Source organism: Chamaea fasciata, unplaced genomic scaffold (genome assembly GCF_029207755.1).
Source record: "Chamaea fasciata isolate MVZ Bird 193981 ecotype frontalis unplaced genomic scaffold, bChaFas1.0.hap1 SCAF_4, whole genome shotgun sequence".
NCBI classification, from domain to species: Eukaryota; Metazoa; Chordata; class Aves; order Passeriformes; family Sylviidae; genus Chamaea; species Chamaea fasciata.
This window is the reverse complement of record NW_027094089.1, coordinates 51016192-51270582: the sequence shown is the minus strand read 5'-3', so window position 1 is coordinate 51270582 and position 254391 is coordinate 51016192. Positions and strand designations below refer to the sequence as shown.

Below are 254391 nucleotides of genomic sequence, written 5' to 3'. Positions count from 1 at the left end.
GGAAAGCTAAAAAATTAAAAACAACAGCAGAAAGCAGGCCCATAACTAACAACAGGAGACAATAAAGATGAAATGCCATCATGAATTGTATGCCATGCTCTCACAGAAACTTGCTGACTTTGTTCCATGAGTTCTTCTAAAGACATGCTCTCATGTTCATTTTCATCAGTCTTCTTTCCTTATATGTAAATACAAGTGATACTGCACTGCTTCCCTGTAACTAGTGAATTTTAGATTATTGTCTAGCTATTTCCTCTTTTGCTTTACCACTGCCTCTTAGCCCTCTGGGGGATTTTTGATGGCACAAACACAAGTAGGACATTGTGATTTAAAATGAAAAGCAAATCCGGTTAGTTGCTCATCTAAAAACTGCAGAATAGGGATTAAGGAATATGAAATATAAGCAGAATTGCAATTTTTCAAATGGCTCCAGAAAATTATTTTCTGTGTTCCATCAGAATGATTAACTGAATGTTATTTCTTTAGATGCAAAGGAAAATACAGTAAGCCATTAAATCTGTTTTGATGATGAATTCAAAAATTTTTATGTTATCTATAATTCAGATGCACTATGAAATGTTCTTGCACTGACAAAGCTATTATTACTTTCCTGCTTTCTTACCCTGTAAAATAATTGAAGATACCTGTTTTTCTAAAGGCAGGTGTTACTCCTTAGAGAGTAGTACAAAAGATAGGAGTAACATACCCTTTGTTATTCATCTGATGCCTTGAGAAGACTGATGTGAAACAGAGACTGGACAGAACTAGAGAATAAAGAAGATATTTATTGAAAGGCCTTTAGGATACACCTTGGACAGGACAAGAGCCTGACAAGGGCTACACCCAAGGTGGACTTAAAATGGTCACAAAATGGATGACAGATCACAAGGTCTTACACTTTTGTAAGTTTTGGTCCATTTGCATATTGGGGTTTAATTGTCCAGTTACAGCTCCGGGTTGTGAAGTCCCATCCTTCTTGTTTTCCATCTTCGGTCCACCGTTGTTTATGCTTTTCAGCCTGAAAGTTGTACTCATTGTCCTCAGTCTTCAGCAGGAAAAGGATTTGTTTTGTCTAGCTACTCTTACTAGAGAAGAAGAGAGCTTACTAGCATTTACTGAGGCACAGAACTACACTCCTAGGCAACACAAAATCTGAAAAACATGAAAGCTAGAACTTAAGATGACATATCCATAGTGGTTTGTTGATGTGTCACATTGGGGAGAAGAGTTTATTACAGAAATACTAGCTGAATAAAGCCTCATAGAAATATGAAAAGGCAAACAGACTACAAAGGAGTGTTAGGATTGTTCTGTTTCTCTCCATTCTTTGAAAGATGATTACATTTAATTCCAGTTTCTATATGTATGAAGATTTGGTTTAGAAGTAGTTTAAAAATATGTTTTTGAGTGTTTATGAAAATACGGGTTTGCAGCTCTGCACTCCTAACATTAAGAAAGTCATTGCAACAGGGTAGTGGGGTTCTCTGACTCTTTCACAATGTTTTTGATTTAAGAAATTAAATAATTAGTAGAACAGTTGTTTCTAGAGAAAAAAACCCTGAAATGCAGGTTCTTACAACACTCTGTAAGTATGCAAATGAGAAAGGCATTGCACAGCTTACATCTCGACATGAATCAGTTCTCAGGAAATCTCTCTAACTAGAAGTTCCTTGCACAAGAGCCCACAGTTAGGGGCAAGTCGAAAGTGAGAGCACACGATGACTAGGACTTGCACCAGTTCCACTGAAATCAATTAAGAGGTTCCTTCAAACTGCTGATGGCTAGTGATTTTCAAGCTATAGACTGAAATTAGAAAAACCTCCCAGCTTTTCACTTATGAGAACCTAGCATTTTATAAGTAGACTCCTGTATCAGAAAGATGGTGTCTGCTTGGGGTCAGATTGCCAGATTCAATTTGCAAGGTACAAGAGCCAAAAAGATCTGGTTTGAGAGGCACATAAAGCTACCAGCATCAGTCTGCTCCACAACAGCTACCCTGCACATCACTTCACATCAATCTGGAAGCTCCCTCAAAGCAGATTTGTAAAGGTCACTGCATACACTGACTTGGGCACTTAACTGCTACAATTAACAGTTCTATTAAATGGGTTTATGAAGACTAAAGCCCACAAATAAAACATTAGCACACGTCACTGCCATTCAGCTCAAGCCCATCTGCACTACAAACTCATGCTGTAGCTGTTCACCTTGTTTTGATGGGGCTGAACTTAAAGCCAAGCCTGGGTCTACAACTCATATTGACAGTAGCAGCTTAAGTAAGCCATCTGCCCGCTCTGATTATCTAGAAAGACCAGAGCAATTCTCCAATTCAGACAATCAAACTGAAGGCCTGTTTATTGCTACAACACGCAAGAGAAGCCAGTCTTTAAATATTTGTAGTTCTCATCCCCAGAAGAAAGGCAGTTTTTCATGAGAGCAGCTCCTTGGGCACATCAAGTAGTCTGCTAGACAAGAGGGCTTGAAGTGGCCCACCCTTACTTCACATGCATATTGACAAACATGTGTTCTGCTACAAGACCTCCAGTACCACAGCAAAACACACTGCTTTCAGTTTATCAGGCTGATTTGCTGCCATGAGAATTTAATTAGATGGAGGAATGAAGAGAAACTGCTGGTAGTGTCCATCCTGTTAAACACAAACATCCCAATAGGTGCAGCTGCTTTCCAAGGAACACCCAGTAGTCACTAAAATAGGGCACATACCTACAACTAATAAACATGTGGTGCTCTGCTTTTTTGTTGTTGCTCCAGCAGCTATATCTAATCATCACAGCTGTGCGTGATATTCAAACAGAATCTGAGTAAGCAGAGAATAGACATTGTTCCCTACCTAATGGAAGCACAGAGCTGCACAAAGATGAATAGAGTGGAGGGTTAAACTGTCAGAGCAGAACAGTAGTAAGTAATATGACAAAAAATAGTATAAAGAGGCAGTCTTTATACTATTTTTTTACACTATGCAGGTTTGCAAAGACAAGGTCAAGATACTTGAAATTATATGAATTACAGAGTAAGCAATACCATGAAGGTAAAGTCTTGCCAACATTTTGTATGGATAGAGTGGGCCTCTCCATAATACAAAAGTACCTCATTCCTTTTATAGCCTTTGCTGTCTTGTCCTGGACTCACTCCAGTATATCCATGTCTTTTTTGTTCTGTGGGCCCAAAACTAGATTCAGCATTCCAGATATGCTGAATGCTGAGGAAGGATCACTTTCTTTCACCTGCTGGCAGTGGTCTTCCAGTGCAGCCCAGGATGCTGTTGGCCTTTTTCATCATGAGGGCATATTACTGGTAGATAATAAGCTTCTTGCTCCCAAAGACCCCAAGGCCCTTCCTTGCCAAGCTATTTTCCAGCCCCTAGAATGTACTGATGGCTGGAATTATTCTTATTCCAGTGTAAGACTTTGCATTTCCCACTGTTGAGTTCTATGAGATTCCCCTCTGCCCAATTCTCCAGTCTACCAAGGTCCCTCTCAGTGGCAGCACAACCCTCTGATGCAACAGTCACTCCTCCTGGTTTTGTATAATATGTGAACTTGCTGTAGCAGCCCTCTGCTCCACCATCCAGGTCATTAATAAAGAGCCTCAACAGTACTGGCCCCACTATCATTCCCTGAATTACAATGCTAGTGAACTTGCTTCCAGCTTGATTTTGTGCCAGACATCACAACCTCTGGACCTGATTGTTCAGATAATTTTCAGTTCAACTTACTATCCATTTATTTATCCCATACTTTGTCAGCTTGTTTTGTTAGAACATTGTGAAAGACAGCATTAAAACCCTATTACAGCCAAGGTAAACAGTGTGTCACTGCTCTCCATTCATGCAGCAGGAAAGGCAACTCACTGAGGAAGTTGGTTAAGCACGACTTTCCCTCCGTAAGTGCATGGTGGCTACTTCTGATGATGTCCTGGGTTGAAGTATATTCTATCACCATCTTCATGAACTGTTGAAACCAGGTGAGGCAGTGCTCCCTGCCTCCCCCACTCTGGCTTATCTTCTGTTAATGGGCCCATCAGCACCTTTGCTACACAGCTCACAGATAACCCCCTCCTGGACTACCTCCTGTTAATAGGCCCATCAGGCCTTATCACATGACTCACCATCCCATTGTGAGATGCTCCACCCAGAGGGAAGAACCAAGCATTCCAGCCTGGATATAAGCTGAGACTCTGAACACCAGGGGGGCGCTTACCCACTGGATTCCCAGAGGACCCAAGCTACCAGACCTTTCTACAGGATCACTGCTTCAGGAAGACCACCTTATCTGGACTGCTTCCATCACTACACTCAGGTTGTATTCTGACTCTGTCAGTCATCTTTTGTATTATTGCATCTATTCTAGTTTACTTTCTTTCTTTTTTTTTTTTTTCTATTAAATTGTACCTCTGACTTGGAACCTCTTATTTGTTTTGCCTTCAAACTACTACATTTTTTGGCGCCCAACGTGCGGCACAAGGCACTGAGAAAAGTCAGAATTACAATTTTGCATTGAAGAAGACACCTGTTCGCTATGATGCTCAACATGCTTACATGTGTCTTACATGTATCTATCTCTCTATATTTTTCCACAACTGGGGCACTATCTGCCGGTCTTAATGCTCCTGCATAGACCAGGGTATGGTACTAAAATTACTTTAGTGGTCTATTATGTCCATTGCTTGATAAACTCCGAGGCAATGAACATCATTCAGAATATACACCCACTTTTGTTTTCTTGTTCTGGTCTAGGATGCTACATCTGGGGCCTCAACAATCTCACCCAGCCCCTGTGGGGAGGGGTGAAGAATGATTTTTTCCAGCTTTTCAGGCATGACACAGCAGTTTTTGAAAATATGGAGTACCCTCTGGATGCCAAGGACAGCATGATGTTGTTGTTAGTCCTGCTTTGTCTTCTCTGCACGGCCCGCACCATGCTTACACTACCTAGTGTGATACAGCGTGTTCTGGAGGAAGAGGGAAAAAGAAGCAGAACAACAATATCAGTGTCTACACAGAGTGTCACAGAGGCAAAAGGAACCAAAGGCAAGGCAACAGTGTCCTCATCTACACAGACCTTCACAGGGGAGAAAGGGACTAAGGGTGCCATCAGCATCTCCACACAAACCATCACTGAACCGGAACAGCCTAAACCAGTAGCAGTTGCCCCCGTTCAGAAGAAGAAATCAAGGACCAAATCAGTCTGCATAGTGACTGATGAGGGTGCAGCAGGACCTTCACAATCAGCAGAAGAGACAGAGCCAGAAATCATCACTCGCTCTCTGTCTCTAGGTGAGCTGCGTGACCTGCGAAGGGAATTCACCCGCCAGACCAACGAGTCCATCCTGACCTGGCTGCTCCGCATCTGGGACGCTGCAGCCAATGACACCATTCTGGATGGAAGTGAGGCCAGGCAACTGGGATCGTTGTCCCGGGATGTGGTCATTGACCAGGGGATCGAGAAAACACAAGAACCTCTCAGCCTCTGGCAGCAACTGCTAACAAGTGTGAAGGATAGATACCTTTGTAAAGAAGACCTCCAAGTGCACCAAGGAAAATGGAACACAATAGAACAAGGTATCCGATGCCTGAGGGAATTGGCTGTGTTGGAGATCATTTTTTCAGAAGATGAGAGATTTCCTAAAAACCCAGATGGTGTCCAGTGCACATCACGGATGTGGTTGAGATTTGCACGGCTTGGACCCGAGATGTACTCACGTTACCTGACAACACTGCAATGGAGGGAAGGTGAGGACAGGGTAGGTGTCTTGGCTAATAAACTAAGAATTTACGAGGACACTGTCACTGCTCCACTTCGTACCCATGTCTCGTCTGTGGAAACAAGCCTGGCTGAGCAAGTCCGGAACTTGATTGAAGAAGGCCATCAGAAACTGAAAAAAGATCTTAAGGAAGAAATTTACCATATCCAACCAGAGCCAATGAGAGTCTCTGCCATTAGGAGCAGGCACTCCCCAGCCAGGGAGAGAGGATACACACCACGAGGTAACCTCTGGTCTTTTCTTCAGGAGCATGGAGAAGACATGAGGAAGTGGGATGGAAAACCCACCTCCTCCTTAGCAGCTCAGGTACGTGAACTGAAAAGAGAAACACCTACTACAAAGACCCCATCTAGAATCAATGTTGCTCCAGTCTCTCGTGCACAGAACTCCAGATGGTACAGGAATGATGATATGACTGATCCTCTTGAAGGGACCTCAGAAACATATTTACAAGAAGAGAGCAATGTACGCCATGACCAGGAATAGGGGGGCCCTGCCTCTAGCCAGGTAGAGGAAAGGGACAATCGGATCTACTGGACTGTGTGGATTCGATGGCCTGGAACATCTGACCCACAAAGATATACGGCTCTGGGTAATACCGGTGCTCAGTGTACTCTGATGCCATCAAGGTATGTGGGAGCGGAATCCATTTCCATTTCTGGGGTGACAGGAGGATCCCAGGAGCTGACTGTACTGGAAGCTGAAGTAAGTCTAACTGGGAAAGAATGGCAGAAACACCCCATTGTGACTGGTCCAGAGGCCCCATGCATTTTGGGCATAGACTATCTCAGAAATGGATATTTCAAAGACCCAAAAGGATACCGCTGGGTTTTTGGCATAGCTGCTCTAGAGACAGAAGGCATCAGAAAACTGAGTACCTTGCCTGGGCTCTCAGACGACCCCTCTGCTGTGGGACTACTGAAAGTTGAAGAACAACAGGTGCCGATCGCCCGAGCAACAGTGCACCGTCGGCAATATCGCACCGACAGAGACTCTGTGGTCCCCATCCATAAGATGATTCGTGAGCTGGAGAGCCAAGGGGTGGTAAGCAAGGCTTGTTCACCCTTTAATAGCCCTATATGGCCTGTGCGTAAGTCCAGTGGAGAATGGAGACTGACACTGGATTACCGTGGCCTGAATGAAGTCACACCACCACTGAGTGCTGCCGTACCAGACATGTTGGAGCTTCAGTATGAGCTGGAATCCAAGGCAGCAAAATGGTATGCAACCATTGATATTGCAAATGCCTTTTTCTCCATTCCTCTGGCAGCAGAATGCAGGCCTCAGTTTGCCTTCACCTGGAGGGGCGTGCAGTACACCTGGAACCGACTGGCCCAGGGGTGGAAGCACAGTCCCACCATTTGCCGTGGACTGATCCAGGCTGCACTGGAAAAGGGTGAGGCTCCAGAACACCTGCAATACATTGACAACATTATCGTGTGGGGAAACACAGCAACAGAAGTCTTTGAGAAGGGAGAGAAGATCGTTCAGATTCTCCTGAAGGCCGGCTTCGCCATCAAGAGGAGCAAAGTCAAGGGACCTGCTCGAGAGATCCAGTTTCTGGGAGTGAAGTGGCAAGATGGATGGCGTCAGATTCCCACCAAAGTCATCAATAAGATCACTGCAATGTCTCCACCTACCAACAAGAAGGAAACATAAGCTTTCCTAGGTGCCATAGGCTTCTGGAGGATGCACATTCCCGAGTATAGCCAAATCGTGAGCCCTCTCTACCTGATTACCCGCAAGAAGAACGATTTCCACTGGGGCCCAGAACAGCAGCAAGCTTTCGCCCAGATCAAGCAGGAAATCGCTCATGCGGTAGCCCTTGGCCCAGTCAGGACGGGATCAGAGGTGAAGAATGTGCTTTACTCTGCAGCCGGGAGCCATGGTCTGTCATGGAGCCTTTGGCAGAAGGTGCCGGGTGAGACTCGGGGACGACCACTGGGATTCTGGAGCCGGAGCTACAGAGGATCCGAAGCCAACTACACTCCCACAGAGAAGGAAATCTTAGCCGCCTATGAAGGAGTCCAAGCTGCCTCAGAGGTGATTGGTACTGAAGCACAGCTGCTTCTGGCACCTCGACTACCGGTGCTGGGGTGGATGTTCAAGGGAAAGGTTCCTACCACACATCACGCCACCGACACCACGTGGAGCAAATGGATCGCCCTGATCACGCAGCGCGCCCATATTGGAAACCTGAATCGCCCTGGCATTCTGGAAATTATAACAAACTGGCCTGAAGGTGAGACCTTTGGATTATCATCTGAAGAAGAGGAGGAGCAAGTGACACGAGCCGAGGAAGCCCCACCATATAACGAGCTATCGGAGAGTGAGAGACGATATGCCCTTTTCACCGACGGTTCCTGCCGAATTGTAGGTGCTAACCGGAAATGGAAAGCTGCTGTATGGAGCCCCACACGACGAGTTGCACAAGCTACCGAGGGAGAAGGTGGATCGAGTCAGGTCGCAGAGCTTAAAGCTGTCCAGCTGGCTTTGGATATTGCTGAACGAGAGAAGTGGCCAAGGCTCTATCTCTACACTGACTCGTGGATGGTGGCTAATGCTCTGTGGGGATGGCTGGACTGCTGGAGAAAGGCCAACTGGCAGTGGAGAGGGAAACCCATCTGGGCTGCTGAGATTTGGCAGGACATCGCCACCCGAGTAGAAAGGCTGACCGTGAAGGTTCGACACGTGGATGCGCACGTACCCAAGAGTCGGGCTAATGAAGAACATCATAACAACGAGCAGGTGGATCGAGCTGCCAAGGTGAAAGTATCTCAGGTTGATCTAGACTGGCAGCACAAAGGAGAATTATTCCTAGCTCGTTGGGCTCATGATGCCTCTGGTCATCAAGGGAGAGATGCAACATATCGATGGGCTCGTGACCAAGGGCTGGACATTACTATGGACAGCATCTCCCAGGCTATCCATGACTGCGAGACCTGTGCTGCAATCAAACAGGCCAAGCAAGTGAAGCCTCTGTGGTATGGTGGACGATGGTCAAAGTATAGGTATGGGGAAGCCTGGCAAATTGACTACATCACCCTTCCCCAAACACGCCAAGGCAAGTGCTACGTGCTCACCATGGTGGAAGCAACCACTGGATGGCTGGAGACCTACCCTGTGCCTCATGCTACTGCCCGGAACACCATCTTGGGCCTGGAAAAGCAGGTCCTGTGGAGACATGGCACCCCTGAGAGAATTGAGTCAGACAACAGGACTCATTTCAAGAATGGCCTCATAAGCACTTGGGCCAGAGAACACGGAATCGAATGGATATACCATATCCCATACCATGCACCAGCTGCCGGGAAGGTGGAACGCTGCAATGGACTGCTTAAAACTATCCTTAAGGCACTTGGCAGAGGGACCTTCAAAAATTGGGAACAGAACTTAGCAAAGGCCACCTGGATGGTCAATACCCGAGGGTCCATCAATCGAGCTGGTCCTGCCCAGTCTGAATCCTTGCACACAGTGGATGGAGATAGGGTCCCTGTGGTACACATAAGAGGTATGTTAGGAAAGACTGTTTCGATTAATCCCACCTCGGGCAAGGACAAACCCATCCGTGGGGTTGTCTTTGCTCAAGGACCTGGTTACACTTGGTGGGTGATGCAAAAGGATGGGGAAACCCACTGTGTACCACAAGGAGATCTTATTTTAAGTGAGAACTGTGTGTAGGATTTCATTATATATATATGTGTGTGTGTGTGTAGTTTAAGGAAGGTATTGATTTGGGATGATGTAGATGGTAATAGAATAAGGGGTGGATAATGTCCTGGGTTGAAGTATATTCTATCACCCTCTTCATGAACTGTGGAAACCAGGTGAGGCAGTGCTCCCTGCCTCCTCCACTCTGGCTTATCTTCTGTTAATGGGCCCATCAGCACCTTTGCTACACAGCTCACAGATAACCCCCTCCTGGACTACCTCCTGTTAATGGGCCCATCAGGCCTTATCACATGACTCACCATCCCATTGTGAGATGCTCCACCCAGAGGGAAGAACCAAGCATTCCAGCCTGGATATAAGCTGAGACTCTGAACACCAGGGGGGCGCTTACCCACTGGATTCCCAGAGGACCCGAGCTACCAGACCTTTCTACAGGATCACTGCTTCAGGAAGACCACCTCATCTGGACTGCTTCCATCACTACGCTCACGTTGTATTCTGACTCTGTCAGTGGTCTTTTGTATTATTGCATCTATTCTAGTTTACTTTCTTTCTTTTTTCTTTTTCTATTAAATTGTACCTCTGACTTGGAACCTCTCATTTGTTTTGCCTTCAAACTACTACAGATGACTTTTTGTCCGTTCTGATATTGGAAATGGTATCCAGGATTAGTTGCTCTATCATCTTCCCGGGGGCTCACCTGAAGCTGATTGGCATGTTTCTCTGATGATGTTCTTTTTTGACTTTCTGGAAGATTGGTGTGACATTTGCTCTCTTCCAGTCTTGAGGAGCATTCCCAATTGCCATGGCCTTTCAAAGGCCATAAAGGGTGGACTCTAAAAGACATCAGTCAGCTTTGTCATTGACGGAGTATGTAAGGCCTACTTGTTTATGTGCTCCTTAAACTGGTCCTTCTCCACCCAGGGAAAGTTTTTTTTGCTCCAGACAATTTCTCTAGTTCAGTCTATTCCTCTGGTTGCAAAGTCTTGAGATTCTTGACCGTTAGGATTGTTTTATTGCAACAGACCTAATAAGGTGCTCCAAATTTACTCATACTCCAAGGTGGAGACTTTGATTTAGGTGCATAAAAACAGAGTGTAGAGATAGGTGTCTTTCTGATAGTCGAAACAGTAGTATGTGTCTGCATGGATCATTTCGTCCTCAGAAACACAAGAAAAACTAGAACTCGGCTTTTGATGCCTTACCATTTGTTTTCTGAGGAGTATCTGCTTTGCTACAAGGAGTCAGAGGACATGCACAGAAAAAACTCTCATAGCATGTTGCATTTCTGTAAAGATGGTGAAGTTAAGATTTTTGTGATTTTCTAAGAGGTGTATGAAATAATAACGGAGAAGGTGCTTGAAGGGTGCCTTTTAGTTCCTGGTACAAAACTCATTCATTATCAGGAAGAAAAAGCCCTATGAAGGGACAGAAGGAAAAATTACCTATTTGCAAGTATTTCTAGAACACATTTGCAAGCCGAATCATTGATTCCCCTTTTCAGGATAAAGGATTATTACCAAAAACAAACAAACAAGCAAAAAAATGTTACTATGTAGAACTGCTGAAGCCTGCAAGAAGCCTCAAATTCCTGCTTTATTAAATTTGCTTCATCTACTCTTGTCTGGCATCCATGCCAACAAGGAAGATGATTGATGTCATTGTGAGGCCACTCAATCATGTTTGAAATTCCATTTGGAAGGGTTCCTTAAGCCTGAATAAGGGCAATTACCATTCATATCTTCAAGAACCAGTTCACAGCAAAACCTTTTTAATTCCTCACTAGTGAAAGATTAAACAGAATCTCCACAAAGCAGTGACACATATGTTTGACTTCATAGTTTCTTCTTGTTGTAGAATGTGCTGCATGTGAAGTTATTACATCCAAAGGAAGACTTGTCATCCTGCCTGACAGAATTGTCATGAGAGAAAAATTAGTTCTCCACAGATGATAACTTCCTAGCCTGTCTGAATAAAGTGTTTGCAACAGTGTAGGTAATAAGCACCTCTCTGTCCTAGAATCTCACGCTCATCTTCTCTGACATAACTGAAGAGACCTATTTAATTTACAGCAGAAATTGTAAATTCCCCCAACACCATCTGAAGTATTCAGTGAAATTTTTTTTCTTTGGTAGTATATTTGAAAACATGTTCAGTAAATTAGTTTCCAATTAAGTTTTCTAGACAATCTGTATTACACCTTTGTTCTACAGTTTGGATTTGAAGGTTACTTCACAATACATTGTCTTAGTATTTTAGTATCACTTCTGAACGTGGAACTTCTGCACTCCTAAGGTAGTAAAACTATTTGAAATATTAGCAAATAATTTATCACTACTTCCATGTATTACAGTCCTGTTGGCTTCCTTAGAAACAATGAAGCAGTGGCCTTTTCTGGATTTGATTTACAGACACAAAAGCATTTCATGAGGTGCAGAATGAGTATTTCACCTTGCCCAAACCCAACACAGGTCACAAAAAGTTGAGAAGAATCTAACTGCGTAGAAAAACCTCACACAAAGAAGTATAAATAAAAATAACTCTTTAATTCTATTTCTGCTGTAAACTGCTTTTCAAAGTGTGATTATTTTTTTATGATTTAATTGAACCTGAAATAAATGACAGCCCCTTGAAATACAGGGATTGTTGAAACCCATACTGAATAGAAATCACAATTTACTGCGGACTGTTGCAAGGTAAGGAAGTTGAGTTAAGAAGGCTCTGGTAGAAAGGAAAAGAAAAACTTTATTGACAGGTATTTTTCTTTTTTCCTTTTAATTAGCATTTTTAGAAGAACATTGAAAGGTAGTTTGACTATATGGAAAACTGGGTAGTCAAGAGTTTTTGAAGCTCCTTTGAAGCTCTTGCATCTGCCAAGATTCTCATCTCCCTCCTAAAACAGCAACAGGTTTATGACTGAATTCCATACAGAAGGTGAGATATTGCATCACTTTCCCCTAAGTGTCCAAGTAATCTACATTCTGAACACATAGAAGGCACCCAATCAGCTGCCTTATCACAAAATACATTTACTTGACTTTTTTTTCCCCTGGGTAATAAAGGCAGTAACATCTACGTGAATGCCTATTTTTTCTGTCAGAGTTCAGTTTTCTTTCTAATACTTGCAAGTGTTAGATGTTAGAGATCTATTTCCTTGCAACACCTAGACTCTGATCTGCTGGAGGAAAGTGACTGGATCCAGATGCAAGATCCTCTACAGTGGGTACTTGTGACTAACATATACAGACCAGCTGAGAATGGGCTTGGTTATGACCTCAGTCCACAGGCTGTAGTGATGAGTAGGTAAACGATGAGCGATGTCAGCCAGGCAGGCCAGGAAGCTGAGATGTATACTGGCACTCCCACAGCACTGCTGAGGCAGGACTGACAGCCCCAAGCTAAGCTGACAAACAAACATTTTGTTTCTTCTCACTGTTTTCTGTGTCATGGGTTTCTGCATCACACACTTTCAACTGTTCCTCTGACAAGAGATGTATTATTTCTGTCCTATGGCTCTCCCTTATGCCTTTTATAATTGTGTGGAGGCTTTTAAAGTAATAATTTACATTTACACAACTCTCAGAAAAGTGAGAGTATTAGTCCTCTCCTTCTCTGCCCTCAGTTTACAGAGTGTACTCTCTTCCCTCCTCTGCTCGTACAGAGTAGAACTGAAGTACAACCAGATTGGAGTGGATGGTGTCTACTTATTCCAAATGCCAATTCAGAGATGTCAAAGACCAGATATTTTATACAGGCATTGTGTTGGTTCAGCACATTTCTCATACTGATTTGTAGCTGCAAGAATTCAACAGATCTGTAAACTAAACAATAATGCCTTGAACAAGCTAGCTGTAAGAATTCAGTTTGACAATTAGATGTGAAAAGCTTATTTTAGTGATTTGCCGAGTATCACCCAGCAGTGTGGTGCCAAAAACAGTGAATCAGAACTGGCTGATTTAGGGACCAGCTTTCTCTTACCTAGAGCTTTGGTCACGGTTTCCCTGCTGTCTTATAAAACACAGGATATACAGACTAGGACAGTCACCTCCACCATATCTGGTGCAGTCTGGGGCAAGATTGCTTTTGAGGAGGATATGTTACTGACTGTTCACTAAGTATGCTGGAAGAGGCAAAAATGATGACTGAAAAATCCTAAAACTAGCAGCCTCTGTAATTTGAAGGTTGTATAGCCCTAAATATGTGCTTTGTGTCATATGTGTTGTTAAGTCAAAAACTGCAAGCCAGTGCACCCACTCCAGTGATACACACAGGATTGGACCATAGAGATCTCTGTTCCTTCAGTTCAGGAAATAACTGAAGGAGAGAAGACAGTTGTGCAGAAGGAAGGAGAAAATATACTGATGGTAGGCCTCTAGCTATGTTCTAAATCTTTACAATTTTGAATATGTTCTAACGGATCATATTCCTTCACTTGTGATTTTTTAGGGGAAAAAAGATTATGTTTAACATCATCTGCCTTCTTCTCATGTAAAACCCCTTATTTATAGCCCCATTTGTCTCATATTATTCACAGCACTATGGAAAGGCTCTTTGAGTTTCATGATTCAGTCCCCTCAGCTGCTATTTCCAGCAGCATTTCTCATGAAACCAGTATCCTTTAAACTTCCCTGTCCCCCAACTTTCAGTCCAGCTTCTTATGCTCCTCAGATTTTTGGGCTTCACAGCATTGTCAGCAATCCACTGGCCCAGTATCTGCCAGTACCACTTTATTCTGTCACTCTTCCCTAGTTTCTCCTTACATCTTTTCCCGTTTGAATCCCTTCCTGCCTCACATCATCCCAGCCTCCCCTCCCAAATAATGTATGCAATCTTCATCTCTCACTTCTTCCTGTGGAAGTAGTTTAAACAGTTATTTAAACTCCACAAGATCTGGCGAAAGGACAAGTCAATCCATTACTGTAATTTACTAAACTGTTAGCACATCTGGACTCATTTACAGTACACAGGCTTGTTCTTAAAGTTGCATTAGAAAGTTGGTCAGAGCAAAAGGGAAACATGCTGGTTTCTTAGCTTTTCAAACTTGTGTGAAAACTAAAATTCAGATATTGGGCTGAAATAAAGAAAATCTGCAGATATCAAATTCTTGCTGTCACCACAAGATGTACTGTCTGTCACTATTGTCTGGATGGCCCCATAAAAAATTACACTGTCATTGCTAGTAAGAAAACTAATGCTAGCATTGCAAGGCCACAAGAACTGTGAGTAGTTAGGTTTGTTATTAGTGTGAGTGAATTTACTCAGTGCAAACTGAAGTTGGGTACCTTTTGTTATGATCTAGAATTTAAGTGTGGGATAATACTAGAGACCTGGAAAATATGTGCAAGGCGAAAAACAGAGGCCACAAGACTATAAACATCTCACTGGCAGTCACTTCTGATTCTTGAGGAATAATCTTAAGAGCTGAGAACGCTGCTTTGGGCATAACAAGGAGGACAAGGAAGCAATCAAACAAGTGCATATAGTTTATGCACTGTTTATGAGTAAGACAAATAAATTATGTGGCCCTGGGAAGTTAACACCTCCAGAACTGCAGAGTATATCATCCAAGGAAAGGAGACCAGAGAATTAAAATTCACTGACAAACTCAAGATTTTTGAAATGTACTAGATCTTGATATTTGCAAGGAATTGCTGCTGGCAAATGGTTGTCATCACTGTATCATCATGGAATTTTCTTCCTAAAAACTATGTCAAAGCTGCAAGTACATCATCTGTTTCAAGGAGCAAGGCTCTTCAAATGTCTTTTATCATGCCAGGCAAGTTTTAGAGCTGTATAGAAGTCTGTATCTGAGTGCATAAACTACATGCACTTGTCTCAAGCTTTGTAACTCCTGAATAAAGCATTACTGCATATAAATTCAGCTTGCCTAGTGTGATAACCATCAGTGTGACAACCGGCACACTGACAAGCCCTGAAATGGTCAAGCAATTGCACTAAACAATCATTGTAGGGCCCTTCCAGCTGGAAGTATTCCATTGTATTCCATGTATACTTCTCATTACTGCCCATAAATACATCCATTAAATCCTCAGCATGAGTTGGCTCTCCCACTGAAGTAAAAGACAAACCTGCAACAGAACCAAGGTTTTAAACATCACACAGGACCACAGAGTTTCACAGAATGCAATGTTGGAAGTGTTGTGGCCAGAGCTTCATTAGGAAGTGCTAGGGAGTGTAAAACTGCCTGAGTTGGAATAGTTCAGTTTCTGTACTATTATTATTCGTTTCTTTCTTTCATGCTTTACATTAGAAATATATATGTGTGTGTATATATATGTATGTATGTACGTACGTATGTATATGTATATATGTGTGTGTATATATGTATCACTGCATATAATCGTACCTTTAATTCTACTGCTTTAATAATAATTAAAAGCACAGGGGCTCAGTCTTCTATCATTTTTAGGCTATAATACACAAAATATTATTCTGTCATTGCAAAATTATTCCAGAAGTTAATTACTTGTGTTCTGAAGGCATTTTTTTCTGCTTCTTTACCTGATGATTGAATAATGAACTTGCCCCAGGAAAGAAGGGTGTGTCTGTTCTGTGGAAATGGTGGTAAATGTTTGTGCAGGAAGAACCTAGAGCACCTAAGGAACTACAAGAACAACTGGGCTTTTGTCCTCAAGCCATGTAGTTTAGTTGGAGAAATGTCTCATGGGATAGGTGGTTTATTAAACTGTAAGCTAAAATTCAGTGAGACGTAGCACATTAGAGGCTTGCTTCAAATACTACAATTAAGAAATGCTTAATGAGCTGCTCTTTCAATCAGCAAGCTTTTGGAGTAAACTTCATTATAATTATTCTCAGTATTTATATACATGCAGTATTAAGGTTACATTCACAAATTGTTTGCATAGCCAATATTGAGTGTCAGGTGTTTTCATAAAGTGATAGTTAATGTTTAGTATCCCAAAGTTCAACAGTATGGCTTTCAATTCTAGTTCCTGAAATTATACTGTTGTAGCCCATGTGTGGTTCATCAGTAATTCCTGCAGTACAGTTTCAACCTTCTATTTTTTCTCTGGAAAAATGTCATAAAAACATTAAGAATGTATTACCTATTGCATAAATGCAACCTTTTTTCAGGGACTGTATTTTACTCAGATCTCTTTCTGTAACAGTCACCCCTAAAAAAACTGTGCCTGCATTGTATCCACCTGTGACTGTAGTCAATGTAATTGACCAGTAGAAACGGTATGAGTTCTGTTGTCAGGAAACTTTCTCATCTATGAGACACCCTCAGGCAACTGACCTGTTTCTAGAGAACTGTCTGGTTTGATACAGATACAAACATTTTTCATCATCTGCAATTCTTGGTCACACAAAGAAAAAAAAATTATGTGATGTTCTCACCATAATTTATTAAATTCAGCACTTTGTAAAAGACAGCATCCTTTTTGAGAACCACTGGCATATTGCAGAGTATCGCTCATCAAGGCCATTTCTGATTTGAAAGGCAATTTCTTAGGCTATCTCCCATGTAGTACTACACAGCTTAGAGTCTGCTGGTTGTGTTCAATCAGTCACTGCAGTCTACCAGAAGGATGCAACTCTCCTCGGGGAACAGTCAATACCAGCAAAAATAATTACTGTACTGTAACTTGTTGTGTGTCAATGAGCCCTTGAGACTCAACTCAGCTTCATATCCCTCATCAAAACAAAACAAATCCGATAAAACAAATGAACAAACAAACAACCACCAGACATGTACCACAAAATCGTAACAACTGAAATTACTGATTTTCAGTTCCATAAAAAACCTCACAGATAGGCCCAGAATGTCACAAGAGTATCTACATGTTAGTCAGAGAAGGATTTTGGAGTAAAATAATCTCAGAAGTGGCCTTAGCCGTTGCTTCACCATTTATTTCATCCAAGTCTCTTCAACTCTAGAAAGCAGAGTGCAGTGTGCTGGGGTTCGGGTCCTCCTGCCGTGCCTGCAGTGAAGAGGCCAAGAGGAAATGACCTTAAGGTTAGACAAGGGAGATTCAGATTAGATACCAGAAAAAAAAACTGTCCCTGTCAGGGTGGTCAGGTCTGGGAATAGGTTTCTTTGGGAGGTAGTGGAGCAACCATCCCTGGGATCTCGGGTGAAGCAGCTGGTGTGTATTTCGCGGAAAGCCGCAGCCGACGTCGCCGCGAGCAGCGCTCCACAGCAGGCACAGCTCGGGAAGCGCTGAGGGCGCGGAGCGGCTGAGCCCCCTGCCGACGCCGATCGGTGCTGCCGGGAGGAGACGGGGCGGGCCGGGAGAGGCGGCGCCGATCGGTGCTGCCGGGAGGAGAGGCGGAGGGGTCGGGAGCGGCGGCGCAGTCGCGGAGGAGCCGTGGCGTTGCCGCCATCTCACCATGGTTCGCGAGTTCGAGCTGTGCCCCGGGCGGCGTGTCGGCGGCGACCAGCCCTGCTTCATCATCGCCGAGATCGGGCAGAACCACCAGGGCGACCTGGAGATCGCCAAGCGCATGATCCGCATGGCCAAGGTGCGCGCAGGGGGAGGCGGGTGAGCGGGAGAGCCGGGGTGCGGCCGGGGGACGCACGGGAGGGTTTGTTCCAAACACAAATTGTCTGCAGGGAGACCGTTGCATTTGACTATGATGAAGGCTCTGGAGCGCTTGTCCTGTGGGGACCGGCTGAGGGAGCTGGGGTTGTTCAGCGTGGAGGAAAGGAGGCTCAGGGGTGACCTTACCACTCTCCAAACTCCGAGAGGAGCTCGTAGCCAAGTGGGGGCTGGCCTCTTTTGCCGGGCAGCCAGTGACAGGATGAGTGGGCATGGCCTCAAGCTGTGCCAGGAGAGGTTAAGGCTGGAAATCAGGAAGAAATTCTTCGCAGGAGGGCTGAACAGACATCGGAATGGGCTGCGCAGGGAGGTGGTGGAGTCGCTGTCCCTGGAGGTGTTCCAGGAAAGGCACTTGGTGCCATGATCTGTTTGACAAGGTGGTGTTCAGTCACTTCAAGGTCTCGATGATCTCAGGGGTCTTTTCCAATTAATTCATTCTGTGATCTTGTGTCATGGCTGCAGACCCGCAGCTGGGGCATGAGTTCATGGGGAATTTAGGAAGTCTCAGGCAGCTGCTGAACCGTCTCTAATGAAACTCAAGTTTGACCTGGTTGACATTAGGGCTTTATTGCATTAAAGCTTGTGTCATACAGTAAGACAGCCAAACTGCTTTCAAATTTGATCCATTAGATAGAAACCCACACATCATCACAGCTCGGGGCATGGTGCATTCAGTTCTGTGATTGGGGTGTAAGTGGACGCTGCTGTAATGAGGATATATCTTCACTATTTGACTTCAAGTGAATTATTATTCCCGGTGGTGTGCAAGAGGTTTCTGGTGCTGGTGATGTGATCTAGGGGGTAACTGTGGTGATGCTGGGTGGATAGTTGGACTGGATGATCTTAAAAGTTTCTTCTGGCTTTGATGATTCTATGAATTTCAGATTCATAATCCTTATTCCACAGAATCCTGTGTCCTTCTTTATTGTAAAATTATCAGTGATAGCTAATCTGGGAAAAACACCACAGAAGTCAACTCTTTGAATAAGCAGTATGCATAACTAAGTAGTTTTGAGGTTTTATATGATTTCTCTCAGTCGCTGCTCTACTAAGTGTATCGGGACTTTGAAATAAAAGGGTTAATGTGTGTGTAGGTCCACAGTCACTCTGTGTTCATTACCATTTCTGTGATTGCTGTGATGATAATGTGAAAACTCCACAACAGATAAGCACATCAGTTACTCACTCCTTGCATTCAGAGTTAGGTTGAGTGCAGTTTCACTTGCACTTCCACTCAGTGTGCACCAGCTTGTTTTGCAGGACTGCGGAGCAGACTGTGCTAAGTTCCAGAAGAGTGAACTGGAGTACAAATTCAACAAGAAAGCCCTAGAAAGACCCTACATCTCTAAACACTCCTGGGGAAAGACCTATGGGGAGCACAAGCGCCACTTGGAGTTCAGTCATGACCAGTATAGAGAGCTAAAGAAGTATGCAGAGGAGATTGGCATTTTCTTTACTGCTTCTGGCATGGATGAGGTATGTAAGCTATACTGGAATGACAAGGGGAGTCTGGCTGTTGTTTCTGTTGGGTCTTATGTGTTATAGTTCTTACATATAAAGAATATATGGACAATCAATTTCTAACTGAGAGAATTAGAGTAATCTGCCAGTTCATCTCTCTCTACAATGGTTGGCTGAATATTTTAGAAGGCTAGAAGACTTGCCACATGTGTTGAGATACTTACGCACAGTAAGTAATATTAGGGGCAAGGCTTCATTTTGACCTTCATAAACAATTGAGGCTTTGAGAGTGTAGGTCACTTTGGCAATCAGATTGCTCTCCGGTGTTGTCTCATGTGTTGGTTTCAAGCATATCAAACTTCCTTCTGTATTTAAACTAGATTCCTTTCTTGATCTAATCCCGATTATTTCCCTCTTTTTTTCCTCCCTCCTTGCTATTTGCTAGACCCCTGCAATGTTTCTAAGCAGGAGAAGTGTTTATGCCCGTTTCTTTTACTAATCTCATGGACAGGCTCAGCACCTTGCCCTGTTACTGCTGAATCATTTACTGATTTTTGCCAGAGGGCCCTTGACCAGTCAGTCAACAGCGTCACAACTCCACGAAACTCCTGCTGCTGTTCCCCTTAAGACATGTATACTTGTAGCTGTTGTGTGTTGTTTGCCCCAGAATGATGGTAGCAACAGTATTAACAAATGCAGCACACAGCTGAAATGTGCAAGCTCTAAAGGTAAGGTAACACTTCAACTTCAGTACAGATGAGATGTCAGAGATTCATTTTTCTTTGTGGCCAAGAAAATACAGAGAACCAAATGGAAAGAGACCCTACTAGACACTCTTGCATATAGCCAGCAGAGCAATGTCCCTGGCTTTCTCCAAGTAGACATATCCAGGATAGGACAAGGGTGTGATTTATTCAATGTTTTAAGGCAATCTACTCAGTGTCTCACTCTTGGAATCAGAGACAATTCCTGATATATCAGTGTTATTCTTACTTCTTATAATTTGTTCTCCCTCCTCATGTGATGACAGACAAATATGTTTTGTGTATATGGCAATAGCTCAGTGCCAAGGATGCAGAAATAGATCTGTGAAAAGAGTGTGGTGATGTTTCTTTTATTATTATCTTCGTGTCTAGAAGACCTGCTGAGCAACACGTCCTCCTTTAAGGAAGGAGTAAATGAACCCAGGTGTCTTGGACTTCTGTATCTGGGATCTTGAAGACCCACATGCCTTTGGGGACTCCTTTCTCTGATATTAAAACCTCTGGTTCCTAACGGCTGTAGTGCAACACAAAACACCTTTTATAGGCAGAAGCTAAGATCACTTTCTGCTGCTGGGATCCCTCTTTTTCTCTGCTGTGCTCCTTTGTATGTGGCTTCATCAACTAATTAACAGATCTGATACATGTTTGTGCCTCCTTTTTGAGCAGTAATTACGTTACACAGCTCCTAAGAATTCTGGTGGCATTTCTGCAAGACAGGGGTTTGGAACTTAAGGAGAATATTGCATAAATTGACGTTAAAAGTCTTTGAGAATTCATTAATTTCTGAAAGGTTTTATACATTAACTTCAGTAAATTGAACATAATCTCTGGAAGTCCAGTTAAGTCAAAGAGGTTAAACTGTGTGTTTAACTAAATGAGGAAATTAATGAAGTGATATGTGAAATAAGTACAAAGGTTATGAATAACTTCTTTATTTATTCTGTTCCAGTGTGTACTGGAGACAAAGCAGGATCTCATTGAACCACTCCCTTTAATGTCATTCCTGTAATTTGAAATGACTTCCTGGTACTTGAATCTCTTAAAGAAGAGCTGCTAATTTTGGAGAGATATTTACCTAATAAAGAGTGGCCTTAGATACAAGGTCTTCCTGTCATACTTAATTTTTGGCCATCTCCTGAGATAAGATCTGTGCCTTTTTACTCTGGAATACCCACTGTCTTTATGCACAATGCATCTGAATAAACTATATTAGATAGTAAATAGAGAGATGTTATACATTGCAGGTACAAGAAATTGAATTTCCATCATACTGATGAAAGAAAAACTAGCCTGAATAAGATGTGGACATTAGCATTCTTTCTCTAGCAATAAGTAAATTTAACTGCAACAAGGAAAGAGCTGAAGAAATTAAAAGTGTTTGTGGGTAGTTGACGACAGGGGACAAACATAACTATTTCATTATTTTCCCCAGAGGTGAATGGAGGATTTAAATACCTCTTGCCTGTGATAGATTTGGAATTTAAATTTTCTTCCAATAAAGTACTAATTTTTAAAAGGCCACTTAATGATGTAATACCTGTTTTCAGAAAGCCTCTAATACTTCTTGATTTGTCTTCAGTATAGCACACATATTTTTAGACAAAGGCAGAGTATAATTGGCATTTAAATAAACAGTTTTACAGTCTTTGCCTTGGCATATTTTATTGTCTCATGTCTCTCCTAAAAGCAAACTCATTTTGGATTTACATTTTTGGGCACTTCTGAGTTTTTTACCTGGTGCTTATTTAATATGCTCATACTAGTTTTCAGTGTGATGAATCTGTTCTGCTACCTGTAGCTTAAAACACTCTGTGGCTTAATACTTCTGACCTGTAGGATGTGTGTGGCAGGACAACTGTGTGTGTGCTTGTAGTATATTTCTTCTTCAACAGGCAGACTTCCATCTGCAGGTAGTTGCTCTCTCTGGTAGTGTTTTAAAAAATAGAGAAAAAAGTTCATCTTTAAGTGGAGGTGGAGCTCACTTACAAGCAGCAGAATGTACAACTGGTGTGACCAGCTGTGGTGAGAGACCAGAGACTGCCTGGAGACAATGAACCCAGTCAAAAATCTGCAGTATAATAGAAGCATGAAAGAAGGCATCTGTCTAGGTGTAGATAGACAGGTGTCTGCCAGGGAAGATTGGAGTCTCCCTTGGAATGTAAGCCCTTCCCCCCCTTTCCAAATTACTATAAATTTGCAATTAAAAGGGTGGCAGGTGAAGATTTTGGGAATAGGTATAGCAGTTCTTTACTAGGGATATAAAAATACAAATGTTGTAGTACAGAAGAATAAGCAAACAAACAAGAAATCCTAGAAAACCCTGACAGAGTCAGAAATGCAACTTGTCCCCCTGTTAGTCAGGGTGTTGGAGGCAGTCTAGAGGAACTCTTCCTGGAGTGGCAGATGCAGTTCTGTTGGAGTAGAGATGGTCCCATAGAAAAAAAGGTCTAGTAATGGTGAGATGGGTCTGGTCTTCCTCCAGGAATCCAGTGGAAGACCTGATGATTGGTGACACTTGTGACTCCTTTTATCTAGGTGAAGATGGTTTGGGTCCTCTTCCCTGGGTAGAGCATCACACAATGGTATGATGTAATGTGTCATGTCATTGGTGAGCTTTAATGGTCCATTAACAGAAGATATCCCCATGGGAGTGGTGGAAGAATGAACAGAGATTAGCAACACTGCTCCACCTGGTTTTTAACAGCTGGCTTGTTATCAGAGAAGGCAGTTACCCCCTCTCTTCTGGAGTTACAACAGATAAAGAAAAATCTCCTCAAACGGGTTTCAATAGATGGAATAGAATAAACATTTTTTTTGTTTACAAAACTCAAGACAGCATCATAATTATACTCCACCTGGAGGGAAATCAGAAACTAATATTGTCAGGATAGCAAATGTCACTTCAGGAGCAGTGGTTTTAGGGGAGATGTCTATAATACTGACCTGCTTAATTAAGCTTTGGGTTTGCTATGTTAAAGGGTTGTTCATTTCCAAGAACCGTAGTTCTTTATCCCTTGATCCAGCAGAAGTGGAGTGTTAAAACAGTGATTTCTTTTCCTTGTAGATGGCTGTGGAATTTCTACATGAACTGGATGTTCCATTTTTCAAAGTAGGATCAGGAGATACAAATAATTTTCCATATTTGGAAAAGACTGCAAAGAAAGGTAAGCATTTTCTTGGAGCCATCTTGGTGAACATCACAATTTCTCAGTAGCTCAATTATTAGATTTTTCCTCCAGTGCATTTTTGGGAAAAAATCCAAAGTTTCTTTAAAAGAAACTCACCCTCAGACCTTGAAAAAAAAAAGTTTTACCCAACATTCTTTTCTAGTTTTACTGAATAATTTACTTGAAGTAAGTAATTTAATCTTGGGTTGCTTTCTTGTAGACCTAGGACAAAACATTGTGCATATTTTCTAATGGCTAGGTCGCCCAATGGTGATTTCCAGCGGGATGCAGTCGATGAACACAATGCATCAGGTTTATCAGATTGTGAAGCCCATCAATCCAAACTTCTGCTTCCTGCAGTGCACCAGCGCGTACCCGCTGCAGCCAGAGGATGTCAATCTCCGTGTTATATCGGTCAGTGAGTAACCCAGAGCCTGCTGTGGGTAGGGGAGCAAAAAAGGGCTGTGTTCTTTTACTGGAATACACTTCCAGGTCTTACGGTGTGCTGGAGCTTGCTTCTCAGACGTTACAAGATGTTCCTCTAATTCGCAATGCAAGCACTGAAGTAAAAAAGATCCACTGGGTCCTTTCTTAGCAGAACTCACCTTTGAGGAATATGAGAAAGGATATTACTGGAGTGTTCAAAGTTCAGCAGAGGAAAACATGACATGTAGTTGACCATTTAACCCTCTTGTTTATAGCACTAATAAAAATCATGTAGATTGTTATCATAAAGAAGTGATTAAAAAAAAGTGATAAAAATAAAGTGTGCTTTAAGTGAGAATGTAATTCTAAATAGGGAGCTAGACCAGAAACTTCGTTAAGAAAGCATCTTGTGACTATCAGAGCAATGAAGAAAATTGATTAGACCATACTATAGTTTTCTTCATTTGAAATATTACCAGGATACACCAAAGAGCAACGTAAAAAAGTTTTCCCAAACTGGCCAGTGTTCAAGCACCACCTTAGATCTATGCACACATAGTATATTATTTTTAATAGAATGGCACATGGCTGCATTTAAGTGCCTTTAGAATTTGTTGACTGTCCTCTATGCAGGCATTAAAAGATTGCTTCAGATTTTAAATACAATCTGAAGAAATCTGTTTAGGATACAGGGATTAAGTTTAACCAGTCCACTGGGTTCTTGGATGAAAATAGGATACTACTACTGTTACTTACACTGATACAGGCTTTGAAGACCCTGAATTGTAGAACTGAATTAAAAGGAGAAACATAAGTTGTAGAAGAGAACGTGCTTCCTTTTTCTTGTCAGTATTGATAATATTAGTCAAAATTGGAACATAGTGTTGGTAATGCAGTGTGACTTGTTAAATTTTAAAAGTTGCATTCTCTGCATAACCAACTGCTTGTTTTATGGCACAATATTTGTCTGCCGCAGTTACCGCTGTTAAATTTGTCTTTGAAACTGCTACCTTGGTAATTCAGACCAACTCTGTCGTGATTCAAGGCATATCAGTCAGCTTTTCCTGATATCCCCATTGGTTATTCGGGACATGAAACCGGCATAGCCATTTCAGTGGCAGCTGTTGCTATGGGTGCTAAAGTACTGGAACGCCATGTGACTCTCAACAAAACATGGAAAGGAAGCGACCACCAAGCATCTCTGGAGCCAAATGAACTGGCAGAGTTAGTGAAAGCCATCCGTACTGTGGAAAAAGCAATGGGTTCTCCAATCAAACAACTCTTGCCTTGTGAAATGGCTTGCAATGAAAAGGTAACTTTTGATTTTGGTTTGTGTAAACCTGCAGCTAATTTAGACCTACAGCTAATAACTCTGTATTCAGATAAATAGCTTGCAAATTGTTTATTGCAGTAGTTTATTGCAGCATGCAATCATGTAGGTTGGAAAAGACCCATGAGGTCATTCAGTCCAACCTAACACCAAGTCCAGCTGCTATTGTGTGTTCCTAAGTGCCATGTCTGCACATTTTAAATAACTCCGGGGATCATGCCTCAGCTGCTTCCATGTTCTAGACTGTTTGAGTGCTTGATAACCCTTTTAGAGAATTTTTCCTGATATCTGGTCTAACCCTCCCCTGGCACAGCTTGAGGCCATTTCCTCTTGTTCTGTCAGTTGCTGCCTGGACAAAGAGATCAACCCCCACCTGACTACAACCACCTTTCAGACAGTTGTCAAGAGTCATAAAGATCCCCTCTGAGCCTCCTTTTCTCCAGACTGAGAAACCCCAGCTCCCTCAGCCAGTTCTTATAGGACTTCTGCTCCACACCCTTCACCAGCTTTGTGGCCCTTCTCTGGATTCACTGCGGCACTTCAATGTCCTTCTTGTAGTCAGGGGCCCAGAACTAGACACAGGACTCAAGGTGTGGCCTCACCAGTGCCAAGTACTTGGCAATAGTAATGGGAATATTATCTTATGATTGCTTATGAGCTGCTTTTACATTAAGCTAAAATACCAGTCATTTTAATCAGATTCCCTCCATTGTGATTTTGAAAAATTCCCGTTGAGCCCCTGTCCACTTTCAGAAAACATCCACATGTTCCTGGCAGCCTAGTTACAGTGAAGGCAACTATGCTAAATGAATCTTCATTTGGAATAAGTAATGGAAAAGGTAGTTCTACACAACGTGTTCTCAAAAACTGCAGAATATTTTTTATCCTTTTTTGTTATACTAAGCTACCAGTGCATTTAACTTAAATATTGCTTGGGTTTTTTTTCCTCCCCTGTAGCTGGGAAAGTCGGTGGTGGCGAAAGTGGCAATTCCTGAAGGTGCAATATTGACACTTGACATGCTGACGGTGAAGGTGGGAGAGCCAAAGGGATTTCCCCCAGAATCCATCTTTGACCTGGTGGGCCAGAAGGTTAAAAAAAATATTGAAGAAGATGAAACCATCACTGAACAAGCAGTGGAAAATCATGTAAAAAAAGTGAAGTGCTAAATCAAAGCACTCCATTCCATATTTCTCCATGTACTACCACACAATGTGTTTGAGAATAGCAGCATGGTATATTAGAAGAAAGGGGTGTAATTATGAGGGTGCAAACAGGTTAGGATTTTCAGGTTTTCATTAGCAAGAGGTTTCAGACACAAGGGGATATAAATTATGAAGATTTTATTAGAAACTGTATAGCACTGTGCCTAGGAAATACCATGATGCTCTCTTCTCCATTCCACTTAACCTAGAATAATTTGGAGTTTTGCCAAATGCAAGACCACAGTCTGCTGCTTTCCAGCTTCCCTTTTCTATTAAGAATACAGTAAATCATGAGAATTTTGTCTACACTTTGAAATGTTCTAGCTCTGTATCTTTCGATATTCCTTTCTTCTCTGCCATTTGCCTCACCCTGTGATAGCAGGACTCTGGTTGGAGTTAAATACAGATAAGTGAAAGTTTACATACACTGAACACAAAACTACAAATTCAGCTTGGATGGATTTTTTTTTAAGATGAAAGTCTTAAAAGTGTCAAGATGAAGCAGTGGTTTGCAGGAATCTGTATTCTGTGGGAAAATGGGCTTCTTGAGAAAGCTAAGTCCTCTAGACAGTACCAGGAAAGGAAGCATATGGAATATTTAAAAAGGTCCCATTTAAGGGGCAAGAGAGGCTTTTGTGAACTGAAAGGCCAAAAGGCAAGCCAGAGAGATTGAGCAGGGAAGAAAAGTAGATCTGAGATCAGTCAGTGGAAATAAGCTTAACCTGTATTTCAGAAATTGTGAAAAATGTCTATTACAAGTTGAATGAAGCCTAGAATATTGATTCTGCAGAGCATTTAGACGCCTCTTTTTGGACCTGGGGTGCAACTTCTCAGGTAGGAAGCTAAATGCTGGTGAAGCTTGAGCAGATTTTTTTTTCTGTACTACCGTGCAAATCCTCTACATGGGGGTTTTTCTCTCAACACTGGTGTGTGAGATGACTGAGGCTGACTGCCTGACTACATCACACCATTAGGCTTCAGCACGATGGTCAGTACACCTTTTGGGTGCTCTGCTCTCACATTCCAGCTTCTTACTTTTCAAGTGAGAAATGCAATCCCACACCTATTGCCTCCTGCTTTTCACTTTGACCAGAAGGGAGCCATATGGCGGTAGCTGCAAATGAGTCATTCTCCAATTACCTTGCTTAGCACAGAATTGGTTTGCAATAATTTATCTGCTTTTTTTTTTCTGTGGAGGAATCATTTACCTACACTTACTAGGTTACATGGAACTTGGTACCTTTTGATCATGAGTTGGTGAAGTATCTTGAATTTGGTGGTGAGTGACTTTGTACCTGTAAGCCGTTTACTTTCAAAATGTTTACCCTTGTGCAGTTCTGAGGATATTGTATTCATGTCTTTAAATGGGGAAGCAGAGGTTGAGTCATATACTTGTCCCTATGTGAGCTGCGACTGATGCAGTATGCTTGCCTTACATTAAAAAACTACTCAATTGTTAAAAGATCTTTTTTTTCAATTTCAGATTTGAAAAATAAATTTGGCTTATAAAACAAGCTCTTGTTTCTGCGTTTCAGCCTATGGTCAGACCTTGCCTTTGCCAGCACTAGTGATGCAGGGCCTTTAGTATTTGAGCACTGTAAGATTACCTGACCAGTTTCAAGTAGCAGTGGTTTTCAATCTTTACTGGGCTGGTCCTGGAGACTGCTGTAAGCAAAGGCTCCAGAAATGTCCAGGAGTTTAATTAATGTATTGGTGGGGGGAGAAATATCCATATAAAACTTGCAGGCTGTGTCCCCTGGTTTTATGTTAACGTTGTAAATTGGACACAAGGATAAACAGGCCACAAATGCACCTCTGGCCTGGTGTTTTTATTGCACCTGTGGGCCCTGCAGACATCTCATCCTGTTAGGGATTGTACACAACCTTTTCTCATGCTTCCACTCAGTGGGAAGAATAGGACAACCCAAAAGTCCAATTCAAGAGTTTCTGTCACATACAAGACCAGCTAATGACTATTAAATGTGGCCACAGAAGCTCCAGCTTTAGAAAAGACCTTTCCAAGAGTCACTGGCAGTCCTTGATTTTTCCAAGATTACACTTAAATATGAGCTAAATCACATAGTGCATTTACTATCCAAATCTGACCTTGTCAATTATAACAATATGCAGTATATAATCTTGAAGCTTGAACTAAACTAAACGTGTTGCCATACACAACTTCAGCCTCTCCATCCTGATGAGGGGATGGAGTTCATAAAAAAAAAAAAAATTCAAAAAGTCAATGTCCAGGTTCCAGCCTGAGTTGTAATATGTTTCTTTCAGCCTGACTTATTCTATTTTGCAAGCTGAAAAATACTACATACAGCACTTCAGGTGGTACAGCAACACCATTTATAAGTCAAGTCATCTTCCCCCTTTGAAAAATATATAGACATTAAAAAATACAGTTGGTTTTCTTGAACTTACAAGTTGAAAAAAGTACAACAGAAGTACATATGGCACTTCAAGTAGTACATCAACAGCATTTATAAAAGCCAGACCACCTTCCCTCATTGAAAAAAAATATATACATTAAAAATCACAGTTGGTTTTCCCAATCTTACGTTACCTTCTAAAAGCATCATAACTACAACTTTCCTACAACAGAGATGAATTCATGTAGATAATTGCTAAAGTGGCATTAATAGAAAAAGCATGAAATAATAGGCTTTATTTTGCTTTGTTTCTTATGTTAGTTTGCATGTTCTAACGGACCCTTCCCAGAGTCTCAGGGCTGGATAAACTGGTTCTGTGAACTTGCAGTGGAAGGTGTGCAAATGAGCCATGCCATCACTAACATTGTAGAATGAAAGGATTCCTGCTTCATAATCTAGAAAAATGCCAATGCAATCAGGATCATCGTCTATCAGAATGGAGATTCTCTCTCCCTTGTGAGATGCCCAGTACTCAACATCAAACTTCTTAAGGCACCAAGATGCTCTATTCCAGCCCAGTCGACAAGCTTCAGAGTCTCCTTTCCTGCCAATGGTAGGGTAGGCTGCGCCAATCCACCATCCTGCTCCAGCACAAAGCATGTCAACTTCCCAGTAATGGCTCCCAAAAAGGAATGCATCTCTGCTTAGCACTTGCCATAATTTATCAAATCTCTGGGGACTACAGGGGTAAAATATTCTCATCCAACTACAGCTTACTTCAAGAAGGTCATCAGACAATTTCAGTCTTGAGTGAATGCTGTCATATTCCCAGGTTGGTGATCTTGCATCTGCAGTCAAACAATAAACATACTTGCTACGTTTCTCATGACCCTCAGAGGATGTCCAAGTTATAAAATGCCTGCAAAGGAACCCACAGTTGGCAGTGTCTTGGGACAGTCAGAAAGCCTGCAGTCCCAGGAACATAGGCTGGAAAAGGCATGCCAAGGGGGTCAGAGCAGGGAAAAACACTGCTGCCTCCACATCTTTGTGATCTGGGCCAACTGGGGTGATGGGGACCTCAGCCACAGCACCAAGGTTGCTTTATGCTTAGGGTTAGGGCTCAGCCAGAAAGCCCACAGATCCAAGGACATTGGGTCTGGAAAAGGCATTCCAGTCTGATCAAGGCAGGGCCCCAAGATTTCTGACTCCATGTTAGGTAGGGATGGAGTTCTGCTAGCCACAGAACTGACAGCTCCAGGGCACTGGGGCTGGAAAATGTATGCCAAGTGCAGAAGGCAGTGAACCAACACTGCTATCCCCACACCTTTCTAACCTAGGCAACCAATGTGATGGGCACCCCAGCCACAGCACTAAGCTGCCATTTGGGTTAAGGGCCACATTGAGAGAAACCACAGAGCTTATAGCTCTGGAGACAGTGGGACTGCAAAAGGCATGCCAAGGGAATCACAGCCGAGTACCAACACTGACACCGCCACATATTTCTAATCTCGGTCACTCATGGTGATGGAATAAGGAGAAGCCATACACAGAAAGTCATGGTCCCTTGGTCTCTTTAGCCTGGAGGAGACTGAAGGGAGACCTCATTGTAGTTACAACTTTCTCGTGAGTGGGAGAGGAGGGGCAGGCACTGATCTCTTCTCTGTGGTGACAATGACAGGACCGGAGGGAATGGCCTGAACTTCTGTCAGGCAAGGTTTAGGTTAGGTATTAGGAAAAGTTTCCCCAGAGGGTGTTTGAGCACTGGGACAGGCTCACCAGGGAAGTGGTCACAGCACCAACCCTGATAGAGTTCAAGAAGCGCTTGGACAATGCTCTCTGGCACAGTCGCGTGCAGCCCCAGGAGTTGGACCCTAGTGATTTTTGTGGGTCCATTCCAGCTCAGGAGATTCTACGACTCTAGTACAATCATACTTACGTTTTAAGAAAAGCAACCAGTCGATAGGAGTCACCATTTTCAGCACTGTCCCAGGCTCCTTCTTTGCAGTGGGATTAAGGCTACTAAAAACATCTGGGCAAAGATGAAAGGGGACAGTTAGGGAGTCTGCCAGTTTTTCAACTATCATTTTCCAACTTCATGGACAAACTATGTTACTTTTTCTGGGGAGGGGCTGCTCACTCTTTATGCTTTCACCATTATGTCCTTTGGATAGCATGGAGATGCTGGATTAGCGTTGCCAAAGAAATACACAATTGAGCAAAACGCCAAGTAATCACACCTGATTCCTTAAAAAGTAGCCCTTATCAGATGAAAATAGGCAGCTGAAGATAGCTGCAGGTGCTTGCTACAGAACACTTCCACAATGCTTTCTAGCAATCCTACATACATCCTGCAGTGGCCTTTCAGATCAGGTCTGACGATTTGCCCCAGCAACCTGCTACTGTCTTCTTGGTGGCAGTTCCCTGACAGGGATTAAAAGGCAGCTGCGTGAAATGTGGTGGCCAGTGTTGCCTGCTCACTCAAAGAGCAGCAGAATTTTCCCATGGCTATTTAGCTTCGTGGCTCTGTGTTTCATTAGGAAAAACTCCATGCCTTAATCATGCCAAAGGTCATTTAATGAATTACCATTATGGCTAATGAATAGCCATTTGATGAAATAACAGCTCAAAGACAAAAGGATTTCTAAATAGAACATGCTACTCAGCTTTACAGTACCAAAAATCATTTTTTTTCAGACTGAGGCAGATCACCAGGTACATCAATTAGAAAAAGCTTTCAAATTTTAGAGGAACCCCAACGCCAGAGCACTTACACCCAATTGTAAGGAACTGAGAGAATAGATACATTCCATAGGTGTGATGGACTACATTAAATTCTATTGAAATACCTGATAGAACTGGGGCGGGGGGCAGAAAAAGCAGGAGACAAACCAAAGATCATTTTCAGAGTTGGAAGAGCAACTTCTTATATATGTTCCTAAATCACCACTGCTATAGCAGCATTACACCCATGCTGTCAGAAAGCAGTACCATGGCTGAAAACACTCTGGTTTCTCCAGACAATTTGGTAAAAAGTCCTGTTCTTACTTAAAAAGTGCAGTTTATTTGTGGAGAGAGGAGAAGAAAGCAAAATTCAGAGCACTCTCCCAGGTATCTTCTTTAAGCCTGGCTTCCAATGGTTTCTGTAGAATGGACTGAAGAACTCTGATGAAGTGTTTATAATGGTTAAGTAAATGTTCAAATGAGAGAGGTACTGGATGCCACTCTTCTAACATATGCCTGGATTCCTTAATTTCCTTCTCAATTTCTGTGTACTTCTGAGGGCAGAAAGACAAACACTACAATTAGCAGAGGCTGTGGCATGAAGGGACTCTTCCCTCCCAGCTCCCATACACCACCGAGCAAGCTCCTTCACTAAGTAAACCTATGGGCCATAACAGGCAAGCTTTGCTGAGCTCAGTCTGCCTTTTAGCTCATTAGCCTGCCCACTACCTCCTCCTGTCAGTGGAGCCAGTGGCCACCCCAGACATGGAGAACCAAACAGCCATGGTTATAAGAGATCCCTCCAGGATGGAAATGAGTTTAACCTGGCCAGGACCCTTTGTGGGAAATCCCATCAATGGCAAAATCAAAACATTAAGTTTTAAAGGCAATCTGAAGAATAAAATCCAACCTCCCCACAAGAAAATCTCCACAAAATCACAAAGAGCAGCTCCTGTGTGGAGGTGTGTTGCTAGCACACACAGCAGAATGCCAGGGCCGTATCACAGGAACGGAAACTCGAGTCTGACACATGGCAAGGATGCAAAAATGCACCAGAGGCATGCATCATCCTGTAAGAAATGGCATCTTCTGGCTTGTGTCAGGGCATAAGCACATGGCAACACACTCTTCCCAAGGAGGGTGAAGATCATTAGGAGAGAGAAACTGATGTTTATCTGTAGGCAAAAAGAAAAGCATTGAACCCTCCAGTAAAGTGATAGCTATTGCTTATGGTGATTAGGATTTCTTTCAATTAAAGAAATTATACATTCTAACTTTCCTCCTGAGGTTTCCTGAGAGCTGCCTTTTCTCAGATCTTCGTATTACACAGGACAAGGAAAGACGTGATACAGCATTGTCTTCAAGATTGCGAGATACGTCTTACCATCTGTCCTTTCCATCTATGTTTAAAATTAACATGAATTTCATACAGACCTGAAATCAAAGCCGTAGCAAGAACACCTAACAGCTCAAAAATTTGGTTAAATTTGTTCACCAAAACACCAACACAAAGTAAATTAAAAAGCAGTTAGTTATGCTGCTTACATACAGAAGGATCTATGGAAGACATCACTAGAGAAATATACCAAGGACTGTCAGTGTAAGAGGTAGAAAGAGACCATACAATACCACCTCCAGCAAATTAATGGCATCACTGTCCTTTTGTATTTGTCTGATTTGATGTATGAAGGTCTCTAGGGCTGCAAGCTGTTCTTGACAGGACCTCATATGCTGATCATGTGCTCCCAGGGCTTGCTGAGTCTTTTCATCAATTAAGTCTTTTGCCAGACTCTCTTCTTCCCGAAGAAGTAACTGAAGCACAGTCATTTCTTCTGACAGCTGCCATTTGATCGTATCAGCATGTGCCTATGGATGAAGCAGAAGAATGTCTCCCCTATGCTCAACAGACCATAAGCTTTTCAGACATTTATCTTTCAGGCTTTCAGTGCTATGTTTTGGTTGAACTTTACTGATTTTCTCCATCTGTTCAGAAACATGTCTCTACCCCTTAAGGGAGGGCAGACATGATCTACCTGCTGATGTCTGGATGGAGAAGATTGAGGGAAGATTCCAAGATGCCTATTTATGTGGAAAAAATCTGTTTTCAGCTGGAATTAACAGTAGTAATTGCACCAAGAAGCAGACCTTTCCCTTCAGTAGCAAGATTTTGACTGCTTTTAAAGCAAGCTAGAGACAAGTAGCTGGTAGGAATAAAAAGCCTCCAAAACAAAGTGACATTAGACCAAATCTCTAAAGCCCCCTCAAGCTCTTACTGACATTTCTGTAACAGTACTGCTTAGAGATGCTCCTTAGAGCAGAAGTAATTTCACGCTCTAAAAATGAGGTGCAGCTTAGCACACATTCCCATTCTTAAGACAGAATCAACAGAACTGTTCTTGTGTTTACTCAACTCTGAATCCAGAAAATTCAATAATGCAGTTCAGAGCAATGCAAGATACATAAGTGAAGCCAGAATATCATAGCCAGCTGGGACTATCTACTATTCCTCTGCACAAAAACTTCCAGAGATGTTCAACTGATCAAGGAATGAGGACCAGGCCTTTGGAGACTCTTTCTGTTCCCTCTGACAGTGTAATATATTGTGATGGACACAGGGAATACACTCTTCTCCTGAGATGCAGTAGGTGCCTGGGTCTCTGAATAGCTAGAGAGAAAATAAAATGCCTCCCCATGGAAAATGATCACCCAGTGGAGAATGAAATGACACTTTACCTTCACATCATTTACAGCCTGTTCTATGTTCCTTTTGTTACCAGTTTCTTGCTCTTTTCTCTCTTCTAGATTCTGCAAGCACAATGCCATGAGCTCTTGAACAATAATGAAACAAAATAAACTGTTTCATGACAGCATCATAACATAATAACAACACAAAACAAAAATAACTATCCAGCTTAACTTCCACATTGGGGGGTACTGCAATACTCAGTTTCAGAATCAGAATATTCTGAATTGAAAGGCACAACTCATAAATGAATGGCCTTTTATGAGGCTTATTAAGGCCAGTATAGCAATGAACCATAAGGATTTCAGCATTTCACCTGGTGGTTGTACTGGTAAGGTTTGGACAGCTGCACAAATTAGCACCACATTCTTAAGGCACAGGGAAACCCAAAGTGAAAAAAACATTTTCATCTTTAAATCTGTGGTGCTGCGTATTTCAAGACTACATGCTAATGCGTTTAGCAGCTGAAGGGCAGCTTAGTACTTTTATTTAGAGGGTAAGTGGAAGGCTCCATTTAGAATCAAAATCCAGTGAATGTTCAGGATGCTTCCCAGTGTACAAATGACCGGTCAGATACCCCACTATCACCACAGTGATGCTGTAGTCTAAATGTCTGCAACAGCTAATGGTGTCAGGATGGCTGGTAATCAATCACAGTATCTGTGACAATTGTGGTGTGCCCAGCACAGCATAATCAATGTTCTGCTTATGTCTTACCCCGGTTTCTCACTTGCAGCCCTCTGAAATTGGCTGCCCTCTGCCCAGCAGGCTGAACTGTCTTGGTGTGCCTACTAATGTATTTTTGTCATTAGTAATGTGAAGGATACAGTCAATGCTGCCCCACACTCTCAGTGCACTGGTGCTGAAACAGGTCCTCAGTAAATACCAGGTCAGCTAACGCCAGCTGTAGCTGCTATCAGTGTACTCTTCTGCAACTGAGACCCAGTCAAGAACACCTGCATGCACATGTGCCAGTTCACTGCAACAGCCCCAGGGCAGCACAGCATTTAAACTCTGCAGCATGGACAAACAGAGCATAAAATGTTGCTTCACGAGCAACAGTTTGCATTTCTGACGTGTCTCCTTAGAAACCACATGTACTTTGTCATTTGAGTATGACAGAGGCAGAAGAAAATGGGCTCCCAGCAAAAGCCAGAGACTCTGCATCTGGAAGGCCCTTGGGACAGATACATCCATGCAAGCAGGTAAATGTTCTTGCATAGACTGAGACACTCATGCTATTTATTCCAGCCACTGTTTTCCAGTCTTGCCCTGAAGAACCAGAAGAGCTCTTCGCCACTAGAGGACATTCAGGACTTTTACCAGATACCAGCATTCCTTAGTTTATTTTGCAGCCTAGACCTCATTCCCTTCCTCAAAGGCCAGAGAGGGAAACCCAGTCTTCCTTCTTTGCTAGTAACACACATCACTTTGTGCACTCACAACAGTGACCATATGCAAATACTTATGTCAATCCCAAGCATTTCTGGTTAAGCATTACTTTCTTTACAGAGGTACATGATAGAGCTGCTTCCTTCGGACTGAAGACCATGCCAGCAACCCATGTCATTCACCACGAGGAACTGACTCTGAAAACGTTCCTTTAAGGATTTCCTGGATGCTTTAACTCATTCAAGTGAAAACCCTGTAAAAGCAAGGATTTCTGAGATGACAGTCTGAGCTCTAGTCGGGCTCACAGGACACATATCAAGTGCAAAGAATGCTGATCTTGTGTGCTGCATTCAGAAGCATGGGAAGCATGCTTTTTGATGATGTTAAACAACCTCTGATCCAGGGATGAAGCAGCTTGCACAGTGGTTCTCATCTCTTCTTAGCACTCACAGCTAGGATTTGCTGCAAGAGCTGTGGAAGATTCTCAGTGGAAGAAGTGCTGCCTGGCTGATGCCATGCCACAAGGGCTGCACTGAATAACTGCTCACAGCAAACAAAATCACTAGTCAAAATACAATCTTTTAGGCTAAAACTATCGACAGTTTCTGCCTAAAATCTCTGCAGCCCTAAGCCGGTAGATGTCAGCAGATTTCTCCTAGGGACAGAGGGTCACAATGGGAGTACAAGTTTCTACCCCGCTCACTTCCTGATTTGGCTCAGAGACAAGTCTTTATCAACTGCACGTGCTTTCCTCTGTCCATCAGACCCCCAGGGAAGCAGCACAGTTTGTAGATTTGTGCACTTTACTTTGCCTCGGATCAGATTTCCACTGCACAACACGTGCATCATCCACACACTGCCACCCTGTCATGAAGGGAACACAAACACTGTAATGAGCTCCCACCTGCAAGAGGGACAGTTTGGATGAAAGCACACCAGCAGGCACGTGCAGTGCTCTGCCTTGTTCAGACATCTTAAATGGTTTTACCTCTTTGCTGCTGTTTGTGGCACCCTAGTGCACAGCCCTCTGCCCTTGTAATGCTCTCTAACATGAAGTGCAATAAAGTGCTTCAAGAGTTTACCAAGACCTGTGCACCAGCTCACAATCTCGGTGAACTGCCAAGCAGAAAGTTCTGTAGGAACTACTTCTTCCTACTGCTTTCTGTAGGAAACATCCTAGTAGCACTGCACCAAAATATCAGACAAAGAGTGGGAAAGAACTTCCTAAAATTGTAGAGGGAAAAAAAAAAAAAGAAAAAAGAAAGAAAAGAAGCTTCTGAATATCAAACCTCTGTGTTACAGTATTTAAGTCTCCCAAGCTTAGCACCACAGCATGCAGGCCTCAGCAGGCCTCCTGGCAGGCTCTCCAAGTAAAACAAAGCACTAACAGGAGTTTTGGCAAGCTTACAAAGCTTCCTGAGGATATTAGGTGGCCAGCTACACTGGGATGAAGGAAAAAAATCTTAAGGAAGAACCTCTGGGCTGACTGTGGCTGGGATGGAGTTAATTATCCTCACAGCAGCCTGTATGGTGCTGTGTTTCAGATGTGACTATACTGTGCGTGCAGAAAAGACTAGGAGGGGACACAAGCAGGAGATGACCCCTACTAATCAAAGAGGTAATCCATACCATGTAACATCATGTTCAGAAAACTGGAAATGGAGTGTTTAGGTGGGTGTTATAAATTGCAATATAATACTGTCTTTTGCATTTCTGCATTAGCTTCTGCATGTTGTTATTAGTCACAAGTATTTTGATATGGTACAATTTATATCTCCTTTTAACTGTTCGTTACTATAAAATAATCTATCAGTTTATGTTAGCAACGCATAGCTTATATAAATAGTGTTGTGATGAATAAATTATATCGTAGGCCTCAGCAGAATATAAAATGTTAAAATGCCTTTAACTCAGAGAATGGTGGAAAAACAATTAGTTTCATCCTGTTGTTTCTCACATATCTGTGGACTGACGTCTCCAAGTGACAAAATAAGTGACAGGAACCAGAGCGCCAGGAAAAAATCAGAGAAGAATTTATTAACTCCTTTTTATCAGGGAATGGAACAACAGGATGAAACCACAAGAAGAAATACAATATATTGACCTAATCTACAGAATGCCATGCAGAAAAGTCAGAAGTTAAAACCAAACAAAAGAGTTCCTGTAACACAAAAAACTGACAAGAGTGAATAATGTATAAACTCATGAATATGTATGTCCCCCAGTAATGTAACAGTACATAGAGAACTTTGTTTTAAAACTAATGATGTGGGTTTTGGCCAATAGCCAGAAACACCCCAGCGCTGGACATTGTTCTTTTTTATCCACTTATTAAGTTTTTTAAAATTCTAAAGAGTGAACTTTGTTTTTCACAGTGGCTTAGCTGTCTTTTGCTCAGGAACTGTCTGGTGTCTTCCTTTGCATCACTTTTGTTCTTTTTCTCTTCCCTCCACTTCTCCTTCTACTATTAAACTTATTTTTTATTTCAATCCATGAATTTTCTTGGGTTTAGTGTTCGCCTTCCCTAGTCCCACTGGGTAAGGAAGGGGAATAAGCAGGCAGCTGTGCTGTGCTTAGCTGCCAACTGGGGTTAACCCACAACATCCCAGAGGAGTTATCAGTGAACTGTGCATGGCAGTCACTGTGATCCAGCCAGCTACAATGGTGGGGCAGAAATGACATTTCCCCCTTCTCTGAGGCATCTATGTTTCTGTTAAAGGTTATTCCATCCTGGCAATAAAAACAAATTTTCTGGGGCAGCCACACTCCTCTGATTCCACGTACAAGGTCTGAGGATAAAATGCTGCTGCATTAACAGTGAAAGCCACTTCCTCCTTGTCCCTTGATTTATTTATCTCTTTTGTGGACACTTGGGTGTGACTGATTGCCTCTTTTCCTACACAAACCATGTCCTGTGGAATCAGGCTGACCTTGTCTATGTGGGGTCTACAAAGCACTTGTTGAAAGTACAGAAAGTACAGAAACTTTGTTTTGCTAGTCAACACAGCCTACAAACCTTGAACTCCACACGGTGTTTATAAGGCAAGCAAAGCAAGGCTGAAAGTCGGCTTAGTACAGTGGCTCTGCACTAACGCTCACAGATGCCACCATCACACCCTAGCCAAAGAAAACCCAGCGGCACAAGTCCCAGAAGCGAGGGGAAGATCAAACCAGGAAGATCCTGGCTCAGCTCCCGGGCTATGCCCCCTTTCCGCTGCGCCCGGCACTCACCTGCGTGCGCGGACGGCGTGCGGCAGGAGGCAGGCGCGGTGCCCGCGGTGCGCGCCCAGGGCCGGGCACAGAGCGCACACGCAGCGCCCGCAGTCCTCGCAGAGCAGCTCCAGCGGCCGCCCGGCATGAGCAGCGCACAGCCGCGGTTCCCCCTGCGCCATGCCGCGGGCGGCCCGCAGCCTGGGGAAGGGAAGGATTCGGGCAGGCGGGGGCAGGGAGAGGCGGACACGAGGCAGGCTGGGGTAGAGAGAGGCGGATACGGGATAAGGGGGCAGGGAGAGAAGGATGCAGGGCCGGCGTGTGGATGGTGTGCGCAGCGGGCGGCGGTGCCGCACCTTGGGAAGGCGAGCCGTGGCCGGGACCGTGGGGCGGGGGACGGCCGGTGCCCCGCCGTGCCTCTTGCTCTGCTCAGGGGCGGACGAACCCGCACCGGGGTGTCGTGCCGGCAGGAGCTGTGCCCTGGAGCGGGAGAGCCGGTGCACTGAGAGCTGCCTCCGTCCCGGGCCCGGGCTGGAAAACTGACTAATTTGTGGAATGTCAGCAGCGTTGGTGCGTGGTAGGCTTCAGTGTCATGGCTGAGCAAAATACTCAACCTGATACAAAAATGTGGGGGGAAATTGTTTTCGGGCTATGTTTTGTCACTTTCTGGTTTTCAGATAGAATTTTGTGCTCTAAAAGGTCTCATTTATAGAAATGGAAATAAAGTTCTCATGCTCTTACAGAGTTTGCATACTTACTTTCATTGGCCTACATTCTCTCCTACCTACATTCAACAAAATTCATGCTAGGTTTTTAATATGCTTTGTTCTTCCTATGAATAAAAGCAATACAGAGTATACACACACACACACACACACATGCACACATACATAAGATGTGGAAAAATAGGAAGATACTTAAAACCCGAGCATTTTGGTGGAACATGTGAGAGCCAGAATATGTATTAGTATATGAGAATGTGGAGCCCTGAGGAACAGGGGCAGTCCTGCTGAAATCAGGAGGAATTTCATGCCTGCAAAAGAGCTGCTGAAGTAACAATTTAAAAAGTGCCTTGTGCATACATAAGTCAGGTTTTTTTCTTGGAAAGTGTTTCATACAGACCCCAGGCTACAGTCATGGAATCTTAGGGATCATTGTAGATATCTGTAGATTGTTTGCTCTTGTTCTACACACCCAAAGAAAAGTGCTGATGCCTGCTTTAATAAAATAAAAGTTTCACATTCTCTTTGGGACCCTGTTCTCGTGCTTGACCATCCTAGGAAAGAAAATCTTTTCTACTGTCACTCAACATTTTTCTCATTACAGCTGGAGCCATGTTGTTTCACTGCCTTTCCACGGAGAGTTTCAATCTCATCTTCTCAAACTACACCCATGCAGGAGCTGTAGACAGCACTGAGTTCTCTGACAGAGGCGGAACAATTCCAGTTCTTTGCATGTGTGTTTTGAAATGCTCAGCTTCAGCTCCACTAATGTCTTTCAGCTTCTGCAGGAGGGCTTGCCTGGTGGAGTCGCTGTGTGTCTTGTCCAGAGGAATGTGTGTGTTAAGTAAATGTTCCCATCTGACCATTCAGGAACACTCTGGCAGTAACCCCAGAGACTCTACTTCTGGGACTGAGCTCCTTCACATCGGTCTGTCTCTCCAATGAGCCAGAGGGTCCCTGCCTGACTGCCTGCACACCCTGCACTCACACAGTCGGACAAGGATGCCTTAGCAGTTCCACCCCAGATTTCCAGTAGCAGAATCTCAGACCTCTGGATCCCTGAAGAGATTTATTTATGGTTCAGTAACAGAGTAACAGCTCCAGCTGGTGCCTCTAGGAGGAACCCCAAACAAAGGCTTTCCTGGAGTTTTATACCCTCACAATCTGTGTGACGGAAGTCTGGGATCTTTCTGCTGAGTCCTTGGCTCCTACGGTGTCTCAGTGCCCTGTCACCTGGCTGGGTCACAGGTCCCTGTGCCCTTTGCTGTGCCAAACGTTGGCAATTCCTGACTTCTTGCCTCAGGCTCCCAGCCAGAGGTCAAACTGCAGCTCCCACTGCAGCTGCACCCCAAGCAACCTTCACAGAATGATCATCTCTATTTTTGGATTGAGCATACCTGCTAATATATTAAAAGGGAAAAAGAAGGCTTTCCCAGCATTTTACACTGCCCTTACTAGCAACATCATTACAAGTAACAGAATTAAGGCTAACATTGTTGTCATAGGGCAGAAATTATTATCAAGAAAAGGTCATGAAAGATTCTTGAAACTCATTTATTGTCCAACTGGTTTATCATTCATTACTTGCTGTATATGAGACAGGTGTATCTAGTTTTCCTTACACAAAATTTTAACAGCAAAATAAGAACACAGTAAGCCATGATATGGTCCTTACCATTTAGGTTCTAATTTGATTTTTTGTGAGAATATCTTGATGAAGACTACATCTGCAGGTTGTCTGTCATTTACTTCTATTTGAAGTGGGCTGGGCTGATAGAACTGTGCAAACTTTCTCCATTCCTCAAACCCTTTCTACATTTTATGTATAAAATACTGGGTCAGGCATTCTTTTCCATCCAAAAAGCTGGTCTTAGCTGGAATACAAGTTCCTGATATAGCTGAGTGCCTTCCAAGGAGATTTTCTGCCAGTGCGACAGGTTGTAATGGAACATTCCAAACATTCCACAGCACCAAATTTAACGTTTGTGGCCATTTCAGGTAAGTGCATGTGCATATTTTTATGTCCTGTTCATCCCCTCTACTTGTCCTGAAGATTGTGGGTGATACAGTTATATGTAATTTTCTCTCTATTCTCAAAGACTTACCCAACTGATTGTTTAAATTAGCTGTAAAATGAGCACATTTTGACCCAATTTGATTAAATTTGAGCAGATTCTGGTTCAATTGACTCTGTAGAACCCTGTTTTGCAGATGCCCAAGCCAGCACAGTCCTTTATGATAAATGTCCTGGGAGACACCCCAGCAAGTTCCTCTGTTTTGCTGTTTCTTCCCATAGATCTGTGTGTGCAAGAGAATAATTTTCACTAAACCCTGTTTGTTAGGGTTTGGAGAGTGTCTGGGGTTTTTTGGTGGTGTTTGTTTGTTTGTTTGTGTTGTTTGTTTGTGGTTTTTTGTGGGTTGGGGTTTTTTTGTTTTGGTTTTTTTGTGGGTTTTTTTTTTGAGAGGCAGTTAAGGGAAGAATATAGAAAGAGAAGTTAACAAGCAATTCACAGCTCATTTGAATACTAGGAGCTTGGACTATCATATAGACTTATTGACTTATTTAAAAACTGAAGATAAATCTGTGAGTTCAACAACAGAAATCAGAAGGAACTGTACTCAAAACAAGGAATGGAAATCTTTTTTTTTTCATGTGCAACAGACTGGTAATGAAATTAGGTACATAGACCATAATGTTTATATAGCCTACCACCTTCAAAAATATCCTTAGCGAGTAGCTGTGATAGTTTCACATAGTAATTAGAAAGTATTTCTGTAAAAATTCATACAACAATCTTGCTAATTGAAAGAAGTAATTATGCATACTGGTGCTGCTAAAACACATGTTTTGCATTATCTGAAGTATTGGTTCTCTTACAGCTTACTCTTGTGTCTTGGTTTGGGAAGACAGGTATCTGCCAGGTAATTAAAAAAAAAAACAACTGCAGTTTCCTTTGGGATGGAGAGTGTAAACCCCCCCCTCCACCCCCTTTTTTTCTTTTTCAATTATAAATTACAATCAGAGGCTCTTAGGCAAAGATTTGGGAAATAGGAATAGCAGTTCTTTACTAGTATGTATTACACAGCAAACAAACACAAAAAAACCTCACCAAACAACTACAGCATTAATGACAAACGAAAACGGTACCAAGAACCTTGAGGGCTTTGTTTCACAAAACCCAGGGCAGTTTGGTTTCGGTGTCCCTGCAGGATCCTCAGAGCACCAAGCTGAAACAGTGGAAAAGTCCTGGGCTGGTAGCTGGGATGGCAGGGTGTCCCAGCAGGCAGGGGCAGGATGTTCCAGCAGCACAGGGGGTGCAGGGTCACACTGTAGCAAGAGGAGCAGCGCCGAAGAAGCCGAAGGCGAGGCAGGGCCGGCCCAGCTCCTGCGGGTGGCAGAGAAAACTCAGGATTCAGGCCGAACCGGTGATAGTAGATTTCTCAGGACTGGATTCCTTTGGCCACAGTGAAACTCTTCCAGCCAGCAACAGCCGTTCTCTCTCTCTCCCCCCGAACGCCGAAAAAAGAAGAGCCCATAGCTGCCTCAAGCTCTGTCTTTTACCTGCACTATCTCCCCCTTCCAACTTTGTCCACCCCTTTGTTTCGGTTAAGTACTCTCAAGTATCCAACACTTGGTCTCCTTGGTAACTTATGGGGAAAAAATTCTTTAGAGAAAGAAGGAACAAACCTAACCCCCACATCTTGCTCTGCAATTTACTGACCTGCTGTTAATCATAGACCACATCACTTCTGTGTACAGAGCTTAGTATTACTCTATTGCAACATACACTACCTTTCTATTGAAATTGTGTCCAACATGCAGAGCCAGGAGCACTTTGGGCCTGTATGATTTCATTTTGCTTGGCCTCATGGCATTTTGCTAAGACTTTTCCTTCTGAAGAGCAAAGCCAAATTAAGAAAATAGTTACTCCAAACTGCCTCTGTATACCATTGCATCCTGGGCCAGCATGAACAGATTTAAGGAAACAGAGCAGGGAAACGAGATTGCAGAGCATGAAAAGAAGTGATTGCACTGAGTCTTTAGGACTTCAGCATGAAGAATGATCAGTTAGCCACAAAAGGAGTAAATGCAGTTGAATACTACAAATGACACAGCATCAAAAATTAAGGATGTCAGTTTTGGTCTTGGATGATTTCTCACTCATATACTAAAATGAATTCTATCACCAGATCATCTGTCTGTTATTAATGGGGTGTCTCAATTCAATGAATGAATGTGCTTCTACAATGCACAACCATTAACTGTACACCAAAAGACAGGAAACCATACAGCTTCTGTAGGGTTTGACACTTACTGATGACTATCAATACCAGATGCTGAGGAAGTCACAGTGAACACTATCACAGTAAAAACTTGTATTGTTATACAATTCTGTGTACCCTCATTTTTGTGTTATGTCCTCAACAAGTCAAGTTTCATTAATTTCCTAATAGAAGAAGAGTGAAGCAGATAAACGATTGTTGTCTGACTTCAGTTTATCAGAGGGGAGAGGCTAGGGATGAGAGCCAGAAGCACAAACCTTCAAGTTAACTAAAGGTTATGGGGAATGCTTAGCTGCTAATTCATCTTGAGGTAGCAGGTAGGCATGCTATTTTGAAAGAACTCCACACCTGAAGTGAAAGGTACAATCTGTCTGAATCGGTTGAGAAAAGAAACTATGATCTGCTTTGGTAAATCTTTCTCAGGGTATGAGAAATTCAGAGAACAGACAAGATCTGCTGAATTAAGGAAACTATCTGCTGATCAAGGAGACTAATCCTTGGGAATCCACTTGTACCAAATACCACCGGGCTCTGGTCTTCTTGGGGATTGTCTTAGGGAGCCCATAATTCTGCTTATGATGGATTTCGCAAGATTTGATGTCAGGTGGAATCTCAGCATAAAGCGTCTTACAGATCACAGCATCCCTGAGCTTCAGAAACACTGCTGAGTCTGTTGGCTGGAACTTCTGCCCTCATTTCATAGACTGTTAGGTAGGTGGCTCTGTAGGAAATGGAAATGGAAAGTGGTGGGAATGGAAAAACATACTTCCATTTCGTTCTTGTTTTGGGACCTGGAGGAAAAAATAAGAGCCAAATTGAGATGACTTGTACCCAGGCACAACAAACCCCTTCTGCACTGTGCTGGTTGGGTGAGACAAAATCCATTAACCAGCAGAAGCCTTCCAATCTTCCTAGGAACAGCAGATGGCAGCAATTCAACAACTAATTCTCTCTGCACCGGGAATTGCTTCCATTGCCCTGTGTATCTGGCTGTCTCAGAGATGCAGTTTCAGAACACAAAACGTTCAAACACAATCCAGTCCTCCTCCTCCTCCCTGTTCCAGTGCCCAAACACCTTCTGGGTGAAGAACCTTTTCTGATAATCCAACCTAAACCTCCCCTGACTCAGTTTCATGCCTTTTCCTCAAGTCCTGTCACTGGTCACAAGAGTCAAGAGATCAGTGCCTGTCCCTTGACTTGTGAGGATTCTGAAAACTGCAATGAAGTCTGCCCTCAGTCTCCTGCTGAACAGGCTGAATCGAACAAGTGACCTCTAGCTGCTCCTCATATGGCTTCACCTCCAGACCCTTCACCAGTTTCATTGCCATCCTTTGAGCATTCTCTAAAAGCTTAATGCCTTTTTTATATTGTGGTACCCAGAACTGCCCCCAGCACTCAAGGCTGCCCCAGTGCACAGCAGAGCAGGACAACCCCCGCCCTTGCCTGGCTGTGATGCTCTGCCTGATGCACCCGAGGACATGAGTGACCTTCCTGGCTGCCAGGGCACTGCTGACTCATGTTCAACTTGTCACCAGTCAGGACCCCCAGGTCCCATTCCATGGAGCTGCTCTTCAGCCTCCCATACCCATCTATACACATACCCAGGGTCGCCATGGCCCAGGCACAGGATCTGGCACTTTCTCTCTTTGAACTTCATAAAACTGATGCTTGCCCAGCCCTTTCATTTGTCCAGGTTTCTCTGCAAGGTCTCTGAGGGAGTAGACAGCTTCTCCCAATTTAGTGTTGTTGGCAAACTTACTTGGTATACCCTCCAGTCCTGTGTCCATGTAATTTATGAAGATGCTGAAGAGCACTGGGCTGAGCATGGAGCACTGTGGAACCCCACCAGTGACAGGTCTCCAGTCAGATGTCACCAACATCTTGTCACCAACAAGACACTTTGTCACCAAGGTGTCACCAACACTTCATGCCCAATTCCTGAGACAGGTGCTCACCCGTCACATGATGTGTTTATCCAGGTGTGCACGGGATGTTTTGTCCAGAAAGAAACAGTATGGAAAGCTTTACTGAAACCCAGAAGGATTACATCACCTGGCTTCCCTTGGTCAGCTAGGTGGGTTATGTTGCTGTAGAAGGAAATCAGCTTGGACAAGCAGGACTTTCCCCTCATGAACCCATGCTGGCTGTGACTGATACTGGGTTGTCCTCCAGGTGTTTTCCAGTACTACCAGAATAATCTTTTCCACGATTTTACTAGGCAGTGAAGTGAGACTTCACTGTAGTTTTCAGCGTCTTCCTTCTTTTCCTTCTTTAAAATTGGGGTAACTGAATGACACACAAGATAGAGAACCTAGAGTTGTAGGCAGTAGTTGCAAGGAAGACAGGAAAAGAGAATTACAAAAAATACAAAGGACGCAGTATCTGGTGGCAGTGATATCATTTACTAGAAGTTAGCAACAGAAATTGTCAGCTAATTACTGAGAATGCCAGGAGACTCAATAGCACTGATAACACAGACTTGTGAGCAAAGACACACTGCACAGGCTGAGGAAGAGATGCTGTGACACAAAGGTGGGGAGCAGAGAGCAGATCTGAAAAGAGGAGGAGGGAAATTCTGCCCTTCAGGCTAGGACTGGTCATGGCCAAACTACTGATGATGCTGGAAGCTGCTCTGCAATATACTCGCATGCAAAAAAACGTGGCTTTGCAAGCATCCAAGCTCACAGACTGACAGCTTTTCTCTTTTCCAACATCTCCCAAATCCAAAAGGTATGTGTGGGAACCTGCATAAGGGTTCTCAAAATCAGGAATGAATCTTCAAATATGTATGACTACCAAGAACACCTGCTATTGATGCAGCTATTAAATGTTCTATGTAAATGAAAACCTCTTAAGTAACTACATCTGTCGACTTAGTTTACATCATCTTAAAACCAAAATCACACAACTCCTTTTCTTTTTTTTTTTCTTTTTTTTTTTGGTTTGGTTTTTTTTTTTTTTTTTTGTTTGTTTCATTACCAGTTTCTTGTGCAACCCTGGCTAATGAAATCATTCTAATTCAGGATGCATCACTTACAACTGCTGTTAGGGCATTGGAAAAGTGTAACACGTCTTCAGCTCATACACAGTGCAAACAGTATGCTTAAGAAGCACACTCATCCCTGCAGATTTTCTTCTGGCTAAGTAAATAAGATCTTCAGAACACTGACCTTTTAGGCAAGGCTTTGAGTACGTTGAATTCTCACACTCAAAAATAAGGTCCAGCATTTCATACCTGTTTCTCAGGCTCTCTCAGTATAAGAATAAAGTTGTGTGCTATATTTAAGGTGGCAAAATGCCCCCTACAGCATAAGTGGCTGTTCCCAGTAATATTTCAATTTGCATGATCATGCACCAAAATATGCCCAGTAATAAAAGAAAACAATACACTCCTCAGAGAAAGAACAGGACAAAATTTTGTAAGTGTACATCATACATTTATTTCCAAACAACTCTCTCAACTCCAAAATTGGGCACAGGGATTAAAAATAAAAATTCATTGCACTACCTAGTAAAGCATTACTGGTAAATCTCATAAAAAATGTACAAATTTTGTTAAAAATTTATCAAGCCTTCAAATGATTTGGTTACAGATATTTATAATACATTTTAAACTACATGTTAAATGATAGAATAGCATATGATTTAAAGAAAACATTGACAAAATATGATTCCAACAAAAAACATAAGCTTTCATAATTAGCAAGTCTGAAACACAAGTAGCAAAATGAGGTAACAATGTACCAGAGGAAAAAAACACAGCTTTTCCAAAGGCCCAAAGATAACTCAGTTGAAACTGTTTCCTATGATTAAAATTAAAACAGTTGGTAAGTCTGATCCCAAGTATTATGCATTGTATTAACAGCTGTGAAGTCACATTCAAGAGCCTCTACAAAATGATGTACAACACATGGCCTTACTTCTTTTTCTAAAGAAAGCCAAAAAATGAGACACTGGAATTATCTGTAGGCCTTGATATCCACCAAAATGTCAAATTAAATTGACAGTTTATGCAAAGAAAACACAGCAGTGCCAATTTGATAAAGCAAACATATTGGAGGTTGGATATTTTTTGTTTGTTTGGAGAAAAAAGAGTCATTGGATGGCAGAAAAGCAATGAACATAAAGGAAGTGTTGCTGAATTCAGGTGCTGTCAGGCACCATGGCAGCTGTGCATAATACATGGCAGTTAGGAGCTGAACATAAATCCCCTGCCCTTGACAGCCACCACAGAAGATGTGGTTGTAGCCTGTCTGAGCTGATTCAAAACATAAGCATATGTGTGCTCTTCATACACACTAACCATGGGAAGCAAGTCCACATTCATCCATGCAAACCAAAGAACCATTCCAGAAGAGATGAGCCATAAGAGAGCAACAATTAATTGCAGGACTTTACTAACTTAGACCCTCCATCTCCTAGATCTCCCATTGTCTCACTGAATTTTAGTGGGGGAAAAGGGACACTTCTCCAGTTCCAGAAAGTGAACTACTTTCCCTTGGCTTCAGAAATATGTGTCTTGTTCACTCATATCAAGTTTAGGAAAAGTATCTCTTTCCATGCTTTGAACGGAATACTAAACACAGAAATGTTAGTGATATTTTAATCTGTACATGGATTTTTTTTCTTTTGCAGTTATATAAAAGACGCTAAGTTTTGTAAGACATATGTGGTATATGCTTTTTAAACATGATTTTGTTAAAAAAATAAATTTTATTACATGCAATTTAACCTGCTAGATGCTATTGTGAAAAGCCTATTCTTTAACTTCACTGGAAGAGAGGAAAAAGAAATTCTAATATTTTGAAGTGGAAGTAACAGCACTTTTATTTATTTAGTGTTCCTAAGTAAGGACAGGTATGGAAAGCTTCACTGTTTTTGAGAACTACCTGCATAACTAAACAGAGGGAAAAACATCTGAAACTGGGCAAAATTGTGCTTTTATCTAGCTGCACCAAGAGCTGTGACTGGTCTGTAAAATCTTCAAAGAGGAAAACCAGCATGGAGAACATCTAACACTGTTTGAAATTTTAACTGATACTAGCGCATAGCAGCATACAAAAGCATCAGAAATGATAAAGAATAAACTTAAAGCTGAGACTGGCAGCAAGTTGCAGCAATACTGGTAATTGTGCCACTTGAGCTGCTGCAACCAATGTAATGACACTGAATTTAAAAGAAGAGTTTCATTGCAATGACAGTGCATCCTTTTCATAACTGTGGTATATGAAAACCTAAAGATTTTGCTAGAACACAGCAGAGATGTTAACTGTGTGAATGTTACAAAGAAATTTTATTTGGGCCACCAAAAAAAATGAGCTATTATTCAGAGCACTTGAATAGACATTATCCCCTGCTATTTCACAGCACTGTTCTGAAAAGTATTCCAAATTTCTCCTCTAGTGGAGCACTCTGGAAACTTGATTACAAAAACCTAGGGAGTTCCCTCTTCCTATTACACTCATCATGAAATAAGGAAGGGAAAAAGCAGCATCAGGGCAACTGAATTTGGCAGGTAATGACCAAAACCTACCTCCTCTTGTGATAGGGTGAAAGAAATATGAAATTCTACTTCTCTGAGAAAACACTAAAAAATATATTTTATTACTGAAGCTGCAGGAACAAAATTGTAACCTTTTACAAGTTATTTTAGTTACATTTCAACTTCCTTGTAGGTAACAAAGAATGTATGTGATTAAAGCCAATGTTTATAAGCCAAAATATGATGTCCTTAGCAAGGACAATGGGTGAAAGTTAAGAATTGTTCCACAAGACCAGGACACCCTCAGTGTACTTTCTGCTTCCTTTCATGGAAGAAACACGTAACTGGTAAACCCAGCTAGAAAAATTTAAAAGGAAAACAGAAAAACATTGATATTCATATTAGCAACTGAAAACATTAATATTGCTAAATGTGATATTGCAACTCTACATTGATAAAATAACTTGTAAATCAGCCATTAAAAAATCCAGACTTTGTAACATATGATATATCCCCCAAGGTTACTCATGTATGAACAATCAATGCATTTTTTAGTGGTACACACTTAAAGCCTCCAGTGAAGGGGAAGCCTAACAGCTGTTTGAATAGTAGTACGTAGAAAGGTTTTTACATCTATAAGTATGCTGGGGACAAAATACTAAATGTCTGTAATTGCTGCACTCATCACATTCAGTGTGCAACTGCAAACACAAGGAAAGGAACCAGTGTACAGTACTAGTACTGTTTAAATAACACACAAGATTATACATTGCAGCATAATTATTACTACACACATACGTCCTCAGTACATGCTGGTATATAGGTTCTTGAACACACACACCCAGTCACAAGCACACTTCACTCACCCTCTCACAGGCAAACACACACTCACACTGTTCATCCCCACTCACGGTATCTGAAGGCTCTATATAAGGTAGATTGCTATATTGTTTGGAGCTACCACTTTTTTTTTTTTTTTTCTTTTTTATAAAAGCACATGCTAAAAGATCACATCCACAGTAATCTTGCAGCAATACTCAGAATGATCACACTAAACCCAGGGAATGTTAGTGCACACACAAAATTAAGCTAAAAATAAAAAAAAAAAGTCTTTGGAGTTCCAATCACACTTGTTAGTATAACAATCCCGTAACTGTGAAGACTAGTTATAAGCTTTATAATTGATTAAGTCACACAGTGCAAAGTAAGGTCCATTGACCCTTTTGTGTAAAGGGTAGGCTGGAAGTCACATGGGTAGGTAAGTTCAATAGAGTTCATATATACATGTGACCAGAAACACCCAAACTAGATTTGTGCTCTTAGATCGGTCATTCTGAATCACGATGCACTTCTGAAGCATCAGCTCTACAAATCGGGCAGGTACGATTTGCCTGTAAAACCAGAAAAACAAAAGAGGGTTAACCAGACTGACAAATACATTGTTAAAGTAATGTGTAGGTGACACTGACATCTGTGACCACTGAAGAGCAATTCAAGAGAAGGCAGAATGTGCTCATGCCTCTTCTTGATTTGTTTTGTTATGCTTCAATGGTGTGGCGAGTTTGCCAATTCAAAATTACCTTTACAAAAAAAAATAAACTTGCCTTTTATCTTTAAAGACAAACGAGACAACAAATAAAGGCTTTAGCTAAGCGATGCTGGTTTCATTAATGCAGATTCACAATTATAGTATATTGCAGTTGGATACAACTAACAACCTGTACTGTATGCTGTAGAGAAACCCACCAAAACAAACAGAGACACCTGGGGCTGCAAATAAACATTCTGTGTGAGGATGTCATACTGTCACAAGCTGTACTGATCAGGAATGACATCACACTTTGTTTACTCAGTTATTGTCACAGAAGAACATCATACAGACTTGGTCAAAGCTGAAAACAAACTGGGGAAAAAGGAAGGGACTTCTGGGGAAGGGGAATAAAAAAATAAATCAAAAAAGATGACCCAACCAAGCAGGTATTCAAGTAACACACACCAGCAGGCCTAGATTCAGCTCTTTAGTAAAGTACACACTGAAAATACATCCTGTGATTCATTTACTTTTCTAGCTTCCTTAAGAAGTAAAACATATAAGAGGTAATACTCCTTAAGCTACAGGGAAAATATTTCTGCCTTCTCTTACCCCTTCTCAAATAACGGCTGATTTCATTTTAGCAAATGATGAGAAAAAGCCCCAGAAAAATATGTAACATCTGTGAGTCAATACTTCCCTTGCAAAGGGAAGAGTGAAGAGAGAGCCCTTCCCTGTCCCAAATTCTCTATTTCCTAGTTATCAAAACTGCAAGACCAACCACTCCACTACTCCAAGTCTTCTAAGGCAACCAGATTTTTCAATGAAAATACAAGTGAAGAGCATCAAGAAATATGACTCTGTAGGTCAGAATTCCAAATTCTTTGTCAAATATTTTAAATCCAAACAATAATTATTCCAATGAACATAATACATTATTTATTACTGAAAAACGTTATTCAGTAATGGAAGTTAAAGTGACAGTATATTTTTCCTGTCAATTTTCCTGCTGTCAACTGTTAGCACTGCCCACAATTCTTATTGCTTTGTAATTTTTGTAAATCATGAATTGGAGAATCAATTAAAGTTTTATTTCTCTTTCACTTGCAGTTTCAAAATATACTCCAAAATGTCCTTACTCAGTCATTTCATTTCATGTGCCTGATTCTAAATATAACTTGGCTAATACAATATTTAAAGTAGAAAGGCATGTTCTTAAACATTCAGTGGATTAACAAATCAAGAGCTATTCGCTTAGATTGGTACTGAAGTAACAACCACTTGCACCACAGAACAGCATTCAGTAGGAGTAATTTCCTGACAGGAATTGCAGAAATACATCTACTGTGCCAGAATAAAATGAATACTCATGGACACCACACTACTGCTTTCAAAATAACTTTTTAAGATCTTACATGAACATCTGCTTTAAATTAAGTTGCATTCTTGTGTCTTTCCTGAAATGAATTTCCCCCTCCTGGCATTTAATATGACTCTTTGATGCCAAAAGAGGAGTGAGGGGGACAATTACAATAATATTGTAATACTGACCTTCTAACTTGCCACTCTTCCCGGCAGACTTAATTTTGTGCTGTAACTACAGAATGCTGCACAATGAATTGATTGTTTTTTAATATTTTATAGCAATTTATGGTTAAAGTGAACTGCATGCAGAATAATGAAACCACAGGGCTACTAGAATCCTCTAAAAAACACTGCACTACTTTGGTGTTAATCCATCAGAAATAAGTTGAAGTATAGTTACAGTTTGTCTTTTCTTATATATAATACAGCATTTCCTAGTACATTAAATATAAAGGCAGGTTGTCCTTTTAAGGTTGTTCTAAACTCTCAGGGTGAAGACAGGTCATGGTGTCAAGCTCTCCTTTGGAATGATGATGTTTATTTTATAGAACGCATTTCTCATGTGTTCATACTTGACTAGAGGATATAGGGCAAGAAAGAGCTGAATATTGTGAAACATGAGAATTGGGAATACTACAACAAGTAAAAGGATAATCTCTCTCTTCTGTTGTTGCCTCCACGGCACGACATCTTCTCTTGTTAAGTCTTTAAGTTTGCTTAAACAGGGAAGTATTTTACCTGAAGAGGGCAACCTAATGCACTGTTACAGAACACTTACTCTTACTTGCTCACTACCTAAAAAGATAGTACTGTCAAATACTCCATGCATACAAGCCATAAAACTTTTTAATATAGATTTTTTACTTCTCCATTATCACCAACAGGCAACCCAAGAAGAATATTTTTAAAGTACTCAGACTGAATCACTAACCTTTTACTTATATCTTTCACTGAAGTGACATGATGGAACTTAGAATCAATTTGACTCCATAGTTCTAGAAATGGTCCTAGATAACAAATATACTTTTCAAATAAATGACATTAAATCAGTAAAAAATAGTGACTAACCAATAATTATTTTTCTTTGTCTACGTTGTGGAATAACATTACAAGTACTGAAAGCTACAATTTTAACTTTCCCTTGTAGAATTTATGAACATGATGTTGGCTGGATGAGGTGAATCAGGTGGATGTGGACATAACTATACAATCAAGATACATTAAAAAAAAGCTCTCAAATTAATAGAGGAATGGACAGATGCAAAACTAAAGCGCAAAATATTTTCCAGTTATCATCACTTCCAGATGTTACCTTCTTAACTGTAACCAAATTTAGACAGAGGCTGTAACTAAAATAGACTGGTGTTACAGGTAATTCATTACGGCCTCCAAAGCAAAATAGGGTTTATTTTTATATAGCATCTTTGTACCACTGTAACGGAACCCACATGGTATAAAGGCATTGTCTTAGTGATCCTACACCAGGATGGTTTAACCTTGACTATCTTATTTTGCACTCAGCTCTGGAATAACTATGTCAATGCAAGTTTTACTAAGTTTAACTGCACCCCTCTACATTTTGATTGCATATCTTGCACCTCATTCTAATGACAACCTCTAGAAAATAGTATATATGAAGAAAATGCAGTTTCTTAGACGGGACAGGAACATCAGCAAAACTATTTCACCACTAGAACAGCATACTAGGATTATGAAAACAGACTAAAATAAATCTACTTTTTTCATTTAGCAGTTCCAAATTCTATTGCTAGTTCATTAGCAATTGCAAGGACTAACTCTTAACTTTAAAAGTAACACACTGAGTCCCAAAAAAGATTAACTCAACATGCTTGTCTGACTCCTGAGTGTGATGTCAGGTAAGAAAAGAGCATTAAGAAAAAGACAAGCATGCATGATAGTTTCCTGACATATTTCTCTAGCTTTCAGAAGTCTGCAGATCACGGGTTCTATGAATCAGAGGTATATTTTTTGCAATAACAGCCTGGAAAGAGCTGTCTTTAAAAAAGCCCCCATAATAAACCTACAGCATCCACTATCTCAGAGGCTATGTCAAATGACATTTTTATTTATTTTTTTTTCCCCATGAAGTGAAGAGGATACTATCTGTGGATATTATCACTGTCCACATCACAACTGACTTAGAGCATTTCATGCTATGAAAGATTGACACATGTAGAGTGGATGCTGCTCAAGAAGAGGAGGGAGACACTGAAGAACACCACTTTGATACATACATATTCTACTCTTAATTTGTAGTAAGTGAGTAAAATTACATACATCTAGCAGAGAAAACCTGATGATATTATGTGGAGTGTGTGCATGTGGCTTTTTAGTAGGACAATAAAACAACCAGGTGTTTAGATTCCTCTTGCTGATTCTTGAGCATGAACGTGAATTCAGATACTTTTGGACCATTTCCACCCAAAATTATGAGCATTACAAATAGTTACACTGGCCCTAGATTTTGTTGAAGCTTTAGACTTAGACTACCATGAGTACTGTAGCAAAAGGGCAATTTCACATCCCATCTTTTCAAATCCTTCTCATTATTCTTGGTATCTTCTTAGCAAAACACAAAAAAAGTCAATATTAATTTGATTTTTTATTCTCTTCATTGCATATTTTAGCACTTGCCTAGGTTATGATCCCATATTTATGGTGCCATAAAGGCAAGGGGGCTTTATTTATTTTTCCAAAACAAGTAACACCATCTAGGTGTAATTTTCTAGGGACCATATCAACATAGGATCACTGCAGTTTCCAATGTTCCACACAACAGACTAAAAGGATTAAAGCTGGATAGAATAAAACAAAAAACTGAGGGAAGATGGGAATCCATACCTTACTGGCAGTAGATCTGGCTCAAGGCAGCCTGTAGAGATGTCTGCCATAATATATTTGCTTTTTTTGTTCTTCTCACCTTCTGCACAGCTGCTATGTAATCAGGGCTATTACTGTGAGGTCCTGATTCTTGAGCCTTTCTTTTTTGCTCAAATTCTCTTGGATGGGTAAATAATTTTGTAAAACTATAATTTCTATTTATATATATTACATTTCTGTGTATATGCATACACATAAACACACATATGTAACCCACTTTATCTGCCCCAAAAACCAACATTACAGCAAAGCGGGGAAGGAAATGTGTTGATACTCACTCTTGCTATGCAAGCTATGTAAAATAGTTGAAGGCACCATTATCATCAAACTCAGTATCATACCTCCAATATTATTTACTTTTTTTGAGTCTTCTTTAATGTAGTGTATTACTCAAATGCAGAATTATTGTTTTAAGCAAATGGAAAACACAGCAAGAGCTGTCAATGAAAACAACTGTATTCATATTCATTTTCCCTTTTGCCAAATATTACGAAGAAACCATCAATTATTAGAATAATACAATATCTAGGCAGTGCTTCCATTCTGTTGGCATTTCTAAGAATCAGAAATTAGGAAACAGGGTGAAATGGAACAGCAAAATATCCCCACCCTCTCCTACAAAAATACATAATCAGTTTCATCTAAGACAGGGTAACTTATTCTTACCTTTAGCCATTTATCAACACACTTGGCATGGAACTCGTGGTTACAGGGCAAGACTCTAAGTAGCTGCCTTGACTCAAAATCACACATGCACACCACACATCTAAAAAAGACAATGAAATTCAAATATATCTGCTATGTAAGAATAACAAATATGCAATTCCATACAAAACCTTACAGGTACGACTTCAACACAGTAGCTATTTTACTCCTTCAGCAGCTACAGTGATCTAAATCTGACAATGGAAACTGAGAATTGACTCTGTGAGATTTTATGGGTGTTTTTCTGGGTTTATTTACTGTACTTTCACATCACAAAGCAAGTATTTTTGCTCTTCTGACCTAGCTGTGACTGCCAGTTAAAGAAATGAAAATCAAGCTACCTAAATTATGGACCTTTGAAAGAGACCAGTATACTTACAATGTCTGCTCTGACTGGTGATTGTTTGGATTGAACCTGTAGGATGGAAGCTGCTCAATGTCTGCTTTTGTTAATCCCCGTGGTTTGGCTTCTCCCAGACGTTCTGCCAAATTCAACAGTGCCTGCAAAACATGGAAACTAGACATTTAAAATTTCACTGATCAAACAGGCTCTGGTTCCATTAGTGTTGGGGACTACCATCACATCTCACTACCCCAGCTGCTAGCATAAAACACCCTTCTATCAAGAAATGTTTAGAACTTTAGTTCTCCCATACAATACAAGCTCCTTGGAAAGTCTTTCATAACTTAATCATCTTTGTAATTATGTAAGGTATTATCTCTGGAATTTCAAAACCCACTTCCCATAGATGCAATTTCCAATTAGTCCTATGACTGCATGGACAGCTCAGTAAGTAGCTTCTGAGGGATTGCCTCACCCTGCTATGAAATTACCAGTGCAGGTAACCAGAAAAAAATTGTCAACTAATTTTCTTCGTAAGAATATGTGAATTTAATCTTGTGAGAGAAATCATAAATTTAATGGGACAATTTATGATTCCCACTCCATGTCGTGGGCTGGTTAAATTAAAATATGGAAATTTTATCCTCAATCTGCAAAACAAATACATATCATCAAACTTAGGCACTTTTTTGGCTGCTAATTTTTATGTTAGTTTTCTATAAGCAAACAATTGCAACTAAAATCCTTTCACGTATATCATTTGCAATCTATCATGTATTTAACTCACATTCCTTCACGAGGGGCCTAGGAAACAACATCAGTGTGACAGAGAATCAATGCACAGAGAAGATCCTATGAAAGCTGCAAATGGTATTGATTTCTTACACTCATAAACCTAGGGCCCAAATTCTCAGACATTGCTTCTTCTGAACCACCACAGAAGTTATTGCAGAAGCGCTCATTGTTAAACTGAAGACATGCAATTACACAGAGATCTTAACAGGAGCACAGGAAAAGAGATGCACAAGTCAGGGTTAATTATGACTAACTCAAGAGAAATCAAATGGAATCCATTAGCTTCAGAACCAGCAAAGAAACAACAGCTGGAAGAGCCCCATAATTATCTAGGATATTTAAGAGGATTCTGCATCTCTAGATGTGAATTACCATCCCCTCCAGAGGACAAGAAGAAAAGGCAGTAAAGCAATTTTATAAACATTACATTTGGATTAATTAATCCTATTATATTAAAACTACTCTGAAAGTTACACTCATAAAACCAGTAACTTACCCTTTTCTTCTGAAAGTGCTTCATTTCTGTATGGTATTTAAAATCAATTAAATTTCGAAAGGAGAAGAGTAGCATGGAGAACATAGAAGTTGAAAAATTTAGTGATTACTAGCCTGGAAAGGTGAATTCTGGGAAAGAGCAACAGACAAGAAAGAAATCTGAACACTTCTAATATCCAGTATTACAAAAAAAATCTGAAAGGACCATTTCTGGATTCTGTCTTCACAGTCATTTATTTGAAAGGCAAAACCAGGATTAAAAACAAAACAGAATAAAATTTTATCTATTGCTTGAGCTAACATCTGTTCTTTAAAGGTAGTTGTAGTTCACACACCAACCTCATAGTTTTCTACCTCTCCATCTTCCACATCCAACTCAAAGCTGAAAGCTGGTCCAACTGCCGGTGGCACTGGGAGCATTGATCTACCATGAGAGCAAACAAGGATAAGATTCAGCATCTTGCTGAAGGAAAGCACAGAAACATCTGGCAGAGGTAAAGTAACCTTTCTGACGCCTCTCAAATCAACATGTTCTCAGAACTGGCAAAAATGTTATGTTTGAAGTCAAGAACAGATATTTGAAGTGAAAGAGTCACATGAAAAAGCTTTTTCTGCTACTTTCTGATACTGGGAGTCCTGACTTTTTAACTGCACGTGCATTTCACTTGGTTCTTTTAGCCAAGCTCAGCTTTATTACAAAAACTAATCTAATTATCACAGACTATGGAGACCAAAAGCTGACAAAAAATTGACATTCTAGTTTTAAATATGTTTTGTTTCTTTAAGTGGATAAAAGACCATCAAAGAGGAATGCTAAGTTCATTCAGATTGCCAACATAAAAGTCTTTCAACTTCTGCAAGCCTAAAACACACAGTGAAGATAAAGTAGACAAACTTCCAACCTGAAGGCAAGCACAAATTCACTTTCTCATGTACTGTGATGTTGGTTAAAGCAGAATCCCTTCAGACTGAGAGATCAGAGATGTTTTTCTGCTTGTATATTCAGTAAGTCTTTTTACCCCCCAAGGTAGCACAATGGGTGAAAACTTCATCCACAGACATGGAAATTACAAATTCAACGCGCTAATATAGTAGAAGCAGGAATTACTGTGGCACATCATGTCCTCAGCAAATAGGCAAGAAGCTATGACATTTCTCTCAGACTTCAAGATGAAAAGTTGAACAACTTTGCTGAATCAGATTTCTAGTGTCATTTTTATGCCATGTCTGACATTGCACACAATCTACAGATCTGGTGTCAGACCTTGATTATTTCCTTGTGAATGTCACCTTTGCCACCAGAAACTTAATCTTTGTTTTCCAAACATTTAATTCTTACTTTCAATACAGAACACAAAAGACTAATACATCTCATGTCACAGACCCACACTCTCTTCCAGAGAGACTACCATAACACACTACAGATAATTCCTAAATGTTAGTTTTCCCACATCTTTTCCAGAAACAGCTAATCAGAGGCAGAACAGAAATGTGACAGCTGTGACAGAGTAGCACTTCAGCCAATAAAGAGTAAAAAAACATCATAAAAGTTCCCACTCTTATGTTTTATACTTAAGAACCAAACCAACTTAATTTATTCTGTAAGTGAATCCTACAACTTGATCCTACAGTGTAATTATGCCTCTGTAAGAGTATCATAGAACTATGCTTTAAAATCCATTGAAGATTTTACCAAGAGTTCAGAAACAAGAGGCTACTGTGCCTCAAAATACCTACAAAACTACACTGGTCAAAAACCGTTCACTTGTATCTTTTCTTGCTCAGTGGTGTAGGTTATTCAAACTAGGCAAAAAAGTTTACACAGAAATGGAAATATGCCTGGTCTCTGGTAGAGTCCAACCATAAAAAGTGCAAAGATGCTTGCTGACTTCTTAATAACCTACATGGAAGCAAATGTACTTTTCACTTACAGCACATAAGGTAATAGGCTGGGGTGGTAAGGGTGTGGTGGTATTGGCTGCTGTGATCGGTATCTGCTGCGCCCTGTGAGTCTTCGAGGCATAAAAGGTGGGTAAGGCTGCAAGAAAGAAGAAAATAAGCTTCAACTGAAACTTGTGGAACTGGAACTTGTGTCGAGTTCTGGGCTCCCCAGCACAAGACAGACATAGACATACTGGAGAGAGTCCAACAAAGGGTCAGTAAGATGGGACTGGAGCATCTCACGTGTTGAAAAGGCTGGGACAGCTGAGCCTGTTCAGCCTGGAGAAGAGAAGGCTTGGGGGGATCCTACCAGTGTATATAAATACCTGATGGGAGGGTGCAAAGAAGATGAAGCCAGGCTCTTTTCAGTGGTGCCCAGTGGCAGGACCAGAGACAGTGGGCACAGACTGAAACACAGGAGGCTCCGCCTGAACATCAGAAAACACTTCTGTAATCTGAGGGTAACTGAGCACTGGCACAGGTTGCCTAGGGAGATGGTGGAGCCTGCTCTCCTGGAGATACTCAAAAGCTGGCTGGACATAGTCCTGGACATCCAGTTTTAGGTGGCCCTGCTTGACCAGATGACATCCCTTATCCAGTCTGTGAGCCCATGATTCAACTTTTTCCATTCTTGATCTCTACCCTCAATAATGAAATCCACTTTTAATAAAGCATTATTTAAAGATCCAGCCTGTGCTAAAATCCAAAAGAATCTCAGCCTCAATTTGAAATTACTATTCCCATTTATAATACACAATCATACCAATTTACGTGAAAAAGTGGTAATATTCAATGGAAATCCTTACAAGTTCTTATGTGTTTAGTCTACAGTCAGAATAGTGTGGGAAACCGGATGTGAATTGCTGACCTTCTTGTAAATATAAAAGTCTCAGGTGCTATTATGCAGGCCTGTGCATAAACAGTTGAGTAAAGAAGCCCTTAGAAAATTCTTTTTAAATGAGAATTTTTAAAAAATCTCCTTAAAAAACCTCTAACTTTTAAGCTGTGGTATATATTTACACTTAGGCTTAAAGGTTTGAAGCCTTTCAGGTGTATGTGGAAGGTTTAATCAGTACAATTTCTGCAGCTGGACCACACATAGACAGACACTCAAGCCCAAAGTTACAATGCATTCACGCCATGGATAAATCAGGGCGCTTTTTGTCACGTTTCACTAAAATGTGTTTTCTACAACTGAAGTTCATCTATCCCTATTAAATTAGTATTTGAGGGCCTTAAGACTTCTTTTGAAACAAAGGACACTGTAAGCCTTTACTAACACTTTTTTCTTCTTACATGTTTGAAATCTGAAAGCCAAGAGCCCAACATCCCCAATGACAAACCTAAAATCCCCTAATTTTACAATGGAAACAAAATAATTAGATAGCCCTGGTCATACATGAAATTAACATATGAATATAAGCACAGTGCAAAAGAACCAGGTTCCTTTTGGCTGAAGTCTCAAACTAAACATATCAAATATTAATTATACTACTTTGTGAATTCTGCAATCCAAAAACATAATTGGAAACTGCTGTGTTCACTGAATGAAAAAGAATCAGAAATGCAGCTATTCCATTCTAATGTTAATGCAAATAAAGCTTTATAAAGATTTTATATTACTTTATAAAAGGCCACATGGGTTACTTGTAATACGTCTCTATTCTACTCCTTAGCAATAGACAACAGAGCTGAAGCATCAGAGCGGACAAATACTACAATCTGCAGAAAATGGTATTATGTTCCCTAACTACTCCAACAACCAAACTTAAAAATTAAGGAAGTCTGACTCCAAGCAAAACCTGTATGATTGGACTAATTTATCTAACAAGCATACTGAATAAAATACAAGCAGTTTATGGAACATTTCAAGCGTCCTGGACTCCAGTGTCTCATAGTGCCTGAAAACTTCATTGAAAATCGGTACACCTTTAGATTAGGAATAAGTTGATCACATTTTGAAATGGTGGACATCTACTTGAACCTTTATAAAAACTGCAGCAAGTATTTGACTAAGTTCTATGATTTCAAGGAGAATAATTAAAGACAAGATAGCTGCATGTTCCACAGCTGCAGGGCCTAAAATTAACTCTTATTTAAAATTTAAATAACAATAAGCCCCTAAGACTACTGACAACTTCCTGCACATGTTAAACAATAAAAAATTTCAGCACCTATACTTCGGATCTAGGTATTTCTCCCAGCATCACACAGGCTAGAGAGGTGTTTTTTTTTAAAGTGACCCACACGAAACAGCTACAACAGCAACAAAACCCTGACCCATTTCAAGACTAGTATAACTGCAGATTGAAGTACAAGACAAAGATCCCAGAAGTGGCACCACTGGACACACGACAGAAACACACAATTCAACAAAATTCAACACAGACTTTATTCGGCACCACTTAAAATTTTATTTTGTGCTGCTGCAGTTAAACTGCCTGTCGATCCCCTGAAAGATTACTTAAATCAAGCTTTATAACATGGCTATCTTTAAAACATATGGTGTGGTCTAAATTAAGGAAGCATTCTACCACTGCTTAAAGAGAAGACCTGTTTTTAAAGCACTCTGGCTTTCCTAGGCTGTGGAAATTCAACATATGATGAAGAATTAACTAAAAGTAACAACAGTTTTTTTAAACTGTACTAATTCCTACAATAGAAGCCCTGGATTATGTGACAACATGGAAAGTTTTCTATGTAAATGCTGCTGCACTCTGCAGGTAATGTTACTGGAAATAATTTGCTGGTGTCATTAAATTATCCTTAACTTGATTAACATAAGCTTAAAGAAAATACCACAGTGTGCAGCTGTTTCAATAATGGAATATGATTGTAAAAATGTGACTTTTCAACAACATGTACTACAGAATAAGGATCAAGAATGTTAATGCAGTATGAAAGAGAATGTAGCATAGAAAACTATACTTACTACCCCAAATGACACCTCCTGGTGTAATGGATCATGAGCTAAGAATTGAAGAGGAGCTGAGGGAGGCAACGTTGGTGGATGAGCTGAGGGAGGGTATGTAAAACCTCCTACAGGAAGATGTTCTCCAAGCAATTCTACGTCATTTTCTATCCTTTGAAGTGGCTACAAAAAAAACCAGAGATAGCCTTTGTTGCAATAATAGAGGTGAATTTTTTTCCCCAATAAAGAACTGCAGTCCCAGCTGTATATACTGTGCTGCCATGATAATTTTTATAGTAACTCTGTGAACAATTCCTAGGTCATTAACACTATCCAAAAAAGCAAAAACAACACTGCACATTTGATATGAATTCACCTTTTCCAGCTAGCCATGCTTATAGACCAGGAATTTATGCAATCTAGGAAATACAGGAGTGTCTAATTTCCTGTATCTTGCATTTTTCAGGATAAATATTTGCTCTCCTTCTTGCCGGGCTGCTCTCACTGTCTGATATGTGAGAGAAAAAAAAAATAAATGACCACAGACAAGAACTGAAATTGTGCCAGAAAAACTAAAAGGTGGAGGGGAATCATGGTGGTTCCAGTAGATGAAACTGATAATGATATCCAAAAAGCAAGCAGATGCTTTCCAAGGAGGGTCACGCAAGCAGTCCTAACAAGCAGTCCTGAGGTTTCAGAAGCATGAGAATCCAGGTTAGTTTTGTTGCTAGTCAAATCTATTGCATCAGTCAGGTCCAAAAATGCCCAAGAAACAACCAGGAATTCTCACTGTTTCCTAAATACACCTTTCTGTTACTGACACTGAATTCCACCATTTCAAGAAATTCAGCTAACAAAGCCACCTCGTGGAACCAAAGGAATATTCTGTTTTCCTGTTATACAGAACGAACAAGATATTCTTAAGCCACTATGATGCAAGCTTTTTGGCAGAGGTGAAAGCTGACAGGCAAGTCTAGTTATAAACCTAAGTAAGCAACTCAAGCTAAAACTGGAGTCGATACATTTTCTAAAGCTAAGTCTTGTAAAGACGTCTACCACTTTGTTAGGATGATGGAAACTGTTCTCCTGTCATTTACTGTAATGAAGTGATTACAATCATATCCACACCAAAGACATGGCAAAAAGGAGTCTCAGCAGTGTTTGCAACAATAAAGCTATATCCTATTTTTGTGTTACTGAAATACCTGCATCTTGTACTCAGTGAGGCAAACAAATGGACAAGGACTGAGATAACCACACAGAAAGAGTGGTAGGCCAGAACCGTAAACCTGATTTCCCCCTAAATCCAAAACAGGGTCACATTTTCCCATGTTTGCATAGTCTGTTTCACTAAGACAAATCTGCTTAAGTGACAACATCAGTAACTTTCATAAGTATAAAGAAAATGTCCTAGGAAAAGGACCGGTCACTTAAAAATTAACCAAGAAGTAATACAAAAGAAACATAAAATTAAAGCAACTCTCTGCTATTTTTCTCTGCTAAGCTTTTCTCTGAGATGCCTACTATGCTTACACAACCTCCTCTGGATTCTATTCTGCTTCCTGGGAAAGAAATACCCAATGGTGAAGGAAATACCCATCCTTCTGAGGAAAGTAAAACTATAGAGAAACAGCACAGACAATGACAAAATCTGAAGGGAAACACTGGATTCCAGAAGTATTTTTTTCATCTTCACATACAGTGGTTGCAATTTGAAAGAATATCATTGTTTCCTCAATCAGGTATCAGTACTATGTGCCCATCCAGCCCAACAGTTCTACCGAGAGTGAGGTAGGAAGCATTACTTACCGATCGTGACTGCTGTGCTTGGAAAGGAACAAATTGTCCTGGAGGAGGTAAGTGAGGAGGGTGGTGTGTAGAGATATGAGGAGGATGCAAAAGGAATGGGTCACTAGAAATGAGGGGTGGAAATGCTGCATATGGTACAGGTAGGTGCTGGACTGAGCACGCCTGAAGCATCTGAAATAAAATGAAAACAACACATTTTTGTAGCACACACATTCCCAACACAATGTTCCATATTCTATGTATTTATTACGGAAAGGTGTAATTGTAACTGAACAGTTCTTCAGCCTTGTTGAAAAAGCCTCCAAAATACACATAAATATCAACAACTCATTCAAATACCCAAGGAACAGTGATTACTACAGAACAGGCTCTAGGAAGCAGAATCCAATAGGTGTTCATGAGGCCACCAGGAGTCTGAATTTTCAATACTCCAGGATTAGAAAGGCTTCTAAGTGACGAGCAGATACAGTTATCTCAGTTAATTTTATTTTTACTACATTTTATCATCAAAACAACATGCCAAAGCAATGGTTTTGCAACCACTTTAAGCTTTAGATGCAGGTGAGAGACTCAGCTGCCAGACTGTGCCTAAAGACCTCTGCTGTCTCATATACTACGTATAATTCACAGTCTGCTCCATTTTGGACTTTCGGGTGAGTCCTATGCTCTAAAAGCAACTCCCTAGTGACAAATACTACAAGGAATACCTCTTTTTCTCTCCTCCTTTAAATTCCTAACACAAAAGCAACTTTGGGCACTAATGTTTGATCAATAAAATGATGAAGGCACTTCAGGGGAAAGGAATGTGCTTAGTGGCATTCCACCTTTATATATGGAGGAGCAAGGAACCTACATTCTCTTTTTTGTTGTGCTTTGATCCATTATGAGAATGTCAGGCATTTCTTTTACACTTTTAACAATTTAAAGAGCATTTAATTAAGATATTCATAATCAAATCTTGAAAAGGAAGATTACCCAGTTTTGATTCTTTTTTTTTTTTTCTTATTGGTAATGTCACACAGCATACATTTACATACTGACTATAATAGCATAAAATGGTAAAAGGAATTAATTTAAAATTAGATTTCAGTAGGGGAGGTCAAACTATCCTCTCAATCTGCTGTGATCATGACCAAATACAAACCTTCAAATGCACCAAAACACTATTAGACTAATTTGATCCAACTACTATTTTTTATTTAAATGCTGACTATTCCCTCGGTTACTATATAATTTTTCTATAAACAAATACCATTAAAAATGTTTCTATGGTTATAATACATTTTTATTGTATTTTACTAAATTGAAAACTGTCCTCTGAAATAGCCGAAGATAAATTTGCAGATAGAACATCTCACAGGCTTCTTAAAAACATTAGATTCTTTGGGAGACATTGAAATAGGGTTCTACGCTGTAAAGATTACCATAGCTCCTGTATATGTTTGGAAATGTTTGATTTGTGCTATGCCCATGTTACTTTTTAAAGTTAGAACAAATCAGGTCCCACTAACTTCCAAGCAGAAATAAATAAAAATTACCTATTTATTCATTCAAGCTTTTTTAAAAGCTCTTCAGTTTGGACATACCATAGAATGACCTGGATTGGAGGGCACCTTTAAGATCATTTTGTTCCAAACCCCATGGGCAGGGACACCTTTCACTAGATCAAGTTGCTCAGAGCTTCGTCCAACCTGGCCTTGAACACTTTCAGGGATATGACATCCGTATGTTTTGTAGGCAGCCTGTTCCAGTGCCTCACCACCCTCAAAGTAAAGAATTTTTTTTCCTAATATCTAATTTAAACCTACACTTTTTCAGTTTAAAGCCATTTCCCATCTTGTTCTGTCACTACATGCCATTATAAAAAGTCTCTGTCTACCATTCTTGTAGGCTCCCTTCAAGTACTGGAATTAGGGTACCCCAAAGCCTTCTCTCTTCCAGGCTGAACATTCCCAGTTCTCTCAGCTTTTCCTCATAGGAGAGGTGCTCCATCCCTCTTATTATTTTGGTGTCTCTCCTCTGGACTCACTCCAGCAGTTCCGTATCCTTCCTGTGCTGGGGCCCCAGAGCTGGATGCAGGGCTCCAGTTGAGGCCTCACCAGAGCAGAGCAGAGGGGCAGAATCCCCTCCCTCCCCTGCTGCCCACACTGCTTTGGATGCAGCCCCAGGACATGTTTGGCTTTCTGGGCTGAGAGTGCTCATGGCTGGGTCATGTCCAGCCTCTCACCCACCAGCACCCCCAAGTCCTTCTTACAGGGCTGCTCTCCATCTGGGCAGCCCCAGCCTGTGCTGGTATGACCCAGACGCAGCACTTTGTGTTTGGTCTTGTTAAACCACATGGGATTTCATGTGGGTTCATGACTCAAGCTTGTTCATGCTCCTTTGGATGCCATTTTGTCCTTCGAAGAACTTTTTAAAGTGAGGAAGGTATTTAATAAATGGCATTTGCTTACTTCACATGCAGTGAGATAGACAAATACTGTGAAAATAACAAAAGGAAACTGGGAAGTTCACAGGTGAAGCTGGTGAGCAAGGTGAAATGTTGGAGGGCATGGGCTACCTTGAGATGGATTTTTATAGGCTGGAGAAATTGGCTGACAGGAACTATGTAAAGTTCAAAGGCAAATGTGAAGTCTGGCACTGGATAAGAGTAACTCCATGGATGAGGACACTCTGAGACTAACAGGTTGCAGTCAGATTTGCAGGAAAAAAAGTGGGGTTGTGGTGGATGTGTACACAATACCCATAGAGTACTCAGTCAAAAAGGCCTCTGACATGCCAGGCTGCATGGCTAAGAAAGCAACTGGGGAAACCAGTGAAGTGATTCTGCCCCTCCATTAAGACACTGTGACATTAATCTCAAGTCTTGGTCCCAGTTTTGGGTGTCCCAGTTCAAAACAGAGACAATGACAACATGATGACCAGGTCTTGGTGAAAAGTCACGATGACCAGTGACTTGAAGAAAACTGCATAAAAGAAGTGGCAGAACTAGACTTGTTCTTTAAAAAGAGAAAACTAAGCAAAAACCTTACCCCTGTGTCTAACTACTTCCTGAGATTGGACAGGAGGAATCCAAGTCCTCCTCAAGAAGCAAAATGAAAGAGCAGAAGGACCAATGGGACTAAGATACAACAAAGAAAACTCAAGCAGACATATGGAGGAAATTCTTCATTACAAGGACAGTCAAACACTGGAGCAGAAGCTTAGAGGCGCTGTGAAATCTCCATACTTGGAAGTTGGTACTGCAGCAGGAGACCACCAGACAACTTCCAGAAACTCCTCTTAACTTAAAACTATTCCTCAATTTTATGCTTTAACAGAAGAAAGCATAAAGTCTGCCTGCTGATGCTATAGAAACTTAACTGTTTCTATTCACTTGCACTGGATCTATTCTCTCAACACACTTGATTAATTGTTGTACATTCAAAACAAAAACCACAGCTTTACTTCCATATGTATTAAAAGGCCAACTGCATTGTTGAATTACAAAACATGTTATGAATTGCACAGATAACATACCTATTCAAAGCATAGGGTAAGATTATTAATATCCATTGCACGGATTTCTGTAAGCCCAAATGGAGTTTCAGATTTTTCTGTTGTTTCTTAGGACGTTGCCTTTTTCCTTGCTGAATTTACTATGTAGGTATTGTTCCAGTCTCTGGGTACTTATTCTGAGATTGCTTTGTTTCACTAACACCACCACTAAACAGAAGAAACGGGGTGTCTCTCATGCTGCCTCAGGAATACACACCAGCTTATGTAACAGATTTTCAGCAATTTGACAGGTAAGGGGAACCGATTCTTACAAATGCTCCAGACTAGCCATGCCGCAGACCTTATTGCCTCTCATGGGCATAAACGGTACCCGGGCACGATCAACACAAATTATCCTTACTCTTCAATGAGCAGCCTGAAGAAATAGATGGGTCATATCAAGGGCTTTGTTTCAGGGCCACACAAGCTTATTCATGTCACAGAATGCACCTCAGGAAAAGCACAATTACACACTGCTGGCAGACAACAAGATTATACCAACATCAAAAGTGTTCACTAGATGCTGTATATAGTATTGTGTATGACACTATAGATTTATACTAGAAAAATAGATTGAAGCTGGTGTAGTTAGAGAGACCCACTTACTGGGGGAGGCACACTGCAAACTGGAAGGTGCTGGCCACTGAAAACCACTGAGCACCCTGGAACCTGCTGTGTGCCGCAGGCTGGAATGTGCTGGCCTGTGCAAAGTGGTATCCCATGCGGAGCCACAGTTGTCACTGTGTATGAAACAGGAACTGTGCCCTGATGGATCTGCAGCAAAATGGAAAGAAAATATATTTAATAACTTACTGCAAAGTCTTAACACTGTTGTGTTGTACAACACAGTAAGGTAACGAGTTTTTATTTACAGATCAGAAAAATAATATATTCACAAAGAAAATGTAAAAGGAGGCATATGGTTGTCATTTCTGTTCATTAAAACATTTTTATCAATGGAATGTTATTTATTGATCAGAATTTCTGGGCCAGAGGGGTCTCTCAGTTTAACATGTTAGAACTTCAGTGGCATCTTGCTCACTCAGAAGCATGTCAGACTACTAAGCCTGCCTACCCTTCCTTCTTTCCCTCAGGTTAATTCTTATGAAATTAGAAGGCAGTAACTCCCACATAAAAGCTAATCTATAAGCAGCTCAGGAATTTTTTCAGTTCTGAAGGGACTGATTCAACCTTAACTCAAGAGACTTGTATCTGTAAGCAACAAAACAATTTTCCAGATTTTCTTTCTTCCAAAGAGACCGTTCTCCTGATTCCCTGTCAAGCCAGCATTTAAGCTAAATTCCTAATTTAGGTAACAGAACAGCTAACTAGAAAGCTGAAAAGAAAAAGTTAACATGACTAAGAGGCAGCAGACCCTAACTATCCAGATTCTTATTAGGAACCCATGCAACCCAATTTTCTAACTAGTGGCAATCCCTAAAATTTAATCATCAAACCAAGATCCAAAGGTATTCTGGACCTAGAAACCACACGGAATGTTGGTTTGGTTTTTTTTAAATTTTGTTGTTGGTTTTGTTTTGTTAGATTTTTTAACAATGAGCAATCTTTTAACATTTCCATGCTCTAATAAAACTGAAAAAGCTTAAGAGTCAGGCAGCACAGATTAATTGAAAGTAATTATTTCAAGGCTCTCTCTTCCTTCATGATCAGCCAAAATAGAACCTTCTTATTTAAAATGGAACAATAACAGCTCCTCAGCAATGTGACAATGAGTAAAGAAAGCTAAACTACCAAACTGGTAGTGCACAGCCAGATAAAGAGACCAAAATAGAACACAGATCACTGAACACAGGTTAAAATTCCAACCTATGTATCAATAATGACAGAAACCAGTCTCAGGAAAGACACTGAACTTGAACCAGTTCTTGCTCTGCTACAAAAGCCGGGCATAAGCGCAATGCTGTATGTAATAAAAAAATGACTTCTCAACATGTTCGTGCCCCTGAATTGGAAAGCAGCACCATGGAAGACCTCAGTTATTCTGGAAATACTGACATCTCATCACAGGCAGTGTTTGGCAGTGGGATTGGAAACTCTTCAGCCAGACTTGTCATGAGCTTACAACATAAAGCAAGAGCATTATCTGATCTCCAGCAGAATAACTGTTAAAAATTTAAGTTTGTGAGACTGCTAGAAGGGCATTGGCTTCCATCCTTTCACTTGGTCCCAAATGTAAATACTTCCCTGCTGAGAACTGCTCTGCACACACAGTATGACACACCAATGCTATGCAACTGCACTGAATGCAAACCAGCTTTTAAGCACAGATGTTACAGCTGCATTCTGTGCACACGCAGCTTTCGATGTGGACATCTACGTAGCCAGGTCTATTCATGGCTGTGTAGCGAGTAGTGTACTTGTGCTGTGGCCAGTTAATCTAGTAGACAACAACAAAGGTTACCTCAACAGGATCACAGAATCATTTAGGCTGGAAAAGACCCCTAAATTCATCAAGTCCAACCATTAAACCAGCACTGCCCCTTCTAAATGATGTCTGTAATTGCCACACCTATGCGTCTTTTAAACACCTCCAGGCATGGCAACTCCACCACTTCCCAGGGCAGCCAGTTCCAACACATGACAATTCTTTCAGTATTTTTTCCTAATATCCAACCTAAACTACCCTTGTGCAATTTGGTGCAATTTCCTCTAGTCTTGTCACTTGTTACTTGGAAAACCAATGCCCACCAGCTAACAACCTCTTTTCCAGCAGTTTTAGAGATTGGCAAGGTCCTCCCAGAGCCTCCTTTGCTCCAGGCTAAACACACCCAGCTCCCTCAGCTGTTCCTCATGTGCTTTATGCTACAGCCCCTTCACCAGTTCCATTGCCCTTCAAAGGACATGCTCCATCCATGCAATGTCCTTCTTTTACAGGTTCTCTGTTACAGAATCCTATATGAAGTGCTGTCAGAGAGGAATTAATTATTTTCTGAACCAACTACATATACATTTTCTCATATAACTTAAGGAAGAGGTGATTAGTCTTGGATATATAGTTATGTAACAAATAAATAATATAGTTATGCAACAAATTTATCATGAGTTCTGCTGCTATGTAGGCAACCAACTATAGGCATTGTCATTCCACCTCTAAATAATACATTTTAACTATTTAATGACTCCTAAGCTAAGGTGAGGTTTTTAATTTGAAATAGAATACATAATTAATAAGTATCATATCACATCTTTATCACAAGAAATTAATTACAAAAGCAAAATAACTGCATTTCAAAGGTTTGAGACAGAGACATAGAGAAATATGCCAATTCATGCATTGACAAATTGTTAAATACAAATTGTTAAGAATCAATCTTCTTTATTAAAAGTGTTAACTTTTTGGGGTTTTTTTCACTGCCTATTGCAATGCTTCATACATGTAATATTCAACAAAAACCACCACTCTGTAAGAAGTCAGATATAATTTAGTGCTCTGTGACTTTCACTGTCAGCTATGAGATGAGGTGAACTATTTGGTGAGGAGAGGGATCTTGAAGATGGTGGGAAAAAGCCCCCAAACCAAAACCCACTTGAACAGCCTTCTCTTTGTGCTGTAAAAAGTTTACCTGATCATGAATGTCAACCATCACTGCGTTCTGCTGTGGTGGGTGAGCAGCTGGGTGCAACATACGAGGAGATACATTCGGTGGGCGGAAGGCTCGAGGCTCTTCTATTGCTTGCTGCTGTCCATAGGAGAGATGGTGATAGTTTTCATCCTGGCTAATAGAATTATGTCTAGACAAGCGATCTCTCCTTGTTCTCTGACGTCGAACAGGAGGACTGGAAATGCATTAAAAAAGTCAGAGGTTATATAAAGGACATAAATCCTTCTTAATAACTAAAACCTCAAGATAATCAAATATCAAGGAATTTTTTTTAACTGGAAAATTTTACCAGAATGAGTTTATTAGCTTGGAATAAAACTTTTTACTGGCAGAACTGCTAGAATCCTTATAAATTACACTTTTTTCAGTATGGAAATGCTTAACAGAGCATAGCTTAATGCTGTTAGGGAAACCAAGAGAAGAACTCCTATGTAAATACTACCTTGTTAAAAAAATGACACTTGGATTGCCACAGAAGTGCTCAAAAGTCAAGATAGCAACCTTCATGACATTCCCATGCCTTTATTCTATCTAGGAAAAAATCCTTCATTAAATGATCACAGATTTCCCCAGGGTCTTTGTTTCAACCATGCCACAGAATGATTACTTGCTTAGTGACAGCAAACAAAGCAGCAGACTTCTCTGAAGAAACAAATTAATTTTTCAGCTCTCACATTCTCCCTACATAGCTGAGTGCATTCTAAAATTCTCTCCAGAAGATCCCAGGAAATTATGATTGTGTTATTGTTTCTTTTTCAGAGTGGAGAACTTCTGTAGATAAATTTAGACCAGAGTATACACCTCTTTTGAGCAACTGATCTACAGGCGTAGGATTTGATGGTGTATGCTTATATACTTGCGTGTATGTTCTGAGCAGAGCTGCAACTACCTTGAGCCAAAACTTCTAGAAATCAGAGACCACTGGCTCAGGTTCAGCACTCAGAAAATGATGCACACAGATGTGATAAACTTACTATGAGAAGTCTTGAACAAGACACTTCTCATTTATTTGGAAGAGGAAAGCACTGAAAGCATAAAATGATCTTGCAGTACTTTCAGCACATGCCTTCTAATCTCCAAAAGACACACAGGTTACAGATCCCAGAAGCAACACCAAATTAAAGCTACATGAGGTGAAATGTTTTCCCATTTATGAAACAGGACAAAGGACCCAAACTGCAGAGAAGAGACAAAAAGGATCTGTGATCATTATTAGAACATGTCCTCTCCAACACTGCATGGAACACAACTTCTGCTATTACCAAATAAAAATCAAATAAACCTGCAATTTGTTGGCAAATCCCAGATACTTCTCAGGTTGAGTCCAACTTTCCTGCTGCATGAAACACATACTTGGGGGGAGTGAGACCACATTACCAGCTACCCAGATGCTACTGTGAGCATACGATACAACGTCTCAAGCCAGTATTTTTCTACTCCACAAAGACTTTATGACATTATTGCCTCTCTTTGAACTGAAACAAATGGTAATTCTCAACAGATCAGACAGAAGGTGTAAGGCCAGGCTGTAACACAGCAAAAAAAAAAAACCCAACCAACCAAACAAGCTTAAAAATGTATAGCCACCATTATTTTTATAAACTATCATGTCAGAATATACAAGCTGTGTTTTCTTCTAACCACTGAGAACCTAAATTTAAGTTCTTACTAAAGTATTTTGTCTTCAATCCAGTTCTCTTTCCTGAAGTTTCTGCTACACTCTGTATTGCTTTATTACTAATATGATACAACTGCTACATTCTCCTTAGGTAAAACTGGCATATATAATTTCTAATCATAGACCTAGTAATGCAGAAGACATTCTACTGTTTGGAAATCTGTCTCAGATTGTTTTAAATTTGCTATTTCCTGCTATGAAACAAAAATGGTCTGAACATTTTAACATAAAAATGCCTGTGTGAGGATTTTTCATTGGAAAAGCTCAAAAAATAGAGAAAAGGTACAAAAGACAGCACCAGTGCTTCAGAAGAACAGAAATTCTCTTAACTGCCACCAGCACTTAGACAAAGTGGCTTCTTAGACAAGGTAGTTCTCATAAAACTAGTCTTGCCTCTATCTTGGTTAAAAGGCCTGGTTTTACTTTTCTATGAACCCAGAATTACAAAAAAGCCAACAAAGGCTAGCAAAACTTCCGGAGTGTCTTTTTAAATGAATGAAGAAGTATCATTCTCTGGTAAAAAGCAAAGCCGGGTTTTTTCCTGTGTAGAATTATAAACATACTATCCTTTCAGTCAGCAAAATTCAGAGCATCTGGATACACAGCTTTATCAGCTTCTGAATTATTGGAAATTACTTCAGAATAATTGTCAAGACATAGTTCTACACTATTATCAAACTTCAGTAATGAACTTGTGCTTAAAGTCTTTAAAAACAGCCACAAAAAATCCTCTGTTACTACATGCACAATATAAGTACGGTAAATGCCAGGTTAAAACAAAGAGACAGGATGAAAGTGGTGAAAAAATTGCATGAATTCCTACCCTGAGGTAAGAACAGCGACCAAAGGGTATCCATAACTGCAGAGTTAGTATGTGCAGATCTTAGTATTTCTAACAAGGGTGATTTCTTTGCAGTAAGACATTCTTGAATCCCTTTAGTTCAGAATTACATTCAAGACAAGGAGGAAAGGAAGCACAGATGAAAGGTAAGGCACAGCAATGGTACAGATCCCCCCCATTTCACAATGACTGATAAAGATAAATTGGAATGGCCTTCTTCGTTTCACACAGGCATGCATCATGCTTTTACATTCATAACTTATCTGTATTATATATAAGTATCTAGACAAAAACAATCTTTCTGCAAATTCACACCAGAAGGCTATCTTTACTAATGCAATATTTATTTTCTTAGAGTGAATCAGAATTAAAAAAACCCTAACAAATTAGGGCACTCTTTTGTTAGGCACAGTACAAAATCACTGATACCAAGAGGTAAAATTGAAATAATAAGGCAGGCAATAAAAAAAAAAAATCCATGTTATAAAAAAAACCCAAGACAGATTGTTCTGACCAACAGGAATCAACTGGTAGGATGAAAGAGTTAATGCTGATGACACTGGGGCAGTGATGTCCACACTAGACACTTCAAAGGTTTTGTCTGCACCTGCCCTAGCCTGTTTCCTTGAGCTCAATGACCATCTGAAGCTGGAGTGTACTTTTTATCTTATCTTAACCTGAAAACCTGGACTCTGAAACCATTCTGTATGAGAAGAGAAAACAAAGCAGGGAAAACAAAGAATTTGCTTCAAAAGCATAGGCATAACATCACCTAAAGCATTAATAACAGATGCACTCATAATGATCTTAAGGAATCAAGCTTTTGATCCATGAGAATGGCTATTAGTTCTGGAATGACTCCAGAGCACTCTTAAGACTCAGAAAGACTCCTGCGAAACAAGAAACATGTATGTATGGTTCTCCCTAAAAATCCTGGTTCTAGAAGAAGAAACTAGGGGCAATGCTATTCTGGAACTGACCTGGAGCTAGCTCAAATGCAACACTGCACCCAAGTTAAAAAATGCCCCAACTCAAGTGCAGGGAAATAAAGTACTGACACATTCAAATGTCTTTGTTAGAGCGAAAACTCGTATTATTACCCAGGAGCAGGTGAGCTGGCCCCAGAAAGAGTAATGTTTGTGTCCATAAAGTTGCAGCCACCCTAACAGCTCCTGCCAGACTGAAGATGGTTTTGCAATGAGGTGTCTCCCTATCTGCAAACGACTTACATGCAAAAGCCACAGGCTACTACCTCGGAAGCACTTGACTGCATCTGAATGTCAAGACACTTGGCCCATGCACATTCACCCCTTACACATTTCCATTCTTATCCTCCATGCCACAGTATATCCAAACCGTCTAGAACCTGCTATCTAGCATTTAGCTTGTTAAGCACACTGTTTAACTCTGCAGATGTTAATGACCACAGCAAAGTAATTTGTGTAAGCTGACTGGACACCAAACAAAAATGACCAAATGCACATATTCTAGCCATCTCAGTTCAAACCATTCGAGGTCAAGATCATTTTGTGGGCCAAATACCCCTAATGCATCCTTGTACCAAACTATATGAAAGGTCTGATCTTTTGTCTTCACAACAACCCTTTTAAGTTCACAATTTAACCTCTTACCTAAGTCTGACAAGCCGCATTGAGAGCTGCATGTTTTACATGCCACTAACTGAAAGCTTTCAAATTCATGAAGTTGAAGCAAATACACAAAATTAGCATGCTCTAAACTCTTCTGCTTCAAAACTACTGGCTGATCATTGATGACAAATTTGATTTGTGGAATCTGAAGAAAACTAGCTAAATATATCTTAAGCCTAAAATTCATATTAATGAAAAAGGATAAGAGACTTTTTTGTTTAGTACAAACCAAGCTGAAACATTTCTCAGAAGCAAACAGAGACAGTGTGTTTTAACTTGCATAAGACGACTCAGTATTTTTGGGGCAGAATGTGAGGCAATGAAAGCTTCTGTTTTGGATAATCTGTTTAACTAAAATACCAAAAAAATCCATGTGTTTATGTTTTGCTAGAGTATCATCCATCCAGGACCCAGTTCCAACGTCTCTTTCATGATCACTGGAACTTATTCCACAATCTCTTCTTTGAGAATTTAATGAACCACAAGGTAAAGCCAACAGTAATGTAACTACTATTACATGTAAATCACCCACCTCAGTTTGACACTATGCTAACCTCCTCATTTCCCCAGCTGGTATCACTCATCTTTATTTTGATTGGTTTTAAGTACAAAAATGTTTGCGACTGTAATGGAAATGATGGTATTACATAAGTAATACTTTCAAAAGTACCCTGATGAGAAAGATTTTTCCTTGCACTTCTCTACATGCTTTTTGCCTCAGTGCAGAGAAATAAAGAATTAGGTTCATAATAAAACATATTGGAGCACTCTTTTCCTCAAGCCGACTTTTCACATAAATTACAAGATGATGCACAAGCCTGAATTACTTTCAGTAACTTTTTAGTCACAGCTGCACTATCTTACAGCTCAAAGGAAATGTTAACATGCTTACCATGTGTAATCTAGTCAGTGCTGCCCAAAACACACCTTCCTTGAGCTAAAATCAGAAACAATAAGAACTTTTTCCCAAGCTGCACAGCTTGCTTACCTCCTCCTGTTTCGTGCCGGTGTGTTGCATCGTTCCCCTGAGAAGTGGTGTTGGCTGGGTCGAGCCAAGGAAGGCTGCCTGTTGGATGTCATTTCCCATGGTCGCATTGGTGGTGACGGGGCCGGTGATGCTGCTGCGTAGTCAAAGACTGAATGGGAAAGGCGCTGTCGCTTGGGACTAGGACTGTCTTCGCTCTACGCCAGTGCAAAAAAAACCAAAACAAAACAAAACCAAAACCCACCTCCAGATGAGTGAATTACGATCCATACTTCAGTATTGCTTTGCACCTAGCATTAGGAGTGACTCATTGAAGACTGAAGACTTAAACACCACAAAATTCAGTACCTGCAAGTATTCACCATCACATTGTGTTTATAAACACAGATTTTTAATGGTTCCCTAACCCCTGGAAGAATTACTACTTAAGTTATACTTTAGCAGCACTAAAATATAAAAATTCCAACATCCAAGCAAAATTAAAACTCTATCAGAAAAGAGTAATATGAAGAAAACAAGGCATCACCTATTTTACATCCTCCTGCCTTAGCACTCACAGGCTACAGAAGCATGGGAAGACAAACATAGTCTTCCCAGCAATGGAATCTGTACTAGTCAGTAAGCAGTTGCCACACAGAGCTTGCTCTCTGCATGGCACCCCCTTCCTATCAGGTTTGTACTTAGCTAATCAGACATTTGCTCTGTACAGCAGCCTATTTTAATTCTGCTAGTTCAGCACAGAGCTGCTTTATTCTTCTAGTTATCCATGTAATGATAACTATTCATACACATAACCTGGAAAAAAAAAATCATCAATCTCTGGTTAGGTCTGTCTACTTCATTAAAATTCCACACGGCCTACATAGTGCTAAGTTTCCAGTGCTAGTAATGTGAAGGTCATTAAGCTCCAAGCAATGTTTTTCCAGTTAGTTATGAACACAACTACTTTTCACTGTGTGTCCATGCTATCAAACAATTTAATAGAGCTGTCATTCTTCTCAGAATTTCCCACCAATGCCTATGAAGCAAGCAGCAAATGCAATAAACATCCCTCCCTTCCACCTCACTATTCTGCTAAAATTAAAACACACCATGCTGTTAGTAGGTATGACAACTGAAAACAGAGAAAAGTACACATCATACTTCAGAAATCACCAAATAAACAAATGAAAACTAAAAACACATGAACCACCACTAGAACCATCCTGGAGTCCAAGCATCATGAGAACTTCTCTGACAGAATTCCTACTGCAAGCAAATTTGTAGTATTTAGTTGTCCACCAGCTTGTCTAGTCACTCCACCACTTCCATTTCAGTCCACCACAGCACAATTTCAATTACAGTTCCATTTAATTGCAGATAGCTGAAGCAGAGAATACAACTTGTCTGCAACAGCTCTGTGTTCCAGAACTGGCCCCTCCCCTAGACTGTTAGAGGTCTCAATTCAGACTTAACTGTAGACTGGACTATTGACCTCTCCTGGCTCTCAGCTTCACAGGGGCATTTTGTTTTCTGAACTCTATTAAGCTGCTTCTTGGTAGGTTTCCATAGACATATAGTTTGTACTCCAGCGTTCTTTCCAGCGCAAGGATGCTCCTTTAAGAACTAGAAGTGTTGTCCAGTTGTTGAAGAGAAAAAGGGTATTTTTCCTCTCTTTGTCTTGTGGCCATTTTTTACAAAATTTTAGAGCTTTTCAGTCTCTTGCTTTTACCAACTTTAACACATATCGTAGTTTTCCCCTCCTGTATCTTGTCAGCTTCCTTAGGGAACCAGCCTGATAATGCATGGATCTGTTTGTTGCTCAATCTCCTCTGAGCTCCTTAACCAACCGCACTTTAATTTTTTAGTGAAAAATAGGTCAAAAGGCAGGTATGCACCTGATGGTTCATGATAGTAGATGTCCAGGTAAAGGGTGACTCTTCCAGAAGGCTGCTTGCCCTAAGAAGCTCAGCACCAAAAAAACTGGAAGAGATAGCCAGTAAGTGCCTTGAGAGCACAGCTTCTGTGAAAACACAGATTTCAGACAACACTGCCAAAGAACAAATGTTAAAGGAACTATGCTACAGGAGTCAGAGAAGGATGATTTGTGGCCCAATTTTTTACACCATGATGACTAAGCCTATTCAAAGAGAAAGGCAGGTAATAAAAATGCTGGTAAATTAGGTATGCTGGGATTTTGTCAGTACAAAAGAAAATGGAGGAAGAAAAAAGTGGATTTAGTGAAACTGGCAGAAAAAAAACCCCTTGAAAGAGTACAATAACCACTCCTGTCCTAATACAATCCATATAAGCCTTTTGCTGGGGATCTTCCACGGCTAATACCCTAATTTAAATGTGACACCCTTCCCAAGCATTAACATTAATATATGCTGCCGCACAGAAAGAAGTCGACTTAGGAAAAAGAGTTCTTCTATTATTATTGTTATTACTATTATTATTTTTCTTTTGCATCAGGAGTGCACCCCTTTGAAGACTGTGGAGATGCAAACTGCTAACCAGTTCACATTCATCATCACTCCAGATTACTAACTCTCACAGATATTTCAAACTCTGTAAGTGCTAACTGCCCTCTGCAGATGGCAAAAGTAGTTTTACTCAGATATGTTTCCCATTAGAAAGAAAATAAAGGTAAAATAATTTTTGGAACTATATGTACTGAGATTTGAAATGTAATTGTGTCTTTCTCTGCACTGAAAAAGAAGTAACCTAAAGCTAAGTTCAACTTATTTGCAAAGAGATGTTATAAAAAAACCCAATACAAACCTAATTAATTGAAAACTTGGTGTTTTGTCTTAGTTTTTATTAAGAAACCAATTCTCATGTGGTAATTTTATCAAGATAATACAAGCATGCAGGAAAGTACAAGGAGCTAATAAGAGACACATATTCTGTATAATTTTGTTTTCATGTCATTTTCAATCAGCATGTGGAATAACTATATACTAACAGTAAGTTTTTTTCAGTCTACATTATTTCAGCCATTAAGTTCAGTAGTTTATTTGTGGAACATGATACTTTCCACAATATCAGGAACTCTCCAAATCTCAAATCACTCTTATTGTTTCTTGTTAGTACTAAAAATATTTTCTGGGACTACTGCTACTTTTTCCAGCCATATGCTATGTAATTTTTTCATGTCCAACATACAACAAGAACAGACTGCATAGCAGTCATCAAGAACAGTCTACCTAGCTTTTAACTAACAAGATAAATTCACTGCCCTTCTTAAAAAAATACTGAACCAAAAGAGCACAATGAACAGGAACACTGTATTTAAAGGAAGCAGTATCAGGACAAAGTCATCAGATTGTTACTAGTAAAAGCAGCAGCATTCCACCGACATCCCCCAAAAGTTATGATTTCACTGACGTACCTAGTATAGTTTTGTCTTATTCTCATCTGTGTAGCCATAAACTCTCATAAGTATAATGGTAATAAAGGTGAACCAAGAGTATGCCTGTTCGTAAAACACCCTTTAGACGTGTTTGTACTATTCCTGTATATGTTTCTTGCAGTAATGTCTTATCTGAAAGCTTTTCCATTTTATTTGGGAAAAACTAGGTATATTCACCAAGACAACATCCTTTGAGGTGGGTCTTTTTCCAGTAAAATTATAAATACTGCAGCCACACACTGATTAACCAACACAGAAGAGAATTATTACCAAAGCAATTCCTGCAGATATCTGAAAATCACCTTCCCCTCCAACTCCCTATATGTTTCCACTTAATGGTCCTGTGAAACACAAGAAACTATTCCATCTCAAATTCAGAGAATAAACTACATCTATCCTGCAGCCCATAAAAGACCTGTATTTAAGAAGTAAACTAATACTTCAGGGTTATTCTCATGCATAGCCCACAGAAAGCTTTACAACACAAGGATAATTTGATAGGTATACCCTATAAAACCCTACCAGGCTGACCAGAAATCATCAGCTGTATGTTTTCTCTTCACGAGTGCATACTGAAAAGGAGACTATTTTTCCCCATGATACAAGTAAACATCAACACTTATAAGCAGTTTCAAATTTAACTATAGGCTTCTAATGGGCTAGTAAGCTGAGTACTCTGCATATCCTATCTGCTCCAACAATTCTAATAACTGTAATTTGAATTACATTTCAACATTTCTGTTAGTCTGATCTACCTACAATAACAGTTAGCTCAGGCTGAACAGACACATACATCCAAATGCAGTGGCTTATTCATAATCCAAGACCAACCTAAGGGTAAGTACATTTTTTGGCCTAGGTCGAGAAAGCCCTGGAAGAGCTGTGCCCTGTTGTATTTCTCTGGGGAATGGTTTTTCCCCACAAGACCCCTAATGCTTGTAACCATATGGTTTGGCATTTCCTTCCTTTCTTGACCGATTTGGCTGAGTGCCAGCCATCCTCCCTGAGTGAGAGACTAGATAAAGACCCTTGTACTTCCTTGTTCTTTGTCTTGCCCCCTGGAACCCTTTGAGAATAAACGCCTTGGAATAATCCTGGGGTAAGAGCCTCTTCTGGAATCTTTTTGTCCTGTCCCTCTAAGATATCCCTCCAAAGCCTCTCAAGAGCTAGTCCAAGGGGGGCAGTGGGGGGATATTTACAGTGCCCCACAACCCTAAAACCAAGACAAGGGAAATCACTTATGTGATGGGATGAAGCCATTGCAGGCCAGATGACTTTGTAAGCATTACAGTCTTCTTCCACCTCTCCCACAGAAAGCAGCAGTGGCAGAAGTTTAACTTAGGTGTAGTATTGCAAGGTAAAGTTTACAAGCTCACACAACTCCCATGCAGCTGGCACTACAGTTTGTAGTCTGCAGGAAACCAACAAAATAATTCAGATAGCTACAGCCCCTCCAGCTTCTGCCACCAAGAGCCTCACTCACGTCCACTACTGGCACTGCAAACCTGGTTGGTGCCAACAACCTAGGTTGCTGACCTAGTTTCTACTCAAGCTGGTCTCACCTAGCCCCTGCAGCACTCACACACATGGTATAAAAAGTGAAATTACATAGAGAGGCAGTTAAGAAAAGATCTAATAAAAAAGGACAGACTGCAGGGATCAGGCACAGGGCTCAGCCAGACAAGTGTAAAGACTGGTCACAGTTTCCCTGTGTCAGTCCTTTCTCTGTCTGGCCCTGTTTTGTTCCTTCCCCAACACCCTTCCCTTGCAAATCACCTTCTCATATGGCATAGTCTCACTGACCTGCCCCAACATCCTGGAACCACTGGTTTGCATCCTTATCAATCACAGAAGCCTTGTTTGTGTGCACTTTTCTGATAGCTCATCAGTTGGTTTGACAGATCAGGTTTTGAATCTTGTCTGTCTCCATGAAGTTTGCTTGGCAGGTTTGTGTCTCTCTCCACATCTTGTTTATGGCTTCGTCCTTTCCCTTATCATGCCATTTGATGAGGTCTAAAATCAAACAATCTCACTGAAATAAACATTCCTATATTCCACATGCCCTCTTCAATTAGTTACTAATCACGTTTGGTCCTTTTATGCATCCTTTATTTTTTGGTTAAACCGATTTGTGCCTTAAAATGTTCCTGTTTATTACTCCTTTTCTTTTTATCCCCTTATGACACTCAAATGTTCCTTGACCAGACACAACTTACATGAGCTGATGGTCCCTGCTTCCACTCACAGATCACAAAACCCTTTCACAAACAATACAGAGCACAATTGTAACCATTCTGTCAACCCAAGTGAAATGAAGATTACTTTTGAAAACAGTAAAAACTAAGAAAAATATGGGAAGGAAAAACAGCCCTTCACCCTTGCCCTAAACAAGAATATTTAATGAAAATGCAAAGAGTTGGTGTAGGGGATGAGAAGAATTTGTAATGGTAAACCAGGAAGGTTTGTCTCTTCCATCCGGGTAGTAAAATGTCCAAAGGACATTTTATTTTCTTGTCACAATAACCCAGGATAGTTCACACACCCCCATCTGTGTGTACTTCAGCAGCAACGCACATGACAGAGGCCAGTTCCCTAATGAGCAAAACAGGACACTGCACATAAATTGCATGTTAATAAGCACAGGTTTCATCATCCTTCCCTGTTGTGCTCTCCCTTGAGCTTCACGGCTGATCAGGACCCCATTTTATTAGCATTGGTGTATGGGGGCTCCCACAGTGATAACTCTCAGCTCTCATGAAAGCCAAAGCTTCCACAATGCTCATTGTCCTGCCTTATTCCTGGGGGATCCACATCTACATTTCGTGTAACAGTGAGAAAAAAAACACAAAAAAACACCAACCAAAAAAAAAAACCAAAACAAAAACAAAAACCAAAATCAAACCAACAACAACAAAAAACCACCAGGATTAAAAAAGTGGCATCATATTAACTCGCAAGCTGAGAGATGAAAAGCTCTTGGGGACCACGAAGTTTGACATCTCCTTTAAATATATTCTTAAAATTCTAGCTTTGAATAAAAGCAGAAAGGAGGTACTATAAGAAGCAACAATGGGGTAGTAAATTAAAAACCCTGTGCCACAAGTGGCAAAAGTAACAGTTTTTATGAACCAGTGGACTACTCCCAGGCCTAACTGGGGTGCGTTTTCCAAGACAAAATAAACAAGGATTATCCAGTTGGACTCAAAGCTGCATGACAAAGGACCTGTCCATGCGTCTTGGTTTAGATAGACAGGTATCTGCCAGGGAGGGTTGGAGTCTCCCTTAAAATGTAAGCCCCTCCCCCCCCCCCCCCCCCCCCCATTTCCAAATGATTATAAATTTGCAATTAAAAGGCTGTCAGGCAAAGATTTTGGGAATAGGTATAGCAGTTCTTTACTAGGGATATAAAAATACAGATGTTGTAGTACAGAAGAATAAGTAAACAAATAAACAAACAAGAAATCCTAGAGAAATCCTGACAGAGTCAGAAATACAACCTGACACCCTGTTGGTCAGGGTGCTGGAAGCAGTCCACAGTAAGCCCTCCTGGAGTGGCAGATGTGGTTCTGTTGGAGTAGAGATGGTCTTGTTGAAAAAAAAAGGGTCCAGTAATGGTGAGATGGGTCCGGTCTTCCCCCAGGGATTCGATGGAAAAACTGGATCCCTAGTGGGACTGTGGCTCCTTTTTACCTAGGTTAAGATGGTTTGGCTCCTCCTCCCTGTATGGAGCAGCTTACAATAGTACAGTGTAATGTGTAATGTCATTGATGAGCTCTTAATGGTCCATTAGCAGAAGACATTCCCATGGAAGTAGTGAAACAGTGAAGAGAGATAAGTAGCACTCCACCATCTGATAAGTGACACTGACCCATTTGGGCAAAGATAAGGAATTCTGTTCCACTCAGATGGAATAGAATAATATGCTCTTTACAAAACTCATGACACCATCTATAAAGATTTGCCAGCAGAATCATACAGTAATGACACATATCTTTCACTGAAGATGTGAAACTGACAGCTGACACTTCAGAACAGGAATCTTTTGCTAGTATAATTAGATTTGCCCAAAGAATTTTGCTGGCTTAGCTGCACTGGCCAACATAGTGATATTTTTCATCCTGCCAACTGTGTGCCAGTCCAACTAGAGCATATAACACTGCTTGTTCAACTTCTGCAGGCTAAGCAGGATTCAGAACCTTTGCTTCAACTCACCACCATTCACATAATTGTTATACCTGTTTTCATGAATTAGAGAACATCTGGAACAGATACAGTGACTTTGCCAGTTAAAAACTGCAAACTGTTAACAGCTGTTGACAATGAGCATTATCTTGGTATAACACAGTCTCAAAGTCAAGGTAAATGGGTACATGGTGAGAAAATAAAAATCCTAATACTGATGTCCACACCTGGCACACTCCAGGCATTAGATATAAATCCTAGAATGTAAATAATGCTTCATTTTAAAAAAATCAAATTTTATCTTAAAACCTCACTATCAATAATATTCAGAGCCATTTTTTTCCTAGCCAAGCTTTGATTTCAGAGTTGTGAGCAGGACATAACTTAGAAACGTGGCTGTCTGGGCACATACTAGACAACTTCCTGATGAAGGAACACTAAGGGAAATCTGAATTTGATCTAATAAAAATTGGCAAACAAATGCAGACCTTCCCAAATCTGCAACAATAAACGCAGGTGACTGAAAGGAAGCCCAAAATGAGCCAATTCTTTCCAAAGTCCCAGGAGATAGCATCTAGAGTACTGTGTGCAGTTCTGGGCTCCCCACCTCAAGAGAAACCCTGACATACTGGAGAGTCCATTAAAGGGTCACAGAGATGATGAAGCACCTCCTGTGTGAAAAAAGACTGAGACAGCCTTGGACTGACTGATCAGCCTAGGAAAGAGAAGGCTCAGGGCTATCTCATCAGTGAGACACTGCAGGCTCCATTTGAACATAACACTTCTTTAACTCTGGAGAGTGACTGAGCACTGCCACAAGTTTCACGGAGGCTGTGGAGCCTCTCTCCTTGGATTATCTCAAAAGTCATGGTCCTTGGCACTTAGCTCTACCTAGTCCTGTTTCAGGAGGAGAGCTGGACCAGATGACCTCATAAGTCCCTTCCAACTTCAGCCACTGTGATTCCACAGTTGATTTTCATGTAATGCTAAACACAAAGCATTTTGAAGCCTTTTTCCTGTGAAAGAAGCAAGTGCAACTCAAATAGGATTTCTGGGTATTTCAAGATGTACCCTTGAGACACAAAGTATCCCTGGGAGTATCTACAGTTCCCCACTAAACACCAAATACACCTGAGTATTCAAAAAAGATCATTTCTGTCTGCACTTCAGATCTTTTTTCTTGATTTTTTTTCTTAATTCTTACACTGTCAAGAATTAAGAAAACAGATCTGTTAACTATTACTTGGGATGAAAATTTCACAAAGAACAAAAAACAGTAAGCATGACACTAAGAGCGTCTTACAGCCACAGCAAAATCAAAAAGAAAAAACGGCAGCAAAAAAGCCCCACCCTCCTGGTGACATCTCTGTTGATTTATGAAGAAAGTATTTCAATTCAGACAGAATAGTGCTTAGCAAGGCACACCATTCTGAAAAGAAGCCTACATTTTCTTTAACTTGCTTTTGAAATATGATCATGCGGTAAGAAGAAAACTAGCCACTACAACTTAAAATGGAAACCAAAGTTCAATAGTCATGTCAGGTTGCTGGTACAAAATTTTCTGTAGCAGCTTTCCATATATACATATATATCAGGTTTCTTAGCAATTTATGTGAATTAAAGAGTCCTTCTGACAGTGGAACAGCAGAACTTTCCACAACATTTAGTAAAAGGAACATAATTTGTAAAAAAAAACCAACATTACCAGACACGGTAAAAAGAAGATGCAAGTTCATGTCACTTTTTTGTCTTTCAACGCTATGATGGTATATCTCAATTACATGGTATGTATCAATTATAGCTGTAACTATAGTTAACAACTGTACCAAGAACATGCCCCAGTAATCTTTCTGGCCATCCATAATTCAATCCTGGCTATCAGGATTCATTTATTATTTACTGACAGCAGGCACAAAAGCCAATTTGTCCTTCAGCAATCAGAACTGACAATGAATCAACCCTCCATGCAAAGTTTATCTGTAAAGACCTGAGGCATGCAACAGCAAATCGCACAGCAATAGTACAAAATAGTACAAAAAAAGCAGGTGATCGCAAGAAAGGCCAAAATAAGACCATCCTTGCAAAAGTCCTAGGACATAGCATCTGGCATGCAGTTTTGGGCTCCTATCACAAAAGAAACACTGACATACTGGACAGTCCAATAAAGACTTGCTTTATTTATGATCAAAACACCATTAATAAGCTAAATATTTAATTTGTTGCTCATTCTACATCAGATTGACATTTGTGTTTTTCCAGTGTTTTCGCCGTATCAGTTTCTTCTCTGAAATGCATTTCTCGCTTAACTGGATGTTTAGGATATATAAAAAACAACATTAAGAGACAGCTACATCTGAACTGCTGAAGTTTCACACAGTAATTACTTGAAACAGTCCTAAGAATTTGACTATTAGATACCATTTTTTATTTCCAAACACTGGAATATCACTTTGCTGCACATTAATTTAAAATGCACAAAAAAATTAGAAAAATGTAAAAATATTAGGATCATATTTAGCAGGACTCAATAGTATTTAAAAAAGGTAATTGTTTTAATAAGACTACACGTTTCTTATTTTCAAGCTCTACTGCTCATACAAAATGGACAGTAAAATCCATGTATCACAACCTCCTTTTCTAATAGTGAAGCAGGTTTAAGAACCAAGGCAGCACACAGCCATCTCAAAGTCCTTCAAATTGAATTTTATTAGTATTTTCTACTGCTTGCAGTACTTGTTGCATGCAAACAAACCTTTGAAATATGAAAAGGTCTTGCAATAATTTTTTGCAGGAATGAATCAAAGCACTTTAAATCCTCCAAACTCACAAAGATGTCAGCAAGTATTTATTTTTGTAACATGTCATCATATTTTTTCTGAAAGGGAATCTTGAACTCAATCCAAAAACACCAACCAAATGTCAATATGGCAGGAAACCTCAGCTATACCTCCCTCTCTATTAAAAAAAAAATCCATGTTTTGGAAAAAATATTAATTTCACCTTAAAATCCCAATTTATGGTCTCAGTTTTCAACCCAATTTTGTCAGTGGTATATGTGATAGAAAATGGGAAAAAAAAAAAGCAATTTCTGCAGATGCTCCCTGCAATTACTATGTACTATGATAGCAAACATTTCAAGCCTTCTTAAAACAGAAAACTGAAAACAGTTATGCAACAATCAGTACTGGTATCCAAAAAGACTTTAAAAAATATTTTCTGTTGATAATTTTCTATCAGTCAATCTCCAAAATGCCTACCAGATCTGAGGTAAAGTGTCCACAAATGTAAACAAAAGATAAATTTTTAATTAAAATCACAGAATTATATAGAAAGAGAACTTATTTTCCTATATACAAAGCTGAAACACATTAAACTTTGCACGTGTACCATTAGAGTGTATTCATTATTGTAAAGAAGTTTCTTTCAATGTCCTGAAATGTGCTGAAATTGACATACTTAAAATGATGCCAGGGCAAGAGTGAAGTGATGAAATCAAGACAAGGTGTTCAGGTATAGGCACATCTGGAAAAGATCACGTTTTCAATTTTAAAAATAATTCTGCTCTTTTTGCTTTGAAGGGCTCTGAAGAGAATCTGGCTCAAAATTGCTTCACAGCAAGGTCTACTCTATACATAGCTTGCATATTCAGTGTGTATTCACTAATGATTTTGCCATTTAGGCATGTGAAACTAACAATACAGGTACCTCAGTGAAGACAGGGTAATTAGGACATTCATTACAAGTAAAAAACCAAAATCACACTCTTTCCACTTTAAGATTTTTTCCCCTCTATTAAACTACACATATATAGATGCACACAGGTATGCAAACACATGTATGAAACACAACATACGTAAATGGATGAGCTATCACTAGGGCACTCTAGATTGAAATCTTTTATTTGTGTGAACGAATTGTTGACGAAGTATCAAAAGAACATCCAAACATTTACATCAATAAAAATACGGCTCACACTATTATAACTGATGTCCCCAATAGGCACAAGGACAAGTCAGCATTTGAAATCTGTTCCTAATGAGAGGACTACTGGCATAATACCTGGACCTCTATTATAACATATATTCATACTTGGGAGCCTTCACAGTTGTTGCTTGCCATCACAATACTGAAATGCATTACCAGAAAATGGAAGTATCTGGTCAGAACACCATACTGTTAAAAATCTCTGTGTGCAATGTAGTTTCATGTGTCCTCAGTTCATACCGCAATTTTCTCTCTACATTGCTTCAGCCTCTCTGTATTGGTAGAAATTTGATGCCCCAAGGAATACCGTTCATCCATTTCAGAAACTACACAATGAATCCACAAAAACCTACCTACCTACTCACCTCGTCAGTACAACCAAACTGTCATGTTAACAACAGAATGTTCTTCAATATACTCACACTGGTAGTAGTGAAAAAAAAAAAACCAACCTAAAAAAAACCAGAACTACCCTTAACATCAGCACAGTCTAGGACTCCGGGTCACGGCTGCTCATGACTTAGAGAGATGTCCTCTTTTCTGGGCAAAGAACTGGCTGAATAGCCCAGACTGGAGAATTCTGGTGATTGGAGTTATATCCAGTTGATGTCCAGGGGAAAGTGGTGTTTCACAGGACTCAATACTAGGGCCAGGCATGAATAACATCTTTATCAACAAACTGGAAAAGGCAATCCAGGGACTCCTAAGTAAGTTTGGCACCAAGTTGGGCAGAAGCTGACCTGCTGGAGGGTAAGAAGGCTCTGCAGATGTATCTGGACAGGATGTACCAATGCGCCGAGGCTGAAGTTCACAAGGCCAAATGGCAGGTCCTGCCATAGGGTCACAACAACCCCATGCAGTGCTGAGGCTGGGACAGTGTCTGGAAAGTGCCCAGCAAAAAGGACTTGGGGCTGCTGGCTGACAGTCAGTGAACATGAACCTGGTGTGAGGCCACACTTTGAGTCCTGTGTCCAGTTCTGGGCTCCTCATGAGAAGGACACTAAGGCACTGGAACAGGGTGGGTCTGGAGCATGAGTCTTATGAGAAGCAGCTAGCTGAAGGAGCTGGGATGGTTAAACCTGGAGGAAAAGAGACTCAGGAGACCCTGTTCCCTCTTGACAGCTACCTGAAAAAAAGGCTGCAGCAAGGTGGGAGTTGATCTGTTTTTCCAAGTGATAGGACAAGAAGAAATGACTTGAGTTTGCACCACAGATGGTTTAATTCAGGTATTGGGAAAATTTTCTTCACCAAAAGGATCACCAAGCATTGGAACAGGCTTCCAAGGGAAGCAGTTGAGTCACCATCTCTGGATGTAATAAGGAAGATGTATAGACACAAGTTAGTCATTTGGGGCCTGACTTGAGAGTACAGGTCAAGGGCTGGACTTGATGATCCTATGGGTCTTTTTCAACCTAAATGATTCCATTATTCTTTACAAAGCTCATCCTGTTTAGACTAGACTACTTGATTTAAATATACACATGTCATTTAGCTTTTATTAACAGCTTGGATAAATTAGTAAGAGTTGTTTTAAAAAGCTTAGGGAAAAAAATGTTGTTCTCTAGAGCTGGGATTTGAGAACACCTTTTACCCTTAGCAGTCTGCAGAACTTCCTTTTTTACATGTGTCAGACTCAATACAGGCGCTGTAAACATATAAACTACTGAAGCAGTGGCTGGTTCCTCTGCCCCTACAAAACACACATTAGGAGGCTGTCATCAAAGAGGTCATGTAATGGATAAAGAACTCACTCCTCAATGTAAGTGACAAATTATTTAAGATGACAAAACCAATTAAGATTGGCATTTTCTGCTAAATTAACCAAAATAAGGAATATATGAGAAAACACTGCAGGTTCTCAGCTCCAAAAAACAGCTTCTACTTGTGCAGATCTTTTCATTCACTTTAGAAAATAAGATTAGTATCACACAAAGTCAAAGGAAGGTCAATAAAAAACAAACCACATGATACACATTAGATGATGTGCAAAGGAACACGAGCCTCGCTCCCCCAAACACACTCAAATAAGCAGTTTGCTGACTCATTTCTTAAACCTTATCTCACACCTTTTATAAGGAGAAAAAAAAGGCATTAAGAACTTAAATCATGTAAGAAATTTTGTGAGATGTATCCTTTTTAAAAACATTCTCAAGCCCTGCCTAATGTTGAACAAAACAACAGATACACGTAAACATTCACCTACAGAAAGCAGAGCCAAAGAATACCAACACTATACTATGTCTCTGTATTTGAATTTGAGAAAAAGTGCTCTGGCTGTTCTCTGATAGAGTAAGGAAATTAAATAAAGAGGAAAAAAGTGTCACATATGATCTCTAATCTATGCTCAGTAGAGCTTCACATACAAAATGACTACATGCCTACTGGTCTTAACAGGTCCTTTGTGCCCACATCTAAATGTTTTTCCCAAAGCCATACTCATCCACTCGGAACTTATACATCTTCATAAGTTCCTTCCAGAACACAATTTGAAATTAGTCTTTTATGTCTCCCATCTCTTCATTTCCCATCTTGCTTTATATTCAGTTCTGCTGTTTTCCCAAGACAGCAACACAGAAGACAGATCAAAATTGCCCACCCTCAGTACTTGCTAACGAAATAGTCTTAAATCTCTTTGCAAGAGATTTATTTCCAAGAATCAGATTTTGAAAATGCAGCTCATCAAAAATATTCATCACATCACACATGTGATTAAAAGAAAAGTCCCAACACAGGTCATCTAAAGAACCTGAATAAGGAAAAGTCCTAAATTTTTGTCTAGAAAGCGATCTCTTAAAGCTTTCAAGAAGACTGACAGACAGAGTGTCTGTTCAGCAGAACCATAAACTGTGCCATGAATGTTCTCACTCCTTCTCACAAAATTTACTGTTACCGCAGTGTGGAAAAAAAAAATCAAAAACAAACAAACAAACAAAAAAAAACAACTGGCCACTTCTGTCAGAAATTAACAAAGCTGGCAAAGACAGACCGTAAGGCTAAGATAAGAGGTTCTGTAGAGAGAATGGAGTTGACTTAATGCAATTTCTGAGTTTTTGTAGGACAGAGGTGTTCACAGATTTTGGAAACAGAACAAAACTGCAAGACTGTTAAGATGAAAGAGCTACCTTCAGAAAGTAAGCAAAGCACAGCCTACGTAGTGGTGCTCACATGAAAGACTGGGCATTTTTGTAGTATCTGAGGTAGTAGTGGGAAATACAAAAAAAGCAAAGTTATTGAAAATAAACAAGATAAAAAATTCTGAGACAGCAAACCTGGAATGTATTTACTGAGAACCAGGAACTGCAGATACTAAAGAAACAATGTCCCTATTTTCCTGAAAGGAGAAAAGCAAAGGAATCAGTCCTTCTACCACTACAATGCCAACAGAAGACACTATACAAGTCAGATCTGTGCTGCTTACCTACTTTTCTACCAGGTGAGGTACAGTTCCAGTGCCATCCAGACAAGCTGGCTGGAAGGCAAACGGCAAAATACTCAGGGTGTAAAAGGGCTTCTTTTCTCTCTTTACTCTTCCCACTGCTATTAAAGAGCTGCTGTTGTTAGCATTCACTGCTATTAAAGGCCAAACCCAGCACCAGTTTTCAATGTTCTGACTAACACGCATCAGTAGAGGGCACCAAAAGCCAACACAAGTTCCTTTATCTTTAAAGAGCTTAGTAAAGAGGAACCTACCCGCTCCCATGAGAAGCCGAAGAGTAAAAAAAATGAAAACCATCCTGTTAAATCATAGACCTCATCGAGTTCTGCCCACAGCAGAATTTAAATATTCTGTGTTAGATTATTTAACTTGATATAAATTCTCATATAGAGAAGGAAACTGCAAGTTCTACTTCCATATGAACTGATTAAGTCAAGCCTGCATCTTCCACAAGTTTTAAGAATCATTCCTCCACAGTCAAAACACCTTTCTGACTAAAAACAGGAAAAAAGTACTGTATCTTTCCTCTACCCATATTTTCATCTTTCAACTCCTTCTGAGGCAAGGGGAGGTGGGGCTAGTAAAGCTACACGGAAAGACTTAGGGAGGACTTTGTAACTCAAAGACCTGCTCAGTACAAATTCTCATTAGATCCCCAGCAATTCAGCCCATGCAGTCTCTACAACCAAACGTGTACGACAGCTTTGACTTACAAGATTACAGTTTCATACTACAAGACTACAATTCACTAGCAGCTAGGTCTGAAGAAGTAATTCCCTCCCTAACCACACAACTTTTATATTTTAGCAAGATCTTGCACAAAAACCTTTACAATCCTTAAAGGCTTTCTTAGCAAAGAGTTGAAAAAGTAACTTGACTTCATCAACAGTCCACTTTAAATCATAGCAGTTATCCCTTATTAAAATGTCAATAAGCCATATTAAAAAAACATATTTAGATAAGCTGACACATAAACTTGACAAATCACAACAGTAACTAATTCAATTAATATCAGCTTTTGAGCCAAATCCTCATATTTCAGAAAAAGAAAAGACAATTATATACTGTGACTTCTGTACTACAGCAGGTACAAAGAAAGGACTGATCAACATGCAATTTCAATTCAATATTTATTATACCTTTATTAATTAAAAAACCCCACAAAGTGAAACAGAGGAAAATCAAATGACATTTAATCTACTCTATCAGTCCATGTGTTAACAAAGTAATGAATAATGAAATCTTTACTTTTTAAGACCCTTTTATTTACATTCAACTTTTCACAAGTAGTATAACTCCTAGCAACAATTCCCTGAAAGCTTCCTTCACCTGTTATTCTATGAATGCATACACTTTGTTTGTTGCTAGAGATGTGCTGATTAAGGAAGATCAAAAACATTGTGAACTATAACTAGCCATGAAACCTGCCACAGAACCTGTCTGCTCTTCCATGTTGTACTTAATCATCTAATGACTGCACCCTCCTTTCTCTCACTGCACTTATATTAGTATCCCAACGGAGTTTTTCCCACTCTCAAAACAGTGAGTCTCTAATACCACAGCTGCAATACTCCCTTGAACGTAAGAAAGGTAATGGAACATAATGAGGCAAAGCAGTAAAGGAGTCTGTTGGGTCAGCAGATAGCAAGAACCCCGAGATGTAGATAAATACCATAAATTTGGCAAATGAAACCAAAGCACTTGCTTCAGTGAATGACATTTAGGAACAAGCACATCTACAGCAACACCAAATCAAACTGAATGCAATTGTATCCAGTACTTGAATAAGGCAGTCTTCCGGTAATCCTATTCATCTTAACATTCCCGTTGCCCCACTCTACACGTGAAGAGCTTATCAGAAAATGCACTTCTGCTTCAAATACTACCTTCAAAAATCTCTTTTAAAATGCAAATGATATACATTAATAAACATTGTTATGACTTCCAGTTCAATAAACTTCTGTGTAATAACTAAGCTACTTGCTCTAAACAGTTACAATTTGAAATGGATTTCCTCAGTTAATATCTCAATGCATAGTCAGTTTAAAAACACACTTATTAATGAAACAAGATGCAACTTTACAGTTCAGGCATAAAAAAAAGAAATCCCCGCTGTGATTTTTAGGAATAGGAATTAACTCATGTATACTGAAAAATACCAAATGCCCTAACATGTATGTTTGCTGAATCAGTGTTTCCTGAGCCAGTTGTTATTTTGACTAATTTAAGGAGATTACAGATACCTAGAGACTTCATTTCACTCTACGGATCGGAGGACGTTCAGTGTTTCAGAAACACTTGCTACCGCCTAGCACATTAACCTGCCTGTTTTGAGGACAGCACACAACAATTCTATCCTGGAAAGTCCGTTAATTTTTAGCTTCCAGTTCTACCTTTTGCCAGAGCAGACAAAGCAACTTGAACAAGATCGGACAATTGCACCCCTTCCCCAGCTCTCGCGGGTCGCCCACCTGGAAGGAGCTCGGGCTCCCCGTCGGCCCAGGCCACATGGCCTCCACCTGCACGGAGGGCTGCCCGGCGCCGCCGGGAGATCGCCCGTTCCCCACCCCGCCAGACGAGCCGCGGGCTCCAAGCGGCGCCGCCGAGGCCTCGCCCCGCCCGAGGCGCCGCTCCCCGTGCCGGTACCTGCGGCGCCGCCGCCTCCGCCGCGGCTCCCGCGGGGCCGTCCCGCCTCACCCTGGGGCCGCCGCGGCCGCCCGGGCCGGGCCCGACCCTTCCGCCGGCGCTTCCGGGAGCGCGTTCCCCCGCCCCGGTGACGTCACTCCCCGCCGGCCGGTGACGTCACACCACGGCCAGCGCGGGGCGTCCTTTGCGCCTGGCGGCGGCCGCGCACCCAACGCGCCTGCGCGCTGCGGTGACGGTGCGGCTCCCCGGCCCCTTTTAGTTTCGGTTTCACAGGATCAAGGAGCTGAGTGCGTCGGGAGAGACCTCCAAGATTGAGGGGCGAACCCGGGGCCGATCTCCATCTTGTCAACCACACCGTGGCGCCCGCTGTCACGTCCAGTCTTTCTTCCCTTAAACACCTTCCGCACCGGCTACTCCAGCGCCTCCCTGGGCAGCCCGTTCCAGTGTGTGACCACCCGCGGAAGAAATACTCCTTCCGGTCCAAGCCGAACCCCCCCGGTGCAGCCTGGGGCCACGTCCTCTGGCTCTGTCGACTGAGGAGACCGACACCACCTGGCTCTAACCTCCTTTCGAGAGTCAGTGGAGAAACAGGATCAGCTTTCTGCTGACGGTGCCACATGGGTACGGGGCTCAGGATGCAGCCCTGATCAGCAAAGGGAACCAAGGGAGCAAACGGAGCCTCGGAGAACTGATTTTCTCGAGCTGTTCCCCTTAAATAAGATATTGCCGCCTTATTTTTTACCTTTCAAACCTCCCTGCTCTACACCTCCGCCTAATTAAAGTTTTTCCAAACTCTGATCCAGGAAAACAAACCATCTGCTGTAGGTATAAAGAATTAACGTTCTAAAGGAGATGACTCACTAGGCATGAAAGTGGTTGAAAATTGGTAAATGACACCCTTGCAGCTGCCAGAGGTGAAATGAAAAAGGCATAAAGCTGTTCAGCGAACACAGACAGAATGATCTCGGATTTAAGAGGGTGAGGGTGTGGGTGTGGGGATGTGATACCAAGAGGAATGAATCTGACCTGTCTTAACTGTACAAGAAAATTTTCCAGTTTTGAAATTGGAGGGGGCAAAAGAAATTCCCCCTAATATTCCCATTTTTTAATATCCTGCCTCTAACACATTCGCCACAAGGGGTGCATGTAGTCGTGTGTAATACATCATCAATTAATAAATGTGATGGGTGCTTCAAATACCTGAATTAGTAAATCATTTTTTGTTCAGTTGTGTATGAATTTCGTGGGCTTATGCCACCAGACACTACACCATCCAAAGTGGAGTAGAAAGCTGATCATTTTTACTTTAGGATTAGAACTTAAAAATACTTCTCTTCTTGTGAAGAAGTATCTTTTTAACGAGTTCACAGGCCTCTGTGTTACAGACTGAGTTACTTGACATCTATGACAATGTCATTGAGACAGGCAAATGAGAGTAAGGTCATAGAAGCACAGAATTGTTAGGGTTGGAAGAGACCTCTGGAGATCATCCCATCCAATTTCCCTGTCAAGGAAGGGTCACCTCAAGCAGCTGATACAAAACGTGTCTGGAAGATGTACTAACTATAGCTGGGAAATTTAAAGGTTAGAAATAGTAAAATAAATTATGTAGCTATGTATTTCAGGCATAAGTACCAGAAAGAAAAAAAAATTCTTTACATACTGTGAAAGCTGAATAAATGAAAATAAGTTAAAAAGGAGAAAAGTAAAGTATAACTACCAACCCCTTAGTAGTAGTGAAAAAACTCAATTTTACTGGATTGCTCCACAGTGATTTTTTTTTTTTTGGTCATTACTGCTAGGTGGTCAAATTGGTTTTTAACTGCATGGAATAGATAACTTGATGAGAGCTGTGAAAAGAGATGTCACAAGAGTAGTTAAGGGATGCATCTTTGGACTTTCTTTTCAAGATGAGTGAACATTCTTTAATGGAAGCACACCACTGGTGAAACAGCCACCCAAGGGACAAAAATAGTATTTTTAAAGCTAAATAAACTTGGTATGATTGAAAGGCTCTCTAGGATGATACACTTGCATTTATCTCTGACACTAGTAGGAATCCACTGCTTGAGCATTAAAGTAATATACCAAGGAATAACAGTTCCTTCTTAGAAGAGCTTTTCCCTAAATACTGTGCTGAATGAAGAAATCCTTTTATTTAATGTTTATACTTTAAAGCAAAAATCAGAGAAATTACAAACATGCAAAAACGGCGCCCTGACTCAGGCATTGAGGTTTACAAGCTCCCAACACAAAAGCAACAATTATTTTAAAATATATCTCAATTCTAATTGCTTTGCTACACCAAGTAAAATGGGAAATGTATTTCATACCTATGCTATATTAGATTTCTCTGTAAGACAAGAAGCACTGCTTTTGGTGCTACAAAATTGGACAAGTTCTTAGTACTACCAATAATACTCTCAACAATGACACATCCCTCTTAATGCAATGAGTCCACACAGGAAAAATCTTGGACTTTGGTTTTCTGCTGATGTCACTGAACATGAATTCAAAATTCTTATGTGCCAAGTCAACAAAATCAAGTAATTGGAGTGGAAGCCTGGGAATTGTTTTCATTAAGATGGCAACATTCCTTTAGCATGTGTGGTGTGGAACTTTTCTCATGCTGTTATCCAGAAATTGACAACTGGACTTGTGGAGAAACTACTGTAAAATATATGTAGATTGTCAAATACTAACCTTTACATTTCTTCTAAAATGCAAAAACCGGTTATGCACAATCAGTCATAAAGCAGTAAATTATTTTGCTGAAATATGTCTACTGACTAATCAAAGATATGTCAAACTACTTTAAATGCACGTTTTTCATAAAGTTTCTAGAATAAATACAGAAAGACCCAAAAATTAATAAATTTGTAGATAAATCAATTAAATCCTGAATTTAATATAATTTAAATTATATTCATCACAAAATGAACAGGTGGTATCTCTCAGTAATGGCAAAATAAATCAGAACCTGATTTTCAAAGTAATTCAGAGTGACCAAACTGTGACCAAAACTGACACAAGAACATAGGCATATGTGAATACAAGCAAGGAGTCATACGGGATTGCACATCTACCCTAGTACAGGCTACTTTTAGGAAGCATTACTTATGATTTTAAAAGAAGTATATCCATATACACAAACCCTTTGGAAAAAAGAAAAACAAAACAACAAACCCCAATCAGTGGGCATCCAGAGGGTGTTGGCCAAAAGCTCAGAGTCCCAATGGACATCAGTGACAAGATGTGTACCACAGACATCTGTATCAAGACCAGTGTTATTCAATACCTTCATTAGTGACACAGAAGAAGGAATCGAGTGCACCCTTATCAAAATTGCAGATGACACCAAGCTGAGTGATGTGGTTGACACTCCTGAAGGACAGGATGCCATCCAGAGGGACCTGTACAGGAGGACTGTTCACTGTTTTTCCAAACAAAACATTATTTTAATCAAGGAATGAACTAGAATTTCCTATAACATCCAAGTCAGACAGCTTCACGTATTCTTACAGTAAAATCAAAACCCTCACCAAATAAACCTGACACCTGAGGGAAAAACATGTGTTTTAAACAGACCCAAACCCACATTCTTTCTGCTTTTTTATACTATTAGTTCTACACTTCAGTAGAATTTATAGTTGGAAGTTCTTTCTCAATTGGTGCAGAATCAATCCCAACGAGAAAGAGTGTTTTCTTCCACCATCTCTAACTATGCAAAAAATAACATTTGGCCCAATTCCTCTATTACGGAGGCAGATGGTGTACCAAACAACCACTCTCCTGAGATTTATACCAGGTAAGCTGCCCCTTCCTACTCCCCTGCCCCCAAACCTCAGAAGCACCTCAGAAATGGATTTTCCAACAAGATTTAAACCAGTTTTAATTGCCCTCATATGAAATAAAACTAAGGGAAGACAATCAGTGTAACACAAGAAATGGTCTTCCGTGTAATGACTTACAAAAGGAAAATGGTTAGGTTGGTGCACTAGGATGGCTCTGAAATGAAATTTCCCTCACCCATTCCTCACCCAAGAATCTTCCACTCCAGACTGACTACACAAGGCCCAAAAAACAAAGCAGTGAATACTGTTGAATATAGCTAACCAGATAATCAAGTGGAAACTTAAAATAATGATGGCCATGTTCTGGATAGCACATTTGATCCCTATCTGTAGGATGAACCAGTAACTGAATCTAGGGTGGTACCTAAAAATATAATTAAACTAAAAAAAACAACCACACCAAAAAAACCCAACCCCTCCAAAAAAAAAACCCGACAAGAAAACTGACACACACACACACTAAAAAACAAACAAAACAACAAATAAGCAAACAAAACCCAAAAAAAACTATAACACCCACAAAACAAAGATGAGAACAAAAACATCCCCACAAAACTGGAGGAAGACGAGTGAGAGAGGAAAAAAAAGATAGTAAGGCAGTAGATCAGTAGAAGAAACTCTTTATGAAAACAACTCTAGCTCTAGGATAAGCTGGAACAACTATAAAGTTAACTGACTCCAGAATTTCAAAGCACAATTAGTGCACTTATTAAGGCAGTGCCATGCAGGTTGCATTTCACCTCCCAAGAAGAAATATTTAGAATTTGACCAATATCTGCCCCTTTCCAGGCATGTCTAGCCAAACAGTTAGTTTACTCTGACACGTTATATCCGTATACAATATAAGACACATTACATGATGAACTAAAGTTAATCAATTTGCAGTATTTACAGACAATAAGGCTTAAGGTAAAACCATCAACAGCCAGTCTCACAAGCAGTTAAATGTCAAAACTACTCCTTTCTGTATGCCACAGTTACAGTAGTGATCCAAGTATCATTGACCACTTAATAACCAGTTCTCTACTAACCCCAAGCAAACTAATCTGCAAATCTCCCAAAAAACAGTTAGGGAAACGCATGCACATGACTAGACAGGTTACTATTTTGAGGTTGCACCACAGAACAAAAGTTCCAGTCTGTAAAAGCTTCAATTCCTAGTTCCAAAACAGGAAAATACAGCTACTGTGAAGGAAAAAAAAAAAAAAAAAAAAAAGCAAAAGAAAAAAAGAAAAAAAAAAAAAAAAACTTTGAGCACTTAGCTAGGCTCTAATCTCTAAAGTCAGAAGAAACAAGACATCCTACCTTATCTAGAAATTAGCAAAACCATTGCTGTTATTCATTAACCGAGGGTGTCAATATGGCAAATCACAAACGTTTGGAACAGCAAAGGAATACAAGCAAAATTAAAAATACAATACTAAAGACAAATTTCTCATTAACTGTCTGAAAGACTGTCTGGAGAAAAATATGTATCTTACTATGCTAGAGACAGTTCAAAGAGTAATTGTGAAAACTGACTGCTATATCTGCAAAACAATACATCTTTGTGTTGTAAAAGCTATATACAAAAAGCCTGCAATGCATATGCATCTTGTGAATGAAACATTCACATAAATCTCACCTTGTCACTGTCATCAGTACAAATGTGATCTTGATGGATTGAGTGGCATTGAAACGATGTACCAATACTACCTGGAAAACAAGGAGGGAAGGGAGGAAAAAAATAACTAAAATGATGACCCAATTTCTCTGAACACTAAAAATAAAGATCAATTTAGCAAACTTTCTTTTCTCCAAGATTTAGTTGCCAAACAACTAGGTTTGATAACAGAATAAGCATAAGAGAATCATTTTACAAGTGTGCCCATGTCTTCACATATATATATTTTAAGACTTTTTAAACAGAATAAAATTATAGCTAGTTCATCAATCTAAAACAAACAAGTGCAGTAAAATACATATGCACATATACAAATAAGGAGAAGCTACACAATTCGAGCTTATATACTGTACTACAGAACATTTTCAGCACCCTGGGTAACCGCAAACCAGCAGTCTCATTCCAGCAAAACATTAAGAATAAAAGAGGAAAATTCCAAGGTCAAAGTTTTAATTGTGTCCAGTTTTCTAGTAATGGAATTTCTGCCTGCTTAATGTTTCTATACAAGTTTCTTTATGCCTAGGAACAAAAGGGACAATACACCTCTACAAAGGCTTACCCCAGCCTTGAGACTTCTGTCCAAGGAATATATAAAAATATATTCCTCGGAAAGCTTCTTTCTGACTTATCACTTCAGAAAAAATTTTGGTATAGGAGTCATAGTACTTGCTTGAACGGCAGTAGAGCATGGTCATACTCTGTATTTTTTTTAGGGAGGGAAGGCAAAGTAGAAATCACTATACAGTTGAAATTTCAAGGTGAAAAGGGAAAAAAGAACCAGTTTTAAACAGTTCAAAATATGCACTGGACCCCTCCTACTTGATTTAGACTCATGCAAAGTGACACAAGTGTGTCACTACAAACACTGAAGGGGGGAAATTGGCCACTGAATAACTGAATCAATATGATTCCAACAGAAGCTGCTTATTGTTTACATTACATGCCAGATGAATTCTAGGTCTACTGTCAACATGGGCGTGCATATCTGGGTTGGCTAAGCTGCTTCTTCATGAGGCAGGCACACATCCTTCAGGACATCCAACTGGTCAAGCGTCTATCCTCACCTTGTGCTTCCCCTATCTAGGGTTTACATTTTTTGCAGACATTTTCTCAGGCTCTCTTCTTATTTTTGATCCTGTTGTTTTCTCAGTAAACTTGATGAATTCCTGAGAGCTCTAAAAACAAAACTGCAAGTGGTTTGATAATATTACTCACATCCAGTTTGGCTGGTGCATCAGAATGGCTTGCTAGACAGATACATTGCTACAAAACACTCCACAAGTTTTCTTGAAACTGGAATCAGTTCAAGCTTAAAAGCAAGCTACAAAGCCCAGGAGAACACGGTGTTAAAGGCAAGGCTTGATATCTTTCTGCCCATTATCCTAGAGGCAGAACTGATGTAAAATACAACCTCTTGAATTGGTCTAAAATAAGAAAATAGGCAAGAAGGAATTGTTAAGTTCAGCCAAATTACAACAAATACATTTAAACTTGTTTCAGGCATCTATGCATGTGGATAATGAAAGGAATTTCCAGAGGTGAAATTCCTAAGACCTACTCCCTAACAAATTGGAACTCATAAATGTGGACTTTGCATTATAGGCTACATTATTTGCTTTACAGATAAGCTTTTCATGAACAGTGATTGCATGCAGCATCACAATGATAAGCTGACTTTTTTCTAGCTATAACAGATACCAGCAGTAGCAACATGGCTCCAATAGCAGAGCTTCCAGATAGTAAGTGCAACATAAGACCACCTGGGCAGCTCATCAGTTTTCATGATGCCATACTTTCAATTCTAACAATATCCTTATTACCAAGATAAAGATCTGTCTTGGGTTTTATCTGCATGTTTCAGTCAAACTCAACTGTTCCATGCACAACCAAGTGCAGTTAGCAGAGAATACAGCAATATTTTCCTTTAAATTCTTTTTTTTTTTTTTTCCTCTTACCAGGATTATTCATGGCCTTTATGACACAATTGTTTCATTTGCAGTCAACTAGTACCCTCCAGTACAATAGCAAGATATAAGACAAAATCCCTAACTGTGAGAAGTGAAGGCATTACACACATCCTGGCTGCTTTGCACCAGTGAGCTGGCTGACCTAACCCACAGCCTCACCAAAAGCTGCCTTCAGAAACAGGTCTACATCAAAGGCAGCATTGATAATGCAGTCCCTTGAATGGGGCCAGCAGAGGTAACAGATCTGAAGACACTGACACAGCAGACTACCAGCTAAAGACTCTGCTTCATGACAGTGCAATCTATAATGTTGAGTTACATGGTCAGGAAATCCTGTTGGACTTTTCTGATCTTAAAAATATTTTTTATATATATACACAAAGTATAAAAGCAGTTTTTAATAGCTGAGTTATTATGTTTTTAAATCATTTTCTTTCTGACACATTGCACTGAGACAAATCTGAAGGCAGGTTAATCACGTTTCACCCACCTTCAAAGAAGATCAGAGTCAGAATCTCAAAAGATGACCTCAGCAGCTCTCTAGTCTCTATCAAGGACTTTTCAATTGTTTAACCGTTAAAGATGCCAGAGGACTGAAAGGAACAAAAGCCAATTTGCACTGCATTGACTGCAGGGAGTAGATACAAACTGAGTTAAACTACCTTCATATCCCCAAATTTACAGGGAATTTCAGACTAACTCAAGACTAGCTGCACTCCAGGGCCATCATATCCTAGTGCTACTACAATCAAAGCTTTAATTCTGACTGAATAATTAACTCTGCAAAGCTGACTGAGAGTGGGGAAAATGCCATCAAGTCTCCTACATAAGGGGCAGAATGTGGCACGCAGGCCACTGCCCACGGCACCTTCCCAAATGCACTTCCTTGCTACTTGCGTTCAGGAGATGCAACTAATGCCCATCATTTTCTCAAGCCCAATCCCAGCTTGAATTTCCTCTCTCCCACAATCCAAAGTAATTTCCATGCTGTGCAAGTATCAGGGCACTTTGTAACTGACAACACTTAGTTGGTTTTCTCAGACTCATAGTTTCTAACATCTAGGTGACAAAAGAGCAGCCTCAATTTATGCTGAGACATCACCAAAACACAGCAGGCATACATAAAACATCAGATCAGGCATCCTTTCACCATTACTGGTATCAGACAAGGCAGAGAGTAATTCCCTTCAATTGATGCACTATATGTATAGATATATAACCTCTTTAAACACAGTTAAATTCTTTTGCACGCCCTTCTTCAAATAAAGTGAGATACCCAGCTTAGTATTATGACTTGCACTCCAGGAAAAACATCCGTTCTTTTGAAACAGGCAAGAAAGAAAGAGTGCTGCACACCCCAGCTGCCACAGGAAAGGGATTGTTTTTCTTCTAAACCCAGACATTAAACTGAACAGCATAATGGAATCTTCAGAATTTCATGGGTTCTGTCTAACTTCTACATTGCAATAAAAAGAGAATCAGTATCAGGTTTTAAAGGTTTGCTTCATGTTTGCCAGTTTAAAGCACCCGAACACACAAAATGCTAGTCCAAGAGAAAAAGAGGTGTGATTTCAAACTTTTTAATTCAGTAACTTCAGAGCTACTGGAAGTATCTCACTGCTTAAATGAATGACATTGATTAATATATTCACTGACTCTCCAGCACCGGTCTCATTAGGAAATCATTTGTGTATGACACCTGTACTATTAAACCTACTTTATCTAGAGTTAAGCTGTTGAGTCTTACTAACTTGCATGAATCAGACAAGTTCTGGGCTAAGTGTTTGATTTGCAGACTACAGTTTGTAAAGTAGGAAATGCACGGAAACAAAGTCTGAATTGGATCAAGTTAAGACTCTTAATTAACTCCTGCCTTTAGAAAACGTGTCAGTTGAATGGAGTATATATATATATATATATATGTATCTGGTGAGATACAGCCATGGATGGCTAGTCTACTTGAAAAGATACAAGGAAGGAAAGATGAGTTATCTGTGATCTAGGAGCCTCAAGGTCCAACAAATAATGCAAACCACTCCTGCAGATTATTGTCATGTGCTAGTCAACCATGTTCCTCTACCTGTGGCACATTATTTAGATTTTAGATGCTCCTTCTAATTCAAGAGCCTTTCAAACTGCAATGAAAAAATTACTTAATGAGTAAACAGAATACTTTGCTGTTACAACAAAAAGTTAGAGATGAGTTCAATAAAAGATACAGCCACTCAGGTTGGTCAAGGAAGAGCTAATATTTTTCAGTGGTGTGGTATGGGACACAACATTGATAATTTAAAGCAACTCCTCAGCATGGAGTATACCTATCTAAGACGCTGTGATAAAACTCTGGGACACATTTTGGCCAGGAAGCAGCCTAAAGTCACTAGACAAGAAAAAAAAAGGTAAAATGCCTCCTGAACTACTTTCCTTCCTTTCCTCTTGCCTCCTCTACTTGTCAAAAAATCCATGCTCTTGTCAAACTGCAACCAGCGGAGGTTTGCTGGTGTTTCCTGAGTTCTGGTGTCCCCTTCCACCCCCTGACCCAGTCAATCTTACTGGTAAACCTGCCAGCCCCTTTTCCCCACCACAGTGCTCAGCCAAGGAATGCTGTCCTCAATTCCACACATCCAGTGAGAACTTAGATATCTAGTACACATAACTTAGATATCTAGTACACATCAGGAAGCATGGCAGCACTGCAAGAAAAGCTCCCTGAGGTTTTCCTTTTCCTGCAGCTATCAGAGAAACACACAGCATGCTTACTAACCAGCAAGAAATGGGGTGAAAATGGCACAACTGAGAGTTCAAAATGAAATCTGGGCCTACATTAATTGCATCTAAGTTAAGTGTATCTTCCAGTCAAACTTCTGACTGAATGACACCTCTCAGACATTTTCGGAGAAAAGGACAGGAACCTAAAGGGAAGACTTTGTATTTTAACACCTTGAAGTCTGACATATTTTAACACTACCAGAGCTTTAAAAAAGATCAGGGAAACTTTCTTTAGGACAGCAAAAATTCTGAATATGAGGCAGGCTTCAGCTCATCTGTAAATCAGAATTGAAGAAAGATCTTTTTACCTGAGGTTTCTAATGTGTCTCTGCAAGACTGCATAAACACCTTTATTTCAAGGAACATCTAATTTAAATTTACAGGAACAAATTGGATAGCTTACTTCAGGAAATGTCCACAAAATGGCCCTCATAGCAGCCATCTGAATATAACCCCATCTACATACTATTTACCTTAGTGTTGAAAATTTTACATTATTTGAAAGTAGACATCAGTAGCTTGAATTGTTAGGATGCAAGCTGAACTCTACCTGAACTATAAGGCCATATTGTGTAAGTTTAAGAGGTATTATAGTGAAACCTAAAAATCTGAACATTAATAATAATTAGTAGAGACAAACCTAGCACTTAAAATAGTATTTTAAAATAAATAACTGGAGTAGATAGCCCACAGATTGTGATTTATGAACTCTAACAACCATATTTCAACATGGGCTATACAACTAACAGAAACTCCCACCAAAATGAATCTAGGATTGTGTAAAGATGACCACATGGCAACCACTTGGTAACAAACTGATGAAGAGCAAGAAGACCCCAGACTCTAACATTGCTATTTTTCCGGACTGTCACATGAGAGATGGCCAATAAACCTACCTAATGGCGATGAGAACATAGTGTCAAAAATTTCTTTAACACAGTGCTTGCAAACACACTTATAATAATGGCTCCCTCACCTCATACAAGGAAGTACTGTGTTCTAGCTGTTGCCTCCTTCCTTCTCTACTAACTTTGGCAGCTACATGTTTTTTATTGAAGAATGAGAAGTACACTTCAGATGGACTGGTAACCCACAGAGTCAATCACATGGTTTCATCCCTTCCACAGCAGTCTGAGACAAGGAAAGAGGCCTCTGCTTTGGCCGCCACCCAACTTCACCTTGCAAGGTCCATATTCTGAGAAGATTTGCAAGTTTTTAAGCTAAGCACATACCTGCAAAAAAAAAAAGTGAGTCACTTCCACACTTTATAGTGTCTTAAGGATTCAACACATCAGCAACACGCTTCCTCACGTACCCCATGATTTTGCAGCTCAAGTTGGATATCAAGTACAATATCAGAAGATTTTTTTCCTCAACTAACAATGCAGCATTACCGAATAACCAAAGACTCAATAACCATGAAGTATTCTAAAAATTGTGTTTTCATATCTTTACAGTGCACATACAAAAGCAAAGAATGTTTTCCATAGCCTTATTGACAGCTATTTGCTTTGCTCTGGGGATCATTTTTTCCTGCTTATTCAAGGAGCTGTTCAGCAAGAAATCATCCAATGAAAAAAATTTCAGTATCAATAAACCTTCAGGAAATCAGCTTAATGCAGAAATACTACAACACCCATAAACACAGTACCAGTATTTTACTGGTGCTCTTAACACTCAAAATGTCAAGATATGAACTCTATATGAAGAAACTACACAGCCAAGGATGAACAAAATGTTAGCAGGGTATTAAGTCTGGTTCCTAGCAGTAAGTGACAATCAGAGAAAAAGAACTATACAAACAAGTAAGGTAAAAGCACTATTAGTGTCAAACAAGCCATTTAGACCATTTCCTCTCTGTTACCTTTGTATCTTCCTATTTCTTGTGCAAGTGTCAAATATGGAAGATTGCCAATAAATCAGGATCGAGAAAGCATTTAAGAACTTTGCAACCAAAAAACCTGCATCAGATGACAGCTCAAGTCCCCTAGGAAAATTCACTGCTTATTCAATAGGGTACAAGCTAATTTCAAAGAATCATAGAACTATTTGGATTTTAAGGAATTTTTAAATACCATCTAGTCTATCTGTCATTAGATCAGATTGCTCAAAACACTGCTCAACCTCACCTTTATTACTTTCTGTGATGGAACTTTTACAACTTCTCCACAACATCCACAAGGGCAACCAGCTCCAGTGTTTCTCTACCCTCACTGTTAAAACTTATTTCCTTCCATCCTCCTTGTATTCCTAAATCTACCCTCTTTCCTTTTAAAACCACAAAGACCCCAGAGCTGGATGCAGTACTATAGATGGGGGTCTCAAGAGAGTGCAGTAGAAGGAGCAGAATCACCTCTCCTGACCTGTTGGCCATGCTTCTCTTGAGTCAGCTGAAGACATGGTTTTGAGTTGTAAATACACACTGCTGCCTCATGTGAATGTTCATCCATCAGTATACTGAAAGTCTTTCTTTGCAGGGCTGCATTCAATCAATTCATCCACCAGCCTCCATGGAAATGGGGGACTGCACTGACCCAAGGGCAGGACCTTGCATTTGGTTTTGTTAAACCCCATGAGGTTCACATGAGTTCGCTCAATGCCATCCACTGATGGATGGCATCCCTTTCACCATGTCTGTCAACTGTACCACTCAGCATGGTGTCATGCACAGACTTGCTGAGGTTCTGCTCAGGTATTTTATGCCATTGATTAAGGTATCAGAATGTATTTGTCCCAGTAGAGACCCCTAAAAGACATCAGTCATGACATGTTTTCACATGGATACTGATCTGTTGACTGTAACTCTTTGGACATGGCCAGCCAGCCAATGTCTTATCCATCAAACAATACATTCATTAGATACTTCTCCCTCCAATTCAGCAACAAGAACACTGTGTGGCACCATGTCAAAGGCTTTGCAGAAGTCCAGGGAGATACCTGCAGCTCTTCCTTTGTCTACTGATGCAGTCAGGACTCCATCATAGAAGGCTGTGAGATTAGTCAGGCATGATTTGCCCTTGGTGAAGCCCTGTTTGCTATCTCTAGGCCCCTCCATGTCTTCCTTATGGTTTGACGTGGCTACCAGTAGGATCTGTTCTGTGATCTTGCTGGGCACAGAGTTGAGGCTGAGTGGTTTGGGCTCTTCTTTTCACCCTTTTAAAAAGGGTTTGTCCAAAAGAAAGCCAGAAGTGCCTGTGGGATTTTTGGTTTTAGACACATAAATTGGAACCATCTCAACTGCTCTAAGGACATACAAAAATAACACCTAATGTATAAGCCAACCTTTGTGTGGGGAAGGGAACAATTTTCCAAAAACTGACTTAGTCCCACAACCAGTTCATGTTTCTTAAGGGATTTTCTATCTGTACACTCTGCAGATAATTCCATGCTGCTGCAGACAAGATGTGCAGATGCAGAAGAGATTACTCCCAAGGACATGGCAGTCAGGTACTTGAACAAAATGAAGAACACAATCACCGGTTCTGCTCCCTCTAAGCAGTCATCTCTAAAGCTTTTCTCATAACAAAATCATTCTAAGGTGATTTTCTGAAAAGCTGACATAAACTTTAGTTGCAGCTTGAAAAAATTACCTCTGGAGCTAAACCACAAAAACATACTTCCTCTTAACTGCTGTACTACAGGACTCTTACAAGACCCACCTAACGAAGGATACTTGAGACACAAGGCTTGATGCTTTAAGACACAGAGACAAAAGCAATGTTTTATCTTCCACTCTATTCTCCCCTGTGTCCAGTAAGATTCACAGCTCCTACATTGGAATTATCTCTGATACATAACAAAAGTAATTCATAGTTTATTAACAAGCTAAAAGGAAACAGATCCCTTTCTGCATTAAAATTCTGCAAGAGAAGGACACTATTGCTAAGAAACTCCAAACAGCATCTCCAGTTTTTGGTGTCTGGTCCCTGTGGCTGCTTTGCTTAGCAGTTAATCACAGTTTCCTTACTGTTCCTTCCTGAAGGCTGTTTCATTGGAATTATTTCTGTGCAAGTGTAGTCTAGTGAAGGATGCTCACACCCTTCAAATGCACATTTAATGTCATTCCAGAGAGAACGATAACATTCATTTACAGACAAAGAGTGAGGTGAAACTCACCACAGAAAATAGTACCGAAGGGCCAATATATAGCAGTGCCTTTTCACAAGGAGCCTCTCCTCCAGGACGTTCGGTATCTACTTAGAAAGAAGGCAACTTTTTGCCTGTTCTTGTTATCTTTCAAAAGGAGGCTAACAGCAGTACCATAAGCCCAAAAGGCATCCAAACAGTTATTATAAAGCATATGCAAACAGTTAGAAAAGGAGAGAAAACAGGTATTTCAATAACTCAGGGCTGACCTTTGCTGAAAGTAAATCAATTGTAGAACAAAGAATAAAACTAGCAAGCCACAAAGTATTTTAAAAAAGATAAAATCTTTTAATCTTGTCCTGGAATTCAGTTTTCATCAACCACTGTGTGGGAGCTGAAGCAAGAGATGCAAATACAAAGCACAACTACATTAAAGGCCTGGTCTGAGCATAAAAGATCACACAGATATCCTCTACACTGTTCTATTTCCATCTTCATAGGAATTTGAATGACTGGTTTTGAAGAATCAGTTGTCTTGAATTTCTGAGCCTCCTGAATATAAGTTATTTTTCAAAAGCTACCTGAAATTTCAAGCCTTTTGTTCTTCTCTATTTGTAAGTACATTATTAAACTCATTTTCTTCAAATTAATTATCTCCTGAGAATCTCATTTAGTCTCTAAAAAATCAAAGACTGCTTATAGAGACTTTCTGGATGCAATGAATAAAGGGCTTTCTATGGCTTACATTTATTGTTAGCAACATAAACTAGCCATCATAACTACAAAAAAACCCCAAACAGGCAGAGAAGGACAATTTTGACTCTAAACCATAGCTTGTTGCCCCCTGTCTGTTTCTTTATGGTATCATTCATCAAATCTAGCATTAATTTGTACAAAATTGTTTCATTGGGGTTTCTGGCTTTAATGGGGCTTTTCTAATAAAAGCCGTATAGCTCCCATCCAATCTAGCCTGGATAAGAGAATGTTTGAGTGGTAAAATATTGTTGGTGCCAATTCCTGTAGTCTTTGATGCAGACAGGAAAGAGCAATGAAGTCCAACGTCAGTGAAATCCAAAAAACAAAGTTTTAAATGCACCTCAATTATTTATTCTTTTGTCTTTTATTTTCACTGCATTTTCAATCTAATCATAAAGCAAAGGGTAGTAAAGAGGCATTTCCTACTTAGGAACTGACTTTGCAAACATCTGTTTGAAACAGAATCAATTCTGAAAGCATGGTTAAATGTGCACGATCAAGACACCTCCAGGAAATTGTTTCAAACAAGAGAGAGACCAAGCTCTCTCTAAAGACAGCTTATGTGATAAAATGTGAAAACCTGAAGACAATCAAAATTGGTCTAAGAGAGAATCCAGAGAAGTGAGTTCTAAGTAGGGCTCTGTTACTGTATATGAGTTCTCCACATCCCTCACCTCCCTGAAGCCCATTAAGTGCTTACAACTGCAACCTACATTAATAATGAGTAAGGAGTGACTTGCCCCAACAAAATGAAAAAGTTAATTTATATTTGGCAGGCCATGAAATAACTTTGTCTTCCTATTTTTCTTGGTTTTGTTCCAATTAGTGAGCATTTATTCCAGTCTTGTTTCAAAGAAAAACCATGTTAACAATCAATATTTTATATCTTTTTCTCATACATGCAGAGTATAAAGCCATCAGCAGCCAGAGACACGACACCAACTTCATCAAAAAATCATACAAAATGTTTAATAATATTTCTGTCCCCTGAACAAGCCAAGCTATGATGATAGCATAGAAGCTACTTTGGAGAAAAAGAACAAAAGGTCAATAGAACACCTCTTTTAACCCAGTGCTGCTTGTAGTAAATTACACTAGAGATTTTGATTCCACAATATCACAGTTTTCCTCCCTTTTTGGATATATCCTGTCTCAAGCTGACAAAGCTTTTACAAAGAGAAATATTCTGAAGGACCTCAGCTTGGTTTATCACAAGCAGCAGTATCGTCATCAATAAGACAAAGCTTCTGAGAAAATAAGAAGAAAATTTGACATCTACATATCATCAAATGCTGAATGTTTCTCTGAAAGAGCAGGTTCTAAGTTTTTGGAGTAACATCCAGTAAGTAAATTACATTAAGCTTTACAGAATAACAATTCTGTGCTAATTCTGTCATGGGGAATTCTTTACAACTCCTTTTTTTGTACTCTGGTTTTTAAAACCACGATACACTGCCGTATACTTTGTCTGATCTTAGTATTCCTTTCCCAAGATGCCTAGGCATCTCCACAGCTCTCAGGCTCTGTCATCACCTACATTCCACTTGCCCCTGTCTACACTCTATGCTCATTTTCAAAACCTTTTTCTTCTACACTGCCTATCCTGAAGAAAGATATCAATTGGCATATAATCTCCAGTTTTAGTTCTGGTGCAAATGTGAGAGACAGTTATTACAGGCATAACCTACAGGTAAAACTACAAGTTATTCAGCCAGCAATCAGGTACGCAGAAAGCATCAGGTTTTTTGCTTTCTGTTTCCAGCCTTTCAGAAATCTGGTCTCTTTTTTTAATGATTTGGAGTTTTAAAGGTTCTTTAATTTAAAAGGACATCCATAAGGAGAGTAAATCAGAACACTAGCTTCAGGAGACCAAGCCTGTGCCAAGTTTCAAATCTGAGGAGCATATTAGTTAACTAGAAAATTTTTAATGAAGACGTACTCTGAGAAACTTTATTTTAAAACCTTTGCTACCTGTCCTGTCACGACAAGTCTTGGCAGTAAATCTCTGTTCATCTTTTAAACCTCCTTTTGAAAGGTCACAGTAAGGTCTTCCCAGAGATTTCGCTCCTCCAGACTGAACAACCCCAACCCTCAGGCTCTCCTCAAAGGAGAGGCGCTTCAGCCCTCTGACCATTTCTGTGGCTCTCCTCTGGACCTGTTTCAACAGGTCCATGCCTTTTGTGTACTGAGGTCACCAGAACAGGGTGCTGCATTCCCACTGGGATCTCAGAAGAGCAGAGAAGAGGGGCAAAATCACTTTCAAGATGCAATTAACTTTCTGAGCCAAAATGCATTTCTCTCTGTCCTGGACCCTGGAGATTGTAGAATGTATCTTCTAAAGTCCTCCCAAATTTAACACAGGAAAAATCCGTTAGCTTCTCCAGCAATACCAGCAGACATAAAAACTCTTCTGAAAACAACCATATGCCCTAGGTTAGAGGCAAAAATCTTCCACAGTTAAATATACTTCTTTTGTAGTAAGAACACCCACACTGCCCTATTGAGTATTGCAAATAGGGCAACTTTTCAGTATGGTTGGATCAGTCATTAGTTTTGCACAATGTTGTCTTTCCTCTTTTAAAAACAGAGAAATTGGTCTATCCATATTCCACAGGCTACCAGGTCTCAGCAAGATCATTAAATGTTAACAGAAGCACTCTTCTGGTACATATTCAACACTCAGATTAGAAACCTGTCAGCCATGCAATGAGTTAAATTTGTAAATGGAAACAAATGTTTACATTTGTTTTACCTTTAGACATTAATAACTCTAGTAAAGAAACTCTGGAAGCTTTGATACTTCGGAACAAATGGATAATCTTGTCACAGTGCTGGTCAATAGCAATTCTGTCTGGAGAGGGCACAGAAGATAGCACTTCATTTCTCCTCCTTTTGGCACAACCTTTCAGCTCACAACAAACAATAGTTCTGGGACCCTGGACCTGCAGATTGCTTGTGAATGGTGGTGAAAAGTGAAGAGTGACAGATTCATCCACCATAAATTTGCAATAAATAAACTATTCTCAGTCCTCCACTTTCCATAACTAATTTAAACTCCATTCAGTTTTTCACTTCCGATAATCCTTTCATTTTCCAAAACTCATCTAAGGTTCTCAACAGACCAGAAGCTTTTTTTCTTGGAAAGAGCGCATTAATAAAATTAGCTCCGACTAACATGCTAATCTGAAATCACTGCAGGTAATATCCATCAGAAAGGTAATTTACCTTTCTGTCAAGTATCTATTCAAGCAACACAAACTGGATTGCACCCAACTGTATACGTTAAATATTTGGAATCAAATGCCCTAACATGACCGACATTAAAACTAACAGGGTGGGTAATACCAAGGGTAAAGGTTAGCAAAAGGTATAGAGCTTTTTGCTCTATAAAATACGCAGCATACAGATAGTTTCTCATTAATTCACAGCATACAGAATACACATATGGAAAGATTCTTCATCTGGACATCCACTGACACTCAAACAGCCACACAGCCCCAATTTTTGGATGGTACATTCTACTTGTCAGTATTTTAAAAGGTAAGATTATTGAGAAGTTCTCAGAAGAGCATTCCTATTCCAAACCTTTTCATAACAAAGGACAAAAAATGCTGAACAATGAAATGCCATAGTAATACATTGTCCAAGAAAAATCAGGATGGACCATTATAAAAATTGTATGCACAACTTTGATTACAATCCCTGATGCAAGGAAGAGTCTTTGAACATCAGAAACAAGCAAGTAAAAATACATAAGTTTAAATTAAGACACTGTATTTAAACTTAATGAAAGCTATTTTCAAATGCACTTGAAATTGAAACCTTGTCTAGAACAAAAACCAAAAAGAGAATACTTCATGGAGTGAACATTAGTTCTGATCTTTTAGGATCAGTCAAGCCTCTGCAGGAAGTTCTTGGCCAATGAAATGAAGTCAGAGATGTTTAGGGTGTTCTTTCCAAAGCTGATGCCTTTCGTTCCTCTTCCCATTGACAAGAGTTCAATAGCTTGCTTATTCAAGGTTAGAAAATTTATTACAAATTGTAGGAGAAAACAGTCTAATTTTTACATATAGGAAAATGAAGGCGAAGTGCAACTGAATATTAAAGCACTAGTTCTACAAATACTACATAGCAAAAAGAAAAATTCTTAAATTTACATCTCCCTCAAATAATTTTCTTTCCATTTTCCTGATTTCCCAAAGCCACTTTATTTTCAGCATACTGACAAAACACATCTGCCTTTCAAGACTGTTTTAACAGCTTGTTGTCTAAACTTATTTTATGTTTCTATTAAATAGAAACCCATCGTCAATTAAGAAATAAAAATTAATCTTATCAAGGAAAATGAAGTAAACCAGACAATTTTTCAAAAGCCTAAAACACAGAGTGTAAAAAACAGTAAATTGTGCAGCTATATAAATTCCTTAAATGTGCCTCTAAGTTACTTGCTTTCCTCACAAAATTAAGCAAATAAGACTTCAAATGTTATGTTCAACAGGAAATACCCTTACTGACTAGTTTGATTCAAGTTTTTTCTAGATGAATGCTCCAAAGTTAATCTGAAAACCATAAATCAAAGAAGTATCCTAACTGGCAATTCAACTTAATTAAAACCAACCTAACTCAGTTTCCCTGTGAAGGCATTTTTGTGGTGGCCTGTGGGTTTTGCTTCAGGCTTCCCCCCCCCCATGTTAAAGGTGAACAGAAAGCATGCACAGCCTTTATGAATTCAAAAGAAGCAAGATGTCAGGCACACTACCTTAAACATATGCTAAGTAAAAACAACAACTAAATAAGGGACATCATATCTTGACCTAACAGCATTTGTTTTCACGGTATGAAGTTACAAAACCTAAGTAGAATGTTTCTCTGAAATGTAAAGCAATTTGCTAATTTGTTACGGGGGTCGGATGATTGCTGGAAGCACAACAACAGATAAACAAAAGACCTTTAAATGGAACAATTATGAAACCACAATATAAATTATTTTTTAAATAACTACAGGATGATTATTAAAAATGGTCCTGTAAAAATGTTCAAACTGTTAACTGTATCAAATATATAACCCATGGATGCCTGACATTTGAGATGCCTTCCAATTACTACCTCCTCTCATACAGCTTGTCTATCCACCAGTACATACATTCATGGCCAGGCACCACACATGTGGTGCTACTTTCTTTGCTACTTAGTAACTCCTACAGCCACCAGCAGAAGTAGCCTGGGTGGTGAACAATGAGGAGAGAGATCTATGACCAAAAATGTGCACAGAAAGTCCAGGATCTTGCAGCTAGCTTCCCTGATCAGTTCCAACAGACCTGCTTAGTGACCCCTGACACAACAGTGGAAATATTCCTCTCCATGCATCCTTAGTGTTAGTTAAACATTGTTTAACTCCATGCTCAGAAATTACCAACTGATCAAGAGGGGCATCACCTGAAAAGCTGGCTTAACACTACCAATTGTAACTGGGATTGTCTCATCTGGAGTGACTTTGACCAAAGCTGGCACAGTGCAACTCTCTGCTATGAACAGAAGTACATCTCCTTGCCCCCCTTCCCCCCCCCCTTCCCCCACCCCACTATAAACAGAGGGGTAGCATGAAAAGAATAAATTAAACTACTGCGCATTTTTTAAGCATCAAAAGCATGATAGATATAAAGATTTTTTTTCACTATCCTAAGGACTGCATCTACTTTAAGTCTAAAACCTAGAGAAATTGACTAACAAAAGTTTCCCAGTGCAGACCTGTCCTTTGATGTAATTAAACCAGTCTTTTCACTTCACTATACATAGGAAAAACAAAGGAACAGAAAATGAAGAAGCCACAAATGCTTCATTCACAAAAACATGTAATGCACAGTTTGCTTGTGAATCCTTCCCAGTGCTGTTCCACCTTGCATTACAAGGTAACTAAAACCCAGTAAAACTGCAAGTATGGTTTGTACTGAACAGACATTAGGCTGAGAGCAAAGTGTCTTCAGCTACCAAAACAAGTGAACTAAAATCCTAAATGAACTAGAAGGAGCTCAGGTTTTTCTCTCTTTCCATGTGTGTGTGTGTGTGTAACTATACCTGCCTGTTGGACAGTTTGTAAAATCTATGAGTTGCCTCAACACAGTGCACTGTGGGACACAAATTTTAGCTTTATTACTTTACCATCAGCTTTAAAAAGCTAAGGCAACACACATAAACATGAACATAATTTTTTTAAAAAATCATATACACTACTTTGTTTTAAAAGCAAACCTAAGTTAAACATAATTTTTGTATATGAGACTGAGGCAGTTTTTCCCAGCAGAATATGCTTTTGCCAATATAAACTGCCTCAGAGGTGTAAACCTTGGTATCCTAATCACACCAGTAAACTCATTCCAGTTAAACTCTGTCATGCAACATCCCCACAACTCACTACAAAACAAAGTATTGTTTGTAGTCCCACTCCAGCTTTCCCTCCACAACCTACGCTCTGAAGGCCACTTATGAGTACAAAAGGTTCACCTGCACTTCTCCAAAACAGTAGAAGCTAGCAAACAAAACTAGAACTTGATGCAGAAATACCTACCATTTTACAGTAAACATCTGCTGAATAGGCTTCTCTCAAAAACAGCCTCTTGCAAAGTAATTCACAGAGACTTCCTTTTAATCACCTGCTTGAATCACTGGGTCACTGCACAATGTCTGCAGCAAGAAGAACTGAAAAGAATGAACAACAATCAGAAATGTGCACACACTTGGTTGGCAGGAGATGCAGCCCAGGAAGGCTAAGCTATGCTACCAGTCTCACTGGAATCAGCTGAGAGCATTCACAGGCAAACTGAAGTTGCCAAAGTCACAGCTCTGTTTTTCCAGCTACAACAAACTGTGTGTGTGCATGGTCTGTTTCTGTGTTTGTGTGTTTATAGGGAAGCATTACAATGTATTGAAAAAGGGTATTTAAAAAAACCCTAATACATTCTCAACATAAGCTTTACTGTTAGTTAACAGTAAACATTACAATTTTAACACTGTGTACATATAATGGAAACAAATAAGATCATGTTATCAATTACCAGCAATTTCTATACAAACAGAATATAGATGCAGGAACTATAAACACCAGCCAAATCCACAAAACCTCTACTACTCAGCGTTTTTCAAATCAAAATGAAGTAACATTGTTAAATTTAAAAAGGAACAAAGAAACCAAACAGTAGCATTTATTTGGGCTCTGGCCAGGAATACCAAATTCTATTGCCTGCATTATGTTTTCACTGCAAAGCTATGAATTCTGCTACAGAAAAGGTTATAGTATGAACAGCTATCTCTAATACAACCCTAATAGTAGGAACAGCCTTTAACACATTTCATGGAACTGTTAATTCTATTTTAAGATTTGAAGTTGGTCACTGAATTATCTTCCATTTACTCTCTTCCTTTTCTTGAACAATCTTTAAAAGAACCCCGAAAACAAAAAGCAAAACCACTGAACAACCCAAAAACCTAAAAACTGACACATAAGATTTTGACAAGGCAAGTATCAGTGTTTGCAACAGGCAGAAAATAGCCAGTGTGAATGCATATTATGCTTTCCCCTTACTTTCTTGCACAACAGCATCAGTCAAGGCAATACATCAATTTTTACCAGCTAAGTTACTTTCAAACTCACATGATCTCCAACTAGAAAGGGAGACTCACAGATAAATGAAGAACTGGGGAGTAGCAGTAGAAAGTATAAAGAACCCTGAGTGACAAGAACAAGAGGCACTTAAGCAGCAACACTACAGGCTGAAGGGGCCCCTGTCTGAAGTGTACATGCAATACATGCATTCCGAAAACACACAGGAGGAGGAAGTACTCTGCAGCCAGTCACCACACAACGTGACTGGAATAACTGAGATCTGGCAGGAATGACAGAGCTGTGATGGACAAACAGATGCTCTTCAGAAAATGCAGACAGGGAAGATGAAGGGTGCCTTTATGTGAAAGACCAATTTGGATATATGGAGCTCTTTTAGGAGACAACAGGTGGCTGAGGGTTTGTGGATCCACATCAAAAAAGATGTCAGGAAATGGGGCATCATGACAAAAGATTTTTCTACAGACCTCCCACATAGACAGAGCTTCCCAAACAACCTGAGGATTGCTTTTGATCACAAACTTGGTTCTTGTGAGTGATTTTAATCTCCTTGACATCTCCTTGAAAAAACAACAGAGCAGGTGGGGACACACAATAAAAAGAACAGCGATAGAAATAATAAAAATAATAGAAATAATAGAAATGGACAGGACAGGATAGGATAGAATTTCCATAAATAGTATCTGCTTAATTCAGGTACTGAACAGGCTAACCTGGGCTGGTGTACAGCTAAGCACATCTGTGATTTGCTAGCTGGGAAGTATCAATGAAGGATACAAAAATCACTGGCAGCCTCAGTGGCAATGACCATGACACAGGGGAATTCTAAACCCTGTAGGCAGAGGAAGGTGAGCAGTAAATACAGACTGCTGTATTGTAAGCAAATTTAGGAATCAGTAGGTATGATCCAACTGAAAGCTGCAATGATGGGTAAAGGATCACAAGAAAGCAAGTAGGCCAAAGAACATTCTCCAGGCACAGGAACAGTCCAGCCTAATACTCAGGAAATCAAGTATACATATCACAAGAGCATCCCAGCCAAAGAACTCATGATGAAACTCCATTGCTAAAAGGCAGTATACAGGAGGTGAAAGCAAGGTTAGGCTACAAAGGAAGAATTTGGATACATTGCCTGGGCATGTAGGAATGACATTAGGAAAGGCAAAGCTCAACTGCAAGTAAGACCTGCAAGCATCAGAAGGATAACATGAAGAGTTTCTACTGCTCCATGAACAGTAAAAGGCTGACCTCTGAAAACATGGGATAGTTACTGAATGGAATAGGTGATCTAGTATACCCAGGAACAGATAAGAAAGAGGTACACAAATGTCTTCTATGATTATGGTTTTTTACCTGCAAAGTACTCCTGTTCTTACAGACAGGGTTCAAGGAGGCTCAAAGAAAGACCACCAGTTGATGATTTAGTCAGAAACTGTGTAACACAACTTGATCCATATAAATCCATGTGATGAGACCTGCTGAACCCAATGGTACTGAGAGGTGGGCAATGCCATGACAAGGCCCTCTCTCTCTCACATCTATAGTCCTGTAAAAAGCATGGAGACTGGGAAGGCCCCTAATGACTGGGAAAAAGCAAATGTTACACCAGTCTGGGTGAGAAGGCCAAAAGGTCTTTTGGGAGCTGCAGAATGATCAGATTCACCTTGATCCCTGAGGAAATCATGGAACAAGTGAGATCGCTGAGCATTTTTCTGAACATATAATTGGAAGGTAACTGTGAACAGTCAACATTTGCTCCTGCAGTCCACGCTCTATCACTAGTCGACAGGCTGAAGTTAATATGGAGTCTCATGCATATCTGTATTTGTAGCTGAAAGCAATTAAATAACCAACATATGGGGGGATGAGAGAGGAGGATGAACAGGAGCCAAAAGCACACACCTCTAATTGGAAACCTCCACTTAAGAGCTGGCTATGAAAGTTTTAATTCAGATCCTAAAGCTTACATTCACTTTGAACATTTTTTAAGCAAACAGATAAACCAACAATGAAATAAATGAGACAAATTTCCAGAAAAATTGGTTTTGGAGAAACAAGTTTATCACAATTTTTACAGTAAGAACAACAGAAAAACCTCCATTGGAAGCTCACAGAAGTTTTAAGTTTTTAGAAAGAAAACTGCTCTTTTAATTGCCAAACTGTCAGTACTATTGCAAGGCAATCTTTGCCACTGAAATCCACCAATATACAAACCCCAATACACCTTCTTAAACAGAAAGAATGGGCTTTCTTTTTCAAAAAGATGAATGTTTGCAGGTGTTACTGAAAATTTCTATCTCTGGCAGCTGTAGGTAACTCTGGAGAGCTCAGCTGGAACTGAGATTCCCTCAGCACCAGCATCCTCCCAAGTTTCAAAGCATGACATGACAGTACTCCTTGTGTTCTGACACCCACCACCCCTCAAAAAGAAGAGGCTTGCATTCTACAGATGCCAGCTGCTCCCTCATTACAATATAATTGCCCAGAAATATTCGCTAAAAGCTTTCAAGCAATTTGCAGCTTCACACAGATCCTCTCTCATTCTCCGTCTACATTGTTCTGCTTGTGTATCATACTGGTTTAAAATTACTTACTGAATACCCATGCTCATGTAACAGAACCTGTGGTACGATATCCTTTCTAAAGTCTCTTCCTTCCTCCTATCAGTCCCTCTTTGAGGCTTGACTATGAGAAAGGAAAGACTGAGAATGAATGAAAACAACCATCTCTTCTCAAAACTATTTTGAGCACATGGTTGCTTATTTTTCATTTGTCTGTTGGGGTTTTTTTGTCCCCACTGTTCAAAGGCTGAATGTAAATGTGAGAGGGGAAGAAACAAAAAAGACCAGAAAAAGTGCACAGGCTATGCAGTAAAGTTTGGTATTTTGTCTCTCCTGCACAGACTTCATTGGGACAATGAAACACACAAAGATGATTTTTCTAGTAACTGTGACATGTAAAGACATCTCCTGGTATGCTCAAGAGCTAGCAAGAAAATTCTGTAACCCTACGTAGGGCATGAGAAGACTATGCTGTGGTAACCCAGTGTAGCTCACCTCCCCTGATCAAGTAAGCAGAGTCAGGAGCAGGTCTTACTTTGTTGTTACAGTAGGCTGGGACAGTTTGCTTCCCAGCATCCCCACACCGAGTATGCAAAGCCTCAAGCATGTTTGATTTCCTCACAGTGACCCACTACAGTTCACCCACCCCATCTGCACATACCCTTGCACCATTTCACATGACAGAGGCCAGGTGCAGATCTCAGAATCCAGACAAATGTACACGCACATCTTGTATCAAGCCTCTCAAGATCTGAAGCCAACTTTGCAATTTTTGTTGTTGTTGTCAATCAGTAGATATAGCTAGACAGTTATGATTAAGCAATTGCATTGTGAACATTATATGCTTGGCTAGTGTTTATTTTAAGAAAAAGGGAAGACAATCCCAAGGTGAACGGGCTGTCTGGATGAGAGCCACCAGGAGTAAGGTCAGGACTGAGCAGTAACTGGGGGAGAGGTAATTCCAGCAGTGGACCACCAACTCAGTGACCACCTACTCCAAACAGACTGGAGTCAGACAGAGGGAAGAACTGCACCTATAGAGTAATCAGCATGACAAATAGGTGGTTGAGTACTAATTAATGAAAGCCATGTAATCTCAAAGCAATGAATGTTGATGCTTTGTTAAAATGTACAAATGGTGTAAAGTTTTGATGACTGGGGAGCCAACCTTTTGTGGGCTACCATTCTGCTCCCTCCTTCACACAGACCAGAATTTGAGGTAGAAATACCTCACCTGCCTGTGTGAGTCGGCACTGCACACTGGGAAAGGAGCCCGTGTCTGGCACAAGCTTTTGGTAACCCAGGTGGGACAGACAGGGTGCCTTGCCCAGATTAACTGGCCACTACAAGCAAACGGGCTCAGTTGCACAAATTCCAGTGCACACCAACTTTCTGATCGGGGACTTCAGAAAACCAGCCCCAAAGACAGGACACTCAGCGCAACACTTTAGAGGTATGTAATCGGTAAATGGTGGTGATTGGGAACTGATAAAGAAGCAGGAGGATTTTGGACTGGAGCTCTGCATAAGCTGCAGGAGCAAATATTTTGTTTCTGCACTTTGGATGACAAGCAATCTTCAATTTTTGGTATTTTGCACATACATTTTCACACTTGTTGATAGTGTGAAAACTTGTTTTAATGTGTGTCCATTTGGACAGTTTATGAAACATTAGGAATTTCAGTACTGAAATCAGTTCCTCCGTTTCTAAAAAAAAAAAAAAAATTGCTCTAATTGACTCTGCCCCAGATGCATCCTAAAGAATAGGAGAAAGTTTCAGGGTGAGCCCATGCTGCAAGAGAAATTGAAAAGATACTGTAATCAATGGTGGCTTTAACATGAAGTAGATGATGGTGAAAAATGGCAAGAAAATGGGTGTCTTAGTATAATATGATTTCATAGCCGATGTTATTTTGCAGAAGGCAAACCAAATGAGATTAGGTCTGTTACGTAGTTTTGGTTTTTTGCTTTAAGAAATAATAGAGATGTAAGAAAACCACATCCACACCTGCTTTTCGTGAGCAAAATTTCAAAATTAAGTATCTTCATCAGGCTGATAAGCTTTCTTAGTTCTTATGCCATTTACCCTTTTAAACCAAGTATAAATAATCCTTTCCTCATTATAAAGGAAAGAAAGGAGGTCTAAGATGAAGGCATTCATATTATCACACACAGCACCAACAAAAGAAACTAGAAGTACAGTAGACCCAGCATAGATGTATTAATTGAAGCAATAAACTGGATGTCCAGACACAAAACTAAACCTTGGGGTATTGCAGCTTCAGGAGACTAGGTACAATGAACCATTCTTACCCTTCTCAGAAAAGCTGAATGAAACTCAGCTAATGTTCAAACCTTGAAATGACAACACTCCCACACACCCCACATATTAAACCAAACAGAAAAGGAATGACAGAATTATATACCAGTAAAAATAGAAAGGTCTTTCCCAGCAACATATGGAACTTCTGTTAGGCCTTGACTACTACGGTGTATAAATCACGTTTTTCAGTGATTAACTGTATGTCAGGAAATCTCTCTCACACACACACAAACGCAAATATTGTTGCATGCAGGACATGCTGACCCTAAATATGATTTCTAATTCTAATGTTTTAAACACAACTATAAAATAACAAACTGAATAGAACATTTTACTGGGCTTCATAAAGACACAAAAGCTAACAACGCAACTTTTAGATAGTAAAAACCACTCTATAAGGAAGCTAAACTCTACTTCCAAATGATTCTAAACTATTTGGAAAGGCAGAGAATCACTTACAAAAATTAGCTAATATGGTGATTGAAACCAGTATCTATAACATTCAAGGACAACACTGTGGATGGTGCTTGGCTGTTATCAGATGAGGTATTTCATAAACTGAATGTCACCAGCATTCAGATTTGTTTTTAAAGGTTTTCACTTCTTCCAAGTTTCCCTTAGCCAAAGACAATCCAAAGACATCTTCAGTGTATAGCTTACCAGTATTCTACTCAGCAAAGAGTAGACTGCTGTAGAAAGCTACACACACATACAGAATACAGCCCAGCTCCCAAGTAAGTGAGGAGTCATGAGGACATAGCTAAAAAGCAGGACAGAAACACAACTGAATGCTGTATACAGACCAACAAAGGGCAGTCAGACAGATTATGTCGAGATGCAGAAACCCACCGAAAAAGCTCCACCAGCACCTTGCAGCAGTTTTGCCTCCCAGTGCTAGTCTTAAAGACCATCTAGCAAGTGACAGGAGCCTGAAGAAACATCTGTAACAATAATTTTGTTACAAGGTTTTATTTCTAAGATTCTCTCTGGAGGATTCAGTTGTGGAAATTCCTTCCCATGTTAATAGATGAAATGGATAAAACAAAGTTAGTGAATGCAGCACCATTACTAAATCTCACACTAATTTCTTCTACAACCAGAACAAAACAGTCACACTTTTTTCTGAAAGGCTGAGAGAACTGGGATTGTTCATCCGGGAAAAGAGAAGGCTTAAGGGTGACCTGTTTGCAGCACCTTCCAAAGGTCTTCCAGCACCTGAAAGGGATTTTCCAGACAGACAGAAAGAGACTATTTACAAAGACATGAATTGGCAGAACACGGGGCAACGTCTTGAAATTGAAAGGCAGTAGGTTTAGATGAGATATTAGGAAGAAATTCTTTACTGTGAGGGTGATGAGGCACAGTTTGCTCAGAAAAGTTGTGGATGCCCATCCCTGTTCAAGGCCAAGCTGCATGGAGCTCTGAGCCACCTGGTCTGGTTGTCTCTGCTCACAGTAGGGTTGGAACTACATGATCTTTGAAATCCCTTTCAACCCAAGCCATTCTACAACTCTGTCATGCTACATCGGGAATAACCTAATTCAAACTCTCTTTTCTCATCCCAACAGCCTTCAAGTAAGCATATACATAGCCTCCATTTAGAATTTTATGCCACGTTTATTTTGTCTCCTTGGGTGAAAAACATCCTCCTGCAATCACCCTTGAAGGGTCTAAGGCTTCACAGCCCTCACAATGCTCCCTGCCATGTACACAGGCAGCAGCCTCTCTGCTAGCAGGCACCTGTTGGTAGGCTGATAACATCAGTAAAAGGGCCTGCAGTGACACCCACACTTGACACACAACTCAGGCAGCATTCAAGCACATTGTAGTTCTTTATAATTCCTTTTTCAAACCTAGAAAATGTCAATGAGATTTGTACACTAGGGTCAGGGTCCCTTTTGTCTGAGTTAAGCACAAAGCTACACATTTCACTAGCTCTGCAGGTAGAGAAACAGCAAGGAAGTTTAACTCCTTGTCTTTTCAACAGTTAAATGCATTTCAGCTATTAAAACTCACTGATCATACCTCAAGACAGAACATTCAAGCAATTTTTAAAAACTAGGCAAATTTGCTACAGAATTAGAGAAAAATTAGTGAAAAACACTGTTAGGTTTTATTTGGGTATCTACACCAGCTGCTGAGTGGGCTTGTAACTGTACATATAGGCAGAAAAACATCATTCTCCTTGCTAAAATGATACATAAAAGAAACACCCAAAGAGATCACCAGAAAAGATCTGAGGAAGGAGATGAAAGTATTAAAAAGTAAGACTCCATACATCAATTGTCATCACATACCTAAAATTAATGAATTAGGAAAAACATTCCAAACTCTCCCAACTGCTTTCTAAACTTGCCCATTTTAAAGGTTACACATAACAGTTCATGATTACAGTTCACAGAAGTAGTGCAAATAAACACAACTTGTAAAGGTCATAGAAGCAACATCTGCATTCTGTCTATATACCACAACAAAGGATACACATGCTTAGAAACAAATTGGAAAGAATAAAATAATAAAGTCTTAACAGCAGTGCAATTTGGGCAAAAAAGCTACCCTTTCTCAGGCTCTTTTCATGAAGAAGTGGCGTATGTATTCAGGAAGGGGTGTTATTTGGTTAACTTGGGGGTTTTTGCTTGTGTTTTGTTTTGGAGTATTTTTGGTTTTTTGCTCTGGGGGACATTGTTTCCTTTTTTTAGGGGCTTTTTTTTTTGGTGTAGGGTTTTGTTGAGTTTTTTGTTTGTTTGGTTGGGTTTTTTTCATAGCACTGACTGAACTTATCTGGACTACTTGACTCTTAAGTAGTTTTTTTCCACATGAGTTTTGCTGTCACAGAGAGGCCCTGTCTCCACATCAAAATTCACAGTAGCATCTATCCAAAAATCAGTTTCAGGATCTGAAGATATTAAAAAAATCCAAGTGGACACTGTTCTGGCCAACCTGTTCTAAATGACCCTGTTTCAGCCGAGAGGTTGGACTAGATTACCTCAAAATATGCCTTCCAACGTTAAACACTTTTCTGAACTGTGTACAATGACAGAGCTTACTTCTGGCTAACTAAGGAAGCCATCTACTCCAGATAAAGCTACACTATCCCAGGCAAACTAGGTATTTTAAAGCTCACCACACCCCTTTAAGGACAACACTGTATGAAATGCCATTATTAAAAATAATAATGAATTTTTCAAAAAGAGCATAAAAAGCTATTCTTGGAAATAGTTTATGATATTCAAATACTATCTGATTCAATTCACGATCACTCATTCTCCTGCTGTATATCCAAGAACAGGGTCTGTATCTGTATTTTAGGCAACTTCTTTATAGATGTAGGCAGACTATTACAACATCTCCCTGCTCTACAGTTGTCTTTTCTCCATGCCAAACAGTACCTCAGCCTCTCCTGGGAGTGCAAGCATCCCAGATTCGGTGGTGCTTCATAGTTGCCTACTGATCTCAGTTCTGCATCATTTTTTTCTCATACTGGGGCATCAAAAGTGGATGCAGTATTCCAGATGCAATTTAACAAGTGACAAGCAAAGAGGAATCTCTTGGTCTGATTTCCTGGTTATGCTCCTGTTAATACAGCCCAGGATGCTGATGGCTTTCATCAGTTGCAGAGTGCACTCTTTGTTCATGCATGGCCACTGTCACCCAGGCTCTCTAAGAGCTTTTTAGCAGGACAATATCCCAGCCACTCAGTTCCTGTCTGAAGGAAAGAGCATGTCCTGCTGCCTATGTCTCTGTTCAATTACGCAACATGCTTGTTGGTCCACTCTTCTAGCCTGTCTAGATTGTTCTGGATGGCAGCCCTTACTTCAAGTGTATAAACTGCAAACCCAGACTGGAGTCATTCATAGATTTTAATGATGTGCATGATCAAAAACTGAACAAGGACATGTGAAGATATTAAACAGATTTCAGAACAGACACCTGTTCTATTACTATCTGTAGGCCAGTAGTATTACCCACTAACTACTACCTTCCCAGCTCAAACACATAACCAGTTTTTGACACACAGAATATGCTGATTTGGGAGGAGTCAAATCAGGATCATTGAGTCCAACTCCTGACCCTGCACAGGACATGCCCAAGAGCCACTACATGTGCCCAAGAGCATAGTCCAAATACTTCTTGAACTCTCTCAGGCTTGGTGCTGTGACCACTTCCCTGTGCGCCACTGACCAACCTCCCTCTGGGTGAAGAAATTTCTCCTAATATCCAACCTAAACCTCCCCTGACATAACTTCAGGCCATTCTCTCGGGTTCTGTCACAGGTCATTACAGAGAGATTATCAGTGTCTGCCCCTCCTCTTCCCCTCATGAGGAAGTTGTAACCGCAATGAGCTCTCCCCTCAGTCTTCAGTCTGAACAGACCAAGTGACCTCAGCCATTCTTCACACAGCTTCCTTCAAGGACCTTCACAATCTTTGTTACTCTCATCTAGTAGTTTTTCATCCATCCAGACTTTACCATCCCAGCTTGGAAGACCACAGCAAAAGCCTTCCTAAGAATCAAAGCCAGATGACAGCCTCTGCTCTCCCATCATTCACAGATCTTGTCATTTCATCACAGAAGACAATCAAGTTGGTGAAACCTCTTATCTAATGTACCCAGAAATGAATTCCAAGAGACTTTATCCTGCTTAGAACAATGTAGTCTACTTCTCTCAAAATGGTGGCTACTATGATGTTCTGTTTCTTTTCTTAACTAATTAAAGATCCATATCACAGGGAGAAAACGTACTCATTCTCCAGCCAAGGTGAAAGGAAGACTGTAAATGTTTTATGAAACTTATCTGATCATATAAGAAAACTTGCAATACAAAAATAATACTTAAAAAAATTGCTAAGGAGACGCCTCAACACTGCCTTATAACTTTCTAAGCCAATTCCTCTGACAATTTCACAGAATCCATGTTTGTTGGTATTGCAGGGTTTGTATCTTCTCTTGTGTCATGCAGACTTTTAATATGATCTTGCTCTGCTTTAGTTTTACCATCTGCATTTAGAAGAGTGAATGCTTCCTTTTGGCCAGCAGACATTGCAAGTGAAGGAATTCACAGCAGTGGACGGCAGGGTTCAGTCATTTAACCCCTCCCACACTGCACACATCTAGAATGTAGGCTTAAAGTCATGCAAGTTGCTTTATGGAGCACTTTGGGAATACTTAAGACTGTCTAATGAAGTACCAGAGCTTACCAACAGGTCTACAATCCCAGGTAAGCTGCTTATTTAACTGCTCTGTAATGAGGGAGAACTCCCTGAACAAGCCAAGACTGGCACAATAAACATGCACTTGACCTCTTCTAGTTTTTGGTTTGCATGGTCTCCAAAGAAAAATCTACAGTTTGATTTACACAGCTACTGTCAAGTATACTTAACGTTTAAACAATTTTGAAAAATACACATGATTGAGCTCAGTTTCCTCAAACTTCCATGGATCTTTCTTTTAAATGTGTTTTTTCCTCATAGGGCAAACTGATAATAAAAACTGAGACTTCTAATCAATCAGAACAATATACAAACTTACACCATTCCAGTACTCAAAATTACATATAAACCCATGGGATAGTTACCAGTTTCAGGAGAGTTCACTTAGCTAAGATTTGAATGACAACTAAAAATTTTTCCTGTTTTCTGCCAAGTAGAAAACTTCAACAAAAAATCCAAAGGCTTTATGAGTTGCAAAACAGTGCACCTGACATAGAAAGAAAGCCCCTTTTTATTTGAGGGAAAATGAAAGTCAGTTACTCAAGTCAGCTGTTTGGGCTGATGGAAAACAGAAAGGCATTAGCAACAAGAAAACATGAAGCATAATTTGAGGGTTAAAAGTAGTGCAAGCTAGGAAAACTCAATATTATTTAAATTGGAATCTGCCAATTAGTCAAAAATCATTTGGATGATTTGGTTTTGACGATGTTTCAGTGAGCTCCATTTCACCTCTGAGAAAACACCAAGAATTTGTGTGTTTGCGTGCAAATGCTAAACTGGCAACCCCATGGCTGTTAAGAAAGTCTCTTTCAGCTTGACAAAAAATTAGAGCATTAGAAAAGGCTTTTCCCTGACGCGGACTAATATCAGAAGCACCTCTACAGTAATGCAACCCATACTGGTGTTTTCACATTCACCAATGCTTCATGTTTCAGATATTAGACTAACATTTTCTAATAAAACGAACTGAAAGAAGAGGAGTTTGTGTAGGTAAAGACCAATAAAATGCTGTAAAAATAACTGATCTAGCTTTAAATCCTTTTAAATATAAAAGGACACATACAGCACTAAAACTGCTATTCCATGGCAGTAGTCAGTCACTGCTCAACAGCGGCAGTGTACAAACCTACAGGGCTGCTTGGTGATTCCACAGCTTGATAAATCTGTCAGTAAATCTACCATGCAAGACACTGGCCATTAGAAACATAAACTACTACTGGCAAATCAAAGAAACGTGTATGTGACATGCCCGTGGTCAGGAAAAATGCAGGGAGCAGTCAAAAGTGAGCTCAGTCAAGCCTTTGTCACTGCACTCAGCTGGAGCTTCAGTTTATCCAAAAGCCAACTAATATTCCTTAACTGTTGATGCAGAATTTCAGTGGTACCTTGAAAAAGAGCTCCAAGAAAACACCAGTACAACAGAATTATGAACCATTTCAGTCTGCTCAATTTCTGCTGAAGGATGTGAGCTGTTTGATACAAACCTTCAAAAAGCTGTTAAAAAACACAAACATTTGGTTTCTAAAAAGAATAAAATGCTTTAGATTACTTCCAACATAAATCCTACCCTCACCAACATTTGATTACATAGGTTAGACAATACCAGAAAGTTGGAGCAAAGAAGCAGAAGTCCAACAACGACACACACAAAATAATCCCCTTTTCTCCTCATGTTTTCTGAACAGTTTTCAGAGTCAGAGTAGTTGCAATGGCCAATTACCAAACACAGGACATCCAACTGATATCTTTTTTACAACATTCCACAAAACAGCCAGGTCAGAAGCAACCACTGGATTTCCACAGGACACAAAAAGTGTTCCCCTTATTCAGTAACACCATCTTTGCCAGCCCAGGATGAATTTGCTATGACCTCCACGGCTGGAAACTGTGTAGCTATTACAAAGTGTGATGTAGGTAATTTTTCTGAAGAGCTTCACCTTTGTCTAGCTGTTCTTTTGCCAGTACCCTCTGAAAAAATGTCCAGAGTTCATTCCTGTATGAAAGCCCTGGTGAACAGACTGTTCATACCACCTCCAGATGGCAAACTGCTTCACAGACTGCCCACCTGCCCCCCTACCCCCAATCATTTTTGCTGCTAAAACCTAAAATTCATATACATGGTACTTAACAAAAGCTATGTGAAGTGACAGTTGGTAAAAGTCGCCCAACAGATCTTTTTGTCTTGTACATTATTCTGGAATGACATGAGCTTCTTTTCTGGCAGCTCTTCTTTCATATTGAAGGGGGAAAGTTCTTGCAAGGTAAAGTACTGCCTCTGCACTTAGCTAAAGAATACATGAACAGATTTTCAATTATCAGCAATTTTTACTGCTGACACATCTGAATGTGTGCCTTGGTTGCACCATCTCATCTATTTGGCACTCCAGAGACAGAATATGGATTTTCACTTCCTAGATTCATCAGAAATACCTCATTTTTCAAAAAACTTCTTTCTTTTTTTCTTCTTTCCTAGAATCTGCTTTTGTCCACACATAAAACTAAAAAGCTTTAAGACCTTATCCTCTCAATGGGAAAACAAACATATGAACTTGCCTTCAAAAAGATTGTCACAACAGAAACAAGATGTTTATGCAATAAAGTCAGCTGGTTTGGTTTGTAGGTTTGTTTGTTTTCAGGTTTGTTTGGGTGGAGTTTTCTTGGGGTTTTTTTGGGGGGGGAGGGGGCGGGGGTTGCTTGCCTGTTTGTTTTGTTTGGGGTTTTTTTTGAGCCAGCTATATCTTGGAGTGTTCCTGTTGTCCCAGAGAAATCACTCTCACTCTCACTGTAGGACACCTTGTGTCACTTCTTTTCTCCTCATGAAGTGGGAATTTTTCCAGTGGGTTACAAGTTAGACTACACCTGCTTACAGACAAAGCTTTCAAGGGCTTATGCTTCTCAGCAACATGAAAAGTTATGAGCAGGATGACACATTCAAACCAAAGTCATTCAGTCAAATACCCCTCATCTTCCTTCATAAAATTAATCTGATTTGTTACAAAAGATAGTCAGAAAACAGTATTTCTGGTCTCTGAAAAGCTGTCAATTCTTATTTAATTTCAAAATAAGAGCAACAGTTGACATTCTGGAAAAAAAAAAGTTTAAATTTGCCAAATATATTACTAAGATGCAAATGCTTTAGCACAAATACATACTTGCTTCAGGCGTCCCTCTCCTCTGAAGAGCTTACTATGGGAAGATGCCTTCTCCAAAACATAAGTTGGGATACTCAACCTAAACTGACTTTAATCTGCAGCCCACAACTGAAACTTAAATATTGGATTTTTACCTTCTGAAGTTAGTATAAATCTATTTCTGGTAAAATGTTTTTATTTGAAATGCCTCAAAAGTCACTCCACGTATTAGAAAAGAAAGCACTTCTGGAAGAAAGATAACATTTTTTGGAGGTAGGAACTTCCCATTTCATGCTTCAGAGAAAAATGTTGACAGATTTTTTAATGTGAAAAAAATAACCTGCCATCATTGCTGATTACTGTGGAAACAAGTCTGCTGTGGAAAAGACAAAGAAGCACAGAACAGCCGAGACTGGAAATGGAAGGGACCACTGGAGGACGTCATCCTGTCCAGCCTCCTTGCTCAAGCTGGACTACTCAGAGCAGGTTGCTCAGCACAATGTGTCCAGATGAGTACCACACAATAGGAGCCTCCAAAATCTCCCAGAGCAACTTGTGCCAAAGTCAGTGTCTCTCTGTTTCCTGATGTTCAGAAGGAAGCTCCTATACTTCCGTTTGTGCTCACTGCCTCTAATCCTCAATCCCACAGTTGTCATAACAGAAAGGAATACACAGAAGGGAACACCTACTACTTTTTCCTTTATATTTCAGCTGTCTTAGCCACTTCTCCAGATAGCATGCAACCCACAAATGAGGATGCATGAACATAATATTTTGTCCACTTGATTTAGGGCGAGAATATATTGAGGCCAAAGAAAATGAAACTATAAAATCATACTGCTATCTGCCTATTTGGACAACAAGGAAGAAAATCCATCAATGTTTTTTTTTTCAATGTGCATTTGCAACCTTCTCAGCTGCAACATCAAAATATAAAAAGGCATTTTTATCCTCAGTAGGAGGTAGTATACCAGAGGAAAAGAAATGTACAGTAAAAGAACCGTTAGCTCCCCAACTACACACATTTAGACAATCAAAAGCCATGAATTTAGAAAACATGCTCAATTTGAAAGCTAAATTAACTTAGATAAGTTCAATGCAAGAACTAGAAATTACTATGCCCTAACTCTTTTTTTACTCCGATAAAAAGGCATAATTTGGGAGAAACTTGCTGAGTAGAAGTTCTAATTCCACAATTTTAAGAATGCATAATCAATTAATTCTGGTATGTATGTGAGAATAAACAGGAAGGGCTATAAGCCTTGAATAACAATTGTTCATTAGAACCTGGAAATCTTCTAAAAAGCCTTCCACAAAATGCTTTTTTTTTCCAGCTTGCTGCTTTCTGTGAAGTTTAAGAGCAGCTCAGTTACCAAGTAGAGGACCCTATACAACAGACTACGAAACAAACTGAATGTAATGCCAAAGATGTAATCATTGTAAACACAGAATTTACATACTTTTCCAAATGCTCTTCCAGCAGTGATAAAGCCCATGGCACAATTTATTCACATTAAGGAAATTCATTACAGCAGCGTTCACTATCTGCGCTCTCATCTGAAAAAGCTGTAGTACAGTACAGTGATCAAAACTAAGGATTAGTGACTGGAAATCAGCAAATCAAGTTTCCTGAATAAAAAATGCTTCTCTTCAAAAAAAAAAAAATAAAACACCTATATATATTGGTGGACTCTTGCATCAAAGATTCTGTTTCTCGCAAACTTTGAAGTCTAATTAACTTCAGAGAGAAAACCTGAAGATACCATGTGCTGAGAGCAGACAAAAGATTAAGTTTCAGCAGTCCTCAGAGAAGGGAGTCGAGTGCTATTTATTGCACATACTGATTGCTAGTTCAGACCGTCAAAACTTCATTGTGGGGTCACATATAAGTGATAGAGACCTGGCCTTCACTGTGTATTACTAGGCAAAATGAGGAAAGAATTCAAAAATGTTCTAAGTACAATGTGAATTTTGCTTACAGTCAAGACAGTCTTTAATACCCTCCAAATGATGATATTTGATACAGAAATGAAGAAACACAGAGAACCCAACAGTACCCTCTTTCCAGAATTAACATGCTTTCTGAATCACTCCCTACATGAAAAAAAATGTACACTTAATGAAACTAATTATCAAGGTATTGGGATGAGCACTTGTTTTTGTAACAGGTTATTTGCTCAGCATTCAGTGCAGCATACCTGTGCTAGACAAAGTCTGCTACCTGAACCTAGGCTAGCTGAGGCAACAACTTGCCACATTCACTAGGATGCTACAAAGGGGATGCCAGAGCAAGGCTTAAAAGGTTAATATAGATTAAGCTGGTAGCAGCAACACACTTATAGCATATTTTAGTTCCACATTAATGTACTTGTCTCCTTCACCAGCTTTCAGTGACTGAGGTGTGAAGATTACAAGAGAGCTGAATCTGTCAAGGAGGCAGATGCAAAGCAGCAAGAATTAAAGGCATACACACCAGGTTATGCTCAAACCTGGCAGACAGCACAGTGGCATGGACCAAGAATGATCAGGACATGTAGAGATCATAAAAAGGCCAGTACGTTTTAACTTAGAGAAGAGGCAACTAAAGGACACTACCCTTAAGCCTAAAAACATGAAGTCATAGGTTTACATAACAGTGTGAAAGTCAGCAATCAGATAGGGAAGAATATCTCTGAAGACTACAGGAAAGACACACTGAAAGAGAAAGCAAAAGGTCAAGGGGCATAATATAAGTTAAGGAGGGCAATTTTGCAAAGCATCTGAAAGAAATTACCCAGAAGGAGCTTTCACACAGGAGGAACTGGAAAAAAACACTATGTGTATCTCACACGAAATAATGATCATAGAAGTATATGGTTCAGTAATATTACATAACAAATATAATAATTTTTGAAATAATCACACATCAGAATACTTAGCCTGCCATTCCCTAACTTGAAGAAGTTGTTTTAAAACTTACAACTTTACAGGGACAAGAAGCTGCACATGTTGCTCACAGAAGAAAAACATGTGGAAAAACAGCAGTAGAAAAACATTGGGTAACTGCCTGAATACTGAATACTAAACTGTGATCATTAAACAGTCTTTTCTAACCCAGAATGGAGAAACAGGAAGTTATCCTATGTTTTCATGGCCGTAGCAGAAATTAAACCACAGGACACAAGTTTTCTGATTACTCTTGGAAGCTCATCCTTTAAGTACATATGGTCTAGTATCATACATAATTGCTTTTACTGTTCATTTTTCTTTCTCTCTTAACCCCAAATGTGCAACAATTCTTTGCTATGACTAGATCTGCTATACCATTGTAGAGAAATATCAAAACATTCCTTTCTCTCACTGCAGCAGTTTTAAAAATTTATTTCATTCATCCTCCTTTGAACCTGAGGCATATTGCCAAATAATACAAGACTGACAACATGAAGTTAAACATCTAGCCAATAATCTAGACCAAGTAGCATGCTGTCGGAATGCTAATGATGATGTGCATTTCACCAAAGACTTCTTTTTAATTGGAAGTGTTAATGCTATCCAGCAAGAACACTTCAGCTTCCTCATCCATCAGAAGACTCAAATATTCACTCGTTTCTTAAGTTGGACAGCAAGCAGATGTTATGTATCAGAAAGCTTGGCACTCCAGCCAAAGCTTATTTGGAAATCATGAAGGAGGTGGCTGCTACATTAAGTATAGTAACTCCCCAGGGTGAATCCTCTTGCCTTTTCTCTTCCCACCAGCTCAACTGCAGATGCAAGATATGAATACTGCTGCCAGCATTTCCACTACTGCAAAAGCCTGTATGAGCTTAGTCCGTCCTTCTCTGACACTACCTCAGTGAGAAGTCAATATATTTATAACACATTGTCAGAACATAGTTTGCTTTGCCTCTGAAAAACAAAGTTCTAAGAACAGAGAGACTGTCCTACATGTACTACTACCAGTTCGTAGTATTAGTAACTACTAGTAGTACTACTAGTAACTAATAGTAGTAGTAATATTACTACTAGTCAGTTACATTCAGGAGATTTTTCCTCAATTGCATTGCTCAAATCTTACTTAAGAAATTCAAAATTATTTACAGTTATTTACCCTGCAGTGTAATTACCACCTGCTTTTTGTTCTCTAATTAGAACACAAACAAAGCAGACATGAGACATACTTTTTGGTATTGCTAATTTCAAGGAAGCAACAAGTTGATTTAGCTAGCGGACAGAACCCAGACTTCTCAAGCAGGTGCAAAAACATAATCTCAAACTGGAATACAACTAACAGCTGGAAACACCCCTCAAAGAAAACCACTAGGTCTGTGGGGGTTTGTCAGATCTTCCAAACTCCATCCTACTCTAGTGCAATTACAGCTTTGTACACTCTGGCTTAACAGCAAGATTTTTTATTAAGATATCTCTTTGGAATGACATGGAAAAAAGACAATCCCAGCAGTGGAATGTGGAGTGAACACATTCCCAGAAAGCAGGGGAAGGAGAGATCAGGAGATTTGCTAAGTCATCTTGAAGCAGTGATGGGCTACTATAAAAGCTTTCTAATTATTCATAGCAATTAAAAATCAAGGCTGTTGACCCAGTTACTTATCATGTTAAAGAGGAAAAATCATTTAAGTAACTTCTTAAGTAAAAGCAGGGTGAGGGCCAAAAAATACCTTCAAGGAGATGAAAGGAGGAGCAAGAAGACAAAATCATTATTGAAATCAGAGGAAGTTACTCTGTGTAACCTTTGTTCCCACTGCTAGGGCACAGCCTCCACATTTCCAGAATATCCTCTGGACATGCTCTATTCAGGAGCAAGCAGAGCAGCACACTGCCAGTAAAGTAAATGTGACCCAGCCAGTTCCACAGACAGATACATATACTTGATTAAGTGTGGGCAGAATTGTTCAACTAACGAGGGTTTATCCTCATCTGTCTAACATGGTTCTGCAATTAATGGACAAGGTCTTCAAAGTTTCAAAGCAATCAATTTCAAAGCAATCCTCATTTTCTAGTCTATTAAAATCAGCAACAGGTACGACCCAGGGTCAAATGAAAGAAAAATATAGAGCAGAATTGTGACAGAATTTAATAGCAAGTGAGGCGCAAATAAACTGATGAAATTCAGTGCCAGTAACTACAAAAGACTCCACACAAGGAGAAAGATCATCCCAGCTACCAAAAACTTCCTTTTGCCTTCTCCCTTTAAATGGGAACATTCTGTTTGTACATCTGTTAATTTTATCAGAAGTTCTGCATTGAGAATAATCAGAAAAAGACTACAGAACAAGACCGAAAAATACCTCATGATTTTCCAGTGCCTTGATAACTGCATTCTTAAAAACCTGTAATTAGTCAGAGAACACTGATTAAATACATGGGTGTAGGGAAAAGCAGGAAGGCAGCATACAGACCTGGACTCTTCAGCTTTTAAATTGCTTGAGTGAGTATAATACTGACAAAAACAATGTCAGTATTATACTGACATTGAAGTACACTCACTGTGCCTCAAAAAAAAGTCCAGCCCACTGAACACAATATGCCTGGTAGAACTTCTCCCTCTGGAAGTCTCTGAGCTAGACTTCTGGAAGCTTGGTAATATGATGGGACAGGTACAATCAGCTTGTATTTGTCAGAAACCAGCTTAGTACTAGACAGTATCTGACAAAACAAGAACAATTTCCCCAAAATCCATTGCTCATCTTCTACAAACATTCCTTTAGACTTCGAAGTCCAGCTGTAGACAAGTTCCAGGTTTTAGAAAATTCTTCAGTACTTTTGTGTGGTATCGGTAAAGCTGCAAGACAGAACAGGGTACCATCAACAGGACTGAAAAGGACTGACAGCAGTCCTTTTCAGGAGAAGAAACTCGTTAATAGACATTGTGTGGTTACTAGGGACAAGCAGTTTTTCACAGCCCTGGTAGTTCCTGTCAGATTGGTAAGTGCCTGAACAGGCCAGAACATTCTTGACCCCAGGTCAGATAAATTCTATATGACACTTTTCTCCTTACTCTGTAAGTAGTCTGCTTGATTACAGTTTTTCTCTTTTTGCACCATCTATTTGCAGCACTTTGCAAAATACAGGCCCTCCAAGCACAACAGCAATGTAAGAAAAAGGATTCTGCACCATGACGAAGAAAGCATGGTGTGTTGTTTCCTTGTTCAGAAGCCGAATACCAAGCCTATGATTTTCCTGGAACATGACCGAGCATTAGCTGTCAATTTCTAGCAGTATGCAAGCACTGAGGGAAGGCCGAATTTCTTTAGATTGCTCAACACAGCACATGAGAGATCCTTCTGGGTTCTGGTGCCTGGAAACGGAAATTAGAGGGAAGAATAGCAGATAACAATAGGGCTACAGAAGTCAAAAGAGAAGAAAGAATTCTGGAAGAAATTATGGTTTTATGTCTCTTCTTCCTCAAGATGCCCAGAGGCAATGGATGGTAAGATAAGTTGGAACACAGGGAAATATTATTAGGAATGAGGATCTGAATATCAAGGAAATAAACAAGACTAAGCAGTGGGAAAAATGGAACTGGAGAGAACTCCGGCCAGACACAAGCTCAACGTGTCTAATACGAGAAGATGTCTACTTCTTTTAATCATGGGATATTACTACATCTTCAAAATATACTTTTAAGAGTGCCCAACACAGAGCAGCAACTAAAGTAAGTGCTCTCAGTACAATCTCTCAGAAAGATTGAAAGCCTTGCTTAATGCTCCTAATAGACCTAGGTCCAGATCTTCTTTCAAGAGCCACTTCGAGAGAGAAGAGCAAAATTCAGATTATGTAATTCAAGCATCAGCAGTTTGCCTTAATAAACCTTTTAATTTAATGTTATTTCTCCTAGAATCAAATGACTAAGCTATGCTCTGGATTTCTAGAAACAGATCCTCACATGTCTAACTGCCAACGTGTCTACATTATTTTCATAACAGAAGCAACATCTTATGATGGGAAACTTCCTAAGTTTTTGCAGGAAATTGTTTCTCTCCAAAAATGTCAACCATGTTAAAAACCTTATGAGAATGAATAAGTTGAAAATAACTGTGATGCTAAAATGTTTTCAATGAACAGTTCATCTGGGGGAGGAAGTGCAGTCATAGTTCCATATGACAGGCTTAATACATATCTGTGAAATGATAACATGCTTCTGGGTGAAAAGGGCAACTCAGGTTTTCTACTTTTCACTTGATATGAAAGAAAAGCTGTCTAATATTCATTATACGCCTTGTACATGGTTTGCATCGTATTTGCTTGTGCATATCAAGTATCAGGCAAAAAGCAGCAACCCTGTACTAGTACTGTACAGGAGGATAGCACTGGGGCTACATGAGCAGACCATATAGCAGAGTAAGGTAAAACTTACATTCAGCAGCTGAGGTAAGCATTTACCAGCCTGGAAGCTTGTGCTTTGCAATATTATTTGGGGTCAGGCAAGAAGGATCAATACCTTAAAGTGTGAAGTTTCTAGCTTCAGTCCCCTGATTTGTGAGGTATTACTCAAAATTGCAGTTACAAAGTGCATAAGCTGTTCTCTCAGATTCATAAAAAATCTGAATCACATAAGTGAAGGTAAAGTTCAAAGAAATATCTGCATAGTGAGGCCATTGTGAGTGTGAATTTTTTCATTCACTTTACACTACTGTAGAACTGTATTCAATGGAAAAAATACTTTTCTTCCTGAAAAAACAAGTTTATTCTCTTTCTCTCTTCCTCTCACGTTCCCAGGTGTTGGGGTTAGGTTTGTTCCTTCTTTCTCTAAAGAATTTTTTCCCCATAAGTTACCAAGGAGACCAAGTGTTGGATACTTGAGAGTACTTAGCCAAAACAAAGAGGTGGACAAAGGTGGAAGGGGAAGATAACAAAGGTAAAAGACAGAGCTTGAGGCAGCTGCGGGCTCTGGGTTCTTTTTTTTTCGGCGTTCGGGGAGAGAGAGAACGGCTTTTGCTGGCTGGAAGAGTTTCACTGTGGCCAAAGGGATCCAGTCCTGGGAAATCCACTATCACCGGTTCGGCCTGAATCCTGAGTTTTCCCTGTCACCCGCAGGAGCTGGGCCGGCCCTGCCTCGCCTTCGGCTTCTTCGGCGCTGCTGCTCTTGCTACAGTGTGACCCTGCACCCCCTGTGCTGCCAGGACATCCTGCCCCTGCCTGCCGGGACACCCTGCCATCCCAGCTACCAGCCTAGGACTTTCCACTGTTTCAGCTCGGTGCTCTGAGGATCCTGCAGGGACACCAAAACCAAACTGCCCTGGGTTTTGTGAAACAAAGCCTTCAAGGTTCTTGGTACTGTTTTCGTTTGTTATTAATGCTGTAGTTGTTTGGCGGGTTGTTTTTTTTGGTGTGTGTTTGTTTGCTTTGTAATACATACTAGTAAAGAACTGCTATTTCTATTTCCCAAATCTTTGCCTAAAAGCCTCTAATTGTAAATTTATAATTGAAAAAGAAAAAAAAAAGGGGGGGGGGTGTGGGGGAGTTTACACTCTCCATTCCAAAGGAAACTCCTTTTTTTTTTTTTTTTTTTAATTACCTGGCAGATACCTGTCTTCCCAAACCAAGACACCAGGTATATGTGCCTTCATCACTGATCCTACCTCTATCATTATTTCCCCATGGAAATTTTTTTAAAGAGCCAAAAATATAAAAAAATCTATGCCACCACTATTTACTTATTTTACAAAGCACTTATTTGTGTTTACTGTGTATATCCTAGTAGCCCTCTAAAGACTATCAAGATGGATTGCAATAAGTACAATGGATGATGAAAGAAGGAAACATATCACCTGGAAGTTACTACACAGACAGAAAAAAAAAGTGTTTGCGATCTCTTCACTTTTTTTTCTTGACCCCACGTTAGAGCAGGACTACCTGTGGGGGAAACACTTCCAGATTTCCTACATACTGTAGATATATATCTGTACTGGAAAAGTGGTTTACCTCAGTTAGCACCTACTGCTAGCATTAAATTGCGATAGTACATTCATCCATTTTAGGAGTACGTGGTCAGAAGCCAGGTGATAATGTGCAGCTACTTCTGCTATTCCCAGATGCAGCTTAAGAATACATGAAGTTATTACCCTAGAAACACAGTTTTTCGGATATTCCTTATATTGCTTCTACATAGCTAATAAAAGGGTAGACACCTAATTCAGAGGTTTGTGACATTGAATTAGAGAAAACACATATGCACAAACCAAATGCTTTATGAACTCTATAAAGACCAAAGCTGTCCTTATCTCCCTTAAGCAACCAATGCCACCCTAGCATTCAAAAAACTACTACAAACCAAACCAGCTCTTGCAGCATGTCTTGATTTCACCTTATTTTTCTATTTTGTCCCAAAGGTCCACAGTATCACACTCAATAAAAAGCAACACTGAAACACTTCTAACAATGGATTCAGATAGTGTTCTGTAAAGAGACTATGCACCATCACAGTGAAAGCTTCACTGAGGGACAACCTACCTAAGAGTTCATGAAAAGGCTCCACACCTACTTATTCCAGTGAAAATCTGAACCCTTCAAATACAAATCAGAAAATTTTCTTCAAACAATACAGATGTCTTTGGTCACTTTGGAAAGGCTAAAAATGGCTACATTTTCACCACAGTACAAAATACAAGATGAGTCACCTACAGCAAAACCAACTAATGCTTACAAATACCAGTTTTTCCTTGGTATGCAAACCAAGTACTATTTGAAGATGAGCACTTCCTTACAAGCATGAGGACAGAAATCATTTCCCTTTTCTCCTTACTCACAAACCCATGCACTCTTCCAGAAATATGGTTTCACTGCTGAGTAAAGTTTATTACTCTCTATTCCTGTCATCAACCTTGCTGACCTCTGTCCTTACATGAAATATATTATCAAAGCTCCCTCTGTCCTTGTGATGGATGTGACTGCTTTCTGAAGTTTACTCTAAACATCATAGCTACTGACATTTTCAGAAGATGGGTATTAGATAGACATAATCCACCTAAAAGATTGTTGCAAAAATACACTCAAAAATCTAGGTACCAGATTCACAAAGACAACAGGAAAAGTACAGAAATTTCAGTCAAATGGCAAAGCAGCAGGTCAGTCATAAGTAGATTTTACTGAAAATTACAGATTAGTCTGAACACTACTGTTTCCTTTCCATTTATATAGCTGGATTATTTCTGCATCTTTGTTAGTTCTGCAGTTGCATTCTCTCTGATGCGGGGGTGGGGGAAAGCTAACACAAAAAAAAAAAAAAAAAGGACTACAAACCCCCCACAATTTCACAATTTTCTGAAAGCCTCCAAGTTAAAGTTGAAAATCTGAAATCCCAAAAAAGGTAAGCAAAAGACATGATACACAAATCTCTACCTACATGAAAATGTTGTGGTTTAGCATTTCAATTGAAATTTCATTATTTTATTTCTTTAATAATTCCAGACCTCTCCCCAATGGCAAACTTACAAGTACACATACAATCTTTATTCCCGACAAGTGAGTAATCTAGTAGGATTCACAGCCTTTATCTAGATCATTCTGTACATTTATACTTTTTACAATATAATGGCTGCAATGCACTCCATTTTCAATTTTAAATGCACGCTACAGGATGTGAAACCCAGAGAAACCTGCTTTTAGGGTCAACTACATTACCCTTTTCAGCTCTAGAACTTTTCTAGACAGCAACTGTTTAAGACATAAGCAATCACAAAACAAAAAATACAACATGCCAAATTCACTCTACTTCCTTGCATTAGCTTTTTCACCCAGTTTGTCATACAACTCATCTTGGTCCAGGAAATCCTATGGAAAGAAGTTGTGTTTCCCTCTTCAAGCAACTGTCTTGGAGCTGTGACAAAATCATGATATCAAAATCTTTGTGTAGCCAAAGGTCAGATAACACATACATACAGGCAATGTTTGTCTGCACTGGTTACTTATGTGGATAATCAGAGATTTTTTTCAGACCATCTTGTGTGGTAAGGTTTTGGTGGCTGGCTACAGAGATAACCTCTGTCAGATGATGTCAAAAGCTTCCTCTCTGTACAAGAACCAGTGCAGCCAGCTCCAAAACAGAACCACCACAGGCCAAGGTCAAGCCCATGGGTGACAGTGGATCTGTCACAGCATGTGATACATCACATCACAGCACAGGGGACAGCATCTCTTAGAGAACATATTTAAGAGGGGGGAAAACTGCTGCACAACAGCAGCAAAGCAGACCTCAAGGTCAAAGAAAAAGACGGGAGAGGAGATGCTTCAGGCACCAGAGCAGAAATTCTTCTGCAGCCTGTGCTGAAGACTATGATGAGGCAGGCTATCCCCCTGCAGCCCACTGAGGTCCATGGTGCAGCAGGGATCACCTACAGCCCACAGTGGACTCCACATCTGAGCAGGTGCCTGAAGGAGGCTGTCGCCATGCTGGAAGACATACTAGGGCAGTTCATGAAGAACTGCAGCCCATGGGAAGGACTCATGCTGGAAAATTTGGGAGGGAGATCACACTGCAGCAGGGAAAGAACGTGAGGAGGGAGGAGCAGCAGAGACAAGTGTGATAAACTGACCACAGCCCCCATCCCCCATTTTCCTGAGCTGCTCAGACAGAAGAGGAAGAGAAGTCCGGAGCTGAAGTTGAACATGGGAAGAAGGGAGGGGTGGGGGAAAGATGTATTAAGGTTTATTTTTATTTCTCATTATCCTTCCCTGACTTTTCATTGGCAATTAATTAAATTAATTTCTCCAAACCAAGTTTGGTTTCCCTGTGACTGTACTTGCTGAACCTTCTGTCATACATTTTCTTCACCATCCAGATGAGGAAGGTGAGCGATTAGAGTGACTTTGGTGAGCACCTTGTATTCAGCCAAAGTTATCTCATCACAACATAACCTCCTTTCTCCACTGAATTTTACTTTAGTTTCCAGACTGTCTCATTTTATTTGTTCTGCACAAATGAACTATACTCTGGAATTTTCTTCATGTCTCCTAATTCAGTAACATGCTACAGAGGCAATAATGAACTTAGTATTTCCTTCTCTGCAGTTGCCAATTCTCAGCTTGTGATGTATCTCACTGCTGAGTGATCTTGCCTGCTGAGTTATCACCCATTCTCACTCTGTTCCATCAGGAATTCCCACAACCCCATCACACTCTTACCTTTCTCAAGTAAACAAGACCCAGCTCTCCCAAACACTCCTACTACCATAGCTCCTTGTGCTCCAACTGATACTCATGGTAACATCTGAAAGCAAAAGCAGCAACACAGATGCACGTCAGCCAGTACCTGTAACATATCCACATAGCTCAGCAGTTTTCAGTTGTCTGTCTAGCAGCTTAGCAGCCAAAATACTCCTTTGATATGAAAACTTTGAGAAAGAGGACAAGTTACTGCAGTTATATCCAGGCTATATGGTCATTTTAAGAGACTAACTTATTTTGATGGGGATTGTTATCTCCAGTATTTTTATACAACTGAACAAACTACCACTGTTGCTCTTAATGAAGGTATACCTCTTTCCACTCCAGAACACAGGACTCCCACATTTACACAAAAAGTATATACACAGATTTAAAGACACATATAGTCCAGTTTTCTTTTAAGCATATTTCAGCTGAAGACAAGATCTCAGTAAGTAGCGTACAGAACTGGAAGAGAAGTTTCAAAGTAGCTGGGTCATCCAGTCCCAACAGGAAATCATTAGCTATACCACTGCATACTGTAGACAAGTTTCACCAAAAAAAACCCAAAAAAACAAACAAACAAAAAAAAACCCCAACAACAACACCCGTGTAAGTTTACAATGCATTCAACACACATAATTCTAGGAACTCATAGAACCAGTTTCAGTGAATCTTTTTTATATACCTTACATAATGTGCTGAGGCAAATGAAGTAGAGGACTGTGGCCACTGCCAAATGGCCAATCTTTTTAAGAGACACAGACATGACTGTTTATATATATGAGGTATCTAAATTTGTATGTCTGTCTGTGAGCATTTGCACATGTGTGTGTTGTTTGTCCCTAGAAGCAAACAAACTCAAAGTATGCATGTCTGAAGAAAAAAGGTTAGGACTTAAGACACTGGATTTAACATGAGTCATCTCATCACCAGTTTTGAACTCTCCAAGCCTTCTTTAAGATCACCAGTATGTTAGTAAGAGCAATAGCCAGTGGAAAATCAGAGGATAGTCAACAGAAATATATATGTAAAGGATACTTTGAATTAATAACAACCTTGTGACTTGAGATATATCAATTTTTTGTTTCAGCACACTACCTTTTCAAATTCAATAGCTTCTGTGTTATCTTTAAAGCAAAAAAAAATATTTCTAATAGCCTCTTTGTAGTAATGAAGATCAGCCACTGGACTTCTGGAAGAATGCCTCTTGCCCTTCTCTTTACAAATACAGATTTCGGACTACAATAGCACATGACTTGTTAAACATAGGCATGAAGAGTAAAATCAACACAGACCAGTAGATCAGATATTAATTCTGTCTTCATGATACTTGATTTGCAAAGTTGAAGCATGACTGTTTGTGGTTGACAGTGAGAACTACGTCTACATTTCTGAAGGCAATAGAACAAATCTGTTCCTCAAAACCTGCCTCCATCTGTTCCATTTCACAATGCTTTCTGGAAAGTAGCATCTGCAGTACTTAGGTGAGTAAATTTAGAAGTTAAGGTCTCACTGCCCAAGTTTTCCCAAAACAAAATATGCTATAGCCAGAGCAAAACTCCACAAGTTCAGACTTAACCAAAGATCAGACTGCTACATTTCTTCTTAATGGATATAAAACAACCAAAGTCCACTTCCCCTTCTTTCGTAAGTAATACATTCGTAACAACAGCAGCTTGCTTCATGGGCAGAAGTCTTCCTTGGCAACACCATAAAAAGAAAGTTCTGAGCCCAGTTTTGCAGTTCATACAAAACTCTCCCAAGGAATCCAAGCAGTTGAACCAAGACAGCATTTTGTTTACCAGTGCTGAGAATCATTTTCATGTCCCAGAAATGTGTCTCCCAGGACATGATTTTTCACCCTCAGCCTGCTAGTTATATTTTCCATTGAGGACTCTGGGCAGCCCTGGAGAACAGGCAACCACATATCCTGGTTTCCCCTCTCTTAGGACTTTGTGATAGTTCTCCCCTTTTGATGTCATTGCTCCAATGATAGCATAAAAAGCTTCAGTGGTCACAGGAATGCTGAACAAAATAATCTGCAAGAGGTGCAATTCAGTCCACCAAAGGGTTTTTACTGCACTTTGAAATTTGTTCCTCCAGCAATTGCCTTGAAAAGGACAAGCTGAACTGGCCTGGGAGGTAGCAAAAGCAACGAAAATGCCGGCACAGCCATAAGAACAATCCAAGAGGTTCCAGCATGACTCTTCAAATAAGCTGAAAGAAGCACAACATTTTTAAACGCAAGGAGTGGCAAAGAGTTAGGCAAAGCAAGGTAAAGTCTTAAAACACAAATGTTCTATAGGAAATCACATCTTAAATTCATCACATGGACTGACTGCAAGGAAAAAGCAGCTGACATCCACACTCCAAAAAGGTACCACATGGGCCCCAACATGGCCGAAAATTTCTTTTCAGTACCACACATAGCTGTTAGGAACTTGAAATTTCAAGCATCTATAAGCTTGTGGGCTACATAAGAGAACATACAAGTATATTTGTAAGCCACAATTCTCCAGATGCACTGTGTCTACAATCCAAGAACAACGGGATTATCAGACCAAAATGGTTGTACTGATGAATTACCCTGTTTCTCAAAATAGGACAAACTCCCCCAAAATGAGTTGTCAAAGTCATTTTTATGTCTGAGAAGACCATCCTTGCCCCTTTGGATATACCAACTGAGTTAGCATAGCATAACTTTCTAGCACAGGCTAACTAAGCAGTAACTCCAAAGACACTGCATCATAAATATCAAAGCATGTCAGTATACAGATATTCAACAACAGTCAAACCAACTGTACTAAGCAATATTAAAGTATTCTCACCTACTGCTCTCTACAGAGATCAAAAGATTTTTCATGGTTGTGCTAGACCTTCACAGGAAGGTCTAGCATAACCATGAAAAAAGAAATGCAATAAACCTTAAGAGGACTTTTCTTCTTCAAATTGTGCAAATTTAAAATCTTTAGAAGATCAAAATTAAAACCACTCCAGGTAGAAACCATTCAGGTATCTCTTTCCCGGACAACGAACCCTATTTTGAAAATCCACAGAAACATAAAAAACCATAACTAGATATGGTGCCTTGAAAACGAAGCTCTCTTACAGTGTTGTACAGTGGTAGAATGATCTTATATGTCTTGCTTTCTAATCCAAACTATCAGACTACTTCTTCACCTGTCTTGCTAACTGAGACCAAAAAAACCCAAGGGGCTAAACCAGCAGAAAATGGTGCAGAAGAACTAAGTTACTAGAAACAGTTACCTCTCTATGACATCAGTCTAAAACAGAAAATGCAGCATCCAAAAAATACCTGCCAGGAAACAAAATCTTGACCTAATGCAGCGATGTTACAGAAATGCTACAGATTAATAAATGAAACAAATGGCACTACTTGTTATTTTAAAATGCTTTAAAACCACTTTTGCCCCAACCTAGCTAAATACCCAGTAACTCCAGAACACTCTGGCATCCTTGTTTGGCTTCACTACCCACCCTGCCACACAGCCTCTATGCAGCCCACAAACAAGAGATACAGATGATACTTCAGTTAATTCACGGTAAACAAGTCCATAACAATATGGGCAATTCACTCGCTTTGAAAATTCTCTTTTATGGCACAGATGTTTTAAGAGTGATCTTTCTCCTGCAATAACACAGTTTGCCTCCAAATCCTTACAATTCCCATTCCCTGCAATTCCTTTGGTTTCCCTAGTCCTCAAGATCCTCCTTAATTTCCTGTGTCCTTGTCAGAGACCATACACTGCAGCTGTTGGGAAGCAAAATACTGTCCAACTACTACCTGTGTCCAAGGATCAATAAGTCAGACAAAACAGCATCAGATCCCTTCAAGCTGTTTCCTTGAGAGAGCAGATCTCTCAAGCTGTTTGCCTGAAAAAGCAGACTAATTTATCTGATACTTACCAGTAATTTACTAGAAGTCTTTTTAAAACACTAAAAAGCCTCCCTCAAGTTTGAAGCTATTTACAGAGAAACAGGACTAAGTGAACAAGTATGATGGCTTTACTTAAGAATGCAAATTTAATTTTTACATGGGAAGGTGGCCTGAGGAGGTCATATACCACAGTCTTTCACTCTTTTCCTACTTCCTGCTGTGTTCATATTTTATATTATTGACTGCATTCTTGTTTATACCATTCTCCCTTAAAAATACTATACAAAATATATACACTAATAGAGTTATCATATTAGAAACACCGGTTTGGTAAAGACTAACAAAAAGGGATACAAATAATTTTATCTTTTTTACATACACTCCAAGTTTGGAAAAAAAAAAATCCCTCTCACTGCTGAACACATCTCTCAATCAATTTATCTGACACTTTCTGAGAGTGTACCAAGTATGACAGGAAAGACAGAACCCAACATCCCCTATACTTCCAGGACTGAAAAGTAAAAACTGAAGTGCACACTTTTGTCTGTCAGATGACAACAGACCATTTGTACATAAACCAGCAAGTAAGTAAGGAAGAAAGGCTGAGAGGCAGAAGTTTAGCCCTGCCTTAAACACAAAGACCTATTGATGCTTTACCCAGGAGCACTTATACATTAAATACCCAACACAAAAGGTACTTCTGGGTGTGTGGGGAGGAAGCATGTAAAAAAATCAAGGTTGAAAAGAAAGCAGTCTCACAGGACTGTGATGACACTTGTATGCCAAAGCAAACTGAGTTCACACCGTCACTTCTGATCTTGTGCAACTAAACCAGTCCCAAATTGCTATTCCTTCTCTATGTGCAATACCTGAAGTAGGCATCCCCAGGCTAAAGGCAACGTGCTTACTACAAAGTAATAGAAAATTTTTCACGCTGCAAGAGACTGCTGGATATCTGATAATTCAATCCCCCTGCTCCAACCAGGCCAGTTCAGAGCAGTGCCTTGTCTAGCAAAGTTCTGAATCTCTCCAGAGTTGCAAGGTCAATAATGTCCACAGTTCTCCGCTTCAGAGTGAAGAAAGGGTCTTCCTAAAAATATCTGCCACATATTTAGGTGTTTCAGCCTGAGCCCTACTCCCAGTGATGAGCCTTACCAGCATGCAAAAGTCTGGCACCACCTTTTCTTCATCTGCCATAAGAGGATAGAGGCCACTGGGATCTCTCAGTTGGGATCTCCCCCGGGCTATCTCTTCAACCATGCTGTGCAATTCTGGTGTCCTCTACCTGTCCTCAAGGTCCCATGCTCCAGCCCCTACATAAGCTTGCTGCCCTTGAGCGAGCAAGCTCCACTAGGTCAGGAGCTGCTGCCCACCCATCCAACCCTCACATGGCACAAAACTCTTCTGCCCTAGTGCAAGCCTCAGCCTTTGCCGAATGCCATAAGGTCCCCAATTCTCCAGGCTGTCAAGGTCCCTCATAATAGCACATTTGTACTGCACCCCAGCATACTGACTGGTCCTCACCATATAATCAGTGAGATAGCTGAGGATCACTGTTCCACCAGAGAGATATGCTGTTCCATAACTGGGATTTTTCCAGTGACAATCCTAGTCACTACTGAATAATTTTTACCATATTTACCACTTTCATAGCTCTTCCCTAATCCTTCATGTTCAGAATGCCTCATCAAACAAAAAGCTATCAAAACGGAAAAAATCCTGAAAGTTATTTTTCCTCAGTGTCCAAATTCTTCATTAGTAATATTTTTTGGCATTTCGTTGCATGAAAGCAGAATGAATACCCTATGGGCACATGAGACTGACAGTGTCTTGAAAATTAAATTAAGTTTTAATAAAGAAAAGAATATTCTTCTATCTTATTCACTTTTTCAGTCCAACTCAACAGGCCCTTATGATGAACAACATCAAATACATCTTGACTCTCATTCTCTTGAAATATGTCCCTGCAGTATGTACCTCAGACTGCTGATCTTCACAAGCATAATCATGTATTTGTTAAGTTTGAAGACATTTATCACACTGGTGGCTAAAAGCTTTCACTTCCAAGCCTCTAAAAATCAAAATGCATTTCTGAAACAGCTCAGAAGTCTAATCGGTACCCAACCTCCAAAATAAGCTGCAAAAGCAACTTTCAGATCATACTATAAACAGTTTATGTAAACTCGCTCAAAAACACACACAAACCACAACGATTACAGACTCACAGGGTTTCTGTGCCAGAAGGCTCAATACCCTAACTACTAAATCTGCATGATAATTCTTTCCAAAAACTACTGCTTATTCTGCTTGGCTTTGGGCCATTTCAACTTATAAACAGGAAAAAAGTGATGCCATGCAAAAGATATATACAGAAAGCCTGCACACACTAAAGAAACAGATAAACACATTTTTAATGAAAATTCAAAAGATCACTTTAAAATGTAGGTAGGGAGACAAAAAATCCACCACAATCCTGATCCCACAAACATTTGCACAGGCTTCTAATGAAAGCAGAAGTATCAACGTGACTAAAAGCCAAAACTTCACAGAGCAAGAACCCAAGCAGAGAGTAAACACAGATCTCTAATATTTTCACTCTGCAACCTGAACATACTTTAGGTGCCAAGCAGCAAAAGATGAAGAGGAGATAACTTTCAGCTGTGCTGAAAAAACAGGCAGCAAATGTTTTCAAACCGTATGTTGCTGTTCCATGGTGCAGGTTCAGTCTTACAGCATAGGAGCTGTTCCAAGTATTCTCCAACAGACCCAACTGTTCTATACACACAGCTAATGTTTCTAGCCATACTTCATGGTTTAATAGACATTCTTCAGGCTCTTACACAACTAGAAATCATGCAAACAAACACAGTGCATGGCTTTTAGCAATGTTTAGACTATTTAAGTGTAGTCTTCCTAACAGGGAATTTTCCAGGCATGTAGATTATTAAGTATTTTATTAAGATTCACAGAATTCATACTTTACTCCTCCACAGCTTGGCAGAAAATTTATAACATCTCTACCTTTCTTGTACCCTCCTTCCAGAAAAATGTGCACAAGCAGAAATAACATTTTTTGGAAGTAGAGACTGGTAGTATTACAGAAACAAATGCAATTCCACTCTTCATAAAGGATATCAGAAACAATCATAAACATCCTCTAACCATTTAAGAAATATTCTTTACTGATACTGGCTGCACACCCTTGTGCTACAGTTGTGTACCTTGCACAGAACACAAATTCAGTTAAAGACTTAAGCAAGTTTTTCAGAGGGTTGTGTTGCTGGAATTTTTTTCCTTTTTCTTTTTTTTTTTTTTTTTGGGGGGGGGGGCAGGGCGTGGTTGGGTTGGGTTTTGTAATTGAAATTACATTTCCTGTAATATTTTAATTTCTCATTTGGGATTGTCCTAGAAGTTGGTGACCAAGCCCAAATGCTTAGAGATGTGAGCTTTGAAATACTACAATGAAGGCTGGTTATTATGACAGCCCATGTTCTCGAAAACCACACCAGTGCCAGACAATTCAGCAAGCAACACAGATTATTCATTGGGATGCAGAACCCCAGTCATTGCAAAAGACATTAGAGAAACATCTTGACACACTTTCCCACCAAGAGATTGATAAAAAATGTTACTTTTTCATACATCACAGTGCCAAAGGGCTTGCATAAGAGGGATGATGCAGAGACACAACCTAAAAGCAGTGCCAGGGATAATGGGAACAGCAACTCAGGAGCCAAGAGCTGGGATGCCAGGCTCTCCATTGAGAATATCTAAGGAAGAGTGTTTTAAGAATGAATATTTGGAGCATGCGTGTGCATTTCACAAGCTCAGAAAACACTGTATATCATGCTTGCTTAAAATAGTTGTGAAAATACCTATGACTTACTATTTAAAAAAACTTCCTGCATCTTTCCTTAAGTGAAGTATGCATTCTTTGCCCTACATTACACATCAAGCAACTTCCTGAAGGAAGCTTTATTTTAAGTCATCAAAGCACAAGAACAGGAGTATTTTTCCTACCAAGAATGGAGGATCTTTTCTTTATGCAAGAAATTCTAACAACTAAGCATTTACTGTACTTCACATACACAAACAAAAAAAAAATGGTTTAGAACAATCATAGAAGAATGCAACCAGAAGGTGTTAAGAAAAGGCACAAAAGAAGATAAACCATAAGAAAACAAACAAAACCCAGTAAAGCAAAGCTGGGGAAATGCAGCACTATCTTATTAAAATATTCATGTAAAGGGAGCTCTCAGTGTGCCATGATTTAACCCTGACTAAATACCAGCAGCAGCTCTCCACTGCTCTCCCCCTTTGACAGTGGGATGGGAGCGAGAATCACGAAAGGCGAAATTCATGTAATGAGGTACGAACAGTTTAGGAATTGAAATAAAGTAAAATACTAAAATAACATTAATGATATAGCATTATAACTATAATGAAGAGGGAGATGAGGGGGTGGGCAGAAAGGGGTGACCCAGGAATAAAACCCAAGAGAAACAAGTGATGCACGATACCATCAGCCACCACACACTGACTGATGCCCAGAGTGCCTGCCAGGAAGAAAATTAACTCTATTCTAGCCAAAACCAGGGCACTGAAAATTTTGTAACATTCTCTCTTATTCTTGTGCCCTACCTTCCTGTTAATCCATCCACATCTTGCACCACATTAACAGTTGCAACTCTTACATTTAGATGACACATCTCCATTTGAACTTCTAATATGAAGCAGATGCCATACAAGATCATTTAAAATACCTAAGGTACAAGAACTAACAAAAAAAGTTGCATATCTATTGGTTGAAAAAGATTTAAAGCCTATCTTTCTCAGGACAAAAAAACCCAAAAAAAACCCCTAAAAAAAAGGAGCAAAAAATTGGTCAAAAATATTCTGTCTGCATGTGGATTTCATTTTGCCAAGATAATCTGTGGGTGAAAAAAGGGCTGTATAAGCAGCAAAACTAAACAAAAAAAGGCAAAGAAAAAAAAACCTCCGAACTTCACCATTTTTTTTTAATTGAACACAGCTTTTCCAAGAATTTACAATGTTCTCAATCATGCTTATTAATAGTCTTTAAAGCATTTTCTCATTTTAACCTTTCTGCGATAAGGCAAATATATTTCTCAGGCTCAATATTTTGATGACTTAGACCAAAAGGATAATTTAGATTATTTCACAAGCAGATGTTGCAAAGCAGAGCGTGCATTTCCAAATTAAAGACATATCTCTGGTCTTCTTGCCATTATGAAACTGAAATTTGTAATTTAGAGAATAGTCTGAATTTTTAATTTCCATGCTTTTGCATATTTTACACCTAAAATATGCCAGATTAGACAAGGATCAAGTTGTTCATACTCTACAATGAAAAGAACTGTATATTAATTTTGTATTATATATTTTCTTTAAAATAGATTTATTTCAGTCTCACACTATCTTAAATACTTATGTTGGGGGCAGGGGGTGGCAGTATATTAACATTTGCTAGCATCCACTTGAGCTGCCTTGATCCTGGCACCTAAAATGCACACCTCCAAAGAACCGTTTCAGGGCATAAAATCATAATTTCCAGTTCCTGTAAATACTACAAGGTAAAAGTGAAATAAAAGTATAAAAGTCATAGTCACAGAGCATGGCTTAAAATGAATGCAGCTTATCTGAAAATGATTGTTAAGGAAGTACATTTGCATTTATCTCCCAAATAAATCAAATAAATATGCAACTCATATCTCTTATAACCAACTTCTTGAAACAAATGTTTGTTATATGTCTGTCAACATTAAACCTGTAATTACTATAATCTATTCAAATTGCAAATTATTTATGCAAAAAACAAAGCCTCCTATCTTCCTTTTTAATTCAAAAGTAGCAAAACTAACATACCAGCATTATAATAAATAATTCTGATATGCTAAAGGTAATTGCAGTCTCGTGTCCAAAACAGATTATGTACAAACATGCAAAGTAACAGATTTACAAGATTATGGTAATTCTAACCAAGAAGTACCATCAAGCCATTTTTTTATATCACACTTCAACCAAACTAAAATGGAGATGTTTCAAAGACAGTTTCTGGTTTCAGTGGGGTTTTTGTTATTGTTGTTTTGGTTTGGTTTTTTTTTCTTCTTTAATCTATTAAAATCAATTGTAACTCTTGAAAAGTCTCCACATACTGAATATGATTCACTTGTTCCTACCACGAAGCTATCTTTCCATCTCACTTTATTTGACATGGTTATAAAGCTGTGAAGGCATCACCATGTCATGAATAAAAAAACTAGCATCTATCACCAGGCATGCCAGAATTAGATGACTCCCACAGTAAAGCCACATTAACTGCTCTCCAGTTCGAGAACAAAACCACAAATATGAGTATAACTACAAACAATTGCTAAAAACACAAAAGTTCATATGTGCCAACATGAGCATACAATTCTACTACAACTGCTCAGCATACAGAGAATTAAGCAAAATCACTAACAATTCAGCTTTCTACTGCACTTAACTGACACCTCATATGATCTTCATGAGAAGTCCAACTCCCCACATGCTACAATCAACTAGGCTTGAAAACTGGGACGAATCCTTTCAGCAGAAGTTTCAGCTTCTCCAAACTGAAAGACTTAGCAAATGCACAATCATCTGGCAAAATAAGCACTTTCATTTCCCCTCTTAATATAGGACTTAACCTCATGTGCACCTTAAAAAACTACTAAACTAAGACTTACCAACAGGAGAAAAAGCAATATTAAGCAGACTTAGCAAAGTTCATTAGATGACATCCAAAGACCTGATACGAGTAACAAAGATGTTTAAGACAAAAGGTGTTTTCACCAGTTATGGACACAAAACCACGCCTTAAATACCACACAACTTTCAAAAGCCATCTTTCCTTTTCAGATGTTGCAAATCCTGAGAATGTCAATAGAGACCTAAAAAACCAAAACAAACAATTTTTGGTCTGTATTGACACCACCCTAAGAATTTCCACTACAGACATGTTTTTCCTAGCTGACAGCCTTTCCTCTAGGTGAGTTAATCTTTTTCACCAAGGAGATGAGGTACCCCAGTTGAGGCAAAATACTTTATGGACAGTGAAATGCCTTTTAAGATCAGGATCAATTTTCTTAATGAAGTAAAGAATCAGCAGCATCTCTAGTCCAATATCCTTTCACATTTGACAGCCATGAATGGAGACTTTCCATTCTGTTGACACATACTGGGGAAAAAAACATGAAACAACACCAACAGAGACCCAACTATCACTGAACATTTTTCTGCTGGGAGAAAAGATAGCAAACATTCTCTTAACCTTGCATGTAAAATACAGCAATTTCAACGCCCCTCAATGTTTGAAGATTAGATCACAATACAAGTTTTTATCAAAGGTTAATATATTAGGATCAAGAGTACAACTAAGAGGATGCTCAGCAAAACGATCCAAGTTTGGCCCCTATACCCAAGTTTGGTTCATCATTTTTCCCTCTGGTGACAAATATTTGACTGAAAAGAGTCTTCATTAAGAGTCTTTTCCTTTGGAGAAAAGCAAGCAAAGAAACAAACACTCCTCATGCCCAAACTAGAAATCACCCAGATTTGTCTGTAAATTATGACACCATAACAAAATTATGAGATGAATCACATGTCATACTATCTGAAAATGTTCTACGTATTTGTTAGATGACTAGCAACAAGCACTCACCTTTACTGTCACTTAAGTGTACTGTAAAACTTTATGTCTTAATTTGGGTGTCCGCAAGGCTCTTTTGAGCAAAATAGTTCTGACTATTGCAATTACCATTAAACACAGGACTTTTAAGGGCTTTTAAATACAAGATCTGTGCAAGTGAATACCAAAACTTCAGAACAAACCCCAAAAAAGCCACTTTCTAGAGAATAAAAAGTCCAGTATTCCCTAATCCAACACTAGGGTCTTCGCACACTAGGCCTGTGATGAATTTATTATATGGTAAAGGTTATAGCTCTTTTCTCCACCATGACTTTCCAAATAATGGAAAATACAAAAGCTTTTATCTCCCAAAAGTAGCATAGTAGGTCAATTTGTCTCTAGGATTGCTAAGAGCTTAAGAAGATTAGGAGAGGTTTTGAGATCAGCCTTTAAGATAAGGTTATCATCTACACGAGGAATGTCCGTGCAATTTCAAAACAAAAAGTTGAAATAGAGCTTCATCAGATAAAGCCTCCATTTCCAAATAACATATACTAGAAAAATATTTTTCTCCTATATATTTTATTTGGAGGGCCAAAGAGAGACTAATCTGCCCCATGTATTGTACAGTCTCAGGACACAGCAAAAGCTGCTTTTGAACTATATAATACAATGCAAAGGTAAAACGTTCTCCCTCAACTTTCTGCATTGCAATCCTTACTGTTGTCAATCACGAATTTCAAGAGGAGCTTGTCTATAAAACCTGCTTCATTTCAGAGCAAGATTTCTGTCAGTATAAACACCCACACCACAGACTCTGGTAAATCACCCAAATAAGTGCCCAAGACATAAGCACCACTAAAAATACATGCTAAGAAAAGACTTAATTAGACACCTCACTTCTTCACCCTCCAGGCCCAAAGAACTATGTCTTGTTTTCCTTCTCCCATACCACTTCCTAATTAGTAACTTCACATATGCATAAACAACTTCATTCTGGCTGCCATTCACAAAGAACAGCTTAGGAAAACATCTAAGGCCCTGATCTCAAAACCACACAGACAGGCGTTTAAATATAAGCATGTGGGAAACCCCAGCACAGCCTTGGAAGCGGCTCTTGTGTTTGACTATAAACAAGCACATCAACCCATCTGTTGGGACCACAGTCCTGAAAACATCGAAGCTTCAAGATGAACGAACCACATGTCCAAAACCAGCTCCTCAGAGGGACCCTGCTGTGGGGTGGTTTCTAAGAGGAAATCCGAAAACACGTCTGTGGAACTGACGATGAGAGCCCCGAAGACACTCAACGGGAGTCTCACAAGGCAAAAGCTTAACTTGCAATCAGCATTTTGGAGCACCACGCAAGAACTTGATATGACCGGTCACTGTGCTCCGTGAATTCCCGCAGTTACCAGCAGCCCACCGCGAGGGGCGGAGCCTGGCTCCGGGCACGGATACAGACACGGACACAACCCCCCCCCCCCCCCCCCCCCACATACACTCACACACACACAAAAATCCTTCCAGGAGCGGGGCGCAGCCGGCAGGCTGCAGAAGGACGGCGGCCGCTGCGCAAGGGAGGCAGGGCGGCAGAGCCGGCGAGGCCCCGGCGCTGCCCAGGGCACATCGAAGTGTGATGGGACGCAGGCGGGAGGGCGAGTGCACACGGTGCCCCTCACAGCGCAAAAACCCTGCGGCTGCACCGGCGGGCAGGGGCGCGGGGCTGGGGAGCGCCGGCGGCAGCAGCGCGGGCACGACCAGCACTGCGGGCCGCCCCCGTTTCGCACCGCCACATCCCGACCGACCGTCGGGGGAAGAGTCATCGCCGCGCCGGGCACCGGCTCAAAGGCGGCCCCGAGCACTTCGCTGCCGGCCGGGCGACACATGGCATGCCGCCAGCCGACGCCGCGATTCGCCTCGCCGTTCTGAGAACAGCGGGAGTTTGCCCTCCCTCCTGCCCCGTCCCGCCTGTGGCCCCCGCCCGGGGACAGACCCCGGGCACTGCGGAGGGCAACTCCGCGGCCCTGCGGGCCGGCTGTGCTGCCAGCCGGGGGTGGGACGCCCGAACCCGCTCCCAGTTCCCCCGGGGCCCCTCTCCCGCTCACCTGGTGGCGGGGCTCTGGCGCCCGGGGCGCCGCGGGGTGCGCCGTGCCCGGCGGGGCTGCCCCGGCCCTGGCTCCGTGCTCCCGCCTCCGGCAAGCTCGGCCCGTGGAGGGGCGGCGGCGGGCAGAGGGCGGCGGGCGGCGGTAAGCGACCGGAACCGCCGCTCATGGCGAGTCCCGGGAAGCCGGAGCCGGAGCGGACACGGCCGCGGGTTTGGGGGAGTGCCGGGAGAAGGGAGGCAACCGAGGGGGAGGTGGAGGCGGTGACGGCGGCCCCACCAGCGGGGGAGGAGGCAACGGAGGAGGCGGGGGGCGGCGGAGGGGAGGAGAAAGTAGGCAGGAAGGGGGCGGCGGAAGAAGCCACCCATCTGCCGCGCCGGCCCGCCTCGCCGGCCTGACGGAGGTGCCGCTCGCCGCCGCTCTCCTCGCCGCCCGTAGCGACGCCGCGGTCCCGCTGGCGGGCAGGGGCATGGAACCAGGCATCGGGCTGCGTCCCAGGGACTGCCGAGCGGGCGGCCACCGGCATCGCCGCCGCCGCCCCAGGAGCAGCCCCACCGCGGGGACGGCGGAGCGATCAGCGCCAGCGGGGACGCGTGGGTGGCATGGGCGGCGTGGGGAGCCTCCGGCCGGGGCGCAGCCCACCGCCGCGCGGGCGGGCCGGTGCCCAGCCGTGCCGGCCGCTCCAGAGGCGCAGCTGCTTACTGCTGCCGCCGAGGAGGAGGAGGAGGAAGTCTCCCCGCCTGCTTCCTCTCTTCCTGCCTCCCTCCTTCCCTCCCTGCCTCTAGCCCCAGCGGCCTCCCCAAGGCCTCTCGCCGCTCGCAGCAGCGCTGCCGCAGGGCGTGACGGCCCGCGGGGCGCGCACAGGCGCGGCCGCCCCGCACTGCGGCAGTGCCCCCTCGGGACAGCGGGCGCGGGGTCCGCGCCGGGACCTCCGACGGGCCGCAGCCCGCCCCGAGCAACCCCGGCGCGCAGAGCCCGGAACCATCCTCGCCCTGTCCCGCGTTCCGTCTCCGGACGCAGGCCCTTCGCCCTCACTGTTAGGCTCCGCGCCCCCCAAGTCGGCACGGCGCTTCGGAGACGGGGGCGACGGCCCGGGAGCAGAGGGCAAAGGTCGCGATCGACGGGCGAGCAGCTGGCCCAAACAGGCACGTGTAGGCAGCGGGGACCGCCCCATCCAGGCATCAGCGGGGGGCGGTGGGTACCGATCACTCTCAGGGACACACCACTCCTGTCGGTTTATGCAAAAAAGTCAAGGATGTCGGTAAAGGGATAGGTTGAGGACAGGGACGTCCTTAAACTGTCACGGTGACGCTGTTTTCGTCAGATGAACAACATTCTAGCAAATCCGTTGGCGTGAGAAGACACCAGGATGGCAGCTAAGAGTTTCTCTGATAGGGAGGGAAATGCCTCTGTGCGTGCATCCATGCGTCTCTGCGATGCAGGGAAACAACTGCGTGTGCAGAGCGAGCCCAGCGGGTTTGGTTCTCAGGAAGAGTGGAATAGTGGGAAAAATGACACATGCATTAACAAAGAAAATTCACAGCGAAATTTACTACCTAGAGGGGTGCACTTGCTGTCTTCGGTGGAACATCAGGAATTCTCTGAGATCTAAATGTGCAGACAGAGAATTTGTTTAATTTTGCACATCACAGCAGTGCTGCCTTCTCCTGTGCAATGCTGTGGGTGGGAAATGTTTCCACAAATCCTGCATTTGCCAGCATTTCCCCACCGTGCTAGTCTTTTCTCTCACTCCATGTCATTTGGTTGAGGTTTTCATCTAGCGTGGGAGTAGGTGACCATGACTCTTCAGAGGATTAACAGCTCTGGGGTTTGTAGCAGACTATTGATGTGATTCTTGTGTCCCAACAATTTTTTAAGGTCATTCAAAACTTTTCTTGATTTGTTTGCTAAGCTTCATGGAGTGTTTCATGTCTCCAGCTCTGAAATCGGAAACAACTTCAACAGCTCCTATCTCCTAATTCTGTGAAACTTCAGGATCTGAAGTACTTTTCTGTCACATCTTCCACTTCAGCTTTCTGAGATGTGTGCACTTCTTTCAGATTGCTGCTCTCTGGCATGCACATGCAGCCTGCATGAAGCTCTTGGCAGTTCACAGCTGGCAGAGAGTGATGAACAGAGTGACTATTGCTTTTGTGGTGATTCATTTTCACTCATTTCCTGGGGGAAGTTGCTTTAAAACTACTCCTATGTTGAAGGTAATACTTAAAAGTGTGTTGTGGCACAGACTTCCTTTTTGGCTCCAAAATTGGCAGATTTGAATACTAATTATACACTACAGTAAAAGGTGTGAAAATAGCACCAGCCCTTCAGCTAAGACAATCTTTCTAATCTTTTTATATGTGGATTGTCTTCCAGAAATCAGCAAAGAAAATGTATTTCTGCAGTATGAAGTTAATTCAACTGTTATTCTAACACACACTCCAGGAGGCTGTCTGGAAGTTCAGGAACACTGTTTCTGTGCAATTTGGAGCAGGAGTCTTGCAGACATAACCTGACAGTTGTGGTACACTGCACCTTTTTTTTTTTTTTTTTTCTTTTGTGGAGCTTTGGTGTTCCATTTTCCTGTTAGTTCTAAATTTAAATAAAGCCTTTTCAAGATAACATCATTGCAAAAGCTACATCCAGATTTTTTTTCCTAGAGTCATTTTACTCAAGTATGATAAGAGATACCACCTTTAGTCTAATGCCCTATTAGGGTAAGTGCCACATTTGGAAAACAGGCAAGCTTTTAGCCATGTACAAAAAGCCTTCAGATCTGCTTAAGGTCTTCAGGTACTTAAAGACTAGGTTTTGTCTAAGGTTAAAAACAACTGTTAACTCATTTTTCTAAAAAAAAAATGTACTGATGGCTCTCCATTACACTCTTTGGTAGTTTATATCAAACAGATAAAGGGAAAAGTTATAAAAAGCTTTTTTTGTCTTCATTTGTTGTGATTTTTTTTTGTTTTAAAGTTTACAAACTTGCAATGCTGCCTAAGAAACAGTACTAAATTGGAGTCTAGGTTTCCAAACCTTTCCCGGTGGTCTGGAAGAATCAGTTACATGTATGATTTTCAAGGTTCTTTCTGTAATACAATGTTGAAAACTCGGATTAGATATATTGTTTCACTAAAAATTGAGGAAGTTAAACATCCACTCTGCGCAGAGCATCTCTAAAAAGCTGATCGCCTCTGAAGTGATGTTTAAGACTTCGCATAAACCAGACTTTGCATTGGGATGATTTCTACCATGAATACTTCATTACCTCTGTTTTGTTTCTGTTGGTGCTGCTGAAGTCCCTGATGATTAGAAAAATAAAATTACTGCAAGTAAGGCTGGCAAAATTGAAAAAACTGGAAAAAATTGTGGACCTTGAAAACTGGTATGATACCTGACCCATGGAATGCCTCAAAGACATTGGGGAGTATTCATGTAAAGAGGTGAGACAATCTGTAACCCAGGTGAAGTGCCCACGCAGCAGTGCCCACAGCATGGGTAACAGCAACAGCTGGAAACCACTGTGCAGCAGGAACACTATGGTCTAATCACTGTCACTGAGATGTGGAGGGACAAAATGTGTGGCTGGAGCACTGCATCAGTGGCTGTAAACTGTTCAGAGGGAGCAGGCAAGGATGAACTTGCCTGATGATGAGCTACATGAAAATGGATGAACTACAGAGAGCTGCCATGGAAAACCAGCAGTGAACAGGTAAAACGGGTAAAATTTATAGGTAAAAACTGGGGTCAAGCCAACAAGGGAAACCTCATGGCTGATATTTACTGCAGGCCACCAGATCTAAGGGAGGATGTTAATGAAGTGTTTTTACTTCAGCTACATGAATATTCACATTCCAGGCTCTGATCCTATGGGGGCTTCAACCACTCTGACATCTGCTGGGAAGCAGCACAGCAAGATGTAAGGAGGCCAAGAGACTCCTGTAATACATTGAACTCTTAATCCAGGTGATATGCATCCCAACCAGAGAAGAAACTTTACCACAATAATAAGAATAATAAGAAGGACTTCTGCAGGGGTGTTGTCAGAAAAGGGGACCAAAGAAAATGTAAAGTCCCAATAAATAAGACAGGATAACTGGTCTAATACAGAAAAGGCTGAGGCACTCAACATTATTTTTGGCCTCAGTTTTCAGTGGTAAGCTCTCTTCCCACATTTCTCAACTCCCTTGTACCTAATCTAAATTAATCCTTCTTTGGTTTAGAGTAACTCTTCTCCAATAAGTTTTGATTTGTATGGAAAAAATATGCAACTGAAAGGAGTATGATAAGTACAATGTGGAAGGGACAGTGCAGGCAAAAGAATAGGTGGTTTCATCATACATTATCAGTGGCAGGATGTTTCTTATCCTTTCAGTAGCTGCTCTGGATTAAGCCTGATAGTCAGGCTCTTTGTAGATGACAAGATTTTTGCCCTGTGGTGGCACAAGTTTTCTACAAGAAACCCGGGTGAAACAGCTTCAGTCATTCTAAATTTCTTATACTCTTGACTTCAGATATATTGAAATGCCCATCAAAAAGGGATGTTGTGAAGTTCTTCCATGTTACAGTGGAGAATATGACATTGTTTGTAGTAGATAATGCAGCTTTATCCCACACTGTAAAACACCATGCATGCATCCCTCTGTTTCTGAACGAGTAGCAGAAAAATGGACTGGCTTTTTCAAATCCCTCTGAGACATGGTGGCTAATATTTAAACCCAATATGAAGTTGCATGATTGTCATAGCTACCAAGTAACAGTGGAAGAGTATAGCTGGGCTGAGTGGAACACCAAACTGAAGAAAAGTAGACCTGCTACTGCAGATTTAAAAGCTAACCTTTAGACAGTTAAACTCCTGGACTGTGTTATTGCCTCAGATTATAGCTGGCGTGTATTCAAGGGGCAGTCACAGGTGGTCTCATGGGGAAAGTGGGAAAAGGTGCACCAAATCCTTTGACTGACTGTTTGCCTCATGCTAATACATCCCTAGCTGTCAATCTGTTGCAAACAGCTGCTCCTTTATCCCATAGTAATCTAGTTGATATTTCACATTGCAAGTTACCTTCTAATGCTGTCTATCCTGTGGATTGATGAAAGAATTAGATAATTAAATTCATAGGATTTTGAATTGATATTGATAGAAGGACTGATATATTAATATTATCATAATTGATAAAAGAATTAGAGGAGTGGGGAATTGTTATCAAGTCTCATTCTCCCTGTGTAGCTGCTGGTCAAAAAATCTCATGGCACATGGTGACTGCCAGTAGATTACAGAGCCTTGAGCAGTGTCCCTGAACCACTCACTGCAGCTGTTCCCAGGAAAAGTGATATAGTTAATATTCTTAATGAATAAGATGCGTATACTGAGCAACACCTGTAGTATACTTAAAATATCTTGGTGTGGTATTCAGGAAATCAGGAGAGGATTCAACACCTATCACTCAAAAAACAGAGTCACTTTGCTGGACTTTAAAGAGAAAGAAGTAAGGGAAACTGTGAGAATGAAACTAGTCATTACTGAGGCTTGGATACAATCCAAGACTTAAGTCTTCTTTCTCCTCCACTAGGAACTCATAAATGAATAAGTGAAAGCTGTCATTCAACCTGCATACTACAGAAAGTAACTATTTAGAAAGTATACTAAGTATTCCCTGGTAATACACTGATGATGAGGTGTTATAACTGGAGACAACATCTGAAAAGGTAGGAATCTTCATATATCAGACAATGCTAACCCCTGCATTGAGAAATCTGGTATTCTGTATTGTAAACCCACAAAAATTGGTAAACTGCAGTAACTTGGAGAGTGAGGTCCAAATATCAAAAATCTCACATCAATGCTTACAGAATTCTGGACTTCAACTTGGCTTGTACCCTTAGGACCAAGATGGAACACGGCATACTCTCAAATTGGAGAACTGGAAAAGTGAAAAAACAGATATGAAAAGGCTATTATGTAAAAAAAAACCAAGTGACTATTGCATGATATGTGCTGGAATTTTTTGAATCACACCAGAAACTGAACAAACTACTGGAAAGGATTGTTGTGATACTGTTGTGGGATTCACAGCAGATGCATCTGGCATATTGCATCTTATATCCTATGATCATTGTATTATTGTGTTCTGTTTTATTAGCCTTGTTATTTTTATGCTGGTATATTTTGTGTATTGCTTTTTTCTCCATGTCAAAAAATGTATCACATTTATCACATCAATTGTTAAATGATTAGCTGCCAGTGAGAATACTGTCTCCTTCCAGATGTTGCATTATAGTGTATAAGAAATGTATGTGTAATCAACAGAAGACCTGCAAGGACTACTCTGAAAGCTAGGTTTATAATTGCTTATTCACTGACAGAGGTTCAGAGCCTGGTTAAAAGAAATAATCAGTATTCAGTCTTGAACTGTGACCAATTTTTTTTTTCCCCACAAAATGCCTTTAAATATCATTGTACCTTCCCTAAAGAATTAAAAGGTACAGTAAAGGAGGGAGGAACAAACAGCCATTTGATTCAGAACAGAGGTGTTATCAATCATCGTGGCTGGAGTTTAGTTACAGAGTGAGAAGAGGACATGCTAGAGTAATACACCTTGAGCTAGAGTACTGACAGAACATTAACACTGGTGGTTTTGTTTAGGTAACAGAATTTATTGTCTGCCTTGTTTAATGTTTCACAGGCTTTGTGTCTACTTTCCCATCAAATGCATGCTGAAGTAATTTCTCCTATCCCAGGCTGAAGTTTCCTGGAGAAATAAAACCAGAAATTTAAAAAATAGATTTGAGTGACAGAAACCGTCATTAATGACTGTGTGAGTCTGAGGCACTAAGAGAATTTACAAAATGCCTAATTCAGAATTGACAGGCTCTGGCTCTCAGTGCCTCTGGAAGCTGCATTTCACTCTTAGCATATTTAGCAAGTAGCAGAGAAATTACATTCATCCACCAAAACCGGAAAACACACCTACAGAGGTACTGATTACACTGTGATATTTATCTTCTCACTTAACAGAGCTAAATATTTCACTGATGCACATTCTTTTTTTTTTCTTTTTTTTTTCCTTTGCTTTGACATGGTGCGTCACTTTGGTGAAAAGAAAGGATTCTGCCCACAGAGCAGGAGAACATCTGTCTCTGTTAATGGAGAACCTGTACTGAGTTTCCTTCTTTTCTCCAGTTACACCCCAACAAGTGAATTAGCATTTCCGTGTGAATGTCCCTGCATACAGAGAAGCAAATCTAGGATGAGGTGGCAAAGATTGACTAGTGTAGCCTACTAGACTTTGAAGGCTTTGTTACTTACAAACTGCTGGAACTTGTGTGGAGTTCTCAAAGCCAATTCATTTTAGTATATTAATTTAGGTTCAGACTAAGGCTCCTGTTGGTGTTTGGTGAACGTCTATAGTGGGGGGGAGAGGTGTTGGGGTGTGTGCTTAAGCACATGTGACTGTCAATATGTACAGTCTGGATAATCATTTTCCACCCAGAATGAGTGTATGAAAAAACAAGCCTCCTTGTGGATGCAGAAGGAAAAACTCCAGGCAATTCCTGGAGAATCTATTTTTCAAGGAATACAGAAGAAGGAACTAAAAAAGGATTTTGTGGTAAAGTATTGGCTGACATATGAGCAAAGAAGCTGATCATTGATCCTTGTTGTGTTTAGGCGAGTAGGACTTTATGTTACATAAGAATAATGACTGTTTTATTGTACTCTTTGGGGTGAATTAAACATGTTTTATTTAAGTATGAAGAGATCTAATGGAAAGTGCCTTGGACACAGTTCTCCTGTCACTGATGGTTCTCCAAAGAGTCTACAAAGATGCAGCATGAGCTGAATCTGAATGTACACTTCCACTTGTACCCACCAGATGATTGTTGGCATGGAGCACCTCAGCCCAGCATTGGGTGAATTCCCCAGGACCAGCTCTGTCAACCAAAGTCGCCCCTGACCACTTCAATTACATGATCCTGCGAGATAACACTGAGGCATTTCTTTCCTCATCAGCAAGGGAATCTTCGCTCCTTTATATGGTGGTTGCTCTGTTTTTGGCATTCCTTCCAGTCAGTTTAACCAGTTTGGCAGTTAAGTTTTCTTGTGAACTACACCAGGTAATTCCTCTGTCACAAATTGCCATTGCTCAGCCATTTCCATTTGACTTTCTCCTTCATGATAAAAAGTCCTTTTGGTTTGATCAGGGGAAATCCTCCACATGGCCACAGACTGGCTGTTTGAGACTAAGGTTATGTAAGTGTTGTACAGATGCAACCATGTGGTATGTACACAGTTCTGTGGGGTAGTAGAATATATTGTCTGCTATGACTTTCAGATGGATGAGACAGAAAGACCCCTCAGGTGCGTTCAGTTAACAGTTGAGCAGTGAATTGTACAATAGGTTGTGTGCTGAGTCTCACACAACTTCTTAATGGTTCTCCTCTCTGTGGACAACCCTGTTTCTTCTGTAAAATCATGTCCAGAGCAAGGTGCTGCTTATAGCTTGATTAAAGGAGGCCGAACAAGGCTCTAAAAGGAGAACCCTCACTGGATGACATGCTTGAGATATAAAGAATATTTTAATTTCTCTTTGACTAAGATGCCTTTCCCTCCTGATCATTACAACCCTGTCATATCTCACAATAGTAGATTTTCTGGATGAGTTTGGCCAAACAAATGCCTTTTTGCCTGAGACAGCTGGAATTACTGTCAGTATGTTACTGGTCTGCTCTTCCACTGAGCCCGTTCAAAGCCATTCTGCTGACCAGATGAAAGGGACACACTGGAGGAGCACAACTCCTTGATTAGTACATCAAACAAAATGTAATTTGTGACTATCAGCATGGCTTATGAGTAACATAATATGATAGTGGCTGGTGCTGAAACAGATTGAACAGCTCACGCCCCTCCGATGTTTGTTAGAAGATGTTTGTTTGCTGGTGTTTGATTTGCAGCAGCCTGGAGTGACAGATGGTGCAGGGCAAGGTACTGCTGTAATAGATCCCAGAAAACAGATAGGTCATGAATCTGCATGCAGCAGAATTGGGAGCATGCAAGTTTCTGAGACGGTTTTGAGACAGAACACACAGAGTATCCAGACAGTGAGGAACTAATACTCCCAAGCAAGAGTTTTCACTTGCATATCAATAAGAATACAAATCTTCAAAAATCTCCAAAGGTCAGTTTCCTGTTCTAATGGTCAATAAAACATCAAAAGAGAGTCCAGAATCACTGCATCAGGAACATTTTTTCACAAAGATGAAAGAACCTTGCTGAAATCAGAGACATTGAAAGGTGGCTGTGAGAATTCACGCGGGGAGGAGAGCTCAGTTGGTGTTCCACCTTTGTCATGCCAAGAAAGGCATCAGACTCACTCAGTGCTTGCTATAGTGTCTGCCTCTCACATCATCGTGTCCAGGAGACAGAAAAGAAAACACAACTGTTGTGGTCCTCAGTTAACTGTGTTGGGAAAGTGTGGGTGCTTGAATCAATTAAAATTCCTACAGAAAAGTGCTCATCCCATAAACATCTGACTGGCCAAGTCATCACGATGTATTAGTGCAAATTACCTCACTTCAGGCTCCAGGTAGGTCTGACAGCAGCTCTCTGCAGTGAGAAGGGCCGTGGGGATATGTAGAGCAATAGACAGGACAGAGAGACAGATCATCCCAGTGTGCAGTGGGAGGAGGTGGAAGAAGGGATGAGGTCACCCACAGGTATGATTCTGACCTTTTGGTTTGTGACATAAAGCCAAAAGATTCCTGAACATAAGCCTGTCTTTGAAATCAGTCCTTACTGATCTGGGACCAAAGAACCTCGGTCTTTTGTACTGGGCACTTCATAGAGACCGCCATGGGATCCATGAGGTGCACAAACCCTTGTGAGGGTTTTCCACTGAATTAAGGCATGGCCTTTGCAAGAAGGCAGAGCAATAACTGGTGAGTGCCTGAGCCCCAATCTTGCCAGGCTCAGGATCACCACTATGATTCCCGTGTTTGAAACTTGGGTGAAAATCTAGCATCAACTGGAATGGGACCAGCAGCATCAGCATTTCATTCCCTGTGTCTGACATACAGCTGAAAGACCTTGACTCTGAGTCTAGGGAAAAACAAGGTCCTAAAACTCCCTCTGACTATAGATATGTGCAAGGATTCTAGCTGGAAGGTCAGGATGATGGTGCCCAAGATGGCATAAGAACTCTGTTGCCCAGCTATGAGGTACAGCTAAGGCCCCCAGATCAAAAGTAGCATATACCTGGTAACATTTTCCGTTCTGCAAGCCTCACTGTACCTCACTGCCTGTAGAGAAGATGCAAATGTCAGGAGCTTGATACTGGAACAAATCCAGAATCAATTCAGACAGTGCTGCAGGAAGAGAAATTTTAGGAAATCCTCTTCAGTTGGATTGAATAAGCCATACTCTGAAACTACTGCTGTGTTGGCCATGTCGTCTGCAGGTCAAGAAACTATGATACTTCATGTTATGTCCCAGCTGTTTCTAGTCTGTACCCCCACTCTCCACCCCAGTTCTCCCCTCCTACAATTCAGGAAGATGTATAACACAAAGGACTATGAAGCCCTGAGGTATTGTGGTACAACATTATTGCACAAAACAAATCTCTCTCCTATTTGACCCCAGCAAGTCAACTAGATTCCACTACTGTGTATTTTTCATCTCTGATCTTACCTCATTTCTGATGCTATGTGAAGACCTTGTTCTCAGTGAGAGACTTGAGGACCTGTGCAGCTTTACCAAATGGAGCTCTCTGTAGCAACTTAAAAATGTACAGGGACTTCCTCTGGGTTGCAGGAAATACTAGGGAATTATTTGATTTGCAGCAGAAAAACTGAAAAAGTGGCAGGAGATGTTAAGGCTAGATGGCACAAAGAATGAACTACCACATTTTTAACAGGTGATATTCAGTTTTTGAACTTGCTTCCAAAAAATCTAGTGGTTTCTTTTGAAGACTCCAAAATCATATGAGATTGTTTTCCTGAGAAAATTGTGAGACAAGCACTAGTCTAAAGGTCCAATACTGATGCCACTTGAAGCCAAAGATGAAGACAGAACAGAGGTCTACAGTGGCTACCTCTGGTATGTAAATCTCCAATGTGTTCACTAACTAATGGTGGTTAATTGATTGTGTTGACAAGCAGTAGCTGAGGGACAGTCGTAGGTGTTTGTTCCTCTATATTTGCTTCTCTGATTAAACCTGCAGAGCCTTCTAGCATTATGCATATGACCACAGGAAGTCCTGGCCCTTTTCTTGAAAGAACTGCACAACAATCCTCCAGTAATGGGGTATACTCCTGTTGTGTGTATACATGGATATGGAAATATATATATGCATTTACTTGTACATGTGTACACAAATACACCCAGAGGCATATAAGGATGAAACAAAGGATATGTAGAAACTTCATAATCTCTGAAAGCTCCTCTGTAAATAAGTTGTTGATCCCTCTTTTGTTAAAAAAATATCCAAAAACACTTTAGCCAAGAAGTAATCGTGACTATTGCTAACTGGGACATAAATCCCACTCTGCTTATTGCTGCTTCTTATCACTAAAAATGGCCCAAGCAGATGACTGCTGCTCTCTGCAAAATGCAAATTCCAAATCTACACTGCTGGCTATAGCTTAATGCTAGGAACTCTAATGTTTTCCATGCTTTCAGCACATAGAACAATGTCAGCCATGTGAGTGACTACTGTTACAGTCTTCATTTTGAAGATGTGGGCTGATTAATGCAGTGAAAGCTGCTTTCTCCCCCTCCTTCTCCTGTCCTCTGTTCAGGCCAAGCAAGATCAAATTCTGATTTACTGATGAGAAACTGGAAGTCATTGGACAACCCTCCTCACATGACAAGTTTATTAGTGTTCCAAACATCAGAAGCAGGACTGCATTTTATTTGATTAAACATTAGAGGAGCAAAAAAGTCCAAAAAGCTGGAAAAGATTAATGAAGGAAATTTTAATTGATGTTTTGTGTGTTGGTGATGATTATAGGTGAAAGAAGCATGATGGAGCCCTATTTGCCTGGAGCCTGTTAAGAGGAAGTGGTGAATGAATACTTTGGTTTTCTTTGTTTGCCTGTGCAGTCTTTGCTTTACCAATTAAATTGTTTTTATCACAACACCTGATTTTTCTGCTTTTAAGCCTTCTGATTGTCTTCCCCATCCCACTGGATGGGAGTGGTTATGTGGGGTTTAGCTGCCTGCTGGGGTTAGTCCATCACAATCTGCCAGCAGTAAGATCCTGCCCTGGTTTCTGAGGTGGAGTGCTTTCAAACAAAGCAAAAGAGCCATAAGGCATGGATACATGCTCTCTTTTTTTACACTTTTTCTTTCTTTCTTTCTTTTTCTTTTCTTTTTTTTTTTTTTTTTTCCTTATGTTGCTAATTTTAACTTTTAGTGCAGCCCTGTAATTTCTGAACAGAAACTGTGGCTGTTGTCTGCAGACACTTGTGGAACTATGGTGACATTCTGGCAAACCACTGGTTCCAGATTATTCAAGCAACTTCAAAGGTGTTTTCCTGGGTAAAAACACAGGTCCAGACTACAAGGTAGAATCTTCTCTCACTTCTTCTGGTGAACAATGGCACACACTCTCACATCTTCTTCATCAGCATTATTAGTTCAATTCCTTCACATGTGCAGGGGATCCTGAAACTAGGCCTTGTGGCACAATGATCTGTTGAGCCTTGAGGCTCAGTGTAAGTGTTAAATAAATAATTGCACAAGTAGCGTCATGTACCTAGTGGGATTACTTTCTCAGGATTGACCAAGAAGGAGCTTTATAGGCCTGCCTACCTTTATGAAAAATAAAAGATATAGCTGGAAATACTTAAATGCTTGCATGATTCAGGCATCAAAGTCCTGTTCAGACATATTAAGGTCCAGATCTTTAATGGCTGTCATATGCCTAGCTGAGATTTGAGCACTGATTGTGCCAAGCAGGAGTTCATCACACTGGTAGATGAATGAACAGTATTAAAATTATCTCCTTCAGGAATCTCACAAGACTTTGTGAAACTGGCATTTTCAAAGTTAAAAAAAAAAAAAAAAAAAAAAAGTTACTTTCTTCTACTTCTTTTCATGGTTATCTATTAGTTATCAGTATTTTTAAAATCTATATAGAACATCCATTCAGCAAAACACATGAATCTCCAGAAATCATGCTTTAAGGAGCTCTAACAAATGGAATTAATACTGTTAAATAAATATTTAATGCCTTTAAACACATTGAAAATTCAAGGCATGATTAAACGATTAATGACAAAATTCTGCAAAAAATGAGCAGTGCTAAAATTTAGGAATTGGTCTTTGCTAGCCTCAGCATTATCATGGAATCATAGAATAGCATGGGTTGGAAGGGACTTTAAAGATCATCTAGTTCCAACCCTGTTCACTCTGGGCAGCAATGCCACCCGCTAGATTAGGGTGCTCAGGGCCACATTTCAACCTGACCTTGGGATGGGGCATCCACAGCTTTTCTGGGCAATGTGTTCCAGTACCACGCTACCCTCTGAATAAAGAACTCCTTCCTACCATCTCATCTAAATTTACACACACACATGCTTTTTTTTATTTTAAATTATTTTTAAAGTTTGAAACCATTTCCTCTTGTTCTATCACTATCTACCCATCTAAGCTGCTATTAGAAGTGTGGTCTGCCCACCACTGGCCGTTCCTTTGGCCCTGTACAGAAGTACATTGCAGGCCTGCCTGTCGCTATGAGATGAGGGTTTTTCTCACAGACTATCAACCTTCTTCATCTTATATGATGGACCTGCTCTGGGTGTGAAGAGTGGATTCCCCACCCCCCTACCCTTAAAAAAAAAGTTTATGACAACATGTTTATCAGTTTTTACCATTGTTACATAAGACCTCAACTCTCCTGTTAAAAATATCAACTACACAATGCAAAACATCTGCATTGTCTTAATCGGCAGAGATACTTTTACACTTTCAATGAACAGAAAATATCTTTGCGGCAAAAAAAAATAGTGACATTTATATGTAGCTGCTCAGCTGGCACTGGAAGCTGTGTAGAACATCTTGCATTTCCTCGCCATCACCTACACACTCCTTAATGAGTTTGATTATGCTGGTACAATTTTCCTTGGTACTAGGTACCACCTTTTCCCTGTTTCTTTCTGTTTCTGGATTCTGATTTTTTGTTTTTTTAATACCTGGTGTTGATTACAGAACAACACTGTGCGGGCCTTCTGCATACAAAAAACTCTTGTGGGAGCTGTACTTTTCCTTACATGGGAGTCCAGAGATCAATTCATGAAACGATACTAAATGTGAGGCTTAATCAGAAATATTACTGAGCAGGAACACACCTTCCATATAGAAGTATGTAAAGCTATTATATACTTTCCTCTACAGTGGTCAGACTTTACCTAAACCCATTAAACCTTTATGGCTACATTTTCTTCAGCAATAGAGTAGAAATGCCTTAGACTTAGATTACACCTTAAAGGAGGCTTTTGAAGCCACCGTGTTATTTGGATGCTGCAGTAATAGAAATGAAGATCCTCAGTGCATGGCAGTTCACAACTCCTTGCAGTTTAAGATAAACAAAACCAATCAGCAAACCAAAGACTGGAATAAACCACAAACCTTTCTACAAGCTGTGCTTGGTAAGCTGAAAATTTGCTTCAAGCAACAAATAGTTGTGGATTGCCACTGTTAGACAAGAGATCAGTTCTTAAAAGATATATTTCCAAAACTGGTCTGTGACTTGGATGTAGTACCACCGAATGCAACAGTAAGTGGCAAAGAGATGAGAGGAGCTTACTGGTGAAGCAGTATTTTATCTGACCCTCACACTGACTATAAGGTAGATTCTTTAATAATAGCTACAGTATTTCTACTAACAGCATTCAGGGGGAAAATGGGATATCTGACTCAAATTTTAAACAGTTGGTAATTTCGTTAGCGTATTGAAATATTTCCCTATCAATAGCTATATGGCAATATTTTCACAGAAATGTCTCAGCGTAAGAGAAAACTGCAACAAATTCTTTCACAAACTAGGCATACAGCAACATTCCTAGATCATTGAAAATGTAGCTTCAGCACAATATGATTCATCCTGAGATTCTTAAAGCAAAAGAAGTGAAAATGCATAGCTATTCATATGAACTAATTGCCACTGCTCTTTTGTTCCCACTGCCAATATGCTGTTTAAAATGAGATGTGAACACAGTAGTCAGCCAGATGACGGAAAGTCTGGTTCGTTTTTAAAAAGATACAAGATCTACAGTATCCACACTGACATTATAGACCTGAGTAAGCCATGTGCCAACTGTACAAGCTTGAAAGTTAGCAGTTTTCACTCCCATGGCTGGTGTTTGCCTTGACAGAATAATGGTTTGATATTTTTTACTCCCAACCTGGGGGCTTACCACCTTGCTAGACTACATTCCTATCTTGCCGTACAGAAGAAGAGATGCAGAACACTTTCTTCTGGCAGCAACTGCACTGTGCTCCATACATGGGAGACAACTGAAGCCTGGAAACCATGGGTTTAAAAGGAGGCATAGACACAGTATGTGTCACAAACACCTCTGAGCAGCTCCAGTGTCACAGTCAGGACTGGTATCTGCTCACAACGCTGGAGCAGATGCTGTCACATTCTGGCAGTGGAGACTTTGCAGGAAATCATGCAGACTGCCCTGAACACTGGATTGATAACTGACTCTGCATGGTGCAGAGGCTTCCAGCTTCTCTATAAGTTCTTGGACCCAATGGGATCTTAATGTTGCGTTTCTCAAAAATGTGCCTGCTTCTTCAGAGTGGACCTGATTTTTTTTCATTCGGCCCTGGAATCTCAGGATTTCCTAAAATCACAGAATGGTTTGGGTTGGAAATGCCTTAAAGATTGCCTAGTTCCAACATGCTGGCATGGGCAGGGACACCTCCCAGATCTCTCAAAACTTCGTCCAATTTTGCCTTGGGATGGGGCATCCACAACTTCTCCAGGCAACATTTTCAGTGCCTCACCACCCTCATGGTAAAAATTTCTTCCTCATATATAATTGAAACTCACTATCTCTAAATTTGAAGCCATTTTCCTTTGTCATGTCACTGCCAGCTGTTGTAAAAAGTCCTTCTCCAGCTTTCCTATAGTGCCCTTCTAGGTACTGGAAAATTCTGTAAGATCTCCATGGATACTTCTCTTTTCCAGGCCTAAGAAATGCAATACTCTCAGCCCATTTCCACAGAGAAGGTGCCCTGTCCCTGTGACAATCTTTGTGTCTCTGCTGTTCTCATTCCAACAGGCCTGATTCTTTCTTGTGTTGGGGGTCTTGTGTTGCATGAGTCTAATGGTTGCCTGGCAATTTGCTGCCAGCTAAACTGACCTGTGTTCTTCTGCCCAATAGCTCAGGACCATAAATTCGGATACAGAGTCAGATCTTGTAGGAAGTTAGCTGGGAAACAACTCCAGGGCATATCTTTCAGTCAGGGATTCACGATTCACTCCACCTTCTCTGTGGTGGAGTGGCCACATCACTGAGAGGATTATTCTTTCAGCAAGAAAAGTTAAGGAGATCAGGTATGTTTTCAACTTTGGAAATAACAAGACAACACATAGTTTCAGACCAAGGATTCATTTGTTAGAGAACTTAGTTTTTAGGAAACTGAGTCATTTGCAGATGTTTTCACTCATTACTTGTATTATGTATTTACTTGTAAAAAGCCTGTGCTTTCTAGAAGAGAAGAAATGGTACTCTTTGCAAGCTCTTTCATTATCTGCCTCTTAAAAACACAGATGTCACCACCTATTTGAATGCTTGACTTTTGGAGGAAGAAAGCCTGAAAAAAAAAAAAGATAATCCTCTTTAGGACTGTAGTGCTGGTTTGAACTTTTTCTCATACATTACAGTTTTTGGAAGAGTATGGTTTGGATGTTCAAGAGATGCTACATGTTAAATTAAGTTTTCAGAAACTGGAGAATTTTAGATGTTGCCATTCTTGTGGGAATTTTTGGCGTGCAGGAGCAGGCTGTCTTCAGAGAGTAATGCTGATCAACAGTCACCTTAGCATTTGCTTTTAAATTTGGTCCTTCCAGAGTTATTTTCCACCATTATCTGGACTTCTGTCAACAAGATAGAGTCCATTTTTATAGATGGTTCAGGCTGGACTTAATCCAGGGTATGTCTTTCAGCTGGCCACATTTTCCATTCGGGCATTATTTCAGTATGTCAACCAAAAGAAATTGATTTGACATTTTCATTTTTTTGTGTCATTCTGTTTACCCCTACAGACTGTTTTTACACCTGGGCTTTTTCTCCTTGAGTACAAGTCAGTCAGAGACCCTCCTGTTACATCACAGTAGCTAAAGAAGAAACTGAAATATGTAGTGAAACATACAGTACACATAAGAAGCTTTACCTGTTTGGTCTTGAAGAAACTCTTGTACTAGATCTACATCTCTGAAGAGCAACACAGAAATGTTCCCCAAAATTCAGTTTGGCCAAAACAGCTCCTTCTCGTTTTTGCATGAACTGACATGATTATGTAATTGCAGTAAAACACAGCACTGTTAGTCAACTTGCCTACACCAGGAGTAAGTGTTTTCTCCTGCTCTGAATAAATCTGATTGGTCTATTCACCACTTGCAAAGGAAGCAGCTTTATAGCCTGAGTGAGAGCTATCAGTACTTTTGTTCAAAAAACAAAAGAAGGAGCTACCCTGGTAGTTATTCATGAATCTTGTTCTGCATGTTACACTTGCATAGAAATGAGTGTGATATTAGAGACTGTAAATTACAGGTAGCAAATGAGACTGACTGAGGCTAATTAGAAACATCTGTTTGCATACAGATACCACTTTCTGGCAATGAGCAACAAAAGAAGTAATAAGTTGACTGAGGTTTGGTAGCTGTTTGCCTGCTTGTGGTACTGAATCTCTTTTTTGTGCTCAGGTGCTCATGTTCCAGCTTTGAATAAATACTTAGATTCTCTCTAGTTATAAGAAAACAAAAACAAAAACAAAAAAAACAAAAAACAAACAACAACAACAACAACCCCAAAACAATTGAAAATGGCACAATATTAATGATTTTCCATATTGATATTTAGGATAGATCTGCAAGCTGCACAATCTTTTAGAGGAAACAGGAAATAGTATGAGTCACTTAGAAATGTGAAATACATGTTGTTTAAATCAGCCATAGTCTGGCACAAAACCTGCAGTACAGTTCCTTTTTAAATGTGAGTACCACTGAAAATGATAAGCCAAGTCAATTTTGCAATACTTCTCTGTTTGAATACAGCCATGCAAAGTGTGAAAACCTTCAACCACACAACAGTACTCCAGCCTTCCTCAGATGACTGTCACTTTACATAGAACCTCTTACACATTTCTCCTAGAAAAACAGAATGTTCTCACAAGAGTACTAAATTTTTGTTTCTCCTTTTAGAGTATTGGCTATTAAACGCTACAGACATTCCAGGTGGGATTTCTTTTTCTCTATCTAAATGAACAATCTTTTTTTTTTCCTAGTACTTTTGCAAAAACCTTTTGTTACAGTCAACATGACCAGTCAAATACTGCTGCTGTAGATAACTCTGAGCAGTAAGAAGTTAGAACTTTTGTATTCCATCTTCTGAATGAAAATACCACTGCTTTCATGCATCAAATCCCTCACTTTCACATTTGGAAAGTCCTCAGAAAGGTAACATCCATGTCTCAGATGAGTGATGAAAGTTTCCTATTTCAGATTTCCCCCTATCTTTTCCCTAGGAAAGGAAAATTGGAATTTTACCTTTTTTTTGCCTCTTAATTATAATCTGCTTGTTCAGTCTTGCTAGTTCAGTCTATTCAAAAAGAATAATCAATCTTACAATTGAGAAATTATATTGCTCAGTTCTATTTGTGAGAGTGTGACTGCTGATCGCTGATCTAGTCAAGAGGATATTTACCAGTTACTGCCATGGAAATCAGCATAGATCTGAAAGGAGCACCTAAGGACTATGGCTGTTATTTGATTTTGGAAATTGTTTAGTTTTTTTCCATCATTCCAAATGATGGGAGAAACTGTGATTGCCTCAAGGATGCCAAAAAAATTAAAGTGGAAAAAATGTGAGCAATTCCTTGGTGTCAGCCTTTGCCCTGCACATCCTAGTTCCATTATGGCTTGGGGTGGAAATGTCTGGTAGTTGTCTCTTTGATCTGGCAAGCTGGAGATTTTGCTCCTGAGTGTGAGATTAATTTAGAAACTTCTTGCATAAAAGTCTACCTTCATCCATCCTGCTAGCCTGGTTCTCACTGAGGTTCATGCAAACCCTTTCATGAGTATGAGGAAGGAGATTTCCAATGTGAATCTTTTTAGCCAGTAAGTTTCTTATTATGCATTACAGTTCTGTTAGGAAGAGCAAGTTAAGGAGAGCTAGTTTGTGAGCAGAAAATTAACATTTCCCCTTCTGTCTTTTGAGATGAGAAAATTACTATGATTACTCAGCCAGAGCTGGCAGAAAGGGCACAGCGCCTAAGGAAGTGAAAAGTGTTGAGGTCACAAGCAGTCAGACTGAGACAAGGAATCTTGGAGCTTCTCCAAGCATTTTATAAACTGCTGTTTCTCCAAGACCAGACCTTCAACTGGCACAGCCTATGGACCCAGGATCTGGTGCCTGCCTGAAGTAAGCACAATTCCTGAGTGGGGCCACCTGGTATTCTAAGGACACAGTTTTCCCCTCAGATTCATACTGCCATCCTGAGGACCTGCAGTCTTCACACATCTGTGGGAGGTGAGACCTATGGGAAAAGGTTTTAAAGGCAAAGTTTTTTGTGGAAAGCTCTCTTTTAGAATGTGATGAAAAACCTGCACCATGAAAGGGAGTGTGAAAAGAGCTGTACCCTGTTGTGCTCACATTGCTGCAGAGAAGAGAGGCAGACTTTGGCTACACACTGATCAGAGTCTTTTTTCTTTTTTTATACCAAAAATACTGAGTTGTGCCATGCTCACAGGGGCATAAAAAAACACTTCTCCACTCACAATGTTGAAAGAAATGTAGTCCTTTACCCAAGGAGTTTTCAAAGCTTACATCAGAGAAATCCTGTCAGGCTGCTTCTGTTTGTTTTTCCTTACAGATTGGTGGTGTGAATTCTGTAGCTACTCTGACAGAAGATTTGAAAAACAACAGTGAAGACACAAGGCTAAGCACATCTCTTCTCTGACAGAAGATATATTCACTGCTTCACCTTTAGTGATGTGTTGGGGGTTAGGTTTGTTCCTTCTTTCTCTAAAGAATTTTTTCCCCATAAGTTACCAAGGAGACCAAGTGTTGGATACTTGAGAGTACTTAGTTGAAACAAAGAGGTGGACAAAGGTGGAAGGGGGAGATAATGCAGGTAAAAGACAGAGCTTGAGGCAGCTGCGGGGCTCTTCGGGCTCTTCTTTTTCCGGCGGTGTTCAGGGAGAGAGAGAACGGCTGTTGCTGGCTGGAAGAGTTTCACTGTGGCCAAAGGGATCCAGTGCTGGGAAATCTACTATCACCGGTTCGGCCTGAATCCTGAGTTTTCTCTGCCACTCGCGGAAGCTGGGCTGGCCCTGCCTCGCCTTCGGCTTCTTCGGCGCTGCTCCTCTTGCTACAGTGTGACCCTGCACCCCCTGCGCTGCCGGGACATCCTGCCCCTGCCTGCTGAGACACTCTGCCATCCCAGCTACCAGCCCGGGACTTTTCCACTGTTTCAGCTTGGTGCTCTGAGGATCCTGCAGGAGCACTGAAACCAAACTGCCCTGGGTTTTGTGAAACAAAGCCCTCAAGGTTCTTGGTACTGTTTTCGTTTGTTATTAATGCTGTAGTTGTTTGGTGGGGGGTTTTTTTTGTGTTTGTTCGCTATGTAATACATACTAGTAAAGAACTGCTATTCCTATTTCCCAAATCTTTGCCAAAGAGCCTCTGATTGTAATTTATAATTGAAAAAAAAAAAGAAAGGGGGGGGGGGGGTTTACACTCTCCATCCCAAAGGAAACTGCAGTTGGTTTTTTTTTTTATTACCTGGCAGATACCTGTCTTCCCAAACCAAGACAGTGATGTCAGCCGCCATCATTGCCTCATGGCTGATCACAGTAGCTGGACAGACTACAGGCAGTAAAAGTGGTCAGAGGTCTGAATTTCAGGCTGCTATTAACAATACAACCTAGGATATACCATGTGTGAAAATCTCTTGTATGTGTCATTTCCAGTTAATAACTCCTGGAAAATAAATTTGTTATTTCAAGTGCTTAAATTATGACAAGGAAGTAGTGTCTCACCTCCACTTTAGGTATTTATATTTAATGTATTCCGAATATAGGATTTGCCATATATTGGAGTGCCAGGCAAGTGAATTGTAGTCAAGAGATGCCTTTGCTGACAATCTTTGAGGTAAAGAACCCAGACTGGCACTGGTTCCTGGCTTAGGAGGCCTCATTCCTTCTGGCACCTCATCAAACTGCCCTCTGAAATATTCAGCCCTGCTTCTCTCAAAAGCCAGACTGGCAGCCTCTCTCTTGTCAGTCCTGGGGGCAGGCACTGATGGAACCTTCCTGCTCCAGTGACCTTTCCAAATGTCTGCTCTAAACTTATTGATAGCAAGTCTCTACTCATTTGTTCTTAGGTCAACATTGGGGTTTAGCTCAAAAATTTCATCACCCAACACGGCATTTTGTAATCTGATATTGTTACAGAAAGGAATCAAGTGCCTTCAAGTTTTCTCTTAACTGGGAGAAACAACTATGCTCTTTTTGTCTTCTTTCAGATCTAAGAGTCTGCCCAGAACTCTGGCTGTAGCACTGGGCAGTACAGGAGATACTAGGAAATGTTTGAAACCAGGTTTGCCTCAGCCTCTAAATTGAGGTTTCTAGGCCTCATGCTGCATCTTTCAATTTTGTAACTGCCTTTTCCTCTATTGAATTCTTCTCTCTAATCTCATATTTCAGTACCCAGGATACTCTGGGGTCTGTGAATGGCATGAAGAAACAGTTGTAGCTCCATTTTGAACAATCTGTTTTCTTTCAATGATGAGTCATTTAGGTCATTTAAAGAATCACCATTGAGGGTATTGGCAGCCTGTTCAATATAAATTTGTGAAAGTGTGATTTAACGAAGTTTGGTGGCAAGGTTCACTCCATGATCTAGTATATAGATGAAGCATACATAGAAAAATTGCATTATGAAGCATACTTAAAGCAATTGGGTTAGAATCAGTTTAGAGTGATTCACACATGATCTGAGGATGCAAAATGATAAGGATGCAAAAAGGTAAGGGAGACCCCCCTGTTGAGCCATGATGTTCAGTGAGGACCCCCTTGCTTTCTAAACTCCTAATGGATCCTACATGCAGCTCTTAGTCCCAACCCCTTGGTCAAAGGTTTATGTCTAAAGATTTGGCAGTGCACGATCATTGACAAATTTAACATTTAGGAAGAGAAGAAACAGCATTTCCTACAATTACAACAGTGGCTTGATAATAGATTCCAGATGGTAGACTCATACTATATTTGATAGAATGTATTTGAATGGATTCAGACACACACAAACACAGACGTGTATATGGATGTATACAGAAAAGGTAGCTGTTAAGATTGACACGAAATGTGTTTGCATCTCTGTGGGTGAAGGATTGAGCCTCAAGGAGCTGAGTACCAGCACAGGCCCAGTTTTAGTTTTCAGTTACTGTTCTGAGTTCCCAAATCTGTGAAATGGTGACCTCCGAGAGACCCTGCACAAGACACTGGTGCAGCCACTGCAGCCCTGGGGAGCTCAAAGGGCCTCACTTGGGACTGTTGTTCGAAGGCCTGCAAGTTGCTTTTCTTTAGTCATCACTCAGTTTCCATCCTGGCCTCAATCCAGACAACTAATTTTCCGCAAAATTTCAGTAACAATAATATTATTCCATTTGTGCTATGATTCAGGCAAGTTGAGTTCCAAGGCTTTCAGGGTTATCTCTTGTCCCCTTCCTTGATCAGGCAACAGAATTTCCTGCTATGGACCAGGATAAGATCTTTTTGATAAGTTCAAGGGGAGATTCATCATCTGAGAGCAATCTATCAAGGACAAAGCATTACAAGAATTTCTGAGATCTCAGAGCAGTCCAGGAGACAGTAGGAATGCACCACCACATGTGCTAGAAGTCTCCTTTAAAATAGTGAATTTAAATGAGCTGCAGATTAGCTGGTCTGCAAGTAGACTGAAAAACTAAATTACACAGCTTCACACCTGCATATGTATTTCATACTAGTAATCTGGTATATTGGCTAATAACCTTATTCATATGAATAATCTCTGGTTTTATCCTTTGTACCTTGTGGACATGGAATAAACAGAATGAAAATAAGGAAAAAAAATTTAAAAATGATCACTGTAGTATAAATTCCCTGGTATTACAGATCTCCCATTTCTCACATAGTCTTGTTTAGGCAAACAGAGTCTTCTCTCTTAAGCAATTGCAATAAAAGCAATAACTCAGAGATACACTGACATCCAGATTTTAAAAATCCTGGCCATTATAGTATCCCATTTTCTTCTCCTGAGAATGGGGAAGGAATGAAGAATCTCCATTGTTTTGAGTGGGAGGTGCTAGGCTCTGAGTTAAACACTGTGATGTGAGTTCTGTAAAACTGAGAACTCTTTTTCATGAGTGAGAATGCCTGGGAGCTAATTCCCTGGCCCTGCAAATATATCCACTAAATTATCCCCAAACTTTTGTGATCCAGGAAATGCTATAGTGCATGCCTCTGCTGGAAATTTTGCCCACTGAGCCGGTCATTCAGGCTGCTATAACAAAGGGGCCAAGAGGCAATAAGAAAATTTTGCCACAGAGGAGGTGTACCAGGTAGGAAAGCTGCACTTTTGATACTGTCCTGGAGTGGAGGTTCACTTGAACTTTTCTGTAACATAGGTCCTACTTAAGTCTTATGATTGCATTGTCCAAAGTCAGGTGCATGTCTGCAGCAAAGGCAAAGGTTGATAGGGAGCACCACCACACCACAGGCAGTGCCTCAGCCTGTCCAGTTGGCTCTCATGCTTCTCCGTGGCACAGAGACAGTAAAGAACTCACACAAGTGTTACTGGCTCCAGTGCTTTTGTTAAGGTTGTGCCAGGGTTTTTTTGCTTTCCTAGGAAAGTTGGAACAAAAAATATCATTAACTTAGTGGAAACTTGAGAATAGGAATGCAGGAGTTGAACTAAGATTTTTCACATGGAATTTGCTCTGGGGAAGCTCACTCTCTTTGACTTGTTTCCTCGTTTCTGACATTATTTCAGGATAAGCAAGTTTTACCAAAAGCTATTTGGGTTTTGTCAGATATTCACAAGGTTTTGCTGCTATACTAACTTTTACCTTCTGTATTTTCTTGTTCCATAGATAGGTTTTCCACTAGGTTGTCCAGTCCTATTGTATTAGACCTTTAAAGCAAGAATTATTTATTTTTGCTTAGTTTTATAAAGCACAACAACATTCTGGAGTTTGACGAGGCATCCTGGTCAAACAAGTGATAACAAGAAATAAGTGATAACAGCAGGTAGAAATTTAGATTTAAAACTGAAGTGATAAATATCAATGATGCCTAATTAATTATCTTCACATTCTTGATTCTATCCTACAGCTCAGATCCTATTCTACAGCTATGTACTAAGGTAAATTCAAGACATATTCAGGAATATAGAATGGGCCACTGTAGTGATCCTGAACAGAAGATTATTGTTCAGAGCTAATGATCCACAAAACAACTTTCCTGAGCAGATCCTGGACAGTGCTATGCTGCACTGTGCAGAATGGATGCCTTGGCCTTCAGTCCTAAATTGGTTTGACTATTGCACTTTGACTTTTTCTGCCCAGAAATCTGCATCTATTATATCCTCACTGATTTTGGAAGCCTGTAGTGAAGGTACAGTCCGATTCATAAGATTCTCCTGCTAAGCTGAATAAAAAAATTATGTCCACTCAAACTTTTCCATATCTTAGCCACTGCAAACTGACTGTCTGATTCATCCTCTTCTTCCTCAGAATGATGAAAGACAGAGTCCATGGCCAGGTCTACAATGCTAAGGTCCGAGTGCTCAGGTGATTTTAAAAGAAAAAAATTAATTTGGCATGGGAAACATAATTTGAGTTCTATTGAAAGCAAAATTCTAATCATAATCACTGAGTAGTTTAAGACCTCAATCATGTGATATGGCTAGTGAGTAGAAAACCCTGTTTTCACTGCTTTCCCTTTCCCCTCTGAAGCTGTCCTGGTTTCATGCTGGCCATGATGCTTCTGGTCTGGCTGAGAGTTTTGAACTTAGAAGACAGCAAAGATTGTTGTGTTCCCAATGTTTAAATCATCTTAGGTCAAGAAAAAGGCCTGAAGAAAAAAACATGTAATATTTAAGTGGATGTGCAAAACAAGTTATACAAAATGGAAATTAACCTGAGAGCACAAATTCATCTCTGGGGATTCCAGCTGATAAAATATCCCTCACTGGGCTCTAAATGTCACTGAAATCTTTGTTTCAATTAAATATAAATTATTCTACTTTTCATGTAACTTGGTAATCATTTATTGCTATTGGTCACATAAGTTAGGAGATTACTTTTCAGTAAATCTCTTGCTCTCAAGATCAGTCAGCCTCCAACACGCAGCATGTCATGCAGCAATGGCCCATTACAGACACAATCCCTTTTTTGGACTTTCAAGCAATTACAGGTTTTTCTTGCAGGGAACAGCTCTGTTACCATTTATTTCTACAGTCAAAACCGTAATGAAGCTCACTTGAAAGCATCCTTCTGAACATTTAAAGGCAGGAGTTGCAATCTCTACTTCCAAGTGGGATGAGCAGGCCACTGTTGTATGGAACTGGCTGCGTTTATGCTGCAGCCCAGGGAACTCCACATCTGTGGGGCCATGCCATACATACAGACCAAAAAAGGATCATGCAACAGTATGGGTTGTCCCTGCCTCAGGCATAGGTAAACCCATCTGTGGGATACTTCTCTTCAGACCCTAGGTGCACATGGTGGGTAATTCAGGAGTATGGGGAAGTTCAGTGTGTACCTCAAAGAGGTTTCATTTTGGGTGAGAATAGCCAATGAATTAAACTGTATGATATTATTATCTATCTATCTATCTATCTATCTATCTATCTATCTACATACAATGCATATATTTTATATACACATTGTATGTATATCTATGTATATATATATATATATACACACCTAGTATACACATATATGTGTGTGTATATACACTGTATATTTCCGTATTTTTATGGCTGCTGTCCACTCTTCATCACACCAGGTGCCTCACAGCATCCATCTCCACAACTCTAGATTTTCAATTGCTGCATTAATGAAGAATGGATTTCGATGGAGCTCAATGAACATAGGGGTGATGCAATCAGAATTTTCTACAATGTGCAGCAATGCGACACCACACACCATCTTTCCTGCCTGATTGTTATGACAGTCCAGGGTCATGGACTAAATGAATTCAACAGACTCTTGTAGGGAGGCTCCACGGACTCATGGAATAACAGCAGTGGCTATGTCAATCAAAAGATGGGAAAGGTGATGGGGTCCTGGGGAGCATGGGACCTGCATGACAAAAATGGTATGAGATAAGACATGGATCCTCGCCTGTTTTTGCTGGGATGGAGTTAATTTTTGTCTTAGTAGCTGGTATACAGTGTATTTTCAATTCACTAGGAGAATAATGTTGGTAACACACTGATATTTCAGCTTTTGCTAAGTAGATCTTGCCCTAAATCAAAGACTTGTCAGTTTCCCATGCTCTGCAACATGAGCAGGTGCACAAGAAACTGGAAGGGGACACAACTGGGACAGCTGATGCCAACAGGACAAAGGGATTTTCCATCACACAGAGTGTCATGTTAAGTGTATAAACTGAGGAGAGCTGGCCAGGTGTCACCAGCCACTGCTCAGGGACATGCTGGGCACCAACCAGCAGGTGGTAGGCAGTTGCACTGCACATCACTTGTTTTTCTTTAGTTGTATTCTTTTTTCTCTCTTCTATTTATTACTGTTGTTGCTTTTGTTGTTTTTGTTGTTGTTGTTGCTACTATTGTTGTTGTTGTTATCTTTACTTGGTTTCAATTATTAAATTGTTCTTATCTCAATCCACAAGTTTTGCCTCTTTCTTCCAATTCTTATTCTCCTCCCACCATCGGGAGGGGCGTGAGTAAACAGCTACTTGGTACTGAGTTGCCAGCTGGGGTTAACCCGTGTCAGCTGGTTGACACAGGGTGCACCTGCTTAACTGAAATTACCTCATCACAGAAAGACACCATGCATGCTGCAGACATGGTGTTGGTTTGTCATTGAACCTAGTGTAGGCATACAGAGCCAGAAGCTTGCAGAAAAGACACTTGGAGAAGGGATTCCTTTGGTTGTAACAAAGGCAAAATGAAACAGAGCATTCAGAGTATTCTGAAATATTGTAAGTAGGTTTAGATAAATTATATGCATATTCACCCCTCTGATACTTTAAGATTTAGCTTTCATGTTTTCAGATTCTGTGCTGCCTAGGGGTGTATTTCTGAGCCTCATATTAAGTGCTAGTGAGCTCTCTTCACAGAGTAGGTAGACAAAACAAATCCTTTTCCTGTTGAAGACCAAGGATAACTTTCAGGCAGGCCCAAAAGCATAAACAAGGGTGGACTGAAGGGAGAAACAAGAAGGATGAGACCTCACAATCTGAAGATGTAACTGGACAATTAAACCCCAATATGCAAATGAACCAAAACTTATAAAAGTGCAAGACCTCGTGATCGGTCAGCCATTTTGGGACCATTCTAAGTCTACCTTGGGTGTAGCCCTTGTCAGGCCCTGTCCTGCCCAAGGTGGATCCTGGAGGCCTTTCAATAAATACCTACTTTATTCTCTAGCTCTGTCCAGTCTCTGTTTCAGGCCAGCCTTCCTAAAACATCACCTCCAGAATTAGTAAGAAAATTTGCAGTGTAAACTCTGACTTCTAGAAATATTCAGGGAAATAAAACAAAACAACCCAACAGGAAATAAGAATATCTGGGGGGGGAAAAAAGGCACATAATTCAGGAATGTAACATTTAGTGCTCATAATCCATAAAAATGCATATAAAAGCATCCACTCAGTCATTATTGGAGTATAAATATTTATGTCTATAACATGACATACTATTTCAAATACTCAATCAAAACCATCCAGAGAACTTCGAACACTAAATGAGGTTCCTTTCAGCTGGTGTAGAAGACAAATTCCTCATCACTGGTATCTGAGTGACAGGACATATGGCATGAGCAGTTGCATGGAATTCCTCAACAATTTCTCCAAAAGTAACACAAAAAATAGTCAAAAAACTTACTTTTCTTTGGATGTCATCTCCATGTCCCACTTTGCAAAATGCATAACCATTGTTTAAATCCCACCCACATACTAAGACTCAGCTTTAATCTATGCAAAAGCCACCCTAGGAAAGACGGACCAAAAAGCTGTAATGAAGCTGTTCTGAGCAGAAGAGTCAGTGGTGATATTCTCAGTAAGAACGGGTCAGAAAAGAATCAGGGAATTTTTATTGAAAACAAATGGGAAAATATTTTAGCACTAAATTTAACCAGAAATCTGTGTCTCTTTGGGGTTTTTAACTCAAGAAGAGCAAAAAATGAGGACTGAAAAGCTGTGCTGAGTCAGTGTTGGTGATACTATTTTCACCCTTTATTTCTCCTGCCTCATACTGCCCTAGCAATGCTGTGTGTGGTTCATGGACTGTAAGGTTCAGAGGAAAGTACTTTTTGAAAACACAAGGCTTTCAGATGCTATTGCTAGAGGACACGTGCAAATGCTATGCATGCAAATAATTAGCCTTGTGCTTCCTGAAGCCTTCTCTCACAGCTAGCCTCTGGGGGGGATCAGAGTGGCATGAATATGAAATAGTTGATAGATGTATTGAGTCAACTATAACATGACTAATTTTACCTGGAAGATTGTTTCTCTCACAGCTTTTGTGCATTTCAGAGAATACTACCATTCAGCTTCCAGTGACATTGGGAATATTTTATTCTCAATTTCCTAATATTATTCTGGCTCTCATCCAGATGAAGAAATATCTTTCCTTAGTAAAGGCATGGGCACACACATTTGCACCTATACTGCTTTCTTTACAGACAATTAGACTTGTTGCATGATATGACATAGGAAAAATGATGAAAATTACATAATCTAACCAAGAAAACTTCTGCAGAAATCTAGCATCAACATTGCTTTTCATTGGAGAGACATAGCAGACCAGACTAAGTTATTGCCAAGGAATTAAAAATACCTGTGAGCTTTCCCTGGCTTATCCAAGGTACTGTATTGCATTTTGTGTCATTAAAATAACAACGACAACAACAAATAAGCATGCTTGTCAGGCACTTGTTTATGTGTGGTGAAATGACTGCTGTATGCCTCATTCCATGTTAGAAAAGTATGGATAACTCACTGAAAAAGTTTTCTAACACTAGCGCTGAACTGGGAGAAAGAACATGGAAAGAATGTGCAAACCTGAGATTCTGGATTATGACTGAGTACCATCATAGCTGCAGCAACCACCTGGATCTGTTCATGATCATCTGCCTAAGTAATTTCTATGTTTTCTCAAGATGTTAGGCTTCTAATTGCAGGGCATCTGAATGCTGTACAAGAGTAACAAATTTTATTATTATTTGCAGAGCTCTGATGGGTGGCGGTTGTGTATCACTTTTTAGAATAGTTGCCTAAAGATCCATTGAATCTGATGATACATTATTCCTCATTCTTTGCTCTTCTTGAGATAAAAGCCCCAAAGAGACACAGATTTCTGGTTAAATTTAGTGCTGAGATGCTTTTCCATTTGCTTTCATTAAAAGTTGCCTGATCCTTTTCTAACCCATTCTTACTGAGAATGTGAGCTCAGTGGAAATGTTGGTGAACCCACACTGATCACTAATGAGCTGGAGCTGACCTCTGGACTTCATGGAGATTTATTTTATCTTGCATTTATTCAATTATGACCCAGTTCCCTGGAAAAAAATCGGGTCTTGCACACAGATAACTGAAGGCAATAAAACTATTAAATATATTTCATAAGTCCTTGGATGAAGCTTTTATTCATGCCCCTTGCATCTGGATTCTCACTGAAATCTGAAATTCAAGCCTTAGAAATAGAAGGTCAGTATTCTAACAAGAAAAAAAAAAAAGGAGATAATTATTATGTACAAGAGAAAGAAAACGATCTTGAATTGGTAAACATGATACCTGGCCTTATAACAGATCCAGTTTTCACTGCTTATCTAGACCTGCCAGTGTGATCTGAAACACCCCTGCGAGATCATCAAATGTAAGATTTATACTTAGTTGGGATTCATTTAATCTGACTCAAGAAAACCAAAGTTTACGAGAACTACTATCGGAGATCTAGTTGTTACTGGCATCAGTGTCCTGGTTTCTGTGTGATCAAAGCAGTCCTAATTACAAACCATACTAATTAGGTAACTCAGCTGCCACCAACCCCATCACCATTACGTGGGATGGTTTACGTGGGCCGTGCTGGTCTAGCTCAGCCCAGAATATGGTATCTGTCCTGAACGGCTTTGACAAAACCCCACAGCTTAGCAAACAGGCAAGAAGGCCAAGCGACAAGGACTTGGGACAAAAATACACGCCGAAAAGGCAGACACAGCATTGTGCTGCGAGGAGCAGAGATGCAGTTAACAAAGACTGCCCCCTCTTGAGGGCAGCCTGAACGCACTTTGCTGTCAGTGGTGGTTTTACTAGAAAATGATAACAATTTGGGAGCGGCGTCCCCTGCACTGATGGTATGATTTCCCTCTAGAAGGGATAATTATGCATGGACTGTTTACTCCTGGTAAAACAGTTAAGTGATATCCATGCCACTTGCAGAAAAGTCTAGATGAAGTGAGCTTTCCCTGTAAAAGCATGCAATAATTAAGCAGATCCACATACCCTTTCTCCCTCACAAAAGGGCATGGAAGGATTGTATGGCTAGAAGCCATATTTACCTTCTTTTGCTGCCTTCTCTTCAGTTGCCTCTGCAGTTCCAGCAGTGCAATGGGGTTTGATGAAATTATAATAATGTAAATTTGAGAAGGTGTTCCCATGTCTGCTGGGACACAGAAGATTTTAGGAGTTTCCCAGACTTGCAAGGCATTTAATAGGGCAGGGATCAATCCCAGGAGAAGGTATTTTTAGTTCTGTAGGATAATGTACTACCTCTACTTGTCTGATTTATACCATACTGAAGCTATCTGAACTGTTGCGCTTTTCTCTTGCATTACTGTTAACTGCATGACAGATCATAGTGCATTTGTCCAAAGTGCAGCAGCACATGCACCTCACCTTGGCATCCGTCTCTGACTTATTATTTTACATCTGTTGGTTGTCATTAAGAGCTCTTTCACATTTAAATGCATGTATTCATTAGGAGCTTATCAGCAAAACATGCCCAGAGTGCCATTCTATAGATGGAAATGGTTGGATGGGATACCCTTCCAAACAGATTATTGGCCATATTGCCATGAAGAAAATCTCACAAGAAAAAACTCTTTGACTATTCTGCATGAATTTTCCTTTAATGCAATTCTTAGCTGTCATTTTCAAACTTTTTTCACCTTTTCCTGTAATATCCCATCTATGACATTTTCCTTCAAGGACCAAATCTTGTGAAGCTCTCACAATGTTTGAACTTCTCTGTTACATCATTGAAGTACCTGCTTTAAAGAAGCTATTCTTAATTAATTCTTACCTTTCCACATCTTCTGTATGTATGACTGTAACAATCTATTGACATACTGCTGTTTTCTAGGTAGATTCTAGAGTCTGGGTTTTTAAACTAATATTGTGCTGGATCCTTCCTAAATTCACAAAGGTCTCTGCCAAACAGGAAGACCTTGTAACAATCCTTCCTTAAACCACTTCTCCTATCTAGCACTTTCAGGTCTGTATTTTTTATTCAGACTACCTTCCCAATTTTAAAAACTTATGATTAGAGTTTTTTTAATGAATGATTCATCTATTTTGATAGAAAATCTTAGCTGAATACTTTTTTTTAATTATTGCAAATAACATTTTCACTGATTTTCCCCCATAATGCTTACAATTATTTAAACTGGAAAAAATATTCTAGCAGAAAATGAAATTAAAGTAACAGATTTTTTGTGAAAGAGGAAAGGATCTCTTGCTGTGTGAAAACTTCTTCTTGAAAACAGAATGTAAAAATGAAGACAGTTTCTTCTCCATAAAGGAAGGCAACTTTCACCATCTGAGCTAAATCACAGTCTTCATTTTGGAACATATCCTTTATTTTATGTTTTTTAAAATCAATTCACAGCATTATAAAGCTTCCCTAATATAATGACATACCCTCCAGTATTTTAGTCAGTCACATGACCAAATTCCACCTAAATTAATCACAGCTCAAAGCCAATCAAATACAGTATTTTTTTTCTTTCTGCATGTGATTACACTGTAGGACTCAGGAGCTAATTGTCTGCATACTTGATAATTGACTCGAAACCACAAAATTTTGAAATAATTTTCCAACTTTAGGTACTGTTGAACTTGAAACAGCTGTTCTAAGTATTTCTGCCATGCTTGAAGTTATCTGGATTGCTACTGTAGAGTTTCCAAAAGATTTTCTTTCTGAAATTGACTCACTTTATGTAATAATAAAGATCTAATTGGAATTACAACACTGTGACCCATTCTAATTCTGCAAAGGATCATTGAAAGATCCTGTCCCTGTTGCATTGGGTAGCATTAAGTAACAAGGACCACAGGGTGAAACACCCAAGAAAGCAGCTCCAGGACTGGAAAATATTTTTTCCTGGCACAGGAAGTGCTGTCACAATTTACTTCTCAGCGAAACTGGACTTGTGAGGTGGGCAATAGAGTCAGCACTGGCACTGGAACTTCAGGGGCTCCTCTTGGGATCCAGACCCTGAACCTTCAGCATATCCAGGGCTGGATTCCAGGTGAATCACAGGTTTGGAAAGTCCAACTAGCCCTGCAGTATCCCAAAGCAGCTAGGCAGTGGCCCAGACCAAAAAGGGATGCTTGTTTGGCTCTCAGAGTGTCCCTGTGGAAAAGCTACCTTCACAGGTCTGGTGGCAAAGCCCCCAGAAGAGAACGGAGAGTGGAGACAGAAGTCCATAGAGTCAGAGCTGAGGTCTGAGCTTCAGGGCACTGCCTGGCTAAGCCCCCTCACCTGTGCCCACCTGTGCTCCCTTCCTCAGAGGGAGCCCAAGGTTGCGGAGTATTCCCTGGCACTGAGAGCAGGCAGGTGCAGGCTGCCTGAGAAGAAACGTCTTCATCACAGAAGAGATGTCAGGACCTGACTGAGGCAGGTAAGCCAGCTCACAGAAGGCTCACAAACAGCTGCTGGTTCTACCTCAGCAAAGGGCAACAGAGCCTGGGGAGAGAAAATCTGCCACTTTACTCTGCAACCTGGCAGCTACTCCAAGGCACATCTCTGCTGGAAGGCCAGCCAGCTGTACATCCTGTTTCCCTGAAGCAGATACAAAACATGTAACCCAGTTCTCACTGCTACAGTTGCTGGCAATCATGAGTACTGACCTGCTATGGCTGGTTAGAGAGCAGGATCCCATCCCTGCATCTGTCAAAAAACGGCCTAGGGACAGAAGGCTCTCGGGCAAACAGACCTCTGATGAAGATAATTCTAGGCCCTTTAGGAAGCAGAGGAACAAACCTTCATGGCTGGGACAGGCAGGTCCTGGTGGGTTGCTGCCCTACTCCCTGGGCTTGAGGAAAGCACAGTGGAGAGTGGGCTAGCAGTGCCAACTGTCAGCTGTGCGGAGCCAAGGAAGGCGGTTTCAATGCCCCCTCTTCTGCTATGGGGAAAAGGAAAGTTTATTGTGAGGGTCATCCTGGAATGGCAGAGGACAGGGGTTTCCCTAATATTGCGGGGGTGAAGTGGAAGGAGATGGGATTCATACTGCATCTGGATGACACCGAACTTCCAGATAAGCATGGTGAGTGGGTCTGGCTGGGACGGAGTCAACATTCCTGGTAGCAACCATTATAGAGTTGTTCTTTGTACTTATAGCTGCAATGGTGTTGATAGCACATAGTGTTTTGGTCAAGTTGAACAGGACTCACACAGCATCAAGGCTGTTTACTCATACTCCATCCCATGGCCAGTAGGCTGGAGGTGGGCAAGAGTTTGGGAGCACATGTAGCCGGGACAGCTGACTCAAACTAATCAAAGGGGCTATTTTATACTTTATGATGTTGTACTTGGCAAAAAAATAGAAGTTAAGGATCATGGGAGGGATTTGTTATTAAGGTATTTGTTATTAAGGCATTTGTCATATTAAGGCAGTCACTACACATACTGAGGCCCTGCTTCCCAGAACACCACCTGACAACAAAAAAGAGAGAATGAATATTTTTGCTTTGCTTTGCTTCCACGCACAGCCTTTGGTTTTTTTCATTGAACTGCCTTTATCTTGACCCATGAGATTTTTCATCTTATTTTCTCCCCTGACCTGTTGAGTGATACACCTGTTTGTGGCCACTTTGCATCCAGCCAAGGTCAACCCACCACAATACTTTTTGCCACCCAGCATGTGGATTGAGCCAATGGGAGTTCTGAATTAAGCATGCTATAGCCATAGAAGTTATCAATCGGCAGGTTTGTGTCTTTGGAGTTGGCTGGCTGCACTGAATGCCTCTCCATTTTGTTGAGCTTTGGAGCATATTGATCCAAATGCTGTGCACTTAACTATGCTGGGGAAGTTATCTTGCAGAGAGAATGAAAGAATACATCTTCCTCTTCACTGAGATTGATATTGGTGGTTTTACTGCAAGGATTTCCAAGGTTCTTGTTCATCCTTATAATAACTGATATCACTGGATTTGTGGCAAAAACACCCTATTCTGGACAGTTCTAGAGGCCTCATGTATCCCAGGCACAGACTACCTGAGGATAGTGTACTTTAAGGGCCCAAAAGTGTACCAGTGAGCTTTCAGTATAGCCATCACGAATATGGAGAAGATTAAACAGCTGACTAGCTTGTCAGGCCTCTCAGAACATTTCTCTGTTGTGGCCTTACTGTGGGTGGATGAACAGCAGGCTGATTGCCACCACCATAGTGCACCAGCAGTGATACTGCAGGAATGGAGATTCCCTGGCTCCCACCTGCAGGCTGATTCACCCATTGGAGGCCCAAAGAATGGTAAGAGTCTTTTAACTATCTCATATGGCCCATGCAAAAATCTGGTGGAGGTGACAATTAACAGGGACTTTCGTGTCCTAAATGAAGATGTCACACTGCTGCTGAGCGCTGCTATACTTGATATACTGGGGTCCCTATGCCAGGTGGAGTCAGGGACAGACAAGTGGTAAGCTACAACAGATATTATCAATTTTTTTTTCTCAATTCCTTTGTCAGCAGAACCAAAAATTTGCTTTCATGTGACAGGGAGTCAGTACACCTGGAATGAACCACATTAGGTTGGAAGCGCAGTCCTACCATTTGTCACGGACTAATCAGAGCTGCAGTTACCAGAATGATCCCCCTGAACATTGGTCGTACATTGATGACATCAACAGGTGGGATAAAAAAGTGTGCTAGGTGGGCAGCAGGGTTTATAGGGCTGGGAATCTGTGTGATTTGATTTCTAAGGAATTAAGTAACAGAGCCTCTAGAGTATGTTGAAGAGGTCAAGTCTGGGCTCTTTTGGTCTTGAGAAAACAGTTGGGACTAGCAGTTGGAGCAAAGCAGGGCTAGTAAGCAGCAGGGCACCTGGGGTCCCTGGAAAACAGCAGGATCTAGTGCTCCTTATCCCAGCCTCACCTCTTACAAGACGCATCTTCTGCCAGTTGTACCTGTGCTGAGAGCTGCTGGTTATGTCACTGCCTTGGTGTTGCAGGTGATTTTGCAGATAAATCCCATTACTTAGCTGAAACCAGAGCATCAAACGGCCCTGCTGAAGTCTGCCTCACGAGGGAGCTATGTTCCCAGGAAAAGAGAATGTGAGTTGCTTTCTCCCTGCCCATTAACCTTAGAAACCCAGACAAGGGGTTGAAGGAAATCTCCCTTCCCTCTTCCAGCACTCCCCATCGAAGGAGTGTATCTCTACACAGCCCGCAGCTGTGTGCCATAGAGACATAGCAGCAGGGAACATGAGGATTTAAGGCTGTGGGAGACAGGATAGGAGAATGTGAGCCTACAGAAAACAGGATCACTGCCTGTCTGTGGGAGGGATCCACTTCTGGAGGAGTTTCCTTATGCTCTGTCTCTGTATTGAACAGGGCCCCACCTCAGGCCATGCTGGGGTGTGTTCAGTCCTCATAAGGCTGGAGGACTTTCCCTGTAATCTGGCAGTGCCTTGGCCATTGAGGCAGGTCTGGGCATAGAGAACACACAGCCCTATGCCCTTCTGCCCCTTCAGAGTCCCAGGGATTGCACTGTCTGACAGGCTGCATCAAGACCAAATATGCTGGAAGTGGCTGCAAAATTTCATTTTGCATCAAAATGTTCATCACTTTTTTCATTTTCCAAGACTCAAACCAAAATATTTGACAGTTAATTTTCAGCTTTTTAAATAGGTAGGCAAAAGGAGGAGGAATGGGAGATAAGGATGAAGGAAGGAAAGAAGAAATACATCTGGAGAGACAAATATAAAAAGCTAAATGAGCACAAGCAGGGCAAACATGTCTTCCATTTTCATTGTCGCTGTTATTAAAATAATGAAAATTCTAGGACTCAGTAACAAGAAAATCCAACATGGAGAAAAATCATGATACGATGACAATTAAGTTAGGATTTAGCATAGATTTTTTTAAAAAATTAAGAAATCAGAATAGTCCCCACTATAATTGCTCTGGGTTTGGTTAGCATGTCATTTCTTTAAAAGGAGGAAAGTTTGTTTTACCCATGAACCAGTCTCCTTCTCCATACACTGAGTGGCCACAGCTGTAAATGGAAGACATAAAAACCGAAGGAAGGATGTACATGCAGGCACTTAGCAGCTCAATGTGTAAAAACCAGAGCACTTCAGCAGCTTTGGCCATCCCAGAATAGTATCTCTTGCTGTCAAGCTCCATTTTCACATGATCTCTGTAGAAATAAAACCTACTGGCCCGAGCAGGATGCAGAGTTATTTTTGGTTTGTTTATCTCTCTGTTTGTTTGTTTGTTTTTTCTGGCATGATTATAAGCCAGCAAGTCAGCCTCAGTCTAGTAGTAAAACAGCAGGTGCATAGGGACGTAGAAAGCCTGAGGGTAAGCCCAAAAACCAAGGTGATGTGTCAGGAGTAGGGTTAGAATCAATGAGATAAAAGACAATGAATTATGTAGGTGAAGATACTACAGAGTAGCACAGGTAGGGATCAGTAGTAAAGTCTGAGCTTAAAAGCAGCCTCCAAGTGCAAAAGGGGCATTCTCTCACCCTTAGTTTTCTTCACAAGAACTCCTATTAGTGACAGGACAGACACTGGACTCTTTCACTCAGACAATACTCAGCACCTTGAAATCAGAATTCAGGCAGCCACATGGTGACAGCAAAAAAGACAAGTAAGGGAAGGGACTGTTTAATTTGTTTAAGAGAGGTGAAGAACAGCCTTAATAGCAGTAAAACTGGTACAGCTAACGGTTGGAGGACATCTGCACCATAGTAATCATGAAATCATAGAATTAAGGAATGTGGTTAGGAGAACTACTAGCTTGGACTTCTGTCGGGAAGGCTTTGGCTTAGTTGACAGTCTCTTGGCAGGCACTCCAAAGAAGGTATTGAGCTGCTGGGGTGCGTCCAGAGAAGGGCAGTAAAGTAGGAGAAAGGTCTAGAGGGTAAGTCCTATTAGGAGAGGCTGAGGGACCTAGGGCTGTTTTGTCTGGAGAAAAGGAGGCTCAGAGGTGACCTTACTGCTGCAAAAATCCCTGAGAGGAAGTTGTAGCTAGCTGGGGGTTGGCCTCTTCCACTAGGCAATTAGTTAGAGGATTAGAGGACACAGCCTCAAGCTGTGCCAGGGGAGGTTCAGGTTGGGAATCAGGAGGAATTTCTTGATGGAAAGGGTTGTAAAACATTGGCATGTGCTGCCCAAGGGAGGTGGTGAAGTCACCATCCTTGCAGGTGTTCACGAAAGGACTTGGCACAGGACATGGTGCAATGGTCTAGTTGACAAGGTGGTGATCAGTCAAAGATTGGACTCAATGGTTCAGAGGTCTTTCCCAGCCTAAAGGATTCTGTGATTCTGTGCATTCTTGAAGGACAAAGGAATCTAGGCAGGCTAGCAATTTTTGAGGAAAAACAATCTTAAAGGTGCAGAAATACTGTCCCTGAATGCCAAAAGACATGTGGTGGAAGGTGCGGTTGGGGGAGGAAGAAAACCTGAATAAGAGAGTTTTAGCTGCAATTCAGTAAAGAAAAGAGTTTGTGACCTTTGGAAGAAGTGGGTCTCCACTCAGGAAGACTACCAAGTTCCAAATTTGTATAGAGAGAAAATTTTAAGGGCCAAAGCCCAACTAGAACTTAATTTGGCTACCCTAGTAAACGATAAATGTTTCTATCAATACTTCTGGTGAGCTGGAAGACAGATGGGGAACAAAACAATGGCCTAATAATCTAAGGGGAAAAAATTAACAATCTGCTACCCCACATAGACACACAGTTTGATATACTATAGTCTATGAGGCCAAATGGGATCCTCCCAAGAGTAGTGAGAGAGCTGGTAGAAGAGCTCATTGAGTAATTTTTAATCATTTAGCCGCAGTTCTGGCTAACCAGGGAGGACCCCAGAGATTGGAAGCTGGGCAATGCTCTTCCACAAGGGCTGGAAAGAGGATCTATGTGGTTGCTGGGGCACTATAGGCCTGTCAGCCTGGGGAGGGTCATGGAACACATCACACTGAGTGCCATCACATGGCACACACAAGACAACCAGGGATCAGGCCCAGACAGCAAGGATCTAAGGAAGGTAGATGCTACTTGATCAGCCTGACTTATGGCAGGGTGACCCACTTAATAGATGAGGGAAAGGCTTTGGATGTTGTCTGTCTTGACTCCAGCAAAGCCTTTGACATTATCTCCCTCAGCATTCTCCCAGAGAAACTGGTTGTTCATAACTTGGATGGATGCACTGTTTATTGGGTGACAAAGTGGCTGGATGGCCAGATCCAGAGAGTGGTGGTGAATGGAGCTATATCCAGCCATCAGTCGGTCAAAAGTGCTTTTTCCAGTTTTGTTTAACAGCTAATTCGCTGATCTGGATGATGGAACTGAGCATACCCTCAGTCATTTTGCAGACAACACCAAGTTGGGTGGGAGTGTTGACCTGCTGGAGGGCAGGAAGGCTCTGCAGAGGGATCTGGACAGGCTGGATGGATGGGCTGAGTCCAAAGGTGTGAGGTTCAATAAGGCCAAGTGTCAGGTCCTGCCCTGGGGTCACAACAACTCCACTCAGCACTACAGACCGGGGCAGAGTGTCTGGAATGCTGCCCAGCAAAGGACCTGGGGGTGATATGGTCAACATGGGGCTGAACACAAAGCAGCAGTATGCCCAGGTGGCCAAGACCAATGGCAGTTCTGTTCCAAATCTTTTTGTTTTCCCTCTCTACACAGAGATAGTAGAGTAGTGTATGGGGTGAGGCCTTTAATTTGTTTATTTAAAATTCTGTAAAGACCTTGCTTGTTTTGCTTAGGCACCACTTGAGGTACCACCCGAGGACAGTATGAATAAGTTACAGCAGCAGAGGACTCCAGAGTATAGCTTGGCAGAGTCCACTAGAGTTTGCTTAGCAGTGTAGCAGTGTCGAAATGGAATCAGAGCCTGGATAAAAGATATCATTTGTGGACTCCACCAACATTGCCACATGGTGTTTGTGTTGCCAGCTTGAGCCACAACATCAAGATAAAGTGCAAAACCCAACGGGATGCTGAGAAAAAGCACACAAATGTGTCAAACTCCAAGCAGTAACCATTTTCCTCAGAGTATAGATTCAGGCCATGTTCTTTGAGAGGCTGAAAATGACTGTTGTTAACCTTTGCACTTAATTCAGTCTTATGCTTTGCATCCTGTGTCTGCAGACTTAATTTCAAAGTAAGACAATAATCTGTTATCACGTACAGAAACCATGGTGATGACTGTACTTCCACAAACCTAAATGATTTTCCAATTATGGAAGGAGCTGTGAAATGCAATCTTGGCCACTAAAGCTCTCCTACACATCATACAGATGTTCACAGCTTTCACGATGCTGTGAAATACTCATCAAAATAGAAGCCTAATTAACACCTCTTACAAAGACTGCAAAAAGTGACTCACCAGTGCTATGATGTTAGCAGCAATAACTGGATTCCTTGGACACCATCAGCAATACCATTCATACATGCACCTGTGTCAGCCCTTGTAAAGGTGCATATTATCAGGAGAATTAGTCAGGGTAGAACTGAGACATATGATTTTCCAGACTCCAAATTACAACATAATGATTACTTTCATAACACAGTTAAGACATAAACACAAATTGTTCTAAAAGGCTGCTTCAGTTATTAGCTATTCATGACAATCTGAGTACACAAGGACAATCAGAGGAAGAAAAGGGAGAGGTTTATATTTTCTTTTTAAAATAAAATTTTAATGTGCTATATAGGCATGATCACTACAAGATCTTCCACCTATATGCAATACTACACACTGTTAACACACTGCATTTTCAACGTACATTAAAAAATAAGGGAAGAATATTCCTTCACTGGAAAAATATCATACAATCACTTAAATAAACAAAGACAACATTACAGTGCAAATAAAATTCTGGTTTTATTTATTCTGCAATTACTGGGTACTTTCTAAAAGTCTTTTAGAAAAATAAAAAAACCTTCCCATGGACAACCAATACGTTTTGAGATGATTTCCTCTGGCTGAACCAAGAACCTTGATCTGATTCTTGAAGTTGTAATAAGCAGTATACTCATTTATATGATGTATATTCACATGATTTGTATGAAGCAATTGATCCCAACCCAAAATTTGCAGACAGCAATAAAATGGCACTTGCTGGCTTCATCTGACTTTTGATCAGACCCATGACGAGAAAGGTCTGGTACAATAGTTATCCCCATGAACTAAAGACAAAGTGCTTAAGGAAGCCAGACAAGGCCTTGGTTAATAATGCTATTGGTTTCGGCTGGTAATTGCTGTTAGCCAGAGTAGGGGCATACTTTTTTTTTTTCCCTTTAGAGAAGAAAAATAGATCATGGAACAGCAATCATGCCAGATTCAACACACAAAAGAAAAAACATTACATATTTCTGTCCCAAAGGGCATGACAGTTTTGCTCAAGCCCACAAAGGCCAAGACTCATAGCAGATGTCACCTGCTTCTTAATCTGCATGAACTCTGCCACCTTCATAAACTCCTACTCTGGTGAGAGAATATACTAACTTAAAAGTGCCTGTATGCTCTTGTCAGTTGGGTGATGTTAAGAGAATAAAGACTTAAGGGAAACAAAAAAAAGCAGGTAGGTGTGTACATGAAAAGAGGATGCTTGTTTTCACTTGGAGAGGAATGTTGCCTCTTTGTCCTCCACTGCGCCACCCTCCTCGGAAAACTGGAAAACCTATTTGAATGCAGCTTCCGATTCTGGGTGAGACAGACAGTTTGACCCACTACCATTGCTGCACAGAATGACACTGGGCTCTTCATATACATATCATCAACTTCTGTTCAATCTGCATTGGATGCCGTATAAAGAATAAGGCAGGCTTAAAAGGAAACAGAATATTTAGCACCAGTGACAGTATTTGGGTCATCCTTGAGGTTCTTAACAGCTTAGACAATACCATGAAGTACTACTTTTACAGGCAGTAAGTGGTTATTCCATTACAATTTTCAGATTTGCACTTCTTTCTAAGCATACATAAAAAATAGTAGTAGCTAAGAAAGCTGAATTAAATAGCACACAATTTCACAGTCCTATTGCTGTCTGTAAAATACATAACCTGCATATAACCAGTTTGCTACTATACCAGCTGATGGGTTAATGCACAACATTCTAGATGTATGTGGGAGATGGCACAACAGGAGGACTATAAGGCTATAGATTCCCCAGTTCCAGCTTGTGTACAACTATAATTTTTCACTTATCTCACTGAATGAGCACACAGAGCATGTAGAAAATATGTCCCAAGTGGATGGGCACTGACTTGGCAGGACTAAGATAAAGGGCAGCCTCCACAGTGCTTTCTGGCTGACAATGACTGAAATACAGCAGAAGGCAGGCTTCTGCTCATGGTAAAAAAGAGCACTGGCCAGAAGGTATGCACCAGCAGGCTGTGCCTTAAGAATGCCTTGGCAGACCAGAAAACCAAATTCTGCTCTGCTACATACTGCAGCTCTCACAGCTGCAAAAGCCATCTTTTGGAAAGGCAGTGTGATACGCATTAGCCTGCTACATCAGTAGGAGAACTGTAGATCCAGATGAATGAGCAACTGAAGATTTTGCCTACTAAAGCTTTATAAAAGCCTTTGACCACCCTCATGCATAAATACTAACCCACATATCAAAATTACTTATCCTAACTACTTAAAACATTGTGGTGTAACTGCCCCAAACAGAATTAGCTGCCTGTACCTACAAATGAAACTTGCAAATGAAGACAGTAAACATTAAGAGATTATTGTACCAAAAAGGATAAAAATATACCATAAACTACTGTTTAATTACATCCCCTATTCATAAGTATTTGACCATGATTCACTCTCACAAAATTATTTTAAGATTGTGTGTCTAATAGAAGTTCAATATTTGACTACCCCAAGAAACTGCATTAAAAAAATCCCAAACCCATCAAGCTATGTGACCAGAGCCAGAGACTGCTAAGAGCAGCCTGCTAAGCAGCTTCTTCTCAGGTCCATCAAGAACACCCTAGGGTCCCTCAGAGTAAGGTTACTCTTTCTCATGGAGAAGTTTCTCAGGGTAGCAAGAGAATAAAAGTTGTTGTGTTTTTACTGATGAGAAGAACTTGTTGATTCTTCTCAAGACATGAAGGAAGAACTTTTTTGGGAAGCACTTCCATTCACATAGAAGGTCTGGGAAGGTTATCTGCTCTCCTTGCACTAAAGTAAGTGTTCTTTCTCTTTTGCAAAAATACAGTTCTAGAGGCATGCTGCAGCACAAGTGTATCACACACGCAACTCTCTCACAAGTCCCACAGATAACTCTGCAGAGAGCCCACATTCACAAGACTAAAGGCTGCCTCTCTCCATTACAGACTCAAGCTCTGAATTCTGGCAATGAATTATGTGCAACCCAGCTTATCCCTCACCTCCCATCCACAGGAAGGGGTGAGACTAGGTTATTAGAGAGTCCGTACAGCCACAGGGTAAAGCAAGGACAAGTGTTCTGCTCCTTTGATAGGCAGCTTTTTTGTAGTGTAGTAGTGGATGACTTCAGGAACACTGTCGAAGGGAGGGCTGTTCTGACCCAGAATGTATTTCTCTTTGGTTTTCGTCAGCTTCATATGCATAAAACCTTGACTGCTCCTGCAAAGAAAGCAAAGTGTAAGTTCATGCTTGTGCATAGGGAAGAGGGGCGCAGCACCACAACAGGCTCTCCTTATGGAGGGGAAAGTAGGAGAACAAAATGTAAGCAGTTGCTGGGTGGCAGGCCAAGACTGTGGACAGACTGACAGTTTCCAATTGCTAGTTGCAAACCCCCATGGACAGTTCACCACAAAGGCAGCTTAAGGTAGCGGTTTTTTTTTTTTCAGCACCTGTGCTGCCTTGATCCTCATGCAAGGCTGTCTCACACAGAGTGATTCAGAAGTGTGCCAGAAGACAATACATTTTCTCCCCATGGACCCTCTCTCCATCCCCTTCAATATTTTCCTATGAACACTTATTTTCAGTATAGCCAGTCCTTACTCCTGGACCCAAATATGTGTGGTGCTGGCCTGTCAGAGGCCTGTGGGTCCCTTCACAGGCACAAGCAGGCCATGAACCTAGCTCAGCCTGGCAAGACAAGAGCTGTCCTGTTCTACCCTGTGGATGCCTCAGGTCAGACCTTACCCATTCCACCCTGGCATAACTGTCCAGAAGACATGTCTGTATGTAATCTGCTGGCTTCAGGTGGGAAAACTACTCCAGGTGAGCACATTCCCAAGGTTCATGGCATAATACTGCACTACACTGAACACTATACAGAGCAAGGGATGCTGTCCTGTGGTCTTTCTGCAGGCACTCTCTTTGAGGGAAGGCTCATGATTATGCAAGCAGGAGAAGCGGGTCATGGAACTGCCTTGCCTGCTCTTGGCAAAGCAACCCATCCAACAGAATACCACTCTGATGGGTAGCACCCACACTGTCATACAGCACCAGAGGTAAAGCTGGCCTCAGCTCTTCCCAGAAGTGACCCTTCAGTGTCTGCTGTCTAAAGATAACATATAGGCTACTTTAGGTGTGTAGAGTTCAGCTAGGGCAACACTAGTGCAAGGAAGAGCTCCTACGTGTCAAGAAGATAAATGAGGCTTGCTTTTTACAAGAAGTTTTTTACAGCTTGTTTTATGTCCCAATCCCTAACCTTCTGGCTTCAAGCCATTGTTTCCTCAAGGTGTGTCCAGGAGCAGAGACAATAGTGTTAAACTAGACTTGGTCTGTGTCAGCAAAGGAACCCAGTTCAAGATGACACAGAAAGCTGCAGCAGGAAAACAAATTATGTTAAAACCAGCTTCTCTAAAATCTGCCATATTCCACTTAGCAGGTGCAGCATTTGTAAGTGCCTGTGTCATAAACAAGCTCATATCTTTCAGATGTATTCAACAATGCTCTGATGAAGAGAACCTTTCTGGTGTGCAGAAACCACTGCAAACACTGTAATTATGGCTCTAGATGCTTAAAATCTTGCTTTAAATATCAATTTCTAAGTGGGAAAATGTATCTTTCAAGTCATAATTGATCTCTAAATTATTTCCCTTAAATAAGAGCAACATCTTTAAATACTTATTATGAGGACACATGTATTGCTCTTTTTCTTCCAATCAATATGAATCTGCTTTGCTACAAAATGACTTAAGAGTGTGCAGATACATTAATGGAATTACAGGCACATGCTAATTTCAGAAGTATGGTAAGGACTGGAGAACAATCTTTTAAGAGCACTCTACTGCAGAAAAGGAAAAGGCACAAGCCTTTTTTGAAGAGGAAGACAATGCACATGGTATGAACCAACTGCCACAAGCCACATATTCATGACAGACAGCAGTTGCTTCTCCAAGAAGCACCTATGTATATATTCAGGTTTGTGTAGCACACAGTCATTGAGCTTCCACAAAAAGAATCTCTGCTATGTATCTTGACAGGTGAGCCTTCTGGAAGGCCATACTGTTTGTGAGGGTGAGGGGAAAAAGAATGTGAGCTAAAAATTACAAATAACAGGCTAATGGAAGGTAGACAAGGCAAATCTACAGCTTCTGCCCTTGGGATGGAACAAACCCAAGATGCAGTACAAGCTAGGGCACAATGGGCCCCATATACCAAAGGAACTATGATAAGGACGACACAAGGTGGAAAAGAGAATGATTGAATAGTCTGCCCATGAAGGTCTACTGCAACCCTGAGCTCCATAGCAAAGTGCAGCCAGCTGCTGGAAAGAGCACTTGTGAGGCTGCACCAGTAACTGGTAAAAAGGGTGTCCTATAATAAAAGAGATGCCAATACTGGAACATATCCAGAGCAGGATCACTAAATGTGGTCTGGGGATGGGAACACCTGATATACGAGGATAGGCTTGAGGGAATTGTGCCTGTTAATCTCCAGGAGAAGTAAAGGTGAGATGGAGGGTGTTGGGTTGCAATTACCCACTGCCTAAAATGGAGAGTCACAGAGAAAACAGAACTTTCTCAGTCAACAAGTACAAGCTGCAAGGGAGTTCCCACTGGACACAGGGACTTATTCCTCATAAGAGTCCTAGAGCCTGGGAACCAGGATAAGGCAGGTCAGGAGGGTTTCATCCTCACAAGTTTCCCAAAGCACTCAGCAAGCAGATAAGCATGTACTGCTTATAGCAGGGGATTGGACTGGGTATCTCCAGAGGTCCATTCCCAATCAGATCTCTCTAGGAAACTGGAAGGTATGTGAAACTGACTTCAAAGCTTTGCAGTGTCTCACACACAAATCTTCTGTTCAAAAAGCAGTTGAACTGAGAGGCAAGAACACTCAGTCAACGAATTGGTTTTGCCTACTGCTAGTGTTTGCAGCCAGTACCACATTGTTAGTGATTGACCTGGTTTCTATCCTGGATACTTTTCTGGATGTCCAGAACTCTTCAAACTGACCATTATTTCAGGCTTACAGGTGGATGAAAGCAAAGATTATGTTTACAAATATTTTCCTCCTTCACTCCCTTTCCACCCTCTCAGTTTCCAAAAATTACACCGTGAATGTGCTATCTGCCCTCCCTGTTTCAAATGAACTGGCACTGGTTGCAAGTAGACATATCAAAACATACAATTCTCATCTTCTATAATGTAGAACAAATTAAGCTGGAAGAAAGTCATCTTAGCACCTTGAAATCATGCCCTTGAATTAAACACTCAACTGTGAACTGTTCTGTGAAATTATTCACATTTATACTAAGGATCCTTCTGTGCTGTTTCACCTTCTCTATTTGTCCTTAAAATCTGTCTCAGTCTCCCCTCTTCTGGTATGCCTGGACTTAGATAATCAGTGCCTTTAGTAACAGGTAAGGGCAAAATGCATCTACACTTGATTAACAGCACCAATGCTGCTAGACCAGTGACTAGAATTACAGGGATCATGTCAAAAAGGAACCTGGAAGTCATGCTCCCTCTTTTCTCTCCTCCAAACACTTTCAATCTAAGCTCTGATTTTAGTATGCAAAGAGATTACTGAAATTTTAGGTAATGAAGGGGGAAAATGCTTCATGGTTGAAGTGATTGTAAATAAGTTTCTGGTTAGTTTTTGACGGTCTACCTGAACAAGTGCCTGAGTAGTCCTGGTTTTGAAATGCCTATTTTTCTGCTCAGTACTAATTATTAGAACCAGCCAGGCCCAAGGTTTTCAAAGAAAAGAATCTAAACAGTGATCCCAAGTTCATATATGGGAACACTGATGACAGCCAGTGCCTTGAAGAGACAAGACATACACATTTTGCAAAAGAAGGTGCTGGGACCTGAACTAAGGCATGTGATACTGTTATTGTGTGAATTTTGAATGTCGTTGTTTCTAAAATGTTGCAATAACTCTTCACCACATTTTTGTTCAATTGAGGGAAAACAGTGACAAAACAGAGCTATTACAGACAATATTCTATCCATTCTTTCCTTTTTGCAACCATTCCCATGAGTTTCAAATACAGAAGAAAATTGCTAATTGCTGATCCCTGCTTGAAATTTCTCTGGAACTCTCAAAGCACAGATATTTACAAAGACACAAACTTGATACATGATAAATAGTCAGTCACACCTTGCTTAAAACGTTTGGCAACAGAACCATAACACCAAGAAACTTTGAACTGCAACCTCCCCACATGTTTTCTTGCAGTTTTCAAAACCCAGTGAGAATGGGAAAGGGATTAGGCAGACACTTAATCAGAACATGTTTTTTTGATCTTATGCATGAAGTGTGATAAAAGCAGGTTTAATAAATATTAATTAGATATTAAACCTAGTATTTTTTCCCCGGGAAATATTAATGGCTTTGAAACATGATTCAGTACTCACAATCAAAGTTTGGCCAAGTCTTCTGAACCCTATTTTTGCTGAAGAAAGCTCTGTTTTGTCAGAACAGATTTTCTGCATTCATTTTGATGAAACATCACTTGCACAAAGAAAAAAGCAACAACTTTGCAATAGCATCAGAAAAAAAATTCTAATAATGTAGGAAATATATGTCGTGTTATTTTTGCATTCTGAAATGGAAAGCTGTTACAAGCTGTTACTTTGAACAAAGCCTATAATGTTTCATGTAAATTTACAGCAACAAGAAAATAAAATAAAACCTCTTCTGAAAAAATAAAGCCTCACTACTTAACCCCTTAACTACTTTAAAAAAAAAAATTGAAAAATCATTTACTGGAGACATTAAGAGGCTGGCCTACGAACTGGTTTTCCTGTTTCAGCTTTGCTTTTTCAAGCACGTTGTAAACAACACTGTCATTCTACACCTGATGGACACTGTCTCCATGATAAAATAAACAATGTCTCCTCCCCTACAAACAAGGTGTAGAAGTGCTCATTTGCACCCAATGTGTGAAGATGACTACTGAGCCCAGGCTCCATTCTCTATAACTAGTTCCCATCTGCTGCTTTGAAGGTAGTGAGAACCTTTAGCTTGTTGGATTTTCCAAAGAACTGACAGAATCCATGCTTTCTGCTAACAGCCAAGACTCTATCATTATGGTACAGATAGATCATAACCATAGACTAGTAATACACTTCTAAATATTTTTATTCAACTGCTAATTTAGAGACATATCAAAAATCCCATGACCTCTTTATAAATTATACTGGCAGGAAGAAACTTACAATTTTTACAATATTACAGGAGCTACTTCCAAGAACAAAATCAACAGAAAGGTGCAAGTCCAGAATTTTATCCAGAACTACACAAAGTTTATGTACTCAACTTTGGAAATCAGGACCACTTTTACAGACTGCAATGACAAAAATCCCCATAGCTTCCAGTTTCCTTTGCTATCCAGGGAAACCTCATGCCTGTTTATGAGCCCACAGGACCAGGATGCCAAAAGGCACCACCCCTCTCTGAATTCAGCTCTGTACTTCCAGTGGCTACGATTGTGCAGGAACTATCTGACAGAACAGAAAGCAATGCCTGTTACTGTTTTTGCTCAAAGACTGCATCTTCAGTTAACTTGTGAGATAATCCTTATCTATAATTAAAAACAGTCACATTTCCCAAAACTGAAATATGAGTCAGGAAATGAAGTGGTATAGGCATGGTGCACACTGCTGCAAGAGCCTTGGGAGGGGGAAAGCCTGTCTGAAAGGATTAGCTAGTAAAGCCCAGTTCCTGCCTGGTCTTCACTGAGCAAGACTGAAACATGCTAAACCCATCCTGAGATCCTGTTCTATTGCTACATCAGGAAGGCACCTCTGTGAGCTTGATGTTCCCTGAAGCAATTGCGGAACACCTAAAACATTTATAAGAAATGGCTCTTCCTCTTTCATTTCCACAGTCACTGTGTCTACTTCTACCTTTTCCACCAGTCGGCTTGTTAGTGAAGAACAGGGCTCAGACAAGGAATCTGAAACTAGGCATTTCAAAAGCAGCCAGGAATTTCTAGTCACAGCACAGTTACTAAGAGTATGGGTCTCCAATTTTTACCCAGCCTTCCACAATTAAAATAGTGCTTAAGGAAAGAGTGTGTGGGTAAGAGTGAGCCCAAAGGAACCCTGAAGGAATATAGAGAAGAGGAAACACAGGGAACAATCCAGGGGTCACAGAGGAGATTCAAGAGAATGTATAGCTGCCCCTCATGCCTTTGGGATCATTTTGTGCTGGGAAGGTAGATCATCTTTTCCTCTTCTGCTGTGCAGAATTTAAACAATGCTGACAAAGAAGCTTTGCTCTTTGGATCCCAATCCATAGGAAGATGCTTGTAGCTTCAAATACTTGTCACCAACAATACCAATTCCTTGTTTCTAACTGAGATGAGCAACATAAATATGTACTTCAATAAGATCTTCTCTGATGCCCCCAGAGATAGCGAACTCACATGCAATTAAATTTCACTGGGTAAACTACACCATCTCAAAGTGACAGACATTGACATGAGCAACTTACACTACTTCAATGACTGTTTTACACACAGATGCATTTTAATTTAGCAATAAATAAAGCTATTTTCACACTCATTTCATTATATTCGGAATGATAATTTTTGGAATTTGAATCAGCCAATTATTTCACACAAATTCCCCATACAAGTTAAGCCTGACTGGTCCTCTCTAAGTCCACAGAACACAAAAAGGTTTCCTGCTATTGGAAGAAATCATCTTCAGAGATGTCTCAATTATGCAATATTCAGCTATATTAAATGAAAATGAGCAAGTTGTATCATCTTTTCACTTTTTAAATACAGATAGTATTTGGGTAGGTTCTCATTGCTGTGTTTTGGGAAACAATCTTGTGTTGCTAGAGAAAAGAAAGCTTAAAAACTACAGTGAAGTGGTTTTGCCTTGGTTTTTACTTTTGGTTTTGTTTTTAGAAAAAGCTTGTCACATGAAACAGAAGAATAGATTTTATCACTGTTACTTAGACTCTGTACAAAATCAGGGTGTGATGCTTACTTTTTCCCCGAAGCATAAATGAAATACTTAACCAAGAAAATGCTGACTCAGACATGGTAGTAAAGGTCCCTGAGAAGCACAAACACACCTAAATAGACAATGGGAACATTGTACTTTCATGCAAAGAGACTACAAAAGAATATTAAAGGCATGAACTCAGTTGTCCAAAACAACACAATGTAATTTTAACGGTCACCTTTTCCTCTGGAAGTTGTGCTCTGGTTGAATAAAATAAAGCACTGGGCTGATGAAAGAGTTAAGTGAAATAATTTTAAAAAAAGGTCATATTCCAAGACTTTGAATTTAAGGGAAAATTTAGGCCTGAGAAAAAATTTATTCCAAAGCTTGTGCCATTAATGCTTCAGTGTTTGAAAATATCTAGAGGACACCTATACTGGAGAATACACAGATCAAATTACAAAAGAGATAACAGGAACTGAGCCACAATTCTAAAGCAGATGTGTTCCAGCTCAAGGCAAACCTCTGCATTACAGAGAGATCCCAAAAACAACAGCAGAGGAGTAATGTTTTAAAATATACTCCTACAAAATATTTTTCTTCTCAAGTCCTAGAATGAAATTTTAAACATTAAAAAAGGATCAGCTTTGGTGCTATTTATAAAACTGTTTGTTACAACCAGGTATCACCATCATCCCAGCAGTAAAATGTATTTTCAGAACAGACCTGTCAAGAAATGGTATAAAAGCCAAACTGGCAGGAGTAATGCTAGTGAAAAGACAAGTTGGCCTGTACCCCAGACCTACTTGGAAGATTAGGTTCCACATCAGACCCCATACTGCATGAAGGAAAGAAAGGAAACATTTCTCTTTGCACCTGTACAGCCTATACCAAGGTCAAGCGGCTTCTTTTTCCCCTGCAAAGAAAACTCTGACAATCTTCCTCAGCTAGAAAATAAAGTGAACTTATTATCCTGTCATGAGTGGGAGAGCTGGGCTAGATGATCTTTAATCCTCCCTTCCAACACCAACTGTTCTATGAATCAGTTTATGGTATGTTGGTATGGTATACAACACACTGTACATGTATCTGCATTGTACTCTGCCTAAGCCAGGTAAGGCAAATTCAGAGCAGTGTTAAGATTGGAATACTGCTCATTTCCTAATTCTGTAGATCTTTCCTCCTCAGTCCTCGGCTTTTTACTTCAAAGAACTGTAGCAAAGCTGTACAGGTTTACTCCAGTAAAGCACACAAAACAAAAGGAATAAAATCCCTAAACAATACAGTTCCTTATTCAGCCTAAAGCAGAAGTAGCAGGAGCATTTCAAATTAGAACCAGAAAAAAAACTAATCCAAGTTTATTTAGTTTAGTGGACATCAAACGAAGACTAAAAATCTCTTAACATCCCCAGACAGGAAGGTACTAACTCAGTGACTGTAACTATACATCATGCAGTCCCAAACACTCTCCTTCGGAGCTAAAACAGTGCAGCAACAAACTGGATAATTTTCTTGTATGGCACCAGAGAAGTTAGGGCTTATAAATACATTTACTATGTTTTACTGACAAGTACTTACTTCAGTGAAAGAGAATAGTCATGTTTGCTTGTTTGACTATTTCTTACAAGGTAGCTACACTCCTTACATAAACGCAACAGGTTTTCTGCATCTGTCCGACTGATTGCCCCATGGTACCATCTAGAAAAAAGCAAAGACATTAATACACACACAAATATTCCCACTCATACTGCTTTCACTACTTAATTTTTTAAGGTATGAACTGTTATCAATAGCACATGGATACCTTTGAAATTTAATATATCATGGATAAAAAGTGCTAGATGAAGTTATTACAGATTTGGGAGGCTTGTAGTTCCTGTCAGCTGAAGGGAAAAACTCTGATCAGGAAACCATGCAATAAGGTTGGCCTACATGTTTGAGTAAGAAATTCCTATTTAGAGCAACACATTATAGTCTGTCTTGCAAACAGATCCATGATATACATGTTTTCCCTATTTCACCCCAGGGATATATCAATTTTTAAACTAATATGCAAAATAAAAAAAAAATAAATAAAAAAAAATTTTAAAAAAGTAAAAAAAATAGTAGATCACATATGGAGAATATGAACAGTTAACAGTGGAAAAGATTTGCTGAAATAAATCTTTGAAAAAGGAGAAGAGTGATAAAGTGTGAATATCTATCAAAAAGGCACATTCTAAACAAAGCTGTGGCAACTCTGAGAGCTTTATATAAATCTCTGATGGATCTGTGGAGTGGATGCTAACAATTCAGGGAACAAAGGAAACTGGGAGAGGAGAGGTGGGACCTTCATTAAAATAGTCACTGCAAACAAAGAAACTTCTCAGTGCATGCTGCTCTGTACCAGCTTTCAAAATCTCAGACTCCATGAGTAAGCGCTTTGATCCTTCCCTAAGTTTCCAGTGCAATGTAAAATGTGTCTGGCCCTGTACTGTGTCAAATATGTCTCTGAGGAAGATTTCTCCCTCCCTGCAATTGCCAGGTGCACTTTGAAACACTATGGGACACCACCACATCTGCCCAAGCAAGACAATGAACACATCAGAAGTGCTCTCTGTCAGTTCTTACCAGAAACTGTTGCTTGCTTTGTGCAAAAGAGCTTTATTCCATTTGTTCTTACTCTAAGAAAGATGCTACAACTAAAAAAATAGGTGAATAAGAGCCAGATAAATCTCTTTGACAGAAATCATGCTCTTAACTATCTTGTGCTGGTGTCTCTATAGTCAAATCTGATGAATGTGCTAAAAAAAAATGTTGGTGCCCAAATTAAAAATTCACTGTGTGCTTGATTAAAACCAAATTCTGCATTATAGGGAACTAAATAGAGGTTATACTTTTTATAGTCAAGACAGACTAGAAAGGGAGGCCCTGACAGCTTCATCACTTCACAAATAAGATGGAGGCACAGATGCAAATGATTTCAGGCAGTCTCCTCCTCATCTCCCATTAGGTATTTACTGGTGAAGGATATTTCTTAACAAGCAATTTAAAGAGTAGATTGCCTTCCGAGTGTGAGGAAATAATATTAACACAAGCGTGAATCAAGAAATGGACTCAGGATAATTTAAAAACTTTTCCTATTAGTTACAATTATCTTTATTTCCTTTTCTCCCCAAAGGACCAAATAAAACAAAAGTGAAATATTACCTTACCAAAATAAGGGAGATCCTGTACTCTGATATTCAGAGAGAAATGGAAAAAGAACACAAGGCTGGTTTGACGAAGAAAAACCTGCTTTTGAGTTGAAAGTAAAACAGCTGATGAGATAACATCTGATTCAGATGTGACATCTGGAAGCTGTTTTGGCTACACCTGACAATAAACAGCAGGTATCCAGAAGTGTAATTGTTTATGAGTCATATGCCCATGTAACTGGGACACTCTGCTCCTGTTCCAGCTACCTAGTGCGATAAGCAAAGTGTGATAATCAGTTTTAGGTTCCTGAGTGATTTGCTGTTCAACTGTATTGGGTCTGCTTGTCCTGGCTGTGCTTATTTTTTTAAATGTCAACATAGAAGCATTTGTGAAGAAAGGTCAAAGATTCAAATATCAGCGATGTGGTCTTTAAAAAGTGCAATGACAGTTTGTGAAAGACACCAGTGCAAAAGTACCAAATAACCCGAATGTCTTCTAAGATATCCTGGAAAGCACAGGCACACAATGCAAACCTGAAAGCAAAAAATTCTAACATAATCACACACTTTGACCCCTAACAGGATCTCCTCCCAAGTTTGTAAGCACCCTGATTGCGGTTTACAGAATGCTCTTCCTGACGTCCCCTACTTTGTCAATGGTCAGGTTTTGGCCACTAAGGGGCTATAATTCCACTGAAGACAGGAGAGCAGCATCAGTTATACAGTAAGTATACAAGTTATTACAGCTTATATAATGCACAAAACTACTCTGTTTCTGAGTTACAGCAAAACAGGAAACCACCAGATCTTGATTATAAGGCTGGGAGGGATTCACTTTCAATGAGACAATGGAAACAACAGAACACACTTTTTCTTTACATTGTTACTGAGGAAATAGAACTAATTACTTTGATTCCCCTGGGCCCATGAGTTAGTAAGTTCATAGTTATAGACTCCTCAGTCACAAGTAACTAAAAATATTTTCTTAATATACTAACACACCTTGGTATTTTTGCCTGTTTGGGGAATATCCTAACCTACCCATCCACTTGCCAACTTGTGTACATCCTTTCATTTAGGTCTCATATTCCTTTCTGCAAAAACAGACTCCACTTTAGCAGAAAAAAGAAGGAAGGGTTTGGCATGTGCTGTGGAGATGTCTCACACTACTAAAACTTGAGTAATTTGAATAATTAGGAATAATCTATGGTAAAATAAATGTGAACTCTTACACTATCTGACGCAACATGGTTAACTGTGCAATCATTTTATGTTTGATCCATCACACTGAAGAATCAAAAATAACCTAACGTTTTGAGGCATTTGAATAGTTAAGAAGGAAAACCTGCATTTTTCAGCTGTAACATTTAACTGCGGTTATACTAAAAGACAGAAAGACACCACAATATATTTATGAGTCAAAAATTAGGTAACAGAAACGCACCTTCCTGCAGTTATTTTAAGTGTATTTGGGACTGGGCGAGTGACTTTCGTAAGCTGTAACCACCCAACTCGGAGGAACAAATTTACAGTGAAATTTACAGTCTCTTAGTTATTTGTCTAACAATATCAGTGACTGATTTCACACTAACAGTTGCTACTTCCTCTGCAATAAGCATACAATCAGTCAACAGGCACATGGTTCATAGGTTGAGGTTGATGAGATGGAACATGACAACATGTGGATGACACTATTATCTGCTTCAAACTTAAGCTTCCAAAAACTACCTGAAAAATGTCAAAGGAAAAGCAATTTCTGGAACTATCTCCTCTCAAACACTAAGACAGGATTACCTCCTGCTGAGGATTCAAAGTGTAAAAGGATTGTTAGTCCTCTCAACATCACTAGCATTAAAGGACAAGGTATTCCCACAAAGTGCATACTCACATCCATGCTAAATCATGCCCTCCCTCTCCACTGCAAAATAAATTTTGCCTCTAACCCAGAATGACATTTTTTGGAGTAGAACGCCTCCAGGGATTCAAGACATAGCTTCTTCACTTTACTGCATGAATCCACTGGCTTCTCAGTGCCCAGGAATATTCAGTTTAACTTTTGTAAATTGCTCCACATAAGGATTTTTCTCTGTGTAGCTGGAATTCTAGCCCCTTCTCTGAAGCTGCACCTCTGGTATGATACAGGACAGCAGGTCATTCCATCACACAAGGCAGTCTATCCAAATTGTTCAAGGAAGGGCAACAGTGAGGCAGGACAGGGGCCACTCTTGTGGATATCAGACATTCACTACAGGGAATTGACCCAGAACCTGAATTTGGAGCTGATAAAAGTGCATCTAAATACCTCTCTCAAGTTTGACGGCACAAGGGTAGAAATAACAATCTCCTTCCTGAAAGCTGTTTAAGTAGCCTTATCATTCTCTCCCTGGAGGAGAATCATAGCCAGATGCAAGGCAAATCTGATGTATTAGAAACATGCTCTGCAGACACAGATACATGGGATTCATGAACTCTTAAAACAGAATTTGGTTATATGTGATACACAATTTTTTTTCCCTAATGCAGTGTACAAAGGTTGAAAATGGAATAACTGTACATACTTGACAGATAAAATTCACTTTTCCTGAGCTGAGTTTGCTGTTTAATACTATTTTGTTCACCCACAAAAATTACTTACACTTTACAGGATTAATAAGAGTAGGTCTTTGGGACTTTGGGGATACTGAGGACGGAAGCTGGGCAACACGATCTGGGCACTTGCTGCTCCTGTAAGTGGAGAGGCAAAGAGGTAGAGAGCAATAACTGAGCTTACTTACATCTGCTTTTCCAGTTGAATGGTTGGATCTATTCTCTCTCCCAGGATCCCAAAAAATTCTGGACTGCCATATTTGCCGGGTTTAAAGCCTCCTCCAGGTGCTCTTAATTGCCTGTGCTGGTCATTTGAGGGAGAAGGAGATGCTTGCCGTTTGCCACTTCCATTAAACTGGGCTGCAAGATAAACAACAATTACCTCTCCAGACAAGGTTAGCAAGGACCAAGAGTTGTAGCACTTAGAGAGGTTTTCACATCCCACAGAGAATAAACATATAGCCACTAGCATTAAGATGCTTAAACTACAAAGTTAAATATATCACATAAAGTGTTTCTTACTATGCAGAGTACAGTCCTAAAACTTTCTTACTTTTCCAGTAATAAAATTCACACACTTCTAAATCTTGTTACAATAACTACTGCTTATCTTGACGTTTGATACTTTGACCCTCCAGAGATGATGCTGTTAAACAAGTAACAGTAACAAACCTTCAGTCACCTGCCATAATTCCAAAAGAAAGTAAGTGAGAACACCTGTTTGCCTCAGGTTATGTGGTATCATCCTAGCAGTGGTATGGGGGAAAATCTGTCAGCTAACACCCATCTATCCATATCAGAAATACTGTCAAGCAGCAAAGAGTTTACAGTGCATCCACTCACACGCTGCTGGCACAAAGCTTTTGCCCTTAAAGTCTAGGAAACAGATAAAAAAAAAACAGCCTTTCATGATTTCACTTACTAACTACACTATTCCAAGAAAATCAATACAACTTATTGCTTATTTTGCAAAACTGTAATTTGTTAGAGCACTGCAACACCCATAGCCAAGCACATACTATTGATATTAGCGTCCTCATTCTACACTTAGAGATTCCACATAGCAACAATTTGAAAAAAAAATTTAAAAATTAAAGGACAGAATGTTGACAGGAACAGTGAAAGAATCTACCCACTCCATATTCCTGACTCTCATTGCCTTCTATGGTTTGCTACTTCACCAAAAACTAACACTCCCAGCTGCAGATGACTGTAATTTAAGATTATCTAGTGAGGACCACGCAGAGAACCTTCACTGTGTCAGGAGGTAAAAATCACAGTGCTCACAAGCAGAAACAGCTCGATCAGCCCCTATGTGTATTTCAACAGCAATACTGGGGAAAAAAATGTTCCAAGGAAAACTGAAGGGACTCCCTACAAAACTTACCGGCCTCATGCACTTAAAAGTGAACTTACTGTAACACACAGCCAAGCAGGCATGTGAGTGATAGTATTAAGTGTTTTAAAGCAGTCTTTTAAAGCGGACAGCTGCAATGTTCAAGTTCAAAAAGAAAATGCACATAGACATGTTGGATGAGGAAAATGTTCTGGAGCTGTTTTTCAAAAGTTTACTTATGCTTTCATCATAAAGCTTAGGACACTTCCAAACCCCCCCTTTACTCAGAGAAAGGAGACACAATTTTTTTAATTGGAAAATTTGGGCAGACTTATTCAATCACATTCCTAAGCATGCATGGTAGAAATATGCTGACTCTTTCTTAATATAAACTCAGATTTAACCTCATTACTGGATAATGAAAGCTGATTAGTGCAACAAGGAGAAACATTGCATGTGGATACTTGCCCATGACATACATGAGCAGTATTATTATTTTAACTCCAAGAAAAACACCTGGATGTAATTTGGGTACTCTCTGAAAACCAGTGAGCTTGTTGTCACCTTCTGAACAAGGAACATCTTTCAGACACCAAAAAATTCATTCAGTTCACAAAACAGACTCAGTTCTGACTGTTATCAGCTGTATCTTCACAACACAGAATCACAGAATTGCTTGAGTTGGAAGTGACATTAATAATTATCCAGTTGCAACCCCCTAAGAGCAGTGAGATGCCACCACAGGTAGTGATTTCATCCACTAAACCACATTGCTCAGAGCCCCATCCAACCTGGCTTTGAACAGTTCCAGGGAAGGGCCATCCACAATGTCACACAGGGCAACCTCTTCCAATGCTTCACCAGCTTTGACTACACAATTTCTTCCCAACATCTAATCTAATTCTCTCCTCTTTTAGTTTAAAAACATTCCCTCTATTTTATCTCTATATGCCTATGTAAAAAGTCACTAACATGATGGTAAGCGGTAGGAACTATTCTCCAAAAACAGGACAAAGTTAAATTTCAGATGCTTTTGAATGTTGGGGCTTTTTTCTCTGTTTGAAAAGTTCAGACATGTCTATGGACTTCTGGTCTTTTCTTTTTTTTTTCCTTTCTTTCTTTTTTTTTTTTTTTTTTTTTTTTTTTTCTTTTTTTTTTTTTTTTTTTCTTTTTTTCTTTTTTCCCCTTTCTTTGTGAATTAATTTGTCAGGAAGAAGCAGCCTTGAAGGGACATCCATGCAGATTAAAGCGACAAGCATGATACCCAGTCAGGTACCTGCCCACCCCATGTTGTAATCAGGTCTGAGTTTTGCCTCCTATGAATTGTCTCTTAAACAAAGTTAAAGTATATTCAGCCACTGCAGTTATGGAACTGACACTTCCACATTCTCCATGTGGCCTCTCTTCCACTGTCCTGTAATTCCTGCCATACCACTGCAACCGTGGCATGCCAGAACTCCCTTGCCATTCCTTCTTCCAGAAGTCCTTCAGGGTCCTAGGCGACACCTTCCCATTCAACAGCAGCCAGAAAAAGTCTGGTATTTATAAGTCCTCTTTGCATGAGCCCAAGATCAGTGCTGGAAACTACTACCAAATGGCCCTCTTGACCATTGAGACCCTCTTTATAACAGAGGGCCATGTATTTTGTCAAGCAATACTAAGACTGGCTTTACAGACTTCACAGACATTTCCTCGATCCAATGGTTTTCTGTGCCCACACAACAGTTGAAGAGGACAGATTTCTCAATAAATTCAGTGGAAGGTAGTGTCAGCATGACACTCTTGAACAGGCCCTCCTATACCTGGGCTACCAGTGGGCTCTCCCTGGTGTTATCTCCTTTTCTAGCCAGACTTGTGTACCTGGAAGCTACTTTGTTCCTGTTACTTCAGCAACCTCAACTCTTCTGGGCAAACCAGTCTGCCCAGCTCAGCAGGAGTTCTAACAAGACCAGCTTGCTTCCCATAAAAGCCAACAAAACCACATTTTAGCTTCAGCTGTACAGCCTCCAGTATAACAACCCCAAAATGGTTTGTGAAAGAACTCCAGCTGCAGACAGTCAAAATGCGGCATTCCAGTTCTGCTCCACAGAGGCACAAAATTTTAGCAAATTATTTTTTAGCACAGCAAAATCCATAGCCAATGTACAGCTTGCCCCATCCACAATGCCAGTATGATACCAGCCCCATCATTAGGAGTCAGAGCACAGACACATTCGCCTCAGCCTCAGCACATTTCATAGCTTGTGCACACTTTCATTCTGAAAAATCCCAAAGTCTAGGTTGGAGATAAACAAGTTTTGGCTATGCTTCAGCAACAAATCTTGAAATCATGGCAGAAGAACATTTTTTTCCTTCAAAGACTTGCATGAGTAATTAGGTTCATGATAATTCTAGTGTTGCTTGCCATCTTCATTTGTTTCTACGGTCTATCACCTGACAAACCAAAAACATTTGCTGTGTAAGTCTCCGTGTCTGCAATTGTCATCCCAAATGTCTGTTGTTCCCTCCAGATGAACTTCTCAAAATATGAAAGTTTCAGCAGAGGGTCTCTCCAGGATCTCCACAGTTCCATGTCATTGGGAGATGGTAATTGTGGGCCTGTAAAGTGAGACTTATCCATTGCTAGAATTTTTAGCAGACCAACACTGTACTTTTCAGAAAAATCCACCTCAGCTAAGAACTGAAAAAACCCTTTCCTGGGCTACACTATGGAGCCACCAAATAAGTCAGAAGAGCACTTCATACATCTCAGCAGAGGGTTAACACTTTTCCACTGCAAACTTTCCACCATTTCAAATTTCAAAGCCGGGCCTCATCTTTCCTTACTTTAAACATTTACTACTCCTAGCACAAAGATGAATTCATTTCACTTGATGAAACAGCAGCTTGCAAATGTGCTTGCAGCCAATCCTTAGATATTTCTTTGTGACAAATAACCTTATACCTAAAACAAACTAATCTATAATGAGTGGCAGATGTAATGAGAGAAATCAAATTAATCTCAAAAAGTGTTTTTTCTTCTTATTTTAAATAAGAATTTTCCACGCTGAACCTGTAAGTAATCCAAACATATCATAATACCATTTAAACCTCTCTTCAGTCTTTTAATTCTGTAAAGCAATATTTTGCTCTGTGTGCTTTCATAACTGCATAGTACTTGAAAGAATATTTACACATAAGCCAACCATAAAATCTTGTATTGGACTGACCTTGTTAATTTACAGCTACGTGTAAAAACTGAAGAGATATAAAGAAAAAAATTGACAAAACCAACATCCTTTATATTAAAACAGCTCAGAAAAACCCTGTTTCAGAATTTACCTGATAAAGACAAAAAACATGGATATAAAGATGAATACAGAGCTTAAGACAAGATTCAAATGAATTAAAACTCATCAATTTTATATAATACGACCACCACATGAAAAATAATGTCTATGATTTACATATGCACATTTATGACTCTTAAGACTTAACTTTTGAAACTAATAATCCACTCTCTGTAGTTGCTGTATCAGTATTTGAAAAATTTGTGAAATATGATCTCACTGGAGACAGATGTATACTAGTCCCACAGCTTGTACCTCACCATCATTAAGCAATTAGGCAAAAAATGAAGTTGCTGGTTTTTGAAAGAAAAATTACTTCTGGTAGCACACAACCACTGACCTTGTGTGGGAAGCTATGTGATCAGATGAGGTTGTTTATCCAGTCATTTCTTCCCACAGGTTAAAAAAAATCCTGGAAATGGAGACTGCAAGAGCTCCTTGAATAATTGTTTCCAATACTTAACTGTTCTTGCAAAGAAGAAAGAACTTGAGTCAGAACAACTCCTGATTCATCTTATATCTCATCTTCCCATCACGCACCTGCTCATTTGTGAAGAAACTGTCTCCATCTTATTGAGGATCTCCCCATAGGCATTAGATTGCTCTCATTATGTCCCACCCCAAGTTTTCTCTCCTCCAGGCTAAGCAAGCCCAGTTTTCTCAGCATCTCTTCACATGTGCTGTCATGTGCAGCAGTTCCTTGCATTTTGTTGGCTCTGTGTTGACAAAAATGTTTATCAACATCCCTCTTTTATAAGAATCCTGCCACAGCATTATGCATAGTTCAAGAAGTATGAAGTAAAGAGGAACAGCCACTTCGCTTCATCCACTGGCTTGCTCCTATTCACACAGGCTAGCATGCTGCTAGCCTTCACTGTTGTGAGGAGCACAGCTAGCCGCATTTAGTCCACTTTCCCCCAGGACTCTTTCAGCCCCTTCTAGCAAAGCTGTATTCCAGCAAGTCAACCAGATCTAGGTCCATATCATTGCAGGGGGTTAGTTTGCTCCAGATGCAAGTCTTTGGGTCTGTTCTCATTAGGTTTTGTAAGCTTGCTGTCAGTCCATTTCTCCAGCCTGTTCAGGTCCCTTAGAATGCCAGCTTAGCACACACCCTCCCCTCCCTTGGCTGTTATTCCAGGTTTGATACGGGGCATTTCCTCTCCTTCTGCTCTCAGTTACTAGTAGGTATGCAAAACAGGAAGGGTTCCAGAACATATCCTTGGAGGAATCACACTGACAACTAGATTCCAGGAAGAGTATGAATCACTAACACTACCCTGTGAGGTCAATGACTCTGATAGGTTTTCGCAGATTTACTAGTCCACCCATCTGAGCTACAACTTACCAAACACTGCTGATGCCACAGCACAACACGCAGAACACTAAAGTCAACACAGATGACACCTACTGCTCTCTTTCCATTAAGAGATCTAGTAGTTTTAACACAGAAAGCAAACAGGTTTGTCAAACAGGATTTACCTAGGGTAAATACACACTATCTATCCAGTAATCATTGCTCTCAGGCTTCTTCCATGTCTGCTCCCAGAGCCACATCTCTTTTCTTTGCATCTCATCCCCAACATTTTATCACACTGTCCCTTTGAGAATCGATCCGCAATTTCAGGACCTTTCAAAGCAACCTCCTTACCACAGAGACCCTCAACAATAAACACTATCTACATCCCATCCGTTAAAATGAGGGTAGGGACAGGGATTGAGAGAATCAGAAGTTTTAGTTATGTGAAACAAGTGCTAAGATGATAGAAAATGGGTTGGCTGAAGTACCAAACCAAAAGGGCAGTCTTCCATATTTCTGCAGTAGGTAAAGATTTGAGATGACCCACATACACTTTTCAGACATTTCTTCACACACACATACAAATCAAAACAGCGTAAGTATTCAGTTTACCCCAAATGCAAGTATTTATGCTATAACTGCGAGACAGAATTTTAAGGCTGGGATCTAGGAATCCTACCTGCCAAAGCTGGGATGGTGACTTTGTTCCACTCCCACGGCTGATCATATTCATCTGCAGGCCTGTCATCATCCTGTGGCAATTTGCTGTCTCGTAAACGGCGACTCACCACACTTTCAGAATCGGATTCCACACCACTGCCTTCTGGTTCATAGGGTGTGTCATAGAGCTGCGTGTTTTTCTGATGGGACTTTATGCCTTCCTGCTGTTGAAACTCTGTAGGCAAGGAAGAAAATTGCATCAGAATCACTACTAACCATGTCTTATCATTACAGTCTATAATTTTAGAGCATTCAACTTCCACCCATTTCTTAATAGCCACATAATTATAGAGATGACAAGCTTGTACAAGACTTCTAAATTCTACCTCTACATTGGTAACTGGCTGGGAGCAAAAGTTTGCTCCAGTTAACAACCACAGCTTCATGCCTCTATCATGCCTCCACCAACAATTCCCAGCTTGTGCAGAGTCAGACTGCAGGAAGCACAGAATCCCTGTCTGCTGGATAAAGCACACTCACAAGCAACTGTACATAAATTCCCAAGAACACTGAAATTTGTGTATAGTTAGCTCTTCAGGAGGAGATGGTTCTGAGGTGAAATTTGAAGATACAAAGAATATTAAAAAAAAAAAATAATCCCACAGTACAATTATATATGCTGATAAAAAAATTGTTTGCATTTATGCCTACAGAATATCAGCAAAAAATGAACAGGGACTAGAGTAAGAAAACTAAACAAAAGCATTAGAGCTTGTCTCATATAAAGGGAGTTATAAGAGCAGCTTTCTGAAAAAAATGAACTAGGATTAGAGTAAGAGAACTAAACAAAAGTATTAGAGCTTGTCTCACATGAAGGGGGTTGTAACAGCAGCTTTCAGCTACCTGAAAAGCAGTCAGAACCAAACCTTCTTGGGCAGAATCAGAAACAGCACTAAGGAGTAATAGGCACAAGAGGTAGCTCAAGAGATCCAAGTAGTACATTGTGGGTACCTTCTTCCCCTGGTGTGCGGTGCAGCCCTGGGATAGGTTACCAGGCAGGTCATGGGAGGGGTCTCTATTCTTTGGAGTTTACAGAGCCTTGGTGCGGCAAAGCCTAAGTCCCTCCATCCATACAAAACTGGGTGGAGTGAGTGATAGACCAAGTGGCTGTTCTACCATTCAAAGGGACGCCGGAAAATGGCAGGCCAACAGGCTAGAAAGCTGCTCAGTAGAGAGGGACTTTGGGGTCCTGTATTACAGCAAGTTAAACATGAGCCAGCAATGCACCCTTACAGCAATGAGGGACAACTCAACCTGGGGTGCATCAGGAGTGCTGAACGCAAACCAAGGGATGTGATTCCTCCCCTCTACCCAGCACTGGTGAGGCCACATCTGGACTGCTGGGTCCAGTTATCACCTGCCCAGCACAAGAAAGACATAGAATACTACAGGAAGCTTCAGCAAAAGGCTGTGAAGTTCAATAATGGGACTGAAGCACTTTTCATATGAGGAGAGGCTGAAAGAGTTGAGACTTGCTAGCTGGGAGAAAATACGTTTTAGTGGGGACATTATCAATGCATATAAATACCTGATGGAAGAGAGAGAACATGGAGACAGACTTTCATTGACAGTGCCCAGTGACAGGCCAAGATTTAGCAGGCACAAGTCAAAATATATGCAATTCCATCTGAACACATGAAAACAAATTTTCACTGTGATAATGGTCAAACATAGAAATAGGCTGCCTGGAGAGGCTCTAAAGTATCCATCCTTGGATATATCCTTCAAGATCTGACTGGACACAGTTATGGGCAACCTATTCTAGCTGATCCTTCTTGAACGGGATTTTTTATTAAATGATATCAAGAGGCCCTTTCCAACTTCAGATGTTGTGTGACTATACCTACCACTGCAAGGACAAAATATAAACACCAATAATGTAGCAAATTGCAAAGTTATGGAAAGACTCAGCGAGAGAACTTTTTAAGCTACAAATGAAGCAAAGATCTAGAGCAGTTTTCTCTGTTACTATAATAAAATCATCAATCAATTAATATATCAACAAGAATATTATAATCAAGTAATTTCTCCAAACCACTTCAAAGCACAGTGAAAAGTCTGCAAAAAGGTAGTGCCCTTACTCCTTGAAAAAAAAAAGTTATTTAAATTATACATTGAAAATATGGTAAATTTTAAGAAAAAATATACCAAAATTGATGAAGATGTAAATACAAGCAAGATACATCCTGTTAAATTCCAGTTATGAACAACCACATGAAGAAAAAATGCTGATAAAAAACTGTAATAGAAAGAATACACAGCTGTCTTGAATATTCTGGATCAAAAAAAACCCATTTTGTTTCTTCTGAAGTCAGAAAAGTGGAATGCATCTTTTTGTCTTTCGGTACTGTGGACCCAGTCAATGCTACACCAAGAAATGTGCATTTCTGAGGAACAGAAGCCATGATTCACCCAAATCAGTTTTAAGTGCCAAACACAAATTTGTGTGCCGAATACAACTATGCAATTGGCTCTTAGCGTGTGAGCATATTTCAATACAAGAAGTCTTGTCTGACATTTTTATTTTACCCAGAAGACCAAAGCATCAGACCGTACAGAGGAGTTTACCAGTAAATAGAAGGCTGTTCATGTTCAGGAGCATAATTAAAAGAACCATGAACGTTTGATTCTAAAACAGAAAAGTTTTTCTAGGAAAAGCTACAACCTAGAGGAAGGGAAGTGCAGGGCCAGGAGTTGGACTTCATGATTCTTGTGGATCCCTTCCAACTCAGCATATTCTGTGATTCTCCAATATATAAAAATATATGCATGTATGCACATACACTTATAAACACATATCTCCAATCTTTTGTAAAGTTTTGTATAAATATGCTCAAAATTTCACCTTTGACAATATCTGTAAATAAAAACAATTTTACTAAAAGCTTTATCAGAAAAAGTTCTCTTCAATAAATAAAGCACAGTTGAATCTGTACCATAAGGCAGTATTAGCACTATACACACTGATAGCTCACTGCAAACTTGATATTCAAGAAACAGACAGAAGACAAGAGAATATTTGTGATGAAGCATTTCCCAAGGTAATTTTACAGCCTCTAACAGTGACAGCTCTAAGGGCTAAAATAGTCTTTGGAATGATTAGAAAGTCAGAAACGATGTTAAATTAACTTTTTCTTTAGAAATTCACTTTTATTAACTATATAATTTGAATTCTTATTGCTGATTAAAAGTACATTCGTATACAATTCAGCATTAAGTTAATAGCTAACAGAAGAAGTAACAATTGAAGTTTTAAAAGCATTAATTTTTCTAGCAGTCTGGAAGAGTCCTACAAATAATTCTTGTTCTCACAGATCAGCGGTTATTACAGAATCAGGCTCCAGAAGTTTGGGCTCCTGTGTAAAACCAAGAACCTGATCAGGAGAGGTAAAGAAACTGAGACAACACTATGAGAGACAAGACTCAACTTGACATTTTCTTCCCACTCGGTGAACAATTCCAATACTAGCATACAGAACAGAGCTGGAACTCTGGACAAGCAGCCACATCAGCCACACCAAACACCTGAACAGCCCTAAATAATTCTACAGGACTACACATAGAGGCACTGTATTCCTGAAAATAGTTTGCAGAGAATTAGGGGATATATCATCAGAGAAGCAGAACAGCTATGAAGCCAACAGAAGGTTGAAAATATTACTACTTGCTTACAGAATCCAACAGGTGAACTTCTACAGCTTGCCTTCCAAATGGATGCAACAGACTAAAAAACAACCAGATCATTCTCTAATGGCCAGATGCCAATAGATACTTCCTTCATCTCAAACTCAAGCATGCAGTAACAAGAGGTCAGACAATGTAGCTGCACTATTAAAAAAAGTTCTGATACTATAAAAGCCCATTTTCCCAAATCAAGCACATCTGTAAATGTCCCCAGGCAGTAATAAACTCAATGGCATTTTACAGCCCCTTTTTAACGTTTCTTTTGATGAAACAGTAGACAAGCAAAATGCAGAAGTATTGCTCCCACAATCATGCAGAGAATGTCAGTTACAGAGAGACTCCCTGATGTTAAGGACTTGGAAGAATTTTTGTTCTGCTGTGTGGTGAAAGACAATGAACAATGAATTGGCAGGTTGAGAAGCAAAGACAGGTTCCTGCATCACAGTAACAGCACATCTTGCTCATCTACATCTAATATGCAGGTAGAGTCTTAACCTGCAAGAGACAAAATCATTAAGTTATATCAATTCCCAGATTTTTTCAACCTCTGCTATTCTATTGGGAAACCTTTTAAACAAATAACACACAACAAATCACAGCATCAGTGGTAAGACAGACATAGGTGTTTCTTTATCAGTTTGACAGCAATCTATAATTTATGCATGCTCCACTGAAAACCAGGGAAAACTATAGTGCAATTGGATACAGTCACATTAACATACAGATTGATCAACAGCAGCATGATAAAGCTGTTTTGACTTGCTAGTATGTCAGATTTCAAAGTGCACTGGCCAACATATATCAGGTACAAAAGTGATAAACCAGACCCCTCTCCATCTCACCTACAGTTTTCAAGACTGGTGCCAAACGAAAATGACAGTCCTACCAGTTCCTCAGCTGCTAACCCTAGCCAAAATCTGACCATGAAGGTCTCATGCTGGAAACAGTACTAAGATGCAAGGTCAGCTTTTGAAAAGCTACCACTGAAATTGGCTTTTAAGCGAAGTACAAGGGTAATCAACAACCTTTGTATCTGACAAGCCTAGGAGCAATACTCAGGACAGAGAATAGAATTCTACTTGATGAGATTTTACAGGGGACATTCAGCTGCACTCAGCTCCGTTCAATAGAATGTAGTTCTTAGTACAGAATTCACAGAGTGTATCTGGCCACATTGCTGAATAAAGCTTCATCCTATTTCAGAAAGCATGAAACCAAATACTTGGAAATACTCCTAACTCCAACAAGCAGCTTAATGTAAGTACAATGATTTTCAAGGTCATTTTTGCATGTAGTCAAATTTGTTCAAATACATAGTTATTTGCAGGAAGCCCAATAGCCTTTTTCATCCATTTATTTAACACACATTAACATGTAAACACTATGCAGGAATAAGGTTGTACAGAGGACAGCTGTCAAGCTGTCATCTAGAAGAATTTCTGTCCTCCTACCTCTGAATTCAGACTCCAAGTCTCCTCCAGATGGTTGCTGCTCTTCTGCACTCTTTCCAGAAGTCAGCTTTTAAACAACTTTAATCCTACTGACCTGGATTTAGTTCCCCACTAACCAAATAAAAAACACTACCCACTATTAACTACATGCAAAACTGTAACCAGCCTGCAGTGAACACCAAATACTGTGCTGCTATTTTCACTGAGTGCATTTGTGTCACTTAAATCTACCAGACAATTCCAGTAACAAGGATCTCAACACTGAAGCGACTTTATCTGAAACTCACAAAACTTTTCAAGGCACACGGACCAAATATTTATCACCAGAAAGATACAGGTATTTAATTAAAACAAGCAAGCAAACAACTATACCCTGAACAGAGTCCACTTTAATCTTTTCCTCCTACATACACAAAATTCCCCATAGGGAGAAGGAGTGCTTCTGCAATAAGAGAACAGGCTAACCTGTCTTCAACTAGGATAGTCAGAGCAGAATTATGAACAGCAGAACTTCTGGAATGTGGATTCAAACATTTTATACTCAAAAGTCCTAAAAGGGCAGTCCACAAAGTGTTTGGAGTACTTGCCATAAGCACGCTGGCTCTCTGTGACTAGATCTGGGAAAAATAAAATACCATATTAAAAAAAGAAAAAAAAGCATGTGAGAACATAACTCAGGGACAAGGCCTGTTTGTGGAAAATACCCAATTGCATTCTTTGTATTTTCCCCTGCCATTGAAAACCAGAAGTTATCAGTGGAAGCAGAAAGAACCTTGAAAATGCTCAGGTTCACATTGAGAGGTACTGATGAGTATCTGGTGCATTTCCCCCAACATTATCCTGACAGCCTGGCAATCTCTAGCAGGTAAAGGTCACATCAGGGCCAGATCTGATCACAGATGACGAAGACCCATCTGCAGAGCTCTTGCTATCAAGGCATAACTTTTTCTGAAATGGCCCAAACCTCTGCTTTACACATGTTCTGCTCTTCAGGCTTCTAATGGAAAATCACTGAACTGGCAAGTAATCACATTGAAGGGCATTGAGCTGTTTGCTCCAGGTGTATGGGTAGGCAACACATCAACCCATAACTTGCCAGTTTGCCAGAGGCATTAGACAGATAAATGCAAAGATTACCCTGATATGAACATTTGTCTTCCATTGAATTAATTCCCAGATAAACAGGTCAAAATACATAGCCAACTGTTTACTTATTCAAGCTCCACCATTAATGTTTCTTTCCACATCCATTTTGGAAAGACACTCTGAAAGTATTTCAGGAATTGTGATGCAGCAGTCTCATTTTGTTACTGCAAAGCCTATTCACTAGAGAAGCTAAGTTTTACCTCTGTTCAAATTACGCCTCAGATCACCAGAAATCAAACTGCTTTTTCCTCTGCTTCCAGATCCAGCTGGATGCCTCCAACTGCTGGGACACAAGGGAACACCAATTATATTCCAGCGGCAGGGCATATAAGCTGTTTTGCTTTGAGACTGCAGCAACTGCCATCCCAATGGTAATTATTGCAGATTTTGCTGCAGGAAAAGCTGGATATGAGAAGATCTTCCTTCCCTCATCTTTTCAGCTGAACAGAAGCCAAGTGACTCAGAAGTGAGCCACTTTCCAGGAATGAACAGGCATTTGTTCCCCTGTGAGGGCTTGGCATAACGGCATGATGTGAAAACCAACATCTTCACATTGCCTGCATCATGCTGGAAATACTACTGAAGTCCAGCTATGACTCATTACCCCAGGAAGAAGCATTCAGAGCAACCTTACATTCCAACAATCCTGATAAAAAGCAAAGTTGTTAGGCCAGTCAGAGCAGAGGCAGGCAATGAGAACGCCATTTATGATAAGCACCAAGAAAATGGCAAAAAAACCCATTAATATTTTCCACGGAAGGTATGTATTGAATTAAAACAAGCAACCACTACCCTGCCCAAGAAGACAGTAAGCACATGTTAGTCTTTGTGGGTGGGATGGGTGAGAAAGAGGAGGGATGGCTGTTGGTGGAGTGCAAGGATGCTGATTAAAAAAATAAAATACATGGGAAGAAAACATAAATCCTGGTGGCCTGGAAGGATAGCAGTACTGTTTCTAAAGAACATGAAAAATATCCTTGGAGATGCATTTCTCTTTTGGCAGAGGTAAAGAAATAAAAAATTAAATTTCTTCAGTTCCCTAGAGGCAGAAATTTATTCTATAAAGCCTTCCACCTCAACACCATATTTTCTGATAAGTAAGCAGTGATTCAACTCTCTAACTGTCAGTTTAAAATTCTTGATTTCTGCAGACTTTGCCTCTTTGGAGGTGCTTTGATGCTGCTGACCTACTTACTTCTTGCACATTTTTCAGTAAGACACAGAAGAGGAGTAGGGATGCCCTTTTTATTTAGATGAGGGGACAAAGAATCCAAAAAACTCTGCAGGTCTGTACGTTTACTGCTGCTTGACCAAGAGCCAACTCCAGATGCTGCTACAGCCAGTTACATCACAGTGCTATATTCCTGGTTTGTTGGTAGGTTTTCTTGACCTGTCTGGAGTCTACCTTTGGGATTCAAGGATCATTATTTCACAGCCTAAACAGAGCAATCCAAGTGTCAACAGTGCAAACCAAAAAATTCAAGATCCTCATTTCATACTTCAAAACTTCTAAGCTGTGTAAAAGTACATTCATTTTTTGTGGTAAGAGGGAACAGAAGCCCTCTAGGAAACAAAGAGCTATGTTCGATTTTCCATGTACACCAGCTAATACAAGCCCAGGACACGAACTACAGTGTCCCAAAAGATTTGCTTTAAGATTAACACAAACAGAATAAATTTCCTTTGAAAGCCATCCTAACATCAAGGTCTAAAATGCCAATTTTAAACAAGCTAAAACTGTCCCACGGTCAGGACAGAGAAGTTTGTAGTGAATATGTTTCCTGCAGTTAGATAAGTCCTGCTGCTCATGACTGCTACTAATGGCCCCCATGTCCTTGCTAGTGCTCCTCATGAACACAGTTTCTCACCTTGACAGGAATCCCCTTGAGAGAGGACAGGAGAGGAAGAAGAAACCATTCATAATTTAAATGCTCTTCAACACTCACACAGAAGGAAGATACTTGCATCATGTCTGCCTGTGAAAGTGTCTGCTTGCTGAAAGCGTACTCAAAAGAATCAAATGAGATAAGCACTGATCAAAATGATATTTTTAATGAGTATAAATATATATATTTGTATACTCAGGATGATATTGCAAGAAATAACCAGATGTGAGCAAAAGGGAGTTTATATGACCAAGACAACAAGTTTATACGACCAAAATAGGCAACTGTTTTCTGAGAGCTACAGCTTTAATTCTATGAGAATTATGCAGAAGGGAGTAATCTTTTCTGCATTTAACTGACTTTCAGCACAGCCTCCTAGGAATGTGGGAGAGGGCAGAGAAGGATAAGTAGATAGAAGCCTCCCTCCAGACTTCCTGCCCACTATGCTCTGAGATACAAATAGTGGGAAGAAGTTCCCTACAGGTACAGCTTACATGGTACAGTAAGGCAGTAGACTTTCGTAGCCAGAAGAAATGCCATATCTGATTTAACAAACTCAGATGAGATATATTCTCAGCCAGATGAGACATGTTATCTTCTTTTAGCCACCTGCTAGCATTTGCCATAGAGAGTACAAGGCAGGGAGAAAAACTGCTACTTAATATTTCCTAGAACAGATTTATTCCATAGACCTGGTGGCTATGTCATTAAGAGGAACACAGAAATGTGATTTGTGCATTGCTTTCATCCAGCCTGTGAATGATTGTGTCACCATGATTTAAAAAAAATCAAAAACCAATTTAAAAAACCAAACAACAACAACAAAAAAACCCTCAAAACCCCCAACTGCCAGCTCAAAACATAGCCTGAAACTTCCCTGATGATTAATACCCATTATTTTATTTTTATTAGTAACTTTCTAAAACAAAAAATGCTAAGAAAACAAAGAGAAGTCAAAGCTTTGTAAGAAATATCTGATGCATTTGCAAGAGCTCTTTCACTCCTCTTTCCCCAACCAGCATTCCAGGAAGAGCAGGAACTATCAGTACTGTTTCCTCCTTTGGCAGGACTTAAAAGCCACACAGCATCTGCATGCTAAACCATCTGGTTTTTCTCCTGTTCACTGCAAGGAACAGCCACAGTGATTATTTGACACAGTGATAATTTGCAATTTTACAAATGGCAAGTTGCAAGCAGCAGAGATCAGCCACCGTGATTATTTGGAATTTTCCCTACTTTTACCTGCTTTCCCCAAGGAAAGTATTGTCCTAGTTGCAATCTTTCTGTTCTGTCATTCAAGCTGAGTTACAGGGATAATCTAGGAACTTTAATCAGCACCTAAGCAGCTAATCAAAATGAATCACCACCTCTTGAACATACAAGCTTTCAGATATATTTCCAATGCAAATTTAAAGTCCAGCATGGTGGTCCTGCACATGCATACCATAAGGATCATTAATGTAGACATAAAAAATGGTCTGCATTTGCTGTTCAGCCCTGGAGAAAAAAAAATTTGTTTAATTTAGAATTCTATCTTCTCATGATTAGATGAAGAAAGCTGCTCAGTTGTCATTACATGTAACCATAGATTTTACTTTTCACAATCCAAGGCCTTGCATGCATTAATGACAGCTGACAGCACAGAAAAAGTGACAGGGGTATGAACACTGAAATTACTGGGAAAATGTTTCAGCTCATCCTCTTTGGCCTATGATCTCTACTCATTGTGTCAAGTAGGTCAGCAAGGGATGGAAGGAAAGAAAAACTTGTGTAAAGCCTTTGTAGGATTTCAAGTACTCAGCACTGAGCTGTGCAGCTGCTGATATTCAGTACTTTGCCCGTGCTTGCAGATTTATCTGTAATTATTATACGACTCAGGTAACCCCTGACTGGATGTCCATTCCTATTTAAAAGCCAACTTGCAGAGTAATCTGTCAGTTACACAGTGTTGAGTTTTCCCCTTGGACAAGACTTTTACAACAGTACAGAACATGCAGCAGCGTTTGAATGTATGTAATATACAGTCTATCACATCATCACTCAAGAGCATTTGTGCTTACACTGATACATAACAGCAAATAAATCTGGTTAGCATTCAGCACAGGATCATTAAGAACAGGTGCTTTAAAAAAGTAAATGACAGTCATGAGCAAACATCATAAATCAGTACTTTTCTTCACTTCTTGCAATGAAAGTATCACAAATTCAGAAGCATAATATTTAATATTTTCCAATTAGATCAAGTCAGAAGATGTCATGTTATAAAAGTTCATTGCAATCATGATCCTGATGCACACAAGTCAGTCAACACTTTCTGGTAAATTTTCCAGTTACACTCTTACTTTCCAATATGTATGTCTAAACCATCAACCAGTGTACATGAAAACATTTGCAAATGCACAAAACCACCTCCATGGAGACAATTGTGGAAAGCTGTACTTTTTGCTGGTGTTTTTTGTTTGTTTGTTTTTGTTTGTTTGTTTGATTGATTTTTTGTTATTTGTTTTAAGAGACAGATAAGAAAAGATCCTTTAAAAAATAGTTAGGAGAGGCTGTCTTTTGTTACGCTCTATATTCTACCATGATGCCAGGATCTCTGTGATGGTGCACATCACAGCCATAGGAAAGGACAACAGTATCTGCTACTCAGCAAAAATAGAATACAAAATCAGGGGTATATATATGAAAGACATCACCTTTTTTTTAACTTCATCTCATTCTTCCCTTTCTATTTCAACTGAGGCAGCAGCACAGACACCTTCAAGATAATCACAGGCTTCATTACAGCTATAACTGCTGCTGCAGGACTTGCTTAGAAAAAGCTCTCACACTTTTCTGTCTTGCAGCCCATCCCAGACAAGCGCAACTGTTGTTTGACTGTACAAAAGACAAGAGCCAGAACAGCACAAAACCCAATGCTTCACCACAGTGATTTTCAAATTATTCACTCCACAGAAAATGAATGCAGAACTGAAAGCAAGCCAAGTTCCTTCAGGCAAACCTAATTTCCCCCAGGTTTACCTGCGTTGCTCCTAAATTGTTAGTGTAACCTGCAATAGCATCAGTTTTGCATGCCTACACCCTGCTTCATAAAACCAAGATGTATGTGGACTCTTCCACTTCAAGGCATCAACACATGAAACTGAACAATGCACAGCCTTGTTCAAGCCCAGATGAAGACTGAATATTTCCATCTTCTATCTGCACATTGGTATTATTCAACAAATTTAGTCACAGTAGCACAACAGTCCATCAGCAAGCAGAAACACACTGAAGGCTTCCTAGGTCTTTACCTGAGTAGGGATCATAAAGGTTAATGCACCTATCAGCACACCAACATACCAAAACCAGGTGAGTCTTACCTGACCTCAGCCAGAAAGAACTCCTGCCTCTAATTTATAATCCAGAATGGTAATGAACAGCTGTGCTTGCATAGATGTTTGAGCTCCTCCAAAAGAGCATTTTCAAGCAGAGTTCCTCACAGCCAGAAATCAGAAAAAGACAGAAGCTGTATGTTTTTGCCACCCTACATAAAATGCAAAGAGCACAAAAATTGTGTTTCTCACCACTTTTCACTGAAGATTTAAGTTCATTCTATGATAGTGCTGTGAAGCCACATCAAACTGTTGGCAAACTGATGTACAGTCTCTGTTGCAAAAGTAGACACAGAGCTAACTGGCTGAATCTTCAACTCTCATTTACTTTTAATGATACGAAAGCACTCATTTGGTTTGGGCTCCCTAACTGAAAAAGGCACAGGAGAAACTGTAGCTACTACATTACAGCTGATGTCAGAAGCAGACTTCATTCATTGAAGGTTTCACTCATATTTTGCCACTGGGCATTTCCAGAGTCTGGATGCAAAACCAGCAGGCAAAAAATTTATTCATTTACTAGCAAGATAAGTACAACAAAGATGACAAAATATCAGAGCTGAAACGGTATTTTGTTCATTCAAAGAACTATTCTGTTTACCTCATGCTTAACCAGCTTTTTTGAGCTTACTTAACCCTTCTGTACAGTGCAGATAAAAAAATTCAAAGTGATTTGAGTAAGTGAGAATATAATATGAAAGAATGATTGAGAAAACCTTTCTGAAAAAAAAATTCTCACTAGTTTAGGGAAAAAAGAAAAAAAGTACCCCCAGGCAGGACCTTTGAGTTGAGCACAGATGGCTGTGGAAAGGGTAGAAATTCCTTCTGACTTGACAGCACATGTAATGTCCACTAGTTTCCTTTAAAAAAACAGTAAATCCAGGTTAGACTAGAAATACCTATTCCCAGGGCTGTCATCCTGACACTAGCTTGTTTATTAACACGCTGTTCTTAAACATTTTCACATTTCCTTTTGCTAAAAGCCTCTTTGCAAAAGAATAAGAGGAAAGAGAAAAGGAAAACAAAGCATAATTGAAGATAAATGCAAGTGTGACAAGGGATTTTTGTACCACTTTTTGTCCCAAGTGCATGTCTCATTTTTTCTTTTAGTATCACTATTACATCTCCATATAACAAATCCCTGTAAAACTCATCAGCGACAGTCTGCATCTCCCATACATGGCTGATTCTTCATATAACAAATTCTCCACATTCTGCTTTTCAGCAATGTTGCAAGAAGAAATAGAGTTGGCACCAGTTTGAGAAGGAGAGCTAACTGGTAAGCCAGCAAGATGTATCTCTGATGTCCCCCTGCCTAATACAACAACACTCCTCCCAATCAGACCCAAAAATGAGTTTACAGTGTTCCCTTCCTTTGCTGTGGCAGACCACAATAGTATCAGTCACCTATGCTTCCATCATACCTCCACCTGGAAAGCACCCAGAATTCCTGCCAAGAGAATCCAGAAGTGCACAAACAAGCCGAGTGCAGTCTGGAAGCCCATTTGTTCAGCCTCTGTTCCTTCCTCCCACAAAGTGATAGTGAACAGCTGTCAAGAGTCATACTCCCTTGCTGGAACAGCATGCTTTCAGCATGGATTCTGCCCATCTAGGGTTATCTCCACAAAACTGGAATATTTGTGGATAAGCCCCTGCTCAAGCTACATTTCAGTAGTTTGTGCCTCATAGTCACCTGTCTGGTCTTCCCAGAGATAAAGTTTAAAAGGATCAGTATTGGGAACATAATGTCATGGTGGTGAACATACTGGAAATCGACTGAGACTAAACAAACATGGGTTCCAGCAATCTAGTCTAGGATATGCTGACTCTCACAGCCACTTCTCACTTTCACAAATCAGTTGCAGGATCATAAAATAAGCTAGATTAAACAAGATCTCAGGAAGTGGAAGTCATCTTGTTCAACGTCCTACTCCAAGCAGGTTTTACCTACAGAGTCAGACGAGGTTACTCACATTCTGGTTTCTCAGTCCAGTCTTGAAAATTTCCAAAGATGGAGACTACACAATCTCACTGGGCAATCTTCTCCACAATTTGCCTGTCCTCATGGTGAGATTTTTTTCCCCCCTATATTCAATGAACCTTTTATTTCAGTTTGTGTTCACTGCCTCTAAGCCTTTCAAGGCATGGAAAGAACAGATGATTAAATCAGAATGAATCACAGTCTACAGAAGTCTGATTACAAGGGAAAATGCAAAACAGTTTCATTTTTTACTTACTTTATCCGATTTAGGGTTTACACAACTCACACCAATCTCTACAGGACAGGCAGAGGATCCCTTCACAGCCATATACATTCATGTTCAGGCATGTACTACCTAAGAGAATCCTTTGCACCAAGATGAAGTACATCATCTCTATCTCTCTAGTCAGTCAGAGAAGTGAGACACCTTCAAATTCAGCATACTTAGTACTAGACAGTAGGGGTTTGGGGGAGGAAGGTAGAAGTGAGATGGGAGGGAGATTAAAAGGACTTGAACAGGTCAGCAGGACACAAAATGAGAAAAGAGTACCTCTTTCACCTTTGTAACCAAAAGACTCCCAATATTCCAATGAATATTAATTTTTTTCACTCTAGGGTCATAGCTCTCTTTTTTGTATTTCTCAAGAGACAGCTGCTGGAGTTCTAAAATTGCAGATCCTCTTGGACCATACAGACCTCAGCGCTACTCAAACTGCCGCCAGAAGCACCACTGTCTTGAAGGGACAGGCAATTCACATCCTATATTAAAAGGACCACTGTACTTAAGAAAAGCAGTCCAAAATCTTCCATCTTATCTGGGGATGAGAAGGATGAAGTAGAGGGGAGACCTGTGGTAACTGGCAGGTGAAAACAGACATAGAATCAAAGCAGCATAGTAAGAAACACAAATAAAACTATCTATGCTACAGGCAACGCCGCATGCAAAGCACATGTAGGCACCAAGGAAAAAGCACCCGCATACATTACACATGTTCCTTGTATTAGGAAAGTAGATAGATTTTGTCAAATTAACCATCTTGATAAATGTGGCTTGAACCTACTGCTTCTTTTCCAACACAAGTCTTCCAGACTGCAGGCAAGGGTTTAAACAGCATTTTGAGCTCATTGATTTCTTTTTCCCAAACATCCAACTCCGCTTTTTAGGCAAGTACATATGCCAGATTCATCAGACAGTGAGCAAGTGAAGTGAATGAATGAAGTTACTGTCCTTCAACATGCACTCCTAAGTAGTCTACTATAATTCTGATGTACTTTTCCAAAGTTCTGGACATCTTGTTTCCATTGTTTTGGGCATAAACTTTGTCTTAATGAGAACAAGAGTCAAGAAACTGTGAAAAATCAATTTTTATTCAGGCTTGTTATTCAAGTTTCGCACTTAGTCCATTTCCAGACTACATCAAATCAAAAGAGCAAAATAAAGGTGTTGAAACAGGGGAAAAAATCCACAAACAAAACCAACATTAAATTAAACATGTAGTATTAAACATTAGAGAGAACACCTTAAATCTTTCCAGGGGAGGAGACATCTTTAAACATAAAGGAATTGTATTAATTTTAGACACAGCTGGTTTCCAGCCCAGTAATGCACTTAGTTACAGCAACCACAACACATTGCAGTCTCCATTACATGAGAAACTAGGCTCTATCCTTTCTGGCTTTATCTTCTCACAAGCACTGATGGGGTACAAAGTGCTCATGAAGACAGGAAGAGAAGTATTGATGATCATGACAACTGGACATGCTTCTAAACCAGTACGGTTTCATGGCACGTGTGAGATCTACTGTTTTCCTCAGAGAACATAAGTACTTGCATTGAAGCAGGTCCAGCACTATTTCAAACATCTCCAAATTCATGCACATTAGACCTAATGCCAAGGAAGAAGTTCTCTTCTGTAATTGTTCCTAGACAATTTCTTTCCTTTAAATCACTGCCCAATGTAATGTCTGTCCAAATTCCAAATGAAGTTAGAAACAACTTGAAATAGATGCTGAAGCCCAGGAGGTTTCTATTAAACATTACATCTAGCATACTTTAAAGAAGAAGCACAGCTGTTCAGGGCATATGCCCTCACTTCTCATGAGCTGTGGGGAATTTTGCATTACAGGATAGCAGCAGGTGACAGTAACACTAGCACTATGCTCCAAATGATGGGAATGCTCAGAACACATCAGACATCCCTCCTTTGTCACTTCTAGGAAGAGCTCCCCAAGATATCCAGTGCTGCTCTATAGGAAACTGCCAACAAGTAAACAAAACCGTCTTCTTACTGTCACAAGCTTTCTTCTGTGTGCTACAGATCTTCTTAGAATCCTACTCAGTGGCTCTCCACATTGCAGATGTGGGGATGAGAGCACATACAGATCGAATTTCAAGAGTGAAGAGTTAGCTTGCAATTTTCCACACTTTTAAAGGAAAAAAAAAATCTTAAAGCTTTTCTACTAGAATGACCAGCATGTGGTCTATTCACATCACCTGGAAAACAGGACAATAATAGCACTAGTGAGGAATTCACAATACCACATGAGGTACATTGACAGTGTACATTCTCATTTGGGGCAGATTTCCAGTCATGGCTAGCCTATTGTTAGACTCTCAAACAGAATTAGAATTGAAACACACAAATGCAGGAACAAGAGAAGGAGTTAAGTTTTTGAAAATGATGCCAGCTGTTGAGCTTAGTGGACAAACACTCTGCCTCTTCTGTGTTGGCTACAGCTGTCTGCCATGCTCAAGTACAGACAGACAGCAAATCATACACAGAGCCACTACAGTGTTTAGAGGTCTGGTTAGCTTGCTAGGCTCAGTGATTTTCAATAGGTCAAAAACATTCTTCCTAAACTTCCCATGCTGTACGTGCTAATCTAGGCATTCTAATCAAAGCCTTTGTCAAAATAGTTATCGTTGCTTTTCTTATATTAATTGCAGTTGTAAACTCGGTGCCAACAAGCAACATGCCAGAGGCCACCTGGTAAAGAATTTTACAAGATCTGACTCACCACCAATGTGCTGTAGTGACTATTCAGATGAAGTTACATGTCTGAACAAAAAAAAAAACAGCCTTTCTAGTTACAAGGGAAACTGACACCCAAGACCTTTTGAAGTAGGTGCAGGTTCATGGGAATGCTGTTTTCTCCATACTCCCAGCATTTCTGTGATAGCTTGCATGAAGACCAAGCTGCTTCTCCCAGCATGTCCATGGCAAGCTCCCAGTTAAAGCAGGTGCCCTGTTTTTGCTAGGCTGCCTGTCACACATTAGAGATTCCATTGTGATCCAGTCAAGCACCCTCATCTCAGTCCCTAGAAAGAAGCAGTGAAGTGCAGGAAGTTATTTACTCTTCTACCACTGGCTGCACCTAGAGAGGGGTCTCAGCTTTCTGCATCCTCAGGGAAAGAAGGCCAAGCACAAAATGTCTAAGTATGAGCTAGTAAGACTTGCTCATTGCTGTTCTACTGCACAGCCAAGGATGATGCATACAGAAACTGGATGACAAATATATAGAAGAAGAAGAAAGGAAGAGGATGCTAATGTTGGGAGCCTATGAAGAAAGCTGTGATTTTTCTTTTGGAATTCTCTCTAATATCCCGTTTTATTTTAAAACAGCTTCTGTTGACAAAATGCTCACATTCATTAAAACTCCTTCAGATTAAACCCCTGCCCCTCCTTGTCACACACTTCCCTTGGTTTATGCTCACTTTTGTTACAAGTGCAAATGTGTATTACTCAGGTTGATGAACGCATTGAACAACACAGGCAAGAAAACAGATATCTCTGTACCATGATCCTAATGCTCTAGAGCATCCCTAGGAATAGATCCCAGCTCTTCAGATCCTTCTGCCATATCACTTGCCTAGACCTTGAGCATGCACACAAGCTCATCTATTTAGTTTGAAACTTGAGTTCAGCTTTCCATTTATGGCCAGAAGCCTTTTTGTGGCTTACTTAGATTTTCCAGTGTTCAGAGAGTAGTGGCAGCATAGTTCTGTGTCGATTTGGAATTTGCCAAATGCACACTGAGCACTCTCCCTGACCTCATGGGTTAGCACACTCCACCTACAAGATCTGACATGCCCAGTTCCCAGGACAAATGTGTTGACTAGACTCTTGTGAAGAATGCATCAATAACAAACTGAATTCCTTTCTCATATAACACCTACTTTGGCTGCCCAAAAGGAGATATTTTATGCCCTGAGGAACCTCTACAGTTACCCTGATCAGAACAGAGGCACAGTGTATATTTTACCAATAGTGCTATGACAGCCTTCTTAGGTCTGCACACAACATAGCATTTGCTCCATGAGGAATACCACATGGTATGTTACATCTCAGGGAAAGCAACTGTTTGCAGAAATGCTACCCATTTCAGTTTTCAGAATCCTGAGACATAAAAAGAGGGTTTTCTCCCTGGCTACCACATTCTTGAGGCAAATGCATGACCTAGACTCCAGAACCCCATAAAGAGGCTGATGTCTCTGGCACAGTCCTAGGTCATCCCTATCAAAGCAAAGAAAAAATGTGATGTACATCAAGACCCCCAGGGCACAGACCAGAGGCATTCCTGGATCTCTAAGAAATCAAGGCACTGATGTACCACATGTTTAACCCGCCTTTCAAATCATTGTCCTAACTCAAGAGCTTAGCCCTGCCTATCTCTCTTTCCCTGACCATTCCACAGAACAGAAGATACAATTCCTGATCCAGAAAAAAACAGGAGTGATTTTGCTAAAAGACATTTCTTAATGTAGGAATGTAGGCATCATATCCTGATAATGCTTCCTCTCTCACCAAACATCCCCACCATCCAGCATTTTTCATTATGTGGTTCCAAATTATTTTGAAACTTAAAATGACCTTAATTTTACTGTTGTTTAAGTAAGCTGAATTTTGTATTATAGCATGTATCATGCCAGGTGCTTCTTACACAAGAGATCATAAGCTTTTCTTATCAGGGTAACTTTAGAAGTTACTCAGGGCATATAACATCTTCTTTTGGAAGCAAGATGCTCTCTTCAAATCCAAGTACCAAGTAGGACAACAGATGCAGTTCATTCACTCATTCTTGTAGCCAGTATTCCTTATCATACCTTAAAATGACACATTTCTTTGTGTAACAACTTGTCTACCAGCATATCTCCATCTGAATGATGATCCCAAATTGGATCCTTCTCAAAGGCAAGTTTGAGATGCACTCCGTGATGCAGCACATAGAAGACTGTGGTATAGACAGCCTTGATCTGACGTTTGATTGCATATATGCAATCTGAGGACTGGTGTTAATTCCTTCTGAAAGGCAGGGATGCCTGGAAGAGCTATGTCAATATGTACAGCTGTCAGGAGAAAGAGGAAAGGCATGCCTGTAAGGCTATAGCTAGAATAGGGCCTTATGATTTTAGGGGATTTTAAAGGCAAAAAAATGCACACATTTTCCCCAACCATAGCCATAGTCATATCCATGAACTGAGGAAACCTTTTCTCCTCTCAAGTAAGGGATTACCACATAAAACAAACAGACCTCTCTTCAGGATCTCACATTCAGTGCAGGCTGATGGGAGCACATACTCAAGTGGAACCTAACTTCTCCTCCCCTAGCATTTCCTGAGAGGAATGGATGACAGAGAAGCCTGGATGTTATGACCACCTGCACTCTGACCTGACAGTGTCTCAGCTATTCACTTCTGTTCAAATGCAGCATCTCTAGCCTCTGCTTCTCTGCAGAGCTCTCTCGTGAGCACAAAGAACATCTTACACCTGATCCAAGCAGGGATGCTTGGTTACAGTGTAGGTAAAGCAGCACAAGCTTGTTTCTGTGACAGGCCACGTGTCACTGCAGCAGCTACAGACTGACACCAGGGGAGAAGTAAGGTCCACATACTACTCAGGATCCTTAGAAATCAGCATGGTGGCTATCTCTATTGCTGCCATGCATGCTTGATAGTAGCCAGTCCAGAATCTCACTCCATGCATAGTCTAGGATACTTCACATCACATATCACAGAGAACTTCTCTTACACTCATGTAGCTCCCCTGGGACATCAGATCTCCAAATAGGCTGCGGCAAGGCAAAGATGCAGCAACTGTAGCTGTGGCTTTGGGTGCACACCCAGCCAAACTGACTACCACCACAAAGCACTTTGGGAACTGGATTGCCAGGGATTCTCTCTGAACCTTCGGCATGGATTTCCTGAAGACAGGACAGACACTTACGAATATCAATACCACAGCAGATGTGTTCGCCTGACAAGAGATGATAGCTTCTTATCAATATGCATTCACTATCAACACACTCTACCTTAGCCTCAGGTCAAATCTTTCTTTGAGAAATCTTTCCAAACCTTGTCATAAAGGTTTTTTTTCCAGTCATCATAACCACAAATCTGGGGAGAGAGTATTTTTGGGGGGCACTATTAGCAGAAGAAACTTCAAGCCTGACTGAACCCAATTCTAACCACAGATAGCATGGGAACAGATAGACCATTCAATAGTTAATTGAAATAAATCAACTCAGGGACTGCCTTTTCTTTTAAATTAAACATCAGCTCTGAACAAACTGCCTGACAACTGCGAGACCACAGAACTTTTAGGAAGAAAGGATAAGCTCTGAATAAAAATATTAGTTACTTCAGACATCATGCATTTCTATTCAGATGTAAGCTTACTTTCTCATATTGAAATAATAGAGTCTTATTTCATATGAACACCTGCTTTTGCCTAATCTTCTGCTATCTCAAGGAGCACGTGGCATGCACAAAAGTTTTAGGGCCGTATTTCAACCACCCTTACACTGGGTTCCCAGAGTTCAAGAGTTAGGGTACACCAGTAAACATGGAATAACTGATAAAAAGCTGTTTTATTTTCTGTCCCTCCTACAGTGCATTCCACTGGGTTATGTAAATTCCCTCTCTCTAGGATTAAGCCATGTTAAATGCAATCAGAAGGATTTAATCAGATTAGTCAGGCTAAACAGATAGCCATCTGATGTTCTTCTATTCATGAGAAAACAAAATTAACAAACATAACAAAGGAGTAAATATTTTGAGGCAAGACAAACTTCAGAAACAGCAGATACATAATAGAACTCATTCGGTAAATATAAACAGAACCTTTAAAAACTCTCCAACAAGATGCCTTTGGATTTTCATTTATCAAGTAAAATGCAACGGCAACACCTGAGCAATAAAAAATCCCCACACATAAAACTACGTGCTTGAATACAGACAACACAACTTAATGCCATGGAGGTTTAATGGGGAGACCTTCTCTAGCCACACTAGGACAAGATGACTGGAAACTAAACACACAGATCTCAAAACACTAAACTTCTACACAGGTATATCAGTCATCTTCTACTAGCTCAGTCACATGAATATTCAGAACACTTGCTCTATCATTACAATCAATTAAACCCTTTCAAAAGTGCCTTTAGCATCTTTGAGAGCTCCATATATTTCCTTTACAATAACATGGAGCAGATATAACAGCTTATCAGTTGCACCAAGCACCAATTAGGCAAAAGGATGTCTTGTAACTACAATGGCTCACAAACCTATTGTCCCTTACTGCAGCTAAGCCAGCCAGTATTGTCCACTAAATATCTCACTTGTTATGGCTAATCTGGAACAGGAGAACAAACTCCAGTCCTAAATGTAGGAAGAAACAAGCCAGTGCACTGAAAACTTAATAGTTTAAACTACAAATGCTCATCACTGCTGTATAAAGAGCATGAAATTATTTGGACTAATCTGATTTTCTGAGAAACCCCTCAACTTATAATGAATATATTTACACTAATGAGAAATAACCGTTTCCAACCCTTCTATGAGATACTGAAAACTTCCAAAGTACTGTTTCCATGTCATCTCCTGTGTCTCTCTTCAGAATGCTTTAAGAAAAGAAAAATAGGAACACTTGCATGAAAAAAAGGATCTTTGGATCCAACAGCCTCATCTTCCCCCACTGATTAATCTTTCCTGAGGGCCCAAAACAGGAGCTGTCAATAGAAAAGGAAAGCACACAATCAACTTAACCGGGCACAAGAGTGACTTTTACCGCAAAATGAGAAAAAAAGGACCTGCTGCACAAATCCAAGAAATGTGCATTTGATCTGCACAAAGATATGTGTTGACTGGTCAAGTCGTCACAAATTAAAAACATATGGCCCCATACCTCAGAACATTCTACAGACTGCACAGCCAACAAGTAGGATATTGATCCTGATAAAGAAAATACATGGAAAATAGAGTTGCATAATGCCAGTACAAAGGGTTCAAATAGTCCAAAGGTGTACAACAACATCACCAATAACCACTTCTCTACATGACAGAAAAGGAAGGACACTACCAAGAATAGCAGTTAAAGGCTCACAGGCATCCTATAATGTTTCATTTTGACTTCTGGTAAAAAAACATCAGAGAAGCAAGGAGGGAAAGACGGAAGCTACAGAAAGGTGTAGCTCTGCAGCCCTCCTCTGACACCAAGAAATCTGAATCTGATTGAGGAAAAATGTCTATAAGCAAGCTGATGAACTATTTTTAAGTGGAATAACAAAATGTCATGATTTGGCCATCTCAACCACATACAGAGATGATAGCCTTCACATTGTCAAGAGGAGCAATACACACTCCAACTCCCATTGCTCTTATTTTTTCATCTTATCACATGACAGTACAAAACTTCTATATTTAAAAGCGAAGTACAGAGCAGTATTTTTAAGTGTAAAGGTACATGCAGGAAAATGCAATGCTTACATGGCATTTGCTGCTGCCTAACTAAGCATCTTCAAAAACAGGGTTTTCCATGCCAAAGGACATTTCTGTTTCATAGCAGCTATAATACACGTGTGAACTGCCACGCAACTGGAACTCACAGGTGCAACTGTCTTTTCTTACCAGCCATTATTCTCTGGGCTTCATATGGTTCCATATAGCCAGTGTTCTCCCCTTTTCCCATTCTGTTCAACTCACTTTTGGCATCAAACGGGTCTGAGTAGTCATCAGCTATCAATACCTGAAAGACAGGAAGTTAAATGTTACTGAAGTCTCTAGCCAGATGTGCAAAGCAGAAGGCAATGACATCCCATCAGCAAATAAAAACAGCTTCACGTGGCTGCATCCTATGCTGTCTTCCAAGTAGTCTTGGTTCAGAGGATAAATACACAATTGTCATAGATCAGTTACTAAATGATACTGAAACGGAAGTGTGCTCCTATTCATACCAGAAACCTCAAAAAGGCAGACTCCATGGCAAAAACATTTCTGACTAGCATAAAGCAATGGAATAGTTGGGATGGACAAACTAGAAAGAGCCAACCAGTTAACAAATTCAATTCAGTGCAAATCTTATCAGAGAAGTCTGCTAATATTCAGGTGAAAAAAACCACTCTTTATCTTGCACATACTTTATCTCCTCTGCTTTTAAGGTTTATGAGCTATAACTGAAAATATTGCTAGAAACTTTTAAAATAAATATTCTAAGGCTACTCTTTTCACTGCACTAATAAGAAACCTTTTAATTTTAGGTCTCACCTTAAAAAAAAAAGACAAAAAGTAAACTTCTTGGCTAAACTTAAATCCTTGAACCCATCTGTGCCATTCTTTCTCTCAAACGAATATTACTTTTACTTGTATTTTGTGAACTGAGACAAACGACAGCAAAAAGAAATTATCTGTCAGAACATGTTTTCTTCCTCCACCAGGAGACTAAAAAAATCTGAAGGTTAGAAAATCTCACAATTGACTTCACATTACTATGCTTTCCTGACTGCTGCAAAATCATTGCATAGGTCCCATAAATAGGTTTTTTCATCAATTAAAGTCACAGGAATCATTCCTCCCTATAATTGAAGTGGTAGAGCTAATCTTTGTTTCTGGAAAGTGACAAGGGGACTGGGGCAAAGGTAGAAATCCTCATATGAGAATTACTGCAGAGCACAGAGATGTAATCTACAGCAGGCAAAAGAGTCCGAAGCAAATAAAGCAGGTAGAGGCAGGCTTCAACATCAGAATCCTACAAAATCGTAAGATTATTCAGGTGGTAAAGAACCACAAAAGATCACCCTGTCCAGCTCATCACTCAAAGCAGGGCAAGCCTAAAGGGTTCTGCCCTGAAGGCTTACTTTATTTATGAGGGATTTTTCAACTGAGTTACTTTATATTTTTAAGACCAGCACTAGTAAGACTTACAGCACAGTGCTATTCCAACAGTTTCAATCCTTACAACAAAGAACAAGGAGTACACTGCCAGCTAAGAGACTGAGGCTGCATCTGCTTCTGTCTCCTGCTGCCAGCATACCCCACCAGTCAGAGAAGAAAAACAGGACACACAAGTATTCACAGATCAAACACCTGCACAAGTGCCATGGAATAAATGAACACACTATTAGGAAAGTCAGAGATCTCCATTCAGATTCGGAAACAAAACATCTAACACACTTCAGAGTCATTACTCAAGCCCTGTAACACTGGCACATTGCAATTTTATACTACTTATTTTGTTTATTTTACTACCAAGACTGACGTTTTAATGATATTTTTTTGTGTGTGTTTTCCTCCACTTAGGGTTTAAAGTGACTGGAAAGGTTTTTTTGACCAAAAACCACCAGACTGACACAGATCATAGAGAGAGGGCAATATAATTCTTTCTTTCACTTAGTGTCCAAAATTACTCCCTCATTATTTCGAAAAACAGTTAACACAAAGGGAAAAAGTCCCCTCCCCCCAAGTGGCAACATATGCCCAAGCAGCAAATCAAGTGACAGCAGCTGCACACACTTGAGACAAAGACGACAATGTGTATCAGGCGGCAGTAATTCCTCCTAGTCACAAGGGCAGTTTTATTTCCAAAAGTGATGCAGTTGAAATGCTATCCATGTTGTCTTCTGCTCTGACCCTGTCAAGGGCTGCTAGGTGGTAGCATGAGCTCTGTGCTGCTCTCCTTAGCAAATGTTGACACATAACACTTGCCAATCCTTTGCATAACTGCACTAGAACGTGAAACAGAAAGTGGACTTAGCACAGCTCTTTGACATTTCTTCTCCATTTGCCTAAAGTATACTAGGAGGAAAATTATACATAAAAGATGCTGTCAAACGACCACTGCCCAAAAAAGCCATGCAAAAACTCCAACCTAAACAACACTCCCACAGCAAATCCCAAGTCCACTTTTCAGCACTCAGCCAGGCAGAAAGAGCAGCCTGCTTCACCTTTCCTGGAACTGTATATCTTATTGCAAGTGGATTTACAATGCTGAGCTGTTAGAGGACTCCCCAGCTGTTACTGTATCCATATATAATAAAATTCAGTAATTCTCAGCGTAGATGGGCAACTGGCCAGTGCCAGAATTTGATTTCTTCTATATTTGCAAACAGCTATAAATCCTCCACTTCAAGGAAGTCTCAAGTATTTCTAGCTTTTTCAAAGAAAAAGAAACCTCAGTGCTTGAAAACCTCAAATAGGTATGATTGTTGGTTCTGTTATAACATACTTATTGTAAATGTGTGAACTTCTTTTGACAATCCTGTTTCAGAGGATTATTTTTCCTGTTTTCAGAGATCTCAACCAGAAAAAGGGTTGCTACTCTGCAAGTCTCTTTGCCATCTCCACATAAGCTACTTTTACTTAAATGAGCTCACCTTCCAAGCCTCTATGCTTGGTTAGACAAAGTACAGACAGAAACTTTGATGAAATAGGAGGTTCTGAGTACATGAATTTCCTAGTCATGTACACAATTGGCAAAACACTTGCTTCATGACAGATGGTATTATTACACTGTCCTCATACCATTCCCCTGCTATGTTCAGAAAAAAAGTTTGCCAAAGTTACACACAAGTTCTCTTCACAAATATCACAGGTATATGCCTTGCACGTGCAGTGGGGGTTCTGCAGGTGCTGATCTTGATCACTTCCATGCCACACAAGGAACACCCACTGAGAGAACACCATGCTGTCACCTCTTCCCCATAGGCATGCAGGAGCAGGTCTTTCCATGTGATAACCAGTTTGCCCCTGTGTTCACCTGAGCTCATCATCTTTCCAGAAAGAGGTATTTGCTGTTAATTTTGTTTGCTTATATTGTTCCCAACAGCCTTTCAACCACTGCCCAGCAAACTGGTCTCAGTCAGGCACTTGTTTTCTACAGTCCAGAGGCCAAGGCCAGCACAGGAGATCCCAGTTTAGGGCCTGCATGCATGCCCCTTCCACAGATTTGATTTAGTGCACTTAAGGCAAATGGCTAAACTCATTCAACTGGTCTCCAAACTGATCTTTCATGTTACTGACTGAGAAACACTGGACAAGAAGTTGAAGACAATGGACAGCATCCATTATCTACCAATACATCCCTCCTAGAAGTCTCAGCTAGTCAGATTATCCAGGATCTAATGCTGTACTTGTCACATCTACCCCTGGGCACAATCAGAGGAATGTGTCAAAATTTTGTAAGCACAGCTAAAGACAGCTTTCACACACAGAGGCTGACCTTTGGAATAGGACACATTTGATTTGACTCCCTGCTCTGCCAAATGCAGTCATCTTCCTCACAGGTCCTATCTGTCAAAATGAAAACACAGCTATCAGGAATCCCCAGAAGGTAGTTATTCAGATTCCAAATTAATGTCTAAATCACATGTATTTGTCAGGGTTATTGTCAAAGACCTGTGGCTTCTGTCTCGAGAGAATGCAAGATCTACATTCTGAGTGTGGACACTGAGCTCCTACAACTACCGATTCCTACTCTTTTCAAGCCTGTTCTATGGCATCCCATACACATATAATAGCATTTTCTATTTTTGTACATGTAGCAGTAGTACTTTAAGGCATCAGTAACATCAAGCAAAAGGAACTTTAACACATAAATAGAAGTGCAGTTGTCAAAAGAAGTCAGTAACAATTTAGACAACACTCGCAGTGGCTCTTCCTAGCAGGTTGCTAGTTAAAAGTCAGAAGACAGAGAAAAAGAGTACAGCTCAGTTAGCAGACAAGTTGACAAATTAATACCCATTACACTAGCTAAAAAGTTAATCAGCAGATACAAGATCAAAAACGCAATAATCACTCTATCCCCCAGAAAATTAAATACAAGCTGAGATTGTGGTTGGCTTATCCCGCTATTATATATTAACTAAGTCGCAAGTTTCGCTGTTGATGCATAGTCTTTGTTCTTCTACAGTCTTAAAAAAAGTCTGACAAATATTATCATAGTAAATACAAGTTTAAATGGGTATTTGCATATACAAAAGCACGATTTGCATATGCAGCCACAGGAAGAAACCAAAGAACACACCTAACTGCCTAATTTCACAGGTATCTCTATCTGACTAAACCCAACATTTTAAAGGGAATGAAAAAGAAGGAAACAAATGAGAACTCACCACACTGAAAAAACAGACACAATCCCTTTTTTGAATTGAAAGGAAATGCAGAAGATCAAGCTGTCTTTGAAACACCAACATCAGCACAGAACTGTTAGCTATTTCACTAATTTAGTGGCTACTGCGATTAAGGATACACTATTCTAGAAGAATACAAGAGGAATTACAACAACATGTAGCAAAAATCTAAAAGACTTCTACTCACCGGGCCTTTACTAGGGGAGATTTATTTAAAGATTTATTTTTAATAAATAATATATATTATTATATTATTATTTTTAGATAATAGAATGGTTTGGGTTGGAAGGCACCTTCAAATCCTCTAGTTCCAACCTCCTTGCCATGGGCAGGCACATACTTAAATAACTGTATAAAGGCAGACCATATATTCCTCTTTCAACTTTTGTGAGTTGCAAATAAATCCACCAATATCACAGATGAGAGCATGTGTCTGTCAGCAAAGATACAGAAGACAAGGGCACTTAAAAAACAGCAAATGTGTCTCTGAGAACATCACAGTTAACACATTCAACTCAATACAATGAAAAATCTTTGTCCTCTTGGAGAATTTGTATTCACAAAAGACCAGTCCCTAGCTAAAGCAGAAGTCACTGTATATAATCACAGAAAGGCCTCATTTGGAAGGATCTTAAAGATCACGTCATTCTAAACCCTCTGCTATGGACAGGGACACCCTTGGATAGACCAGGTTGCTTAAAGTCCCATCCAGCCTGGCCTTGTACACTTCTAGGGATGAGGCATAACTTCTCTGGGTAACCCATGCCTCATCCCCATTAGAGTAAATCTTCCTAAAATGTAACGTAAATCTACTCTCATTTCAAAGCCATTCTCCCTTGCCCTGTCACTAGATACCCTTGTAGAAAGCCCCTCTCCAGATTTCTTATTGGCTCCTTTCACATACTGGAAGGCTCAATTTAGGTGACCCCAAAGCCCTCTCTTTTCTTCAAGCTGAACAATCCCAGTTTTCTCAGCCTTCCCTCATATGAGAGGTGCTCTATCCATCTAATCATCATGGTGGCCAACAATAAATAACAATATTAAATTGGGGGAGTTGTGTTGTTATTTTGTTCGGTTGCTGTTGTGTTGTGGTGGTTGGGAGATTTTGTGTGGGTATATTAGGGGGTTTTTTTACACCACTTTTTTTACAACATGATCCTTTGATGCCAAATTTCTCTCTTTGACCCCAAGCAACCTCCAGGTCTCACCACCCAAACATGCCCTAAGCAGGTATTTCCTAAAAAGTTCTATTTTCATGTAATATTCTGACAACTACACATCACAAACAGCTCAGATGTTGAAGCCTGGACAAAGCTCAGCCTGCACAGAGCAAGACTGAAATTTGGTCTTGACTTGTTTTCCATATTAATAAAGACTTCCACCTAGGTTTTCTTCAAGCACTGAATTCTGGAACCTGTTGGATAATCCCCCTTGTAGCCTAAGTACCACTCTTTATTCAAAAGAAATTTCACATCCTTGGAAAACTTGCTAACAGAATGATCTCTACATGGTCAAATTCCTGTAAGTATCAGGAAAAATAAATCAAGAACCTTTACTATCTTGCTAAAAAGTCAGAAATTTAGGGTATGATTCTTGAGGACTACCCGACGGATAAAGTGTGTTTAGAGCCTTTTCTCCTAGTCCTAAATTTGAGTATTGGAAAGACCAGCACTAGCTCTGCCCCTGGAAGGAATCACAGACCTCATTCACAGCAATGACTTCCAGAGACTGACACATCTCATCTAAAAGATAATTGAAACGCAAATTGGGAAATGTAGTGCCTAAATTTCTCTGAGAGTTGTGAACTGATGGTGAGGTGCCGGGGGTGGGGGGGAAGTCAGTATTTAATAACAGGATTTCAAGAGCTACTCCCCCACATACAAGGCTTAGTGCTCAGTGAAGGTGAATTGCTCTTCAGTTTTTACAAGTCCACACACTCACAGGGACAGAACTGAACTGCTAACAAGCTGATACAAATAACAGTTCTGGCTTTCTTGCTTCTCAATTTCTATCCTCTATTCCCAGGTAGCAATTGAAGTCCCCTGCTATCCCACATGTGTCACTGCTTAACACAGGGCAATGCAGACCACTCTTCACACTGTGGGCAATACATGCAAATTCCAACTCCTGCTCAAAGTTTAAAAATGCAGTTGTACCTGCTTTCCCGCCAGAAAGAAAGGGGTGCTTCCTTGACCCATCCACTCCAGTATTTTAAATTTGAAAATACACCTTCAAGGATTTTTTCAGTAGAATCTAAGAGTTATTGAAAGAAGGACAGGCAGAACAATTAACAGGTATTGTTCCCTTTAGAAAACAAAGTTTAAAAAAAAGTTTAAAAAATGTCATTAGCAGAATATGTTCTGTGAAACAATTTTCCACACTTCCTGGACAATGCACAACTACTCCAAAACCACACCTTATGTCTGTTTCCTTGTAAATAGACTGTTTAACAGTAACATTTACAAAAACAATGACCTGTCCGGGAAGATCTGCATCACAGTCCTTTCCTATCTCTTGTTAGAATCCACCACAACGCTGTTTCAACTGTTCAGTCTCATATCATTTCCTCCACTTTCAAACAGTGCCTAGCATACCATTAATTAAGGATACAACCACACTGACACACGGCAAAGGAGTGAAAAGTCAAATCATACTCTTTGCCAGTGAGCAGTGGACAGCAAAAGCAAGGACATTTACAAAGGTGTTCAGAGATACAAACATCTCTCCTATCCTATTGTCAGTGTGCCTGGGGAGCAAAGAATCTTGTAAAAACAGACAGTTCTTTCTCAGGCATATGGTGTGATTCTTGGAGATGGTGCTGTTCAGGGCCAGGAGCTGGGCTCAGGAATCCTTGTGGGGCCCTTCCAGCTCAGCATTTTCTGTGATTCTGTGAATCAAACCACTCTTCTGTTCAAAGCAGGGGTAATACCAAAGATAGACCAAGTTCAGGATCTTGCCCACAACAGTCTTGAAAGTCTCCAGAGACAGAATGTCCACAATGTCCTCTTTCTCAGCAATACATACATTTATGTTTATCAAATAACAACGGTAACTACATATTATGTATTTATTGTATTTTGTCTATGTACATGTTTGTACACACATATAATGTAGATGCCAGAACTTTACAAATAATTTCAACATATGTAACAAGAAAACCGAAATTCACTTAAATAAACTCGTAGACTATTGAAGCAACAGTTTGAGATCAGACAGCAGATGTGCACACCAGAAAGATACAAGACTAAACACACAGCAAGCTATTGGTAACAAAACAAATGAGAAGTAAGAAGACCCTAATGTTGCTGTTTGTCCAGACTGTCATGTGAGGGATAGGGGGTTTGGATTTTAAGTGTATAACTGCCTAGGGATTTATGTGTTCAGAGTCCCTGTCTTGAGCCACTACCAGATACCATAACTGACTTGTGCCAACAAACCTATCTAATGGAGAAGAAGATATTAATGTCAAAAGTTTCTTTAACACCTGTGGAAATGGATCTTGCAACTTGCAGTGTCTTCACATTTGATATACAGAACTGTTGTATTGTTCTGTCTCCACTGAACAGAGATAGTGCAAAATGCTGCTCATTATGAAATAAATGTCTTTTAAAGGACAATATGCTATGAATCTAGCTTTTAAGTCTTAAGAACTTCCTGTGATGAAGTATGATACAGCTTGTTTTTGGGAAGTATCCCAGGTTCTTCAGCTGCAAAACCTGGCAGAGATATGGTTAGGTTCAAATATGTAATAGGTGAAAACATATCTGAAGTTTCCTTTCACACAGACACTTCCCACTCAGTTATTACTTCATAGATTTACACACACCACAATGCCAGATAGAGGACAATCGTACAGGAAGACTTCAGCTTATTTCACTTGATCTCCATTCACAAGTGGTTTGCCTATTGAGTAGGTCTTAAACCAAGTCTCGAATTTATTCTTACACAAATACAGGAGATGCCAGATTGATCCAGAATGCAACCACATGTTGTTTCAACCGGCCCACACTCCCTAGCTTCTCTGTGGTAAGCAAGTAAGTTAAGCTCTTACAAGCCAGCACTAAAGATGGAAGCCAATAATTTCTTTATCCACCATACTGGAGGACCAGTATGCTGTTTCAACTGCTTCAGCCATGAATTCTTACACACCCTACTCCCTGCTCTCCCTTGTCTGAACATCACAGTAAAGTCCCCAAACCCACCTAAATAACAAAAACCAAACAACCAAACAAATCCACCCAACAATCTGAATTCAAAGACATCTGGAAATGATGACTCTCACTAGGCATCTGTTGCAGAGGTTAGTCACCTCACTACTAAAAGGTGCATGGCAATTTTGGTTTGTCTGCTTCAGCTTTAGTTGGTATTTCCACAGCTACACATCAAAACTTCCTGAAGCCCAGATACATTACATCTCTGTGGTTACTTTACCAGCCTTTGTCTAAAATCTTGCAAAATATAATCATGTCTGCCACTGCTTTAAATCTCCTTCCCCTTTATTCCCTGAATCAGCTAGTGTACAATTTTTCTTTTCCTCTGGGAATTTCAGCTGACCAATCTGCCACTACCCGTACTTTGCCATTTGCCCTTTATAAGTAACCACACCAAACAAGCACCTTCCTGAATCTCTTTCCCACTCCAGTAACTCTTTCAAGTATGACACACAATTGAACTTTTCAGCCAACTCTTTACTGATGACAAAACAGAGAAGATATAAAATTGCTCACTGAATTTCTTGAAACTCCTTACTTCTCCATCAACACATAAAGGAAAAGAGCACCCTATCTTTGTAAATAAAATCAGAAAAAACCCCACCAAAACACTGAAACAGTGATGCTGGAATGAAACACAAACATTTAACAGGCACTATTGGATCACTAAACACTAACATACTTCTATGAAGACATAACTATATGGCACTTGGTTGTTTTTGGTTGTTTTTTTTTTCCCATCCCTAAAGTGTTTACTAGCTTATGCTATGTTACACACAGATATTTTAAAATGTTTTTAGCATGTCTGTGAATTCTTTGAACAGCAGACCACCAGCTTCGGGGGGGTTTTATTCCAGCTTTACTGTCTCCCTTATTATATCTTTCTTAGAGAAGTTTATTTTCATTTGCTTTGTTCGCTACTGAACTACAGACACTCAGTTAACTAAATTCCTTACTCTTCTTCCTCAGTGAACCACAGGTGTAGAAGAGAAGCAGTTCCCTGCTGGCCCACTCTGACCTCTGTTCTCCTGTCAAAATCTACAGGGCTGTGAAATAAGAGATTTCACATCCATTGCTGGGATGAAATAACAAAACTAAACAAAAGGCAAACTATGTTGCCTATCATATACAAATGTTGTTGCAGGCAGGCACAGCTGGCTTTTTGAGGCACAGGGACAATATAATTTCTTGCATATATTCAGATTTTTCTGCTTGTCACATATAGTTCTCCCTCTCAATAATTGAAAAAAAAACCTCACCCAAATATGACTGTGAATTTTTGCCTACAAGTTTCAGAAGCTGCAACAAGGGCTTAGGAGCAGCATACAGATTTATGACCATTACAAAGCAATAGGTTACCTAGCAACAAATACGTATTTTCTGATTTGAAAATTGCTTCATTAGGGTCTAAAATTGAACAATGATTTTTAAAAAAAGAAAAAGATACATTTTGCCCCAAGCAGTTGTTTTTGCTGAGATTTTTTTAAAAGAAGATACTTGGTATCAATGTAGGATATTTAAAGAAGACTGAATAGATTGTAACATACACTGTTAAACATAGTGAGATACTAACTTTTAACTGAACACTTCCACAAAAGAAGTTTCTTCCAGTCAGGAACACCTACTAAGACAATAGAACAAATCCTAGACTTTTCACTCTACATCATCACTGACACAAGCAGATTTCTTTGGAATTCCTCCTGGACAGATACAATTTATCAAGTTGCCATGGAAGTGTTGCCATGCAATCATGTTACATATTTAAACACGTACACATAGATAATTTAAACTGATAACATTCGGCATATACTTGAAATTCCTGTGATGTGACTATTATCCTGGAGTTGAAAATGCCAATTAACAAAATAGAGAAACATTTATTTCAAATACATGAGAAAAACTGAACTATAGTCACAAGACCAACACAGGTAGAAGGATGTGCTGTGCTATTCCCTCTCTAACTTGAGTTCCCAAGTCCAGCACTTGTGTCTAGAATATTTTGTTAAAATTTGAAGAGAATGACCAATAAAAGACAGGGTAACATTTAGAATTGGGCAAGTATCTATGGAGTTTGCCTCCAACATGACAGTTGGAACTCAGGACTTTGAACCCCCTCACCTTTGACACTGAACTAGGAGGCAAAAAGTTTATAAATAAACTATTGACAAACTGCGTAAAAACAGTTTATTTTTTTTATATATGACTGCCCCAATGCCACATACAGTCGGGCTGAGGCTTCAGCTTAGGGTCACATGCAGAAAGCTTTTCAAGGGCCTCTAGCGCCTGCATCCCCAAGCATCCCCCTAAGGACTTAAATTCTGTTTTGCAGGGGCATACCAAGAGCCTTGGTACCCATCATGAGGCTGTCAGTGAACTGTGCCTCAAAGCAGGACTAGACACACCTATGAGCCCGTCCCATCAGAAGCAAGGTGAGCTTGAAAGCCAAAAGGACAGCGCACCATCACTTCACTTGCTACTCCTGCATATGCCCTGAAATAATAAAAAGGGCCAGGCCATCCAATGAAGGATGGCTGAGAACAGCGGCAACTCCAGGTGTACCGTAGCTGGTCCCCTCGCCAAAAGTCCCTCCAGGGGCTGAAGTAGCCCCAACCCTACTACCTAACCTACAGGGGCGGCAGCAGGAGCACAACACTTACTTTATCTTTCACGGCAGAGGGGGCAGCAACCGTCGGCTGCTTAGAGCCCTTGCTGAGCTTCTTGCCCGCGCCGTCGCTGCCTCCACCGCCGCTCTCCACCTTGATCAGCCGGTGCTTGGGGGAGATGTACTTCACGTCGGGTGGCGTCGCCGGGCGGCGCTCGCTGTGGCTGCGGAAGAGGTGCGGGGACCCGGTGGTGGGAGGCGTGGCGCAGCACGACGAGGAGGAGGAGGAGGAGGAAGCCTTGAGGGCTGCCTCGCCCAGGTCCTCGGGCGCCGAGTAGTCCGGGCGGCACATGGCTCGCAGCTTGCGCAGGGAGGAGCCGGGCCCGCTGTAGGGATCCTCGAAGTCGCGGTCCTTCTGGGCGCGGTAGGCGCGGAGCAGGTCGCTGGTGTCGTCGCGCAGACGGCGGCGCGAAAAGCCGGGCGAGGTATGGTGGTGGAGGTGGAGGTGCGGCGGCCCCTCCGGGCGGGGCGCGCTGCCGGCACCGTTGCGTTTCTCCCGGTAGTCGGGCCGCGGGGGCTGCGGAGGGCTCTTCGTCTTGCTATTGCCCAGGCTGAAGTACTTATTCAACCATTTGGCCATCGTCTCTCCCGGTCGCGGCCTCAGCACCGCTGCGCGCTGCCCCAGGCGCCGCGCGCCCCAGCCCCGCTCGCCGCCCGCATGGAGGAGCGGGTCGGCGGGGCGGGCCGGGCGCCCCGCTCCGCGCACTCGCCGCTCTCCCGCTGCCAGCGGCTGAAAGGGCCCCGCCGAGCCCCTCGGCTTCCCGGCGGGAGGAAGCCGCTCCCGGCCCGAGCCAAGCGCTGGCCGTAGCTCCGCGCCCGCCCCCGCGGCTCCGGGTCTGCCACGACCTCAGCCCCGCTGCTCCGCGCTGGCAGCGCAGCCCAGCCTGACCTCAGCACGCACCGGAGAGGCGGGGGACGTATCTGCATGCGGGGCCCGCCCACCGCCGCGGCCGGGCGGGGCCGCGTCAGGTGCCGGCGGGGCGGCGCGGAGGGGCCGGCCCTGCGCGGAGCCGTGCCGGTGCCAGTGCTGGTGTAGGTGCCGGGTCAGGTGTCTGGGTAAGTGTAGCCACGTTCCGGCGCCACGGGATCCACCGGAGCTTCCCCGCTGCGCCCTCGAACGGGCGGGAGAGCGGAGCTGCCGCCGTGAGGAGGACGGAGGTGCCTTCCAGTTTCTTTCGTAGGTGCCTCCGCCTCTCGTCTGGAGCGGCCGTGGTACCTGCAGCCACCACCTGCACAGTTTGAACTCTGAATGCTCTACTACCGCTACATGTGTGTCCTTCTTCCCATCCGTGGTGGCGTGGGAAGGTTCCAGCTGGCGCCTGAAAAGGAACCAAGCCCTGTTTTTGGCTAGGGCTGGTGCTAAACAAACAGGATGTTGCATAGTTTTGGTAGATACCTTTCCTATGCGCGCTGCTAGGTAAGGGCTACAGTAAATCAAATGCAGAGGTGATACTTGTGTGAATCATGCTGCTCAGCTTGTGCGTTGCCAGAATGATTTGTCATCTGGGCCACCACAGTCGCAATCACTTAGTATTGCTCTTTTAACCTTCCTCCATCTGCCCAAAGGTAAACATATACTACAGCAGCTTTTCCCAAGTTCTCTCTTCCCAGCTATGATAGTCTCACCTGTATCTTTAGTCCTTATCCCAATGGATTTGGTTTTAGGGAATGCTGGAGGCATCGAATGGATGTTCAACTGGGGATAGGAATACCTGCAGGCTGATCTCTCCAGGCCCGTCTCTGGCCTCTGCCACAACCAAATGTTACGCAAGCAGAAGAACTACTCAGATGATAGCTTGACCTGTGGTGCTTCAGTTGTGCATTATGATCAGTGACAGGAGAGATTTGTTGCAGTTTTGTTCTGTTTACACTGCGTAGTGGAATGCAGTGTAAATGAAGAGTTAGAGAACGCCTCACAACAGCATTTTCAGAAATCTTCCACTAATCAGAATTCAGACCTATCAATAAAGGAAATAAAGTTTTTCATTCCCCTAGTGCAAATCTGTGACAGAGTTTTCCAGAGCTATACCTGCATGTGAAGCATCATTTCCCTGTTGCTTTAT

General features: G+C 40.5%; 4 protein-coding genes across 7 annotated transcripts; 1 reads left to right on the top strand and 3 right to left on the bottom strand.

Moving 5' to 3' along the window:
* The first annotated feature begins 17778 nt into the window (after positions 1-17778).
* Positions 17779-27906, top strand: NANS (N-acetylneuraminate synthase). The gene is made up of 6 exons (XM_066181532.1): positions 17779-17964; positions 19302-19517; positions 23331-23430; positions 23693-23847; positions 24905-25171; positions 26147-27906. The coding sequence occupies exons 1-6, from the start codon at positions 17833-17835 to the stop codon at positions 26354-26356; spliced, it is 1080 nt and encodes a 359-aa protein (XP_066037629.1). The 5' UTR covers positions 17779-17832; the 3' UTR covers positions 26357-27906.
* Positions 27907-29079: 1173 nt separating this feature from the next.
* TRIM14 (tripartite motif containing 14) lies at positions 29080-39015 on the bottom strand. Its single transcript, XM_066182402.1, is given in 6 exon segments — positions 29080-29615; positions 30704-30796; positions 31868-32042; positions 33121-33354; positions 34222-34314; positions 38851-39015. Coding segments are annotated over 6 exon segments (1296 nt in total).
* Positions 39016-46019: 7004 nt separating this feature from the next.
* Positions 46020-156354, bottom strand: RNF38 (ring finger protein 38). Of its 3 annotated transcripts, XM_066181526.1 has the most exons (12): positions 155832-156354; positions 99551-99621; positions 76434-76627; positions 71239-71452; positions 68261-68428; positions 64118-64288; positions 62330-62491; positions 59388-59494; positions 57796-57880; positions 56203-56324; positions 55785-55884; positions 46020-50712 (listed from the first exon to the last, which is right to left on the bottom strand). In XM_066181526.1, the coding sequence occupies exons 1-12, from the start codon at positions 156352-156354 to the stop codon at positions 50650-50652; spliced, it is 1980 nt and encodes a 659-aa protein (XP_066037623.1). In that variant the 3' UTR covers positions 46020-50649. The 3 variants fall into 3 exon arrangements, with proteins under 3 accessions (XP_066037623.1, XP_066037625.1, XP_066037624.1); XM_066181528.1 differs by lacking the exons at positions 99551-99621; positions 155832-156354 and adding an exon at positions 94073-94158 and having other exon boundaries at positions 46806-50712; XM_066181527.1 differs by lacking the exons at positions 99551-99621; positions 155832-156354 and adding an exon at positions 93898-93978 and having other exon boundaries at positions 46806-50712.
* Positions 156355-162487: 6133 nt separating this feature from the next.
* Positions 162488-253169, bottom strand: SHB (SH2 domain containing adaptor protein B). Of its 2 annotated transcripts, none has more exons than XM_066181529.1 (6): positions 252324-252961; positions 240960-241077; positions 218492-218707; positions 212039-212210; positions 207667-207786; positions 162488-162574 (listed from the first exon to the last, which is right to left on the bottom strand). In XM_066181529.1, the coding sequence occupies exons 1-6, from the start codon at positions 252906-252908 to the stop codon at positions 162529-162531; spliced, it is 1257 nt and encodes a 418-aa protein (XP_066037626.1). In that variant the 5' UTR covers positions 252909-252961; the 3' UTR covers positions 162488-162528. The 2 variants fall into 2 exon arrangements, with proteins under 2 accessions (XP_066037626.1, XP_066037627.1); XM_066181530.1 differs by lacking the exon at positions 162488-162574 and adding an exon at positions 196422-199345 and having other exon boundaries at positions 252324-253169.
* Between the last annotated feature and the right edge of the window lie 1222 nt (positions 253170-254391).

What these genes read in the sequence shown, in the direction of transcription:
- NANS (XM_066181532.1), top strand. Translation starts at nt 17,833, where the DNA reads ATGGTTCGCGAGTTCGAGCTGTGCCCCGGGCGGCGTGTCGGCGGCGAC. An exon ending in GCATGATCCGCATGGCCAAG is followed by an intron (nt 17,965 to 19,301) that starts GTGCGCGCAGGG and finishes CTTGTTTTGCAG; the next exon opens with GACTGCGGAGCAGACTGTGC. An exon ending in CTGCTTCTGGCATGGATGAG is followed by an intron (nt 19,518 to 23,330) that starts GTATGTAAGCTA and finishes TTTTCCTTGTAG; the next exon opens with ATGGCTGTGGAATTTCTACA.
- RNF38 (XM_066181526.1), bottom strand. Translation starts at nt 156,354, where the DNA reads ATGCCGGTGGCCGCCCGCTCGGCAGTCCCTGGGACGCAGCCCGATGCC. An exon ending in CCGGCACGAAACAGGAGGAG is followed by an intron (nt 71,453 to 76,433) that starts GTAAGCAAGCTG and finishes ATGCATTTCCAG; the next exon opens with TCCTCCTGTTCGACGTCAGA. An exon ending in GAGAGGTAGAAAACTATGAG is followed by an intron (nt 56,325 to 57,795) that starts GTTGGTGTGTGA and finishes CATGTTTTGCAG; the next exon opens with GCACTGTTGAATTTGGCAGA.
- SHB (XM_066181530.1), bottom strand. Translation starts at nt 252,908, where the DNA reads ATGGCCAAATGGTTGAATAAGTACTTCAGCCTGGGCAATAGCAAGACG. An exon ending in AGCCCAGAGAATAATGGCTG is followed by an intron (nt 218,708 to 240,959) that starts GTAAGAAAAGAC and finishes CCTTGCCTACAG; the next exon opens with AGTTTCAACAGCAGGAAGGC. An exon ending in CACCATCCCAGCTTTGGCAG is followed by an intron (nt 212,211 to 218,491) that starts GTAGGATTCCTA and finishes TTTATCTTGCAG; the next exon opens with CCCAGTTTAATGGAAGTGGC.